This window comes from Manis javanica, chromosome 10 (assembly GCF_040802235.1).
Source record: "Manis javanica isolate MJ-LG chromosome 10, MJ_LKY, whole genome shotgun sequence".
In the NCBI taxonomy this organism is placed as follows: domain Eukaryota; kingdom Metazoa; phylum Chordata; class Mammalia; order Pholidota; family Manidae; genus Manis; species Manis javanica.
The window spans coordinates 2,649,702-2,858,076 of record NC_133165.1 but is presented as its reverse complement, the minus strand read 5'-3'; the positions used below and the strand labels follow the sequence as shown (position 1 = coordinate 2,858,076).

At 45.8% G+C, this 208,375-nt stretch overlaps 2 protein-coding genes and 1 long non-coding RNA gene across 17 annotated transcripts; all 3 read right to left on the bottom strand.

Annotated features, from left to right (window-relative positions):
• Positions 1-1,150: 1,150 nt before the first annotated feature.
• On the bottom strand, positions 1,151-126,200 carry ADCY9 (adenylate cyclase 9). Of its 9 annotated transcripts, none has more exons than XR_005060264.2 (12): positions 125,979-126,200; positions 123,980-125,713; positions 43,946-44,136; positions 31,643-31,747; positions 30,466-30,683; positions 26,310-26,412; positions 21,585-21,793; positions 17,810-17,969; positions 16,446-16,594; positions 13,710-13,751; positions 4,079-11,570; positions 1,151-3,474 (listed from the first exon to the last, which is right to left on the bottom strand). XR_005060264.2 is itself a non-coding variant. In XM_037014462.2 (11 exons), exons 2-11 carry the CDS (start codon positions 125,667-125,669, stop codon positions 10,379-10,381), a joined length of 4,059 nt encoding a protein of 1,352 aa, XP_036870357.2. In that variant the 5' UTR covers positions 125,670-125,713; positions 125,979-126,200; the 3' UTR covers positions 1,151-10,378. The 9 variants fall into 9 exon arrangements, 1 of the variants encoding a protein (XP_036870357.2); XR_005060266.2 differs by having other exon boundaries at positions 1,151-7,542; positions 7,670-11,570; XR_012121909.1 differs by having other exon boundaries at positions 1,151-4,970; positions 7,670-11,570.
• A 3,951-nt stretch (positions 126,201-130,151) lies between these two features.
• On the bottom strand, positions 130,152-166,486 carry LOC108406468 (uncharacterized). 4 transcript variants are annotated; one of them, XR_012121907.1, is made up of 5 exons: positions 164,338-166,486; positions 148,116-148,934; positions 145,865-148,042; positions 139,117-139,195; positions 130,152-134,897 (listed from the first exon to the last, which is right to left on the bottom strand). It is a non-coding gene; the product is annotated as an uncharacterized lncRNA (long non-coding RNA). The 4 variants fall into 4 exon arrangements; XR_012121908.1 differs by lacking the exon at positions 130,152-134,897 and adding an exon at positions 135,410-135,648; XR_012121906.1 differs by lacking the exons at positions 130,152-134,897; positions 139,117-139,195 and having other exon boundaries at positions 145,572-147,838; positions 147,941-148,042.
• Positions 166,487-167,476: 990 nt separating this feature from the next.
• SRL (sarcalumenin) lies at positions 167,477-200,362 on the bottom strand. Of its 4 annotated transcripts, none has more exons than XM_017675177.3 (7): positions 200,120-200,362; positions 178,033-179,106; positions 176,877-176,978; positions 175,960-176,055; positions 172,935-173,051; positions 172,018-172,251; positions 167,477-170,679 (listed from the first exon to the last, which is right to left on the bottom strand). In XM_017675177.3, the coding sequence occupies exons 1-7, from the start codon at positions 200,178-200,180 to the stop codon at positions 169,868-169,870; spliced, it is 2,496 nt and encodes an 831-aa protein (XP_017530666.2). In that variant the 5' UTR covers positions 200,181-200,362; the 3' UTR covers positions 167,477-169,867. The 4 variants fall into 4 exon arrangements, with proteins under 4 accessions (XP_017530666.2, XP_017530667.2, XP_017530668.1 ...); XM_017675178.3 differs by lacking the exon at positions 200,120-200,362 and adding an exon at positions 197,939-198,062; XM_017675179.3 differs by lacking the exon at positions 178,033-179,106 and having other exon boundaries at positions 200,120-200,346.
• Positions 200,363-208,375: the final 8,013 nt, after the last annotated feature.

Here is a 208,375-nt window from a genome sequence, read left to right as displayed (position 1 = left end):
GCTTGATAACTGGAAAAAAGAGAAGGTGAACAAGATTTCCTTAATGCACACAAAAAATGTAGCCCTCAGGGTTTTGTTGATACTGCACACCTAAAGACCTTTCTCCCCACCTCCCCTGCATACTGTTGAGAGGTTAGGAGAGCAAGACTTTTCTCTCTCCAGACAATTGGGCTGAATTTAAAAACAAAAGCTAGAAAAGTCCACTTCGTTCCCAGGGGAAGTATACTACTTTTTGAATTGTCTGCTAACTAGCGTCACACACCTGTTTCCCCAACACCAGCTTAAAAAAGTCAAACTCAAGAGTGCAGGAAATCTGGCCCAACCACACGTGAAAAGAATGTCCTATGATTCCCAGGTGCCTGGGCTTGTGGGCTCGATTTCAACATATTCTTACAACGCAGGGAATTGGCAGTCACACTTCTAAGTTAAAAAGATTGGGAAACTGGGCCAAGGAATAAATACTTACTCTGGAGCTGTACTATTGATTAAAAAAAAAAAAAACCCTGGAAAAATGAACCCTTTTCTTCCATTTTTGCTCAAAGCAGACCAAAGAAAACACATTTTGGTTCACTCCTGTCTCTGGGCTAAATTCTATATTGAACAAACTCCACAAAATTGCAGAGAATGCTCGATCAGACATGGACTAGTGCATCCTACCTGGATTTCTTAACATAGAGTCTTTACCTTCTTTTCCGGTGTTGGAAAGAGGGACCCCCAGGGACAGGGTGCTTCTTTGCCTTCTTTCTGTATTTGCCTGTTGGCAACAGCTTCCTGCTCAAGGGAAGGGGCTGCTCACCTTTCAATCACAAGAGTGGCATTCAAGGCCCTAAAAACTTGCCACCACAATTGTGTGTTCTGAACACTTACTCAAGTTAATGGGAGCTGACGGTGGCCCTGCACAAGGCAGGCTGGCGGAAGGGCTGCAGTGCCTGCTCCCTGAAATGCCCTCATCTGGATTGAAATACAGCACCAGCTGGAGACCCCCTTGGACTCACAAGGCATAGGCACGTGGTGAGCACTATGAACTGGTGTGGTATTAAAAATGGGTTTCAGGAGTCTTGCAGATAAATCCATTTCCCAGTTGATAATTTATATTAAGCACATTTTCTACTTGAATTCATGTCAAGCCCAGAATAAATAAACAACAGAATTTGAGTTAATTATACTGTATTTTGAATTATTTTCCTAGCTTTTGTCAATCTACAGTGTGAAGTTTTCTCTGATACAGTAAAACAGTTTAATATACAATAGATTACAAGGTCTGTAGTAACAAATTAAAGGTGATGTGCTTTTATCTATATACATACAGAGCTAAATATTTCACAGATACAATTCTACCTGTTTTTGGTTGCTGACAGAGCATAAGCAGCTTTTCTTTTTTTAAATTTACAATTGGGCTCCTTCCCTTTAACCGAAAGAAACTCTGAGTTCCTGCTCAGCAGCACTTTCCTCTCCTTGGAAAAGAGAAGACAGCGAGGCAAACATGAGAAAAAGTCTGCTGGGAGAAAATGCGATTTAAAAAGAAACTATTCCGTGCTTTGGAAGAGGCAGATTATTATTCATGATCGTCAGTGACTTCATTCTGTGCTCATGACAGGCAAGGCGCAGTGCCCGAGCAGAGGAAGCCTCAGTCAGAGCGTGGGAGAGAACGCCGGCTTTAGGATAGGACGGGCAAGCACACAGGTCAAAGGCCGCTTGAACAAGCCGCTGTTACCCCTTCACAGTGCTAGGACCCCACGAACTACGGGAGTGTGCTCTGGCACCTGCTCGATGCCAATCCTGCAGCGTTACGTCACACCTCACGGGCCTCACAGAACTGGCTTTGGTATCAGGATAACTACGTTACTGAGACAGCGGAAGTTGATTTTAGTAACTGGATCCTCTCAGGGACAGCTAAATCCTGCACGCTGTCAGTTACAAATTGTGAAATCGACACAGGATTTCCAAGATGTTAAGGCTTCAGGTTTTTCACTCGGTGCTCACCTGTGTGTTGTTACTGGTGCTTCGGTTTGATGCTATAGTGTGAAGAGGGTGCACCCAGAGGCCCTGCCTGGCACACCCCGTCTGATGGCTTTATGGAGTGCCCGCTGCTGCAGCCCTTGAAGGGTGGGGGTGGGGAAGGGCCCCTTGGGAGCTGAGCTCTGCTGCATTAGGTCACCGAATGCTGTGAACTGCATTTTGTGGACATCCACTTTTCTGGGCATTCCCAGTGGGTCCTCTGCTCTGTCCCTGACCTTCCCCCAGTCCAAGGTCAACTTGGGGGCCCCAGAATCATTGGTAGGGGGTCTCTGTGTTCCACACTGGCCTGAGAGTCTAGCTTCCTGTTGCCTGGGCCAGCCAAGGGGTGGAAGAACGAAGATCCTCTTTGTGAGCCCAGATCAGACTTAAACTCCCAGCTCTTTGTTCTGGCAGCTTCTTGGGGCTAAAACCGGAGGGGCTTGCAGGCGATTTTCTGAAGAGGTGTGGGTGCCACAGGCTTGCCCAGGACCTGGTGGCAGTTTACAGTGAGGAGCTTGGAGTGTGTCAAGCTGGGACAGTGCATGACATGCAGACCAGGAAGTGTCACAAGCAGAACACGAAGGTCGCCGAGTTCACAGGGAGGCCAAAGCGGCAACGGGAGGCCTGGCATTGTGTTGGTGCTCAGAGCTTGCCTTCCTGCACTGCACAGGAGCTGAGGAAGGAAGCTCCAGTCTCCTCCTCGCTGCCAGACTGTCTCAGGGCTCATCCACATTTCTCAGTGCTCATGCTGGCACTGGCAGTGCCCCTGCTAGAAGGCATCCGCAGGGCTGTTGCTGTGAGCGTAGATGCCAGAGGTCTTGTTTGTGGCACTGGCAGGAGCCACCAGCTGGGCACACAGGCAAACTCTTTTGCAGTTTCGGTAACTACCAAATGGCTACTTCCCTAGAACATGCTAGGTTTTCTCTCAAAGCTCGCAGGTCTGGGCCTATGATAATTCTGCTTACAAAACAGGCAGTTGAAGAACTTTGGAAATGAGAAGCTGAAGGATGGAAGCGGCCCAGTGTATGGGCCCCAGGTAAGGGGATGCAAGATTTTGGATCAGCATCCATGTGACTCATGCAGCGAATTCATTTCTTCTCATTTAAAATATTTTATGAAGATGCTTTTATCCTACATTATCTGGGTAATTGCTTTGACTTCTTTTTCCCAAATAGTTGTACCATATCTTCTTAGGTTTGAATTAATTTCCTGAAAGTTCACATATATTGCATTCTTCAGTATTAACAAACAACAAACAAATCCAACACTCTCCAGGTATCACGATAGAGAAGGATCTTTAGAAGGAGATGGAAGTTCTTGACAGAAGTTTTTGGAAAGCACAGCTCGTCATGAAATTAATAATAGAAATTGGAGGTCAAGGATGATATGCTGCCATGTTCTTTTGTGCTAAATGAATATTCTACAAGTATCTGCAAGGCCATCCTAAGTCTTAACTCTTGAGGAAGAGAGGTCATCCTGACAAACCAAAATTAACAAAGAGAAGTTCAAACCACCATGTTAATAAGTCTTGCTTCTGAAAAATAAAACTATTGGCTCCTTCAGTCCTTCATAGTCAACAAAGTCCATTTTTTTGCCCAAGATCCCCCAATTGACATGAAAATGGCAAATCATGCTCTATGATATTTCAAGTTAAGTGACCAAGTAGTAGTTTTTCTTCTCTCTCTTTAATACTTCCCTAAAATACTGGAGGTGTACAGATATATACAGACATTTTAAAAACATAAGGAATTTATTGTGCAATCAATTTTGAGAAAACCTGATTTCATGTTAAACATATGGACTATATCTCTGTTACGTTAGCAGGAAGCACGGGAGACAACATAATCTCCATTTTACACTGAGCTTTCTGAAGGCACCAGTGTGTTGCCGACTTTGCCTCGGTTCCCTGATGGTCTTGGTTAGCACATGGACACAAGTCCATATGGACACCTGAATAGTTTTTAAATTCTCCATTCTAAGCTTTTACTAGATAGTAACTAGTAAAATACTCCACATATAATTCAAGTAGCCAGCTTTACAAAAATCATGGTAGAGGGAGAGAAGGGAAGATGTGTTTTACCTTGTCCATTGCTTGACGACCTGCTGTCTCATCTGACCATTTAAATGCACAGTGTCCCATTCCACAGCTGGAAGGGGAGGCCAAGACATTTGATCATTTGGACTTGGCAGCGTGTTATTTTCTGGCTGTGAGGCTGGGATTCATGGGCAACAACCAGCTGAACTGGGGTAAGCCACTCAGGTACTGGACTTTCACCTCTGCCTCCCTAGTGCACCGATGCATCCTAAGGGCAAAGGGCGTTCCAGGTGTTTTGAGTCCCTTGGCAGAAAGCTCCAGCAGGAGACCGCTTTACCTGCAGAGGCATGTTCGCATATGTGAGAACTGAAGTCAGCAGCTAAACAGTTATTTTCATCAATCAATAAAGTATCTGCTCATCATTTTGCTGTTGGTTCATCGATACTGCCCAAGTGAGGGAGTATGGCATGGTACTGAACCTGGCAGGGAGGTCAGAGATAATGGTGGACGGGGGTGGGGACCACAGGAAGAGTGGGGGCACATGTCTGTGGAGAGGAGTGGCTGGCTAGGGGACAAACACCAGAGCTGGGGTGGGCTGGTCTTTGTGCAGAAGACTCCCAGAGGCCAGTCCTGGAGACCTCAGAGGCTGGGATGCCGGAGAGAATGTGAGGTGGCGGTCCTAAAAAGGAAGGGCACGGTGAGCCGCTGAGGCTTGCCTTGGGCACAAGGATGTCTGTGTCCAAGGGAGTCCAAGCTGAGTGTGCAGGTCTGTATCATCCTCCTTTTCCCAGAATCACATGGACAAGTCCAAGCAATTTCTCCTTTCAGGTGCCATTCATTACCCTCCCAAAACAGGATTTTTTTTAGATGAAGCTGAGAAGAAGGAGAAAGAGCAACTCCTTCAGAAGAGTGCTGGAGCCTGGGCTGCGTCGAATCACTGTCAGGAGAAGATCGTTTTAAAAATACAGTGTGTGGCCTTGTGGGTGGCATGTGGACTGGCCCCTCTCCCATCGAGGGACCAATGCAATATTGGTGCAGCTGTTTTCCCTGAGTGTTTCTCATCTGTTGCTCTTTCTCAAGAGACTGAATACTTAAGACCACAGACATGAAGATCTCTAACAGGTTACACATAACACTAAGGAGCCACTGTTGAAAATGTCAATAAGAGAAATGTCCCTATGAGACCCCAGAGATCTTGAGCTTCCCTTCAGTGTACAGTGGAATCCATAACAGTAAAGCCATCATGAAAAGGAGAGTTTCTAGTCACAGCTCTTCCTCAGAGATTCTCAAATGTCACAGCAACTCTCACAGTCTGAATAAAGGGAGCTTTGGCGTCATTTGGCACACAGTAGGTGCTCAATCAATACTGGCTGAAGGTAACTTATCCATTGGAAAGAATTTGACTAACTTTGTATTTATTTATTGAAAAGATCTCTGAGTGGCTCTTGAAATATATTTAGATAAGTAGGACATAAAACTCAAATATATATAATCTGATTGTAAATGCATATATAAACTGGCGGCATTAATGTGTTTAATCACATTTCCAATGGGGAGTCTGGAAATGCTTGGAAACCTCATTTATAGATAGTTATGATTAAAAAGCATCATCCCTCTAGTTATTGCAGATCAGAGGGGCCCTTCATTTGGGTCCAGGAACTCCTGAAATTGTATGTAACACTGACAGCATTTATTTTTATGTGCAACTTTTCTGGAGGGAGGAGCTATAACTTTCATCAAATTATCACAGGCTGTGCGAGCCGAAAAAAGGTTAAGTATTGCTGCCGTTGACTGAGCTCTCAGGAGGCACTCAGATGGCTCAAGACATGATTACTTAACTTACTTCTTCAGACTTCCAGGCCCAGCAAGGATATGTGAGTTTCCCAAGCTTAAATTACTCTAATATATAGTAACAACTCTTTGGGTCATGTCATTAAAAAAATTTTTTTTTACAAAGGAACTGTATAAAAACAGACACTTGGAAAGATTTTAAAGTTACATGTATATGGTGTGCAAGTGTGTCCTTTTCCTTGATCATTTCCTGTCACATTGCTTTCCCGTTAGCATCCTTGACCGGGCACTTGGAATCTATTCCAGGTGGCCACGACGATAGATTTCCACAGCACAGAGAAGCAACCACATGTGCAAGAGATTTTAGACGGAAGAGAAACCACAAATCAGTTCTGAGACTTGTGCAAAAGTTAGAGGCTGCCTTTCTTGACTGTTTGAGAAATTCTGAAAAGCCCCCCCAGGGAGCCCTTTCTGGGAGAGAGACCCACATCCTTACAGGGCCTTCAATGCAGCAGAGACCACTATTCATTCCCTAACCTCCAGAAAAGCTCCTAGGGATGCCCCTTAGCACAGGCTTGGGAGGAAAGGGTGCCCACACGACGAGGGTCCTCATGGCACCAGGTTCCAGCAGAGAATCACCCAGAAGCTTGGTGCCTGCGAGCTGATGAGCAAGGACTAGCAACATGCGTCTTCATCTCCCATCACTGAGTCTATAAGAGGATCTTGTGCTCTGATGTTCTCATAAATACTGGGTTCCCTAGGAAAACCCCTCTAGGGGAAAAACCTCTAAACCCCAGCAGATCCACAATTTGGCTCCAGTTTTGGAGGTGTTGCAAATCCCTAAGATATGGACTATTCATTTTTCTGGGAAGAGACTTTCTGACTTTAAACAGAGTCTAAAATGGGTTTGTGACTTCCCCTGTGATCCGGGCATCCCCAGGGGCTCTGCAAAGGAGAGGCTACTTGGGTGTATCTTTTTAGAAAACCTACCTCATTTTCTCAGTCAATTTTTTCTCAAGATATTGCAGGAAAAACTACTTAGAAAGCTAAAAAAATAGGGATATCATCACAGGCATGACTTTTCCTGAAACCTCTAATTCTTTTTAAAGTTCCACATAAAAATACTTCACCACCAAAGTTAACTGTAGCAAATATGTCCATTAAAAAAAATACAAAAATTTTTTTTTCAAAGTCATGACGTCAAAGAAAAGCAAATCTTCCTATTTCAGCCACAAACTGTAGGAAGTGAGGGGTGGCCCTAATTTCTGAAGTGGTATGGATCTTTTCAATGAGGAAATACCAGGCATCAAATATTTTATATTTTAGAATATTTTAATGTCCATTTCTTCAGTGGATGCATTTTGAAATTGTTAGAATTAACAACTTAAAAAGAGGAGAGCAAAGGAAAGACGGAAAATGCAAGCAGTTGATTCTTATTCATTTAACTTTAGACGGTAGGCATGATGTAATTTTCTGAAGCGACCAACCAAAAACTGCTTACCTTGAAAATCTAGAAATGCAAATGCTGGATGGATCTTTGGAAATTAGAAGTAATTTTAGCCCATGTAGTGGGAAGCATGCAGCCCTGGCTCTCCATGTCTTGTGCAAATGTGCAGGTATCGCCTCTGCGAGTGGAGTCAGTGTTGATGGAGCTGTGGGCAGGTGCCACATAATCTGTGTGCCCCTTCAAGCTGCTTCCAGGTTTCACAGCTGACGCTCTACATTTGTTTGCATTGGATGAAATCATGTGTGCTTGTTTACATATATATATATATATATACACACACATATATATATACACACACACACACACACACACATATATATATATGTATATATACATACCTGGGACCAAGAAGAAAATAGCAATTGCAACTTGAAGCGACTATTTACACACATTCAATTGTGAAGTATTGCTTCCTGACCTAAGTTTGTAAGAGGTATTGCCACTCTGAAGAATGCATCTGTTGTATCGGTAGTACTTGAACTGCTGCTTAGAAACTCATCTGTTTTCAGCAGCTCTGTGCAATGTTCGGCATTTCTGCTGCAGGGATGCTGTGGTTCTGCACTGAGGTACACATTGGAGCAAGGAACTGGGAAGGGCCTGTGTCACCTGGTGGCCCGGAGGGAACATCTTTCCTGGTTATTCATGAAGGCTTGGATATTTTTTAAAGACAACTTGAAGCTCTTTGGTGAACCATCCATCAAATTCCAATTTACACAATACTGAACCAGACCATCAGATGTCATGATTTTCCCCTGCAGGCGGCAGCTTCTCAAGGCTCCCCCAGGGTAAGGAGTCACAGCTACCTTTGTAGGAGGGAAAGGCAAACAGATTTGATAGGGAGGAAGCGTGTGTAGAGATGAACATTGCAGAGCACATTCTGAGGGGACAGTAGAGATGTGGTGACTTGTCCGCAACCGCCCAGTCTGTCTTGTTAGAGATACAGGGCCTGCAGCTATTAGGCACAGGGAGAGGGCCACACTCCAGGACACGCATTAACGCTGAAGGAAGAAACCCCTAGCGCACCCACGACCCCTGTGGACACAGAGACCATCAGGTAGTGTTTTTCAGAAAAAAATTAAAAAAAAACAACTCTGTCGCATTTTATAACAATACATTCTTTAGAAGCAAGAGGTACTGTCACACCATCCTTTCTCTGTCCCTGGAAGATCAACAAACTGAAAGTAAAACCACAAGGAAAATCTTATTTACTGAGAATGCTCTCAGCTCTCTGGGATGCCGAGATCCTGGCTATGGCTGCTGCGCTGTCTGGTGGCCATGCCATGCACGTCCCCTGGGGAGCTGGCTGATCAGAGTCAGTATTTCATGATACTGGAAGCGGCAGATTCTGTATGTATTTGGGGAGAAGTGATAATGAGATTTAATGCTGATGTGAACGTTATATGGAGATTTACCTGTGCAAAGAAAATGTACAGGGTACATCGGTAAAGAGCTTACAGAGAAGGAGCTAGTGCTCACATTATCCCAGGAGCTGCACACCAGTGTCACCTTAATAACCGTGACTAGACTGTGGCAGGGCAACTCTAACTTGAGTTCATTGTACATAAACTTCAGAGTCAGTGCGGCAAAATGCGATCACACACGTGATTAGCAGCAAGGGCAGAGAAGTGATTTTCCTTAGGTTTTCTATACTTCCCCCCAGTTCAACACCTCATTTGCATCTGGATGATTCTGATCCTACATACAGTATAAGAACTCCATCTAAAGAGGGCTTGGATTCACTCACCAGGTTCAATCCTGCCACAAATAGGCCCTGCCCAGGCTGAGAATAGGAAAGGATGGAGAAACTTCTTGAATGTGTGGAGCCAAACAGTGCCAGCACTGAATGCCCTTGCGCTCTGCCCAGAGCTCCTGCTTCATGCCAAGCTGGACTCTGATCCTATCCCTGCAGTTGGAGGCCCTGTGGACACAGATAGGTGGTGTGCTGGGCAGAAGTAGTGGCACTGAGTTTAAAACCCACGCTGAGAGCTCAGGGCATCTTGGACCCAGAACGCACTGGCTGTGCCCATTGGGTCCTCCTCTGCCACCCTGTGGGGGAGGGGGCCCAGCATGGCTGAAGCACTAGTGGACATCTTATCTTCTGCTGGGTTCTCTGCACACTTCCAGAGCCTATTTCCCTTCCCTTCACCAGAATGACCCAGCATCTCACTCCCCGAAACACACATTTCCTGATAAATAAATAAATGCAACCCTCAAACATTTATTTGTGTATTTCCCTCTCTGCTTCAAAGACAAACCCCTTCTCTTCCAGCTGAAGACCCCTCAGTGTGGAGCAGAATGAAAACGGCTTTTAAATACCTGAGGCCTGGGTTCACAAGCTTTGTTACTGGTTGGCATCTGGAGTCTCTTGGCCTGTAGGTGAGGAAGCCCTAAAGCTGCCAGGCGTGGGGAGTGGTACACCCGCAGCCCGTGAGGGCCCAGGTGCTCCAGGAGGCGCAGGTGGGGAGGGGCTCTGGGCGGTCCTGCCGACTGCTGACTGCTATTCTCAGCCCCCTCTCCCCAACATCCCCTCTCGGCGTGTTACTGGCACTTGATCTGAGATTCATAAATGCAAGTGTATGTGCATGTATGTGTTTACATAGAAAGGTCAGCGCACTGGAAAACACTATTATGTATACAGGAAAAAAAACTCAAAAACATTGTATTAGCAAAAAAAAAATGTGTCTTGGGGAAAAGGCAATAAAAATGATATCTTAACCATAGCTTTTGTTTTAAAAGTCCAGCAACACCCAATGCCATGGTTCCCACTGGCAGCCTGTCACTAGGCGCGGGGGCCGGGCCAGCCCCTGAAGGCACTCGCTCTCCTCCACGCTGCTGGACGGCTCCACCGCGGGGAGAGGCTTCCGGGGGAGAGAAAGGACAGAAATGGATGAAAATGAACTCTGAAACTGTGATCCACACAGACTTCAGGGCTGCAATGACCACGCGACACCTCATCCGGGGATGGAAACTGTGGTGCTGGGAACACACAGCAGTCAAATATATTGTGTTTCGACGAACAGAGCACCATGCAGCACCCAGGCACCGCCTTACACGCTCTTTGACACGTTGAGCTTGGTGAGCTCACTGGCTTCCTCCATCCCCATGTCTTCACAGTCACTTTTTTCTATGGCTTTGCCAAATCGACACCTTTCTTCAGCTTTGCTGGGCTCTTTCCAGGGCCTCCTGGAAGACAGGTGAGTGTCCTTGGCCTGTGAGTTGTTGTCAGAACCCAGAGATGTCTTATCCAAGTTCTGTACAGAAGGCACCAGGTTGGTGATCTCATCCGTGGGAGACCGTCCGATGCTGCCATCCACCTGGACTCGGATGTCTGGAGAGATGGACAGCTGGTGTTGGGGCACAACCCCACTGTCCATGCACTTGGGGTAAAGGTAGGTCTTCATCTGGCCTTTCCCCTTCACATTTACTGTCCCACGGTAGTCAAAGTCATAGCCCATCTTGCTCAGAGCGCGGTAGCTTTCTTCACTCACCTGGATGCGGCACTCTACCCCTGTAGTGTCCATCCTGCTGGCGATGTTGACAGTGTCTCCCCAGATGTCATACAGCAGCTTGGTGGTCCCAATGACCCCCGCGGTGAGTGGCCCATGGTTGAAGCCAACTCTGAGCTTGAAGTTGAACCACAGCATGTTGTTGTTGAAGTCATCCACCACACGCATCATCTCCTTGGCAAATTCAAACAGGATCTGCAGGTGCTCCTGCGGGTGGCTGCCATCCTGGCACTGGGTGGCATTTAGCCCTGACGCAGCCATGTACGTGGCCCCGATGGTCTTGATCTTCTCCACGCTGCTGTAATCTGGCTTGCCCAGGAGCTCATCGAAGTCCCCGATCAGCTCGTTCAGGACCCGGTAGCACTCCTTGCCTCCCTCGTAGTTCTCCTCGTAGAACTCACTGAAGTTGACAATGCTGGCAAAGATGACCCCCCCACTGTCGTGGTTCTTGGAGTAGGTTTGGGAAACCTTTAGCTGCTCGGCCACATGGTAGGGGATGATGTTTCTCAGCAGCCAGTCGGCTTGGTCCCTCATGCTCTGGATCTTGGTGCGGTGAAGGTCTGCCTCCACATCCCCATGGTAGTGGAGGCGGTAGCTGACTTCGAATTCTCTGTTCAGGAACCAGACCAACAGGAGCAGGAGAAAGAAGACAAGAATCACCTCCTGGCCAATCAAGCTGGCTGGCCTCCTGCTGTCCTGCGGCGAGGAGCTGTTGCACGGGTTCCTCCCTGAACTGGAGAGTAAAGACAAGAGATGCATCTTCTTAAATCACCTTTTAAGGGAAAAGTTACTGCTCAGTACTTCCAGGTCTGAAACAGCCCGGCTTGCACAAAGCGCTGTTGAGCACAAACCTTCAACAACCTGCGGCCACAAAGCAACTGAAGATGTGGAGAGATAAAGACTGACTTTTGTAACTGATTTCTTTAACAAGTGCTTTGTGATTGCTTTGCTTTTCAGAAGTCTTTATTAGCTCTTTGATTTTTAAAAAATCTTTTTTCCCAACTTTTTATTTTAAAACTCTCAATGTTATACAAAAGCTAAGAGAATAGTAAAACAAACATCCATACGTTCTTTTCCTGGATTCAACAATTTTTAACAAAGAAAACAAAGATCACTTGTGGTCTTAGCCAGCTAAACACAGGATTTGTAAACATTTTGGTGTATCTTAGTGCCATTTAAAGTCTGTGCCTAGGGATATGGGGATGGGAGGTCACTGGAGGGGACTGATAATTAAATGGGTAGTACGCTCACTCATAAAAATCCATTGAGTTGTTTTCTTATGATCTGGGTACTTTCCTGTGCATATGTTATATGCCAATAAAAGTTAACTCAAAAAAGCTGCTAAGTGTTTTGTTTTTAAATATTATAGTCATGATCATACATAGGAACCATTTGCTTACTTTTTCACAATGTCAAAGTGTCCATAGATATTTAATTTTTTGATTGTAGAAACAGAAAAAATAATTATATCACTCCTTCCTAAGTCCTATTATTTATCTTACCTTTTTTCATATATATAATGAAATACCTAGCTGTCGCTACAGGACATATGCAATTTCAAATAATAAACTAAAAACAAAAATCATAAATTTTTTCCATATTGCTTCATTTTAATGGCTGCAATATTTGAGTACATGTATCATAATTTAATTCATTTTTTTTGTTGTTGACAACTGAAGTTGCTGATGAATTTTCAATATTACCAATCACTGTGATTGCTATTTTTGGGCAGGTTGCCTTTACCATATGCTGAATTATCTCATCATAGAAGCAAAAATAGAATTATTAGGTTAAAGGCTATGAACATTTTTATAGATTGTCAAATTACTTTCCAAAACTATTGTACCATTCTGAGGAGCAAATGAGGCATGGCAGGAAGAACATGGCCTGCGGGTGAGAAAGACCAGGGCCTAAGCACTAGCCTGGACGGGCTGTGTGACTACAGACAGGCTCCTTGACTTCTCCCAGCTTCCCTTCCTCACCTGGAAAATGCGGACAAAGCCACCTAATGTGTCAGGTTACTGTGAGGGTTAAATAAACATATTTTATAAGCACCTGGGAAACAGATCAAACACCACCAGCCATTTGTGACAGTCAGATCCTTGCCTACACTGGGTATCTGCATGTTATAACTTATTGACAGTGTAATTTTAAAAGACCAGAAGTAATTTTGTAGTTATTTAAATGTACAGTTACTTTGGTAGTAACATATTTAGCTTCTACCTACATTCCCTCTTGTGGTTTTTTTTTTTTTTGGTCCTTTATCTTGGAAGGTCTTAATTGGCTTTTTATGTAACTGTCCTACAAATATATTTTCTCATTCTGCTTTGATCCCCCCACCTGATAAATCTGTCAGTCTTTTATTTTTGTGTGTGTGTGTGAGCTATTTATTATTTGTAGAAGATTGGAAAGTTATTTCTTTCTTAAGAGGCTTGAAAACTATTCAGTTTTATTTTTCCTAGATTTTTATATAATTTTACATAATTTAGTTTTTGTTTTTGACCCTCCAATTTATTTAGAATTTACTTTGATGTTTGTAGTACAGTAAGGGTCTAACATTTATTATTTTAAGTTTCTAGTCAGTAATTTCAAAATATTACTTTGCTTCCCTTTGTAACATGCTAAAGTCTCATACAAAATTAAAGCAAATCTAATATATATCTTAATAATTTCATTTTCCCAGTAAGATATTATACCTATGATCTGATATTTCAATTAGTAAATACTTTCCACTTATTCTTTTAAGAATATATATATATATATATAGTTGTTTTTAATTCAAGATACAACTGTTTTTAGGAAGCTTAGAAATAAGCAATAATGATACGCTACTTTCATTTATTCAGAAGTCGGCACAATGTTAGAAGCTTACCTGAAATTCTGTACTGCATCAGTGTGTGAAATTACTACAGAACTGAAATTAAAATGAGAAAAATTGTTATAAAAAGCAAAGAAGGCATTACATAAGGCAATCTAAGGAGAGTTTAAATAAACAATTTTCAATTTTCCTGTTTTATGTGGACATCAAGTTAGACAGTTAAGGACAGTTAATTTTTTATTATAATTTGACACTGTGTGTTAATTAAGAAAAATAAAAGGTGTAGACAATCATCCAGCTAAAAAGCCTCCACATCAGCTATGGAAAGTAGGCACAAGTTCCAAAGAGCAAAATTCGAGAGACAGGGTCTCTGAGGCATTCCATGTTACTGTCAGAACTTAGCCATGGAGTCCTAATGGCTAGAAACATCGGTCATGATGAACAGCAATGTCTACTGACAAAGGATCAGCCTCCAAAGAACTGCTGGAGATGCTGGCAGGTTAGGGCTCACCAGAGAAGCCAGACTTCACTACTGGTGGGGCCAGAGCCATCAAATCCCAATTTCAGGGCATCGAAACCATACCTAAATAAGGAACTCTCTCTTGGTATTAGGGAAGGCACTTCTTGCAACATGCAGCCCAGCCTGTATCCTCTCCAGTCTTCACAGCTTCTCAGGGTGGGGGGGTGTTATACCCCACATCTAACCAGGTCACCAAATCACCCTCAAATTTCCCCAGCCAGGGAGCCTAGTGCCCCAACACTCCTTGGCCTCTAGATCCAGCAGCCTCACTCATGGGAATGGAACAGGACCTGTGAGCAGCTCTCTCAGGCAGCAAAGGCCAGGCGAGGGCCCGGAGAGGCTTTTGTAATTTCAGGAGGTGTTAAATGACTTTACAGAAAAAGAAAGGCTTAAGTGCTGACAGGGTGGATAGACTCGAAGGACTTTGCGAGTATGGAGGCGCACTGGTGAAGGGGTGAGCCGACCGCCAGCCCTACGCCAACATCTGCTATTTGAATTTTGGGTAAAAAGGCAAGGGAGTGGTCCCTCAACACTTTGGCCCTCTAGGTCCAAATGGAAAACCCCCACACCAGTGACTGAATGACACTGTGAAGGGCCGATGTGGTATTTGTGATGATTCTAAAAGTGAGTATCATGCTCTTGGGAAAGAGCTTTATAATGACTGTAATTCCAGACGGCTGCACCTTTAGAGAGGAAAAAGTATGCTTTGTTTCACTTAAAGCAATTTAACTGTTCATTTAAGTTTCCTTTCAAATACAGAATGGCAGTTCTAGTTCAAATTCCCTTTTTGTTCTTAATTTGCAGAGAATTTGAACTTCTTTCATGTCATTATTATTTTATTAAATAAACTGAGGAAAAGCATACTTACTCTGTCCATTACTGACCACTGCTTTAGTAATACCCAAAGACATGCTATGGTGCTTTTATTTGACATTGCAATAAATTGGATCATTCTCTAATATTGAACTACTAAAGCAATGGTTTTCAGCAACAGTAATATCATTCTAGTGGGCATTTTGGAAACACTGGAGGTCCCTCTGGTTGTCATAATAATTTGGGGAGCCAGGAATGTTAGATGTCCTACAAAGCACAATAAAGAAATGTGCCACTTAATTCTGAAATATCCTGTTAGCCTAAACCCATTATAATTCTAAATAAGTGTTTCTTCAGTATGTGCTAAAGGAAAATGTTTTTTGTAAGCAGTTACACAGAAATTCAGTATTTAGGAGAAGTTTGTTACAGACTCTAAGACATTGTCCGGAAATTTCTGAATAAATTACTATGTGCATTCTGCAGTCTAAGGTATCATTGTATTTCCAACTACATATTTAGTTGAAAAAGGTTAGAGGCCATTATACCAGCTGTAAATGTGCAAAAGGCAATTTGAGACCCATTTGTAACAAACAGCACTAAACACCACTCAATTAGTAGAATATGTAAAAGATAGGGATCTTAATGGATTTCATTAATATCGAATGCATCAAATACAGCACACATCATTGCCATCCTGTACTTTTTCTATTTTTGTAGCACACGGTTAAGAACCCCAGGGGTCTTGCACACGGCTCCTGTTTCTTTTCCTGCACCCTCCTCTCTATTCCTGGGCATGTATCAGTGAGGGTATAGTCATCTGAGTACCTGGGGTATGTGGTATGTGCAGGGATTTCAAGATAAAAGGTATATTTCCAGTGGTTCATCATTACTTCAATGTTTTGTGTCATGTTACAATATTGGGTCAATATTTGTGAGGTCCAGGTCACTTGTAAGAGCATCATGTCCGTTCATTTCCTTTAACTCTCTCTTAGTACATCAACCTGACTTCAAGGGAGGTTAGACTCAGCTTCATCTTCTCATTTTTGTACCTCCCTACACCTCTAATCCTTTATTTTCTTGATTGTCTTGTATGAAACAGCTCCTGGCTCTACTTTCTTACATTTAAACTTCTTCATTATAAGTAAGTTCAAGCATGAAACTACTGCATAATGTCCTGAGGCCAGCGGGGGGGAGAGGGGCGGTCACCCCAGGATGTCTATATGCAAACACATTATTAAAATTATTTTTTTCTTTCTTTTGCATATTACTCTGTGGGTATGTCATTAATCTGTTGACATTATGTACGTTGAAAACTCTTTCATGTCTGACAGTGAAGTCTGTTAGAATGGAGGGTGTGGGCTCTGATGTGAACATGGAGCTTAAGAGATGCAAGCAATGTGGGGAGAGGGGGCCCTGCCATCGAGGGCACCACGCACAGACCATGGGGGTGTACATACCTATCTGGGCACAAAGAGATGTACAACAGGAGCAGGGGCCCAGCCCCAACAATGGTGGCTAAGGAGGACCTCATCCAGGAGCTGAGCTGGCAGAAGTTACAGTAGTGCACAACGGCGACCAGGACAGCTGAGCCCGTGAACACGGTGAACTGCAACGAGGGGCAGGTGCTTAGTTAGAATCACACCCGGTCTCCTCCCCTTGTGGCTCACTCGCCTCTCCTCTACCTGAGCATCCTGAGATCAAATGATTCACTCCCTTACTGTTTGTCTTGTTTAATATAAAAATATCTTGGATATCACAAAAGACCCAGCAGTTTCAAGGACAGATTATAAATCATTAGGTTAATTGCCCAGGGCTTTAGGTTACAAGTTCGCATTGGTACTAAAATTCTTCTCCAGATGTGTGGCAATGGCACACATTATTGAGGATAAGGAAGGTAGGCTGCCTGTTTGAGAACTAACACTGTGTAATCAGCTACCTTTAGAAATCCTCTCCCTTAGGTGCCCTGCTGTGTGTCAGCAGAAATGTGATTTGGTGCTAAAGTATCAAATGCAGCCAACCTGTCCTGGTAGCTCTTGTTACACTCACTCTTTCCCAAAACGTAACCTTCCAAACAGCATTAATTCACTCTCCATGGGGTTTAACGAAGAAGTGCCTTTCCTGATCAAGAGCGCCCAATCCAGGTGCCAGCCAGTCATCTGTGCCGGCTCTGCAGGATAGCACATTACCTTGTATTCGTTGGGAATGTGGGACAGATGCTCCTTTGTAAAAACACCTATGGAGGTAACTGATTTGGAGCTTGGTGAACACCAAGGGAGGTTGGACAGGACACCTGTCCATTGGGGAATCTCCCGAGGCAGGTGTGGACCATGCCCATGAATGTGGTCAGTGGCAGGCTTGAGCAGCGAGATAGGGCTGCATGCTTGCTCCCCTGCCTGCTCCTCAGTCCGAGCCTTCAGAAAGACAAGTTCGGTGAAAGTTTCTGTGATATGACTGCCCTTGCACTGTTCACCATGTAAGAACTTATTCACTATGTAAGAACTTGTTCACCATGTAAGAACTTGTTCGTTAGGCTTCAGAAGATCAGAGACTGACGAGAATTAGGCTTGGGGTTGATTAATGATTATGCATTGAGTCCCCTATGCAGAATTTTATTGTTGTTAACAACCATTCGATCAATAAATATGAGAGATGGCCTCTCAAAAAAAAAAAAAAAGACAAGTTCAAGGTAGTGACAAAGAGTTTGTACCTCTTTAAGGGCCTATATTTAAATCGCTGACCCTTGTCATCGGGCTTAATTTTTTTTTCAGTGATGAGGGAGTTTAGAGGAATGCAGACACAAAATAGCCAAGACTTTACTTACATGTATGTTCGTCTCAAATTCGGAGGTGACATGTGAATAGACGGCGACAGCGGGGAGTGACACGAGGATGGCGCCGATGAAGTGGCGCGGGAGCCAGCCAGCTATCCATTCCAGCAGGAGCTTGGTGCAAGCCACCACATCCTCCAGGAAAAACACCATCCTGTGCCGGGGACGGGGAGGGCGGAGACACGGGGTGTCTATGCGGACGGGGACCCACAGAGGGCGCCCCTCCCAGCTTCTGCTGCCAGCATGGGAGGAAGGCAGACCCCGCCCCCCTCACTCCCAGGACGCAGCAAATCAGCTGGACCCGCTCAGCACACCATGCCTTATTTTAAGGTCCCTTGTTGCATTCTGGTAAGATGTGCTCAGAGAGACCCAAGTCTGCTTCTGTGGGACTGAGCAGAGCATTTAAGAACCGGGCACACAAATATGAACAGGCCCTGTGATAGGTCACCACCTTGTCACCTGTTTCAGTGGCAAGAGGTCCTGAGTGGGTTCTGGTGCCACAATGGCAGAGGGCGCTATGGCATCTAGTGGGTAGGAGTACAGAGGGAGGCTCTGCCCTGGGCCCTGCATAACTGTCCTGTGCCCTTGGACACCTGAGGGGAAGACCCTGCTGACAGTGACCTTAGCCAGAGCCTAGACGTGTTTCATTTACAAACAGAAAGTGGTTTTTGCGTGGTATTAACATACACAGAATTTTCCAGGATGAGCTACGTTCTTGGTATAGACCAAGGAAGGCCAGGCTTTGTTCTGTCTGGGACACCACCAAGGGTCTGGCATCTCAGGAAGTGTGGTGCTTGCACTGTCACACCTGGACGTCCCTAAGGATTACATGGGGCTGTCACATGGATCGAGCAGATGGCCCATGACTTCATATGACCTCCCAGGCAGCAGGGCCCAGGCATATCCGAGGTGAAGCACCACGTTTCATTTGAATCGGCTTTCTTGTTGTTTCTACTTCATACTGGAATGACAGCATTTCATGGATTCCTTCTAAAATTATATTTATAGCAGGCTACATTTCAGGGCGGTGATGTGGACATCATCAAGTATTTGTCATAAAGACAGGAGAGCTGAGAGTGTGGGGCTGAGAATTGCTGTTCTGGAGGAAGAACAGGTCTTGGCTAAGTGAAGGATGGGGAGGGAGTGCCTGCAGTGGGGGTGGAAGAGAGGGTGCCTGGGTCCAAATCGGAGGAAGGGGGAGACCCACAAACTGAAGCCAGCCCTGGGGCGGCAGGGGGGCGGCAGGAGAGGGGAAAGGCCTGCTGTTCTCGCATCTGGCAGGGCCTGGAGCCGCTGCTGAGCTTTGACACAAAACGCTGTCAGGGCCTCTCCCAAACTGGGTGCCCATGCCTTCAGTCCTGCATGTCCGCAGTGCAATGAGCACTCTGGCTGGGCTTGGCCTCCACCAAGAAACCCCAAATCTCGGCCATCTCCCACACAGAGCCAGGCCCCATCTGACCCTTTTAGATCCTGGATGGTTCTGGCCTCCTAATACTTAAACGATAATGGAGTCCTTGGAATATTTCCAAGAAAAACCACAAATATGCTCTAAAGCAGAATACGTAAGCCCTACAAGGAGACAGAGGGAGTTGAGTCCCAGCAGGGAGAAGGCAGGACTGAGAGACCCTCCACGCAGGTCCCTCGGACTGCAAAGCTCATGGCACCTCAGGAGCAGCACAGAATGCTGGAGTGGGGGATGGTCCCTGAGCCCAGATGCCGAGATGAGGGCGGCCTTCTGGATGAGGTGCCAGGCTGGGGCTGGCCGCTGAAACCGCTGCAGACTAGCCTCCCTGGAACACCTACGTTCCAGTGCAGGTTCTTGTTCTTGTAATCTGGAATCCTAGATACGTCCCTGGCTGGGCAGGAGGAAATTCTTCAAGGTCCTGACCTCTCCCAGGCTTCGATGTCCCACATCAAATGACCTTTTAAAGTCATGCCAGAAGTCATTCAGGAGCACCATGGCCAACCTCCTTCAGAAGGTGCTCACAGAACGTGTGGGTGTGACTGGCCCTGCACCCCTGGCCCTGCCTCTGTGACCTCTGCAGTCTCTAAACCTGGGTTAGCCCAGATTCTATAGAGCTGGGTCCAAAGGAGCAGGAAACGATGGTGTAAAGGGTTTTTAAAGATGTATGAAGACAACACTAGCCTCAGAGAGGACAAGAGCCTTATCTAGCTGCAGGCCTGATCAGACAGAAGCCCAGGGCTGGGCCTGGCGGGGTGGGGGAAGGCGTGCAGTGCTGGGACATGAGGGGAGAGACTGCAGGTAGGTGCCAGGTTCTCTTTGGGGAGATAGGAATGTTCTAAGACTACATGGTAATACTGGCACAACTCTGTAAGTTGACTAAGAATCCTAGAACTAAAATGATTTCACTCATCTGTGGCGTATAACAGCAAAGCAAAAATTGAAGGAACAAAAAATCAGCAAACTCACAGAACCCAAGAATGGACTAACAGTTACCAAAGGGAAAGGGACTGGGGGGCGTGGGTGGGAAGGGAGGGAGAAGGGGGATAAGGGGCATTATGATTAGCACACATAACGTGGGGGGCACGGGGAAGGCAGCACAGAACAGAGAAGACAAGTAGTGACGTTATAGCATCTTACTACACTGATGGACAGTGACTGTAATGGGGTGTGTGGTGGGGACTTGATGATGGGGGGAAGCTAGTAACGACAATGTTGCTTATGTAATTGTACATTAATGATAGCAAAAAAAAAAAGAATCCTAGAATTACACACTTATACGAGTGTATTTATTGTATAAATCATTTCACCAGAAAGCTAATTTTAAAAATGAAAAACAAACCAGGGGCCTGAGAATGTCTTGATTTGGGTTCCCCAGGAGCAGAGCTGCTTTGGGAGTCCAAGGCTGGGAAGGGCAGGGGTCATGGAGGGAGGACCCAACCTTGGGGTGCCAGGAGGCAGACAGTGCAGGTGGTCTGTGAGTACATGCACGGGGCAAACCGCGCGCCCTCGTTAGAAATGCACAGAGCAGCATGGGCTCTTTCGGTGCTGCACGAGCCTGACACCAGGCTGGGTGGGTCCTGAGGGCCCAGCTTCCCTGAGGGACTCTGCTGTCTATTCAGACTGTCCATTTTCAAATGGGTTGTCGTTTTGTTACCGAGCTTACACTCCAGACATTAGACCTTGTCAAAGATGCAAATGGGCACATGTTCTCTCCCGTCCTGTGGGCTCTTTCACTTCGGTGTAAAAAAAAAAAGTGACTGTGTGGTTCTTTGGAACATAAAGGTTTTACATTCTGATGAAGTCCAGATGGCCTGTGACTTCTTTGATTGCTTGTGCCTTTCAGGTCGTATCTAAGAAACCGCTGCCAGGACCCAGCTCATGAGGTCCTTCACCTGTGTCCTCTACTGTGGGTTTTATAGTTTTGCTCTGATATCTAGAGACGCACCTGCTGATCAGCTGATGTGTAGCCCCTTACACATTTCTTTCTCTTTCCTTTCTTCCCACTTATTTTTAAGCCTCTGATGTGGGAGATCCAGAAACTAGGTGGCAGCACTGGGGCTGCAGAGGACACCAACCCTCCAGTAAAGACAGTGCCGCTCTGTGCCAAGGGCCAGGGTCTTTGAGGTAGGATGCTGTGGAGCAGTTCTGGGGGAGGGAAGGAAAGAGGCCCCTCACCCAGAATGAGCTTACAGGGTCAGTGGTCAGTAGTGCTGCAGTAAGACTGCTCAGACATAAACTCGAGCCAGCAGAGGGAGCTAAAGGCTAAAAGCTGGGGACCCGCCCCGCAGGTGGGCCTTTACCTACCTGACAGAGACCACAAGGGACAGCACTTCGAGCAGGAGGGCTGCAGCAAAGACAGCCAGGGCTGCGGGCGGGGGAGGTGCGGTGGCAGCCCCATACTTCAGGAAGCAGGTGATGGAGAGAATCAGAAACACTACTGTTGATAGAAACACATCCAGGAGGGAGCTGAAGGTGGCACTGGCGAAAGTCTGCACGGGGGAATTCCTTATCACCTGTTTGGGGCAGGAACGGAACGTGAAGAGAAGCTGTGACAGGTGGCCACAGAGTGGAATTCAGATGGAAAATGAGTGAGTGTCTATTGAGCGCTTGCCCACTCCAGACCGGTCAGGGTGGTAAGTGCTTCAGGGGGCCACCTCCCTATTTTCCCATTTTACAGTGAGGAGGCTTGGGCACAGAGAAGTTAAGGCACTTGCCCAAGGTCATACAGCAAGCAGTTACAAACCAGGAAGCTCTCACAGGCAGGTTAGGTACAGAGACTGAAAAGGTGAATTAAGGTCTGGCAGAGTCAGTGACAGCATTTGCAGTCAGTCGCCTGAAAGCCATGTGCTGGAAGCTTCCACCAAATGGTTGGGTACCAGGTCAGGGTATAGTAAAATTGGGTTCATGACAGAAGTACAGGCAGGGATTGAAGCGGCAGCAGATGAAATCACAGGCATGTCAACTGCTAGTAAGAGATGCTCACGCCTTTCCTCAAGAGCCTGCTCTGGTCCCGGCCCATTGGACTGTGGGGTGCAGGCATGAGACAATGCCCAAGAGGAATCCAGTCTAATGGGCAGGGATCTCAAATGGCACATGCTGTGGTAAGTAAAGCAAAGAGACAAACACATGGTATTCAGGAATCATGTGGAAGAAGGGGGAAAATGACGCTAAGTCTGAGAGAGGACTGGGTCCTGGTACCATGTAGACCCACTAGGGGCAAGACCTCAATCAGTGCTCACATGGCCCCCAGGAAAGGAAATGCCACCAATCTTGGTGCACACTGGAGGCCAAGGAGAGTTAGCTGCCCAAGGTCACACAGCTAACGTGGAACCCGGCTAGGACCCAACCCCAGTGCACCCCATCCACCATCCTGGGCTGATGGTGGTGGCAAGGGGGTGCCTGTCGAGATAACAGAGCAGGAGCTAACAGCAAGGGTGAGGTGGGAGGAAACAGAGATTCAGACAATTTACGTTGCTTTCCTTTTGGCGTTGCAAGCTTCTGACAAGCCCCCCAAGAGGCACCTGGTGGACTCGGAAAGCTAGGTGCGTGAGCCAGAGCTCATGGTAAGGCCCCTGACCAGCTTCTTGTTCCTGTGTGTGTTCCTTTCAGGATAAACTTGTTGGGGGCCCTCAGGAATATCCCAGGTCCCGGGAGCTGGGAGAGGGGACAGAAGGGCTTAAACAAGGAGGACGGAAGCCATCAGTCAGTACAACGCTGCTCCTGGGGTCCAGGTACAGGCCACAGCCACCTGGGAGCAGCATTTGGTTCCAAATTACCTCCTATAATCACAAGAAACTCTGAGGTTCTATAGGTAGGTGTACATGTGTCCCGAAGGGTCAGTCTTGTCCTAACCTCTGAAACTCCCTCAAAAGGCATGAGAATTTTGGAGGAGATGCTGTGACCCTGACCCATCTCCACAGAGGCTCATCTGGCTGAGGGCAGCCTCGGCCCAGTGCAGGCACTTCTGGTCTCTTGTGGTGGCCCAGAGCTCCGGGGCATAGCCAGGGCTCACCTGCAGTTTACCTGTCGGGCAGAGGGAGCCAGGGGCCTGCTGCCAGGCTCCAGCAGGGACCCCATTCCCAGCCCGGCAGCACTGCTGCAGCATGGGCCCCTCATCTGACCCCTACTCCAAGGGTTCCTGACTTCCCCAATTCTTGCCCTGAGGGTGCTGAGGCCCACACCCACTGCTTCAGGTGTTTGATAACTATCCTCTGTTGCAATAGCTGATGACGCAGGATTTCGTATACAACCAAAGAGGACTTGTGAAAGGGCTCCTGTCCCCAGCAGGAGCTCTCAGGGCACCAAGACACGGAGCATGGGAGCTGGGCGCCTGGGGATGTCGCATCTGACACCCGACCAGGGACGAGGCCAGAGCTTCAGACCACCAGCTGGGGTCTCTTCATGAGTCAGGACTGAGACAGCCTTGCTGCCCTGGTCAGCCTCGTGTCCCATGTGACCTCGCTTACTTGCTGACATGTGTCCCACAGTGCTTTCTACCTTGGCCACTGTCCTTCCTGTGAACATCTCCCACCTTCCAGATCAGACAGGCTCGGTCCAGTCTACACCCTACTTGGACCTGCACCGACTCCCCCTAGGCACACTGCCCACCTGGGACACTGGGACTCTGGGACCCGAGGTCCCTCCTGCTGCTCCTTCCACTCCATTGTCTCCACTTGCTGTGTGGCTTCGTGGGGGTGCCTGCCCTCACCCTCTTTTCTTCTCCCTGGCCCTTATCTCCCGGGCAGCCCCACTGACCTTATGCTACACTCCCCAGCCCCACTCCAGCCCAAGCTGCACATCACTTTAGCGCTGCTGTCTGTTCATGTCCAAACAGGTACCATCCCTGTGGGTATGAGACCCAGAGAACACGCCACCCCTACTAGGGTACCCCAGGCCACCCTCCATCCCCCTTACCACTCAGATTCACATCCAATTTGGCCCCAAGTGCTGCTGATTTGAGCCCTGGAGGCAGCAGAGCCTCGTGGTCAGAGCACAGGCCCTGCAGTAGGGCTGCGTGGCCTCAAAGCCCATCCCCCACTGTTAGCTGTGACATCTTGAGTGCATCACCTAGGTTCTCCATGCCTCTGTTACCTTATCTAAACAGATAAAATCAGTACCTGGACCTCACATGGTGGTAATGCTCAGACAGGAGACCACTGAGCCTGGTGAGGGCCAAACACCAGGGCTGGCTTGGAGCCCCCATCACTCATGCACTTGCTGTCCTCTCCACCTGCCCGAGCCGCTGGGCCTCACACCGTGAGTGTCCCACCTGCTCCCCTCCTGTCTGTCCAAAATCATCACAGTCCACAACTCAGCCACCTGGACAGCATACAACACAATCTGAGGGTGCCCCCTCTTGTTTGGGGTCCTTCAGTGGCTTTCTCCAGCCTTCAGCATAACATCGACAGCATGAGGGCCACTAATCCGGCCCCTGCCTACCTCCTGGCACTTCACCCCTGCATGCCCAGCGAAGTGCCTGCAAGTCCCAGGATACACCACACTGTGTTGTCTCAGGGTGTTGGGTGCTCCCTCTTTCTGGAATGCTCATTCAGTTAATTGCTAGTCGTCCCACTAACATGGGCTGAGAAGCTACCTCCTCCTGGCCCTCAGCCTGGGGCGGGGTGTTTCACTGTGTGCCCATGGAGCATTATGGGGCCTCATGGGTCTGAGTCACTGACCCCCATTAGAGTGTGTTTCATCATCCCGGCGCCGTGAACAGTCTGGGCAGTGCAGATGCTCAGTAAACGTCTGGTGATGGAGGAACAGCTGAGAGCCGCACCCTCTGCGTCCGGGGGCTCAGCAGCTCAGCAGAGGGAATGGCAGAGAGCACCTGGCCTTGAATCAGATGCACACAATTCCAGCAACAGGATCTCAGGAACTCAGTCTTTCCTGGCCTTGGCTTTTTCTCTGGTAAAATGGGGATTATTGTAAGCTTCCCTAAAGGGTTGCTGTGAGGATTAAATGAGGTGTTGTTTTGCCTTACAAGCCACGGACCAGGCCACCCCCAGTCGACTAGAGGACTGCCTGGGAAGGGAACTGGTACCTACAGTCCCTAGAAGGCTGATAAAAGGTGGCACTTCAAGCCCATGAGGTATTAACAGGCTGTGTCTGGTTCAGGAGGGTCTCTCTAAGCCCTAGGTCAGGGCGTGACATAACAGAGGCTGATGAATGAATGAGCTTGAAAAGAAAAATCCTTTTGGCTCTGAGGCTGGGAGGGTGTTCATTTGTGACCTTGGAACACTGAGAGGTTAGATTTGGGCCCAGAGAGAAGCATTGCAGGGATCTAGCTGCTTATAATGCAGACCAGGCTGCAGTGTTTGTATTTATTCATCATTTCCACCAAGCTCTCCTTGTGGGGTGGCAACTGTGCTGAGTGAATAGGGAACAAGAGGCACAGGTCTGTCCCCCAGGACTGAGTTCAGGGGAGAGGCGCATGATTTAGTAATCACGCAAGAAAAGGTCACAAAGTGGGAGGCATGCTGAGAAGACAATGTATAACAGGGAAATACATTCCAGTCTGGGATCAGGGGACGCTTCCTAAAGGAAATGACATTTGGACTGAGCATTAAAGGACAACAGGAGCTAAGGCATGGAAGGGGCTGTAGCTCTAAAGCAAGTGGGAACACAGGGGAAGGTGAAAGGCCTCTTGAGCTCCCTGTCCCACCTAGTGGGGACAAGCAGAGAAGTCTTACGGGAGAACAAAAAACAGGTATGGCTGCAGCTCACTCTGTGCTGGGCCTCCAGGCATTGAGCATGGTCAGGTGCCTGAGAATGCACCAGCTGTAGACCAAAGGGGCCAGGAAATGACTAGCCTGGGTTGTCAGAAGAAAGATCTGGGTTTCTTTCCCTTGTGCAGATAAATTCACATACAGATGCAATTTGGGGCTTACAGATTACAGATAATCAATATTAGCTTCCATTTTCCTATCACTCAGGGGGAAAAAAAGGCCTCCAAAGCACAAACCTACTAGTGAACTGCCCAGAGAAAATGACAAATTATTTTTGGTAAAAATATAAGTAAAAACATACCTCTTCTTGATAGCTGGTCCTATAGGTTCGCTCTAACTCCTGAGCCAGGAAGTTCAGGCTGAACTGATTAATGGGTGGCTTAAAAAAATAATCTTTCATCAGGCTAGAAGAGATGATAAATGCACTTGATCAACATTCAGCACAATCATTGTATTTATTTTATCAGAAGACTGCAATTAGCTACTGAAACACCATTCATTAAGCATGTCACAAAAGCCACTTCTAAAAGTCACTGTGTCAGACATTCTCAGCTGCCCTTTTCGAACGTATCTCTGGAAAATCCTTTATATTTCTAAACACAATCACATTTTATGTTGCACCTCAAGAATCACCATTCAGCATAATTACAGCACACATCATTAGCATCCTGCTTTTGAAAATATCTTCCTAATATCCACGGTTAGAAGACGACAGGTTTTTTTTGTTCTGTGAAAACAATCTCTCCTGAAGGACCAGCAGATCCCTGTACTGAGAGTACTTATGTTGATTTGGTGGCTTCCAGGGATGACAATTCAGAGCTGGCTGTCCTGTCATTCAGAGTACTGACAGTAATTATCATTGTCAAAGCTAACAGGTTGTTAGCACAAACTTGTGTTATACTTAGTGTAATTGTGGTGCTTTTGTCACATATGCAGATTATGTGTGAAACCTGAAAAATGATAAAGCTCAATGATATTAATAGCAGAGAAATCAAACCTGATTTACATGACACTTCCATTCTTTTATGGATTGCTAGCAAATAGTAGTATCCTTTTTTACTGCAGAAAATTACTATGAATTTAAGGGAATGTTAACATGACTTCAGATGGCAAACATAGCCGTGAAGAGTAGTCTCTCTTCCTCATACAATAATGCCTCGAGTTAAATCAGATAAAATAGGTCAAGTACCTGGCATGTGTCTGACACATAGTAGGGTTTACTATATGTACACTTTATGTACTGTTTGTACATTATATGTACTATATGCTCGCTTCTTTGCATCAGAGTAGACTCTCTTTGGGATAAGTGTATAATACCTTACTATGCACTCAGACTCAGAAGAAAGAAGAGCCTGCCCCGTAACGCTGACCTGACCCTCACTGCCCCTTCCCCTCAGGAAGTGTGGACAGATGGAAAAGCAACAAAGTGGCTGTAAGGAGGATGTGCAGTGGCCACATTTTAGCAGTCAAGTGGCAGAATCCACACTGCTCGAAGGTGCACGGTCCCTCTGAGATGAACACTGGAGGCTCCACTTCTGGGAATAGAGAGCAGCCCCTTCTGGACCAATTCTCTCTGATTATAGCAATAAACTCTGGACAAGATATAAAAATGCCTGGAAGACGGTGGTTAAAAAAACACTAGAGATGGACCAAAGCAGGTAATAAATGGAGGAGAGTCACACTAGGAAGGAGGGAACAGCACCAGTTGAACTTCCATTTTTTTCCTTTTTCTTTTTCACCTGAAGACAACCATTAGTCAGCACCATGTGCAGGATGACTAAAACTCAGATAGAAAAGCCACAGTCTTACTGGCTTGGAAAACCAGAAAATAGAGTTTGGGGTACCAACAGATGGAAAATTAGATTGGACCTGCCAGAGAAAGGGAGGATCAGAGAAGCTGTGCCCCAAATTTCGCATTTAAGCTCTGCTCAAATCTTTGGTTGACCTCTGGCATATGCATGTGCACAGCAGACTCCAAGCAGCCTAATTAAGGCTAAAGAACAGTGGCTGCCCACAGAATTTGGTGTTTGAGTTTAGATAAATTAACTGCCTGCTGAAACTAATATGAAATTGACACTCTTCAGAGGAATATAAAAGAATACAGAGTTTATAAGCATCATGCAGTGTGTACAACACAATCCAAAATTACTAGACATACAAAGAAAAGGAAAACAGGATCCAACCCAACAGAAAAACCAATCAATGGAGACCAACCTGAGATTACCAAGAGGGTGGCATTAGTGGTCGGAGTGTACAACGTCAGTAGATACATTACATTGGGACCACTGTAGCATAATGAATGAGATGAAAGAATGGACCTCTATACCTGTAAGATTTTGACATTAAAAGAAAACTGGTACAATTCTTTTAGAGATCAACTCTAAGAAGACTACAGAAATTTAAGTATGCCTATTTGTAAGTCCTAGAGCAGTCAATAAAAGGAAAATAATGTGAATAGTTATGGCTAAAAAGATAATAAATATATTAAAATGGAATTAAAAGGCAAAGATGTTTAGAATGATTAAAAAAGCAATACTCAGAATAGATGGCACTTCAAAGATAAAGACATAGGTAGAAATATATTTTAAAATGAAAAATGATATACCAGGCAAACATAAGAATAAGAAGGGCAGAGTGACTATATTAATATCAGATAAAGCAGTCTTGCAGACAAAGAGGATCTTTCTAGAGATGAAGGGGGACTTTTCAAAATGACAAAGAACCAAATCACCAGGAATATGTAATACTTACAAATGTGTACATACCTAAAAAAGAGCTTCAAAATGCTTGAAACAATTATCAGAACTAAAGAGAGACACAAATCATTCCACAATCATAGTTGGAGATTTTAACACTTTCTCTCAACATTGGTAGAATAACAGACAAAGAAGTAAGTAAAGAGACAGATGATCTGAACAATACTGCCACCCACCTGGACCTAACTGATGTTTATGGATCACAATATCCTAAAAAGGTGGAATATACATTCTTTTCAAGTGCACATGGTATTTCACCAAAACAAACCATAAAGGTAAGGCCATAAATAAGTATCAATAAATGTAAAAGGGCTGAAATCCCATAGAATGTGTCTTTGACTCCAATGACATTAGATCAGACATTAATAACTAACATACCTAAATATTATTCTTCACTAAAAGGAGCCAAGGTTCTTTGGAGAAATGGCTGATTCCTGAGCTGGGGCAGGGAAAATAGAAAATGAGCCTGGAACACTCTGTTGTACTAGAACAGAATGTAAAAAATTGCTCAGAAAAAACAATGGAGTCACTTCAGAAAGACACAGGACCCAGCCTGAAGGCTCCCATTGTCCAGATTCAGGACAACTGGAGCATCAGACTATAATGAGAGCAGTGATGACTTATGTCCTGTTAAATAAAACAGGACTTCATGAGTCCAGGTCGGTAACAGATGAAGTCATAAGTGGGAAGAGGCTGTTCTTTACAGACAAATGCCAAGTGCCAAATAAAAACATGCAGTTGTGCTCAAGCAGGAAAATCACCACTTTGAACCATCATGACAAAGACTGTTTTAGGCAAGAACCATCAATGGAGAGTAAATCTAGCGAAGTCTGATGAGTAACGTTTACTTACATGATCTTAAGTGTCTTCCCACAGACTCCTTATTAGTCACAAGGAGCAAACAATAACTATAGGTTGGAGACATCGGCAACACTTATCTGGTTGATCAAAATTACTATCACTGATGAAGGACAAATGGGCACCTTGTGCCTCTGTATATGACACCTGAGAAGGACACATTATTTCTGTGTATCTGGCCAGAGCTGCATAGCCTGGATGTAATAATGAGAAAACATCATGCTAATCCAACTTCAGGAATATTTTATAAAAGAACAAGGTCTGCATTTAAAAAATGTATCAGTATCATATAAAGAACAGATGAAGAACTATCCCAGATTTAAAAAGACTAAAGAGGCATGAAAAACAGCTAATGCAATACACAGTCCTGGACTGCACCCTATACTAAGGGACGCGCTATTGAGGACATATCAAACCAACTGACAGAACTGGAAAATGATTAGAGAAAATATTGTATCAATGTTACATTTCCTGCATTTGGAAACATAATTTTGTTAAAAAAATCCTTCTTTTTAGGAAATATAGTGTTAAGGGGTAAAGAGCATGATGTATCCAACTTACTGTCAAATGGTTCAGAAAAAAATAAAAGGTAAGTTTCAGATAGGAACAGAGAGAGGAGAATAAAGCAAACATAGAACAGAGTAAAATGTTACATGCTGGTAAACTGGGAAAAACGTATAAAAGGAAATTCTTTGTATTATTATTCATGCAACTTTTCTGTAAGTTTCAAATTAGTTCAAAACCAAGTTCTAACTGACATTGGAAAGTACTGACTAATTCAGGGAAAGGTAAATCTGCCTGCTTGCAAATCTTTCCTTCCAATGCGAGATGTAGTGCTCTTACCTGTCTTCTTTGATAACATCCACAAAATGGGCGTCTGTTTTCTCCCGGATGTTCTTGAATCTCAGTGGAAGGAGAGCTGACTGGTCCAAGCTCACACCTGCCCACCTTCCCTTTTCCTGTAGGATCTCACACAGGGACGTCTGACTGTTGGTGAGCTTCTCCTCTTGGGGAGGACTCAGGAGTCCGTTTTGGGTTTTGGAATTAGGCTCTCCAGAATTCTGCCCATGACAAGGGGGAAGCAGACACAGAGGTGAAGTGTGGGTGTGTGACAGCGCTATTCCACCTTGACCCCTCTGCCACACTGCAGTCCCACAGTGCACAGCACGTTTTGACCTGTACCTTCAAATCTTGGTTCTAATCTGAATGCTCCATCTCTCCACTCATCTGCTTCTCCCCATGCCCCTATTTTGTCAAATCGCACCTAGATGGGTTCAGGCAGCCAGGAAGGTGACATGGTGGGGAAAATGAGTGAGGAGGTGAAGAGAAGGCCAAGGGAAGAGTTAAGGCTCTTGGAGTTTGCTAACCACAGAATCTGCATTCCAGAGGGAATGGTTTGGAGGTAGGGGGAGGTGTGACAATGGATCTGGGGAAGGACACCCAGTGCCATACAATGTGGCTTAATAGAAGGGATGACGGCTATGAACGACATGGGCTGAGCACAAGTCCATTGGCAGATGGCACACTCAGGTTTCTTTGGAGAGTCAGCCTTTATAATAAGCTTTCCTGAAAGGGCTCCCAGGTTTGGTCTGTCTTCTGCTTTCCACTCCACTCTGGGCTTCTCTAAGGAGACTTCCCCTGCAGTCTCCTCACTGCAGGGCCTGTCTTCAGGATGCATCTCATCCTGAAAAATTCCCCTTTCCCTTTGCCCAAGCACATTCTGCCCTGTGCGGAGGCCAGCGCCTAGCCCACAAATCTTCCCCTAACTTCTCTAATTCACATGTCTTTAAACTCTTATGGCCCACCCAGCTTAGCATGTGCTTATTCTATTCACACAGGTTAGTCCTGACCCCCATCCCCTCTTTATTGGTCTATTCAAAACCTGAAGGACGAGAAGGTATGGCATGGTGTCACTGAAGAGGAGTTGTTCTCAGAGCTGAGGAGTGATAAGACAGAAATGCCACCCAGGTGGATGCACCAGGGGAGGAACCACCAGGAACAACAGCCAAGAACTTGTTACCTTGGTGCTGTTTCTATGCTCCTCTTGACAGCCATTTTGAACTGCTCCTCCTTCTGCACCAGCTTCCGATTTGGGAGCAAATGTGATTCCACATGAAGGGCAGGTCTACAAGAAAAACACAGTCCATAGGAACATGCCCAGAAAACATGACCTGATACATACCTAACCAAGTCCACTGCTGTTTCAACTGGATATCACACATAATGGCTGTGACCAAATGGAAGGCTTACTGAACCACACAAGGGGAAGTTAAAAACAAATTGGGAAAATGCAAATGGAAACACGTCCACACACAGACCTGCACGTGAATGCTCACAGCTCAGTGTTACTATCTGTAACAGCCAAAAAGCAGAAACAACTCAAATGTCCATCATGGATGAATGGATCAACAAAATATGTCGATCCCACAGAATAGCCCACAGGATGGAATATTGAGTTGTCAAAAGGAATGAAGTGCTGATAGATGCTACAACATGGATGACCCGTGAAAACATGACGCTAAATGAAAGAAGTCAGACACAAAAGGCCACAACATGATTCCATTTATATATAAATGTCCAAAAGAGGCAAATTCATGGAGACGGAAAGGAGATTAGTGGTTTCTAGGGGTGATGGGAAATAAGGAATGGGGAGGCATCTAATGGATGTGAGGTTTCTTTTTGGAGTGATGAAAATGTTCTAAAATTTACTGTGGAGATGGCTGTACAACCGTGCAAATATTTATACTGTTAACGGTAAAATTTATGGTATATAAATTATATCTCAATAGAGCTATTATTATTAAACAAACTGGCTGCCAATCTACACAAGAACTGAGACAAAGGTGTTGAGCTCTGTGTGATGGTGAGCTGATCTTACAGAGCAGGTTGAATAATCAGGGAGACATGTTTATGGACCTAGGAGTTCTTAGAAGCTTGCAGGAATGAACTAACTTAGAAAAGAGGTGGGACGTGACACTTACAGGCAGAAGAAGAGCAAGGCTCCTGTTTTTCACGAACCAGAGGTCAAACCCCACCTCACTTACTTACTAGTTTGGAGATCCCTGTTCAAATCACTGGCCTCAGTTCTCTCGTTTGTAAAATGAAAGTGGTAACACTTTTCTTGAAGATCGATGGGAAGGATTAAATGAATAATAATGAAGCTATCCTGGCATCATTCCTGGCCTTAATAAATTCACCATTATTATGGCTGTGATCCAGTAAACCAGGAGGTCATTGAGAAAGCAACTAACAGCTTCCAGAGGAGAACAAAAACTGCAGCAGGAGAGATTTATTAGGACTCAAAACCAATTTCCTAGCATAATAAGCATTGTTAAACATTGGAATACATTAAAGGAAGCTAGATATAATTCCAAAATTTAAAAATAAGTATCATTGCGTGCCTAAGGGCAAGGATATGACTCAGACCACATCCTAAGTTAGATTTCAGACCTATCTGTATTAAATAAAAGAAATAAAGATTTTTACAGAGTTGTGTAATTTGGGAATCTGATGTAATGCATAAGTTTGAACATTTGTATTCATTAGAAAAATGAAAATATATATGCCAGAACAGCTGGCCAAATCATCAACCATCATGCCTGAGTAAACAGTAGTACCTACATAAAATTTCCTTGTTGTTGTTTAAATACTATTAATAAGGGCAAGATGTTCTAACTGTTACAACATACAATAAAACTTTTAAAGTACCTTGGTGTTGACTGACTGTTAAGATTCAAACGTGATCCCAGTGAGGACACTGACCATCTAAAAAAAACTCAGCAACCCAATGCTTCACATGCAGAGCTCCCTCCCAGCCCCTCAAGGAGGAGGAAAGTAAATGTGCCCAACTGACACACCCAGCAAGATCCCTAAGGGTGCTTCCTAAGGGGCTGAGAGTAAATGGCTGGTGGTAGTGGTGGAAGCTTTGCTCCTCTAGGGGAACACTGGCCTTTTGGGGGCCAACTGGCAACCCCAGAGGAGTAGTGAATACTTTGGTGCATGGGAATTCTAATCTGAGTCAAACCCTTAGGGCCCAGGGACTTGCACCAATCTCATAAAGATATAATAAAATTGTAAAAAGCTGTTTCTCCAGCCACTGTTTAAATATTAAGCCTAGAGAACTAGAATAACAGAGTGATTAAAGGCACTGGCCTTGAAACCAAACTCATGGACTGAATCCTGGTTCTAACACTTCGTAGGTATGGGAATCACTGAATCCCAGTTTTCTTCTTTTGTGAAATGGGAACATATCTCCCTCTACTGACTTCGTAGAATACTGAATTTAGAAGGGTGATGAGGCCATACCCTAGCCCAGTGGGAGCAGAATTGTGATTGACTGCTGATGTCAGCCATGGGTAAGGGTTGGACGCATGTAAGCATGTATGCATTTATCACACTCCGCTCCACACAGTGCCTGAAATGTTCATGAGTGCTCAATAAATGTTGGCACTTCATATTAAAATGCCTGGTCACTGCTCTCTCTGGTTATGAAGACAGTGCATCTGGTGAGTTAATGTCCTTGATGGCAGAAGGACAGCCTTCCTTGGGAACTCTTGCATCAGTTTGTTTCTAAGTATTTCTCTCTCCTCTAGTACTTTAAGAATTGAGTACTTGAGTAAGTACCATTGCTTCCTATGAGTCCCCAGTGGCACACTGGCTTTACACGTACAGGCACACCCTACTTTTTCAGTCTGCATTTTGTCACTTTGCTTTTATGGAAGACACAGATCAGTACCTGTTTTTGCTAACAGAAAGATATCTGAAGAGGATTTTCGTTTTTACCAAAAAAAGGCAATAGGTAAAAATAGTACTCAGCGTTTGTTCTGCAGCACTGTCAAGCTCCTCCCTGGGGCCACACTCAGTATCTCAACATCAAGCCACCGCAGCTTTAAACTGTCAGTGAGCATCTGTGTTTTTCTCAATTTCTTTTGTGCATCTGTTAACAAGATGTGTCCTAGGGTATCAGAAAACCTTTAAAAGAGGTTATTTTTGGGTCTGGGAACAACTCAAAAAGTTATCTATGTAAGTTCATGTAAGTTGTTTCTTCACTTTACTCCATTTTGGCTTAGAAAAGATTTCATAGGAACACTCTGCTTTCAGATAGTGGGGAAAACCTGTATAAGATATTTTATGCATTTAGAATCAAAAATATGCATAGTAACTATCAAACCTACTGGACACCAGAGGGCACACACCATCTACAAAGGATTCCCTAGATACATATCAAGGCCACAAAGCTTCACTCAGGGCACCCATTCTCTGGAGATCTTGGCTGCACAGGGGTTTGGAAGGCCAGTGGAGACTGGACTGATGTCCAGGGCAGGGTACTAGGGCTAGTGGTCTTTACAGTTGGGCAACTCAAGGCTACATCCTTTGACAAAGACAGGCTCTGTGGCCTGTACCCTGCTGGGATAGCGCTGCAGGTACAGAGGTAAGGTCTTGTGGACCACCCACAAAATGCCTCAGGGAGCAAAGGGCACGGACACACACTGCAGAGCCCACGTGTTCACAACTTGTCTTGAGGACCACTCTCAGGGAGGTCTGTGGACTCAATGAGGTCACATGTCAGGAAGTGGAGGCAGGATCCATGATCAGGAGCCCTAATGGACTGGACAGTGCTCACTGCTCACCCTGCACCCCCACGGCAGCTTTGACCCAGGCATGGAGCCCCAGGGGGCAGCAGGAGAACCAGCTAAGGACGGACTCCAGGTCATCCTGTAGCAAGACAGTTCCAGAAACTTGAAGCACCTGGACCCAGCAGATCGTTTCACTATGTTTTGAAAATGTGGATGTTTATTGTTCTATTTCTTCCTCAGTTATTTTCCTTTTTGTGGGGGAAGTTGTATTGATTAAAACTTCAAATCAAATGAAACCAAAAATCTTGGAGAAATCCATCTGCCATGATGGAGACATTCTTATGTCTCCATTCCCTTCCGATTAGTGGTTGAGAGCCCTTCTGCACCAGCATGCAATGAGGGCAGGTTTGTTTCCCTGCTCCCCCACCCAGAGCAATTTGCCAGCCCCTTTTTAATCTGGGTGAAGACATCTCACAAAATGGTTTTTGCCAAGCATGCAGGTACCTCTGTGAAATGTTTCCAAGCCCACTAAACGTCCATCTCTCCTCCTACTGAGAAGCCCTCACCAGGAAGAGCATTTCAGACTTCAGGGAACTATCTGGGATACCTTCCCACCTGGAAGGCATGCCTGAGCAAGCGACTGGCAGGGAGCAATGCTGGCAGGTACATTAGATAAAAAACGCTGTTATAACAAAAGCTACTGATTTAGAAATGCCTCTGTGCTGAGGACATACCAATGCACAATAATCGGGTCTTTAGCCACGTGATGTCTGCAGTCTGTGTACTCAATCTAATCAAGCCTCATCACTACCGCGAGGCAGGAGTGAGCACACAGGCTCATCAACAGCGGGAGTCAGGATGCAGGGCTCCTGGTCCCTGACCACTGGGCAGCCTCTCTCTGGTCTCCTTTCTCAGCACGACAGGGACCCAGCACCAATCCTAGCACTGTGATCTTCGGCACTGCACTCCCATGAAGGGACCCAGGCAGTTATGACCGGCTCCTGGTTTTTTTTTAAGCAGCACTACTGGCACAATGGCACAAGGGGAAGCTTCATCAAGACCAGGAAAGGTCCCCAAACAGAGGTCTCTGCAGGCTGAGAGGATGCTGGCTATTGCCTGGGGAACTCAAGATCCCTTGGAGAATACCCAAGAGCAAACTGCATTTTCCCAGATTATCTTTGCTCCTTTCTCCAGCGTGGATGTGGGCTTTGGAGGGAAGATTATAGTCATTTCCCTAACACACTCCGGCACATTTGCATTTGCTTTTAACACATTTCAAGGTACACACCCTATGTTCTGTTCCGAATACATGGCACAGGACTATAAAGAAGTTTTTCCTTCAAGGCTATTTCTCTTTACAAGATAAATCATTTTGAAGCCAACAGCTGTCCTTTTTCATAACATTCAAGAGAGGGGGCAGGAAAACCTCTTTTCTGAGAAATTAGAGGGAAACAACATGGCTTTGCCTATTTAGTCTGTGACTCTTTGGCAACTGTCCTGTGACCAGGAGAAGCATCCTTTGTCCCCAAACTTAAATCTCAGGTTGAATGTGGCAGCCAGGGACATGTGCCAGTGACATGCTAGTGACCTGTGCTAGAGATAGTAAATGCAACTGATTGGGGCCTGTTCCAGATTCTAAGCTCTTTGCCTATAGTCCTCATAAGCATCCATAGAGCCGACACTATGTGTAGCCCCATTTTGCACATAAGGAAACTGAGGCAGAGAAAAGAAAGGACTTGCCCAGAGTCACACAGTTAGAAAATGCCAAGGAGAGTTTAAGCCCTGGACCTACCCTTGCAGCTGACATCTCTAGGTGAACAGGAACTGCATACAACATGGGGCAGAAGTCACCCTGGCTACTACATGTCACTGGCGGGCCACCACATAATCATTTAAGCTAGCAGATTAGCACGGGCATGAATACTTCCAAATAGATGATTTCTGTTAACAAAATAAAAGACAGAAATAGAAGCAAAATATTAGAGAAAAAAAGAAGCAGTAGTTGTTACAGAAAAAGAAAGGCATTCCAGAAGCCTTAGAACATCAGACAGCCTGAGAACACTGGAGACACAACAAAGAAGAAACGAAACCAAACCTATACAAATCAGAAACGAGACCGCAAAGTCATGGAGTACAGGGTCCTGAAACCCTGCTCAGACTCCTGAGTCCGGAAGGACCGCTGGGTCTAATGACTGAGGCTGACAAGGCAAGCAGACTGCTACTAGGCTGTGGAAATATCCCATCAGGAAGTCAAAATAAGAAAGTATTTGTTATTTTGGGAAATTTCATTTATGTGCCATATTTTACTATCTGATGATGCCAATTAAATGATGCTGGACATATTTTCCCATTTCAGTTCTTATGTAATACATTACATAAATATAATAAATATATTTGTATTGTATAATTAAAGTAACATATAATAAAAAATGTAATACATATATATATCAAAATTTTAATTTGGGAATAGTGTTAGATTTATGGGGGAGGGGGGAAGGCAGTTCAGAGAGTTCCCATGCCCGCCGCCAGCTTCCCTAATGCTAGCAACTGGCAGTACCCACAGACAGCTCTCTAAGTAACCCCTGAACCCCAGTGCAGCACTGAACTAGAGAACTACATGGACTTCCCAGTGCTTCCCCAGATGTCCCTCCTCTGCTCAGACCCCGCACCCCATTTGGTTTGGCGTCTCCTCCACTCTGTGGCAGGTCCTCAGTCCTTCCTTGTCATCAATGACCTTGTCACTTTTGAAGTAGCCTGGTCAAGGTATTTTATAGACAGCCCTTGAATTTGGATCTGCTTAACACTTTCTCATGAGTCAACTGAAGCTCAGGGTTTGGGAGAAGATCCCCACAGAGGTGATGCACCCCTAGCACATCCCATCGGGGGTCACGACACACTAGTCTTATTGACTGTGATGCTGACCTGCATCTGGTGAGGGGAGCCTGCCATATTCCCCCCCGTTTAGCAACTGCTCTTCTCTTTATAATGAGAAGTATCTGGGGGGATATGCTTGGAGGCCATGCAAATATTCTGTTTCTCCTTAAATTTTACGCACTAATTTTAGAGTTCACTGAGGGACCTGGCCTACAGCGTCATTACTCTGATGTTCTCACAGTGATTCTCTCTTCCTTCTCATTCCTGCTACATCCGTTAGCTGGGATTCCTTTGTAAAGAGGAGTTGTCAGTGTATATGTGATATGCTTTTTCCCAATTGAAGGAAACACATACATGACTACAAATAGATAAAATGTGAAAAGTCCTTTTTTAAAAAAGTTACTTTACATCTACATTTCGGAGCCAGCAGACTATTATTTATTTGTTTTTATAACACCTTTATTGAGATACAATGCACATACCATGCAATTCAGCCATCTAAGAGTATATAGCTCAATGGTTCTTAGTATATTCACAGAATTGTCCAACCATCACCACTACCAATTCAGACCACCATTTACGATAAATACTAATTTAATGTCTAAACTATGTATAGAGATCTACCTCTTCCATTTCTACAATGAACTAAAAGGCCCTCTGCTTTCTTAAACTGAGCCTACTGAGCCCATTTATAATGATGATTTTACATAAAAATAACAAGAAGATAAAAAAAAGTGATCATTCATTAGGAGCCATTAAAAAGTCCCAGCGCTGTCACAGACGGATGGTCTCCAGGGCTAGAGACCTCAAGGGAAAGTATGACTCTTTTAAAAACAAGACAGATCCTCTCTGAATTGCCTCCATGTGGACAAATCTACATCATTAGCCTCATTACTGACTGGAAACATGTAGAAACTCCCCATGAGCAGGGATCTGAATAATAGATTAAGGTCAAACTCACAAAGAGTACCCAGGCAGGTGTATTTCCAATGAAATTCTTCAGCGATGAGCTAAGATAATTGTACAGCTCAAATGGTTCACTGATAAGGACTGATGTGATAAAAAATCATCCACATCTTCGGTTTTCATTTCCTTGTTCTTCATGAAGATGTTAGACCAGGATTTTTGTCAGCCTACGTGGTCTCAATCCAACCATCACCCACTGCATCCGTGGTGATGAGCAGCAGATGTCCACGGCAGAGCTGAGGTCACACTACACAGGCCAAGGCCTCTGCTCTGATGGCATATTTGTGACATGGTTCCATCCCCTACAGCAACGATCAGCTGCAATAACTGAAGAGGCCCCCCAAAGTCAGAACACATGGAGGAGGCAGGACCTCGTGAAAGATCATGATCCTTGCTGGCAAACTGGAACAGTGTCTCTGTCTCCTGCTGCCCGTCTTTACTCCTACCATGTCAACATCCACTTCTCCGAGTGGAGTGAATGAACACGTCCTAGTGTCAACTAAGCTTATACTACAAACCTGGCATTCACGGACATTACTTCAGCTAATCTTCAGCCCGAGAGACTGCCTCATTGACATTGCACCGTGGCTTAGAGCAATTGACAGACTTACTCACAGTCCCAAAGCCAAGGCTTTGAGAAGGAGCCTAGATTTTTAAGTTTTGTCCTTTCCATGGCACTAAATCTGCCCTCTGTGACACTGACACTGAGTCCTTGTCTCCTTTCCCAGCTCCCTTCTCGATTCCTCCTTCCCCAACCCCAAGCCCCAGAGATATCTTTGCAAGGTCAATCTCAGAGAGCTGGGTGTCATGGTGCCAGTAGTCCCTTCTACCCTGATCCCCACCCCATTATACAATGCCAGGGCCTTTCTGGTGAGAAACTTTCAAGGTCAGTCACTCAAGAAGTCAAGGCTTTGGTGTGGGAAGGGTTCCCTTTGACCTCAGGGCCAAGCCCCTGTCCTTTGACAAGGAAACCACTGATTCTTGGTGGGCCATCATAGATAGTATTCAGACTATTTTATGAAATGTGAGGTAAGAATTCTCCAGCTGTGGGGTGTGAGATAACTTACAGACACACAGGACGTATGTATTAGGAGTGAGAAAGAACTGCTTTATAGACATTATCTTGGTTCTCTTTTGTTATACCCAAGCTTCTTAGTTCCGTCCTTCTTAGTCTAGCTTGGCAGAACTATAGCTCTCTGTGTGTCATTAAAGAATTAACTTAAGCTAAAAGAAAGTTGCAGTTATCTACTACATGTGAGACACTGTGCTGGGCACTGGGGAAAGAATATAAGTTATTTAACACACAGGCCCTGCCTGCATGCAAGAACCTATAGGAAGGCACATAAGAAACCTAAATAAACACTGAAGGAGTTAGAGATGGATCAGACGGCCTGATTAGTTAGAGCAGCCATGGAAAATTGCAATGTAGCTGAAGGGCAAAAAGAAGAGTTTATAGGGAAAAAGGAAGTGATGAGCACAGCAGGGTAAGAGGAATAACAGGACCGAGATATGCATGGATTTAGTTGAAGAACAGTTAGTGAACACCTTTTCTCTAATTTCTTGGTTCCTGCATGAAACCTCTTCTAGACAATCATTTCTCCAAAAGGTACAGCTTGAAAAAAAGAGATCTGTGGCCAAAAAGGCCTAAGAATGCTGCATACCACATCCCTTTCTAGAAACCTACCAGTGCATATTAGCTACTAAAGGCTCTGAGAAGTCCTGCAGTGAAGAAACCCTTTCAGTGTTGTTTAACTCAGAATTTCCCAAATTTTCTTGACCACAGAACCCTTTTTCCATACTTGACACCTATTTCCAACCTAGGAAACCACTGCACAAGGGAACATATTTTAGGAAACACTGCCCACAGGCCTCTTCAACTAGGCAGGGCTTCTCGTGCTGGGCAGGGGGCAGGGGGTAGAGGGAAACATGGGGTTAGCAACAGAAATCCGCACAGGAGCAAGGTCTCCCCGGATGAGGCAGTAGCAACAGGAATCACCTGCCAACAGGAAGTGTCAGTGAAGGGCTGGAACAGCGAGGCTGTGATCCCAGCTAATTAGAAAAGCTACCTTAGTGCAGATAACATAAGGCAACAGACCAAGAGCACGTGTGTGAGGCACTGATGGATTTACAGCAGAAATCCCAAAGAGCCTATGAGCAAGCAACTGGCATCCTACATTTTCATTGTTCAAATGCTAGAGGGAAAGACTTATATGTCAGATTTTAATCTATATAATCCTGAAAGCAGACCTCAGTTTTCTGCCTTTCAAGTTCAGGATGCTAGTTCATAATGATTCACTCAGTTACCCAGTGCTTATTATTTCCAAGGCAGTCATGGATTGTTGGGAGTGGGGGCTATGTCCCTTCCCCCACGTCTGAACGCAGCATGGGAAAGCACAAGCTTGAGAGCAACCGGTGCAGTCCTTGGAAGTTATCTGCTCACAAAAACATATCTTGTCCTTGAAGATGGGCCAAGACTCCTCACTCTGAAAATAGGGAGACCTTGAGGATGTGTGAAAACACCTCCCCCGCCCCCAAAACGGCGAACTCCCCGCTTCTCTTCCGGGTCCTCCATCCCCGCCGGCGCCAACTAAGACCCAATCACCCTTCTACACCTCCCCGCCAGAGCCACCTAAGGTCCAATTATCTCCTGACCCACCCCTTACTTGCTACTTGTATAAATTGAGCCTGTAAACAATAAACTGTGCCAGCTTGATCAGACATCCTGTCGTGCTGGTCGTTCTTTGTGTCCCTTGCTTGTCTCATTTCTGCAGGCGTCTCCGGCACACTCCACGTTCGTCCCGCGGGCCGGGACAATGGATCCCTGCTCTCATCCGACCCTCACACCAGGAGCTCAAGGCAGAGGGGGCAGGACTGTGGGAAGGGCTTCAGACTGCAGACCAGGGCTTCTCTCTTCATATTCCCTCCATTCCAGCTGTGAGTCCAAGTGATTCTCACTTTCAGGAATGGCCCTTGTCTCCGATGTCCTATTTTGCCCCCAACACCAACACCATCAAAATACCCTGGAAACCACACTTCAAGATCCAATTCATCTTTCCCTTCTTTTTTTCTTTCTCAAATTCCTTTTGACAAACACGATCAACTTAAAAAAGACCGCAAGATTTTCGAAAACGTTCAGTGATTATTTGGAAAGCTTATACATGGAAATAGAATATGCTGAATAGTTTTTGTCTATCTATTTAAAAATATGATTGTAAATATATATATAAAACTAAAACAAGAAATGTTCTTCCAGGGTGAGCCACTGTCACTGAAATCGGACATACATGGTGAAGTCAGCAGTTGTGCTCTCTAATGGGTAGGGACACACACATAAAAACCGAAATGGGAGACAGAATAACAAATCGTTCATTTCTGGCTCAGAGCTCTATTCCTCTACTTAAATACAGCTCCGTTTAAAGTCTAGAAAAAATAATTCTGCCCCAAATAATGACATGGTATTTGGAAAGCCACGTTTCGGTACCCTCCCCACCACACTTCTTCCCTGACCATGTCAGCGACAGTCTGTGAGGTGAGAGCTCCTCTTTCTGACGCTGCAAAATGGCAGCCCAAGCAAGGAGGCTGTTTCGAAAATGGGTGAGCATTGAGGAAATTTCAGGGGCATCAGCTGTTACGCATGGGCCAAATGGTTCGGGGAGACAATCGAAGGCCCTAACCCCACTGGTTCTCAACCAGGAGTGATGTCACTCTCCTCTGCCCCCCAGGGGACACTGGGCAATGTCTAGAGGCATGCCTGGTTGTCACAATGGGAGGAGAAGGTGCTGCTGGCATCTAGTGAGTGGAGGTCAGGTATGCTGATTAACACCCCACAGGGCCCGGGCTGGTCCCCTGACAAGAGTTACCTGGCCCAAAATGCCGATGTGCTCTGGTGAGGAGACCCTGAACTAAATCAACAAGGCACACAATGAAAATGATGTGTGAGTGCTATCAATCACTCTGACACAATAATTACACAAAGTGATAGGATGAAAGGTACTGCAAATTCTGACCCAGTAACATATCTGGATACCTCAGCTGGTTGCCACATTATGATGCCTGTCAAGCTTAAATACCAACACAGCCTTCAAATCTGTTAATGAATGCAGATAAGAAGTAACATATTGGATTAAAGCTACAACAATACACCATTGCCCTGATTGATATATTATTTTACTGTTTAAGAGCACAAAGCAGTGAGGTGGGACTGTTGTAACTGTCTCTCTCATTTTTTAAAAGAATAGAAACAGCAAATATTTAAACTGCAAAAATAAACACGAGATACCAGTAAGAGAACAAAATCAAATGTGAGAACTGAGGAGCAGCTCTTAACTAGAGTGATATCATATGCGAGGTCCATTGCGCTAATTCCGTGGTAGTTGATCATGACAGACAGGGCACTTGGAGATAGCTGCCAAGAGATCTCCGTCCCCATAATGAGATGCTATAATGTTCCTGGCAAGACTGCATCTAGTCAGTGAGCGACATCACAAGACTCACACCAACAAAATTTAAAATAGTCATAAAGCACTGCATTACAGGAGATGTGGAGTCCTTGAGAAAGTAGTCTCTGAATTAAGATACAAACTACCTCTCCAAGCAAGATTCAAGGAGACACACCTCTGTTTTCATTTATCGTTTGCTTTTAGAAATCCCAAAAGACATCACAGGTTGGAGAAAATGGTAACTCAAGTGAGAAGTGACTTTATGTAGTGTAGAAAGAAAATGAAGGTAGATAATACGTCCAAAAAGCAAAAATGTAAAATGTTGCTAAATTTATACTAGATTTAAAAATCATAAAAACCAAATTGAGGGGCATTCCAAGCTTTCTGCTACAAACCTGCTGTTTATTATTTCATGTGTTCTACTACAGAATTAATATAAAGTTTTAGAAGTAGGAAAAAAAAACTAACCTTTAAGTTATCAAAGGTTTTGACAGTCTGCGCCAAGTCACTGACACTCCCTGGTGATGCTGTCCCCTGTCCCCTAGGACCTGAGGACACCCGTGAGCCGTCAATGACCTCAAAGCCAGAAAGCAAGGCCTCTGAACAGCTGCAATGAGACTCCTTCGCTCTCTGACCCGCTATCAGGTATGTCTTCAAACCTATGGATAAAAATTACAATCAGCACAGATTGAAACCACCGGTGGATGAAATGCAGCTCGGTCTTGCTCTCTACGCAGGACATGCTCCTGAAAAGTTGAGAGTAAAGTGAAAATGTGAATGTCATATTTTACTGACTTCTATGATATTTACAGAGACATGCTGCCTTTGGGAAAACATTTGCCTCCAATACACACCATTTACTCACATTATGTTTTCCTTGAATGATGGTTGCATGTTTTACCTTTGGGGGCTGAAATGAGATTTTAAAAGTTCCTCCATCGAAGGGTCAATGACCTCTTTGTGCAGCAGCAGGGCAGACTGATGGTCGATCCTATGCATTCCTTGGGTTTATTTTGGGCAGTCCAGAACACAGCCCACTTTAGCCATGTCAGGGATTGCAAAACTACCATGGGAAGTGGGACCATCATGTGTATCAACTAGGGTAATTAATACCTCCCTTGATTCAGATTATCAATTTTCTGTTGGATCCAAATACAGCAAGAACATTCAGCTTTTCTCAAGCTGGCAGTCTACATGAATTTTACTTTCACAAAATCATCATTTAAAAAAGTTCATTAAACAGACAATTAACCTACATCTTTACATTTCATATCAAAGGCTGAATTAACACACTAACATACGCTACACTGTTAAGTAGCTGTAACAGGCAGATAGGTCCCGGCTCTGGGTATTCAGAACCTATCTTCTGGGAAAATAATGAGCAGCTTTTCTAGATAAGACTCAAGAAGTTTCTCAAAAAGAAGCAAACCTCATTTAAGGAAATGAACTGTTAGTCCATACTGGAATTTAACCAGACTGAAATGTATTGAAGGGAGTGACAATGTAATTTATCCAATAAACATTTATTTTAGGGCACACATATGCTATACAGGAATATAACATAAAAACAAAGCTGGGTCCCTGTCTTGCAGAGTTTAAGCTCTACCACAGATAGTAATGCAAAGCCATCACAGAAAGACTCAATCAAGAGGTGATCTGTCATTACCATTAGCACACATAATGTGTGGCTGGGGGGCACGGGGAAGGCAGTATTAACACAGAAAAGACAAGTAGTGATTCTATAGCATCTTCCTACACTGATGGACAGTGACTGTAATGGGGTATGTGGTGGGGACTTGATAATGGGGGGAGTCTAGTAACCATGATGTTGCTCATGTAATTGTAGATGAATGATACCGAAAAAAAAAAGAGAGGTGATCTGTCTACACTGCTGACCCACACAGTTTCTTAAATTCAGTATACAGTAAATATTTTAAAATTAATTAATCAAATACACTAGGGGCTACTTAATCTTTAGTCATTCTACAATTACACCATTTCATTATTTATTATTTCTTCATTTCCTCTCCTCATAAAAAAACTAGATGGCGAGGGGTGGAGCCAAGATGGTGGCGTGAGTAGAGCAGCAGAAATCTCCTCCCAAAACTATATATATTTTTGAAACTACAACAAATACAACTAATCCTAAAAGAGAGACCAGAAGACACAGGATAACAGCCAGACTACATCCACAAGCACAAGAACCCAGTGCCTTGCAAAGGGGGTAAGATACAAGCTGCGGCCTAGAGGAACCCAAGTGCCCCTCACCCCAGCTCCGGGCGGGAGGAGAGGAGTCCGAGCAGGGAGGGGGAGGGAGCCCAGGACTGCTGAACACCCAGCCTTAGCCATCCGCACCAGGGTGCAGACACACAGTGCGTGGGGTGCTGGATACTAGCGAAAAGGGACAGTAAGACCTGTGAGCGGGTCCCCGCAGCCAGCGCCTCCGGGACAAAAGAAAAGCGAGTGCCCTTTGAAAATCTTAAAGGGACAGGGACCCCACAGCTGGATGGAAGTGCCCCGGTGCAATCAGCCCAGTAACTGGGAATCCCGGGGAATTCCAGGCACCCCAAACCCCTGGGCGACAGTGCAGCTCGGAGGCCCCTCACAGTGATAAACAGCCTCCCTCCCATTCCCCCTCCAGCGCCACTCCACCACGGTGGCAGAGGCCACGCCCACAGCAACTGGGCAGAGTTTCTTTCACAGCAGCGGGGCTAGAAACAGACCCCATCTGCATGCAGCTGCACAGCACAAGCTGCTAGGGGTTGCTGTTCTCCCAGGAGAGGAAGGCCACAACTAGCAAGAAGGGACGTTCTCCCAGCCAACACACGCACCAGCTCCCCACAACTACCTCTATCGCTATGAAAAGGCAGAAGAATTTGATAGAGACCAGACTAACCCAGACATCCTCCCCTGACAAGGAATCTGGGGAGATAGACCTAACCAATCTCCCTAAAAAGGAATTCAAAATAAAGGTCATAACCATGCTGATGGGTCTTCAGAGAAATAGGCAAGAGCAAAGGGATGAAGTCCGGAAGGAGATTACAGAAATGAAACAATCTCTGGAAGGATTTAAGAGCAGACTGGATGAGGTGCAAGGGGCCATTAATGGAATAGAAATCAGAGAACGGGAAAGCAGAGAAGCTGACACAGAGAGAGATAAAAGGATTTCCAGGAATGAAACAATATTAAGAGAACTGTGTGACCAATCCAAAAGGAACAATTATCTGCATTACAGGGGTACCAGAAGAAGAAGAGAGAGAAAAAGGGATAGAAACTGTATATGAAGAAATAATTGCTGAAAACTTCCCCGAACTGGGGGAGGAAATAATCGCTCAGACCATGGAAGCACACAGAACTCCCAACAGAAGGGACCCAAGGAGGACAACACCAAGACGCATAATTAAAATGGCAAAGATCAAGGACAAGGAAAGAATTTTAAAGGCAGCTAGAGAGTAAAAGGTCACCTACAAAGGAAAACCCATCAGGCTATCATCAGACTTCTCAACAGAAACCTTACAGGCCAGAAGACAATGACATGATATATTTAATGCAATGAAACAGAAGGGCCTTGAACCAAGGATACTGTATCCAGCATGATTATCATTTAAATATGAAGGAGGGATTAAACAATTCCCAGACAAGCAAAAGTTGAGGGAATTTGCCTCCCACAAACCACCTCTTCAGGGTATTTTAGAGGGACTGCTCTAGATGGAAGCACTCCTAAGACTAAACAGATGTCACCAGAGAAAATAAAAACACAGAAAGAAAGCAGACCAACCAAATACTAACTAAAGGCAAAAAATAAAATCAACTACCCATAAAAGCAGTCAAAGCAAACACAAAAGAGCACAGAATAAAACAACCAACATATAAAGAATGGAGGAGGAGGAGGAATATGAAGGGAGAGAAATAATCACCAGACAGTGCTTATAATAGCTCAAAAAGCAAGTTAAGTTAGACAGTAAGATACTAAAGAAGCTAACCTTGAACCTTTGGTAACCATGAATCTAAAGCCTGCAATGGCTATAAGTACATATCTTTCAATAATCACCCTAAATGTAAATGGACTGAATGCACCAATCAAAAGACACAGAGTAATAGAATGCATAAAAAAGCAAGACCCATCTATATACTGCTTACAAGAGACTCACCTCAAACCCAAAGATATGCACAGACTAAAAGTCAAGGGATAGAAAAAGATATTTCATGCAAACAACAGGGAGAAAAAAGCAGGTGTTGCAGTATTAGTATCAGACAAAATAGACTTCAAAACAAAGAAAGTAACAAGAGATAAAGAAGGACATTACATAATGATAAAGGGCTCAGTTCAACAAGAGGATATAACCATTATAAATATATATATATACCCAACACAGGAGCACCAGCATATGTGAAACAAATACTAACAGAACTAAAGGAGGAAATAGAATGCAATGCATTCATTTTAGGAGACTTCAACAGGCCACTCACTCCAAAGGACAGATCCACCAGACAGAAAATAAGTAAGGACACAGAGGCACTGATCAACACACTAGAACAGATGGACCTAACAGACATCTATAGAACTCTACATCCAAAAGCAACAGGATACACATTCTTCTCAAGTGCACATGGAACATTCTCCAGAATAGACCACATACTAGGCCACAAAAAGAGCCTCAGTAAATTAAAAAAGACTGAAATCCTACCAACCAACTTTTCAGACCACAAAGGTATAAAACTAGAATAAATTGCACAAAGAAAGCAAAAAGGCTCACAAACACATGGAGGCTTAACAACATGCTCCTAAATAATCAATGGATCAATAACCAAATTAAAATAGAGATCCAGCGATATATGGAAACAAATGACAACAACAATGCAAAGCCCCAACTTCTGTGGGACGCAGTGAAAGCAGTCTTAAGAGGAAAGTATATAGCAATCCAGGCATACTTAAAGAAGTAAGAACAATCCCAAATGAATAGTCTAACGTTGCAATTATCGAAATTGGAAAAAGAACAAATGAGGCCTAAAGTCAGCAGAAGGAGGGACATAATAAAGATCAGAGAAGAAATAAATAAAATTGAGAACAATAAAATAGAAAAAAATCAATGAAACCAAGAGCTGGTTCTTTGAGAAAATAAACAAAATAGATAAGCCTCTAGCCAAACTTATTAAGAGAAAAAGAGAGTCAACACACATCAACAGAATCAGAAACGAGAAAGGAAAAATCACGATGGACCCCACAGAAATACAAAGAATTATTAGAGAATACTATGAAAACCTATATGCTAACAAGCTGGAAAACCTAAGAGAAATGGACAACTTCCTAGAAAAATACAACCTTCCAAGACTGACCAAGGAAGAAACACAAAAATTAAACGAACCAATTACAAGCAAAGAAATCGAAGCGTTAATCAAAAAACTACCCAAGAACAAAACCCCCGGGCCAGATGGATTTACCTCAGAATTTTATCAGACATACAGAGAAGACATAATACCCATTCTCCTTAAAGTTTTCCAAAAAATATGAGAGGAAGGAATACTCCCAAACTCATTCTATAAAGCCAACATCACCCTAATACCGAAGCCAGGCAAAGACCCCACCAAAAAATAAAATTACAGACCAATATCCCTGATGAATGTAGATGCAAAGATACTCAACAAAATATTAGCAAACCAAATTCAAAAATGTATCAAAAGGATCATACACCATGACCAAGTGGGATTCATCCCAGGGATGCAAGAATGGTACAACATTGAAAAATCCATCAACATCATCCACCACATCAACAAAAAGAAGGACAAAAACCACATGATCATCTCCATAGATGCTGAAAAAGCATTCGACAAAATTCAACATCCATTCATGATAAAAACTCTCAACAAAATGGGTACAGAGGGCAAGTACCTCAACATAATAAAGGCCATATATGATAAACCCACAGCTAACATCATACTGAACAGCAAGAAGCTGAAAGCTTTTCCTCTGAGTTCGGGAACTAGACAGGGATGCCCACTCTCCCCACTGTTATTTAACAGAGTACTGGAGGTCCTAGCCACGGCAATCAGACAAAACAAAGAAATACAAGGAATCCAGATTGGTAAAGAGGAAGTTAAACTGTCACTATTTGCAGATGACATGATATTGTACATAAAAAACCCTAAAGACTCCACTCTAAAACTACTAGGACTGATATCAGAATACAGCAAAGTTGCAGGATACAAAATTAACACACAGAAATCTGTGGCTTTCCTATACACTAATAATGAACCAATAGAAAGAGAAATCAGGAAAACAATTCCATTCACAATTGCATCAAAAAGAATAAAATACCTAGGAATAAACCTAACCAAGGAAGTGAAAGACCTATACCCTGAAAACTATAAGACACTCTTAAGAGAAATTAAAGAGGACACTAACAAATGGAAACTCATCCCATGCTCCTGGCTAGGAAGAATTAATATTGTCAAAATGGCCATCCTGCCCAAAGCAATATACAGATTTGATGCAATCCCTATCAAAATACCAACAGCATTCTTCAACGAACTGGAACAAATAGTTCAAAAATTCATATGGAAACACCAAAGACCCCAAACAGCCAAAGCAATCCTGAAAAGGAAGAATAAAGTGGAGGAGATCTCACTCCCCAACTTCAAGCTCTACTACAAAGCCACAGTAATCAAGACAGTTTGGTACTGGCACAAGAACAGAGCCACAGACCAGCAGAACAGATTAGAGACTCCAGACATTAACCCAAACATATATGGTCAATTAATATACGAGAAAGGAGCCATGGACATACAATGAGGAAATGACAGCCTCTTCAACAGCTGGTGCTGGCAAAACTGGACAGCTACATGTAAGAGAATGAAACTGGAAACTGGGTCACTGTCTAACCCCATACACAAAAGTAAATTAGAATTGGATCAAAGACCTGAATGTAAGTCATGAAACCATAAAACTCTTAGAAAAAAACAGGCAAAAATCTCTTGGACATAAACATGAGCGACTTCTTCATGAACATATCTCCCCGGGCAAGGGAAACAAAAGCAAAAATGAACAAATGGGACTATATCAAGCTGAAAAGCTTCCATACAGCAAAGGACACCATCAATAGAACAAAAAGGTACCCTACCTTTTTGGGAGAATATATTCATAAATGACAGATCTGATAAAGGGTTGACATCCAAAATATATAAAGAGCTCATGCACCTCAACAAATAAAAAGCAAATAATCCAATTAAGAAATGGACAGAGGAGCTAGCTGATCAGACAGTTCTCTAAAGAAGAAATTCAGATGGCCAACAGACACATGAAAAGATGCTCCACATCGCTAGTCATCAGAGAAATGCAAATTAAAACCACAATGAGATATCACCTCACACCAGTAAGGATGGCTAACATCCAAAAGACAGACAAAAACAAATGTTGGCGAGGTTGTGGAGAAAGGGGAACCCTCCTACACTGCTGGTGGGAATGTAAATTAGTTCAACCACTATGGAAAGCAGTATGGAGGTTCCTCAAAAAGCTCAAAATAGAAATACCAGTTGACCCAGGAATTCCACTTCTAGGAATTTACCCTAAGAATGCAGGAGCCCAGTTTGAAAAAGACAGATGCACCCCTACATTTATTGCAGTACTATTTACAATAGCCAAGAAATGGAAGCAACCTAAGTGTCCATCGGTAGATGAATGGATAAAGATGTGGTACCTATACACAATGGAATATTATTCAGCCATGAGAAGAAAACAAATCCTACCATTTGCAACCACATGGATGGAGCTGGAGGGTATTATGCTCAGTGAAATAAGCCAGGCTGAGAAAGAAAAATACCAAATGATTTCACTCATATGTGGAGTATAAGAACAAAGAAAAACTGAAGGAACAAAACAGCAGCAGAATCACAGAACCCAAGAATGGGCTAACAGTTACCAAAGGGAAAGGGACTGGGGAGGATGGGAGGGAAGGGAGGGATAAGGGTGGGGAAAAAGAAAGGGGGTATTATGATTAGCATGTATAATGTGAGGGGGGCCATGGGGAGGGCTGTGCAACACAGAGAAGACAAGTAGTGATTCTACAACATCTTACTATGCTGATGGACAGTGAGTGTAATGGGGTTTGTGGGGGGGACTTGGTGAAGGGGGGGCCCTAGTAAACAATGTTCTTCATGTAATTGTAGATTAATGATAACAAAATAATAAAAAAATACTAGATGGCATATGTCTCTAAGTCACCTTTTCTGAGAAAATGGGGAGCCCTTGGGACACCTAGAGACACTCTGGAATATAGCCAAATCACAGATGGAAATCAAAAAACCTAGATAAATAATTTTAGATGATAACGACCACAAAGGAGATCACTAAATACTCACTCTTAACTAAGGTCCTGAACTTCCATGTATTTTTTTCAGCAACAAAAATACACGTCCCAATTTATGCATAGGATTAATCACAGTTTAGGTAATTACACATACAAACTTGAAATGGAAACATGAACTGGAATATAACTGAAAAGTAAAAGCATCTTTGTATGAGTTTCTCAGACTGTCACAGACAACACTGAACTCATTTTGTCATTTTGCCTCGGGAGAGAGTCAAAGCACACAACTTGACTCTGGGGGCTAACCAGAGACAAGGACAACATTTGACCTGTCATGGAGTCTCCAAGCTGGCAGGGCCCCTTCCTGGCTTCGTCAAGTGAGTGCATGGGAAGGCCTGCCCCCTGGAGCGGCTCTCACGGTCTCTCCTCTGAGTCCGGGTATGGTGGGCAAGTCTTCTGGCAGTGTGGGCAGAGGGGCCAGGAGAGCACACACTGCCATTACAGAAGCCATCTGGGGAACTAGAGGGAAGAAGGCCATTGTCGATTGCAGTGGGTGAGGAGCTGCTACTGAAGGGAGAGGTGTTCCATTAAGTCCACCGCTGGCCCTGACCCCAGATAGCATTTGCTGCGAGATGCCAGGAACTTGGGGCTCCCCTGCCCGAGGCTGCTGCTCCCCACAGGTGAGGACTGCCCAGGGAAGGTGAAGCTGAGCAGCCAGAGAGTCCTGCTCTCTGCCCTCTCAGACCCGGGGTCCTTGGCCAGATAACTGCATATCCCGCACACACAGCTCCAGAGCTGCAAAGACAACTGATGCAGAGAAAAGGCTGAGCTAGCAGGCCTGAGGAGGTGCAGCCTGAGTCCAGCAGATGCATGCTTGATGCTGAAGTTGGTACTTCAAAGCAGGAGTGCCCCTGCCCCAGGAATGCACAGCAAGGCCACTCAGCTCTGCATGGCAAACTCTCACACTGCCTGGGGGTGCACATCCCTGAGATTTGTTTTTGTTATTTTGAATTGTGATTACTCATTGCTCCTTCATCCCTCATTAAGTGCTTCCTGTTTACCACACACTCTGGTGGGTGCTGGGAAGACAAGTGTGAATGCATTGGCAATGACCCATATCTGTATGGGGTTACCACCTGAGGAAGATCTAGACAGCAGGCAGGTGTGACTACACAATCCCAGGATGCAGAAGTGAAGGTGCTCTGGGAAGCACTGGAGGGCGGCACCTCACAAAGTCTTGGGGGTAGGGCAGGTCACCTGCATGAAGAGCCTGCCAAGCTGGGGGGGAGGGACTGAAAGATGAAGTCAGTCCAGGGGAAGCCAACAGGGCTGGGGGCTGGAACAGCCATCATCAGGCAGTGGGTATCACTAGTCCCTCCAGAAAGGGAACCTTTGGCAGGCATAGTTGAGCGATGGAAGGGAGTGTAGTGTGGCCGGGCAGAGAATGTATGTTGGGGAATGGCCAGAGATGAGCTGGAGCCCATGCAGGGTGCTATATAGACCACCTCCAAGAGTCTCCATGCTGGGGGCCACTCAGGGGAGGGGAGAAAGAGCAATAAGCTTAGGAGAGGCCAGAGAGTGGTGGGAAAGCCAGCCACAGTGGGTGGTAAGGGAGTCAGGGGACATGGGAGTCAGGAAGTAATGGGGGAAATGGGGGTTCCCCACGATGTGGTAGGGATAGCAATTCTTCCATGACAGGCTGTGTAGACATGGGTAAAGACAAGGCTTCTACAGAGATGCCTCCAGAGTAAGGCTCTACCACTGCGTGGCCCAAAGTAAGATGCTGCATCACTCTGCACCTTGGCTTCCTCCTTGCCCAGCAAGGCTGAGAAGAGGACTTACCCCTGAGGCTGGCGTGAGGACTAAATGATTAACACACGTGGAACCTTTCCAACTGTTCCTAGCACATACCCAAATCTCAATAACACTAGCTATTATATCAGTGTGGGTGTCTGACCTACCTATAATTAGCAGCCTTTCTCATGTACCTTTTATGTGCAAAAGCATTTGCAGAACTGTTAAATCAAAGGTTGCTCCAAATTTGCTTCTTTTATCTTGAACTTTTCTTTATGGAATATCTAATGGCCAACTTGTATTGATAACACAATACTACCAGTGTTTCAAAGGTCAAACGTACTTATGCGTCCACGATGATCAAAATCGGTGAACTTAACTAAGTACCTTTTTATTTATGCATCAATATGGAAAGCCAAATTTAAAGTGAAACCTTCCACGGACACTGTAAGGATAGCAGCATGATAAAGTAAGGCAGAATTTAGTTGCCCAACGGAAATACCTTGGGAGATGGATCAGGGCTGGGTGACTGAGTTCCAGCCTCCTCACATTCTGTCAAGAGAGTTTATAAGAGATAAGGATTTAATGAGTAACCACACACAAGGACCTGGGGTCCAAGTTCATCAGAATGGCTCTTTTAGAGCAGAAGGTCAAAATAAGACAGCTAAATGATTTCTTTTGTTAAACAGAGTGTAAACAGGAGAATAATTAGTAAGACTTCTTATATTCTTTCCTAGTTATTGATTTTAACCTCACTGGCACTGATGCCTTTTATCAGCTATGTTTTACAGAGGCTAGCAAAAGGCGAGATGTTTCCTACTGTGCTCCTATCTGGTGGAGGGGCTTGTCCGTGGCCATGTGTGTCAAGGAGATGCATGTGGTTAACGTTCTTAAGCAATACGTTTATCATCAATTCTTTGAGGGCAAAAGCCATGCCCTGCACACAACCAGTTTTGGTGAACTGAGTGTAATCTGAGTGTGTGCCAAAGTCCATTTGGGAAAAGAAAGGCTGTTCTGGCCTGCTTTCTGTATCGTGGTCTTTTTCTGTGGGACTCTTGCTTTAGAGTAAGATATCCTCAATCACCAAGAACCAAGGACCTGTCAACTCAACAGAAAGAGGAAACAAATGAGGAAGGGAAGAATATTTTAAGATGACCTTAGGGGTTAACAGCATGACTTAACAAGCACCTAGAAGCTTGTGCCACTAATGATTTGAAACAATAAACATAAAAGCAGCAATCAGTTTGGGCGAGTTCATAAACATTCCAAAAAGTTATTTCACTTTGTGTCGTACTTTTTCCTCATATTCAGGTCTGTAAGGGACAAGCAGCAGGAGGATTGTATAAACTAAAATGTAGCCAGTCAGTGAGGCAAGTAAAGATTAAAAGTGCTCTTTATTTTAACACACGAAATAACCAAGACTCACAAAATTGTAGATATGATATTTTCATAACTATCTATTGCTTTTGCTTAAGAAGACTGGTTTTGGTGGGGAAAAAAAAGCATTTCTCCCTCTAACATTAACCTACTATGGAGGGTCTAAGTCCTTCCTACTTTTACATCAACCAACTGGTCACAAGGACTGACTCACCCTGATTGTCCAATGCTTGAAAATAAATCACAAGTTCCTACAGCAAATGGCTGTTGGTGAAACTTAACCTCTTTTCAAAAAATGAAGTCCCAAACAATGAAGACTGAGACAGAGTTACCCAAGCAGGCGAAACAAAGAGTAGGCACCATCCCTGTTTAACTTGATCTCAACTCAAACTTTAGCCTAGCAAAACATTTAGAGCACACATACACACACACCACTCCTGTATTAATAAATGACACCCTGCTGAGGACTATATTGCTGATATCCCTGGAAGAATCCAGGGATAATGAACTTCAGAGACCTGCTCTTTCCATCTCCAAAAAACTTGAATTATGGTTGAATACCATAGGCCTTCACAAAGGCTACAGACAAGAGCTCCTTGAAACGTAACATTGGCCATACCAACCAACAGACTACCAGGGCCTTGCTCATTCATTCATCTGCTCATTCATGCATTCACTTACCCAGTAAATTCAATATTTATTGAGCACTTAATGAGCATTACAACTTGGGCTAAATGTTACAAGAAATTGGTAGGAAAAAACAATATTCCAGTTTTAGAACAGTGCAGATGAAAATAATGACTTAAATACTTGGTGTCAGTTCCCTTGTCTGTAAAATGGAAACACCAGGAACACAATAATAATGCTATTCCATAGGGGTACAGATGAGCCGATGCACACTTAAAGGGAAATGCGGAAAAGACGACAATGTTTTTCCACAGACGGTCCTCAGGAATGCTCAGGAGCAACTCAAGAGTAAACGGAGGGAGGGCAGGAAGTACCGTTCACAAAAAGTTAAGCCAAAGTGGAAGGACAGCCGTGAATGTGAGGGCAACACGGTGAGTGACGACACACACCTATAAGAAGAGAGAATTATGTGGATTCAGGTCTGTGTGCTGATAGGATGTTCAGAAGTGACAAAAGGCTTTTTTCCAAAAGTCTTTTTGTAAAACAAAAGAAAAATGAAGATCTAGGATAGCTATCTTGGAATACTGCAATATAACAGACTCTACATGACCAGAAGAGTCTACAAATAAGAGCTCGAAGGAAAGGTATCAGGAACTGAAACAGACTAACAGTTAATAAACTGTTATTCACCGAATGAAACAGAATGCCGTCAGAAAGGAGAGACTATGTTGGGTCCGAAGCAGGTACAAGAGGAGTCACTAAGCATATTCTTTTTCCTAGAGAACTGAGAAATAATAGTTAATATTAAGATTTTAATAGTTAATAGGTAAACTAACATATTAAAAATTAGTTAATTTTAAGAGTTGAAGATTTAAATACAGAACATAGATGATGGAAAATAGATTCTAGAAAGCAGATAAAGGAAAGACTCAGTTTAAGATCTGAGAATAGGTAACAGCTAAATAATTGAAAAATAAGACCAAAGAAAGGACTATACTGAAAATAGAAATAAACATCTATGATGCTAAGTGAAACAAGCCAGTCACAAAAGGTCACAAACTGTATTGATTCCATTTATATGAAATGTCCAGATCAGGCAAATCTGTTGACACAGAAAGTCCACTAGTGGCTGTGGGGTGGAGACAGGCACAGCTGCAATGGCACAGGGTTTCTTTCTGGGGTGATGACAGTGTTCTGTGGTTAGATGATGGAGGTGGCTGCACAACTCTGTAAATATACTAAAAACCACTGAATTGTATAGTATGTGAATCACTGACCTGTATTTTTTTTTTAATAAAGCTGTGTGAACCTCAACAGTTCTGATATTCAGAGAATAAATTTTTAAAATCTGATAAGAAATACACTATCCCTGGGAATTCAAAGAAAGGAGTGGGCAGTGGCAGGTAAAAATAAAAATATTAAATAAAAATAAAGACTTGGAAATAGATAATGTGGTACAGTTAGGATAGAAAAACATATAAATAAGAAATAAGTCTAAATAACCTTGAAGAACTAAAAATTCAAAATGGCAAGAGTTCTGAAGTCTGGGAGAGATTAAACAAAACAAAACACAAGTTTGACCTTCATGAGATATCTCCAAGAAGCATCAAATTTGCAGCTCCCACTGCATCTAGCCCAAAAGAGCGGGGCCCACACCCAAGCTGTCTTCTTAGGTTGCCAGCCCGATTTCCCCCGATGGCAAGTGCTCACCACACCGCACAGCAAGGCTGCCGAAGCACCACGCCTGCCGCTTCACTGCAACAAGGCAGAAGGCTCAGGCTTTCCCTGGCTGCCTTCAGCTCGGCTGCTTGCTTTTCATCCACAAGCAGATTTCTTTCTTTTGACCCAGGGCCAGTGCTACCTGAACTGATACTTCCTGTGAGCATCTTCAGCTGGGAAGGAAGGCCACAGAGACCATCTCACCCTACCTCACCTGGAAACTTCATACTAGGAAGTGAAAAACACAATTCTCACAATTCCTGACTAGCCTTCCTGGGAGTAGCCACACCCTTGACTTCACCACCTGCTACTTTGTGGAAATGTTTATCCAGGTACTGGGCTTGCTCCCAAACCGTATGTCCAGCACATCACGTGCCTGCTGTCAAGTTCCTCACCTTTCACATGAACCAGTTTTCACCTGTATTAAGGTTTTCCCCCTTTCAGTGACTGTTCTGCACCCTGGCAGGAACACTGACCAAAACCATTTCCTGGAACCTTCCTTCCCTGAATCCATGGGCTTCTGCCTGCTTCCTTTTTTGTTCCCACAGAGCTGCAAAGATGCTCAAACTGTAGAACAGAGAAACCCAAAACCTCTATTTTCTGATCAAGAGGCACTATCTTAGATGTCTCTAATTTATCTCATTTCATTACAGCACTGGAGGCAGTCTTTTTTCCTTCGGCCATTTTCAGAAGAGCAAGAGTTGTGTTTATGAGGTATGTTTTTAATAACCTTGAAAGTATTGCCAGGCATGAGACGAGAAGCTTAGAACAGGGCCCTGTGGGCACTCAGGAGGTCATCGGCTGGGCGACCCGCTTCTCACCTAGCCTCATGCTACACAGCATGTGACTGGAGTTTATGCCTCAAGAAAATCACAGCTAATGGTGTAGACTCTTGCAGAAGCCAAATTGAAAGCAAAATCACAGCAGTGAGTATAAGATAAATGCCCACATGTGAGAGGACAGGATGAGAGACCATTCATGCCCCAGCATGCAGAGGTGGAGCTACATCAACAGCCCCTCATTCACACAAAGGGGCAGGATGCAGCTTCAGTGGCCCCTCCTCTTAGGGTGAAAGGTGAGGCTCTGCTGCAGATCCTCAAGGAGAGATGGAAGGGGGCAGAAGCCCATGGATTCAGGGAAGGAAGGTTCCAGACACTACAGCAGGCCCCTGCCCAACAGAGGTGCTGGCCCCAAACCACACAGCTGAGCACTTGGACAAGAGGAGACATAAAGACCAGCTAACACTATGGGAAAGAAACAAGGTGGTAATCTGAACGCCACCAGGGTACGCTGAAAACACAGAAATACGGTCTGAGAAGCTAATGTAGAATGTGGTGACTGTAGAGGATAACACTCCTGTACAACTGAACTTTGCTAAGAGTATAACTTAAACGTTCTCACCACAAAATATACATATAAAGATGTGAGGTAACAGATGTGTTAACTAGATGGGGAAATCCTTTCAAGATGTGTGTCAAATCACAATGTATGAGGTAAGTATCTTATAGTTTTGCCAATTATACCTCAGTAAAGCTAAAAAAATTAATTGGTTAAAAGAGAACACACAGAAGTACACCAAAATCTTAACAGGACAATAGGATCATGGAATATATCTGCTTTCCATATTATATATTATTTTTATTTTTTAAAAAACATGAGTTTTTGAATTTATTACAAAATATTTTGCACATGTAATAAAAATGGGCTCACCAGTTAGGATGGCCATCATAGAAAAGACTAGGAACAACAAATGTTGGTGAGGATGTGGAGAAAGGGGAACCCTCCTATGCTGTTGGTGGGAATGTAAACTAGTTCAACCACTGTGGAAAGCAGTATGGAGGTTCCTCAAAAAACTAAAAATAGAAATACCAGTTGACCCAGTAATTCCACTTCTAGGAATTTACCCTAAGAATGCACCAGACCAGTTTGAAAAAGACAGATGCACCCCTATGTTTATCGCAGCACTATTTACAATAGCCAAGAAATGGAAGCAACCTAAGTGTCCATCAGTAGATGAATGAATAAAGAAGAGGTGGTACATACACACAATGGAATATTATTCAGCTATAAGAAGAAAACAAATTCTACCATTTGCAGCAACATGGATTGAGCTAGAGGGTATTTATGCTCAGTGAAATAAGCCAGGCAGAGAAAGACAAGTACCAGATGATTTCACTCATCTGTGGAGTGTAAGAACAAAGCAAAAACTGAAGGAACAAAACAGCAGCAGAACCACAGAACCCAAGAATGGACTAACAGTTGCCAAAGGGAAAGGGACTGGGTGGGAAGGGAGGGATAAGGGGAATAAGGGGCATTACAATCAGCACACACAATGTAGGGGGGGAGCACGGGGAAGGCAGTACAGCACAGAGAAGACAAGTAGTGACTCTATAGCATCTTACTATGCTGATGGACAGTGACTGTAATGGGGCATGTGGTGGGGACTTGATAATGGGGGGAAGCTAGTAACCACAATGTTGCACATGTGAGTGTATATTAATGATACCAAAATACCAAAAAAAAAAAAAATTCAAAGCAAAAACAATAATAATGTGCTGAAGACTCATGGTGCCAGCAGTCTCAGCAATGAAATGTCACCTTCACTGTTTGGGCTCCCTGTGGGCCTCCCCCCACGGGGAGCCCTCCTCCCCCACAGAGCAGATAACTATTCTAAAGGCCACATTGCTCCTTCCCATGCTTCTTCAGGTTTTTGCTACATATGTATATTCTGCTAAACAATATGCAGCACTGATAGGCTTTTGAAAATTTACACAAATGACATCAGTTAACAGGTATTCTTCTGAGAGTTGCCCTTTTTGGCCCAGTATTATGTTTAAGATTCACCCATGCTGATATGCATTCATTTATTTTTGATACTATGATATTTCTCATAGCATTACAAATAGACATACCACAATTAAAAAAAGAAAAGCTGAAAAACTTTCAGAAAAATGGAAAGTATCAAGGTAATTAACACTGTTATAAATTCTGTGTTGTGTTAAAAATAAGGAAGAAATATAAATACATGGGTAACGACATACTTTAAAAATTATTACTGATTCAAAGAATATATCATAAATATAAATTTAAGAAAGAACTGGAACTGCAGAGACCAGTAAAAACAAAACCAGGAGAGAAGCCCAAGGATGGAAGCTATGGAAAAGAAGTCAGACCTGAAGCTTAGGGAAGGTGGCCGGCCAGCACCCCAAAACCACATTAAAAAAGCCAAAACAGGTTTTGGGGCGGAGCCAGGATGGCGGTGTGAGTAGAGCAGTGGAAATCTCCTCCCAAAAACACATAGAGCTATGAAAATATAACAAAGAAAAATCTTCCTAAAATAGAGACCACAGGACACAGGACAACATCCAGACCACATCCACACCTGCAAGGAACCAGCGCCTTGCGAAGGGGGTAAGATACAAGCCCCGGCCCGGCGGGACCCGAGCGCCCCTCCCCCCGGCTCCCGGCGGGTGGAGAGAAACCGGAGCGGTTTTTTTTTTTTTTTGGCGAGCGCTTTTTGGAAGCCTTAGAGGGACGGGCCCCCGTTGCTGGGGAGGTAGGGTGGCGGGACCGGTGAGCAGGTGCCTGGGAACAGCGCTGGAGGACAAAGAACACCCCGCGTTTCTCCCTGCGGGACCGGCGGGCGGGTGCCTGAGACCGGTGCCTGAGGACGGAGGAGGTCGCGCGTTTTTCCCCTTTTTTTTTTTTTTTTTTTTTTTTTTCTCTTTTTGGCGAGCGCTTTTTGGAAGCCTTGAAGGGACGGGGACCCCAGTGCTAGGGAGGCAGGGTGGCGGGACTGGTGAGCGGGTGCCTGGGACCGGCGCCTGAGGACAAAGAATATCCCACATTTTTCCCTGCGGGACCGGTGGGCGGGTGCCTGAGACCGGCACTTGAGGACAGAGGAAATCGCGCGTTTTTCCCCTTTTTTTTTCTCTTTTCTGCGAGTGCTTTTTGGAAGCCTAAAAGGGACAGGGACCCCGGTGCTAGGGAGGCAGGGCGGCGGGACTGGTGAGCGGGTGCCTGGGACCAGCACCTGAGGACAAAGAATATCCCGCGTTTTTCCCTGTGGGACCGGTGGGTGGGTGCCTGAGACCGGCACCTGAGGACGGAAGAAATCGCGCGTTTTTCCCCTTTTTTTCTCTCTTTTTGGCGAGTGCTTTTTGGAAGCCTTGAAGGGACAGGGACCCCGGTGCTAGGGAGGCAGGGCGGCGGGACTGGTGAGCGGGTGCCTGGGACCAGTGCCTGAGGACAAAGAATATCGAGCGTTCCTTCCCTGCGGGACCGGTGGGTGAGTGCTTTTTGGAAGCCTTGAAAGGACAGGGACCCTGGTGCTAGGGAGACAGGGCAGCAGGACCAGTGAGCGGGTGCCTGGGACCGGCACCTGAGGACAAAAAAAAAAAAAAAAAAAAAATCGCTTGTTTTTTCCTTTTTGTTGCTGTTGTGGTTTTGGTTTGGAGAGTGCTTTTTGGAAGTCTTAAAGGGGCAGGACAGGTCACTTAGACCAGAGGCAGGGAATCTGGGGATCTCTGGGCACTCTAACCCCCTGGGCAGCAGGGAGCACAGAGGCCCCTTACGGAGATAAATAGTCTCCTGGCTGCTCCCCCTCCAACGGGGCTCCACCATTTTGGAGGAACAGCCCCAGCCAGGCCAAGCCCACAGCAACAGCGGAGATAAACCCCAAAGCAACTGGGCAGGAAGCAGAAGCCCTGTCTGCGCACAGCTGCCCAGCACAAGCCACTAGAGGTCGCTATTCTCCCAGGAAAAGGCTACAAACCAACAAGAAGGGAAGCTCTTCCAGCGGTCACTTGTACCAGCTCTGCAAACTATCTCTATCACCATGAAAAGGCAAAACTACAGGCAGACAAAGATCACAGAGACAACACCTGAGAAGGAGACAGACCTAACTAGTCCTCCTGAAAAAGAATTCAAAATAAAAATCATGAACATGCTGACAGAGATGCAGAAAAAAATGCAAGAGCAATGGGATGAGATGCAGAGAAAAATGCAAGAGCAGTGGGATGAAGTCCGGAAGGAGATCACAGATGTCAGGAAAGAGATCACAGAAGTGAAACAATCCCTGGAAGGATTTATAAGCAGAATGGATAAGATGCAAGAGGCCATTGAAGGAATAGAAGCCAGAGAACAGGAACGTATAGAAGCTGACATAGAGAGAGATAAAAGGATCTCCAGGAATGAAACAACACTAAGAGAAATATGTGACCAATACAAAAGGAAAAACATTCGTATTATAGGGATACCAGAAGAGGAAGAAAGAGGAAAAGGGATAGAAAGTGTCTTTGAAGAAATAATTGCTGAAAACTTCCCCAAACTGGGGGAGGAAATAATCGAACAGACCATGGAATTATACAGAACCCCCAACAGAAAGGATCCAAGGAGGACAACACCAAGACACATAATAATTAAAATGGCAAGGATCAAGGACAAGGAAAGAGTTTTAAAGGCAGCTAGAGAGAAAAAGGTCACCTATAAAGGAAAACCAATCAGGCTAACATCAGACTTCTCAACAGAAACCCTACAGGCCAGAAGAGAATGGCATGATATACTTAATGCAATGAAACAGAAGGGCCTTGAACCAAGGATACTGTATCCAGCACGACTATCATTTAAATATGATGGTGGGATCAAACAATTCCCAGACAAGCAAAAGCTGAGGGAATTTGCTTCCCACAAACCACCTCTACAGGGCATCCTACAGGGACTGCTCTAGATGGGAGCACCCCTAAAAAGAGCACAGAACAAAACACACAACATATGAAGAATGGAGGAGGAGGAATAAGAAGGGAGAGAAGAAAAGAATCTCCAGACAGTGTATATAAAAGCTCAATAAGCGAGCTAAGTTAGGCAGTAAGATACTAAAGAAGCTAACCTTGAACTTTTGGTAACCACGAATCTAAAGCCTGCAATGGCAATAAGTACATATCTTTCAATAGTCACCCTAAATGTAAATGGACTGAATGCACCAATCAAAAGACACAGAGTAATAGAATGGATAAAAAAGCAAGACCCATCTATATGCTGCTTACAAGAAACTCACCTTAAACCCAAAGATAAGCATAGACTAAAAGTCAAGGGATGGAAAAACATATTTCAGGCAAACAACAGTGAGAAGAAAGCAGGGGTTGCAGTACTAATATCAGACAAAATAGACTTCAAAACAAAGAAAGTAACAAGAGATAAAGAAGGCCACTACATAATGATAAAGGGCTCAGTCCAACAAGAGGATATAACCATTCTAAATATATATGCACCCAATACAGGAGCACCAGCATATGTGAAGCAAATACTAACAGAACTAAAGAGGGAAATAGACTGCAATGCATTCATTGTAGGAGACTTCAACACACCACTCACCCCAAAGGATAGATCCACCGGGCAGAAAATAAGTAAAGACACACAGGCACTGAACAACACACTAGAACAGATGGACCTAATAGACATCTATAGAACTTTACATCCAAAAGCAACAGGATATACATTCTTCTCAAGTGCACATGGAACATTCTCCAGAATAGACCACATACTAGCTCACAAAAAGAGCCTCAGTAAATTCCACAATATTGAAATTCTACCAACCAATTTTTCAGACCACAAAGGTATGAAAGTAGAAATAAATTCTACAAAGAAAACAAAAAGGCTCACAAACACATGGAGGCTTAACAACATGCTACTAAATAATCAATGGATCAATGAACAAATCAAAATAGAGATCAAGGAATATATAGAAACAAATGACAACAACAACACTAAGCCCCAACTTCTGTGGGATGCAGCGAAAGCAGTCTTAAGAGGAAAGTATATAGCAATCCAGGCACACTTGAAGAAGGAAGAACAATCCCAAATGAATAGTCTAACATCACAATTATTAAAACTGGAAAAAGAAGAACAAATGAGGCCTAAAGTCAGCAGAAGGAGGGACATAATAAAGATCAGAGAAGAAATAAACAAAATTGAGAAGAATAAAACAATAGCAAAAATCAACGAAACCAAGAGCTGGTTCTTTGAGAAAATAAACAAAATAGATAAGCCTCTAGCCCAACTTATTAAGAGAAAAAGAGAGTCAACACAAATCAACATAATCAGAAATGAGAATGGAAAAATCACGACAGACTCCACAGAAATACAAAGAATTATTAAAGACTACTATGAAAACCTATATGCCAACAAGCTGGAAAACCTAGAAGAAATGGACAACTTCCTAGAAAAATACAACCTCCCAAGACTGACCAAGGAAGAAACACAAAAGTTAAACAAACCAATTACAAGCAAAGAAATTGAAACAGTAATCAAAAAACTACCCAAGAACAAAACCCCGGGGCCGGACGGATTTACCTCGGAATTTTATCAGACACACAGAGAAGACATAATACCCATTCTCCTTAAAGTGTTCCACAAAATAGAAGAAGAGGGAATACTCCCAAACTCATTCTATGAAGCCAACATCACCCTAATACCAAAACCAGGAAAAGACCCCACCAAAAAAGAAAATTACAGACCAATATCCCTGATGAATGTAGATGCAAAAATACTCAATAAAATATTAGCAAACAGAATTCAACAGTATATCAAAAGGATCATACACCATGACCAAGTGGGGTTCATCCCAGGGATGCAAGGATGGTACAACATTCGAAAATCCATCAACATCATCCACCACATCAACAAAAAGAAAGACAAAAACCACATGATCATCTCCATAGATGCTGAAAAAGCATTTGACAAAATTCAACATCCATTCATGATAAAAACTCTCAGCAAAATGGGAATAGAGGGCAAGTACCTCAACATAATAAAGGCCATATATGATAAACCCACAGCCAGCATTATACTGAACAGCGAGAAGCTGAAAGCATTTCCACTGAGATCGGGAACCAGACAGGGATGCCCACTCTCCCCACTGTTATTTAACATAGTACTGGAGGTCCTAGCCACGGCAATCAGACAAAACAAAGAAATACAAGGAATCCAGATTGGTAAAGAAGAAGTTAAACTGTCACTATTTGCAGATGATATGATACTGTACATAAAAAACCCTAAAGACTCCACTCCAAAACTACTAGAACTGATATCGGAATACAGCAAAGTTGCAGGATACAAAATCAACACACAGAAATCTGTAGCTTTCCTATACACTAACAACGAATCAATAGAAAGAGAAATCAGGAAAACAATTCCATTCACCATTGCATCAAAAAGAATAAAATACCTAGGAATAAACCTAACCAAGGAAGTGAAAGACTTATACTCTGAAAACTACAAGTCACTCTTAAGAGAAATTAAAGGGGACACTAATAAATGGAAACTCATCCCATGCTCATGGCTAGGAAGAATTAATATCGTCAAAATGGCCATCCTGCCCAAAGCAATATACAGATTTGATGCAATCCCTCTCAAATTACCAGCAACATTCTTCAATGAATTGGAACAAATAATTCAAAAATTCATATGGAAACACCAAAGACCCCGAATAGCCAAAGCAATCCTGAAAAAGAAGAATAAAGTAGGGGGGATCTCACTCCCCAACTTCAAGCTCTACTACAAAGCCATAGTAATCAAGACAATTTGGTACTGGCACAAGAACAGAGCCACAGACCAGTGGAACAGATTAGAGACCCCAGAAATTAACCCAAACATATATGGTCAATTAATATTTGATAAAGGAGCCATGGACATACAATGGCAAAATGACAGTCTCTTCAACAGATGGTGCTGGCAAAACTGGACAGCTACATGTAGGAGAATGAAACTGGACCATTGTCTAACCCCATATACAAAGGTAAACTCAAAATGGATCAAAGACCTGAATGTAAGGCATGAAACCATTAAACTCTTGGAAAAAAACATAGGCAAAAACCTCTTAGACATAAACATGAGTGATCTCTTCTTGAACATATCTCCCCGGGCAAGGAAAACAACAGCAAAAATGAGCAAGTGGGACTACATTAAGCTGAAAAGCTTCTGTACAGCGAAAGACACCATCAATAGAACAAAAAGGAACCCTACAGTATGGGAGAATATATTTGAAAATGACAGATCCGATAAAGGCTTGACGTCCAGAATATATAAAGAGCTCACACGCCTCAACAAACAAAAAACAAATAACCCAATTAAAAAATGGGCAGAGGAACTGAACAGACAGTTCTCCAAAAAAGAAATACAGATGGCCAAGAGACACATGAAAAGATGCTCCACATCGCTAATTATCAGAGAAATGCAAATTAAAACTACAATGAGGTATCACCTCACACCAGTAAGGATAGCTGCCATCCAAAAGACAAACAACAACAAATGTTGGCGAGGCTGTGGAGAAAGGGGAACCCTCCTACACTGCTGGTGGGAATGTAAATTAGTTCAACCATTGTGGAAAGCAGTTTGGAGGTTCATCAAAATGCTCAAAACAGACCTACCTTTTGACCCAGGAATCCCACTCCTAGGAATTTACCCTAAGAACGCAGCAATCAAGTTTGAGAAAGACAGATGCACCCCTATGTTTATCGCAGCACTATTTACAATAGCCAAGAATTGGAAGCAACCTAAATGTCCATCGGTAGATGAATGGATAAAGAAGATGTGGTACATATACACAATGGAATACTACTCAGCCATAAGAAGTGGAAAAATCCAATCATTTGCAGCAACATGGATGGAGCTGGAGAGTATTATGCTCAGTGAAATAAGCCAAGCGGAGAAAGAGAAATACCAAATGATGTCACTCATCTGAGGAGTATAGGAACAAAGGAAAAACTGAAGGAACAAAACAGCAGTGAAGTTACAGAACCCAAAAATGGACTAACAGGTACCAAAGGGAAAGGAACTGGGGAGGATGGGTGGGCAGGGAGGGATAAGGGGGGGGAAGAAAAAGGGGGTTATTAAGATTAGCATGCATGGGGGGGGAGGGAGCAAGGGGAGGGTGGGCTGCACAACACAGAGAGGACAAGTAGTGACTCTACAACATTTTGCTAAGCTGATGGACAGTAACCGTAATGTGGTTGTTAGGGGGGACCTGATAGAGGGGAGAGCATAGTAAACATAGTATTCTTCATGTAAGTGTAGATTAAAAATTAAAAAAAAAAAAAAAAAAAAGAAAGAAAGAAAGAAAGAAAGAAGGAAAAGGGGGATTACTCCTTAACAGGATAAAACTATTGGTAAATCAAAGATCAACGCATGCTTTAAATATCCTTAATGTTGATCACTTAAAGGGTGTCAGATGATCAGCTATGGAGGTACTCTTTTCTGATAATATTCCTTTCTCTTAATTTAAAAAAAAAAAAAAAAGCAGTTACTGTGTGCTGACCTCCAATGAGTTCTGCACAGTGGTATAGAGGGCATGTCAAAGTGTGGGCAAAGGGTCTGTTTGTTTCTATGCAGGAGATCAAGGCCTAGCTTGGATACCCAGAAAATGAACTAAGATACGATATGAGGAGGAGCTTCCGGCATCAGCACTCTCTGGAGGACTTGTGCCGGGGGATGATCATCAAAAAGCCTCCACAGGGATCCGGACGATGCTGCGGTTGTGGCTGCATCCAGCCCACCATCTCCTGGACTTGCCATAAGAATGAGGAGGGAGATGTCTAGGCTGGCATGTGCATACAGTGAGACAACGAATTTGACCGGATCTGTACTGTTGGAACTCAACCAGGAGTTGGGAGGGGTGCAAGTTGTAGCACTCCAAAATCTCATCACTATAGACTATCTATGGTTAAAAGAACATATGGGATGTGAACAGATCCCAGAAATGGGCTGCTTTAATTTGTCTGATGGTTCAAGTACAGTTGGACAATATCCATCATATCATAGATAAATTTTCACAAATGCCTAGGGTGCCTAAATGGTTTTCTTGGCTTCACTGGAGATGGATGGTAATTATAGATTTGCTTTGTTTATGTCACCGTATTCCTATTATGTTAATATATGTGTGCAAATTAGTTAGTAGTTTAAAACCTATACATACTTAAGGTACTATACAAGAAGATATGTCAAAGAAATAATCAATCCTCCCAAGTTTCCTTTGTATGCTACATCTATAGCTTTTCTTCTTCCTTCCTAATTACAACCCTTAAATAGAATTCGTGCCTCATATCGAATTTACCGAGTATCATAATTCCTCCAGGTGGTAAAGATACCTTGAGACAAGTGCTGGGCATAGAAGCCACAGGGCATAAATCTGCAAAGAAGTAAAAAGCTAACCTTTGCAAACAATATGGCTTCTCTCTCACTTACCAACTTTACATTTCCCTGTATGGCCCCGGAAGATGACTGGTTAGCCAGAGACGGGTAAGATTCCTCAAGGGAGGAACAACCTAAGACAGGCACAGTCGCAGGGGGGCCATCAGGTGAGAATTTGGGGATCAACAGAGGTGAGGCTCAGAACCTCACCCCCCCTGCTTTGAGAGAAATCTTCTGCATCCGTGGATGTCTTGATGCCCTTGTCTAGCCTGGATTAATACTTAGTCCATAGGCACACACCTGATCATCTGATCATCTACATTTGCCTTCTTACAGCACTAAACTATGTTTTCTACCTTTATCTTGCATCTACCTACTACTTCAGCATTTTATTAAAAATAAAAATAATAATAATAGTAGGAGAAATGGGGGATCAACATATAGATCAAGTACAAAAATCAAACGAATATTCATATTTGACCTGATTGTTTATAGGTCATATTGCATGATCAAAACCGAAAGTTTCTGTGATGACTGCCCTTGTACTGTTCACCATGTAAGAATTTATTCACTATGTAAGAATTCGTTCACCATGTAAGAACTTGTTCGTTATGCTTCAGAAGATTGGAGACTGACGAGAATTAGGCTTGAGATGGATTAATGATTGTACATTGAGCGTTGACCCCCCTATACTGAATTTTATTGTTGTTAACAACCATTTGATCAATAAATATGAGAGATGCCCTCTCAAAAAAAAAAAAAAAAAAAAGCCAAAACAGAGAAATAAAGGAATACAGAGCTCTTCAAGCTGTAAGCTGATGAGGCTGAGAGGTGACAAGTCCACTGTCACTGGCTAAGAAAAACCTTCCACCTGCTGTTGACATAGCCAACATGCCTCCACTTACTGCAACTAAGAAAGGGCCGGGCACCCAGGGAATAAACCAGGACCAGACTGACTTGTGACAATATCGCTCAGCCCAATATTTCAGCCATGACAGTTGGTCTTAGAGGCGTGCAAGAGGTGGAACCAAAGGAGAAAGTTCCAGGTGGTGCCAGAAAACTCAAGAAGCTTTCATCAAACCCCTGAAAGCAGTTGTAAGTGATAATACAGGAAGTAGATTACTGGAGTATATAAAGAATCTAGACCTGGGCTGTCCAACAAAACTTTCTGCAATGATGGAAATGTTCTACAGCTGTGATTCAGTAGCTAAAAGCCATGTGTGGCTACTGAGCACTCAAAGTGTGGCTAGTCCAGGGAAGAACTAATTTTCTAACGTTTTTTCATCGTAACTTAAATCTTAAATAGCTGTATGAGGCTAGGTACTACTATATTCAACAGCCAGGACTTAGATCCCTTCTTATGGAGAAAAGGAATGAGTTGGCAACAAAAAGCTCCTTCTTATCTTTATTAAATAGAGGTGTAAGAACTCTTAAAAGAAGAATGGGTGGGATAAAGAGGAAGACTAAGTATGAAACCAGTAAGTATTAACTTTTATTTATTACTGGTGATATTTAGTAGCAAATACAAGGGGGAGATTACCTTGTACACTAACAGCAGGAATAGCCAACTGGAAAATAGGAAAGAAATAGATACTCTGTCAAACAAAACTGCAGCTAATCTCTAAGAATAAGAAAACAGGAGAGCTTGGAAACATTAAATATTTTCCAAAAAGAAATTAAAATAGTTTGAAAAGTTGGTTCAAAAGTCTAACTCAGAGCCTATCTGTAGTATAGCTCAATCTTTTTTTTTCCTAACTTTTTTCTAAATTCAAGTATTGTTGATATACAATCTTACACTGGTTTCAAATATATAATACAGCAGTTCAGCAGTACCCATATTATTAAAGCCTCACCCCCTCTAGTGTGGTTACTATCTATCAACGCAGGAAGATGTTAGAGAATCATTGACTAAATTCTCCATTATAGCTCAATCTTGCTTGACATATATTATTCCTAAAAATGTTTTCAATGTGAATATTATAAAACATGCCATATTTTCCACTTTTTGTACACTTCAATTTTACTACATGATTCCTAAAAGCAGCTGGTAAAATGAACACCAAGCTCTCTGGTCTTTCATTAAAAGCAACACATGTAATGAAACACACCACTGAACAAATTACCATCTCGTGGGGGTTCTCTTGGACTCCACGGGGCCTGAATGTTTAATTAGGCACACAGCCACAATGCTAATAGGATTTGGCACAAACCCTCAAGGCCAGGCTGGGAGAAGATGTTTCCGGAGCTGTATGCCTGCACCATCCCTTCTGCTGAGGCCTCAGCCCAGGCAAAGGGTGAAGCAGGTAAACTAACGCTGGTCCCCTTCCCTTTCATCCCTCCGGGATCCCCTACAGCCAGGGTTCCCTCCCTCCTGCCAATCTAAGCAGCCGTGAGGAAGGGCCTTGTGAGTGCCATGAGCTCATACACGCTGAGAGCGAGAGCACCAGTGACCCACTCCCGCCCACTCCTTCCATGAGCCACCGGCGGTCAGGCAATCCACCCCTGCAAATATGACTGAGCTGTACATGGTGTCTTCCTGACATGAATGCAGGGGACAACATCTGGTTCCCAGTCATATCCCAGAAATTCCCATATCACCAACATCCAGTCAAAGTATCTGCAAGGCATCACCCTGTGGTGTCTCCATGCCGAAGTGTCAGGTCCCAAATCAAGCTCCGCCTCATCTGGGGATCATCATGAGTCACGACATTCCTACTGGGTTCTTCAAAATACTTAAAATTCTTTGAGGAACGATAACAACACCTTCTGGAAACCAGACAGTGAACTATAGGTTCTCAACCCGATCAGACCCAATACCCTCTTCCATTACATTTTTATTACCTACTTACTTTGTAATGTCCTCTTTACCACTGTGAATAAAATTAAATTCATGGATAAAGTATAATCCTTAATTGTTGAGACTATCAAAACCCTCTAACATGAGGAGGCAGGGAGTGTCCGGCATCCAGGCAGAGCTGTGCCAACAGCCCAGGTGAGGGGGCCAGGAAGAGGAAAGAGGATGAGTCCCTGGTTCTGCCCTCTCTTAATGTATGAATGATGGTACATTTACTGCGGTGAATAAGACTGGGGGAGGGGGCAAGACCAGAGTCAGTTTTGGCACTGCTGAGTTTAAGATGCCTGTAAAATCCCCAAGTGAGGATGCCAAGGAGGCAGCCACACCATCCCGGTCAAGAGGGGAGATCTCGGCTAGCAGAGCCGCTACTGCCACGCAGGGGAGGGTGACAAGAGAGGGCCAGGAAGTAGGTCTGAGGACCTTCAATGTCGAGAAATGGTTGAGGGATAGGGCTCCAATGGAGTCTGAAGATGGGTTGGAAGCCAGTCAGACAAACAGGACTCTAAGGAAGCCCAGGGAGTGTCTCAGAAGGAATGGGCCACTAGGTCCAATGCCGCTGAGCACTGAGCACAATGCAGCCAGAAAAGTGATCCAGATTTGGTGGTGTGAAGGCTGTCAGCACCGTGCCCAGCAGAGACGCAGCTGGGTGAGGAGAGCACAGCCCTACGGGGTGGGCTGACGTGTGAGTGTAAGTGGAGACGTGGAGAAAGCACATGGGGTCAGTCCTTTAGAGAAGCCTGTCCATGAAGTGGGGCAGGGAAATGGGTGCTGTGGCACACTGTGGGCATCTGAGCAGGCGGAGATGCTGGAGAATGCCACTGGCTGATGGAGCAGTCCGGCGTGGGGGCTGATCAGAGGCGCGGGAAGAGGAAGGCCACTAGCGGAGCCAAGCTGCTGAGAAGGGGAGAGAAGACAGAACCTGTAGCTCAAGTGAAGGGACTGGACATGACAAAGGAAGTGAGCTTCCTCTGCAAAGGAAGGAAGACACAAGCAGACCCTACTTGTAGACTTCGGTGGGAGTCGGGGCAGGAAAGTGGGACTTGTGTGGTGAGGCTGTGGCTGGGAGAGTGTCACATCACGTGACTTGCAGGTCAGACTGGCATGGATGCTCTCGAGGCTTCAGCATGGCAGTGTGCCCAGACAACAGTGCAAGCTGGCTCTTTCAGAACAGCCCTCAGAGGGCAAGGAAACAGCAGAGACACAACTAAGGCACTTAAATATCTGTTGATTAAATATATAAACAAAGGAGTGGATGGATGAGCTGATGTAGCAAGAAATCAACCCACACATAGCCTATCATGAAGGCAGAGCAAAAGGAGATGTGTAATGACAGCTGTGGGTGCTTGGAGGTCAAGTGTACAAAGAACTCTTACGGTGCAACAATAAAATGACAACAATTTTTTAACAAGGCAAAGGATATGAATAGACCTTTCTTCAAGGATATGCAAAAGGCCAGCAAACACATGAAAAGATGCTCAATATCACTAGCCATCAGGGAAATGTTAATCAACACCACAATGAGATACTATTTCACACCCACTAGGATGGTGATCATCAAAAAGACAGACAATAACAAGTATCAGCAAGGATGAACTGAAATTGCAATCCTCATACACTGCTGGTAGGAATGTAAAATGGTGCAGCTGTAATGCAGGTATGTAATGGTGTGGAAAACACTCTGGTTGTTCTTCAAAATGCTAACCAGATTTTCTATATGTGTTGCTAGCAATTCTACCTTAAGTATATACCCAAGAGAACTGAAAACATACATCCACACAGAAACTTGTCCATGAATGTCCATAGCAGCATTATTTGTAACAGCCCAAAAAGTGGAAGCAACCCATGTTTCACCAACTGAAGGTGTATCCATTCAATGAAATACTGTTCAGCCATAAAAAGGAATGAATTTGATTCATACTACAACATGGATGAACCATGAAAATATTATACTAAACGAAAGAAACCAGTCACAAAAGACCACTTTCTGCATGACTCCATCTTTAGGAAATGTCCTGGAGAAAAAAAAAAAAAAAAACAAGGGAGAAGACTTGTTCTACAGGATTTCAGTAGCTCTTATAAATAAATTATGGTTCAGGCAGTGGAATGCCAGCATAAGGACAAAAAGATGAAACAGTGAAGAGTTCAGAAATGACTCTCTCACGTACACACAGCATTTATGACAAAAGCAACACTACAGAACAGGGGAAAGGAGAGCCTTTTTGAAGAACGCTCAGTTCAGGATGGAAATTGGTTGCTTCCTTTGCAGCCACCCCTCAGGCTATGGGCTCGTAAATAGGCACATGAAGAAATGTCATCGTCATTGGCCATTTAGGAAGTACAAATTAAAAATATGGAGTATCGCTACACATCTATCAGTATGACTAAAATGAAAAAGGCTGACCATATCACGTGCTGACAACAATGAGAAGCAAGGCAATGCTCACACATGGCTGGCGGCAATAGAAAATGGTATAGCCACACAGGAAAAAAATTTTGCAGTTATTGTAAAACTAAATATACACTGACTATATGCCCCAGTAACTCCAATCCTGAAATTAAACATCATTCATACAAAATGTCATATATGTAAATGTTTATAACAGCTCTATTCATAATTGCCAAAATGTGGAGACATCATAAATGTCCTTCAGCGGGTGAACGGATAAACACACAGTGTGCACTCACAGGAATACTGTTTGGCAACGAATGAACTACAGATAACACACATCAAGTAGGATGAATCTCAATCGTTCACTTGTACTAAGAAACCAGCCTTAAAAGCTTACATGCCGTACAGCTCCATTTTAATGGCATGCTCCCAAAGGTGAAACTATAGAGATGGTAATAGATTACTTGTTGCTGGTAGGGAAGGAGAAGGCTGGAAGTGTGTCTCTAAAGGGTCAATACAAGGAAAAATGGGATGGGGATTTTTGGGAGGAAAGCAGTGTTGGAATTGTTCTATATCCTGATTGTACTGGTGGCTACAAAATCTATACATGTGTTAAAATTCATAGTATTGTATATCAAAAGAAAAAAGTAAATTTACAAATGATAATTTAACAAATGAGATTATACAAAAAGGAATTACCGTACAACCTTGCAATTCCAATCGAAGTCTCCACTCTCGAGAAATGAAACGTCTGTCCACACTAACACTTGCACACAAATGTCCAGAGCAGATTTATCATGGCCAAGATGTGGAAATAATCCAAATGTGCATTCAGCTGGTGGATAAACAGACTATGGTCTATCATACAATGCCATTTTCCTCATCACTAAAAAGAAACTGAATACCTCTCCCTGCTACAACATGGATGAACCTCAAAAACACGATGTTAAGTGAAAGAAGCCAGATGCAAACAGCCACAAATTGCGTAATTCCAATTATATGAGATGTCCAGAAAAGGCAAATCTGTAAGGACAGAAAATAAATTCCTGGTTGTTGGGCTTGGGGGCAGGTATTGCCTGCAAGTAAGCATGATGGGCCTGTGGAGCAATGGAAATATTCCAAAACCAGATTATGATGATGCTTATATAATTCTGTAAATTTAAGGTGTGTAAATTATACCTTAATAAAACTTTAAAAACAGTGCTCAGATACCCACATTTTTTAAATGAAAACTTGACCCTACCTCACAGAATATACAAAAAAATTAATTCCACCTGGTTTATATCCATAAATCTAAAAGGCTAACCCATAATGTATTTAGAAAATAATATAGAAAAATAAATTCATGACCTCAGATGTAGATGAAGTTTTCCTAAATAGGACACAAAAAGCATTAAACTAACAAAGGAAATGACTAGGTAAAACCATACGAAATTGCCAATATCTGACCATTTTCATCTGTAAAAATGGCAATTTCATAGTAAAAAGGCACAACCAGGTGGAAGAAGGTATTAGCTTCCCATATAACTGACAGAGGGGTGGAAGCCTGAATACAAAGAACTCCTAAAAATCACCACAAAAACAAGACAAAACAGACTATTCAGTAGAAAAATGCACAAGAAACAGGCACGTCACAAAAGAACAAACCCAGATGGCCGAGAGAGAGAAGAAAAGGCACGCAGTCAGGGAAATACAAGGCAAATCAGGGAGTCAAAAATTAAAGCCACCAAAAGAAACTCCACACACACCCAAGTGGCTAAAGCCAGACAGGCGACAAGCACTAGTGAGGCTGTGGGTCAACAAGACTCTTTCACTGCTGGAGGGAGGAAGAACTGGTAAAGCCGTTTAGAAAACAGGTTGGGGTTATCTATTAAAGTTGAGGATATTCATGCTCTATGACCCAACCATTCCACTCTTAGACATTAATCTACCCAAAAGAAATGCATGCAAGCGTGAACTAGGATGCAGTAGACATGGTATTCGTAAGAACTCTAGAGAAGCCATGATGGGAACGAGCCACGTGCTGTCAACCGGAGGAAGAATAGACAGATGGTGATACAGTGATACAGAGAACATGCTACAGCACAAATGAACAATCTACAAACAGAACAGCAGGGATGAATCTCAGAAGCATAATACTGGGTGATAGGAACGGCCCCAAAAGAATACATATTGCAGATTCCATTTATATGAAATCCAAATACAGGCAAAACTAATTTATGGGTCTGAAATCACAATGTGGTTACCTGTAGGAAGAGGGCGTGGTTGGTATTGAGAGGGGCACAAGGTGGGGGTCTTCTGGGATGTTGGCAGTGTTCCAGTTCATCTAGGTGTTGATTAGGTGGATATGTTCATTTTGTGATAATTCTGCAAATGTACACTTAAAACACATGCATTTTTACTTATGCATTTTATGCTTTAATGCAAACATTTATTTGAAAAAACAGGCATCCAAACTCTTCAAAAATGTCAATGTCATTAAAGATTAAAAAGGCTGGGGAACAGTTCTAGATCAAAGGAGATAACCCAGACATGATAACTAAATGCAATAAACTATTTCTGATTGGCTCCTGGGTGAAAATAAGAAAAGCTCTAAAGGATACTGCAAACAACTGGTGAAATCTGAATATGAACTATGTATTTGATGTATTTTGCTCATGTTAAATTTCTTGGGCGGATAATTTATTTTGTCTATATGGGCGGATGTCCTTGTTTTTAGGAGATACATGCTGAAGAATACAAGGATTCAGGGCCATGCTGCTTACAACTTACTAAGTTCAATGATTCAGGAAAGAAAAGAGGACACACACACATATATACGTATACATCCACATATACACACGTATAGAAAGGACATTTATATATATATTTATGTATCAAACACATACATACATTTAAAGAGAGAGAACAAGCAAATCTGGCAAAATATGAACAATCGGTGAATCTAAGTGAAAGGCATATTAGTGTTTATTATACTAGGTTTGAAATTAAAAAAAAAAAAAACAGCTGGGAAAGAAGGAAAAACAAAAGCAAACCCAAACTCTGGCAAAATGAAACAATGTATGCCAAGTGTTGAAGGCTTTATGCACACATAAAGAAAAGAAGGGTGGCCCCAGCAAGGATGACACCCTGGCTACTTCTGGCGGGGGGGGTCAGGAGGGGGTGTCTGGGTGGCTGGCAGTACGCTCCTTTTTAACCTGGCTGGTAGACACAAGGGTATTCACTCTATAATAATTGGGCTGTACATATTATGTTGTCTTCTGTATCTGTATCACATTTCAATATTTTTATAAAACTGTGGTTTTACAAAAGACTGAAGAAACTGAGCAGAGCCGTATGTGCAGTATATGAAAAGCAGTTATTATCAGATCTGGAGGAGGACAGAGCAGCTCAGCCTCTCAGCTCCAGGATTCCATGGGTTTTGCCAGCCCCACTGTGTAGCTTCCAGCTTGTTTACACAATCATAACAGCCTAAGGCCTCTTAGCTGCCAAATGTTCTCACAATTTGGTTGTGTCTACAAAAACACACCTAACTAATACTGCAGACTGACTTATTAAAGGTGTTGCAAGACGGTCTTTTTTAATGAAACAAAATTGTTTTCCAGAAAGTTACTCTCCCATAAATCGCATATAAACACTTACCAGAAAATATTTAAAACTCCCATAGTTTTGGTCCTTAATTCTTCTCTCCTGCTATTGCTACAAAGATAGCAGAAACAAAATATTTATTGTTTACAGCTGCATGGCATTTAATTCCAAAAGAGTTAGTCAGTAAGTTAATTTAGTTCAGAACTAAGTATGCAAGACTCCTCACTGAGGACAAATTTTCTCCAAATACAGGATGGAGGAACCCCTTTCAGCCACTTGCGGGAGTCATTCCTGACCAGCTCACAACAGTATCTGTGCTGTATTTCAGCTCATGGACTCCAGAACCAAATGCCTGGGTTCAGACCCCAATTTCTCTACATGAAGCCTGTGTGACCTTAAGCAAATTCCTTAACCACTTTGTGCCCCAGGTTCTTCACCTGAAGGACATGACATCACCTATCTTACAGGGTTGTTTTGAGGATTACCTGTTAAATATTCAGAAGGTGCTTAGCACTGTTCCTGGCACATATAAGCATCCTATCAGTGTTTCTTCAAAGTCAGTATTCAAATAAATGAGGGTAGTGGCGGTATGTGGAAAGAGGGCTGAACAACTCCTCCCAGAAAGTGTGGACGAAAGAATCAAAGACCATTTTAAAGGAATGGGCTCTAGAAGGGGAAAAACTACACCAGAATTTAAGAAGAGGGATTCCAGTGTCAGGCTGTCTGATTTTAAATGCCAACTATACCACCTTAAAACTAGCTATTATTTAACACTCATCTGGTTTACTTGTGTGTGAAACTGTAGTAACAAAAGTTCCCTGCCCAGCTTGGTGTAAGAATTAAATAATATGTGAAAAATGCTTGAAACAGTGTGTGGTACACAGTAAGCATTCAATAAATGTTTACTGATACTATTACAGTGGATTTGTGGTATGCTGCCCTATAAGATAAATAAATAGTGCTGTGTACCTGATCCTGGTCTGTCCAAAAATTACTCTCATTTTGTCAAAAGTTTGGATGAAGACATAAAAAAGCTGTTTATCACATATGCAACTCAGAGGGAAAACCAAAGATTGATGGGTATTGGAGGATCTGCAGGCCCGACAGCTGTCACAGGCCGTGGCCATAAGACTGTACTGAAGAGGCCATAGTTCCTGCTGTCCCTGAACTGCCTTCCTGAGTGTGTAAAAAAGGTGGCTACTGCTTCACTTCTGCCTCTAGATCTTTCTTGTTTAAATCGTCTCTTGTGGCCCAAGCTACATACAGAGTTCCAATTTAGCTAAGCTGACACAGTGTGAATCCACTACAGTCCACCCCTCATCAGCTTGCATTCTGATACACACCTCTTTTCAACCACACTTCCAAATCAAGTCACTGGTGAAACCAGGCTTCCACCTAACATAATGCAACTATCCCTTTTACAGCCCAAAACAGGATAACCCTCTCTCCCTGAGACGATCCAAAATCCCTTTACAGTTCATTTCTCCTCTTGCTGAGTCATTTCCCTTTGACAGCCTGCGGAACGCACAGTGTGATCTGTGTTCTGACACAGGCTGGACAGAACCCTGAGGCACCATAAATGTCCAGTGCTGACCCTGCCAGGCACAGAAGACAGAGGCATTCTTCACCATGCCAGGCGCCAAGACCATGGCAATTTGTTCCCACGACAGAATCATGTATGGGACAGTGGCTGCAGCTGAAGCCACCATCTAGTTAAGTTTGTAATAAGCCACTGTCATTCTCCAAGACCCACCTGCCTTCTACGTAGGCCAGGTAGGTGGTGAATGGAGATGTGGTAGGAATCATGACCCCTGAATCTTTCCAGTCCTTGAAGTTGACACTAACCTCTGCCACCCTGCTGGGAAAGTGATACTGATCAGTGTGAGTAGAGGCAGTGTGAGTGGCCTCCACTTGGCCTTTCATACCACAACAGCCCTCCTGACAGGGAACTGACGTCAGAATTCTGCCAGTGGTGAATGTGCATGCTTCAGTTACTCTAAAACTAGAGAAAGAACCACAGGGTATGTTATCATGTTTTAATAATTACTTAATATATAACAACAATAATGTATGGGCATTAAATATTATATACCAGTAATTATTCTGAAATTTGTCAATGAAAGTTGGTGTGAGTGTAACTGACATTTTGTGTGACGCTCACTCAAAATCAGCCATGCCTACTCATTCCACACAAACACACAAAACACACATATGTACATTCTCAGGTTACTCTGCAAAGCTTGTGTGTATGAGGAAAGAAAGGGACATGGAGCAGCTTCTCTGTCTCACAGATCCTCATTTCTTCCTTCTCAGGAAGACTTTCATGTCATGACTGCATTGTCACATCTACTTCCCAGGTCTTGGCCTTAAAGATTCCAGGGGATCCCAGCCCCCTTTGTCTCTACCAAATTCAAGTTCTGGTTCTCTCCACCTCCAAGAACTCACAAACACACCACACATCCTCACAAGTTTGTACACTGTAACTGTGCTATCTTTATAGTATGATGCCTGTATAGTATCCTTTGGGAAAGGATAAGTAGAATAGTTAGGTCTTATCCCCACAAAACTGCTTTTCTCCTCTTCTTCTAGGGGATCACCATTGCCCAATCATCCAAACAGAGGACCCCATATAACTTTGTTCTCTTGTGTCTCCCCTGTTGTCAAGCCCTGTCAAGCCTTCCTGTTTAACTTAGTACCTTCTTTCCACTCCCATTGCCTGAATCTTAATTTCTCTCAGATACTAACAAATGTCTTCCTAACAGTCTATTGCCTTCCAACTTCTCCTCTTCCAATCCATCCCCTATACCCAACATATCTTGCTCTGAAACCCCTGATCGCTGTCCTCTTATAAAAATACTAACAGTGACAACTACTACAACCAGCATGTGTGTCACCGTGCTAAGCACTTTACATGGATCATTATCACATTAACCCACACCAGTCCTATGAAGAAGGTACTATTACAAATTACTGATAATAGGATAAAGCATAAACTCCAATGTAGCATGCAGAGCTGTTCACTACCGGCCCCCAAGCCACCCCCATCTCCATGTCCACTGTCTATGCCTCTTCTCTATACACACGCAGTGCTGTTTGCCAAACACCCGACACATTGTTACATTCACATGCCCTCATCCTATCTCCTTGCCTTCTTAGGTGTTACATTAATGTTCCAATTCTTGAAATCTCTGAGTGTTCCATTACAAATGAAAATTGCTTTTGAGTGCCGGATTTCACACTTGAAAATTAAAATTGTACTTTTACTAGAAGAAACAGGCCTAACATTCCCTTTCACATAAATACTTCCAATGATGGCTTTAATCTAGTCTAAAATTTTCATTTCTGTGGGTACAGAGTTTTACTAATAATTAGATGGTCTTTTATGCTCCAGTACAGTCAGAGTACCTAAATCTGAAAGTGTCTGAAGAATCCGTAGGACATTACACTGTGCAAATAGCTCAAACTATGGTGATTTGTTGCGTTGTTGTTAGAGTTTTTTTCTTTCTTTTTTCATTTTTACTTAATCACGAAAGCCTGTGCAGGAGCAGGGACATTGCAAAGTAACACTGTGGAACTCACTTCTGCTCTGGGTTTCACTGCTTTTAAGACAAACAATTGGTGAAGGGGCTCAGCACTACCACATTTCCTGGTTTATTCCTTACTTAAAAAGGACTTGCTCGTTAAAATGACATTTAATTAAACAAACATTTAAGGAGTGTCTAGTGAATGTAAGCTATTGACTCCAGGTTAAAGCATTAAAGCGAGTCTTTCTACCTACTGACTGAATTGTCTTTAGTAATTGTACTTGTGTAGGGCTTTACATTTCCATCTCCTCGTTTGATTTTCCGAGAAGGTGGGTGAAATAATTCTGCCTCCAACAGAGATAGGTGAGTGGAAGTGACAGTGGGGTACTTTACTGCAGGGTTCAGTTTTAAGTTAGAGGTAAATAACCATCCAAAACTTCAGGATGGAAAAGATCACACAGGCAGAAAATCTAAGCTCAGATACGGAGCTTCCAAGACCAGCAGGGTCATAAGACCTCATAAGGCAAGGAACAGTAGGTTCTAGAACAAAGTTAAGTTTAGGCTGCAGCTCACTCACAGGAAAGGAGCTGCTTCACTTACAGGTCTCTGTGTTTGTATCCCTATTTTTCCTTCTAAAAAGCTAGTCTCTTTTTAAAATTTTTAGATTACCAAACTCAAAGAATATTTGGTTGCAAAAGCATATAACTCTGGAATCACAAACTACTAGCAAATTCCACCTTCACATACTGTCATTTTACTGCCATGCTAGTACCAAAACTAAAAAATGATGTGTAAAGAAAAGGTTGGTGATGATCTTAAATTAAAAGCTTCTTTTTGTTTTTATTTACCTGGATTTAAAAGAAAAGGGAAAAAATATAATGACTCCCCATCCCCTTACTATTTGATTAGAGTATTTTATAAACTGAATTCTTAGAAGACTTTGCCTATTTATTTCTTTCTGAAAAATCCATTTTTATACCAGCACCTTAATCTAGTGGATTCTGCTAAAATAGCGTTAATTTTTGGTAAATTCCCAGAGGACCTGCATTCAATTGTTGATTGAACTGAATTTCCTAGTTATCAGGATCTGTAAATATTAATGATTTGAAAGAGTGGGGATGAACATATAGTGCTTTTAGAGTATAATATAATACTCAAAAAACCTGGGAAATGGTACCAGCACAGTAGTGAGATGAAAGCTCAGAGCCCCCTGGTGAACCTGGGCTATGATGGCCTTTCTCTACAGTACAGGATGTGATTTCACCTATAACGTCTGCTTTTTCTGGACTTTCTGGATATAACACATATGGGAAAATTATTTTGGACAAATCTAGTTTGAGTGTGATAACTTACCAACTATATGACTTTGGCAAGTTACTTAACTTCTCTGTGCTTCATTCTTCCCTTTAGTAAAACAGATCTAAGAATATTAGAACTCTACTTTGTAGTAGAATCACGTAATTTCTTACAAATAAACATAAAGCATCATTATGAGAAAAGGAGTATACCAGTGGAACAAAGTGAAAGAAGATTCCCTCTCATTTCCTAATAATTTTGAGTCTTTTATTCTTGGCCTAGAATCTTCTGCGCACGGCAAGAATGAGCACATTACGAAGTTCAAATTTAGCACTGTTGCTAAATACCTTTTTGACTACGCGCAGGGTACTATGTTCCATGGACCTCAGTTTCTCCCTTTATAAACAATGAGATGGTTTTACTAGAATCATCTAAGCTACAAAGTGCCTTTTATTGATTCTAAAATAGAGTATTTATAAAATAAAATTCTGTGATTTGACAGAGCTATTTTTGTCCAAGTTTAGCAATGCCTGGCAAAAATAAATCTAAGAAAAGGTAAGACATCTATTTTAGAGACTTGGGCTTCTCAGGCACAAACCTATGGAATCAAATCATTTAAAATCTAGCTACCAGTGACAGAGCAGTTTAACATCAACAAACATATTGTGTTTAATCTTGAAAACAGAAGGTATACAGCCATTTTTCATGTAAATCAGCTTTGTCTATGGATATTCATAAATCCCAATTTAGAAGGCTGATCTATTTTAAGAGAAACACAGCAAGAAAGTATCACTTTAGAACCTCAGTCTATTTAAATAACGTCTCTAGATTGAAAGCCTACACCAAAATCCTTCCAATTTTCCGGGAGCTAGCTGAGAGACCGCTCCAGCACACTGGACAGGCAGATGAACTCTCTCCATCCTGCTCCAGTTGCCCTCAGGACAATGAATCTTATCCCAAACAAACACTCCACTTCCCGGCATTACAAGCAATTGGCTCCTGGCTCCTCTGACTGTAAACCATCTGAGACTGTGCTGGCTCTGCATTATTCTTGAAGCAAGCATGCAATAAATAATTGTTGACATAAACTTATATAAATTAATATATTCTTAATTTATAAGCATGGGTACAAATTGTGTAAGTGCTGTAAGTGACTCTTGGGACAAAGGTTCTGAATTGAAGTCCAGTTCCATTTTTAGACCTGTTGACAATATTTTAGGGGAACCTGGGAATGAAAATAAGATCAAAATAAAGTGGCTACTGAGAAAAAAGTGAAGCCTAGGAAAGAATAAATTGCTTGAGCTCTGCTTTAACTAAGGAGGAGCCAAACAACTTTGCTTCCCAATTTTCTTAATTCATCCAAGAGAGGAAAAAGATTTCAAATAATAACAACCTTCAAAAATCCTTATGAATTTGCAATTCACGTTAAAGACGAAACTGTGGCTTGCAAAGAAGTAAAAAGCTAACCTTTTCAAACAATATGGCTTCTCTCTCACTTACCAACTTTACATTTCCCTGTATGGCCCCAGAAGATGACTGGTTAGCCAGAGATGGGTAAGATTCCTCAAGGGAGGAACAACCTAAGACAGGCACAGTCGCAGGGGGGCCATCAGGTGAGAAATTGGGGATCAACAGAGGTGAGGCTTAGAACCCCACCCCCCGTGTTTTGAGAGAAATCTGCATCCGTGGATGTTTTGCTGTCCTTGTCTAGCTTGGATTAGCACATAAGTCTACAGGCACACACATGATCATCTACATTTGCCCTCTTACAGCACTAAACTATGTTTTCTACCTTTATCTTGCATCTACCTACCACTTCAGCATTTTATTAAAAATAATAATAATAATAATAACAATAATAATAAGGGAGAAATGTGGGATTCACATATATATCAAGTATAAAAATCAAACAAATATTCATATTTGACCTGATTGTTTATAGTTCATAATGCGTGATCAAAACCGAAAGTTTCTGTGATATGACTGCCCTTGCACTGCTCACCATGTAAGAACTTATTCACTATGTAAAAATTTGTTCACCATGTAAGAACTTGTTCGTTATGCTTCAGAAGATTGGAGACTGTTGAGAACTAGGCTTGGGGTTGATTAATGATTATGCATTGAGTCCCCTATACAGAATTTTATTGTTGTTAACAATCATTTGATCAATAAATATGAGAGATGCCCTCTCAAAAAAAAAAAAAAGATGAAACTGTGGCTATTTGAAGTAACTATCCAAGTTCAGCTCAGTGGCAGGGCTCAACTAGAGCCACAGCACAGGCACTCCCCATGTTTCCAAAATTTATGTTAATCAGTATAAATTATTGTGCAGATTTGTATGTAAACACAGCTATAGTTCTCATATTAGCTTTGTAAATAAGCAAGAAATTGTATCAGCCAGCAGAGCTGGGTGTGCATGCATGTGTGCTTTAAGCACTGATGACATAAATGAAGACACCAGCAATGCCCCCCCTCCTCTAGAGGGTCATTAATGCTGAGCAGGAGGGCTGCAGTCACTCCCAAGGCCATGCTCAGTGTGTGGCTCCTGGGAAAGTGGTAGGTTGCTTACCTGTCCCTTTCACTTGAATCTAAGTGTGCCTCTCTAGTGGAGCTCTACAGAAAATAGGATTCTTTAGAAATCCTAGGCTAGTCATCAGTACAGATAATCTTAAGGCAAGATTTTTGACAGGCCTCCCTTACCACAGTAACATTTCTTCCCAGTTAACGATTTGTGCCTCTGTCACAAAGTCATTACATAAAATCTTTAGGGATTTTTTGTGTGGCAGGAGGGGGGCAACTGGGTTGACAAAGAGGCTTTCCCTGCGACCAGTCTGCTTGGATGTGGACCCTGAGATGCATCCTGACACACATGCAGGATGGAAAGCACATGACATGGATGCCTATGATACAATGACAGCCTCTCTACGGGGCCATGGAGCCGCTTTCACTACAACAGTTCCACCCACCCCAACACAGCCTTCTTAAAAAAATAAACACAAGTTTGGACACCTTTCATTCTTTGCTTCCAACACTACACACACTCCAGGTCCAAGGACTAGCAGACAGCCTGCTTTCCTGAGCAGCAGGGTAGGAGATGAGTCCAAGGTCACCCACAAACTGCTTACAGTGTCTGAAAACTGCACAGTATTCCGAGAATATGAGAGAAAAATATCTTGTTTTGGGCTGAACTCACATCTGCTCAAATGTTTTCCAGTGTTTAAACTGGACGTATCCCCCTTACTTACCCTATACCTCTCTTCCCAGGCAGCAAAGAGGCTGCTCCATGACGGCGCCTCTCCAGCAGCACCCCTGTCCTTGCCGGGGCCCCACACTGACCCACGTGGACTTGTAACGCCATCCTCCCCTGGGGCCCAGGAGAGGACCAGCTCTCCACTGCGCTCACCCAGGATGGAAACGGGTCTGAGGCTGGGAAGTGCACCAAACAAAGGTCTTTTCATGGTTTCTGTTCCCTGTTCTTTTTTGGGGAAATGGAAATAATCAGAAATTGTCAGGCAGATACAAAACAGATTTAATTAATCATAAATACTATCTTAAAGTTGTATTCACACTGCCATTCTAAAAGCAGGTGATACTAATAACATTAAAATGAAGTCTCTGTTTAAAGAAAGTGACAACATATTGTTCAAATTTCAATTACTTCTTTTTTCAACCCTGAAAAATCATCCTCAGTTAGTTACACATACTTACTGTGAAACACAGTGGTTTATCTTTTTGTCACATTTTCTTCTTGCTGTAGTTTAAATTCTCTTTGTTCAACAAATGACAATACAATGTCGAGATGGAGTTTATTATGAAAATGGATCCATTAAGACCTACCCAAGAATAACACCACTTTGCAACTCTGCCATGTGGAAAGGGACATAGTAAGGTGAAAAGAAATGTCAGTTCACCTTCAAGAACCACTTAAGACTGGCCTCCTTCCACCTCCAAAGGAAGGCCAAAATGGCAAATGACAGAGAACAGTGCTACGTCCAACTCCCTCCCTTTGTAAGGGTTGGCCATTTCTGCCCTTTCTCTATAAAGTGGAAATTCCTTGAGGTTAGGAACATGGGGCATTATTTACACTCTCTCCTCCACAGAGCTTGACTTGAAGTCTTGCACAGAGCAAGGGCTCAGTCTCCCGACATTACTGAGTGTTCACACTGATGACTCTCTACCAGAGCTGTTGTAGTCCTCAGACCACTCATGACCTCATGACCCAAGGGCCCTCAAACAGCCACCTGGGCAGGGCCTCTGGTCACTCACTGGAGAAAACCCAATAATGTCCCGTGTCTAATGAAAACCCTGGTCTCCAGATTGTGACATGAAGCCCAAGGAGGTGACCATGAGTGACTCCTGAAATGACCTAGAGTCTTGTCTCAGTCACAGCTCCAATAAGGAAACAGTAATCCCAAATCAGAAAGGCTTTAAATACAGAGAAATAGAGGGCAGGGGAGCAAAGGCCAGGAGCCCACTACTTGAAGCAAGGGACTCACTGCCCTCACCTGGAGGCATTGCAAACAGGAACTTCCCGGACAGCCACTGCCTAGCTCACCTGGAAGTTGCCGAGAGCCACCTGCATGTCTGCTTTAAATGCCACAAACACAGCCACTTCTCTGACACCTCCCATAGCTAAGCAGAACCTAACCTGGGCCACACAGCAAAGGGCCAGGGAATACAGCCCCAGGCTTTCCCTCTGAAGGAGGGACAAGTTAGAAGAGGCAAGAACCTCGCTGGCCACAGACAAGCAAGCACAGGCTCCCTGCTGATGCTGGACGCAACCCCCACGGCATGCTCGACCCCTCTGACCCAAGCCAAGCCCAAGGAGAGCAGATAACAAAACACTGACTACCTGCTGTCAGATCATCCTCAAAACCAGTCACTGGAATGTTGACTTAAATCTCTGCAGTAAACTCTCTAAACCACTTCTGAGCTCAAACTGAGGGGATTTTTCTCCTGAAACGCCAAATTGCCTCGCACTTCAATCCAGCCCTTCCAGAGTGCTTTCGCCTCCACAGCGTCACCAGCACAGCCCACTGATTCTTCCAAGGGTCATGATCTTTCAGCTTGACTTGGAAATAAATACTGATAAGGAAGACCTTTTTCTCAGCTTATGCTGGATATGTGTTTAGGCAGTTGCTTTAAAGAACTGTCCCTAGACTAACTAAATGACTTTTTAAGGCAAAAGCATAGATTTAAAAGTGCATGTACTGCTTGCTGGCACAGGCTGACGGGAGTCTGCCCACCTCCAGGAGCACAGGTGGGGGCCGGGGAAGCTCCTGGGACCAGGGATAAAGTATCAAGGACAATGGCCCAGGGTGAGAAGACTGGTCACATACAAATAAATAACTACATCACAGGTGCTGGAAGTCATCTGTTACTCTTATTCTTGGGAAGGAGAGTTACAATCAGGGCAAGGAGAGAAGCTAAGATGAACCCCATGACCTGAACTGTAACTGGACACATCATGGCTTTTAGAGATGGTTGAATGGATAGACAACTATAAACGTACCTGTGCACATGTGCATATATGTACACATGTATAGTATATGTAGGGGCATGTGTGGAGGAGAATACATACACATATTTAGTTTCTTAACTATTTCCACTGAGAAGGCTTAGTAGCCATGTTGTCCCAGCAGCGATGGACACACCCAGCACTCACGCCTTGGTTTCTAAAAACCATTCTGCACTAAAAGGAACCAGGGCTTACTGGAGAAATGGCTGATTCCAGGCCCGGGGTGAGGAAAGTTCAAGATAAGCCTGACCATATTGTGCCAAAAAGTAAGCAAATGCTCAAAGAATGATACAGGCATGTCAAAGTACACAAGAGCCAGCTTGAAATGGCCCCCACTGGCTGAATCTCAGAAATCTGAGCATCAAGACAGATAATGACAGTAGTGGATTACAATCCAACGATAAAAACAGGAGCCTGTTGGTTCTCCTGAGTCTATTGCTAGGAAGGAAGGGAGGGAGAGAGGGAGGAAAGAAGAAAGAGAGAATCTCTACCTTACAGTGGGATACCCACTGATGCATGTAAAATAAATGATGCAATTAGAAAACCATCATTTGGCAACCACCATGCTAACTTATTTGGGTAAGAAACATCAGATGATGCTATATCTAACAGGTGAAAGTTTAATGAGAACCAGTATATTTACACAATCTTAAAATACTTCCCCACAAATTCCTTAATAATTGAAAAATGCTAATTAATTAATTTTACAGTGAAAAAACCTGGCAGACACTTTCTCAACCAAAGATAAAAGCTAACATCTCTGGAAAGGGACAAACCCCAGATGCACACCCTCCTGTCATGATCCTCCACCCAGGATGCAGCCCCACCTCACAGACCTCCTGCCAAAATGTATAACCTGAATCTAATCCAGAGGGAGTATCAGACAAACCTAAACTAAGGTATGGTCTACAAAGTAACTGGTCTAAAAGTTCTCTTCAAAAATGTCAAGGTCATGAAACACAAAAACTGTAGAACTGCTCCAGACTGAAGGAGACTAGACAGCCACGACAATGAATGTGTCATGTGGTCCTGCATTGGCTCCTAGGCTTATGTAGGACATAACTGGGACAACCGGCAAAATGTGAAGGGGGCCGATACATTAGGAGATGCATGGTGACAATGTTAATTTCCTGGTTTGGGTGGGTATATGGTGGCTGTACAGGAATGTGTCCTTGTTTTTAATAAATACACGACACAGAAGTATTTAGGAACACTGATCTATTCTCAAACAGTTCAGGAAAAAAAATGCATGAGAGAGACAAAGTGTGTGTGGTAAAATGTTAACAATTTAGGGAGTCTGGGTAAAGGATTAGCACAGAATTGGTGGGTATCCCAGATACCCCAACTACACAGTTAACAATTTAGAGAATCTGGGTGAAGGACTGGCACAGGATTGGTGGGTATCCCAGACACCCAACTACACGTCACTACAATAGCTGATTGTACTGTGCAGCTGTTGTATCAAGAAGGGCAGCCATGGACAGCCTGCACCCAGACACTCCAACTACCAAGAACCCTAGACTATGGCCTTATTTGGAAATAGGGTCTCAAGGATCGAGGTGAGATCATACTGAATTAGAGCAGGCCCTAAATCCAACCAGAGTGTCCTTACAAAGACAGAAGAGGACATACAGAGACACAAAGAAGAAGGCCATGTGAAGATGGAGGCAGAGATTAGAGCGATGTGTCTACAAGCCAAGAAATGGCAAGGATGGCCAGCAGCCAAGAGGAGAGAGTCATGGAATGGAGTCTCCCTTCAAGCTTCCAAAAGGAACCAACTCTGCCAACACCTTGATCTTGGACTTCTGGCCTCCAGAACTGTGAGACAATAAATTCCTGTTGTTTGAAGCCACCCAGTTTGTGGTCCTTTGTTACATGAAATGAATGAAAATACTCAAGAGTACTTATTGGCCTTTTCAACACCACCAAAATCTCAGGCTAACTTAAGGTAAATCACTTTAATATATACATATTTCAGCAAAATCAATCTGACTTAGCATCTTAAGCCACATGCTACATAAGCATAGATTCTCTCTGACATTGAGCCGTTCTCAATCTGTGCTGGGAACCATCAAAGACTGACAAGAGATGCACACTGCATTTTTTTTCTTAAGAGACAAGCTGATATTTTAATTACTGACAACCTACCATATGAATTGCACCATATGAATGAATGTGAGATGTTCTGGCATGTAACAAAGAAGCTACAAAAAGTTCTTGGATTGGGACTAAAAATACAGGAATGAATGTGATAATTAATGGGAACGAATTTCCAGCCACGAATCATACCACATACACATCAGAGTTATCCATAAATCTATCATTTGAAATTGAACCATATGAAACTTTAAAATTCAGTGAAGTGGGCCATCAGGCAGTCGTTACTAAGTAAACACAAGGTAAACCTATGATTGATCGTAAAGAGAAAAAACACATTTGGATTAGAATGTTGGAAACAGTTAAATTATGCAGTACTTCTGCAGATCACACAGTTGTTGTTTTCTTAATTTAGTCAGTGAGACATAAAATAATATTAATGTCTGAGAAGGCATTTCAATGGAAACAGCAGTTTGCCTTCATCAGGAGAGCACCTGCCCTTCATCTGGAGCATTCCATGTTCAAGCCTCGTGTCTATTTATAACGGCCGGCACATGTCACTACAATAGCTGATTGTACTGTGCAGCTGTCTGTGTGTATCAAGAAGGACAGCCATGGACATTCTGCACTTTGATGTTTCCCTTTTTTGGAGATTTAATATAACATTTAAAAAACTGCCAACCAGCAAGGTCACAAAATATTTTTGGATGGCATGGAGAATTGATTGCAAAGTTGTGGTTCACTTCAGATGTGGTGGTCTGGGACTCGGCCAACAAACCCAATTACACAACATCCTGCCGGTGCCAACTTCCCAAGTTATTTGCTTCAGAGAGCTCACAAACTACTCTTTTCCAGGAATAAAACCACATTTTATAAATCTGCAGAGGGTCTCTCTGATAGGGAATACCTAAGGGAACAAGGATTTCCCTGATCACCTAATTTACAGTTGTAACCACTACTACCAGGGCTCTTTGCTGCCCTCACACCACACCACCCCAAAACAGCTGGCCCTCCCTGCTGAATTTTCTCAAAGCACATGCCATTGATATACTATATATTTTTCTAATATATGTGTTGATTTTCTGACTCCCCCATTCTATTATATGTGGTACACAAAAGCAGGGTTGTATGTCTGTTTTGTTTGCTGATGTATTACAGAACAGAGACTCACGCCTGGCACATAATGTTTACCGAGCACATACTTGTGGAATTACTTAATTTAATCAGCAGAGACAATGGTTTCAGGAAACACATGGGAATACCGATGACCAGTATTAGATTCCAGAATTCTGCGTTATCCTCTCCCCTTACCACAAAGATTTGAGTTTTAGTCACAAATTTACAGTATGCAAAAATAGAAATTGACTTTTAAAATACCTGATTTTCTCAAACTGGGGTAGAATGCAAAGAGTAAGACTTCACAGGACTCAATTCTGAAATAATATTCAGATCACATCTCTGAAACTCTGAAGACTGCTGTTTGCGCATCTGACATACCTCCTTGCTAGAGAGGTGCTAGACCTGGGAAGCCCTTGTGCTAAAGACAAATGCGGCCCAAATTAAATGAGTATTTAAAAAATCATTTAGTTATGCAAAAGAATCCGGTACTATACATAATTTGAGATTTTATATTTTTCAGGGTTTCCCATCAGTATATCATGAAAACCTAACATTATTTTAGGTGAATAAAATTCAGTGGTACACCTACTACTCAGAAATTCTGGAAGAGGAGGAAGAAGCAGAGAGCAAGACCCCAGTGGAAGGGGAGGGGGCGCAGAGCAGGGAGGTGCGAAGGCAAGCGGGGCGGCTCCGAGGGCTGTCCCGGCCAACCTGCAGAGCCTTTCTTCCACGGAATGAAGGGACTCAGTAAAGCCAGACTCAGAAAAGCTGGTTCTACTCAGCAGAGTTCACAAGTGGAGAAGCCTTTAGAAAATGCTCTTTTGGAACAACACTGGCAGAACAAAGGTGTTACTTCGTAAATGCAATTAATGCCTTACGAAAGATGCCTGGGGAGCCCCTGTAGGTACAATGGCCAAGATGACTGGTTTACTGAGGACCTCTGGCAAATGGTTTTGAAGTCACTTTCTTAATCCCCATCATCAAGCAGTGTTTTAAACACACAAGCAGGGAGCTCTCGGCCAGGGCTTACAACTCCGACGGAGCAAGTCAAGTCCCCCTACAGACTTACTTCCCCTCAGAGGCTGTCTTCCGAAAAATCTGCGACATCCTGGATTCTTGAAAAATTTCCTCATCATCAGATCTCAAAACACCTGCTGAACTTCTGCTTCATGCATAGGCATTTTCCTACCTGTACAAAAATGCTATGGATTCAAAACAAAGTTAAAGGGGGCATTAATCTTCCCAGGAATCACACCAACCCTCACTGTAGTAAGCAGAATTCTGACCTTGCAGCTGTCTCCTGGCAACACTGGGAGGCAGCATATGTTCTGTGGGGGCCAGACTGACAGACACCCTGATTTACCTCTGCAGCAGAGGTAAATCAGGGCCATCCCTGATGCATAATAGGTCCTCAATAAATGTGCTTTGTTTACATATTTGAGAATGATGAAGGCCAGAGCGGTGCAGAGTTCCACACGTACATTTTTATCATCAGCTCCCAGTGACAAGTCGGCCACGCCCACCTCTCCAGCTCCCTTCGCTGTGGTTTCTGAAGCTGCCTGGCAGGAGCAGTCACCACCTACTTCAGGCGGATAGACCTGGCCAGTGCTGACCCTTGAAGCTCTCCTCTGAGGGCCATGCCTGGGGCTCACATGTGGCTAGTTCTGGCAGAACTCTGCCTAAGAACTCAGTTCTTTCAGGTAACCTGCACTGATGAAGCCCACCTCGGCTTTATTCTGCTACTATTTAATGTCTACAGTGGGTTTGGGCAGATGAAATACAATGATTTGTAAGAAACATACATTTGGTCATTCAGATAACCAAAATGTATTTCTCAGATAGATTTGGTCCTCATCCAGTTTCAGAAAACACTTCAGAGTCATAAAGATGAAATGGGTGTCTTTTTATTAATGAAGGTTACCCAAAGGTAAGGGGCTGGTTGCCAGGAGGACCAACCATGTGCTTAGAGGACCAGAGCACTCAGTCCCACCCCGGGAATCTCCAGGAAGCAGCCAGGGGGGAGGGGCCGAAGGCTGAATCAGCCATCAACCAATGACTTGGTCAGTCATGACTGTGCAACAGAGCTTCCATCAAAACCCAAGAGAAAGACTTCCTGGCCCTTTCAGAGAGCTCCCAGGCGTGGGGAACCGGAGCGCCTCCACATGCCACCAAGCCAGGCCCTAAGCTGCATGAGGACAGAAGACCCTTTGTTCAGGACCTCACCTAATCAATCTCTTTACCTGGCTGTTGACTCAAATCCTGTCATATAATTTAATAAACTGGCAAACATAAGTAAGCATTTCCCTGAGTTCTATGAGCCACTTTAGCAAATTAAACAAACCTAAGGAGGAGATGGTTTGAACATCCGGACCTGTAGCCAGTAGGTCAGAAGCACAGGTAACAAGGAGCCTGGGGCTTTTAACTGTGTCTGAAGTAGTGGGTGAGGGACAGCCTTGTAGGACTGAGTCCTCAGCCTATGGAATATGACGCTGCCTCTGGGTGGACAGTGTCAGAATTAGGTTGAATTCTCAGACACCACTGCTGCTGAGAACTGCCTGGTGTTGTGTGTGGGGACAGCCACCCCCATGTTGGACTGGGTCCAGGAACCCTAATGAGCAGACAAAACGACATTCTTTGTTTAAAACTGATGTTTGCTTTCTCATTTTAAAAGCAATAAATATATTTTGCTGGAAGTATCTAAAAGAGCCAAAACTGTAATGAAAAAATAAAGATGATCGGTACTTCAACCAGAGACCAACCATTCTTAACTCCTTTATTTCCTTTCCACCTTTCTTAAATAATAGTTTTGTTGACATAACATTCACATACCATACAATGTACCCATTTATAGTGGACAATTCAGTGATTTTCCACACATTCACAGAGCTGTACAACCATTGGCACAATTGACTTAGAATTTTTTCATCATCCTAAAAGTAAATTTATCCCTTTAGCAGTCACTCCACCATCTTGGCTTGTGTCTCAGTGTCTGCTTGGCCACTGTCCTGTGCCTTTTCCTTTCTAACACCAGCCTCCCTCCCACCCTACCATCTCCTGGCTAGTGCCACTCCCCATGCCCCTGCAGGAAAGTCTTGACTCCTCTCAGTGGTTTATTGATACCAAAGTTTCTGTGAGCACATAAGAAGTCCCACTCAAAATGTTCTCTTGAACATGAAACCTCATCATTAAGGGTGATTCCTCATGAGCAGTGAGTAAAGATTATGAAAACAATGACAATGGGGGGAGGAGGAATGGGGGAGGCATCTCCTGTGTGCTCTGAAGTGCCAAGCCCTGTTCTAAAGCACATTGCATAGAGTCTCCCATTGTGTCCTTATCATAACCCAGTACAGCAAGGACTACAACTAGCCCCACTGCAGAGAAAGGGAAAGCAAGGCCAGAGAAACCAAGGTCACAAAGGCTTAGAAGAAGAGCTGAAACCTGAACCTTGAGCAATGTGACACCAGAGCTCAGGCCCTTAACCCCACGCTACATGGACCCTTCCTTCAGAGAACTCCCTAAAACGCAGTCACGCCAGAATGATACCATGGGAAAAATGACAAGTCAGGCACCTCCCCAGAAAACCTAAGGACAGCTGTCAGTAGGACAAAGGGCAGGGGGATGAGAAAACTGTAGAAAGGAGACTGGCTTCAAAACAAAGTTAAAGGGGGCATTAATCTTCCCAGGAATCACACCAACCCTCACTGGAGTAAGCAGAATTCTGACCTTGCAGCTGTCTCCTGGGAAGGGGATTTAATATAACATTTATGCTTATGGTCTTATGCTTATGGGCTTATGCTTATAGCCATGATATTGTGGAGGTATGGACAGAACTAAGTCTACTTAAGTATAAAATCACACCAGTCCTACTCATCCATCCTTCACAGAAAAGGGCCCCCCATCTCCTATTAGTCCAACTAATTATTGCTAATTAAGTTTATCTCCTTGAATCAGGGAGCTAAAAGAAATCTCTGAATTAGGAACCATTGTGGCAAGGGGTAAGGGAATTAATTGTGTGTTCAGGGGATACAACCAAAAATACAATGATTCATTTAAAACTTTACTCTGGAAAGCAATTTTACTCTGGAAACCTATTAGCAATGACTATCTCTAAGGGTAAGAGTAGTAAATGCTTTTCATTTTCCTTTCATACATTTCTATACTGTTGATTTTTGCAACAAACTTATACTACTTAGAAAGTTTTTTTTTAGGATATAAAAAGAAAGCTTGTGGGAAGGGGCAGAACTTCTGTAATAATGAGAAGCTTTGAAAAACTTCTCAAAAAGAAATGGTAAAATTGGACAAATTTGTCAAAATCAACCATTTCAGGACTGGAAATCAAAAGCATACAGCAGATTGAGAGGTGTTTATTCAAGAGTAACTACAGAACCTCAAGTTAGAACAGTAATAGCCTGTGGCCTTTTAGCCTGGGGTGCTCCCACCTCTCATCACAGCTCCATCATGGCAGGTGGTCCACCAGAGCAGGACAAGCTGTGAAGACTGGTAGCTGCACTTCTGGAGGGGTTGACCTGATGTGGAGTAGACATGCCCAAGGGCATTGTCATAATCAACAGTGATCATAGAAAAATTATAGAAGGCCAACAGCTCAAGTAGCCTTAGATGCAATACTGATTGGAACAAGCAGCAGACCAGGAGACTAGCCAAAAATTTGATAGGTAGATGCAAAGAATAAGAGAGCCAAGGTGATAAGCTTCCACATGTCCTTGGTGTTGTGGGAGGGTGCACCCCTGAAGAACAGACTGGAGAGGGCCCTTGCTGTCTACTCATTCCTGGCTGAAGTGAGACATAAGAAGGCCTGGCAGAAAATAAGCCAAGGAGACTTTAAACAGCCTGAACTTTGAAAGTGTTCCTCAACCCAAACACAGATCCACTGCAAAATGATGAAGCTTTACTGAGTCAAGGTGTTTAACACACTTCTCAACAACTGCTGGCTAACCACTAAGCCATGCTGACCCAGGGGAGACCCTTAGGATGCCAGGCTTAAATGCAAAAACAAAACAAAACAAAATGACCAGGATTAGCAGCAGCTATACACTGCTGGGAAGACAGATGGTACACAATAAATTCAGGTGAGTCACAAACAACAAAACAACAAATCCACATTCTGCCAAGGGTGGTAAGAATCCAGAGTCACTACAATGTATGAACTAAAATATCCAGTTTAAAAAATAAAGTATGAGATATGCAAAGAAAAGTAACAGCATTGTTAACTATACTCAGGAAAAAGAGCCATCAGTACAAACTCTAAGAGGACCCATGTTTTGTACTAAATAAAGAATCAAAATTGCTGTTATAAATCAAAGAACTGAAAGAACCCATATGTAAAAAAATAAAAGGAAAGAATGAAGACAATGACTCACCAAATGGAGAATATCAACAGAGATAGAAATTATTAAAAGGAATGAAAATTCTGGATTTCAAAAGTGTAATAATGGTAATGAAAATTCATTAGAGGGGCTCAACAGCAGATCTGAGATGGCAGAAGAATTAGCAAACTTGAAATACCCAAGTCCAAAAGGAGAAGAAACAAAGGAGCAGAAAAAATATTTGAAAAACTAATGGCCAAAACTATCCAAATATGATTTTTAAAAATTAAACTTCATATCCAACAAACTCAAATTTCAACAAACTCCAAGTAAGATAAACACAAAGGGATTCACTGGATTCAGCATAGTCAAATTGTTGAAAGCCAAGTGCAAAGAGACCATCTGAAATGCATGGAGAGAAAAATGACTGATCATATAGAGAAACCATAATAAGATTAACAGTTGACTTCACATGAGAAACTATGGAAACCAGGAGGCAATGCCATAACATCTTCAAAGTGCCAGAAGACAAAAACCTGTTAACCAAGAATTCTATATCCAACAAAACTGTATTTCACAAATTAAGTAGAAATAAAGACATCCCAAGATAAACAGAGACTGAGAGAATTTGTTGTTAGCAGACCTGCCTTGCTAGAAATACTAAAGGAAGTCCTTCAGGCTGAAAGGAAAAGAAATCAGACGGTGACTTAAACACACACAAAGAAATAAAAAACGCTAGTAACAGTGATTACATAGGTAAATATGAAAGAGAGTTATAAACATTTTCTTCTCTTTTCTACTGATTTAAAAGACAAGTACATAAAACAATTATTACAGACCTTTATTGTTAGGCTCATATAAAGGTGTACTAAATATGGTAATAATATGACAAAGGAGAGAGGAAGACAGAATTTTTTTTTTTGGACTTTGATGGAATGTTTATTTTCAGACTCTTCAAAATTTTGTTTCTAGGACTGTTAGGATGGAGTTCACCTTTCTATAGTATCTGTAGAGTGTGAAGATTTTTAAAACGTGATTGTCTCTCTATATATAATCTAGTCATCTAGAAAAAAAGAGAGAAGGAAATTTTCCAGGCAAGTAAGGAAGATATTTATCTAAATAGATGTCTTCTTTTCTTTCAAGTTCTAAGGTTGCTAATCTTGACTTCAAAAGAGCATATCCAATATTTGGGAGGTTATACTTTATTGATTTGAATGTGGCTATAATTAGCAAAGCGTGCAAAATGGCATCCTTGTATTAGATATCACTGTGCACTGAATGAGCAGAGAGATTTAATATGACAAAGTTTCTATATGTTTGGAAATGAATTAGTGTTAATCTGAAGTAGACTGTGATGAGATGCATACTGCAATCTCTAACCATTAAAAATATAACTAAAGAAAAAATTTAAGACTCAACAAATGGATTTTAAAAGATTGTTGGAAAATATTTAACACAAAAAGAAGACAGTAAGGAGCAACAGAGGAGATGGCATCTACCTGCTGGTGATGGAGATCCCATGCTCCCTTCCTTGGTCTGCTCAGCCCCTGACTTAACCTGCTTCTAAGGGTCACCTAGAGACTCTTGTTAGTTTTGAAACTTATGTGGGGGTCCAGTTTGTTTAGGACAGACCATAAGATACAGCTGTCTGAGATGTGCAGGGTTACCCTAGAGCAGGCATTTAGCCCTGAAATGGGCTCAGCTGCCTGAGCAGGATGACTCAGTTGAGCCAGAACTGTCTTAATTTGTTAACTATCCTAATTTAAACCAGAAGTCTTGGGTTTAACCCAGAACCATCTTGGTCTGCAATGGCGTTTAGTGGAGTGTATAATGCTGTCAGATTATGTTCATTGTTAGAAGACTGTGGAGAGGAAGTGACTTGTTTGGCTAACACAGAAATAGCCATAGGAGAAGAGGGAAGATTTTAAAAGTTAGCACTGGGAATAATAGTAATGTCTGCTTCATGGAGGAATTATGAAAGTATAGTGGGATAAGTCTTCTAGGACACTTAGCACAGAGCCTGGCATACAGTAGGAATTTAACAAAGGTTTGTTGAACAATGAATAAATAAAATATTCTATCCAGTAGACTTAGCAGAGTTATCTCAACAATCACTATTACTGGGAAATTGAGCACTGTTCAGTTTTTGCTATCATCAACTGCATGTCTATCTTTGAGTAAATTGCTTTCTTTTTTTCTTAAGGACCGTTTTCTAAAGCTATTCTCTCAGGATTGAAATATTATAGTTCCTGTTTCTACTCTTTAGAAAAAGTAAACTGGCAATATGTCACCTATCAAGTTTTATTATTTTTTTTCCAATTTAAGAAGTAAATAATGATATTTCAAAGGATTCTCACTGTACTTTTTAACTGCTAATAAGGATCTACATTTTCCATATTGTTCACTATTTGTAGTTTGGAAAATTAAGCTTTATCAGTTATAATATTCATATATATATATATACTTCTCCAAATTATACAACCTGAAAAAAAATTAGTTCATCAGTCACAACTAGCCACTTTTCAAGTTCTCAATAGTTGTATGTGGCTGGTGGCTACCATATTGTACATCACAGACATAAATATTTCTGTTGTTGCAGAAAGTTCAACTGGGCAACACTGCTTTAACAGGTAATTTAATGTGTAAAGCAAAAATAATAATGTGTTATGGGGCTTAAAACATACTGTAAAATACAGCATTTGGCAACAATAACAACTGTTCTTACAAGGTTCAGTTACAGTGGATCAAGTAGTAAAATATTTGAAGGTAGAGTATGATAAGTGAAAACTGTCTAGTGTAAATTTTAGGCAATCAAAAATAGGTTGGAAAGAGATATAACTAGTAAATTAACAGAGGAAACAAAAATGGAATTATAAAAAAAAAAAACCCTCAATTCAAAAAGAACAAAGAACACACAGGGCCAGGCATAATACCGTTCCCAACAGCCAATCTATGCACCTAAAAAGGCTGAATTTTAATGTAAGTAAATTATGCCTCACTAAATTTTTTTTTTTTAATGAGAGAAAAAAATAACCAATGAGTCTTTGTCCTGATAAATTCTTTAATTTTGGCTTCACAACAGAGGTATGTAAGACTTAATGTTTATTTCACTTTATATACAGAATTCTATTATATTTGAAAAGTGCTGGGCTACCTCAATGAATGCATAATTTCTATGAAGTGTGCAAATAAAACTGTCCCTCGCTGGTGATCACATAGTTCATAAGCAGTAAAGCTTATGGATTCAGTTTAAGTACAGATTCATCCAACACCAAAGGTCATCCTTTCAGTCACTAGACTACATCCAACAGGATTCTGAATTTGAAGAATTTATGAACTGAGACACAAACACACTTTAAGAGCTCGCTCTTACTAAAATAGGGCAGGAGTTTAACAAATTCTTTGCCCCAGTATTGGCAACGGGAATGCCTGTGTGATTAGCACTTTGCCAAATGCAATGCGTCTGCTACACTGGTATCCTGAAGGGCACCCAGCCATCAAGCAAAGAAGACAGGAGACTGGGAACAAAACCGTCCAGGCAGGCACACGTGGTAATCATCGTCAGACCCTCGTTAGTTGCTGGACAGCTCATGTTCCGGACATGGAGGGAGGCGCCCTCCCCCCAAGGAGTAGGCATTGATCTCCAGCCTTCTGCACCCTCCCTCTTATCCAAGGACAGGAGAAGAAAAATGTACTAGCAGGTTGACTACAAAGAGGAAAGTTAAAAAAATGACAGAGGAAAAAGGGAAGCTAAATATTCCTTCCTATGGGAAATCTACATTAAAATTTAAGAGCCAGTTTAAGTAGAATATCAACCAAGAGCTAAGAGATTAGACTGCCAATGTCAAGAAGCATGAAACACAGGCTTATTATTTATGCAGTTTAAAGAAAAGAAAGATTGCCAACCATATTTCAATTAAAAATTTAAAATAATAAACTTTAATTTTAAAAATAGAAAAAACAAAGATTGATAGTATTTTGAGTACTGCAAGACTTGATCTTAACCTCTTGTTTTAATCCCTAAGTTAATATTTTAACCCCAAAGGATTATGAATTTATGATAGAAGTGATGAGAGGCAACTGGATGTATTTACAATTTACTTCACTGAAAGCATGCACTCCATGAACACCTGAATACTGAGTACCTGCTAAGTCTGGAAAAAGTTGGTTGCAATCTCATCATCCTGAGATGCATCAGTGTTATTTCTTTAAGTGACAGATACTCTGTTCGTGAAGAGATGAGGAAAGCACAAAAGCACTGAGTGACAGGTCAGTGCAAATGAAAAATAGAATTAAAGCCAGTCCCTTGGGCTTATACTTAGCTGTTCATCTATTACATCACTGCTAGAAAACCTAATCAGAGGTAAAAAGAGAAACTCAAACCCAGAAAGGTGTGGTGGCAAATTTATAAACCCTTCTATTTAAAAATTCAGTAGGACACAGATATAGATTTTGCATCTTTTCAATCCAAAAGACAAGAGCTCCCATTTTCTCCCTCCCATCCCATTGGTTTACATCATCTGCTGGGTCACACAGAAGGATGAGTGACTTCGCTTGCAAATGAGAAATGCTCAGCTTTCACTACCGTGGTCTAAGTGGATAACTGGCAAAAGGTGAGGCACACGGGGGAATCTTGTAAGCTGAAATGGTTACAAGAAAACGAGCAGTGTGCCCAGTCAGCAGCTGCAATCGCCAGGGGCCCTCAATCCATTGATTGACATAAGACCCATTGGCAAATTAAGGAGAATCTACTAGTAATGCCCCAAAGTAATGATTAAGAATCAGTCTCCTTTCTACATGCTTTTCATGGCTAGCATGTGGACAACGAGTTTCAACTGATTCGATTATGGGTATAAAATGGGGCCAAATTTAAGACTTATTCAGGGAGTTAGAGTTTTTGGGAAACAGCTCAAGACCATGGACTAAATGAAATAGCACAGCCTCCTTCCACTGTAGAAAACAGCACCAAGTACAATTCCTAGTGCCATCTGAGTTCAAGGGAGAGAATACTCACAAGCATAGTTTCTGTTCTTGGTCTGTTTACGAGGTCTTTTTGGTTATGAAAAGATCAAACACAGTGCCCTAAAGTCCTGCAGGAATTAAATGACCAGTTTGGTGGCAGTGTGCACTTAAGAAATAGGCCAGCATTTCCTCTATTATGATTATTTCCTGCACATTACATCACCCTTTCTTTTCTTAGGGAGAGAAAATACACACACACACACACACACACACACACACACACACACACACACACACCAGAGTCACATGTTACTATAACTCTTAAGCACAGAAAAGGAATATTTATGGTCTTTACGCTTTGGTTCAGTTGAAAAAAAAGAGAGATATAAAGATCAAAAAGGAAGGGAATCTAAATTTATATGATTTTTCTACCAAGAAAATATAAGACTATCTGATTTTTAAAAATCAGAACCAATAAGCATTCAACTAAGTGGCCAATTGCACAGAAAAATAGCATTTTCAGCTTTATCATTTCATATAAAATTAAATACATACTCATCATACAACCCAGTGATTCACCTCCTATGTATTTAACCAAGAGAAATGAAAGCATCTGTCCACAGAAGACTTGTAAATGTTCACAGCATCTTTGTTTATCATAGTCAAGAACTAGAAACAACTCAAACATCCATTGATAGATGAGTGGATTTTTAAAATTGTGATATATCCATACAATAGAATCCTGTTTAGCCAATAAAAAGGAACAAGCTACTGGTACATGCAGCAATACCGATGAACCTCAAAAGCATTATTCTACGCCAAAGAAACCAGTCACCAAAAACCACTTGCTGTGTGATTCTATTTCTGTGACTCTGCAAAAGGCAGAATTAGTGGCAGAAAGTAAATCAGTGGTCACATGAGCTGGGAATGGGGAAGGGACTGATGGCCATGAGGCATGAGGCAGCTTTTAGGGGTGATGGTAACATGCCAGCCACATCAAGTGTGGGAGTGGTTCCACAATGGCAAACATTTGTTAAAACTCACTGAACTATATGCTTAAAATGGGTAGGTTTACTGTTATGCAAATTATAAAAATTGGCAACTTTCTTATATACCAACAGTAACTAGCTAGAAAATACAGTGGAAAAGGACCCTATTCATAGCAGCAATGGAAAAATAATAAACTGTAAGAACAAATTTAAGAAATACGTAAAAGCTCATGAAAAACTGCAAAATTTTACTAAGTGACATAAAAAGAACTTGTATAAATGGAGATAGAGGTATAGCAGCTCGCTGGAGAAGACTCAAAATTGTAAAGATGTCAAAATAATCTGTAGCCTGAAAGAACTGGAATCAAAATGCCAAAGTAAGTTGTGAGTAAACAAACCTAACTTTGATCTGGAAGAGTAAATGTAAAAAAACAGAAAGACAAATCAGTTAGTTTTTCAGATGAATAAGGAAAAGACAAATAAACTCAATTCACAGGCAACTCATAAAAGAAGAAATACAAGAGAGGAAAACATACATGAAAAAGAGTTTGTTCTCACTGGTAATTCATGTGGGCAAAGACAGTTACCAAAAAGGATGCTCATCACACCATCAGAATATACAGTACCATACTAATGAAATACCGTTAACTCTAAGACACCAATTGCAAGATGCATCATTACTTTTGAATTTTATTATGAAATAAAGTACTGCCAATTAAACTACATACATTAAACTCTATAAGGCACCCTGACTTGAGGGACATCTGAAAAATGTACATCATAGTGGATCATGGTATACAGTATTACAAAACTGGAAACAATCTAAATTTCCAACAAGGGAGATCTCCTGAATAAATTATAGGACATCCCTATAACAAAATATTACAGTCACTTAAAATGGTGATACAGATGTATACAAAGAGGAACAGTATAAAGATGTTCATGATCTACCAGGTGAAAAAGGAAGCTGTAACACAATATGTTTACTATGATACCATTTTGTTAAAAGATAGTTATTGCTATGTGTACCTGCATTGAAAAAGTCTGAAAGCCTAATATCCAGACATTCACAATGGCTCTTTGGGTGGTAAGCATTTTTACATGGTAAACAAGTTCTTACATAGTGAATAAGTTCTTACATGGTGGGTGGTAAGCATTTTTACTTCTTTTTGCTCATCTGTCTTTTCTGAAAGAGTACAAACATGTTTTACTTTTCTAATAAAAAATGAATTAAATAAGGTGTCCATCCACCTTTGTTATCTAAATGTAAGGTTCCAAAAATCACACATTCTTTACAAGGGTAAAAAAAACTTGAAATAATATAAAAGCTCAGACAGGAAATGGTTAAACAAACTACAGTCATTCATTCCAAGAAATATTATGTTCTCCTTACAGATAAAAATATGAGTCATATTATGTAGAAAATCTACATAAAGTAGAATAAAAAATCAAAACACAAATTGGTTAACATCGATTTTAACCAAGAAAAATTACTGTTACTGAGAATATCAAAGAAGTCAGTCTTATAAAAAGAGGCCAATTAAGGTGACAGGCTTTACATAATTATTCGTTTTTACCTTTTCATCATTTTTCATATAAAATGAGTTAAATAGAGGCAATAAAAAAAATATGCACTTCCCAGAACCACTGTAGCATTCTGCCCTCCTTCTGTCTCTCTAAACTGTCTTAGCAAAGGAGAAAGTCTCCCTTGGAAATGCCTGTACTACAAGGAAATGTAACAAGAAGTTTCCTTCATCCTGTGTGTGCTTTTTTCTATTTTCTGGTTAAAGAAAACATTTTCAAGTTCATAAAAACAAGGATCTAAAATTAGAGAGATGAGAACTGAACCTTGACTCACGGTAGGGAAAACATTATTTTTAAACTGAGAAATATTTATAGGCCTGAGCTTTATGGAAAAGGCAGACAGGCATGCTAATGTATGGCGGCAGAACAGCCTGGGGCAGGGACAGGAGACTTCAGAAGAGAAAATACTTTCACTGCATGTTTATATTCCAGGAACCACTGGCACTTAACCTATTTTCTCTCATGGAGTACAAATTAGGACCAACAATTACAGAGTATTTGAGAACTCTATTCACCTAACTTCAAAGAAAATATTGCAAACAGCTCACACCAGACCATGATGCCATCTCTCCCTACCTCCTCCTATCGCCATCCTGATATCAGGGGTGCTCCCCAACTCCAGAAGAGCTGGCTTTTTTGCTTTAGACACTTCATCATCTCTGCAGGACAATCAGTAGTTTTCAGAGCCCCAGATGAAAGTTTAAGAAATATGTTTGTTTTTTTAAAAGGCACAGAGGTGAAATCTAAGACTTAACAGGTGACTATTAAAGAATAAGCCTCTTAAACACGTTAAAACCACATTCATTGTGACAGTCATAGTGCCACCCGAACACCTTCAGGAGTGCTTTACCTCCCACCACGTTAAGTATAAAAGTCTTCCTTTCATTCACTCACACCCACACAGTGAACATCAGAGCACCTGTGGCAAGACCCGGGTCTAGTGGGATAGGAGAGAAGTTGTGTCTGCAGGAGCAAGTGGGAAGAGCTAATGGAGGGAGCCAGAGGGCAGGGGGAAGGCCCCAGTCATTCCACTCTGGAGTCTGAGAAGGGGAGGGCTGCAGGGAGGCACTGCTCTTTGAGCAAACTCCACAGGTGGGGGCATGGCTTCCAGGTGGAAAGAACAGCTATGCAAGGCGTAAGGGACTGGGACCACCCAGGAGAACCAGAGAAGAGAAATGCAAAGGTTGGTCCAAATGCACAAGTTTCTCCTGAGAACAAGCACTTCCATTTTCATAGTTACAAACTGCTTTTTTTTACCAGTCACAGCGTTAATGCTCTGCATCCCTAAAAGCCATCTTCTTTCTTCATACCCATGCCCCCCACCACCTTCCTCAATAGCAGAAGCCTGATTCTCTTCAGGGATCTCCCTTCTACCTTCTACCTGCACAGGAATCAGCCTCCCTACCATCCTGACTGGCCCCAGGGAATGGAGTTGGTTTAAGTCCAGGCCAGTGGGGTGTTTCACCCCTTGCGAGTGGACCTGGCCTGAGCGAAGGGAACTGAGGGGAGTCTGCTCAGGGAAGTCTAGGGAAGTCTCCTTGCTTATAAATAAGACGTGCATGAGAGGAAAGGCTCTCTTCTTCACTGGACATCATCACATCATCTGAAATGGCTGCAGCCAATTTGTGCCATAGGGAAGCCATCTCCCATATAGCAAGATGGCAGAAGCAAAGACAGCCCCTGGATCCTTGAAAATGTCATCAAAACTCTGACTTAATCCCGGAACTGCCATACTTCTTATAATGAGAGAATAAATTCCTTTGGGAGGGGTGTTGAGCTACTTTTAGCTGGGTCCTCATTAACTTTATAACTACTGATTTGAAACCCTCTTGGCTTTATTTGTAAGCATTTCTACATAAGTTTGCATCTCTTATGAACTAGCAAGTTTTCTCTTTTATGGTGAGCTTTTGTTTTGTATACTCACTTTTTGTTTTGCAACATCTCTTCTTTAAGGAAAGCACAAGGTAAGAGCTTTGGCAGTGTTTATACAGTGCAGGGAAAGCCCTCAACCTGGTGGACATAAATACTCCAGCCCCTGGTAAAATGTACTCACTGTGATTTCTCCATGACTACATTAAGTATCACATGCTTTCAGATCCTTTGCTCAAAAAGTATACTCTTTAAGCAACTTTATTACTATTCGTTAGACTTCCCAGATATCTTGGTATCATGAAGGAAGTACCCTGGGCAGTAGATGTGAATATATTCTAGCCGCTGGAAAGAGTACAACATATTCCCCAATGTAAACTGATACAATGGTATCTAGTTTATACATTATTCTCTTAATTAGCACGAATCAGCCCTAAGATTGTACAACTCTGAACACTGACGGAAATGAAGGTTCTGAATCTCCAATATTGTGAGCCAGATTCCCAGAGCTCACTAATTCCCCAAAGACCTCAGTCTCTCCCAAGAGGCTACAGAAGCACCAGCCACCTCGTGCCCCTCCGCTCTGCAGAGATGAACTACAAAATCTCCATTTCCAGTCTTACCACCTTATACTACAATATATTCTAATTAATTGTCAATGTTAGTTAGTTTGGGAGGTTTGTTTTCTCTAACAGCTTTACTGAAATATAATTCACATACCATACAATTCAGCCATTTGCAATATAGAATTCAGTGATTTTGAGTACATTCACAGAGTTGTGAACCATCACCATGACCAATTTCAGAACACGTTCACTGCCTCAGAAGGAAACCCCACACCCATCAGCACTCACTCCCCACTTCCCTGAATTGCCCCAGCCCCTGACAATCACTAATCTGCTTTCCATCTCTATAGATTTACCTGTTCTGAACACTTGAAATGGAACTGCTTAACACATGGCCTTTTGAGTCTGGCTTTTTTTACTTAGCTCAAGTGTTCAAGGCCCATCCATACCATAACATGTGTCAGAGTTTCATTCTTTTTTATGGCTGAATAAAATCCACTGTGTGGATATGCCACATCTTGTTTATCCATTCCTCAGTGAAGAGCATTTGAATTGCTTCTACATTTTGTCTATCACAAATAATGCTGCTATGAACCTAAGTGTACAAGTTTTTGTGTGGACATGGTTTCCACTCTTTTGGGTGTGTGCCTAGGAGCGTAAGTGCTGGGCCCCCTGGGACCTCTGTGTTACCTTCTGAGGCGCTGCAAGGCTCTTGCCCACAGCCCGTGGGTGCTCCACGGCACACCGCCACCAACGTGATGGGGGTGGTCCGGGACACTGTGAATCACAGACTACAATTTACTCATCCTCATGTCCTCAATCTCTAGTAGGTACTCAAAAACTTTTCAGAAATGGATGTGAGCAAAGATAGCTTAAAAAAGAATGAAATGAAGCCTGGCAGCAGAGTGACAGGACGCTTTCACTCCCCGATGGGATCCTGACACATACTGTGTGCTTTTGTCTCCTGAAGAAGCTACCTCCACTGAACCTAAATAGCTTTACCTACCTACCTACAGGTGTGGATAACCTAACACACCTGTTAGGACTTTGTGGGTTTCAGGGCTGTCAAACAGTTTTGGGGGCCACCCACTGTGGCAATCATAATCCAGCTGCCCTAAGGGGCATTCCAAGCTGCCCCATGAGGGTAGTTTTTCAGGTGGACCAATAAAGTCAATTGGCGGCAAAAGCACTCCCAGGAGAAGGGCTCAGGTGCATGAAGCATGCCCCTAGGCACCCACGCACATTTCCCACCCACCCCATCTCTCATCAAACGGCAGGTGAGCCTGGCTCACCCCCAGCCTCACCCAGCTAGCCACAGAGGCACCTCACCTCTTCCTTTGCCCTGAAGGAAAAATAGTGCTTTTCTGAGGAGAAAACTCAGTTTTCTCCTCTTCTACCCTGAACAGTACTGACACTTGGTAACACTGACAAGTTTACATACTCTTTCTTGTTTTAACTACATAAAAACAAATAGAAATGAACTATGAACCAATGACCATGTTTGGGAGTTGAGCTCTTTCAGTAGCCCATGTTTTTTTAAAAAAATGTTCTATATTAAGGACGCATTGTGGGAACACTGCTGGCTGCGAACCGTATCCCACATCCCTGCGCTCTAAGGATAGCTGACAAGCAGAGTATGTCCCAGACATGCCCAAGAGGCCCATGCGCTCATTCGACCCCATGGAAACCAGAAGGGAAGCCTAATTTTACCAAAATGGATTTAGACAGTTTGAATTCATTTGAACAAGAAAGTTCCTAGAGCTGTTCTAGGCTTTTTTTTTTTTTGGTCAATATTTAAACAGTACTTTTTTTAAAGCTTGCCTTAGATACCGATTGTTTATCTAACACACGATTCCAAAGTTGCCAAATCCTATGCCAGCCTGAAGGGGACAGCCAAAACCATATGTTTATCAAAAAGAAAAGGTCTCTAAACATGCTATATCTACATTATAACTTTATCCTACTCACAACACCATTCCAATCTACAGTAAACAAAGTCATTATTTCAATCCCAATATGTAAGTCACAGCATCACCTATTACCAGACTGACATTCTACTAGGAAGATGTTTCCTGAAACATCTGACTGCCAGATGTGACTTTTTACAGGCTGCTTCTTGTAAGTTTCTCTTTTTAAAAAGTGGCAGAGGTTTATCAAAAAAGATAAACCTAAAGATACCATATGACCCAGCAATTCCACTCACAGGCATATATCCAAAAGAGCTGAAACCACATCCTCAAAAAAAAAAAACCCTTACACATGAAGGTTCACAGCAGCCCTATTCACAACAGCCCACATGTCCATCAACAGATGAAGGGAAAACAAAATGTGGCCTATCCATACAGCAGACTATGACATAGCTATAAAAAGGAATGAAGCACCAATAGATACTACAACATGGATGAACCTTAAAAACATGCTTGGTGAAAGCCAGACATGAAACATCACGTATTTTGTGATTTCACATGAAATATCCAGCACAGGCAAATGCGAGGGAAAGAGAGTAGATCGGTAGGGTCAGGTGCAGGGAGCAGGAAAGGATGAAGAGCGACTGCTTAACAAACATGGGGCTTTCTTTTGGGGTGAGGAAGTATTTTGGAATTAGAGGTGATGGTCGCCCAACACTGAGAATGTAGTAAAGGCCGCCGAATTGCTAACTTTAAAAACAGTTAATTTTATGTTAGTGATTTTCACGTCAGTTTTTAAAAAGTGAATACTGCATCAGAAAACTGTAGGGTAATGGCCAGGGAGGAAAGTGGCGTACTATGAGCCCTCAGCAAGTTCTAGATACGGCACAAGAAGCCTGACGTCAGAGGGCCGGTGTCAGAGAACGTTTATGAAAGCGATCAGGAGAGCTCCACCAGGCCTGCAGTTTAGAGTTCGGGCAAGTTAGATTTAGATAAAGTCCCTGCCCAAGGATTTTTCATGACAATCTTACAAAGAAATGTCAACCCCGAGCCGAGGCAGTGGAAGAGAGCTCAGTGATTCCCTGTAGAGAAGTGTGAACTGAGCACTTGACAAGTGAAAATATATTTTCTTTATCTATGAAGGGGGCAAGAGGGAATTCAAGTGTTGCACTCACGGTCTTGAATCAGTTGTAATATTAATTAACATCTATTCAGAGAGATCAGTGGCCCTCTTGTCTATCGGATATAAAATCACAAAATCAGTGTCTATGTATTCACCCTGCTTTATTCTTCTGCACAGTCCCATCACTGTGGGAAGCTGTGTCCAGCTTCTTGCTTACCTATTTCTTACGGTCTCCCCTGCTGCAAGCACACTGTGCTTCATGCTCATGGCCTTGGGGAGGCTGAGATCAGAGCTGGAGGAAGCACACACAAAGGGCAGGTGAGGACCAAAGATGAAAATGTGAGCTCGGTCTGGATGGTAGGGATGCCTGCATCTGACTCCTTCCTGGAGTCACAGTGGGGCTCACCGAGCTTCCTGCTGCTAGCACAAGCCAAGCAGGAGGTTTCAGCATCGCAGAGCTCATGCTCCCACTGGGCCCTGCTTCCTCATAGCTGCTCATAGATTACCACCCATTCCATGGGTCTCAGTGCTGATGAAAACCGGTTTTAGAGGGGAACCATGTCTATGGCTTCCCTATACATATGCAATTAAACTTTGGTTTTTTCCCCTGTTAAAAACAAAAACAAAAGAAACAGGTTTTAGGAAAAGGGAACAGATTGAAAAACCAGCATTTGCTAAATGCCTACCATATGTCAGGTTCTGTTGGGTGCATTATTTCATTTAATCCTAACCAAAACCCTTTAGGTTAGGCAACTTTTCCCAACAGAAAACCAACACTCACACTGCTATTTACTAAGTAACTACATATTAATTACATTTAAAATTAAGACTTTGACAACCTATACTCCCAAGATGTGAATCTATTTAATTTTTAATCTAATGAGAGAACAGCCCTACTAAACTGGAAAGCAGTAGATACCTTAGACTTGGCAGACATACCAATGTATCCTGCAGCATGAGGGGCAGAGCAGATTATGTAACATGAACCACCCAGGCATGCACTAGTCAGTCTGGCACCTAGCCAGGCCCTTCAGGAAGAACAAACCTTCCTAAAACAAACAACAAGCAACAACAAACTAACACTACAGATGCCAAACTACTAAATTTGGGGAATGAAAATCCACCCACACCTTCAGCTTAAACCACAGAGTATTAGAACACACAGTTTCTATATTGTTACTCTTACCAGATGTTCCTTGGGGAAGTCTGCAAAGAAATTTCAATGACAATCAATACTTCCCTAATTTAACATTCACATTTTAGATTTATAACTAGTTACAGAGTTAACTGTTAAATCATCATTAGTTATAAAATCTAATCTACAGTTCCCATTTTCTATTTCTACATACTCAAAGAAATCTACTTTGGTCTTGTGGAAAACATGCTCTGTTTACTAAGATGCAAATTTGATTCAAATTTCCCTTTCTCCTCCCTTTGAAAAATATACTAAAAATAACTGTAATAACATCTTACTCATCTGAACTCACTACCTAGCAACTTATTCAGAATATAGCTGACTACCAAAAAATTACACTAGGACTGAATTCGTAGTCCTTTTAATCAAATTATATCTGCAAGGTTGATGAGCTTGATCACTTGGGTTTTTTATGGGATAAGGAGAAAACCAGGAGCGAAGCTATTTATAGGAAGCACACTAATGGCCACAGGAGCTGATAGCAAGAGCACAACAAAAAATTATTTAAAACACAAGAACTGGATGAACAGCAATCCTGGTTGATTTAAAGCAAAAATTCCCATTTATATAGGGAAATTGCTATATTAGTAAGAGCAAGCAACGGGTAATAAAAATAACTGAGTCACCAAGGAAATTTTATTTGACATAGTTCATTTTCATGAAGGTACAGAAGTGTTTTATCCATCTCAGAACTGTAAAACCAAATGTTTAATCTGGTTAGAAGAGGAAAATATCTGATTGACTGAAAGGGAAAATCCTTAGCTATTCAGAAAACTTGACTAGCCAGAAAGACTTTCTATAATTGGTATTTATATCTAACAACATACCAAATGAGGCTGGTTTTATATTCAGTCATATGCTACCCCTAAAGCTGTCTATGAGGGAACTGGATAGAAGAAAGAGAAAGGATGTGAGAATTTAATATTTAATCAGCTGGATCACGGTTAAAAAAGAGGATAGCTGTTTTAAAAAAACTAAACTTGATTATGTGGAACATTTACATTAAATTACAATTCAGTATTAAATCTCATTTAATCACAACTCTCAGGAAAATTTCTAAACACTAGTGAAAATGAAATACCTAAATTTTAATCAAAGTACATTATTAAGTAACAAAAGATTTTTTATCATTCCAACTTATTTTCAAATAATCAGTTCAGCCACTGATTTCAAAAAAGAATAGCTTTTCCATTAACTGATGAATAGATAAATCAACTGGGGTCCATACACAATGGAATATCATGTGGCCATAAAAAGGGATGAGTACTGACATGAGCTAAAACGTGGATGAGCTGTGAAAGCGATATGCTAACTGAAAGAAGCCGACGCAAAAGACTGCATATTGTATGATTCCATTCATATGAAATGTCCAGAATAGACAAATCCATAGAGACAGAAATTATATTAGTGGCTGCTGGGGAAAAGGGAAAATTGGGAGGAAGTGCTAATGAGTGTAACCTTTCTTTTTAGGGTGATAAAAATGTTCTAAAAGTGATTGTGCTGATAGTTGCACATATCTGTGAGTACACTAAAATCAGTGAATTACATACTTTAAATGAGTGAATTATATGGTGTATGAATTATATCTCACAAAAGCTGTTAATAAAAAAAAGAAAAGAAAAGCTTAAAATCATCCACTTTTAAGAACCTTGTTCATATTCCTTGTTCGGGGAAGTTCCACATACCATAAACAATGCTGTTGCAAGAAACAGAAACCTTAGTGCAAACTGGAACACCACCAGGGGAGTATATGGAATTGGAAATTCAATAGCCACTAAATAAAGCAACATCATGACTACAGCTATGAAAGCAAACATTTCCTTGTGAACTTCAAATGGCAGAGTCAAAGTTGTATCTTAGAGTCATCAGCCCTGAAATGGTTCATAATCAAAAGTTCTTTCAGGAGCCAGAAAGAACACACAGTTAATTAAGTTATTCCAGCTGAGAAATTCACTGTGAAATGTGTTAGAGATAAGAAAAGTCCTTTGAAATTTGTTTGCACAGGAGTTCTAGAAGTTTTTAACCTTCAGCAGTTACTTACACACTGAGTCAGTCACTTCAGTCTATAGAAAACATGACTCCAAAGGGCTATGAATAACACTTTCTCTAAGGGAAGCTACAGTTTCACAAGTTGGGTCTTTGCTGAGGGGAAATTCTCTCAGGTTGGATGACCTATGTACCCAGGGACAACACTGCCTTTCAGAACAAAGTAGAATGTTTTTCCTTTTCTACTTTGTTTCACCAGCCAAAAGACAAATTGCAGCAAATGTTATATTACTTTCCCTGAGCTGCTCTGCTGTTCATAAGGATAAGAAAACTATTCAAAATCTTTTATAAATCCTTTATAATTAAATCCAAGGGTTTCTTTTTATCACTGGCGACCTCTAATTTCTAATTATGGGATTTAATCTACATAGACACTTCCCGGGTACATTAAGTTTTGGACTACTAGAGTCACACAGGCACATAGTAAATATATAGAACCCTGACACACTAAAAACACAGTTGGCAGATCCAGGAATGCACCATCAGGAGCAAGTGAGTCTTTTAGTCTTTTATTAATGGAATAATCAGTAAGAACATTGTTAATCCAATATTTGTAATGTTCTACTAGAGGAAAAAAACTTGCCAACACAGTGAAATTAATTTTATTGGCAACTAAATTTCCAAGCTGTCTCTAAAACAATGTTCAAACAGGAATTAAAGCACACTTTCTAAAAAATGTAATTACTTCACATTTTTTCCAAGCCATTTCAGACGTATTTCTCAAACTTTAAAATCAAATAGGGTTCCTCTAATGATACACTGCTTTATATAACAAATGTGATCCAAAAAAACACACATGTAAATTATCTTCTATAACTGATCTTATTTAATTATATTTAAAGGAAGTAAAGAATCCTTTAGAAAGTGAAGATTCTCACACATGCCCTGCAATTTAGTGGTTCTGTATATCTGAGTTACCATACACTAAATTTGTCTAAATCAGGGTTCATAGTTTAAACAAACGAACAAAGAAGAAACCACTTCTTCTTATTAAGAATCCATGCTATTTCCCAATCATATGAGAAGCATGGCTGTTCTTAGAGAATGTGGGGAATTTAAAGTACATCTAGTTCAAACTTTATATTTTACCAATACAAGGGAACTGGGAACCAGAGAGATTAAACTGTTTTCCCAAAAGTGTTTAGTTAGTAGAGAAAACATCTCAAGAAGGAAAGCTAATCTACTGAGCAAATTCATTTTTACAAATAATTCTATGAAAGGGCTTTCCTTCCAGAAACATCCTCACCCTTGCCCCCGTCAGATTTTAGAGAGCTTGTTCACAAAACAAAAATTAACAATAATGACCACAAGAAGCATTTTTCTCATGGAGAAGAAAACTTGTTTATGAAGTTACAGAATGCAATGTAATCCACACTTTGAATATTAACACTTAACAGGGGAAAACTAAACCAATGTACAATAGACCCTTTTACTTAAAATGTCAAAGCCTTAATAGTTTATTGTATTTTAATATCCAGACACAAGAAAATAAATCACACGCATGTGGGTTTTCTTCCTCTCGACAAACTAGATGGTTAAAAAACCAAAGTTAATATTTCCCAAACAATTCAAACACGAATATAAATTATTCAAAAGCTCTTTTAGTAGCACATTTTTCTTTGGAAGGAAAAGAAAAATTAGAAAAAACAGAATTTAATAGCATTACATAAAAATCCTGGAAATTATGCACAAAGACTATCCTGGAGCTTTGCCCAAAAAAGGGTATGCTGGTTTTTTATGTGCATAGATGATAATCAAATAAGAATTATGAGGAACTACAGTATTATTACAGACAAACACACTTGTGAAATCTCCATTTTAAAAAGCTTAAAAATGATTGCCTAAACTAAGCCACTCAACCCCTCATTTCTTGAGCCCTACATAAACACTTGGTTTTCAGTCACCTGAGTCCCTGCTCTTCAGCCTGGCTGCCCTACCCAGCAGCCTTACCAGCTGGGCCTTGGAGCCCTGGGCCCTGAGGCTGTCCACAGACCATTTCCCATTCCCGGGCAGGTGCATTTGCGGCTCCCTCTGCCTTTCTGGGTCCTTTCAAAGCCCTTTCTATTGCCTACACTTAATAAATTACTTAACCATTCCTAGAAAATCGGTCGTTGCCTTTTCTCTACCTCCTGATCTGTTCTCTGTAAATGTCTGAGGTGTGGTTTTGCACACAAAGCACAAAGCTTTGCATGTAAAGCACAAGTAGGAATACTCATTCTTTCATTCATTCATTCACTCAACAACGATTACTCAGCCTCTACTATATGGCAGGCTATGTTCCCAGGCCAGGAATATAGAAAACAGCAGTACATAACACATGCAAAAATTCTTGCTCTCAGGACACAGTCTAGTGGGGTGGAGGCAGATCATAAACAAAATGGGTCAAATAAATACACATTATACAAGATGGACAGGAGAGTGGCAGGGCAGTCATTCCAGGAAATGCTATTCAGAACAATGTTCCTATGAAGGGAACACCTGGAGTTGGACCTTCTTGAACCTCCCACAGCTGTCCTGGGGGATGGGGCTTGCTGGGCTGGGGGCATGCATGCTTCAGTCTGCAAACAGGTCATCTACATTTTGGTTTTGGATTTCTTTCATTTTATTGTTCTTTATCACTCTTTACCAACTTTCATAAACACCTGTTCCTCAGCAGGAGTTAGTGGGAAGATACACAGAAAGAAATGCTGCATTGCTCTGTATTTGTCAATTGCAAGAATTCAAATTAAAGCTTCCAAAGAGCTTGAAGAAGCACAAACCATTTCTGCTGCAGTGCTATTTCTTCATGTAAACATGCATATACTATAGTTTCATTTCAAAAAAGGAGAGGGTAAACTGGCTCAGTCTCTCTGAATAAACCTATCAGACAAACAGAATAATGAGATTTTAATACCTATAATCTTCTCTACTCCTTAAAAATGTTAATAAATGATTAAGAAAGATCTCATCCACTACTGAGTTATACGAAGAGGACTCAGAGGCCAAGTTGAAGGGGCTTGCATGGTCCCAAGATGTGACAATCTGAGCATCAAAAACAGTAATGCCTGTCTTGCTGCACTGATGGACAGTGACTGCATTGTGGTATGGGTGGGGACTTGATAATATGGGTGAATGTAGTAACCACATTGTTTTTTCATGTGAAACCTTCATAAGAGTGTATATCAACAATACCTTAATAAAAAATTTTTAAAAAAACAGTAATGCCTTTAACAGAGTGAAATATATCAAAAAGCTAAAATCCAAGAGCTAATATTCATTCTTGAAAAAAATCAGTGCTCAACTTTGGAGGATGTTAAGAAACCAACTCAACCTGAAAACTGGTACCAAACAGGAAAGAACCAAGCAAATAAAAGATAAACTTCTAAACATACACAGTTCCCATGATCCTAATATTTCACACTGGTTGAGATAATGGTGTACATGAAAACGCTCTGTGAACTGGAATGAGCTAAACAAAGGGCTAGTTGTTTTTCTGCTGTTGCGGCTGCTAAGAAAACTGTCCCCACATTCAGTAACACTAGCTAATGAATCTAATCTCTATGGAGAGTTGTATGTGTCATGTACTTTTCCAAGTACTTAACATTATTTTCTCCCTTAATCCTTACAACAATTCTATGAATTGGGTACTAGTGCTTTCTTATATGGTCTTTGGGTCTAAATCCTGGTGCCACCCTTTAGCAGCTCTTTCTAGCTGTGTGACCATCTCAAGCTACTTAACCTCTCTGTTCTTCAGTTCCCTCACCTAGAAAATGGAGATTAAGTGTCCCTACCTCCCAGCCGTACTTCTAATCCAATAAGTAATTTTAGGGCATATTTGTTTGGGTGATTATTTGATTAAGGCCTACTTCCCCTGCTAGGTTGTATGCTCCAAGAGGGCTCTATCTCCAGACCCGGGTCCAGGCCTCATAAACAGCAAAAATCATTTGATATTTATTGAATAAGTATACAAGTTTACAATAGAATACACTAGACTGAATTAGTGTTTTAATTCAAATGTGAGCCATTATCTCCAGAGTCACAGAGCTGAAGATTTTCCATAATTCCTTAAGTATCAAGGGCCACATCATCTTAGGTACCTCTAAGCTCTGGGGACCAAAAGCAGCCCAGGAACAATACTGCCTGAACTCCCTGAGGTATTTTAGTAAAGAAGCTGCCAAACTTGGCAGCTACAGTTTAACTAGGGCAAGTCTGTGTTTTGTATTTTGGACACTTGCCCTTTTTAATTTAAGAAACTGACACAACCATTGTGTATGGTGTGCTCTGGGTTTCAGTACCAGATTATACAAGATGTACACCAAATAGAGTATGGAAAAAAAGGAGCACCGCTGAGTCCAGCACAGAACGTGACTCACCCTGACAGGAGAGTTGGTCATTATTTATTGAACAGTTTTGTGATGAAGTTACTATGTTATTAAGTGCTTTACTTGTATTATCACCTCATTTGATTCTCCCAACAACCCCTGACAGAGGTACTGTTATTCCTAGAAACTAGAAAGTTCCACAAAGCTTGCTCAAAGTTCCACAGTTCAGAAGTGGAAGAACTGAAAATTGAATGGAATGTATCAGAAAACAACTCCACACACCCAACCACTAAATTACACCGCCAAAAAGTGAGCCCTGAAAAAAAAATTTTTGAACAAAGTTGATGAACCCTAAAACCCAGCAACGAAGAGATTTGGCAGAATCACAATAATTTTTTTGAGAAAAAATATGTGCTGGGGAGGATGGGAGGGAAGGGAGGGATAAGGGGGAAAAAAAGGGGGGGGGCATTATTATTAGCAGACATGGGGGGGGGCATGGGGAGGGCTGTACAACACAGAGAAGGCAAGTAGTGATTCTACAGCATCTTACTATGCCGATGGACAATGACTGTAATGGGGTAGGTGGGGGGGACTTGGTGATGGGGGGAGTCTAGTAAACATAATGTTCCTCATGTAACTGTAGATTAATGATACCAAAATTAAAAATTAAAAAATAAATAAATAAATGTGTGAACTCAAGTCACTTGCTACTTCCACAACGAATGTGACATGTCTATCATAATGCCAGTCTGAGTCGTTACATACACATGAGAATGTGTGTTTGGTTGGAATGCACAAAACTCTCCATCTTCCTATCTAACAGCGTCACAAAGCACTTCTTGAAGTGCAGGCCACAGACCCTTACGGGTCCCTGAGATCTTTGCAGGGAATCTGTGAGCTCAGAACTATTTTCCTAATAACACTAAGACACAGTTTGCCTTTTTTAGCATTGGCACTGCCACGGGTGGTGCACATGCAATCATGGGAATAGCTGCTATAAATCAAGGTGGTGCGTCAGCCATCACAGTTTTCTTCACCACCCTCTTGCAAAAGGGAAACAACAGCCCATTTCACCTAAGCACATCCTTTGATGAAGCAATAGAAGTGAAAAATTGTGTTAAATCTCAATCTTGAGTGAATGTCTTTTTAATATTCTGTGTGATGAACTGGTGAACACATACTGACCAACGAGGGCTGACAAGAAAAGCACCTGTGGAACCATTTGGGTTGCGAGCAGACCTTGCTGCTTTTGTGGATGTGACATCATTTATACTTGACCTACAGACAAACTGTGATCATTGAGACTAGTATATTTGGCAGACAGTTCCTGAAAAATGAACGAAATGAGTCTGTCACTTGAAGGAAAACAACTGACAGTTTTGTGGCCAATGATAAAATTCAAACTTTCAAGTAAAAACTAGAATGTGGAAAACTTGTATCTGCTACAGTGAGGTTACATCTTCCCAGTATTCAAACATTTTGCTTATGTCAACATCTGGAAGATGTGCATAACTCAAGAAACCAGTATTTTCCAAATGACCAATGCAGGATATTACAAAATCACATGTGGATATAAAGATTTACTCAAAACCCAATGGGGTTTTAATAACTGTATACCAAAAAAATTAAGATTTCAGATTCCATATTGCAACTAACCCTTAAGAAACTACCATTTGTTGGGTGTTGGTGCAACATCAAAGAAAAATATCTGTAATTATTTTAAAAGGTTATTAAATGTTCTTCCATTCTCCAACTCTTTCTCTATAAAGCCATATTTTCTATTCATTTGCTAACATACTACAACAGATTGAAGGCCCAAACAGTTCAGAAATCCAGCTGACACTTAAAAATGGTTAAAATGACAAAATGTATGTGCCACAGTAATATACTCAGTTACTTCACCTAAGTCCTGCATTAATATCTTAGCCTGGCTAGACTAGACCTCCGACAGCAGTGCCCTTCCTGTTTCAAAAACTCTCACCTCTTTATAAAATTCCCTCCAAGGATGCTAGTTCCTGTTGGGAATAAAAGGTCATTCAAATGATGCCAAGAGCCACATGGATGAGGTCATCAGCTTCCTCCCACCAGGAGGTGAGAAGACCCGCAGGGCCCTAGATTAACTGTCACACTCCTGCAATATAGGAATCCCAACAGAAATACCAATATTGAAATCACCAACCCACAGAAAGAGGAAAAATCTGGCACATGCACACATATGACAGAAAATTCAATGGTTTTTTTCCACATTATTATTCCACAGCAAAGCACATCAGGAGAAAATGACCAGTAGGTAGAAACACAATTATTATTTGAACCAGGCTGGCTGATAGAAGAGAACTCTGAAATTTTTTTAATCTATTTCCTTTTCACTTTTCCCTTTCTCAGTAATTCTACTTGAAAAAATTACCCTCCTTCCTTCTTCATGCCCCCATCAATTCAGCAAACCATATCCTTAACCTCCTTTGCCAAAGGCTAATTCTACTCAAAAGCTAGCCCTCAGAATTAACAGCTATGTGCTCCTTTCTGGAAGCCATATAATTTGGTCTGACGAAGCCTGAATGAATTACCACGAGGGGCTGCCTGAGCACTGGCTCCGCAGCTCTTTGTCATCTCTGATCCCAGTTGTCAAGCCAAATTTTCTGCTCCATCTTAATTCTGCCACTTGCTACCCAAGAGGCTCTGTCCACATGCACAAGAGAGCCAGCTCAGAAAGCAGGCAAGCATAAAATTTATCTTAAAAGGGGGCACTGAGCTGTCAGACTTGGGCTAGCACTACATTGGCAAGGGTTACCTGCTTGGGTGGGACAAGCTATAAGCAACCAGGTGAAGAAGGGGTACACCTGAGCAAACAAACTGCACCCACAACTGGTACTTAGTTCTCAGCTGGTAGGGAACCAGGAAGCCCAGACCTTCAGTTTGGGACAGCTGTTGGCAAAGACTGAAGCACAGAGAGCCTCAGCTCACCATCAGTTTGAGGAATGGCCCAATGCGGAGGCTAGATAGGAACTCTTCTAAGTGCCACCTGTTAACACAAGGGGATGGTCTTGGTCACTGAGGTGGCCAGTAAGTGATATGTCCCAATGCACATCAGCGGATCTTTCCCCCAGTTGTTCCATAAACCTAAATGCTTGGCTTGCTGGAAGTCTTGTTTTATTTCTGCACCTAACAACATAGAGCTACAGAATATTCCCTTCTACAAGGACATGATCGCTGGTATGGATTTGGAGTGACTGAGCACCTTTGTTTTATCTTCCTAATATTTAAGAGGGTAAAAATAAGATGCCTGTGGGCATTTTCTGAAGGTTTCACTTTCTGTCTTTATGATTCTAGGATTTCAGACTGCATATTGCAACTAGCCTTTAAGAAACTACCATTTGTCGGGTGTTGGTGCCACAGCCAAGAAAAATATCCACAATTATCCAAAAGGCTATAAAATGCTCCTCCATTCTCCAATTGTTTATCTCTGTGAGGCCAGATTTTCTACCCATTCTTCAACAGACTGCAACAGACTGAAGGCCCAAGCAGTTAAGAAAATCCAGCTATGACAGGAAAAACCAACAGTTCTAGACAATACCCCTCACCTTTTCTGCTTGTGGCCCCAAGGCAGAACGGAACAGCCATACCTTTTTGGGCCCAATGGTTCATTGCAATGGTGTGGGAGCACCCTTCTTCCATTGCTCAAATCAGGCTATTATTCCCCATCTTTAACAATAATTGCCCCTCAGTTTTGGATCATTTTCAAAATCCTAGCCCTATGATGAAAATTCTTTCGATTTTCTCTCTCAGTGACTGGACACCCTACCTAAACTTTCACACTCAGACACACCCATATTCCTTGTCTTTCTGTTTTCTCCTTAGAACTTAGCACAAAACAAACTCTCTACTTATTTGTTCACTGCCTGACTGCCCTATTAGAACAAAAGCACCATGTGGGCAGGAATTTTAGTCTGTTTTGCTCACTGCTGCATCCCCAGCACCTATAACTGTGCCCGGCACAAAATAATTTGTTGGGTGAATGAATGAACAAGCCAGGAGTTCCTGGCCAATTCATATTCTGCAACTTGATCCTGCATTCGCCATTCATACAAAAGAAACCTCAAAGACCCCTCACCTATCAGGCCTCTATCCCCAGGTCAGTTCCAGAACCTTGAAATGCCATCTCCCATTGCCTCCTCCAGTCATCTGTTTAAATCTGGCTCTAATTCCCATCAAGTGCATATTACTGCTGCTCTGTCTGTCCCATCACCTCCATCACTGCTGTTGTTACATTGGTTCAGGCTGTCGACACCCCTTTCTGGGATTTACTGAAACAGTTCACTAATCTCCAGTCTCATACCCTTCCGCCTGACTGAACTAGAACTGAAAAGAATAAGCTTTCTAAAATTGCAAATCAGATCACCTAAGCCTCCTGCTTAAAAGCCTAACAGTGGCTCCCCCTCACCTATAGGATTGATTCCAAACTCCTTCCCATGTGAGGCACAGCCTCCCATATCCTAATGAACCACTTATAACTGCCCCACCCACCAAGAAACACACCCTAGGCCTTTGCCCCTGTTACTCCCACTGCACCAAGGTTCTTTCATCTACCATTGCCCCATCTCAATATCCACCTCAAGTACGTGCACATCCCTAAGACATCCCTGACTCTATGGTATTTGTAACTGTGAGCCTGCCAAGGTCAGGAACTGCCACTACTCCATCGGTGCATCCATAGTGCCAGGTGCATCGTAAGAGCACAATACAAATTTTTGAGGAGTGAATGTGCAGAAATACTGAATGTCCACCCTTCTACAAAAAAAAAGTCACAGATGAGTAGCTTTCTTTCACTGCCAGGCTAGTTCTGGAACCCCCAGTTTACTCTACAGACATTCATTTATACAGAGTCCTCTACTGGGTATTTTTAACTCCATTATCAGAAAAGGGCATGAGAGGTAAAGGCTAATGTCCAACATTGTATAGAGAAAATATGTACCACAAACCCTAACACAAGCTGAAAGAATTCTGCTATATGTAACCTTATGCCAGGTGTGAAAAGGGTCTTCTACAAATTATGCTATCATCTCAATTTAGCAAATTTGTACAATGTCAGAAGAATTGAACTGTGCAGTTTCTAAAAGGGTCAGGAAGTTGTGTAGACATCCTCTACTCTACTACTGGAGTCCTGTCTACAAAGGTTTTCAAAATGAGCTAAATAAAGCAAAAATTATGGTCTCAGGGAACTTAAAGGAGAGAATATCATACAAAAAAAAAATCACCAGTTCAGCTAAGCCTTCCACCTTTCCTACCTTCTAGCCAGTACTAAAACTTTTCCTTATAAATATACAGTGTTCACAAATGTAAAGGAAAAGTTAATTTACCAAATTTACACTACATAGGGAAAAAAAATTAACCCATTCTAGCATATTTTGGTCAGCATCTTTGAGATCCTTGATCTTAAATTGAAAATAAAATGCCCCATAAATTAACAAAAATGGGTATTGCCAAAGAGTGAGAGACTTGGCAACTTCCAGGCATACTTACTGATTGCATCTGTTTTTATTTTTGAAATTGAAGTAATATGCTGTTCAAAGTACCACTTACAATATTGCTATCATTGTCATACTTAATTTAATGTAGCACAGCCTGGCTATGTTCTCTGGAATCTGTCCCACAATCCCTGAGGACAGAGCCTGCAATACTCAGATCCTAAAGAGGCCAAAATGTTGAGCAGGGATTATATCTGCATCCCACTCCACTGGCACCTCAGACTCGAGAGCAGTTACCCTCCTCCGGCGAAAGACACTAGTCGAGGCACACTCTCTCCAGTGAGCTGTAAAGTGTAGTTTCTGACCTCATCAACGTAGCATCTAAAGCTTTTTAGGTAAAGGAATTATCAGGTGAAAATATTTTTCTACTACATCTATAAATTCTTCAATTACTAACAAAATTAATATAATGAAGAAAAATCAGGAGCAGAATAAGGCACCCTCACCAGATAGATATAAAATAAGTAAACAACACCAGAAACTATGATCACAAAGAAAGAAAGAAAATACTAATTGAGCATATAGGATTATGTCAGGCTGACAGCCTATCCAGGCTCTCAAACTGAACTACTTAACTATCCCTAATTTACACTATAACTTCTCCCATCTCTGATTTAAGCTGCTACTTCTCCCTCTGAGGATTTGATTTCCTGGAGCTTTTCACTGTGTAGTTATGCAATGTGTGGGCACCACAAAACACAATACAGCTTTACAAACTGAGGCTTTTAAAGATCAATATTATTTTCTCTACATACTTCCAAAATAGATGTTCCCCTCGGCGTGGAAGACTCAGTAAAACATTAAGGAGTGTAAAAAAAAAAAAAAAAAGAGGGATGTGTTAGTTATTTAGACGCCTTATGTTTGGTCCCACTTATTTACATATCACCTCCCAGACCTCAAAGATTTTTGTCCTATATGAAAATAAGAAGGACAAAGAAAAGAAGCCCAGTGAAACACCAAGAAGAGCAGCAAGGATCTTAAGACTGTGGCAAGTGACCAGACACAGATCTGAGGGGCTGGCGTAAAGGCATTTAGACACTGATCTGGGTGCACTTCCTCACTTTCCAATCACCTGGTAGCTTGAGAAATTCTATGTTCTAAAATGCTGCAGTCCATATGGTAAGACAAACACCGTGGTAAGAGGCACCATTAAATGAGAGGTGGAAATGCAAACATTTTTTGGTAAGAGACCTAGGCAAAGGCATTATGCAACTCCCTCTCATTCTCAAGAGTCCTGCAGGGCTGAGCCCAGTTCCTTATCCCAGCAAAGTGAGGCCTAGAGAGGAGAAAGGATTTACTCCGTACATTTCTGGAAAAAGACATAGAGAAATGTTTTGATGGAACTTTAAGGGCGACCAAATGAATGCAAAGGCAATTTCTTAAAGTGCTTCAAAGGTCTGCCTGCTGAAGGGCTCAAATCCCCTTACATCCATCAGACCTGTCCCAGAATTTCAGAATTACTGGCAGGGTCCACATTTTTCAAGTTCTCCTTCCTTCTGAAGGTCGCATCTAGGTCAGCACTGTCACAGTGAACAGATCTGTGATATTTGACTCACTGGAGAAAAGTGGCCCTGAGATGCCCCCATGGTAAGGTGTCCCAAGACAACTGATATGCCTCCAGATACTGACACTGGAAAAAGGGTTGTTTTTTTCTACCCCCCCCCCCAACACAACACAAACAGGACCAGGGAGGAGGATGACGAGGCAAATAAATACACATACCTTTCAACTGGTCAGCAACAATGCTCTGACCGAGGCGTTCAGTAACTTTCCCATCTTCCATGTCGTACCGATCATCTAGGTATTTTGCAGTGGCCTCTGAAATGTGAACCTTGCCAGCCACTCCCAGCTGCTCCATGAGATTGGCCAAGTTCACATCATTGGACCATACATCAAATTTAAATCTCCTCATGCCCAAGATACCACACAAGACGGTCCCCGTGTGAACCCCCACGCGCATGTTCACCATCTCTTTCTTCTCTTGGCAGAACTGCTCAATGGCTCTTATCATGCCCAAGCCCATTTCGATGCAGCAGTAGGCATGGTCGGCCCGGGGCTCAGGACACCCTGCCACACAATAGTAACAATCTCCCAGGGTGCTGATCTTCTCACACTTGGTCTCTTCGCACAATCGGTCAAAGCGACCAAACAGATCGTTGAGGAGACCCACCAGGGCATGAGCAGATTTGTTGGCACTCATCCTGGTGAAGCCCACGATATCTGCAAATAAAATACTGACTTCTTCCATCTGCTGCATCTTAAATGGGCGGAATGCTATGGGCGCTTTCTGCATGGAAGATTTTTTCTTCCTGTTCTTGGGGCTGGAGGTGGCATGCTTTTTGACAGAATTCTCACTCTCCTCATCCCCCTGCTTCATTAAGTCGTCAGCTATTATTCTAGGCATCACAGAATGAATCATCCTCTCTTTCAGGGCTTTCTCCACTTCCAGATCCTTCCCATGCATAATTGACTGTCCCACCTTGAGGAAGGTGCTCCTGGATCTCACCTGGGACATGACGAACAGGTGGATCCCGATGGCATGAACGCAGACGTGGAGCAGGGCTCGGCTCAGCAGCTCCCAGTGAGGGGCCCCTGTGCCAGGCGAAGGAAAACGGTCTTTGTCTTGGAAATGATAGCCAAAGGTCTCAAAGAGAACAGAGTAGGCCACTCCCAAAAACAAGCTCAAGTACAAAGGTAAGTGCATGACGGTGTAGAGCAAAAAGAGCACTTCGATGCACATGGAAAAGCTCCCCACTTGGGATAAGCAAGCGTCTGTGGGTTTGGCGGAGGGAGTATGATTGGAGCTGTCGCCGCGTCCTGAGAGCGGCGTCAAAACCTGGAAGCGGGCGGCCAGGGTCAGGGCGAACACCAGGAGGGTGAGAACCAGCGAGGTCCACTCGTAGTGCCGGGCATAGAGCTTGGTGAAGGTAAACAGAAAAAAGCCCGCACACACCGCGAGGAAGCACAGTGCGGGGGCTGCCATGACAATCAGTTTGGCTCTCATGTGGACCCCGAAATAGACGCTCCACAGAAGGCAGGCGACGCCGATGTAGAAGAGCGCATACCGGAAGCGGCGCCGCGTCTGCGGGAAGCAGCGCTCCATGCAAGCCTCCTCCAGGTTCACCGAGTCGAACCTGGGGTTCCACCAGCGGCTGGAGGCTCTCTCGAACAGCTGGGGCAGCCTCTTCTGCCGGCGCAGGCGGCCTCCCGCGCCCACTCTCCGGGGCAGCGCCCCCGAGTCCCCGGAGCTGCTGCAGCTGGAGATGCTGTACTTGCAGAGTTTGGGGTGGCTGCTGGAGGACCGCGGCTTGGGGTGGATCCTGACCCTCACGCTGTTGCTGTCCCCGCTGGAGTCACAGCTCGCCTCGGTGCTGTGGTGCCGCAGCAGCTGCTGGTGGGGCGGGGAAGCCATGTTGTCGCGCGCTCGGAGCCCTCCCCGGCCCGGGTCACGGGAACCTGTCAGCGAGACCACCTGGGTCACACCGGGACTCGTTCCCACGCCCGCCCACCGCCCGAAGGCCACGAGCCCTGCCAGCGTCCCAAGGGGTGGCCCGGCCGTCTACTGGGAAGGGCGCCCTTTGCTCCCCAAACCTGTGGGAAGCCTCGGATCAGCGATTCCCCTCCCACCTCGGGGCCGCCCTCCGCGCCGGGCCGGCCGGGGCACGCGGGTTCCCGAGGCGGCGGCCCCCAGCCCGCGTGCGTCCCCTGCGCGCGCACTCGCCTGCTCCGACCGCCGCGGCTACGAGGGGAGGTCGGGTCCCGAGCCCTCTCACGCCGCCGGCCGCCCGCGCAGACGCAGCCCTCCCGGCGGAGGCGGCGGCGGCGGCGGCGGCGGCGGGCTCCTCATGCTGCGCGCACCGCGGAGCTTCCACTGCGTCAGAGCCGGCGGCCGGACCCCTCGGCCCCCGCCCGCGCCCCGGGCTCGGCCGCCCTGCGGGTGGCGAAGGGCCAGCGGCCAGGGGCGCGCGGCGAGGCCCGGCGTCCGACGGCTAGGTTGCGGAGCCGGGCGCCGCGGCCGCCCCCGTCGTCGCAGCCCGTCCAGCGGGGCCTGCTCCCGGCCTCGGCCGACCCGCGGGCGGGCGTGCCCAGGGCCCGGAGCCGCCGAGCGCAGGGCGCGGCGGGCGCCTCAGCCCGCGGCCCCTCAGCCGGGGGCCCGTGCGCGCCGCTGCCGCAGAGCCCGCTCGCGAGATGCCGACCCGGGACGCCCGCCCACGCTTGGGGCGGCCTCCGGAGCTAGAGGTGCCGCCGCGGCCGCGGCCGCCGCCGGGTCCCCCGCTGCCGCTGCCTCATGCCTGAAGAGCAGCCTCAGCCGCCGCCGCCACCATCTCCAGCCCCCTCCCCCTCCCGCTGTCACTGACAGACTCGCTCGCGCGCCGCCCCTCGCCCCGCCGCAGCGCGCACGCGCGGCCCGCGCACGCCGCCGCCGGCCCCCGCAGGCACGCCCACGGTGCGCGCGCCGGGCTGGTGGGGCTGCGGGGCGGGGGCGGGGGCGGGCGCTGCGGCTCCGCCTTCTGCGGACGCTTTTGGGCTGCGGGGTTAGGGGAGTCTCCGGATCTGGGGGGGCTGGAGTTGCGGGGGAGCTGCAGGGGCTGCAACCTTTGCGGAAGCTCGGGAGCCCCCAAACCTGTTCGGGGAAACCCAAGGGAGCCTGCTGATTAAGGAGCCGCTGGGGTGCGACTTTTAGGAGAGGAAAATGTTTACCCTCCTCCTCAGTCCCCCTTTCTTATAAAATGGAAGTTTGCAACTATTATATTTTCCTGAAAGGTGGCGCCTCTTTCTGTATAAGCAATGAGTACGCGTCCCCTGGGGCACTAGCCCCTCCCTGACTGTGCCTGTCTGGGCAACCACCACAGCCTGAGCCCCAACTTGCCGTGGCGGGCGGCCAGGTCTTAAGGAAACCGTGGTTGGCCCTAAAAAGATGAGACACTGGGAACTACCTCCTCTAGCCCCCGAGTTTCCCTTCCCATCCGTGGGTCATCTCTCCCTAGTTAGGAACAGCCGGTTTTCCCTTTCCACAAATGAAACTTGCAAAGGAGTCTGCTATCCACAGGGCAATCCTGCACAGGCCCCGGTAAGGGTTGTCTGCCCGGTGGACCAATCCCTGCCCTTCTCCCCGTACTTCGCCCTCCTCCTGTCAGTTACAGGGGTCTTCTTCCTCCTTCCCTCACCTCTGTGCCAAGCCCCAGGGCCCACACCAGGCTTCACTGTTGAATCAGGAAATAAAATGTGGCCTGCCCACATAGTGGAAGATTATCCAGCCATAAAAAGGGATGAAACACTCCTAAGAGAAATTAAAGAGGACACTGACAAATGGAAACTCATCCCATGCTCCTGGCCAGGAAGAATTGATACTGTCAAAATGGCCATCCTGCCTAAAGCAATCTACAGATTCAGTGCAATCCCTATCAAAATACCAACAGCATTCTTCAACGAACTGGAACAAATAGTTTTAAAATTCATATGGAACCACAAAAGACCCCGAATAGCCAAAGCAATCCTGAGAAGGAAGAATAAAGTGTGGGGGGTGGGGATCTCGCTTCCCAACTTCAAGCTCTACTACAAAGCCACAGTAATCAAGACAGTTTGGTACTGGCACAAGAACAGAGCTACAGACCAGTGGAAAAGAATAGACTCCAGACATTAACCCAAACATATATGGTCAATTAATATACAATAAAGGAGCCATGGACATACAATGGGGAAATGACAGCCTTTTCAACAGCTGGTGTTGACAAAACTGGACAGCTACATGTAAGAGAATGAAACTGTATCATTGTCTAACCCCATACACAAAAGTAAATTCAAAATGGATCAAAGACCTGAATGTAAGTCATGAAACCATAAAACTCTCAGAAAAAAACATAGGCAAAAATCTCTTGGACATAAACATGAGCAACTGCCTCATGAACATATCTCCCCGGGCAAGGGAAACAAAAGCATAAACCAACAAGTAGGACTATATCAAACCAAAAGGCTTCTGTACAGCAAAGGACCCATCAATAGAACAAAAAGGCATCCTACAGTATGGGAGAATATATTCATAAATGACAACAGATCCGATAAAGGGTTGACATCCGAAATATATAAAGAGCTCACGCACCTCAAGAAACAAAAAGCAAATAATCCAATTAAAAAATGGGCACAGGATCTGAACAGACACTTCTCCAAAGAAGAAATTCAGATGGCCAACAGACACATCTGATGCTACACATTGCTTGTCATCAGAGAAATGCAAATTAAAACCACAATGAGATATCACCTCACACGAGTAAGGATCGCCACCACCCAAAAGACAACAACAAATGTTGGTGAGGTTGTGGAGAAAGGGGAACCCTCCTACACTGCTGGTGGGAATGTAAATTAGTTCAACCATTGTGGAAAAGAGTGGGGAGGTTCCTCAAAAAACTAAAAATAGAAATACCATTTGACCCGGGAATTCCACTCCTAGGAATTTACCCTAAGAATGCAGCAGCCCAATTTGAAAAAGACAGATGCACCCCTATGTTTATCACACCACTATTTACAATAGCCAAGAAATGGAAGCAACCTAAGTGTCCATCAATAGGTGAATGGATAAAGAAGATGTGGTACATATACACAATGGAATATTATTCAGCCATAAGAAGAAAACAAATCCTACCATTTGCAACAACATGGATGGAGCTAGAGGGTATTATGCTCAGTGAAATAAGCCAGGCAGGAAAAGACAAGCATCAAATGATTTCACTCATCTGTGGAGTATAAGAACAAAGAAAAAAAACTGAAGGAACAAAATAGCAGCAGAATCACAGAACCCAAGAATGGACTAACAGTTACCAAAGGGAAAGGGACTGGGGAGGGTGGATGGGAAGGGAGTGATAAGGGGAAAAAAAGTGGGAGCATTACTATTAGCAGACATAATGTGGGGGGGCACAGGGAGGGCTGTACAACACAGGGAAGACAAGTAGTGATTCTATAGCATCTTACTATGCTGATGGACAGTGACTGTAATGGGGTATGTGGGGGGGACTTGGTGAAGGGGGGAGTCTAGTAAACATAATGTTCCTCATGTAATCATAGATTAATAATACCAAAATAAAAATAATAAAAAATAAAAAATAAAGGAATGAAAGACTTATTCATGAAAGACCCCCATGAACCTCAAAAATAGGATACTGAGTGAAGGAAGCCAGTCAGGAAAGACCATATTGTATGATTCCACTTGTATGAAATGTCCAGAAAATAGGCAGTCCTGTAGAGACAGAAAATAGATTGGTGGTTGCCCAGGGGCCACGGTGGGGTGAATGGGCAAAGTAGGGGGTTTCTCTTGGGAGTGACAGAAGCATTCTGAAACTAGTTGGAAATGGCAGTTACAACACTGAATGTACTAAATGCCACTGAATTGTACACTTTAAAATGGTTTAAATGGTAAATGTTATGTCATGGGTATCTTACCACAACAAAGAAAAAAGAAAAAAAAACAGTTACCCAACATTGCAGCTGTAGTATATACCCAAAGTGCACCACCTCAATCTAATCATGAGAAAACATCAAGGGAACCCAACCCGAGAAGTGTTTCTTCCAAATAAACGACCAGTATCATCAGAAGTGTCAAGGTCACAAAAGACAGAAACTGAGGAACTACCACAAATGGGAGAATCCGAGGGAACATGGGACCCAGCTGTAGAATCTGAAACAGAAAAGGGGGGGAGTTCCAGGATGGTCCAGTCTAGTTAGTGGCATCACATTGTGCAACACTGACTTCCTGGTTTTGATCATTGTTCTGTGATTATGCACGGTGTTAATATCAGGAGACGCTTGATGTAGCATATAGAGGAACTCCAGTGTTTCTACACCTTCAAAATCGTTTCAAAATAAAAAATTTTTAAACTTAAAAAATAAAAATAAACCTTTATTGAGCATCCACTATGTGCCAGGCACATACAGGTGGAGAAACAGGGTCACAAGAGTGAAGATACTAATCATAAACTTAAACCAGCACTAACCAAACATGTCATCAGAGTCAGAAACCCACTGGACACTTTCACTGTGACCTACATGGTCCTTACCACAACCACATTATTGTCCCTATTTTAGGGATGTGCAAGTGGGGATTGAAGAGTGACATGCCCAAAGCCACACGAAAGGCTGGGCACCGAGCTCAGATTCAAAGCCAGGTCTGACACAAAGCCACGCCCCTCCGAACGGCCCTGGTATCGCCCTTCATAGTCCTCGCGGCTGTGGCCCTTCAGCACCCCCTGGCACCCCGTGGTCTCCTCCTGCCCCAGCTGCACAGGAAGCCTGGGGAGGCAGCACCCGTGGTTTACATTTCCCCTATTTAAAGCAGACCTGCGCTCCCGCTCCCTGGCTTCCTTTAATAATCCGGAAGATTGCCTGTCTGCATTCTTCCTCCCCACTCAGATCCCCGATTCACCAGCCATTTGTGATGGCTTTGGCCTTTGTAAACTATTTAGTAGTGTCAGACTTTTTGACACGGCAAAGGGTCACACCCACCTCCCTGCATCTCTCTTGCACGTCTTCTGGAAGCAGCAGGTAGCCTTCTCTGCTGCTGAAACCTATAGATTGCCCATGCCTCCCTGGCCTCCAGGTCAGGGCGCGAGTCCTTCCCTGAACCCTCAGCACTAGGGATGAGGTGCCCAGCACCAGGCATTAGGCTGTGTGTACAGTGATGCCCAGCTCTCTAGAAGCTAGGAAGGACGCTGCGGGAGGAGACGGTGAAGTAAATGGGATCATAGGCTTGGTGACAGACCACCTGTGAGGGAGAGTGAACAAAGGACGCAGACTAGGCGCTCATAATGCGGCGACCTGGAGGGCGGTCGCTGCAGGGTCCCGGGCCCCTTCTCCTTGGCTCCCACAAAGCTGAGGGTGCCTGATACCCAGCAGATACGGGAGAAGTTCATCTCCATATCAGTGGATGATTACCTGGGCAAGGAGGGCTTATCTGTACCTGAGAGGTGGGGGGGCGGGGGGGGTGCTGGTTTTGCTTCTGCTGGAGCAGGAAAGCGAGAAGGCTCCGAACTGGAGTTTGTAAGCAATAAATGGGTTTTAAACTTTATTTCTCCCTTTGGCTGATTTCAGTTTTTAGAGGTATTTTGCCCCAGGATTTCCTCTCCCTGGATTTATAATAATGTAATGAGTTTATAGCTTTTTCCACTACATGCATTGTAGAGGCTCAGGGTTGAACCTAAGGCTAAAATATATGACTCTGTGAGCCAGGCAGGACCAGTCTTTCAATCACATTTGAAATAAGAAGGAGCTGGTTGGCTGACCCAGCAAGAGTAAAGCATGGTGTCTGTCACTCAGAACTGTCAGCTGGCCCAGGTCCTGCTAGATGGCTGCTCCCATGCCGTGCTGTGGGTAACAGCAAGGACCCATACAGTAAATCAAAGAAAACTGCTCGTGACAACTGTGTACTGGGTTGAGGAGTGCCCCCACTCCAGAAATCTTGCCTTACAATTTACTCGTTCCCCCTCTTCCAACCAAACTAATGACATACAATAGCAACAGCAATAAAATCATGATAATCCTCAAGCCAGAGGATTCATTCTATTCAGATTAAGTAATGTACTTTACAGCACAGTATCTTACTAAACACAAAATATGTTTCTACATTTGTTTACTCATTCAAAACAACCATGCTAGATTGCTCACAAAACTTTTATCAAACATTAGACAAAGTCAAGCCTCTCTTTAAGCATTTTTTCTTGACAACAGCAATACAACCATGATAATTCTCAAGTCAGAGGATTCAGCAAGGTTCAAAGTCTCATGCAGATTAAGGCTAAAGCTCGCCCATTTCAACCATCACGCGGCAGCTGCAGCCAGGGGGCGCATCCAGGGCACAAGGACTGTAGCAACAAATAACTTTGATTTGGGGGGGACTTTGCTGTTATTCCAGGAATACACAGGAGGCCAGCTTCCAGGCCTTTTCCCCAAAGTGCCAGAAGAGCCAGCCATCACTGATCCATGTGTTGAAATGTTCAAGGCCATGTCCATTTTATTCCTAATTGCTGCACCCATCCTTGCAATGCATGTCCAATAAAGTGGGTGCCTTGATTGCTCCTAACAAGCCGAGAAGGGAATAAAACACGAATAAGGGAGGCCTGCAAGTCCCAGAAGGGCTTGGGGAAGGGCACGGAGTGTCTTGGGGATTCTGGAAGATGCAGGACTCTGTGAGGCTAAAGCAGTGGGCTCTGCAGTGGGACTGCCTGGCTTCAGACTGTAGACCCCCAGCTTGCTGTGCAGCCTTGAGCAGTAACTTCTCTCTGCCAAAGCTCTCTGCTCTACAAACTGAGGATTAAAATAGAACCTACCTCATATAGCTGTTATGAGGATTAAACAAGCCAAAGAGAGCATTTAACAGTAATCTGGTAGGTAGTAAATACTCAACCAATGCTAGCCATGTCAAACCACAACTTGGCAGTGAGCCTTGAAGGAGGATATGAAGGTTAATTTTACATGTCAGCTTGGCTAGGTTATGGTGCCCAGTTGTTTGGTCAAATATCACTCTGGAAGTTGCTGTGAAGGTACTCTGTACATGCAATCAACATTTAAATCAGTAGACACTGAGTCAAGCAGATCACCCTCCAACACGTGGGTGGGTGGACCTCGTCCAATCAGTCCAAGGCCTCAAGAGCAAACACCAAGGTTCCCACGGAGCAGGCCTCCTGCCTCACACTGCCTCCGCGTGCCAGCCTGCAACATCAACTCTTGCCGGAACTGCCAGCCTACGGCCTGCCCTGTGGACTTCCGACTTTCTGGTGCCAAACTCTCCATGGACTCCCATTGGCTCTGTTTCTCAGGAGAACCCTGACCAGCACACCAATATCGAGTCTTCCATCCATGGTCATGGTGAGAGCAGGGCTCACTGTGACAGAGGGGTAGCACTCAGTCATGGTGAGAAAAGGAAGTCAGGGCCCATGAAGCATCCGCCCTGCGCCTGGGGCTCCGCATGTCCCGAGAGGGGGCATCTCGCCACCACTGCACGATGAGGAGACGGAGCTCAGGCCGCCGAAGCAACTCGGTCGACATCACCCGCGAGGAGCAGGTTGTCTGCATTTGAACGTGGATCTGCCTGACTCACAAATCCATGAGTGTTCCCACTAGTCCAAGTGAGCGCCATCAGGGGAGGAGAGGAATTAGCGGGTCAGGGAAAAAGGGGCCTGCAGGGCAGGCGTGGAGAACAGAGAAAGGGCATGGGCTGAAGGGTCAGAGAAAGCTGCAAGCACCCACCATGTGGGGGGGAGGGTGCACCCAGCACCGTGTAAAGGGTTAACTGCACTTGACTGAAAGGTGCCCATTTGGGCTCAATGTCAACTCTCCCTAGGGGTCCAGCCTACCTCCTGCCCTGCAGATATCAGATTTAGCAGGTGCCACAATCATGCACACCGGTTCCTTAAAATAAATCTCTGTAGATGGGTGGATGCATGGGGGGAGGGAGGGATCGATACAGATACCGGAATCTATAGAAAGATCTGCATCCATTTATCTAAGTCACCCACCTAAATCACCTGCCTATTCTCTATCTACTGTATACATACCCTGTTGGTCTGTTTCTCTGGAGAACACTAACACAGAGGGGCCAGCAGGATGAGTGGCCAGGCGCCACAAGGACAAATGGCCCAGACAGAGCCCGCGTGGTCGGGCTGTGATGGGAGGCCGAGCAGTCCATCTGGGCTGCAGTGTAGAAGGGACGTGAAGCAATTAAGCAGGACAGGCAGGGGGGGCCATGTTAAGAGGAGGCTCGGAAGCCTTTGAAAGGTTCGTGAGGCAGCTTGGAGGGGTACCTGGAGCTGCCCTTGCAGAAGAGGCTTGGCCCAAAGCCCGTGGGCAAACTCCCTCTGTTGTAACTGCTTCTAGCGGCAGAACCGGGACAGCTGCAAAAATGTGCTTGGGATGAGGAAGAAACTTACCTCCCCTCCCAGACCAGTGTTGTCACGTGCAAACACAGGCACGTCCCTGCCTGATGCCTCCGCAGCTCAAAGTCACGAGGCACAAACACTCAGAAGGGGAAAAGGTGTGCGGGAGGAGCCAGGGCTGCTGAGGCGCTCATCTGCTCATCTGGAATCTGGGCGAGGCCTCCCTGCCCAGGGATTTGGAATGTGCCGTGCTGCAAAGAGAAAACCTGGTGCACTGCTGAGGCTCAGGTGATTCTGAAGGTAGACGCTGTCAGGAAAGAACAGCTCCCTGCAGAGAGAGGTCTGAAAGGCGGCTGGCAGCTGGCTTCCCCCAGAGCCCCGCTCACAGCCTTCTGCCAAGTGGATGTCGTCCCCACCAGCAGCTCTCATCGGGGAGCAAGGCAGGTGCACTCAGGGTGGCTGCACAGACTGCATTTGCCAGTTCACGGGGAAAATGGCCTGGGGACAAGGCAGAGGGGCTTTCAGCTGTCAGGGGCTTCTCTCTTTATGAACAGGCTTCCCACCCGGAACAGAAGAAGTTACGCCCACTCCTCCTACTGGCTGATTGCTCTAACATTATACAGTTGCACACATTCTTTCTTCCAGTCACATTAAATGCCAAGACAGGACAAGTATAGAGCAGAAGTCACTGAGCTGGAAGTTTTAGAATGCGAAGGCCAGCATTCCATTTCTAGCGCAATGGAGGCCCAGCTCGAGGGAAAAAGCCTCCTGCTCCAAAACACCTAAAAAGGAAAAAAAATGTTTTTATTCTGGTAAAATACACGTAAAATTTACCCTTTCAATGATTTTTAAGTGTATAGTTCAGTGGCATTAGGTACATTCATATTTTCTGTTACCATCACCGCCATCCAGCTCCGGAAGTGGACATTTTCCCAAAGAGAGACTGCATCCCCATTAAACAGCAACTCCCGATTTCCTCCCTGCCCCCAGGCCTGGGTAACCTCAATGTTACTTTTGTCTCTATGAATGTGACCACTCTGCACTCAACTAAGAGGAATCATACAATATTTGTCCTTTTGTGTCTGGCTTCTTTCATTAGCATAATGTCTTCCAGGTTCATGCTGCAGAATGTGTCAGAATTTCAATCCTTTTTAAGGCGGAATAATATTCCATTGTATGAATAGACCACATGTATTTATTTATCACTGGACATTCACATTATTTTCACCTTTTCATTATTGTGAATAACGCTGCTATGAACAGCAGTGTACAAGTATCTGTTTCAAGTCTCTACTTTTCCATGACTTAGTGATTTTTTTTTTTCTAGAAATGTATTCTTTTTTTTTTGAGTGTGAAAATTGATACAAGGTTTTTCACAGTCTCCTAATATCTTTGTCCAGAATAACTTCCGGAGCACCAGGCAGGAAGGAGGAGGAGGGAGAGAAGAAAGGCATGCTTCCTCTTTCCATCTCCGAGAGTGACACACATCTGCTCGCATCTCACTGGCCAGAACATAGCTGGTGATCATTTGACCTACAAAAGAGTTTAAGAAATGTTGTGGTGTTGTTTTCTCCTCTCCAAACCTTCATGCTATTGGTGTCCTACATTTTACACCCACATGTTATAAACACAATATAAGGTTTATTTTGCTTTAAACAGTCAATTACTTCTAAAGAAAATTTTTAAATGAACTCTTTTCTATTCTCCCTCGTCTGAAGTCTTCATTCCTATATATACTAGGTTTCCCTCTGGTATCATTTCCTTCTGCCTGAAGAGTATTTTCCAATATTTCTTATAGTGCATTATCTACAGGGAACATATTTGCTCAGCTTTTGTGTATTTGAAAATGTTTTGTGAAAAATATTTTCACTAGATACAGAATTCTAGATTGATAGTATTTTTTTCTTTCAGTGCTTTAAAGATGTTGTTCTGATGTCTTCTGGCTTGTGGTGCTTCTGACAAGAAATTTGTTGTAATTTTAACCTTTGTTCTTCCATATTTAATGTATCTTTTTTTCCCCCTGGAATTTTTTAAGATTTTTCTCACTGTCACTGGTTTTCAGCAGTTTGGTTATGTGTCTTAGTTTGGTTTTCTTTGTGTTTATTCAGCTTGGAATTCTTTGAGTGCCTTGGATCTGTGTGTTTATGGTTTTCATCAAACGTGAAAAAGCTTTGGCCATTATCTCTTCAAATATATTTCTTTCCTGACCTTCTTTCTCCGGGACTCCAATTACACACACAATCACACTGCTTGACACTGTTCCATAGGTCAGAGAGGATCTGGTGGGTTCCCTTTTTCCCTTTTGGGTCTTATTGTGGATTGCAATTGTCACTATGTTTATAAATTCACTGATCCGTTCTTCTGTAGAGTCTAACTGCTGTTAATCACAACTGGTTAAATTTTCATTTCACATATTGAATTTTTCAGCTCTAAAAAGTCCATTTGTTTGTTTTTTCTATTTTGTGCTTTTCGTTACTTAAGTAATTTCCTTTACATCTTTGAGCATACTTGCAATAGGTGTTACAAAGGCCTTGTCTTTAATCATATCATCTCTGTCATTTCTGAGTCTGTTTCTATTGACTGACTTTGCTCCAGATTATGGATCACATTTTACTGACTATTCTTATGTCCAATAATTTTTTAACTGGATGCTGGACATTGTGTATTCTACATGGTTGAATGCTAAGTTTTATTGCCTTCTTTTCAAGAGTATTAGACTTGGTTCTAACAGGCAGTTAGGTTACTTGCAGATGAGCTTAATTATTTCAAGTATATTATCAATTTCTCTGGGACAATTCTTTAATAACCTTACTCTAGTAATAGTTTAGCCCAACTGCAAAAGCAGACCCTTCTGGAATCTCCATGAATGCCCTATGTATTCAATGAGGATGATCCACTCTAGCTGTTGGAACCAGAATATTTTCCAGGCCTATGTGAACTCTACAAATTGTTTGGTTTACAGTTCTTTAGCTGTCCTTTTACCAGCCTCATGGCATTTCACTCTGCATACATGTGGCTTAGTATTCAGTATCAGTCTCCAGATTTTTAGAACGTTTTCTCTGCATACAAGCCTCCTCTCTGTAACTCCACTTTGCAAATTCCAATTGGTTCAGCCTCTTTGAATTCCTATTTCTGTCTCCTCAACTCAGTGAGATTGCCATGTTGTGCTTGCATTTCCCCTAATTTCCATAAATGCAAGGTTGGTGTAATGTTAGAAAATATGCTAATGTAATTAATCATATTAACATACTAAAAACAATACATGATCTCAGGAGACAGCTAAAGAAAAATCATCCAATACAATTCAACAATAGTAATAATTGTTTTAAATTTTCAGCAAACTAGGAATAGAAAGAAACTTAACCCAATAAAAAGCAGCTACAAAAAAACCTATAACAAACCTAATATATGTTAGAAGCAGTCCCTTGAAAAACAGGAAAGACAAAGATAACAGTTTTCTCTGCTTCTGTTCAACATAATTCAGGATGTTCCAGTCTGAGTAATAATACAATTAGAACAATGAAAGACATAAGATTAAAAAGGAGGAAACAAGGCTGTCAGTTATTCATTCACAAATCTGTATGCAGTACCTACTATGTACTGGGCACTGTTCTAGACACTGGTGACATAGTAGTGGAAAAAAGAGACAAAATCCCTATGCTTACAGAACTTACTTTCAAGCCACAGGTGGGGAAAAATCGGGTAATAAACAAAACAAATAACAAAGAAAATGGGGTAGTCATCTTAAAGGTGGTTAAGTGTTATGGAGAAAAATAAAGCCAGAAGTGGGATGGTAGGACCATGAGTTGGACAAGCTCAGGGACACCATTCAGTTCCTAATCGATGGGAATGGTCACCCTGAAATTGCACAGAAGGTATGATGGGCGTGGGACTGGAGGATCACTGCAATTCTAAGTGGGGTAATCAGGGAGGTTTCCCTGAGAAGGAAACATGTGGGCAAAGATCTGAGGGATGTGAGAGAGTGAGCCGTGCGAGCATCCAAGGGACGATGTCCTGGGCAGAGGGAAGGACCAAGTGTTAGGCTGGAGGAAGGAAAGACAAGGACATGCAAACAGAACAGAGAGAGGCCATGGGGGGGAACAGGCCAGACCCCAAGGTCCGTCCTTATATGGAAAGGGGACAGCTCTCCCTGAATTCCATCCTTCTGGGGTGCCAAGTAAGACCCAGATGTCAGCCTCCTCCCTCTTGGAAGGAAAAAAAGTTTCTAGTTGTCTATTATGTCACCTTCAGCCAATCACACCTCTCCACGCCCCCTAGGATAGCCTGCCCACTCCTCCCCCTCCTAGGCCCTTATAAGCCCCCACCTCCCTGACGGGGTGCGGCTTCCCCGGCCGCCATTTACATAGACTGGTGAACCTCGCCCGGGAATCGCACTCAAATAAACTGCCTGGCCCTTTGTTGCCTCTCGTCACCTGCTTATTTCAGCTAGAATTTATCTTACACCAAGATGGTAGGAGTGGCCTGGAGGTGGGAGCCTGCCTGCTGTGTTCCAGAAGCATAACGGAGACCGATGCGGCCAAAGTGGAGTTAGCCAGGGAGAGTTGCAGATGAACCCAGAGAGCTCATAAACCACCACAAGGACCTGAGGCTCCCTCTGAGCAAGACAGCGATCTGGGGAATCTGGGAACTGAGAAGGTCCGTAATTGGTCTCCCACCCTTAAAAAGGCTCCCTCTGCTCCCTGTGTCGAACATGGATCCCAAAAAGGCAAGGGCAGAGGCGGGGAAGAGGCCAGGGGTCTGTTTCGGCAGCCACCGGTGAGCTGGTGGCAGCTGGCGCTCCCTGCCCTGCTGCGGTTGGAGCCCTCGTGTGTGCCCTGCTGTAGATCACTCACAGATTCTTCTCAAAGACCCGTGGCCCGGCCTCTGAGGTCAGAGCTCGGAGCCATATCTATCGATGTTACACAAAGGCTTTAAGAATATGAATGAGCTGGGGATTTCTTTAAGCATATTTAATTCTATCAAGGCCAACAGAAAACTCACTTGGACTTGGTTTTCTTTTCTTTCCTTTTACTACTTAATCAGGCTGGGTTGTCAAGAAACATCCATTCCTTGGTGTTACCTGTGTTCAAAGAAGACAATACATAAGATAAAGTCTGACTTTTCCTTCTAGGAAATTCCCCTCCAGGCACCAGGTACCCGTCTGTAAGTGAAGCTGGGAACCCACACACACGAGTGAGACCAGCTGGTAGAACGGGACACAGACCACCTTCGTATGCGCGGCGTGTCCCATGGCCAGGCGTCCGCGATCGTCCCAGACACACTCCGCCACCCTACAAGGGAAACAACAGAAAAGCCCCCAAAACTGGGCCTCTGCAAAACTGAAGCCTGTGAGGTCAGTTTCTACCCCTTCTTTCTGTGTGTGTGTTTCCCTCAGTGAGCAATTGCTCTCTGGCCACACCTAGCCAGTGGGGTAGAGAAGCCAGGACACTAGCGCTGGGGTTAAATCCCAGCTCCGAAAGCTCCCGGCTGGGTGCCTCAGGCAAGTCATTATTTCCATCTGGATCTCAAATTCTTCTTCAATAAAAGGAGGACATTCTAATACTTGCCTTGTGCATCTTGAATTCTGTGAGACCCAAATGAAAAAACAAAGGGGAAAGTGCTTTATATACAATGATGAAACATAAACTAGAGCAGTATAATATGTTATCACTGTTAGTCTCAGTTCTGACACTGATAGTGTGACCTTGGGAAAGTTACAGAAGTTCTTGAAGTCTAGAATTCCACATATGTAAAGCAGACAAAGCACAGAAAAGATTACCTACCTCAGATAATTTTAAAAGGGATTAAATAAGATAGTTAATATGAAGACACAGTTGGTTGGCTTTCTAAGCCCTGGGTGGGGCAGGGGAAAGGGGCTTCTCCTCCTAAAAAGGAAGGTAAGGACTTGCTAAGGGAAAGCTCTTCATCCTTCCACCCTTCCTCCCTTCTTCTTGCCTGGGACATAAGTGTGAGGCCTGGAGTTGTAGCAGCCATCTTGCAACCAGGAGACAAGAAGTTGAGAATGAAAGTCTGTGTTAAGGATAGAGGAACAGGAAAATGGAAAGAGCCTGGGTTCCTGATTATCACTGAAAACAGCCCCAGTATGTCTCCACATTAACTTCTTGCTCATAGGAAAACCAAATCTTTATTGGCATCAGCCTCTAAAATAGGACTTTCTGTTGCTTGCATCCATATGAATTCCAAACTGATACATTGTCTTAATTTATTTGTATTAACTCTGGTCTTTAGAGAACACAGCTATGAGATATAGCACTGGCATATGGCTTTTACTGTATTAGACAAGGCTGTTGAAATGAAATTATAGTTTCAGGATTGGATAAAAAATGTTAATCATAGGAATGATGAGTAATTTGAAAATCTTCATACATTTCAAAGGTCTCAAATTCTTTACAGTGTTACTGTTAAAACAAAGAAGGTTATCAGTCAAAATGCTCCTCACTGGAAAAGGTCCTTCAGTAAATATTTTCGTAAAGGAAATGAATATAACAAAAGAAGTACAAGACTCATACCACGAAAATTACAAAACATTGAAAACCAGAGAACAAATTAGTGGTTTCCAGGCCAGGGATTGGAGTGGAGTATGGGGTTTATGATAAGCGGTGGGCATTTTAAGGGTGACAAAATGTTCTGAAATTAGAGAGTAGTGATGGTTGTACAACCTTGTGAATATACCAAAAACTACCAAATCGTACACTTAAAAAGGGTGAATTTCATGGTGAATTATATATCAACAACAAGAATAAATGAAGAGTGGAAAAAACAAAAAACAAGTAAATGAGACACACTAGTTAAGTGGGGCCCTTTTCAGACTTCTGTATGAGTCTAATAAATTGGCCTATTAGCCCAAAGACACATATGTGGAAATTTCTACCAGTGATAACCTGAACATTTCACTCCTATTGACTCCTCTCTGGCAGCATTCCAGGCATCTTTCTTTAGTAGTTATGTTGACATGGCTCAAAAAGCAATGAAAAAAATACTATTTGTATCCATGTATCTTGCAACACCAAAGGAGAGGAGGAGCCCATATCCTTCTGCGGATATGTAGTGTCAGGTCTCTTCAACTCAACATCTGTGAGTTCTGGGATAACAAAGAATAATATTGTGAGAGCTAATACCCATCCTTCTTAAAGTATTCCAGAGAGTAGAAGAGGAGGGAATACTTCCAAACATACTCTATGAGGCCAGCATCATTCTAAAACCAAAACCAGACAAAGATACTACAAAAAAAAATTATATCCCTGATAAACATAGGTGCAAAAATCCTCAACAAAATATTAGAAAACCAAATTCAAAGATACATCAAAAGGATCATCTATCACAACCAAGTGGGATTTATTCCAGGGATGCAAAGATGGTATAATATTCATAAATCAATCAATACCATATATCACATTAACAAAAAGAAGGATAAAAACCACATAATCTCAATAGATGCTGAAAAAGCATTTGAAAAAATTCAACATCCGTTCATGATAAAAACTCTCAACAAAATGGGTATAGAGGGTATGTACCTCAACATAATAAAGGCCATGTAAGACAAGCCACAGCTAACATTATATTTAATGGCGAAATGCTGAAAGCTTTCTTCTAAGATCAGGAACAAGATAAGGATGTCCACTCTCAACACTTTTATTCAACATAGTACTAAAGGTCCTAGCCATGGCAATCAGACACCACAAAGAGATAAAAGGCATCCAAATTGGTAAGGAAGAAGTTAAACTGTCACTATTTGCAGATGACATATTATATATAGAAAACCCTGAAGACTCCACCAAAAAACTACTAGAACTAATAACAGGATCCAGCAAAGTTGCAAAATTACTACACAGAAATCTGTTGCATTCCTATATACTAACAAAAAACTAGCATAAAGAGAAATCAGGAAAACAACCCCATTTACAATTGCATCAAAAAGAATAAAATACCTAGAAATAAGTCTAACCTAGGAAATGAAAGACCTATCTGTACTCTAAAAACTGTAAGACACTCATGAGAGAAATTAAAGAAGACACAAATAAATGGAAATCTATCTCATGCTCATGGATAGGAAAAATTTACATTGTCAAAATTGCCATCCTGCCCAAAGTAATTTACAGATTCAATGCAATCCCTATCAAAATACCAACATCATTTTTCAATGAACTAGAATAAAATAATTATAAAATTCATATAAAACTACAAAATACCCCAAATAGCCAAAGCCATCCTAAGAAAGAAGAATAAAGGTGGGGGTATTATGCTCCCTGACTTCAAGCTATACCACAAAGCTACAGTAATCAAACAGTATGGTACTAGCACAAGAACAGATCCATAGATCAATGGAACAGAACAAAAAGCCCAGATATAAACCCACAAATGTATAGTCAACTAATATATAATAAGGGAGTAATGAATACACAATGAGAGAAAGACAGCCTCCTCAATAACTGGTGTTGAGAAAACTGGACAGCTACATGCGAGAGGATGAAAACTGGATACTGTCTAACTTCAAACACAAAAGTAAACTTGAAATGGATCAAATACCTGAATGTAATACATGAAATCATAAAACTCTTAAAAGAAAACATAGGCAAAAATCTCTTGAACATAAGCATGAGCAATTTTTCCTGGACACATCTCCTCAAGCAAGGGAAACAAAATAAAAACTAAACAGGTGGAATTATATCAAACTAAAAACCTTCTGTACAGCAAAGGACACCATCAGCAGAACAAAAAGGCACTCTACAGTATATATTCATAAATGATTCATCCAACAGGGGGCTAACATCCAAAATACATAAAGAATTCATATACCTCAACATCAAAATAATAACCTGATCAAAAAATGGCTGGAGGACCTGAACAGACATTTCTCCAAAGAAGAAATACAGGTGGCCAATAGGCACATCGCTAATCATCAGGGAAATGCAAATCAAAACTACAATGAGTTATCACCTCAAACCAGTTAAAATGGCCACTATCCAAAAGACAAGAAACGACAAGTGTTGGCAAGAACGTGGAGAAAGGGGAACCCTCCTACACTGTTGGTAGGAATGTAAATTGGCATGACTGCTATGGAAAGCAGTATGGAGTTTCCTAAAGAAACTAAAAATAGAAATGCCATTAGACCTGTAATTCCACTTCTAGGAATTGACCTGAAGAAAACAAAATCCCTGATTCAAAAAGATATATGCACCCCTATGTATATCACTGCCTTATTTATAATAGCCAAGATATGGAAGCAACCTAAGTGTCCATCAATAGATGAATGAATAAAGATGTGGTATATATACACAATGGAATATTATCCAGCCATAAAAAAAACTGCCATTTGCAACAACATGGATGGATCTACAGGGTATTATGCTAAATGAAATAAGCCAGAAGGGGAAAGACAAATACCACATGATTTCACTTATTTGTGGGATATAAAAACAAAGCAAAACAGAATGAACAAAATAGCAGTAGACTCAGACACTGAGAAGGGACTAGTGGTTACCATGGGGGAGGGATTAGGGTGGGTGGGTAGGGAGGGCAAGGGGGATAAAGGGGCACAAAAATTCTCAATCATAATATATATTGGTTACGGAGATAATTGTACAGCATGGGGAATATAGCCAGTGATGTTGTAACATCTTCCTATATTGACAATAGTAACCACACAAGTGAGGGTGAGGATTTAATAATATGTGTAAATGTTGAATCAATGTGTTGTATATCTGGAACTAACATAAGATTGTATATCAATGATACTTCTATTTTTTAAAAATAATATTCTGGTCTGATGATAATAATATTGTAGTCTGCTGCTTATAATTGAATGAACTGCTAAATATCCATTAGGAGTTAACAAAAATAAAGATGTAATTTTTCCCATCTTAAAAAAAAACATGAAAATGGACTGATACAAAATACTCTATGCAGTTCCTGGCATATAGTAGGTGCTCAACAAATGTTAGCTATTATCATTATAGGCAGACTGACAGTATATGTAAACAGAATTCAAGGGCCTTCCATTCCTCTTTGTTGACTTCCTTCCCTCCTCCCAAGGTCCTAACGGCCACCCCCACTCAGCCTTCCCACAGGCCTGATAGATGACCACGTGAGATCAAATAAACTGACTCGAGCTGACTTAGCAATGGCTAATGGGGCCTCATCATGTTCCCTCTCTCCCTTTCTTCCACTGTCCGCCTCGGACAAATCATTTCCTCAGGCTCCATCACATCTAACTCATCCATGTTGCCATTCATGTGGGTGTGTGAATGCATCATCTTTCTTTGACCAAAATGACCCTATTGCCTCCCAGTTTCTCTAGGAAGTAGGACGGATGGGTCTGCGCTGAGACAGGGTGGTCTCCATGGCAACAAAGCAAACCAGCCCACCCAAGGGACTGTACTCTGACCTGGACTTGAATGCGGTGACCACCTTAGAGGATCTCAGCCTCGGTGCCCACCCCTGCTGACACTCCCAGGCTCCTCTGGATCCTCCACCCTGGGCCCTCACACCCTCGATGACTCTGACAAAGAGGCTGGCCTGTGGACACTCGGAGCATCAGACACACCCAGGATGTTTCTCACCATTTCCCAGAGCCAACACTCCGGTTCAAAATAGAGAAGTCAAACCCATAAATAATCAAAGCTTGTTTCCAGACCTTGAAGAGTTCTCCCTCCCCGACCTATGTCCCCCAACATGCATGTAGGTGTGTATAGGCATAGACGATACAGACCTACAGATGTGAAGGTGGCTGTAGATGTAGATATAAATTAGTTTAGGTATATAGATTAAATACATAGATATATCTGTTTAACACATTTTTCGATTTAATCCCATCAAAACTGGGAAGAAGTATATATTCTATTAATGAGAAAACTGCAATTTACAAAGATTTTTAAAACTCAGCAAGGTCACTAGCTGACAGGAGGCAGGTGAGGCTGGCTCTGGGTCACCAAGACGTGCTCTCCCACCTCATTTCCCCAGGCACTGAGAGCCCCAAGTCCTCCCGCCATTTCTAGGACTAGCCTGATACCACTGCTCTGCATGGGCATCCAGGGCTGGCCCCCACATTCCCCATTAGCGGGGTGCCCTTTCCTCCCTCCCCAGCAGGCCCCAGCCTCCTCACCAAGCCTGCCCCAAAACCAGAGCGAGCAATTTATCAGCCCTTCCTCATCTCCTCTGCCAGACCACAAGCTCCACTCATGGGCTCAGGGGTCCTGGGTTGGGTCTTCGCTGTCCTCACCCTCGGACGCTGGCTCTGGAAGAGGGAGCCTGGGGCTGAAGCTCTGACTCCCCCAGCTTAGCTAGGAGCTTGCATGGAGTCAAACTAAGGAGCATTGGTGGAATAAACATGCAAATCCAGCAATATTTTTACATCTTACAAATGTTAATTCACAGTATTATCTTTGAGAAATCGTTGATTATATCACAGTTTTCAAAATTAAGGACACTCATTAGATTACACACACATACTTTTTTATTGTGGTAAAATATACATAACACAGAATCTGCCATTTTAGCCACACAGCTCTACGGCACTAAGTACATTCACAATGCCGTGCGCCCATCACCACCACCTATCTCCAGGACTTTTTCATCTTCCCAAACTTAGACTCAGCCCGGACTAAACACTGACTCCCCATCTCACCTCCAGCCCTGGCACCTGCCACTCTACTTGCTGTCTCTGTGAATGTGAGACTCCAGGGACCTCATATAAGTGAGATCATACAGTATCTTTTTATGTCTGACTTACCTCACAGCATAATGTCTTCAAGGTTCATCCACGAGGTAGCAGGCATCCGAATCACAGAGCTCTTAAAAGACACTCGCTGGATCATCAAAAATGTTGATGATTTCCTGTTGCAGGCAGGGCCATACTCAATGCTCCAGCCAAAAGAAAGGTAAATGACAGACTCTGCTCCAAGATGTCAGTCAACTAATCTCATTTTTAAAGTGTCTGATGTGCCACTGGACAAGATAAACAAAACACTGACTGGACTTCTTCTCCACCTTTGAAAATGGCTTTCAACACTCCAGCCTACAGACTACACAGACTATTTCCCAAGTGGATATATTGATTCAAGAAGACAATTAAAATATGGAAATGACTAATGGGAGGAATTTCAGCCACACTGGTGTAGTGAGTGAACAGGCCAGTATTCACTCCTCTAGGCATACTCTGCAATAGCATCAAGTGGCCTCTGACTCTGTCTCTGCATCTCTCTGGAAGTTCTAAAAGGTGCCAAGATTTCCATCCAGTGAGACTGTTCCCTCAGTACCCACCACCACTAGTGTGGCTGCAGGGTGGCTGCCAAGAAAGCTTTGGATGAAACGGATCCGAGTTCCAAGAAGCAGTGGGAAGCAGAGGGAGGTGGTATTCACTGAGCTCCTACTCAAAGCCAAGTACCACGCTAGGTGCTTCCACACACAGTGTCTTACTGAAGAGTCTCAACAACCAAGTACAAGAGATGCCATCACCTCTTGTTGATAGATGCAGAAACTGAGGCTCAGATGAGTTACTAAGTTACCCAGCCACACAGCTAACTCATGTTGGAAGTGACAAATTCAGGCCTGTCCAATCTCAAACCTCTCGTTCCATGACGGGGAGTGTGTACCCCCATCCCTGGCCCCTACGCAGCTCCCCCACTGCAGCTCTCAGACATGCATCTTGGGAAGATACATCAGTGGTGGCACTAGCTGAAGGGAAAAAGCACTATCCCCCACCCCAGAGAAACCATGAAGGGGACTGGGGTAGCTCCAAAGTGGACCCTCAGGAAAGGACAAATCTCCTACGAGACCTTCCACGAGAAAGGGGCAGATTCCTACAGCCCCAACGGCTTAAGCAGGGCAGGGCTTCTGGCTGGGATGAAGAATGCTCACACAGCTTTCCCAATCAATGACGGCTGAGTCATGAGAAGAAAGAAAAGTCAGCTCCAAGCCGACACTGAGAGAAGGGTATGCTCTGTGAAGGGCCTGAGCAGGCGTCTCCTGCAGCCATGCCCCCACTCTCTCCTCCAGCCCTCATGCCACACCTGGCACTTTATCGTGGAGAGAAGCTGCAAAGAAGCCGGAGGCCGAGCCCAACCGGTTTGGGAGGGCTTGCTTTGGACGAGCAAATGATTGCTGAGGATGGTGGGAAGGCACTTCCACACGGCGGGATGGATCGTGGCTGGTCTTTCACACCAGGTACAATATAATTTGAGGGGCAATGGCAAGTCCTTGGCCAAAACACCTTGCCACATTGATGTCACTGCTCCTGAGATTTTGCCTTCAGAAACATTTTCCTTTGTGTTCCTTTCCCCAGAAGTCTTTTTGGGAGGAGAACATTCATTATCTTCTGGTAAACTGTTAGGCAAATAATCCAATGGATCTTGAAGGCCCCCAATATCCTGCTCAGTGGAGGAATCTCTATGAGGATCTGCTTGTATATTCCAGGGCCACAGAAATCACAGTCAGGCAAGGAAGCCTGTACGTTGGTTGTACAGCTCCTATAAAGTTCTTTACGTTAAGCCAAAATACTTTTCCTATGGCTTTTCCCCCTGCCCGTATGGTACTGGAGACAAATGTGCTTCTTCAAGGTGGGCTTGCAAGCCCCCAGGCCTCTCTCCTGGGAACTCCAGTTCTCCCAGGGCTTCCTGCACAATGACTGTCAGTGTATGCCCTCTCCAGACGCCTCTGACAGGCCCACTACCAGTTATCAAGAAGACCTCTGCCTGTGTGTGACAACCTGCAAAGATGAAGTGCAGAATCCCAGTTATTTGGGTACACACAAACACACCATCATAACTAAGGGAAAAGCAAAAACTCTAACGCGAGGGAACACACAGACCCAAGGGCAGTCTCTCATGTTTGCTGGGTACTCCTGGATGCGAGCAGCAGCAATTCCCTCGAGTCAGTCCATGCAAGTGGGCGGGCAGCACTGTTAGGTTACCTGTGGAAATAATGAACAGATGAGACTTAGCCACAGAGCCAGCCCTCAAAGGACCCTCACAAAAATCAAATACCTGAGCTTTGTGGGAGAGCAGGAATTCAGGACAGTGAGGCCTCCTAGGCAGTGGAGCTGGAAGAGCATCGGAAATCCAAGGCAGCTCTGGAAAGCAAGCCGTCTGGCAGGCAGGCCCCTAGGCAGTGGGCATCCGCGGCTCTCACTCTGCCGTCTGGCAGGCCCCTAGGCAGTGGGCATCCGCGGCTCTCACTCTGCCGTCTGGCAGGCCCCTAGGCAGTGGGCATCCGCGGCTCTCACTCTGCCGTCTGGCAGGCCCCTAGGCAGTGGGCATCCGCGGCTCTCACTCCGCCGTGAGAGCCATTCAGCTCCCCTCGCACTCTCTGCTTCTTCTCGTCCGCCTGTTTTTTCTCCTCCTCTGCCAGGTATGTGGTTGACTCTGCCACATTTCCCAGTCCTCTGAGGCATGGCTCTCCACGCCATGTCCCCGCAGAGGTCCCTGGCCACCGCTGCTCAGGGAACACCTTGAAAGGTGCTTTAGGAGCTGGAGGCATCACAGTTGCTCTCAGGAGGGGACAGCGAGCAGGACTAGCCTGTGCCTGAGCTTCCTAGTACACCAGGTGTTCAGAAGGGAAAACTGAAAAGTATTCATTTTAGTGCGTGGAGGGAAGAAACAAACAAGGACTTCTTGGCTATCATGTCCCCAGTCACAGAACCGAGTTGATTCTGACAGGCAGATGGAGGGACTAAGTGAGATGCACCAACTGCTTCCTGTTGGTAATCATTTGGGGCTCCATATAGGGCCCCAACCCCAAACATCAGCCCCACTGTCTCTCTATCCACCACTTCACCTTCACACTGCTGTGCTTTCCAGGTTCCTCTATTAAAATAAAAGTGTTATTTAAGAATAAATTTAACAAAAGATGTATAATATCTCTACATTGAAGATTACCAAACACCACTGAAAGAATAAAAGACCTAAATAGATGAGATGTACCATGTTCATGGATTGGAAGCCTCAGTATTGTTAAAGTATCAATTCTTTCCAAATTGCCCTATAGATTCAATGTAATCCCCATCAAAATCCCAAAAGGTAAATGTTTTTTAGAAATTGACAAGGAGATTCTAAAATTTAAGTGGAAATTGAAAGGATTTGGAATAGCCAAAATAACCTTAATACAGAACAAAGTTGCAGGGCTAACAGTAGATGATTTTAAGACTTACTGTAAATAATAATAATCAAGGACGTTTGGTATTAGCATTGGGATACTCAAATAGATGAATGACACAGAAAACAGTGTCCAGAAATAGACCTACATACATATATACAATTGATTTTCAACAAAGGTACTGAAATAATGTAATGGGGAAAGAAAAATCTTTTCCATAAATGCACTAGAATAATTGTCTATCTAAAAGGAAAAAAATTAACTACAACTCTCCTACATTATGCCAAAAAATTAAGTTGAAGTGGATCCTAAAACCATATAGCTTCTAAAGGAAACATAGAATATCTTCATGACCTTGAAGTAGACAAATATTTCTTAGGTAAAAAAAAATTAATAAACTAGAGTTTATAAATATTTAAAATTTCCAACTCACCAACACAAATAACTACAAACAGACTGACCATATCAAATGTTATGAGCAATCAAAACTGTCACATCTTGATGTAAAACAGTAAAACCACTTTAGAAAAAAAATCCCTCAGTTTCTTATAAAAATTAAAAAATAAATAAAATTCCATTTCTATGTATTTATCTAAGAAAAAAGTAAACATATGTTCACAAGAATATCCATAGCAATTTTATCCACACTAGCCCAAATTTGGAAATGGCCCAGATGTCCATATATAAGAAACTGTGACAAAGTCACACTACTCAGCAAAAACAAAAAGGCACAAACTGCTGTCACAACAGCATAGGCAAACCTCAAAAACATTACGCCTAATGAAAGAAACCTCACACAAATGAGTACGCAATATATGACTCCAATTGTGTAAGTTCTACAACAGACACAATGAATATGTTGAACTATGGTTGTGGGGGAAGGGTGGGAACTGACTGGGAAGTGGTATGAGGTCTCTTTCTGGGGTGATGAGAATATTCCATAACTTTAAAAAAAATTACAGTATTGAAATACGTCATATGCCATAAAGTTCACCTTTTTAAAGTGTACAGTGCCATGCTTTTTAGTATATTCACAGTTATACAACTATCACCACTATCTAATTTTAGAAGAAATCCGATACCTATTAGCTCCCCCCTACCCCCAGCCCTCGTCAACCACTCATTTACTTTCTGTCACTACACATTCATCTATTCCAGACATCATTTCATACGAAGGGAATCATACAATTATGTGGCCTTTTGTGTCTGGCTTCTCTCACTCGGCATAAAGTTTTCAAAGTCCATCCATGCTGTAGTGTGTCTCCGTGCTTCCTTCTTTCTTATGGCTGAGTAATAACTCTGTTGGACGGATGGACCACACTTTGTTTATCCATTCATGTCATTTCAGCTGATGGCCATTTGGGGCGGGGTTTAATTGCAAAAGGCACAAGGGAACTTCTGGGGTGACTGACATAGCAGTTACATTGAGTGTATATATTTGTCAAACCTTACTGAACCGTGCACTGAAAATATGTGCATTCTATTATAAGTAAACTCTAAGTTTAAAAAAGAGATCCCAGAAAGAAAAGAAGAAAGATATTAAACAGGAAGGAAGCAAAAAACATTTCTGATAGATGATGCCTCCTTGTTTTAGCCACACCCGCATGGGTTACTGAGGGGTAGGATATCACCCAAGCCAACACTGTTGGTGTCCCCAGGGGTGGGCAGGGCTAAGCAAACTGTTCTCAGTGGGCATCATGCTGTGGCCCAGGCCCACCCCATGACCCTGCCATTCTGAGTGTGCTCCCCAATCAATTCTCATTCCAAGTCTGTCCTACAGAGAAAACCTGCCTTTTCTTTGGTCTCTTGCTGGAGAAGGTTCCTGGCTGGGCTGCAGCTGGCTGCTTCGAGCAGCCCATGCCAGCACTTGCCCCTGCATCTGAGCACACTCCCTTTGAGATCATCGTAGTCCACTGCTCGCCAAGCAAGTTTGTACTACCAAGTTGTCCTTAGGGGGAAATCTTCCTGCTGAGGAAGGTGTAGCTGGTTAGCCTAACAGTCCTCTTTCTCAATCAACAGATTGTCAGTGTTGACATTTTAAAATATTTTCTACACCTGATCGAAGGCATGCCAGGAGGGAGAACCTCCTGCACTGGGCGGCAGGCAGAGCAGCTGGGGAAGGAGCAAGGCCTGAGGGTTTGCCCACCAATTGCATCAGGACGCTCTGAGCAATGATACTTCGCCTCCTTGTCAAGAGATACTTAGTATTGCCCAGGTTACAAATGGTCTAACAGCATTTTCATTTGGCTCAATCCAATAGACCAGCTAACAGTTGCAAGACCCCATGTGCAAGGCTGGTGACCCCTGTCCTAAGTGGGTTTGGAGATGGGGGTGGACAGCAGGGTATACGCAGAAAACAATAGGAAGCAACAGACCCAAGCACCGCCCCCTTGCGGGCTGCATATCACAGCCGCCCTGAGTTCACAGAGGCCACTCCCACCTGCTCTCAGCACATGCCCAGGATACGATGATTAATCAGGTGTGGCCCACACTCCAAGATGTCTCCTCATTGTCTAGGGGCATAGACTAGCTTGCAAACAAAGAACCGGAATGCACTGTGGCAGTCATTACAATGGAAGGGAGTCTAAATTCTGCCAATCCAGGGCTTGTGCCTGGTGTTGGGGGCAGAGAGGGGGTAACTTAGTAGAAGAGAGAAGACAGGCTGAGTGGAACTGGGGACGTGCCAGAGAGGAAGAAGGCTCCGGACTAACAGCACAGAGGTGGAAAGATGCACAAACGGGAGGGTCTCCATTTGGCCAGAGAAGTGCTCGTGGTCAAGAGCAGCAGCAGGAACCAGGGCTGAGGAGCACCCAGCTGGAGGGAAAGGGGCCTCAGGAAAGCCTCCCTGGGAGAAGCAGCACGAGGGCTGGATGATGGGAAGCATTGAGATGCAGGCAGATAGGAATGCAGAGCAGAAGCTGCGTCTCTGGGTTTCCTGCATGAGGCAGGCTGACCAGTGTCCCACCAGAGACTTCCACAACCTAACCCCAGAACCTGTGCATCTGTCACCTTATGCGGTAGAAGGGACTTTGTGGTTGTAATTCAGTGAAGGAGCTCAAGAAGGAGAGCTAATAGTGGGTTATCCAGTGGACCAAATATAATCACAAGGGGCCTCAGAAGAGGGAAGCGGGGGGTCAGAGTGCATAGTAGGAAGTGTGACTATGGGAGCAAGAGCCTGGGTGACATGAGGAGGGGGCCGTGAGCCAGGAATGCAGGCTGATTCTAGACTCTGAAAAAGGTAAGGAAACAGAAACCTCCAGAAGGAGCGCAGACCTACAGACACCTTGGTTTTTGCCCTGTGAGAGTCATTTCAAGACATGTGACCTCCAGAACTGCCAGGTAGTGTATTCATGCTGTTGGGAGCCACTGAGTGTGGTGATGTTACAGCAGCCACAGAAACAAATTCACCACAGAATCAGTGGAACTGCAACTCAGATACAGCCCTCTATATAATCCCCTTCCCCACCCCCAGCAAATATATTTCCCTCTGGAGAGCTCGTGCCATCAAAAAGGGCTGGAGTGCATACATGCTTAGCAGACGTGGCTCCATTAGCTGCCACTTCGTTCATTCACTCACTCAGTCGGTGACAGGAACAGTGAGAGGACAGTGATCCATGCCACAGCCCTGCCCTCAGAGAGCTCAGAAGCCAGCGGGGAACACAGGAATGTTGGTAGGCATGTCACACACAGGCGATAAATGCTTTGATGGAGGACAGCAGAGGGGAATATGGGGGCAGAGGAGGGCTGGCTGAACCAGCTTCCCAGAGGACGGATGGCCCCAGCTCAGGCAGTCTCGGCTGAGCGGAAGGAGGAAGGCTGATGCAGACAGCAGGAACTGCATGAACCGAATGAAGGCGGGAGGAGATTGAGCTCACCGGGGGACTGCAGGTGTCTGGCCAGAGCACAAACAAGATACACAAAGTGGAAACCATTGCTTCACAGCCACTTCCTGGGCCCTGTCTTGGTCACATAAAAGGACCAGCAGCTGCAGGAAAATTCAGGTGAGGTTCTAAGGTCACCCTCCCTGGTGCAAACCCAAACCTGAACCTTCAAGCTTCAAAAGGCAGCACCAGAAAGAGACTCTAGGTACGGAAGACCTGGGCCAAGCAGCTCTGACCCTGTTCCTCCTTTCCCTGGGATTCATCCCACTGCCCTCCCGCCACCACCATGCAGACCTCAGGGTGCATTGAGTCCATTACACCCTGTGTCAGTCAGCGACAGAATCTTCCCATTGCATACCTTCATGAGTAAGATAAGGAGCAATAGTCCCACCCTGGGAATCACCTGGCTTCCGGAGCTGGTTTCTAGCCTGAACCATTCCCAGATGGCTGATGGCACAAATGACAATGAATGAGCCAAGGGTATTATCATATCTTCATGCAAAAAGCAGCCACATAATTGAAACAACACTACACATGCTTAGTGACTGGGTGACATTTGGTCACAAGGGTGAGAAAATCTGGAGATGAAAAGAAGCTGAAGAAGAGAGGAAGAAAAGGAGACTGGAACACAGAAGAGAGAGAGAGAGCCAGAGAGGAGGAGCGGGCACCTCCCCATCACATAAGCAAGAGAGAGAGCGCTTCCTGGACTCCTGGCCTCAGCAGTAAGATCTGGGCCCTGGCAGAGCTGTGGGCCGTGAGGCCAAAGGACTGGAATAGCCCCCCCAGCTCAGGTGCCTAACCCACTGAAGCCACAGACCTCGCCCATGATGCAGATCAGAGGAGGAGAGCTTGAGGAGCAGTAATGAATACCAAGGGGAAGATTCTGAAATAAGTTTTTAATTGTCACTGCATAAGGGCAAAGACTCTGAAGTCTGAGAAGCAACATTTTATTCTCCCTAAGTAATCAGAGATAAATAAAAGGAGAACTCTCTGTCCTCAGGAAATCTGCACTGGGTGGGCCCACTCAACAGAACGTGGCGGAGTGGGTGGGCAGTTACAGATCCGTAGCGGAGTTTCAGTCCCAGATGGTGCGGGCGGGCGGAGGGGGCGGCTAGTGAAGGCAGGAAGCAAACCAAGAGAGAAGCCTGCTCCAAAGAAAGCCACCGGAGCGACATGTGGGAAGGCGGGCCTGTGTGGCCCAGGTGGACAGAGGCCCCGGATATGCCCAGCCCAGTCTGCAAGCTGATCCTTCCTTTGCCGCAGAGGCTCTGCGACCACAGGCCACTGCTGGGCTGGATTCGGTGGTGGGGCTTGTGGGGAGCAGGTACAGGCAGGTGAGCTGGGAGCTCTGGCTCTACTATGAATTGTCCATGTGGCCCTGGGCCAGTCGTCCCTCTCTTGGGAGCAATTTCCCCATTTTCACAAAGACAGTGGGTGAAGGGGTGACAGTAGTCTTTTGGCAAGCACCTGTCCAGCTTCACCAAGGAGAGACAGCTCAGCTAGAAGATACATGAGGAATGAAGCATCAGGAAAGGTCTTTGTACATATGCAACTCTGTGACGTAAGCCCAAGGGCTCTCAGCCCCAGAAAGCCAGAAGTCTTGGTGTGGTTTCCTGGGCTGTCAGGGCCAACCTCATGTCACATGACACCGTCCAGGGCTGTCAGCCACTTCAGGTTTCTTCTTCCCCAACTCATGGAAACTTTTAGTTAGACTGATAGGATAGATAAGACGAACCAATGGTGTGACTTCAGCACCAGAGAGGACACAAAGGGAGTAACATGGTTGTGGGGTTGGAGGGCACTCTCTGGGGCCTGGGTAACGTGCCTCAGGCGATGGCTCACCTCTCCTGGAGGGACCCTCAGCCGGGACACTGCCCCCGGTCAGCCTCGGTAAACTGAACAGGGGCTAGGGCCAGCAGTATCCTGGGCTGGCTCGCTCTTCCCCGCCTACCTTTCTAGTCCTACATGCCAAATATGGAGGTTTGCTTGTCCTGGCAGCTGGAATAAGAAGTGTCCTGAGTCAGAAGAACCTCAGAGAAACTCTCTTTAGACAGAACCATGAAGGAACAGCAACTGGATTTGGGAAGCTGGAGTGAGGGTGAGGGTGAGGGTGGCTGAAATTCTGGGCGGGAAGGTAAACACACCAGGAGGCTGTAACATCCATCCTACTCCATCCAGTTGGCCAATGAAGTCGTCACATTTGCTCTATCACCGTTACTTCTTCGGTTTCACTTTTACAAGGCCGACTTGAAAACACTTTATTAACCTACACTTCACATAGCATAAAATCCACCCATTTAATTACACAATTCAATGGTTTTCAGTATGTTCGCAGAGTTGTGAAACCATCACCAATTTTAGAACATTTCATCACCCCAAAAAGAAACCCACACCCATTAGCAGTCACTCCCCATTCTTTCCCTCTCTCCTCTTAGCCCCAGGCAATCACTAATCTACCTTTGGTCTCCATTGATTTAAAAGATAGCATTTTGCCCCATTAGGTACTTTTCGTACAATTAAAGTATGCAGAACATCAGATGGCAGTGATGTCTTAATCAAGATTTCATGATCCATATACAAATGGCCAAAAAACACATGAAAAGATGCTCAACATCTCTGATCACTAGGGAAATACAAATAAGAACCACAGTAAGATCACCTCCCACTCATTAGGGTGGCTGTTACCAAAAGCCTAGAAAATAAGTATAAGTGCTCCCAAGTATGTAGACAAATTGGAACCCTTGTGCACTGTTGGTGGGAATGTAAAATGGTGTAGCCACTGTGGAGAACAATATGGCAGTTCCTCAAAAAATTAAAAATGATCCAGTAATTTCACTTCTGGGCATATACCAAAACAATTCAAAGTAGAGCCTTGGAGAGGTATTTGCACACCCATATCCATAGCAGAGTTATTCTCAGTAGCCATAGGTGGAAGTGACCCAAGTGTCCATCAACTAATGAATGGCTCAATAAAATGTGGTATCTACATATAAAGAAGTATTATTCAGCCTTAAAAAGGAAAACTTTGACACATGCTATAATGTGTATAAAACCTGAAGACATCATGCTACGTGACATAAGCACTCACAAAAAGGCAGACATATTTATGATTCCCCTTACATGAGGTACCTAGAGCTGTCATATTCATAAAGACAGAAAGTATTATGGTGGTTGCCAGAGGCTATGGAAAGGGGTGTGGGGAGTTATTGTTTAGTGGTACAGATGAAAGGTTTTGGTTTTGCAAGATGAAAGAGTTCTATGGTAGTGATGGAGGCACAGTATGAATGTACTTACTACATTCAAAATGTTTAAGGTGGTAATTAAGGTTACTAATCAGTTGACTTTAAGCTAAGCAAAAGGGGATTGTCCTGGTGGGCCTGAGCCAATCATATGAGACCTTTAAGCAAAAAGGGTGTTCTCCAGTTATAACAGAAGGGGAGGTCAAAGATTCAAAACACAAGGGGGATGTGAGGGAACACTGCTAGATTGAAGATGGAAAGGCCACATGGAAAAGATGTGAGCATGGCCTCCAAGAGCTGAGGGCAACCCCCAGCTGACAGCCAGCACGAACTGCCTGGAAAGATGGCCTGCAGAACTGTGAGGTAATGAATGGGTGTTATTTTAAGCTGCTAAATTAGTGGTCATTATCAGGTAGCAACAAAAAACTAATAATCTCCTAATTGGGGCCAGAAAGGGAAAGAAGACATTTTGGGGCAGGGTAGCAGAGGGATGAGTCTAGATTACTGACTTCTGTCTTCTTCACATATCTCTACCTCCTCTAGGAAGTCCCACCCACCCCCAGAGCCTCTGAGGATCCCTGCCTCTGCCTTCTTACACCAGTAATTACCTACCACTCCCTTGGCCCTGTGCACACGAGCCTGCCAGGGGAATCCTCTGCCCCTCCACAGTCATCTCCTCTGCTCAACTCTGGTCTAAGTACTTCCAGCACAGAAGCCGCAACTTGACCTTTTTCAATTCCTCAAAGCACCCAGTACAAAGTCAAGCACACAATACGCACAAATATTTGTCGACTAAGTCATTTTCTTTCAGCTCCAGTGACCAGCAGAGCCAAGGCACACAGGGAGCCTTTCCCATTAGACTGGCTGCACAGGCTCCTGGGATTAGCCGAGCACCAAGACGGCAAGACCCTGTTCCTGAAGCGTGACCTTTCATTAACAATGGCCAGTCACGTGTCCAAACATGAGTCAGGCTACCATTTCCCTGAATGGTGGTCTGGTTTGTTTGGTTTTTGTGTTTATCTATAACTGGAATTTGCAAACACGAAGGAAGTAAGAATGAGGATGACGAGGCCTCACAAAATGCACCACCTGTATTCTGTTCAGTAACAAACTTATCTTGAATATCTACCACATCCATGAACCAAGCTAGGACCCTGGAGACAGAGAACCACTTCACCGTAGCCTCTGCCCTTGAGCTTTATTCCAAGTATCCCCTGAGCGCAGAGTCTTTGACAGTTTGGAAACCAGGAGATTGAATTTCTTCAGGTCAGAGAATCAAGTGACAACAGAGTCAGGTCTTCCACAGGCCTGCAGTGGGTGAGGCTCCCTTCTGTATTCTACCCCTGCCCCCATGGCTCTGGGCCTGCCTTCAGCGCCCCACCCTGGCCTCCAATAACATGCATATGATGTCGCTGTCTACATGTACAACAGTCTTGGCAAATTTCATCCAGAGCCCTCAAGCACAGATTAAAAAGTGAATCCTTAGCATTTTAACGGACCTTTACGGTCTACAAAGCACTGTCACACTCGCCCCACTCGACCCTCCCAGGAACCCTAGAAGGTAGGTGGGCTAAAGATGACTATCTCTGTTTTGCAGATGAGGAAACTGAGGCTCAGAGAGTTGAGGTGACTTACCCAGGGTCACCTGATTTGGAAGCCAAAAAAAAACCTATTCTTCCCTCTCCATCACCCTGGATCTAGTCGTTAGGCCTAAACGGGAACTCAAAGACTGGCTAAGCTCCTCCAAGATGGCCTTAGTGGCTGGTGATTTGAGTTTCTTTATAAAGTGAAGGAGAAGTAGGGACCAGGAATAAGAGGAAAATTTAATGATGCCTAATATTCTAGTAACACTTTATATTTTTCAAAGAACTTATATTTCTTATCTCGTTTGGTTCACAGAACTCCGCAAGGTTAATAGGCAGTATGTTGTCCCCAGAGATTGGATCAGAACTGGCCTCAATGCTTCGGATTCCAAGACTCTTCCCACAAGCTAAGGGAGGGCATTCCTGCCTTTCAGGCCCTACATTTGTCCCTTTGGTCCTGAAGGGTCAAGACCAAGAGACAATTGGATACCATTCTCTTGTGTGTCCCCACAAGTCCAATGCACAGTGACCTTTCATCTCACTGTGTGTTCCTTCCCCTGCCAGAAACTGGCCCCAGAAAGCAGGCACCTCCCCCATCTGGCTTTAGGGTTACTTTCACAGAACTGATTTTATTTAACTGCTACACCAAGAAGAAAGGAATCTGTTAAACTCGTGTTCATCCATTTCACAGACATGTTCCGGGCAGGGTACCAGAATTAGAGAAATGAGTCAGACACATTCCCTGCTGGCAAGAAGCTTGCAATAGTGGAACTAATGAAAACACAAATACATACATGACCAGTGTAAGTCCGGGGAAAGGAAATCCCAGGGCAAAATACCTCTAACGGCCAAAATCAGTCAAAGGGAGAAGTAAAGTCCCGTTTATTGCTTACAAACTGCAGTCCAGGGCCATCTCTTTCCCCTGCTCTGGGAGGAAGCAAGCAAGCTAGCCAGCCCCTCCCCTTAAACTCCGAGGTTCAGACACGCCCTCGGTTGCCCAGGTAATTACCCACTGATACGGAGATGAACTCTCCACCCCTGAGGATATGCAAATGCGCCGAAGCCAGGCGAGATAATCTGGAAATGTTCAATTTCACCCACAACCAGGTACATGACGGTCACAAATACATGACCAGATGGAATAAATGTCACAACAAAGTTAGAAGCAAAAGGCCATAGGGGATCAGTGACAATTCTGACAAGGGGAAGGAGGGCTCTATGAAAAGAGAGGTTTGGGGGCTGGGCCTTAAAGGATGAATGGAGAATCCTGACAAGTTGGGAGACGCAGGTGGAGGAAACAGTATGAACATCTGGGCAGCAGGGACATGCCCATGCGAGGGCGGCAAGAAGTCGTGTGGACCCCAACCTCACACTGAGGTTGGCTGGATCCTGCTCCCAACTGGAGGGAACCCAAGAGACCTAAACCATCCACCCCTTCCCTCCTCGGGTTCTGTATGTGCAGCCTGGGCCACCAAACCCTAACTGCTCCAACTACTCAGCTTTTCTGTTCCCTCACTGGTTCTCATGTGTGTTTTGCTCTCCCAACTAGACTAGAATGCCAGTCTCCTGATTCCTGGAGAACATAACCAGGGGGTGACTGTATCTCCTCGCAGCCAGCATGAGGCCGGGCACACAGCAGATTCCTAAACCCTATTTGTTGACTGATTGCTGAAGTCCACAGGCCAAAGGATCACGAGCTGAGTTTTACAAACATGTACAGCAAAAAGAGGCAGTACTGTGACCCGAGGCTGGGATAACAGTGGGGGGATTAGGGAAAGACACATACTTCTGGTTTTAAGATCACATTTTATAGAACTGATCTAAATTTAACTCAAGGACTCACACTTGTCCAGTCACTCTGTGGGCCTGCCCTGCATTCTGCTCTCTCTGTGGACTAACATCCCAAAGTCCCTGTAATCTGTTTTCCCAGTTTCTGCTGGTCAACATCTGCCAATGAGACATGGTGTCTCATCCTTCCTCTTGGGCAGAGTAATGGGAAGGGCGGTGTAGTTACCACTGCCAGTCTGGAGACCCAAGGGTGATGCCAGAGGAGAGAGCACGGTCAGGGCCAGAGGACGGAGTGAGAAAGACCCTAAGGCAAAGGACAGCTTCTTACCAGCTGGTCCCCAAGGAGCTGAGATCTCATCTGAAGTGTGGGGCAGATGGAATGGACAAACAGGGAAATTGGATAAGGTCAAAGCCTAAATAGAACACAGCACCCTCAGAATGGAGAGTGAGCAAGTAATCAAGGTAATCAACTAGGGGTGGGGGGAGAGGGGGTGGGTACAAAGGCCCAGGTCGGCTCTGGGGCACAGAACTTTAGTTTGAGGGATATCCAGTCCCATCCTCCTCTCTGATCCCATAGTTGAGGCCCTCAGGCGTCCTTCCCTGCAGTACTGCCCTCTTCTGCCCAGTGTCCCTCACCACCTTTGATCCTTCTATTCACCCTTCATGTTGCTGCCCGAATGGTCTTCCTACAGGGCAGACCGGTTCCGTCTCCGCTACCATCTACCTGCAGAATTAAGGCCCAAAGCTTACATGGCTTACCACCTTCTCTGCTAGACCCAGACAGACCTACCAGTCTAATCTCCTCTCCACGCTTGCCCTTCTCTGCACCCACTGACATACTGCACAGTACTTACTGTCCAAAGATCCACTAAACTTACTACCACTGCCAGAATTCCAGTGTCAAGGTCCAGATCAAATGTCACCTCTTCAGTTAAATCTCCCCCTGCTTGCTCATTCCCGGTAAGACCAGACAAGTTAGTTTCTTCTATGCCGCAAGACACTTCAAAGAGCACTGATTACCTTGAGTTGCTTTGATTTACAGAGACCGAGAGACCACTGGGGTAGGTCTTGACTACTTATAGCCCTCCTTGTCCTCAGTTAGCACAGGAGGAATAGGTGATCAAAACCATTTTTACTTAAAGAATGAATCCGTTTCCTCCCTAGACTCCCACTGAGCTCCTGGCAGAGCCCAGTTAAAATCCAGGCGGTCAGACTGGGGTACTCCTTTCCAGGCTGCTGCCTCTATGCATTTTCCAAGACCGTGCGGTTGGATAACTCCTCCTAATCTAGACTTTGAAACACCGGGACAGTGACAGACACTTACAGAAGCAGGAACCCAAGCTGCTGTCTCTAAGGACAGCCTTCTGTGCCTCTCCTGGGGAAGTGCTGTGATTCTGAAGGGCTTTGAACCAAGCCGTAGGCGGCGACAGAACAGGTGAGTCATCCCAGCCTACACCGTTCTCTGCTGAAGGGCCCCAGCATCTGTCTGGGGTGGTATGAGAAATGGGAGTTCTGAGCTGACTCTGATCCCAGGGAGGCACGGCCAAGGTGCCCCCAGCCCTGGTGGTGAGAGCAACAGTGACAGGCTTTATCTATGGCAGCCAACATAGAGGGACTTGGGGAGCACAAGAGATGGCCTCGGAAAGGTTGCAGCCCGTGATAAAGGGCTACAGCTCACTATCTTCGGACCCCATCTGTAGAGACAGATGTGCAGGCCTTCCACCTAAGCCACATATTCCCCACTGCCCATCTTCATTGGTGTCTCTTCACTTCCTGAAATTCAAAGCTTCTCAAGTTCTTCACACCCATTTGCCAGACTCAACAAGGACATTTAACTCACATGCGAATCTTGTTTTAAGCCAGTCACCATGTAAAGCTGAGGGATGACTCTTCATTTTTTTACAAACTCTTCACCCCAAAGAGCTCCCCTGATGCATTTGTTCACCAGTGGCTTACTGGGTACAAGGGCCACTGTTAGGAACTGAAGCCATACAAACACTACTGCAGTATCACGCCTGCCCCCAGCCAAGCAGATAAGCTGCATGTCCAAATGACTGTAAATACAGGAAGTAATGTGATGAGTCCTTTAAGGGAGGCTCACAAAGATGAGTCTGGGGATCTGGAGGTGAATCTGGAGGGGCATCACGGGGGAGGTGGCATATAAGCTAGGCTTTAGAGAACCGGTTAGATGTTGCTATTCAGAAATGGGAACAATGGCCTTCCGGATGGAGGACATATCAGCAAAAGACCGAAGAAAGTTGCCCAGACTACGGATGAGATCAAATGTTAGGCAGATCCATGTGGAAACCCCCAAGGGGTATTGAATAGCAAATGTGATAAACCCAATCCCCAGGGGCGTGGTCAGTGGCACGGAGGAGAAAAAGGCTCTGAATAGCAAAGGGCAAGGTGAACACGTATACTGCAGCAGCAGGGCGTATTCCGGGTGAGGAGCGTGCTGGGGTGGCCCCGGACTTAGATCAGAGCTCCAGTGCCAGCTCCACCCTAAGAGCTGTGGGATCTTGGGCCAGTTACCCACTCTCATCTGCAGGGTCCCTCCCTGATCCCTTCTGCCTAGCAGATCACTATGAAATGAAAGGAGACAGTGGGAGTGAAGCATCTGGCACAAGTCAGGCACACAGCACAGGGTCAGCGTGTTGGAGGTTCCCTCTCCACGCTTGAGGGGCGGGGCCAACCAACAATGAATCAAAGGCTTTGTTGGGCCAATGAAAGGGGATTCCGAAGCAAGGCCAGTGAGAGAAGGGGAGCGTGGAGGAAAGGCCCGGTGCCATTACCCTGAAGCTTCCGCTCCTGCGGGCCACGTCAGGGGTGCTGGGAGAACTCTCCCCGCCACACCGGCGGTTGGTTCACCCCTGAAGGACGGTGTGTTCCAGGGGCGCAGTTAGCGGAAGGGGCTCGTGGGTGGAGCAACGAGTAGCAGCCGAGCAGGAAGAGGCAGCGCCCTGGACCTCTGCCCAGACTGCGGGGGCGTCAGGGATCAGGCGCGGGTGGCTTCAGAGAGGGAAAATGGTTCAGTTCCAAAAGCTATCTTCCACAAGCAAAGCCAAAGCATCCAAGGCTTTTTTCAGATCTTTGTAGCTGCCCTTTTAACCCAAATACTTGGCCTATTACAAACTGGCAGGTGAGATACCGACAGGCACAGAACCCCCCTCCATGGAGCGCCTCCAGGCCCGCAGAGAAAGGGCTCCACTGCGGACCCACAGGAGAGTCCATCTACTTCCGTATTTCTCCTCATTCATCCACTCATTCCACAGTCATCCACAACGCAAGATCGGCTTCCGGAGCGGCAGGCGTCAGCTGCACACACCTCCATCTCGCAAGCCGTTTCACCAGTCAGTTTCTTTCTCTGCCAAATGGAGAACACCAGGTTCATGAGAAGATCCGATGAGATGATGGACATTCCGGTACACAGCGCGTACTCAGGACATGTAAACATTATCCTACGAGAAGTAAGACCACCTGACATGCTGGCTCTCTTTCATGCGCTCCTCCAGGTACATACGCATTCTTCCCACCCTGTGCTGTGCCCTAGAGTCAAGCCTCCCTTGCTCTGACGTCCCCTTGAGTTTGGTCCACAGGGAGCCTTGACTGATGAGAGGATTTTCATCCCCCCAGTTGCCTCCCTGAGCCCCTTGACCCAAAATCCCAGCTCTGGAAGATGACCCTCCACACAGCCTCTCTGCCTCCAGGCACAGAAGTGATAAGAGCCCACTGTTGCTAATAGCCCCAGAATATTTCAGTATCCAAAGTTGTTTCCCTAAGCCCTGCCTCAGGTTACCCAATTGTATGTACCATCTCTTTTCTGCTGGCCCCTGACATACATGGCATAGGAGAACGAGAACAGACCTGGGAATGGGAGACCTGGATCCAAGTCCCGTCTCTGCCCCTAGCTGGCTCTGTGACCTGTGCCAGCAGTCTCTCTCCTTTCCTAGGCCTCAGCTCCCGCATCCGAAAAAAATGGCACAGGGCCCTTCTGTGCTACAACTCCCTGTCATTCCTGGATGTTCTGTGAAGTTAAAGCCAGGAAAGGGATGCATATAAGGGAAGAAAGCTTCCCAGTGCAGAGGGCAGGTCGCCAGCTAAGCCCCTCACCGACTCATTCTCACCCAAGAATCACCTCACTCCTTACCAAGAGCTTCCGTTTTCCTCTCAGGCCACCAGGGTACCAGATAGCCAGACGACCTCCACGCCAAAGCAACAGCCAAAACCCCAAGAAATTTCAAGTAAATTCCCTTTCCTTTCAGTTACCAACCGGTCAACCCCAGTTTAGGCAGAGAGGCCCCCTCCCACTTGCTAGAGTGCCCAGGGGTCCAAGCTGCAAGCAGGTACCCTCACACCCGTAACTTCCCTGCAGGGCCGCACAGGGCAGCCATGCCGGCTGCTGGCCGGGCCCACGGCAGAGGGATCAACCTCCATCAGCGTCCGTGACATGTCACATTTAAAATCGCTAAGGGCCACTTGATGGGGTATTGCAGAATCTCCGAAGTCCTTTCAAGCTCCTTCAATGAGGGACTCGGGGAATCCCACGGTAGACACGTTTTAATGAGAATGTCACCCTCCCTGCCCCCTCAGGAGCTTCAGGTGCCCCGAGGGCTTCCCACCTACCCTCACGAGGGTGGGCTCAGTGGCCCAAAGGCTGGCTGGGGTTCTGCCCTAGAGGCCGGGAGGGGAGGGCAGTTTGGATTCCAGCGTCTAAGAGCTCCGGGCGGGAAACGCGAGGTGGGACCACTTCGTAAAATGGCTCGGTTCCTGGTTCACCTGACGGCTGGCCGCGGGCGAACCACAGCGTAATACCTGCCGGCACCAGTTTGTCTCCAACGTTCTTTCCTTCCCTCAAATGCCTCCAGAAACGTGGCCTGTGCCAGCAGCCTCTCTCCTTCCCTTCCCTCATTTGAGAGAAGTGAATCACAACTGATTCCCGGTCCCAAATCAAAATTTTCAGACCCTCTGGGCTTGCAGCGTTGGAACAGCCCGCGGGGTGGCCTCGACTAGGGCGACCTCGGCGACCTCGGCGACCTCAGCCGGCCCCGCGCGGAAGTTCCCGGGAAGGGCCGCCGCGCGCCTGCGCACGCGCGAGCCCAGGAGCGTGACCCGGAGGGCGCGGCCGGAGGGGGCGGGGCCAGGCCCACAGCCCCGGCCACGAGCGGAAGCGCGTGCGCGTTGCGGGCTCGGCAGACGAGAGTGGGAGGTGACCCCGTCGGCGGGGATGGCCGTCTGCGCCTGAGGACCCGGGCTTGAGGGACGAGGCCAAGCTCGGCCCGGCGCCCGGTTTGACCACCCTCGCGTCCCTAGTCCGGAACCGCCCTGCTCGGGGCCTCAGGTGCTCCGTCGGGCGAGGGAGTGCCCCGGGGAAGGCGGCCGCAACCCCCAGGCCCTGATCTCAGGGAACTCGGGCCGGGAGCCCGTCCTGCCAGGCACCGAGCCCCGGCGGCTGCAGGACGGCCCGTGTCCTCTCCCGGCCCTGGGCACCTGGCGGGGAGCGACCGAAATGCCACGGGGGCCCAGGGAAGGGACACAGATGTGGATCTGCCCAGGGCTGGCGCTTTGAATACCTCTTGGCCAGAGGCAAATTTATGTTTCTGCTCTCGTTTTGTTTCTCTTACGCTTCTTTTGTATTGCCTTTATAGTCCTCTAAAAAAAATTAAGGTTTCCCAGGAGTGGGAAAAGCTTGAGCCTGGTGTCACTGAAAGTGGAACTGGCATGAAATGTTGCTAGTCTGTTTTTGAGGCTGTGAGTTAGACAACTGCAAGGCCCAGGGCCTGGCGGGATGTCCTCCCGTGGCTTAATCTTCCCGGGTCTCCACCCTGGGCTGGGCATCCGCATTCACCCCACGCACACATCTGCCGACACACATGCTCCCTTAATCTGTAATCCACACATTATTTATACAGTTACTTCACAGACACACCTGCCTACCCACCCCAGACATACCTATTCCCCGGACCCTCTACACACACCATACAATGCACAGACACCTTCCTTACTTCCCCTAAACCCACTTACTTTAATTTGTTCTGATGGCACAAAAGTGATGAGTCCTACATATTGGGTACTATGTTCAGTACTCGAGGACCAATTGGTCACAAACACATATGCATTGGTTTCTCCAAATGCAAAGACTTTAACATGCACACATTTGCACTCCCCGTATACATATAGCCAAGTGTAACCGCCATATATTCTAACATACCTGTAAGGACACTATCCACTCATGCCCTGATACCTGGCTGTGTTTAGAATGGTCTTTGATTTTTGCTTTCTTCACTTTGTGTTTCTGTTTCCCTATCATCTTAGTAGCAGACAACGTAAAGGTGGTAGGTCATGAGGCTTGTGAAATAGCATGGTTCTAAACACACCAGCAGTTTCTGGCATGTTATATTTATCTTCAAAACACCAGCAGTTTCTGGCATGTTATATTTATCTTCAAAACAGGCCTCACCTACCTTCCCTTTTCCAGGGAAAGCTTATATTTCTCCCAGTCGTGGGAAAATAGTGCTTGCAGTCATGGGTGGGAGAGGCGACCTGGGCTCAGAGGTGGGCAGCACTGGCCTTAGGTCAGGTTGCTCAGCTGCTCAGACTGTGGAATATAGACCTCCTCATCAGGAGGAAAGCAGGGGAGAGGGAGGAAATAAACCCCACGGCCCTACTCATCTGGCCCTAAGATCAGGCATCTAGACTTTGGGAAACCAGAGCCAGTGGCCACCTTTCTGATGAGACCCCATCAGCCTGGCAGCATGGTTTTAACTCTCAGGCTCCCGTCTTGCTTACTTGCAACTTCCCACCAATGCCCCAGGTCCCAGTTTTTCCTTTTCAAAACATGCTCTCAAATGGGGGTGTGAAATCCTCAGGAGGGCCCCAGAGGTAAAACTGCAAAATGAAGAACAGTTCATGTTTCTTTAGAGACACGTACAAGCTGGAGGCCAGGATCACCCTGTGGAGGCATCACTTTCTGCAGAAGCCAAGCAGGCGTCTCCTCAGGTCCAGGGCAGCCCTCCCGGCTCCCCACCGGAGCCTTCAGGTGCCAGTGGGCACGTGGCTGCGGACCAGCTGAGCACAGCCCCGTCAAGATGTCAAGATGCCTTCGAATAATTTGAGGATAGCAGTTCCAATAACTCCTACTCACAGGCTGCTGCTACAAATGCCGGTGGAATGACAAATCCAGGTGCTGAGGAGAGAGCATTTCATCAAGTTTCCAATTATGCAACAGGAAGCCTTCGTTTCAGAGCTGAGAGTTCTGGCTCTCTCTGGGCCTCCAGAAGCAGGAGGGAGCTGGAGCAGGTGGTGCAGGGGTGTCCAAAACCAGGGTGGGCAATTTATATATTTTCAACCTATCCCCCAAGACACTTAAAAACCAGTAGACGGGGTCAGAGATGGGAGAGGTGCGTAGGTGGAGCACAGGGGATTTTTAGGGCAATCAAAACTATTCCATGTGATACTATAATGATGGACACATGTCATTACACATTTGCCCAAACACACAGAATGTACATCCCCAAGAATGAACCCTAAGCAGATTGTGGCCTTTGAGTGATAACTGACAATGTAGGATCATGGATTGTAACAAATGTTCAACTCCAGGGGTGTTGACAGTGGGGGAGCCTGGGCATGTGTGGGTACAGGGAGCAATGGGAAATCTCTGCTTTCTCTCAATTGTGCTGTGAACTTAAAATTGCTCCGAGGAAAATTAAGTCACTAAAATTCAGTACACTCTACTAGGTGAAAGGAAAATGGTTGGAGACAGTCAGAAAGTACAAAGTGTTAAAGAGAGTTTGGAACTTTATTGGCTTTCTCCCTGATGAAATCAGAACGGAAAGGACACTGGAAAGGTTCTGCTTTGGTGAGAAACAGCAACTGTTCAGGCATTAAGTATTTACAGATACTCCTCTTGGGGGATCTTTGGATCCTAAATTTCCCCCAGTCCATACCCCCCACCCAGAGTCAGAATTCTGCCTCAGAATCCTCCTCCGCAGAGTGGGGCACAAAACAGCACTTAAAGCAGAGCCTGTTCACTAACAAGCCTGCTGCAGTTAGAGGAAAGGCAAGTCAAGGGGTGAGCCAGGAAACAGAAGGAGTTAGAAAAGGAAAATGGGTACAAAAAAGAAAAGGGGGGAAAATAATCACACTGATAATGTCACCTCCCTGAAAATAAAAATATTGTATGAATGTATTACCCACATTCCACCCTCTTCCCCCAAAGCAGTGGTGACATCAGCAGCTATGACAATGCCCATACAGTCCCCTGCCGCACTGAGGGACACAGACATGCCAGGAGTAGCTGGTAGGCATTAAGGGGCAAGGGGCGAGGGCAGACTTGAGAGGGTAAATGGTGGAGAGCCAAGGCAAGGGCTGGATCTGAACGAGAAGAACAGCAGCTCATCGGGCCTTGGTCCCCGGGCTCCTCGGGCGCTCCTAACAGACGGTTTTTCTTCTCTGGGTGGCTCCATCCTTCAAAACAATGTCCTGGAGGCTTTGGGATCTCCGGTTTTCTTGTGGAAGGTTCCAGGTCTTCCACAAAACCAAAGGCAGCAGCCCTAGTTACAGAATGCATTAGAGCACTAGCCATCCTGAGAAACCGGTATTCTAAAAGGGCTGATCTCTAGGTGGACCGAATCCGATCGCCAGTCGGCTTCCACGGCCTAACCGGCAGACTGCGTCTCCCTCTGGCCCAGGATGCTTCCTGGTGCATCTGACCCGTGCCTCACGGTGGAGCCTCCTGGGGACAGCACGCACCTAGGAGAGGCTGGCTCACCAGGCAGAAGGAGCCTCCTCTGGGCAGCCCTTGGCCAGGCCTCCTGGACTTGCCCAGACTGTCTGCCCACTTTTTGTCAGAAGCTCTTCCCTGCATTCCCTGTCCTCTGCTGCCCTCCAAGGTGGCACACCAGCCAGGCAGGGCCTCAGAACAAGCTCCCCCTCCATGCCCTCTGGCCTGTCGTCGCCTAACTCTCTCGTGGACAGCGTGAACCACACACCCTCACATTCCGGTATTTAAAGGCCTGGCTTTCCCCAGGTGCGCTCAGTGGGGACTGGCATCAAGTGCAGGGGGAACAGAAGGTGCAGCCGTGGTTGCCTCCGACACCGAGCGGCTGGTGCCGGTTCTGACCCCTGGGAGGTTCCTCCGAGTCCGGTGTATTGGCACATCAGGGAATGGAGCAGAAGGGAGAGAAGCAGCCTTGATGACCAAAACCAGGGAGGAACAACTCTCCTGCCAAGAGTCTCCACTGGGAGGATTTGGAAACAGCGTCCTCTTAAATCTGGGAGGGATGGCCGCCCAGAGAAGTCCCTGATGAAAGGAGCAAGGTTTCCATTGTCCCCTCTGAAACCCAATAGCTTTGGGGGCTGAGTTTTCCAAGACATGCAATAGACAAAGACACACGGCAAACCAATGAACCCTCTGAGCCCGCCCAGGACTCCCACGAAGGCACTTCCAGGAAGTTACCTAGATACATGGAACCCTTGCCCTCCTTGGGGCCAACAGAGGGACCAAGCTTCCCCGCTGGCTTAGAAGACTGTCTGAAAAATGGCATGGGGGAGGCAGGCCCGTCTCCTAGCCCGGGAGCTCTTGTTCTCTCCGAGTATTCCGGATCCTCAAGCATCCTCCCACCCCCTGAGGAAACAGGGAAGAGGGCCTGGGGGTCCCCTCAAAACCCAGGTTGATTCCGACCCAAGAGACTGTCCTTGTTGAAGTCAGCCCAGGGCTAGGAGGCAGCTGAGGACTGGGGCACAGAGGACGGAGGTCACGGTGGGCCTGAGCAGCCCTACAGAACTCAACTGTTTTCCCACCTAGAGGGGGAAAGGAATTTCAGCCACTCTGAGCTTATGGACACCTATGAATTCAGTACATGCCAGACCTTAGCTGCTCTCGGTCCCTCCGAGACAGGACCCAGGAAAAGCAGGTGTGGCCTGACTTGCGTCAGTCAGGCCCCTCACTGAAGCTACAAGAGGACGAGCACACTATAATTCACAGTTTCCGCCCTCCTGTGACCCGCACCTCCCCCCACGACTGGCCTCAGTTAACTCCCAGTCTCCAGTGCGTAATGACTCTTGCCAGTGGCTCGAAGGGTTAATAAACCAGGACTTCCCAGACAGGACACAAGCTCATTCGCCACTAGGAAAACAAGGAGGGCCATGCGGCAACCTAGTGTTTCCTGTAGCGATTCTTGGGGGTTTCGCCACACCCTGTTTTGTCACAGTTGAGAGCACCTGGGTTCTTCCCTAGCCCAAGGCTCCCCAGGAGGCTGGGGAGCTCCTGGGTAATGGCCCGCTCGATCTTCTCCAGAAAGCAGCCTCCCATGTAGGAGCACTGCTGAGACAGTAGCTTGAAACTGGAAATGGGGTTGATGCCAAAGAAGTCCTTGTAGGCCTCACGGTTGGGAAGGTCAAATTTACTGACATTGGTCTTTGCCAGGATGGTCTTGAAGATGTAGAATTTGTCGGGATCTTCCACAATGTCCTTAAAAACGAGTTCTCCATCACTGAAGAAGGTCATTTTGTCCTTGTACGTCTGCAGGTAGCGGTCGACCAGGAGGGCATGAATGCGGACCCGGATGGCGTGCTGGCGGATGAAGGCGATCTTGTTCTCCAGCCTGTTCTCAATCACCTGGTTCAGGTCTTCCAGGAGGGAAATCTCCTCCTTGAGAAACAGGTCCCGGTGGGTATCAGGCTTGTAGTCTTGTGGCCAGAAGGAGCTGACATAAACCCGAGGGGGCTCTGTGACGTTGATGAGCGGGGCCAGGCTCCAGAAGAGGGCCCCGTAGACCCGCATGAGCATCTGTGTGGCCAGGTTGTCGGCCTTGTTCAGGATGATCCTTATCTGGGATTCGCGACCCTTCAGCTGGCGGAAGAGCATCTCCAGCTCCAGACCCACATCCAGCTTGGTTGGGTCAAAGACGACAAAGATGAGGTCGGCTCTGTCGATGAACCACTGGCACACGTCGTTGAAGGGATAACCTCGAGGAGAGGGAGCGACAGGTCAAGACGAGCAGGCCCGCCCGAGCCCCTTGCGCTGCCTTCCAGAACCAAACCATTCCCTGACTGAAGGAAGTAATGGCACTACAGATTTTCTGGGTTTCTGAGGACTTTTAAAGAAGTAATTACATATCTCCGGCCCCTTGTCAACCCTCAACCAAGAACCACCTGATCCTTGTTTTAATCTGTGGAATCCAAGGTTTCAGGAAAGCAAAATACCTTTTCAACATGGGGATTTTCCTACCAACTAAAAAGATCTGGGGACAGTAGCAGAGATGTGGAGGGAAGGAAGTCAAGAATCAGAAGGATGTGAAAGAGGATGCATTATTTCTGGGAAAGAAACGTGGACCTGCCATAAGACCTGGACTGGCACTGGGGCTCTGCCACTGACCAGCTGAATATTAAGTGCTGCTAAACTTTCCTGTTTTAGCTACAAAATGACAAGAGGAACAATAACACCTAAATTGGTATAAAGATTACTATGTTGCTTTAAATACAGGAAAGCACCTAACTAAAGCTGCCAGTCACATAGTAGGTGTTCCATGTATATTAGTTCCTCTAACTTATTTCCAAAAAGAGGAGACTAGGAATGTCTGTCTTAAAATTTTTCTGTAATAATCAAACCATAATGCAGAACAGAAGTCCAATAAAGGTTAAGTGACTACTATAATTATTAAGGTAATGTTATTACTAGTAATAAAACAGGGTTTGGTTATAACCAAAATCAGAGTTATATGATAATGAGATCCACCATCTGGTCATATATTCCTACAAATGCCCTGTTGTGACTCATCTCAGCAGAGGGCCCATGTCATGGCCATACTCAAGGGCCCAGGTCACAGCCTAATGCCTGCCACCTGATGGCATGTAGGGTTTTAGAAAGCTGAATATAGGTTTATGCTGAAGCAGGCCTGGTAAAGCATGCCATGGCACTAGGAAGAGGTGAATAAAGGTCAGGTTCAACCCAGACCCAAGTTAGCCAGAAGTTATGTACACTTGGACTGGGATCCCACTAGTCCAGGTCCCCCAGAGACAGCTCAGCCCTGGCATGGACCTCAAGGAGGTACTTACAGAGGACACCAGCCTCCCCTTGGGAAAATAAATCACCTCCAAACCAGACCAGTCCTTGGGGAGGTAAAAGGACGAGGCTCTCCACAACCAAGTGGCACCACATCAGCACGAAGGGGCTGGGAGAGAAGAGCATGTCCCCTGGCTTTGGACCACGCTGGCCACATTTCCTCTCCTCTGCCTGCTTCCCACCCTCTGTTGAGAAAAGTTCCCTGAGACAAAACATGCTGTTCAGAAATGAGGCTAAATTACCTCTTTCTTGCTGCTTGCGGTTCTCAATGATGCCTGGCGTATCCACAAAAGTGACCCGCTCCAGAAGTTTGTGGGGAACCTCGATGCCAATCAGCTTCTCCAGGAAATTCTGGCCAAACTTCTCGAGGGGAGAGAAGGACCGGGCACTGTCAGCAGCCATGACAATGCCCTCGATGGTCTTCAGCTTGGGCCCGTGCATGAGGACAGTGAACTCAGAGGTGGTGGGCTCGGCACCTGCACGCATGGGCACAAGGTTAGCAGGGAGCCAGGCCTACCACATAGTCAGCCTGTAAGCACGGTGTTTCAGGGGGACTTTGCCACCCAGAGTGAATACTGTTTGCTAAGCTAGTGGTTTCTTTGTTTTTTAATTGTGGTAAAATATACACAACGAGGTTTACCATATTAACCATTTTTAAGTGTGCATTTCAGTGGCATTAAGTACATTCCTATTATTGTGCAACCATCACCACCATCCATCTCCCAAACTGAAACTCTGTCCCCAGCAAACTCCCCGCTCACCTCCCCTGGGCCCTGGTAACCTCTGCTCTACTTCCTGTCTCTATGAATCTGATGACGCTAGGTCCTTTATAAGTGGAGTCACAAATTATCTGTCCCTTTGTGTCTGCTTTACTTCACTCAGCATAGTGTCTTCGAGTTCCATTCATATTGTAGCATATCTCAGAATTTCCTTCTTTTTTAAGACTGAATGACATTCCTCTGTAAGACCGTGTCTCTCATGCATCCGCCCATCAGGAATGTCCGGATTGTTCCCACTGCTTGGACATTGTGAATAACACCACTGTGAATGTGGGTATAGCTGCTGTTTTCTCATCTGCAAGTTTCATTATTATACTGAAAACACATAGGAATGTTGTAATTGTTCACATATGACATACACCGGAAAATCTCACTGTTACCTGTGTATAGCTGGTAGCGAGTGTCTTCCAACCCAAGGAGGTAGTTTATCATGGTGGACTTGCCAACGCTCCACGGTCCCAGGAACAGCACCATTGGCTTGGATGTGATTTCCCCATCTGCGAGAGACAGGAATTAGAAAGGGCAATGAACTGACAGAGTTCCTTGTGACAGGAGCAACATAGTTCTTCATGCTGCATCCCAGACAGTCCAGCTCGCTCTTTTGGAACTGGACACTGACCCAGACGGTGTGTAAAAGTCAGTGGCACATCTCTTGCTATGGAAGTGTGGTCACTCAGTTACAGATACCGGAAGACACCATTCTGGCCTCGCACGGATTCCTGGCCCACAGGCACCAGAAGGAGTGAGTGAGTGAAGCCACAGCACTGACCAGAGCTCCCCTACGTGAGGCCCCCCGGTTCAGGTCTGGAGAACAGTTCCTAGAAAGGGGGGGAGAGAGCTGCCCCGCGGGAAGAGGAGAAAACTGCCATCTGCCTTGGTGACAGAAGAATGGACGCTAAGGAGGCTTACATGCTCTTGGGCATCTGGACTTGGGTCCTGCCTGTCCCTGGCCTCCCTCCCCTCAGCTGTGCCTCCTGACAGCCCATCTCAGGCTCAGCCTGACCCTGGGCTCTGGGCCCTGTCAGATTAGCCTCCAAAGACGTGACCTATTTGCCAAGCCCCAGGACCACACACTGACTAGACAAGTTGTGGGTCCTGGGCCCTGTGCCCAGTATGGGGGAGGACACCCTGCCTGAACCACTCCAGTTGGAGTCCCAAAGAAGAAAAGTAAATTCTCCAGTGCTTTCCATACCAGTGGGCAACAGTTACACCATCGCTCTCGTGGCTGAGTGGCAGCCTTAGAGCCTGCGCGGAGGGTCAGCCCTGCATAATTCAGCCCCTAATGCTCCCCAGACCTCTTTGTCTCCCTGAGCCCTGCAGGCAGGCCACCAAATAGTAGGCTCTCCTTTTCTCTTTTTTTCCCCTCTTTGATGTATTTAATTTCTTGATTCAAAAATCAGAAGTATAAAAAGGTATACAGAGAAAAGTCCCCCATCCCCGGCCCAGGGTGCCCAGGCCAAACACCCCCTATTTACCCTTGCATATATGTCAATGCATACAGTATAGCCGTCTCAGCAAATATCACATTCCCCATCTTTTGTATACAAAGAGGAGTATTATCCCTCTTTTTCTGCACCTTGCTACTTGATGGGGTCTTCTTTCTCTAAAGTGAAGTTAACTCCTAGGAGACCAAGATGATGCCTTGTAAGTGATGGGCACACATACGTTGCCTGAAATCGATGCCATGGTCCTGCCTCGGTCCTCCTTGCCTGTAATTATACATGATGAGTCACTTGCATCTCTTGTTGTCAACCCCTAGCTAGGGGGCTGGAAGGGACAGGCAGGCAGAGGGGGTGGCAGGAGTCCCCGGGGATAGCTACAGAGATCCTACAAAAGGTTCCTTTGATCCAGGCCCAGGTGACACCAGGGAAAACGGGACCTTCCAGCTCCCCACAGGCTGTTCCTAGGGCTGCTGTTCCAGCTCTCCACAGCAGGGGGCGTGACGGGCATGTGCAGGAGGCCGAAGGTGAGCCTTGGAGGAGGGAGTTTACACAGGAGGCTGCCCAAAGGCATGGAGGTGAGGCACTGGAGAAACAAGCAGGAAAGAGCCAAGCCTGGAAAGAAGTGAGGAGCCATCCTTGCAGAGCACCATTCCCCGGGCAGCCCTCGTCCTGCTGGGCCAAGCCTAGGTCTTGAGGGCTACTGCAGAAAGCAAGAGTGGAGGACAGGAACACAGTTGGAAGGCTGCACCCTCACACGGTGCCTGCATGCCCCCCATGAAGCAAAGAGGATCGTTTGCCCTTGGGCTTGCAAGGAGCAGTAGGGCTGAATCCTGAAACAGGCATTCCCTCTGAGGAAGTCAGAGCTCCAGCTCGTGGGCCCGGCTGTGTGGTCCTGGGTGACCGGCATGTCTCTGTAAAGCAGGCATAACATGCACCCCAGAATACCCTATCCACTTTATAGCCATCAAGAGCCCCACAGGAGAGAATATAGAAGCAGCCACTTAACACAAAGAGATGTGTAATACCCCTGACCATCCCAACAACAATCAGATACCACTGTTACAGTTTTCGGAGTCGGCTAAAACTTAGGAACGGCACTGCTGTGGAGAATGAGGACTTCACATCCTGCTGTGCGTACAAACTGGTGCAGCCTCAGGCGATTTGGCAACAAGTATCACAATGTTTAATTCCAGCATTCTGCTGTTATAAATGTACTCTACAAATATATTTGAAGGAAATATGTCATGATTATGGTAGCGTTTGTAATATTTTAAAAAATGGAACGAAGCAAGAGCCTGGTTGACCACCAGTAGGGTAGTGGTTATCTGCTCTTGTGCGTTCACACAAGGATCAAAAAAGCAGGGTGCAGCCACACACGCGGTGTGTGACTCCATCTTTGCAGAGGCAACAGGGAGAGAGAAGCTCGGGTGCCCCTGTGTGCAGGGGAAACGTCCGGATGTGTTCAGGGAGAACTGAAACAGTGAGTGTCCCTGGAGTGGAACTAGAGAAGCTGGGAATATTCCAAGGGGATTTTTGTTTTTCGGTTTATGCTATTCTGCACTATTTGAAACTTGTTTCAGCAACAAGTTGTGCCTTATCTTTATGATGTTGAATATTAGTTGTTCAAAGAGTCCAGACCCAAGGGAAGCTAACAGGTGAAGCAGTGAGGAGGAGGGGAGGAGTACAGGCCCAGCAGGAGACTGAGACACGACCTGCAGTGAAAGGGAACCCTGGCGGGCCCTCCTCGGTGTCAGGAACCAGACTGCACTACAGCTTACGAAGGAAGTGCTTTCTGAGAGACTGCATGGCTCGCAGAGAAAGGCTGGTTCAGGTAACAGGTCTCCACCCACTGTGGAGAACTTGGAGAACTCAGCTGCCCGCCTGCTCACCCAGCACCCAGAGCTCCAGGGAGTGTGGCCAGGTGGCAGGTGCTGGCCCACCCTCAGATAGATGCAAGGCGTACCTGTGATCTCATGCTGCCGTAGCTCGTTGTATTTGTAAGACTGCTCCAGGGGCTTGATGGATGAGTGGTAGATCTTTCGAAGCCTCTGCAGCACCACTGCGAGCAAAGAATGGTGGAGGGAAAGCATCAAGGCCGGGCTTGCTCCAGGTGGCTGCTGTGCCGTGGAGCCGCTCTTGCCCCAGAGCAGTGTTGGTCCTGCCTGATGGGACTGTACCAAACGTGAGCATTCCTGGAGGGGGGCTGGTCCACATCGCAGCCTCTCCTTTAAACCAGAAGGCATTCCCTCCCCTCTCCAAAGCCTCCTGAACTTTTTAATTCTATTCTAACCCTCTGCCCCGCCTTCCTCCACACTGTCCTGAAGCCCTGCCCCAGTCTGCAGCTGAGGCCTTTCCATGGCAGATGAGGACCTCTGCTCCTTCTCTCTGCCCCCGCCCCTACTTGGGCTTGCCCCAGGCTGGCGGATAAGGGGCCCTGTGCTGAGCAGGCCTGCAGGACAGTCACCCTGGCCCCTCACCCATCACTACACTCCCTGGCGCCCCTGGGAGGATTCAGACATACCAGGTGTCTTCTTGGGGAGAGCACAGCTCCAGGGAAAAGCGACTCAGGGGCGAGGCTGGAAGCCCCACCCCACCCCACCCCGCCCCAGTGGGAGGCACAAAGAGGAAGGGACCCAGAGTCAGGCTGTCCATGCCCTGCCCCGAGGTGCCCTCTGCAGCTGGGCCATGCCCGGGCAGCAGCACTGGGATTTGCCCCTGACCCTTTCATGGGCCCCTCTGCTGGGATGGCCTTTCCTCCTCCTCCCCACCAATCCAGACCCCCAGGCTTGGTGCTGCTCGGGGATCCCCAGGGGTCTCTTCCCTGGGGCGCCTTCAGGCCTCGTGGCCCCACCCAGCCCCGGGCGCTCCTTCCCCAGTCACCAGAGTAATCATCGCCTGGCTTGTCCTCATTGAGCATCAGAGTTTTCTCGATGTGGGAGCGGTCCCTCGCTGGGGCTTCTTCACTCCCATCCTCCGCCTCCTCTGGGGAGAGAAGCAGAGAGCGGGGTTAGGGCAAAGCCGAGAGCCAGCCAGGCCCCAGGGCCCCTCCACGGGAGGCAAGGCCAGGGCCGGGAGGAAGTGCTGAACGCAGGCTTGCGGGGTTCAACCGGACGGAGCTCTGCCTCTAGGAGGGAGGGACTTGGAAAATCTAAACTCAACCTCATTAAATTAAGCTCCACGATCCATTTTATGTATTCAAAACACAAATACTGATTGCGCAACTGCTGTACCCCAGGCAGGAGCACTGTGCTGGGAATGCAGTGGTGCCCGAAACTGCCATAGTGCGCAATCACCTGACAAGCTGTATGGGGACTCTCAGATCCACAAGGAAACCTGGGGGGAAGCCACCCTGGAAAGCAGAGGCTGCCCCCCAGGCCCTTCCCCTAGAGGCCGGTTCTCGGTCCAGGCCAGTGTCCCTGGTGGAGGAGGTCACGGGAGTGTTGGCCATCCCTAGGATGAAATACAGCTCCAGCATCGCCTGAGAGCTTGGGCTCTGCTCTCCCCCCACTCGCCCCCATCCTGAGGACATCTGCAGGCCATCAGTGCCACAGCCAGCCTGATTCTTAGCATGCTCCTGCACCCACCCCGGTTCACCAGGCCTGATGCAACCTAGTCTTCAGGGCAGACCCCAGCTGGCTCCCAGCGGCCCGCCTCCCCCCCAGTGCACCTGTACACCTCTCCATCAGCCCGCCATGGGGCCTCCAACCCTGCCACCAGGTCTCCTGTCCCTTGGTTAAGGCACTGCCCTGTGTCAAAATGCATGGAGGGCACCTAACCAGCAGGCTTCTGAGGGCCTGACTCCAAAGGAACCAGGTTCCTCTGGGCCCTCCACCGTGCGGCCTCTTGCTGTGTCCCCCCAAGCTGGGCACAAGCAGGTAGACTGGCTGAGAGCTCCTGTGGGCCAGGCTGCCTGGACGTGCCTCCACCTAGCAAGCTGGGGACAGCAGGGGCTCTCCCGCCCCACCCTGTCCCTCTGCATACAAGTCCTCCGGGAAAAACACGGCTGCCCGAGGTGCGCGATCCCAGGAGTCCCTACCCAGAATGCCCCGCTGGGGCTCCTCTGCCTCCACATCCTGGGCCTCGGCCCCCTCAGGCCTTGTATTGGACTCCTCCACGTCTGGCTGGGCCCCCTCAGCCCCAGGGCTCGTGGGTCCTGCTGCTTCCTGGGACTCCTCCGCCTCCTCGGAGGTGTCCCCTGCCTCTTCTGAACTAGCCCCGTCACCGCTGTCCTCTTCGGATTCTTCTTGGGACGGAACCCCTCCTCCTTCTTCTTCGCTGTGGTCACCACTCTCCTCTTCAGAGGAGGGGGAGCCCTCCTCCTCCTCCAGCATTCCTGGGGGCTGGTCCTCCGGGCTGCCCCCCACCTCGGAGCCCTGCGCACCCCCGGTCTCTGCACTGGCCTCTGAGGCTGGGCTGGGATGGGGTGCCCCCTGGTCCTCAGGCTCCTCCCCTGTCTCACCCAAGACTCCAGCCAGTCCTTCTGGCTCCCGATCAGGCCCTGGGCTGCGCCCCACTCCTGTCTCCGGGGCTCGGGCCTCCTCAGCCTGCTCGCTGGGAGAGGGCCCCTCCGCCTCAGTCTCTGGGGTCCCTGCCGCTGCTCCCTGCTCAGGGCTGTCCTCGGCGACCTCCTCAGCTTCCTCAGGGACCACATCACTCCCGGCCTGTCCTGACTCCTCACTGGCAGCTCCCTTTATAGGGGGCCCAAGCCCAGAATCCTCCTGTCCTGGGCCCTCACCCACACCGAGCTCTGGCACCCCCTCCTCCCCAGCACCCCCGGCCACTCCTCGGGGGAGTGCACTGGCTCCTGGTGGGCCCACTTCTTCCTGCCCAGGCCCTGCAGAGTCTCCAGGGGCAGCTGACTCTGAGGCATTTGAGAGACTGGCTTCAGGGTCAGAGCCCAGGCCGGTGGCGGGGGCCCCAGCACAGGTCTTCTCTGAGCTCTCAGCCTCCCTGCCATCTGGGGAGTGAAGGAGCGGGTTCTTCTCTGGAGGGGCCGCCTCTGCATAAAGCGCCCTTTCCTTCTCCTCTAGACTTGCATCTCCAGCAGAGAAATGATTCTCCAACAAATTGCCAACATCTTCTGTGCCACCCGAAGCAGAAACTTGCAGTTCTAAATGATTAGAACATGATCGGTCAGTTTCACAGGGTTGGCACTGGCTTAGCTTCTCAAAAGAGTCTAACTCAACCTAGTTCCCATCCTCCAGGAGGGAGGTGTGGACCTGGCGTGTGGTGGGGCACCCCCCGCCCCGGTCTCCGTAACTGCCCTGTGTGGCAAGCAGAGCAGGGATCATCCTGCCTCCCCCCAAGACACGGGAACCGTGGCTCAGGGAGTTACAGACCTGCTGTCCATCACCAAGGGGGTGGGCGGCCAGCCACTGGGGAGCCCCACCCCTGGCCCTGACTCCCGAGCCTCCCCACTGAGTCCCTTCCAGTCCTTCTTCAACCTTGTGGCGGGCAACTGCAGCCTGGCTACCAGGAGATCCTCCCAAAGGAGGCCAGTTCCTAGAGGCAGAAACCAGCAGGCTTTTTATGCTTCTATCAGCAAAGGAGTGGACGCATGTGTGCAGGCCAGATCATCTTAGGTTACACAGCAAAGTACTTGGGGGATTACTCAGGGCTCTCAGCCTTTTTAAGTCACACATCCAACTCCATCCCCTTAAGGGCAGGCATTTGCTGGCCTCATTACTTAGATCAGGGGCGATGTGGCCTGAGGAGCAGATGTCAAAATAGGCAGGGCCAGGACTTCCCGGTGACCTTAGCCAACCTGTTCCGGACGGGGATCCCCTTCTAAGGGTTGACAGCTTTCCCTGGAGGGCAGAGGGCACAAGGAGAACAAAGGAGGAGAGAGCAGGTAGGGGCTTAGTCTGTACCAGGGACCCCTGACCAGGGATAGTGTAATTTACTTGGAAAATGGGGAGAGCAGAAAGGTCTAGACCCATCCTCTCCCACCCAGGTGGGGACTTGTTTAAGGAGGAGGCCCACGGAGCGCGGCACTGCAGGCACGTGGGGTGAGGGGCCCACAGGCGCCCCGGCTTGGGGTAGCTGAGACTGCCCCCAGCGGCCCCCTTGATGCACGAGACCTCTGAGGAAGCAGCCACAGCCTGCCACTCACATCTCTGCCTCCCACAAAGAAAAGCCACTTCTTAGGGTACTCCTTCTGCCTTGGGGTACCCACCTGCATTGTTCCCCAATAGCTAGGCAGCTTCCAGGGGCCAGGAACAGATATTCCTCATCAGTCCCCAGAGGCAGGCTGCCATCAAATTCAGAAGGGTGGGAGTCCACGCACCTTTATTATGAAGGAGCCCTGACACCAGTGTGATGCCATTCATGGCCTCATGTCAACCTTCTTGTCACTGTCACCCACATCTCTGACTGTCTAGAGAAAGTCTTTGATTTGCCCAAGACACCAGGTGGCTAGTGGGTGAGTGGAACCCAGAACTGCCCACTCCTCATCCAAGCCCTCCATGAGTTTAGGGGAGCACAGGGGACCCCCTTCCCACTGGCATCTGGCCCTGCCCTGTGCAGCCCTCTCCAGGCTCAGATCAGACTGCAGAAACCAAGGCTTGATCCTCCTGTGCTCCCGGGGCTGGGGCCCTGCCTGACCCAGGGAAGCGCTATGGGAGGTCTGCGGTGAGATTCGGGTACAATAAGAAGTCCTGGTACCTTTAGTGGGGGAACTGGAAGTTACTCATTAAAATTGTCTTTCATGAACACCTAAATACCAGCACGTCCTGACCCCTTTGCCTGCGTCTCTACCATCCCCCACCCTCTGGAGAAAAATCTGTGACAGGAACTTGGTTTAACTCAAGGAGACTGACAGTCATCTGAGCAGGAGGATACAGTGCACATCCCATGAGGTGCATTGGTACAGTCATTCAGGGTGCCGAGCAATGCTCAAGACCTCACATACATGGAACACTGACTTACTGATCCTACTCAATTTAGTCTGACTTGCTTCTGTAAAACAAATCCTACTCTCACCCCATTCTTCAGATGAAAGGACTGGAATCAGAGACACTGAAAGCTTTGTTCAGCATCACAGATGGTACCTCGAGCTGCGAGGAGACTGCCTGACTCCACACAGGTGTAGCGGGGTTCTCCACCCATGCTCCCCAGTGTGGTCCGGGCACCCTCAGCAGAGCTTGGGGCAGATGCAGGCTCCCGGGCCCCAGCCCAAACCCCCTGAATCAGAACCTGCATTTCAACAAGATGCCAAGGTGCACATAAGAGTCTGAGGGCACTGGTCTACACTCCCTGACAGAACTGCCTCTGAACCAGCGGTTCTCAGTACTGGATGCATATTGGGGCCACCTCGTTCTTGGTCCCCCTTCTCAGAGGTTCTGAATGAGTTGATGGTGGTGATGGTGGCAGTGGGGGTGATGGTGCTGGTGGTGGTGGTGGTGGTGGTGGCGGCAATGATGGTAATGGTGGTGGCGGCGACAATGGTGATGGTCGTGGTGGTGACAATGGTAATGATAGTGGTGGTGGTGGCAGTGGCAGTGGTGATGGCAATGGTGGTAGTGGCGACGGTAGTGGTGGTGATGGTAATGCTGGTGATGGTGTGACGTGACAGTGGTGGTGGTGGTGGTGGTGAGGGTGGCGATGGCGGTGACAGTGATGACACTGGATTAAGTGCACTCTGGGCCTGATCTGTGGCATTTCTAATATTCTCCAAATACCCCCTATTCCTGGTAGCAGTGAGAGGGTTTCACAGTCCCAAGGGAGACTGGGGGGTTTACCATGACCTTCGCATCATTGAGCATTCCGCTCCTGGGCCCTGGACGGGAAGTCGGGTGTGCACACATGTGTGTACACAAGTCCGTCCTTGTTGTACTTCTTGGTGCTAAGCTTTCCCTGACCTTCTGCTAAGGAATTTGGGGTGGAAAAGATGGAGGGTGATGACCTCATGGCCTGTGAACTTCACCCTGCACCTTCCTTCCCAGGCCAAAAGTAACTTCCCCGACAGAAAGTCTCTCAATGAAACAAGATGTACCATTAGGTCCCCAGATCAACCCCCAGAAAGCAGCGGTGCCACTGGGCCCAATCCCTTCTCCAGGAGGCAGGTAGAGGCTGCAAAAGCTTCCACTAAACTCCGTTCAAGTCCATAGAATCAGACCCAGTGTGTTCCCCCACTCCCTGACCTCCCTAGCGTCTTGCTGAAGCACCCTGTTGGGCCTGGAGGAGGAGGCAGGGAGGGCAGAGGACCAGGGCAGCCTGCATAGGCTGGGAACCTGGTGAGAGGAGCCTTGGTCTCTCCCAGGACACGCAGTCCTGTACTGTATGTGCCATTGCCAAGCCAGCCGCCCTGGCCCTGGACAGGCCTGGGTGCTTACATCACCCTACGTGAATAGCAAGCCCCCAGCTCAGCCCCGGAGATCATGGAAAGGCCCGTGTGCCTGACAGGCTGGTGCCCGGGCCCCACTCATGCCGTCAGAGCAGGGCATTAGCTGGTTCTGCTTTCTCGCTGACACTCCCTCCGTCATCAGCCGTTCCGTGGGGGGTCAGTCTCTCCGCTGCTCACCTCCCCCACAGCCTCAGCAGGGAGCAGGCTCGGCCCCTCCTTCTTCTCCCCACCCCTAACACCTTTCCCCCCAGCTCCTAACACATTCCAAAACACTTCCCACAGGGACTCAGAGCACTGGGATGAGTCCGACTGCAGAGGAAGCCCAAGCCAGGGAGCTTCAGAGATGTGCCCAGGGTCGGGGTAGGGCTGGGGCAGAGCCCAGGTTCACAGCCCTCGGTCCCTAGTCCTTTCTGCCCCCATTCGTTTGCAAACCTTGTCCCATGTAGTGCTGGGGTTCCAGGGAAGGACTAGGGGGAGAGGGGAGGAAGGAGCTGGTGTCCAGCCGCCCCCTTTGTACTTCCTGTCCAGCAGCTGTCCTTGGGTCTGTCTGTCCCACTGCCTAAGGAGGGCTGCAACCACAGCCCCTGCTGCCCCCGCCTCTTCCTAAACATCCCTCTGGACTGCTCTTGATCACCTTCTCTGACCCCGAGGAGCATCTTTTCACTTTGCCAACCGACATGTGCCAGGCGCTGGGCTAGCCGGCATCTGGCCTTCGTGCAGAGCTCCACACTTCCCGAAACAGTTTCCTGCCCATCTTCCTCCAGCCTCCCAGCAGTCAGTCCTCTGAGGCAGGGAAAGCAGGGACTATTAACCTCTCTGGAAATGAAGACGCGGTCACAGGAAAGCCAAGTTGTCTGCTTAACAAGCCTTTCCAGGGACGGGCTTAGAGCTCGGGCCAGGAAGAAAGCAGAGGACCCTGGCCCACGTGCGGGCAGCACCCAAGACCCGCAGAGCTTCCCGAGCACAGACGCCTGGCCTCTGGGCTGGGTCAGCAGGAGTCTGGGGGTTTCGCAAGGCATTTCTATGAACACTGACGTCTGAGAACCACTCTCGGAGCCATCCACAGTGCGGTCAGGAAGTCTGCCTCGAAGTTGAAACTGGAGATTGGGAGAAGAGAGGTCAGAACCTGAGAGCTTTGGCTTGGTTGACCTCTTTGGAGCTACGTCATCCACAGACCAGAACATGAATCCAATTCCAGCCTGTCCAGGTCTCCGTGGCACACATTTCTGAGGATCCGCCAGGTTACTCCCCCACATGACTTCCCATCCATTTGAACTGAAGCCATTGAGTCCAAAGTCACACTCAGGTAAAATATCTCTGACAGTTACACACAGTTATGCAGACAAGTCATTAAGTAATAAAGTCCCAGGGAACAGTCACTTTTCAGTTCTACTCCTGGACACATCTGTCCCCGGGAGTCAAAATGCAGTCTTGCTGTCCAGGGAGCCCCACGTCTTTCGCCAGGCTGCTCTCTGCCCAGACACTTGGACATCTCAGGACTGTGTCTCAAGTGCAGCTCAGAGCACTTCAGAAACAGAGCTTATGAAGCCAGAGCACCAGACTGGCCCCTCCCATGTTCTAGATCTCATCTCTGTGCTCTCCTGGACTGGGCCCAAGGTCAAAGACCTCCTTGGGCATCACATTTTTTGCTTGACCTCACTTACAGAGTAAATGTTCACCACTCAGGCCCCTTGTTCCTGCACTCCGATGAGCCTTCAGACAGCTTTGCCGATGCCGATGCTAAAAAGGACCCTGAAAGGACATGCTCACATCCTCCCAGGACCCCGAGACTCTCTCCCTCACCACCAACCTTCACCAATTTTCTCCAGACGAGGGGACAAGGGGATGAGGGTGCAGCGAATGAGGCAGCCATTCTCAGAAGGTTCTTTGACCTCCTGGCGAAGCTCCTAAAGTCAAGGTTAATCCCACCAGGACAGCTTGCCCCTGGCTGGACTCTTGCCCCAAAATGACTCACCCAGCAGATAGGGCACAGTGACAAAGGCACCAATCAGACAGAACCATAGGATTGGGGGTTAAAAAGGACCTGCTAGACCAACCAGTTTGATTTCATTAATCAGGATCCTAAAACTCTGATACACAATTGTCCCCTGCCACAGGGCTAGTCCAGCTAGCTAGCAGCCATCAGGTTCTAGAACCCAGCTCTCCACCAGCTCCGTCTCATGAGCTTTCCCAGCACCAGGTCAGTCCCTCCAGAATGAGGGTGAGTCAGCCTCAGGACAGCCATGTCACATCTACCCTTTCTCCTCCCTTTAAAAAGGACTGTTTAAGACTTCAAGACAATTGTCTTTAACCCATCAAGCCCAGATAACTGAGAGAATAGCTTCACTGCCCTCCTCACCCTCCTCACCCTCACCAATACTGGGAATTCTGGGTTTGGCAGGTATAGAGAGAAATCGCTCACAATCCCACAGCTGCTGTGTAGACCCCTGCTTGTCATAGGCGCCCAGAGGAGGATCTGTGACTGGGTGGCAGCACTCACCTTTGAAAGGTAAATACCTTTGAAACAGGCAAGACATTAGGGCCAACCCCTGGGTGTGACTCGGTTATAAAAGTAAGGTCACTCTGGGGAGCATCTAGTTTTCCTAGGATCAGCCCTGCCTGCAGGGAACAGAAAGCTTTGTAGGCATTGTTGGGCGATACGTCCTCCGTTCAGAAGGGCTAAGCCAGGCAGGAGCTGGCAAGGAAGGAGGGGGGCGCGCAGGCTGGATTCTGGGACAGACCAAAGCAGGTGGCTGGCTCCCTCACTCCCACCTCCCCACCCAAAGAAGCAGAATGTCCCCTGGGAACTGGAAGACGGCCTTTCAGAAGGCTGATGGTTCACCTCGGGGGGGGACCAGGCAGGGAGACATGCCCCCGGGGGCCGGAGGAGGGTGGCTCCCCTCACTCCCAGCAGGATGCACGGCTTGGGGTCGGGTCGGAGCCATCATGGGCCTGCCACTGGGGAGCAATGACACCAAACAGCCCTCATCTTCACACCAGGGAAGCGGGAGGAAGTCTGCTGATTCCTGAGCTTGGGAAATGGGAGCTGATGCCTTCCCCAGCCTCGACCGGGACATCTCAGGTCTTTGCTTTGCCATGAGACCCAGAGGCAGACGGGTCTCTCTGGATGTGGTTCAAAGTCAGGAGAGCCGGGCTCTGCTCACTGAGACGCTATATGACCTTGTCCTGCACCCACTCCTCCTGCACCCAAATCCATTCACCCATCAGATGTGGAGAGTAACACATGCTTTGCCAACCCCTTCAGGGCATTTCAAGCATCAGATGGTGTTTAAAAGCAGTCTACAAATGTCAGTTATAATAATAATAATTTCCTAGAAGAGCAGAGATGCCAGGCCAAATCTCAAGTTCACTGAGTGGGCCAAGACAGAACCAGCTTTGGACAATCGCCGAGCTGGCTCACCTCCACTCTCCTGCATTCGGCCCTCATTTCTGGGGGTCAGTCCGTGGGCCAAGAGAGGTCTTTCTGCCTGTGGCTCCTTCCCTTCTCCCAGCCAGAAGCAGTTCAGGCGAGCTGTGGCCACCTTGAGGGTGGCCCTGCCGTCCCCTTGAGGTTCCAGCTGGCCTGGGCAGGAATGGCCCTTAGTTGTCAACACCTCCTGGGCCCAGATGCCATCCTGCTGAGCTCCAGGTTAACTTCTGTGGTCAGTAACTCCCACCTCCAGCCAGCCCTGACCCACCGAAACTCCCCAGTCCACGCCCGGCTTCCCCTCTCTCCCCCGCCTTCCACACCCCTGCCATCACTGTTGAGGTGAGGTGACGCTGCACTTTGCCCCAGTGTGAACACCACTTGGGGGGCTGTCTACATGGGCCTGCTTGTAAGGACCACATGTGTCTGAGAATATGTGAGAGGCCCTGACTGGAGGCAGAATGATGGAAGGCCCTTCACAGCTCTCAGAAGTGGTAATACAACCACTGGAGAGGTCACTGGAGGCCGGCAGCCTGTCCTCGTGACAAGGGGGCCAAACAGCAAGCCCTTCAGAAGTGTTCTAATTGCCTTTCCTAATAAGGTGCAAGCGGAGCTCATGTCCTCACGGCTTTGAAGGGCCTTGCACATGGGTCTTGCACCACCACAGGCTGCCCAACCATCCTGCTACAGATGTCACGTCCCCCCAACACCTGCCCGGCAGTGAGGTGTCCATGTCCTTAGCAGATCTCACCCCCAACTGCCAAGAAGACCAGAGAAACAGCCCGTCCCCAAGTCTGCTCAGTGGTTATGGAGGAAGGTCAAGCCAAGGGCAGAGGCTGCGACAGCAATAACATGTAAACATTCCACCCTGTGTACCCTGGCCCATAGATCCCTCCAGAAAAACTGCTGTCCAGACACCAAGACGACAGTCTTTCCACCTTCTCTCCCAAAGGGCTTCACCAAATTCACAATAGATAGACTGTACTTCTGGGCCCTTCCATTCATGACCCCAAACCTCTTGTTATTCAGCCTTGCGGTGATTTTTGCATGAGAGCCTTGTAAAATGGGGGGGAAAAACCCTAGAAATGAGTAGCTCCACTCTTTCACTTCACAGATGAGGGGACCAAGGCCCAGAGAGGGAAAAGCACCTGCCAGAAGTCGCCTGGTGAGCTGGGACAAAGCCAGACGTAAACACAAGGTCTCTGGAGCCCCCCCACCAGGTCTTTCATGCAGGGTTCTGCCAGCTCTGGCTTCCCGATGTCCCAGACACCTCTGACCCTGTGTGCCCAAGTCTTGCCCTGTCCCTGAGACCCAGAGGTCCTAGAGCATCCATCTGTTCCCCTAGTTGTCCTATAAAGTATGGCTCCCCCATGAGTGCCAGCCAAGGCCTCTGACATCAGGCTGGGTCCCCAAGCACAGCTCTGCACAGGGATTTTGGGAAGGACTGGATGAGGTTTAAACTCCCAGAGGCCACCTGCACCCAGCCCAACCCTGTGTCCACCACTGATCTGCAGTACCAGGAGACAAAGGACCATTGGTTCCACAAGAGCTGTGTGAGATCAGATCTTAGTTGTCTGGGTTCAGGACGCAGAGGCCACAACAAGGCTGATCAGAAGAGCTTCCCAGGGTCTGGTCACAAGACGAAGGGACGAAGACCTCTCCCCACTCGCTGCTCCATGAATGGCACAACTCTTAAAGCCTCTGGAGCAAATCCACCTGCTAGCCTCAGTTATCACTCCAGCAAGGCAAAGACGGCTGGAACACCAGGCTACTTTATTGCAGAGTGCTCTAGAAATCTCATGTCTCCCCAGGGAACAGACTTGTTCCCAGTCTGTATCCCCAAGTGGCCTAGACCCCTGAACCTCAGCCGTGTGGGTCACACTTCCCCAGTGAGCGGCAGGCTCTGTCCCTCCTGGCCCAGCCTCTAAGCCTCCCACAGGCTCCCTCTCTGGACATCCCCACCCCAGGGAGAGATCACTACAGGCAATTAGACCCAGAGCAGCTTCCTCCTCGGGTGCATTTAGTGTTGCCAAGGGCCTGGGTTCTCCATCTGGTCTCTTCACACTGAAACCAGATGAGGCTCTTGCCTCCAGGACACTTTCTTTTCCTCTGGCAGCCTGGTGGCCATGCAGAAAGCCAGGACAGGCCATCTACTCCTCAGCTCCCACAGGGCTTCCCCTGGGGAGAGGAAGGTCAAAGCCAAGGGCAGGACAGAGGTCGGGCAAGAGCAAGTGTGCATTCCACACTCGCTGTTTTCAGGGTGACCCTCCTGGTCAACACTGAGGGCCCGTGCAGCCTCCACCAGCCTGCATCTAAGTGACTCCGGCCCGCCGCCTGCCCCACCCCACCCCAGACAAGGGCCCCAAATCCCTACACTGAGGCCAGAGCACGGCCTTGATTCATTTCTTGTGGTGGCTGTAACAAGCGCGACAACCTGGGTGGCTTAAAGCAATACAAATATATTGTCTCACAGTTTGGGAGGCCAGAAGTCCAAAATCAAGGTGTCCGCAGGGCTATGTTCCCCCCAAAGCCTCTAGGAGAGGCTCCTTCCTGCCTCTTCCAGCTTCTTGCAGCTCCCAGCAATCTTTGGCTTGTCAGCACACACATGCCTACGATCTCTGCCGCCATTGCAAACAATCTTCCCCCTGTGTCTCTGTTATGTCTCTTCTTCTAAGGACACCAGTCAGATTAACTAATTAATCTACAACAACCTTATTTCCAAATAGGGTCACATCCAGAGGTACTGGGGGTTAGGACTTCAACATATCTCCTAGGAAGACACAACCCAACCCAGTCAGTCTCCAGATGGCCCACACCCCCACCTGCCTGGACGCCCTCTTCAGATCTCAGCTTTGAGGCCCATCCCCTGGGAGGCGTCCCTGGTCCCTCAGTACGGAGTGCTTCTGCTCTCGGCTCCTGCTGCTCCCGGCACCCTAAGCCTCAGCTTTTCCTTCACCTGTGTCCCCATGGATGGTAAGCACGCTGAGGCCAGCGCCTACAGCATGTCCCCAGCAGGATCACAGGTGTCTGGCACAGGGCCTGGCAGATACCCCTGCCCTGAGAGCACCTGGCAGAAATAAGGCTCCTCCCCAGGGTCAGCCCTGCCCAAGGTGTGGCTCAAAGCCATTCGCAAAAGGATCATGGAGGAGCTTCATCAAAAGTTCCACACCTGGGCCCATTCTTTAGATCCTCTGAATCACACTCAGGGTGGGCAGGGGGCCTCAGAAGTCTGTCATTTTAACAAGCGCCCAGGTGATTCTTACACTGAGAACCGCTGTCCTTGGGCCTTGACCATGGGAGTCAACCTCTTTACCCATCTTCCCAGAGACATACTGGGTGCAAAGGGTGGAACCTGCCTTGCAGAAAGCTGTACCAGGCCTGCCCCTGCCACCCTGTCCCAGGCTATGGTCCATCTCCAAGACCATGGGCGACCAACAGAGTCTGATGCCCATCAGCTCTAGGGACATAGGGGGTTGGGGTCTAGCTGACTTTACTACCCTGCCAGGGAACATTCCCAGAGGAGGGCACAAAGAGGCAGGAGCGGCCAGTGGTGGCAGGCCCTTGAAGAACCTGCCCATGGGATGGCCCTCCAGTCTGGGGAGCAGCCCTGGGGATTCTGGGAGTGTGGAAGAGGAAGATGGAGAGAGGACAGAGTCCAGGAGCCCGATTTCCTCCCCTCATCAGCAGGGAGACCTTGAGCAAGTATTTTAACTTTTCAGTGCCTATTGATGAAACAGTAATAAAATGGAAAAGAAAAATGCCCACCCTGCCCACCTCCAGATGTGTTATGCCTTCACTGATGGAGCGTCTACCACGCACTACATACTGGGAGACTCAAATGATTCGTGATGGAATTCTGGAAGCTGTGTAGCACTAGAAAAGTATCCGTCACTTCTAATACTAAGACAAAATCTCTATACACAGGAATGTATCTCTACCCAGGAACATGTGCGACAATGTGCACAGCAGCACTATTCACAGAGGCCAAAAGGTGGAAACACCCCCAGTGGCCATCAGCTGATGCATGGATACACAAACGCGGTCCATCCATACAACAGATATGATCAGTCATAAAAAGAAAGTAAGTGTTGATTATGTGGACACTGATCTAAAACGTGGATGAACCAGTGAAAAAAGCCAGGCATAAAGGACACATGTTGTATGGTTCCACTTCTACGGAAGTCCAGAATAGGGAAATTTATGAGGCAGAAAGCAGATCGGTGGTGGCCAGGGGCTGGGGAAATGGGGAGTGACTGCTAATAGTACAGGGTTTCTTTATCAGGCTATGAATATGTCCTAAAGTGCACTGTGCTAATGGTTGCCTTATCTGTGACTTTCCTGAAAACTAATGAATTATACGCTTTAAGTGGGGAAATTCTAAAATATATGAAAAAAGCTGTTTAAAAAAATTTTTTTTAAGATGAAGTATCTTCTATTCTTTTCTTTCTCCAAAACCTTAGCTAAACCTGCTGTCTATCTTCAAAATCCATCCTGTCTAACCATTTCTTCTCTGGCTGGGCATTGTCACCTGTCACCTGGGCCGTGAAACAGCCCCTCCCTGAGCCCCATGCTGGTCTGTTCTCCACACAGCCCCCTGCACACACCCTCTGGGGGCTCCCATCTCAGGGGAGAGGCCACAGTCCCAGGTGGCCTGGAAGCCCGCACCTTCTGGGCCCTCACCCCATCTTCACACAGGAAAGCTGGGCCTAAGGTTGCCAGCCCTGGGTTCTCAGCCCTCTGCTCTCTCCATCACATGACCAGCCAGGAGCCAAAAACCCTGCCTTTAGGACATGCCAACCCCAACTCACTCTGTACCTGAACATAACCAACTCAGAGCCGGAAGATTCTTTCCTAGTACCACTGCTAGGCAGGGCAGCTGCCTCCTGGAGTTCCCTGCCCCCAGCCAGCTGTCTGTCCATTCATTCAACACGCTTGCCCTGGGTGTGTCATGAAGCTCCAAATTAGCCACTGGGGCAATCGCGTGGGCTGTGGGGCCAGAGAAAGGACCAAGGAAACAGGTGCATCTGTGCCCAGCGACTACCACCTAGCAGAGAGGAGAACCATGCATTTAGAGCCAGCAACTGCTCAAGTCTGGGTCCAAGGCTAAGGAACCATAGTGGTTGAAGACTGTCCCCAAAATTCACATCCACCCAGAACCTCAAAATGTGACACTATTTGGATATAGGTCTGTGCAGATGTAATTAGCTAAGATGAGGTCATACTGGATATTGGCGGGGGGGGGGGGGGGAGGCCTCCGTCCAATGACTGGTGTGCTTATAAGAAGAGGAGACACGCAGAGAAGAGGGCATGTGAGGACAGAGGTGGAGGCTGAAGGGGTGTCTACCAACCAAGGACTCAGGTCTACCAGGAGCTGGAAGAGGCAGGAAGGAGTCTCCCCTAGAAATGTCAGAGGGAGCGTGGCCCTGCTGACACCTGGTTTTCAAACTTCCAGCATCAAGTCTGTGATCGAAGACATGCCTGCCCTGTGTTAAGTCACCCAGTCTGTGTCATTCAATACAGTAGCCCCAGGAAGAGTAATGTAGGAACCAACCCCCAATCCTGGCCTAGGAAATCTTCCTGACAGCTCCCACACCAAGCCCCGCCTGCTCCCCCTTTCTCCTCACCTTCCAGATACTTATTTTTAGCCCCTGATTACATCTGCCTTATATGGTTCCCGGCTCACAACATGAGCGGGACTGTGTCCCCCCCTGGTTTGTAAGTTCTCTGAGGACAGAGAATCCCAAGGATATTAACAGTCCTGAGAAGGAGCAGATATGTTGATGGATTCCCTTAGTTGTTCGCATTTCATGATATTTGAGGAAACTGGTGGCAGGTGTCAAGCCACAGGAATACTGACCTTGGCGATAGCTTGTGATTACTGTCAATCCTTTTAACCTTAAAAAGTATCTGATAACCAAAAATATTTTAAGTATCCAATAGTCATTTTCCTATTTTAGTCACATAACAACCCCATGCTGTAAACAGGACAAGTGTCATCCCATTTTATGGGTGAGCAAACAGGTGCAAAGATGGTAAGGGGCTTGGTGGCAAATTTGTGACAAAGACAGTCCTCGTTCATCTGGGGCTGCATGCCGCACCCCACCCCAGGCTGGCAGCTCGGCTCTCTCAGCGGGCCGCCTCGAGTGAAGGGGTCTGGGCAGACAGGCCAACCGGCCTAACTACCAACTCAAGAAGGAAACCAAGGCAGGAAAGGACAGGAGCAAGAGCAGGATTCTAGCCCTGTCACAGCTGTACCCAGGCTCCCCGGGGCCACGGGAACTGCAATGACCCTTCCCCAATTTTTCCAGACCCCTTCACAGGTCCCAGAAAACATTCCTGCTGCCTTGACCCTCCTGGGATAAGCTAGAGAAATAAGTGATCTTCTACCATCTGGCCACCTGACACCTGCAATAAAGGGCAGGTGGAAATGCAGGAAAAAACATGTAACCAACAAAGTGGCTAAACCTTCTCCAGTGGGTGAGGGGCACAGGGCAGGCGGCTGTGCAATCAGATGCACGTCAGAGATGCAATTTTCAAGGCAATGGCTGCATCGAGTCTTCACCTATTGCCATCCAGAGAAAGTTCTATGGGAGACAACTAGGCTGGCCAGAGTCCTAACTGAACAGCCACTTGGAGGAGGACCAGGGGCCGCAGTTCTGGCAGCAGCCCGGTGAGGTGGGGGGGCTCCCAACCCCAGGGGCTCTCCCCTGGCCTGGTTCTGGGCTGAGCTCCCAGTGCAACCCTCTTCCTGTGGGCCCAGAGCTCCAGGCCAGAATTTGCCTTCACCTGTTTGAGCTCAGAATGCAGTCCCAGCTCTAGAAGGGTCCAAAAATATCTGACGGGGGAGAAGAGGGCAGGGCCAGAGTATGCCGAGAGCCTAGAGAGAGCCACTTGGCTCGGCACTCAAGGCCTTTCGTGTTGGGGCCCCACTCGTTGGGTTGGGACCTCCCCCAAATAGGAGCCTGCATTCTCGTCAAAGCTGGTCTCGCCCCTCCACCACCAGTGCAATGCCCTGGGTTTGCCTGCTCCTGGCTTCTATCATCTCCTGCACTGCCAGAGGCTCTTCCATCTCTGCCTGCACAAAGCATCTGCTCGTCCACCCATGCTGACAGGGGCTTCAATGAGCCGAGTGCTGTGCTGAGCATTGGCGATGCGGCAGTAAACAAGTTAAACACACATGCAGACCCTGTCCTCTTGGAGCCGACAGTCCAGTGATAGTCCCCTTCCTCCTGGTCCAGGGAGTTGAAACACTGCCCCTCCGTGAGGCCGGCCTTCCAGCCCTCCTCTGAACTCCCAACCAGAGCTGCTGGGGGTGTTACATTTTTTTTCAGTGCGTGTCATCTCCCCAAATAGAAGTCAGCTCCTGGGGGCAGACATAGTCAGAGGGTGGCCAGCAGGACCTCCAGTGGGCACAGCCTGGCCTCGGGCTGGAGAGCTGCCCTTTCACAGGGGACTACATCCACCTCACCCTGCCCACCTCTCTCAGCAAGCGCCTGCCTCATCTCAGTTCCCACAGCAGCGGGATGTGTGAGCACCCTCCTGTCTCTTGCTGACCACATACTGCCCCTCACCACTAGTCATGAGTCCATCTGGTTCCACGGCTCTTATTTCTTCTGGACTTTGTGCTGAGCCCTCTTTGTCCCCAGGGCTGGCCACACAGCCATGCTCATTCTGTGCCCCTTGACACTCTGAGTTGACAGAGGACAAAAGGGTCAATACTCTCAAGGCTGTAAAGGACAAGGACCCCTAGGGGTAGATCCACCTAAAAGTCAAGAGAAGAAAAGCCTCTACTCATCATTTAACACCCTTGCAATGAACCCGGGGAGCCCACCCCTGCTGAGCCAATGTTCCACCCCCAATCCTCCTGGGCCCCGAGACTTGGAGCTAGGTGGAGCCACTGGTGACCCTGCTTTCCCATGGTCCCAATGACATGATCACAGGAAAGAGGCTCCTTAACTGGCAGGAGCTGCCATCCAGCACCACAGCCTCATGGATGTCTTCAGAATCAGGGCTTTGGACCACCAAGGCAGAGCAGAATAGTGCCCCCCACACAGCTAGGGGCAAACCCGAGGGCAGGGATAGCAGGCTGCTGTGGACCCGGGGTGGGGATGCGCATGACTGACCTCCTAACAGCTTAGTCGGGAAGCAGGAGTGGATCCTGCATCCCAGCCCCCGACCCTGACACTGGGCCGCCCAGGAAAGGCCGCCCTGGAGCCCTCTGAGGGAGGACAAGGAAGTGACAGCACAGGCATGTCCATGGGGTGGAAGAGTGCCTGGGACCTTGACTCTGAGCAAAACCACTTCCTGGACTGGAAAGGGATGAGGCTGAAGCCAAACAGGACAGGACTTCTCTGATACCAGAGTAGGACGACAGCACATAAACCATGAAACAGAGGGCTCGATACTCAGCCAAATTGGACCCGTCCCACTTGTGGATTACACCTTCTGCTGACAACACCAAGGCTGAGGGGTGAGCAGAGGGGAGGGGGCACTGCTAGGCCACTTGGCAGTGCCCTGGCAGGGCCGCCACGGCACCACTGCACTCATTCACTCCCACCCTTGGGACCAGGGATGGAAAGCCCACTCCAGAGCTCAGAACCAGCAGACTCTTTATTGCCTCAATGGTGGGTAAGACTTTGCCCACCAAAGCAATGGGCAGTTCCACATTAGAGATGCATTCCTTGAGCCAAGATTCTTCTGACCCCTTTAAAACAAAAACTACTTGGGACAGTGGCAGTCTAAGTGTTGAGCCACTAGCACTGGTTGGAATGAGTTCTAGGGCCTTTACTGACAGCATGTTTCAGTGGGTGGGGCAGAGCAGGGCCAGTGAGGGGGAGGGAAGGAAGCCGGCACAAGGAAGAAAAGGAACCCTCCAGGGCAGGCGTGGGAGTGTGAGGACAGCCCTCTAGCCCCCACATCCCGGAGGGTGCCTGAGAAGGCAGGCGAGGGGTCTCTGGGGGCCTGAACTCAGGGCAGGTGGAGAGAAGACACAAGCCAGCCCCAGACTCACTCCTTTTGCTCAGCCCCTCATCCCAAAATGAGCCCTGCCAACGGCCCAGGAGCTGTGGGAGCCTCACAGCCAGGAACACCCTGCAGGAAACCTGAGCCTGGGCCTGACTGCATGTAACAGGGAAGAATGAGAGCAGAGGCGTCATCCGGGAAACTCGGCCGCGTGCCTCTGCACCAGCTCCACTTAAGTAGCTCATCCCAATGGAGTCCAAAGGCAGAGCTTTCCTCATGTAGACCCCGTGGACGCTTGCTGGGCTGAGCCTGCCTCTCAGATGGGGGAGCCTGGGGCCGGACCCTGCCCTCCTCTGCACTGCATCTGGCCTGAGGGGCTGGTTCACCAGCAGTGAGAGACCAACACACACTGAGCATAAAACTCTGATCCACTGGCCACATCTCCACGCCCCGTCTCTTCCCAGGTTTTCTCTGGCACTAGAAGCCAGGCTGTGGGCTGGGACCTGCTGGCTGATACCATACAACTCAGTGCCATCGGCCTCTCTTTTTTCCACCTCCCAGGAGTCCTGGGAACAGCAGTCTGGTTCCTTCCCTCCGTGGCCCTCCAGGCCCTCGTGGCCCCCAGTGTAAACCAAGACCCCCTGCTCCCTGGTTGAGCTCCCTGGCTGGCACCATGGGTACTAAGTTTATCTCAAAAGTGGGGTGTCCTTCTGAGGTCTCCACAGTGCGACAGCATGTGTGCCCTGAGACCTGCCTCAGACCTCATCCGCCCTCCAAACGTGGTCCCTTTCCACCCCGGCGTTGGCCAATCTTTCCCACTCCACAGGGTCCTCCCATCAGCCCATGAACACATTTAGTTTTCCCTCCACACACGCCCCTTCTCTGACTGTCCTTCATCCCTCCCAGGCAGTGTGAGATCCCGTTGTCTGAGTAAGCTGCCTCAGCATCGTCCTGAGGCACGTGTGCACCCCCATACCTGTGAGTGACCTGGGGCCGGCCCCATGCGTCTGCTTCCCCACCATTCTGTGGCTCTCTTCCTGCCTCTTTAGAAGGCATCCCTTCCCTTGGCTTCCGGCTCACTGCCTCTTCCTGGGTCTCTCCCAGCTCCTGAAATCCACTCCCCTTCCTCTCCCCACTCCCTGCACCCATCATTGTCCAGGGCCAGCTCCAGGACCACTTCCCCCTCTGCAGCAGCCTCCCTGGCGATTTCCCAGCCAAACCTTCACCCTTGCCCAAGAGCGATTCCTCTCCAAATTCCCCGACCCGACTTTCCTCCTACGCTTAATCCTCCAGGGTCTTCATCCAGATGTTCCACTGGCACCCAGAGTTTATGATAATCCAAACCGGACTTCTAAAGTCTATTTTTTTATGATTCTGGTCTTTTCTTTCTGACAAGATCATGCCTCTGGGGACCTAGTCTGAGCCATGAGGACTCCGTCTCTGGGGCTCACCAGGCAAAGCTCCGTAGATTCCCCCCGCAGCTGGTGGCTGGGTCTGCCCCTCCTCTCCATTCCAGCTCCCCGGCGGAGGTCACACCCTCTCTGGACTTGCGACGTGGTTGTCTAATTGGGCTCCTCATTCTACTCCTCCCTACAAACTGCCAGATGGACTTTTCCAAAGCCTCCATGGTCACGCGGCATCCACAGAGCAGAGCGCTCCCCCTCAGTCCCACGCTCAAGCCCTTCACACTTCGGCCCACCCCCACCCTGGGGCGCCCACTCTCCTCTGCCTTCCCTATCCCAGGTGGAACCACGTGTGCTTCCCTGGTTCTCCTCAGAGCACCAGTCTTCCCAGGTGTTCTGAGCTTGCTCACCCTTCCCCCTTCTGTGGAATCTCTTCCTTCCATCTTTGCATGTCTGGATCCTCCTTTCTTCAAGGCCCATCTCAAACGTCCCCTCATCTGTAAGACACTTCCTGATCCACTCAGTCAAAAATGATCACCCCACCTCACCTGTGCCTCCCTTGTGTGACACTGATGTGTCTCACTTGGGTGTGCACAGACACAAGGTGATCCCCTACCTCCCCTACTGGACTGTAAGTGTGCGCAGGATACAGTGCCTATCCGAAGTCCCTCAGTGCCGTGCCTAGAAAACAGTAGGTACCCAATAAATCCGGGACGAATGGATGAAGGATGAAATAGGGTGCAGTGTCTGCATGAGAGGGCTTTGCACACTCAAGAAGCATCCAAGTCAGCAGTCGTGCCATGAGTCTGGATTCGGATCTGGAGGGGAGAAGCCGGCGCCCCACAGAAGCAGACACCTGCCCTGCCACATACCCACACCCCACCACCAGCCTTGCCCCGGGCCAGAAGGCACAGCATGCAGACTCTGTCCATGGCACTCAGGCCAGGTGAAGGGGTGATCAGCCGTCCTGCACCCCTTCCCAGCCCACCACACCTCAGCGAGCAGCAAATGGCCAGGTGGATGCACAGGACCTCGTCTGGACCTCCTTCTGGGGGAGGTGAGGAGACCTGCATTCCAGCTCTGGCCCTGCCTTGAACTAGCTGCTGGACCTTCACTGTCATACCCAGACATGGGGCGAAACAGGCATCTCCCCAGCCATGGATCCACATGCACAAGAAAGGTGCTCACACCTGGGAAATGCATCTGTTAGCAAGTTCTCAGAGTCGTGCTTGGCAGATTTGCTGTGGAAGTGGCAGCCATGGTGCCCTCTACCAACCTGTCCAGCTGTATGGTGCTGGGAGGTGGGGAACTGCTAGGGAACATAGCCTTCAGGGGGGGCTGCAAAGGCTTCTGGGGTCTGCTTTCTCCCCAAGCCCCCCAAGCTTATGACCTTCTCTGAGCAGCCCTCCCATGGTGGATCGTGGCAGCTGGGCTTCCCTGTTGAGGAAACATGAACACCAGCTTCCTTCTGGAAATACCAGCCTGTAGTGGATGAGGAGGGGCATGACAGGGTTCCTGAGAGACCCCCTCTCTCATGGATGGGCAGGTTCGCTCCAGTGTGAACCGACCTCTCACCGTCTGGATGAGCGGACCCTCACAGCTCTGCGAACAGGGCCAGGCTGGAGGAAGGATGAACACAGAGCCCCCGCCTGCTGCCACTCTCTACATGGGCCAGGTAACAGGAGGCAAAGATGTCCAGAATTCAGCCTAACAAAGGGCAGTGGCTTGAACCGGGAGAAGTGCTGTCTCAGTGGCCCCCATCCCCCCATGGGGGGGCGGGTCAGAAGATCAAAGGCGGGGCGCTTACCCCACATCCTGAGGGAAGCCGCCTGTGGCCCGCGTCCTGGCAGCTTCCTCCCTCGTCCCCCAAGGCAGAGCTGTCAGAGAGGCGCTGCAGGACCCCCCTCCCACACCCCGCCCCAGGGCAGGGCCAGGCCTGAGCGGGGCATTCCTGTCACTGACTGGCTGGCTGACCTTGAACACGCCTCCCAGACCTCTGGCTCTCTCTCTCCTACCTGGACACGGCGGAGGCCGCTTTTCTCTCTCCAGGCCTGGCTCCCAAGACAGAGAGAAGTGGTGTGGCCAGGGCCTCCCACCTGCGTCCTGGCATCCAGGGCTGCTCTGGGGTCCTCACTCAGGAACCGAGCGGCCTGTCACCTCAGGCCACAGGGCCACAGAACAATGTGGGGAAAAGGAAGGGCAGCCCTATAGCACCTCCCATCACTGCCCCCAGGAAGCAGGAAAGGGTTAAAGAAGACCTCTGCCTGCACCAAGTGAGGTGCAGGCAAGTGGGGATGGAAATGAGGATCCAGAGCAGGCCTGGGAGCTCAGGAGCAAAGCTGTTGCCTGTGGGCAGGCAGGGTGGCATATACCAGGTGGCACAATTCTACGGGGATATCGACCAGTGGAAAGAATTATTAGGGGATGGGAGATGCCACCCATATGGTTGAAATATCCCAGTAGTGCAGGAGGACCCCATCTTTGGGGGCTACAATCTACAACTGCAGTAATGATAAATTCCACCCCTGGGGAAGCACCCACAGCCCCAGCTGCACGCAGGGGTAAGGGAGCAAGCTGCCCACTGGAAGCTAAGTTAGGGGCACATGGCAGAGTCCAGGAAGGAAAGGGCATGCACAGAGAGGGCTGCCTCCTTTCCCCTTGGCAAGATCCTTCGGCGAGGCCTGTGGAACATTCCAAATGTCCGGTTCCTTTGTTGGGCGGAAAGATAAAGGATGTCCCTAAAAGGCTAAAAGTTCCTGAGCCTGCTGTGTGGAAGCAGAGCTAGGTGGCAACTGGGGATGGGCGGAGCAGGGGAGGCACAGCGAAGGGGAGAGGGTGGCAGTGGCTTGGGCTCAGGATCCAATTACGTGGCTGTTTCCATACTTAGCCACCTGACAGCCGCTTGGAATCCTCACCACTCCAGCCACGGCAGCCCCTAGAAGCCCAAATTAACTCAAGGGCAGACAAGGGCAGGGCCCAGCGGCACATGCAAGACCCGAGCCTCCACCTCAGTCCAGCCCCTGAAGGAAAGGCTACTGCACCTGCATATGCCTACTCTCCTGGCAGGGGCTGGCACAAAGGTCGGAGTGGCTGTGGTTCTGGCCCCCAAGGCCCCCTGCTCAGATGAAGACTGCCGAGTCACAAAGTGGGAGTCCCAGATTCCTGGGGGTCCCCAGACCACCCTGAAGCATCCCAACTGGGAAACCAGTCCCAGGAATCTCAGGAACAAGAGAGGTGGCACAATGCTCAGGTGTCCCCTCCATGCCTATAAATAAACTGCATGCTGTAACCCGAGCCATGGGTTCTGCTGCACGGTGCTGAGATGTCACAGGAAAGCTGTGCACACAAGCCCCCAGCCCCCTTCTATGGAAGCCCAGCCTGGCCCAGCTCCACCCAGAAGGGGGCTGTTCCTCTTCAAAACCCTGTGTCCAGTCCAGTGTCCAGCCAAATCCCCAATTCTATCTCCAATTCCATCCCATAACTCCCACTCTATTCCACTGTTCCCCAAACAACCCCCAACTCTGCCCACTGCCCCCCATCCTCCGTCATGCAAAGTCAGGACCCAGCCAGATCTCCAGCAGAAGGGTTGACTCAGTGACCTGAAGGGGCCCCTCCAGCTCCAACACCAGTTCTTCCATCCGTATAGGACACTCCTCCAGTCTTGACTTTTGGGGTCCTCTTCCCCAGCATCCACTGGCCCCAGCTCAGGCCCTGCACTTTCCTGCACCTCTCAGTTCATTGCCTCCACTTCCTCTGGCCTCCCCACGAACCCCCCCAACTTGATCTCGGGTTCTCTCCCAAGCCCCAGGGAGAACGGAACGGAGATGACACTGAGACCAGAGGAAGGGAAGGTTTGCCATCAGTCCCAGGAATCACAGAGGCCCCATCCTCCACCTACCACCTGAGCCCCCCACCCCACGGCAAACATAAAACCTCAGGGATACGTGGGGACTCAGTCTGGCCTGGCCGACAGGGGTGGGAGCCATACCTGTTTGTCCTGGAAGCAGGAGCGACGCCACAAAGCAGCAGAGCAGGACCAGCACCCTCATGGTGACTGCCAAGAGCGCCCAGCTGCTCCTCGCCTCTATTTATAGGGCAGGGGGCAGTGCGGGGCGGGGAAGAAGGGTCACACAGTCACTGGGGCAACTGGGCAGGCGTGATGGGGAAGCAGCCTGGACCCCGAGAGGCTGTGCAAAGGCTCAGCCTGCCGCTGTCGTGCCAGCTGCCAGGTCCTTGGGAGGCAGGGCTCAAGAAGATTCTCTCCCCTCAGCAGCCCTGGGGTCACATGACATGGGTCGCAGGGCAGGAGCAGTGGAGAAAAAGTGGGGCGTCCCTTGGATTAGGCCTAGCAGCTAGGAACTGAATACCCGGTATTTGCACTAACTTGATCTAAAGTCCAGGGCAAGTCAATGATTTGGACGTGCTTCAGTTTTCCAGATGAAGGAGTTATAGGACAAGGGAGAGAGAGAGATTCTGATAGCCCCCAATGTCAGTTTTAGCCCCTCCCTGAGGGTCAGGAAGGAAAACCCATAATGGTTAGTTAGGGAAAATCCACGACATTGGACCTTTGAGGTCAGCAGCCAGAAGCTTAACCTCCCCAGGCCTGTGACAGGAGGGAAAAAGGTGGAGCTCAGAGACGCATCTGCTGCCAGGGTGGAAGTCAGAGGGCGGGGGGACAGAGATCCATTTCCAGTGACAAGAACCTTCTGACGCCTCTGCAATGTGCTAATTTGATGTAAATTTCCTAAGGGCACATGACAGCCCCTGAGAGCCAGCTCTGTGAAGCCGAGGGAAAGCAGACACTGGCTTGCGTGGCTGAGGAGAGCGTGTCACTGTGAGGGTAGCATTCGGCCACAAAGGAAAGGAACTAAAGTCAGGCAGCATCTGTGGGCTTTACATTTAAAACGGCGTTATTGGGGTATAAACATCAGAGAGCAATCAACGCATATTCAAAGTGTAAAACTTGATATATTTGGACATATGTAGATACCCATAATCAAAGCAAGTTTCCTCACTCCCAAATTTTTCCCCCATCCCTGCAGTCCCTCCCTCCTACCCCTCTACCAGGCAATCACTGATCTGCTTTCTGTCACTAGATACTGGTTTGCATTTCTTAGACTTTGATACAGATAGAATCACACCATACATCTTTTTATTTGGCTTCTTTCACTCAACAAAATTATTTTGAGATATACTCATGTTGTAGCTTACATGGACATACCAGCACTTGCTATCCATCTACCTACTGAGAGACATGTGGGCTGTTTCCACATTTTGACTATTACCAATGAAGCTCCTATGAACATTCGTATGCAGTCCAATTTATGAACACACACTTTCATTTCTGTTGGGCAAAACCTAGGAAAGGAAGGGCTAGAATGTCTAACTTTTTCCTAAGATGACTGTACCATTTTACATGTCCACCAGCAAGTTCCTCCACAGCCATGCCAACACTTGCTACGTGCGGCCTTTAAATTTTAGTCATTCTTGTAGCTGTGTGGTGTTATCTCATTGTACTTTTAATATGCATTGTCCTAGTGACTTATGATATCAATTGTGTTTCCATGTGGGTATTTATTTGTCATCTACTTCTTTGGTGTGTCTTTGATAAACTGCCTATTCAAATCTCTTACCCATTTTTTCAAGGTTGTTTAATTCTATTGAATTTTAAGAGATTTTTATAAATGCTGGATACAAGCCCTTTATCAAATATCATTTGTAAATATTTTGCCCAATCTTAAGTAAATGTATTTCTATTCACTTAAGAGTATTTGAAAAAGCAGACATTCTTAAATTTTATCAAGTCCAATTTATCAATTTGTTCTTTTATGAATTATGCTTTTGGTTTCATAGCTAAGAACTTTTTGCCTTACCCAAGGTCACAAAGATTTTTTTCCCATTTTCTTCCAAAAGAGTAAAAGTTTTAGGTTTTACACTTAGATCTATGTCCATTTTGTGCTATTTTTTTAATATACTGCAAGATATGGACCAAAGTTTAGATTTTTTACATGTGGCCATCCATTTGTTCAGAACCATTTGTTGAAAAGATTATATCCTTTCACACCTTTTTTTGAAAACCAGTTGACCATAGGCGTGTGAATCTGTTGACCTGTGTGTCCGTCCCTGCGCTAATTTACCACACTGTCTTGAACACCAGGGTCTCCTAGTAAGTCTTGGAGTCACGTTGCATGAAACTTCCAACTTTGATATTCTTTTTTAAGTTGTTTGATCATTCTAGTTCCTCTGCACTTCCATATAAATCTTGGAATCAGTTTGTCAGTTGTTTTTAAAAAGCTTTCTTGAATTTCAATTGGGATTACAATGAATTTACAGATTAGTTTGAAGAGAACTAACATGTTACCAATTGTGATGGTTAATTTTATGTGTCAGCGTGATAGGTTATAGTGCCCAGTTGTTTGGTCAAATACCACTCTGGAAGTTGCTGTGAAGGTACTCTGTACATGCAATCAACATTTAAATCAGTAGACACTGAGTCAAGCAGATCACCCTCCAACACGTGGGTGGGTGGACCTCGTTCAATCAGTCGAAGGCCTCAAGAGCAAACACCAAGGTTCCCAGGGAGCAAGGCCTCCTGCCTCACACTGCCTCCACGTTCCAGCCTGCAACATCAACTCTTGACGGAACTGCCAGCCTACGGCCTGCCCTGTGGACTTCCGACTTTCTGGTGCCAAACTCTCCATAGACTCCCATTGGCTCTGTTTCTCAGGAGAACCCTGACCAGCACACCAATATCGAGTCTTCCATCCACGGTCATGGTGAGAGCAGGGCTCACTGTGACAGAGGGGTAGCACTCAGTCATGGTGAGAAAAGGAAGTCAGGGCCCATGAAGCATCCACCCTGCGCCTGGGGCTCCGCATGTCCCGAGAGGGGGCATCTCGCCACCACTGCACGATGAGGAGACGGAGCTCAGGCCGCCGAAGCAACTCGGTCGACATCACCCGCGAGGAGCAGGTTGTCTGCATTTGAACGTGGATCTGCCATGAGTGTTCCCACTAGTCCAAGTGAGCGCCATCAGGGGAGGAGAGGAATTAGCGGGTCAGGGAAAAAGGGGCCTGCAGGGCAGGCGCGGAGAACAGAGAAAGGGCATGGGCTGAAGGGTCAGAGAAAGCTGCAAGCACCCACCAGGTGGGGGGGAGGGTGCACCCAGCACCGTGTAAAGGGTTAACTGCACTTGACTGAAAGGTGCCCATTTGGGCTCAAACAGATCCTGCACACCCATGGTCACAACAGCATTACTCACAACAGCCAAAAGGTAGAAACAACCCACTCAACAGATGAATGGATAAAGTTAATGTGGTCTATCCAAACAATGGGATGGATTAATATACAACTGTAATTATAAATTATTCAGCCATAAAAAAATGAAATTCAAATGCATGTGGCTACATGGATGAACCTTGAAAATGTTAGGCTAAGTGAAATAAGCTAATCCCAAAAGGATAATGGGAGAGGTTGCCAGGGTTGTCCTAACAAAATACTACAGGCTGGGTGGCTTAAACAACAGAAATTTATTTTCTCACAGTTCTGGGGGCAAGAAGTCTAAGATCAAGGTGTTGCAGAGGGCCACCTTCGCTCTGTGCCCTCACGTGGTCGCCTCTCAGTCTGTTACCCGTATCCTAGTCTCTTCCTCTCATAAGGACAGCAGTCATTATTGGATTAGGGCCCACCCATATGGCCTCATTTCACCTTCATTAATTCTGTGAGACTCTATACAAATATACATACTGAGGTACTGGGGGTTAGAACTTCAACAAACGAATTTCAGCGGGACACAATTCAGCCCACAAAAGACAGACAGCATATGATTCCACTTTTATGAAGTACCTACATCAACGAACTCAGAGAGACAGATGGTGAAAAGTTCTGGAGATGGATGGTGGTAATGATTGCACAACACCATGGATGTACTTTTTTTTTTTTTTTTTTTGAGGGCATCTCTCATATTTATTGATCAAATGGTTGTTAACAATAAAATTCAGTGTAGGGGAGTCAACGCTCAATGTACAATCATTAATCCATCTCAAGCCTAATTCTCGTCAGTTTCCAATCTTCTGAAGCATAACGAACAAGTTCTTACATGGTGAACGAATTCTTACATAGTGAATAAATTCTTACATGGTGAACAGTACAAGGGCAGTCATCACAGAAACTTTCGGTTTTGATCATGCAATATGACCTATAAACAATCAGGTCAAATATGAATATTCGTTTGATTTTTGTACTTGATTTATATGTTGATCCCACATTTCTCCTATTATTATTATTATTTTTATTTTTAATAAAATGCTGAAGTGGTAGGTAGATGCAAGATAAAGGTAGAAAACATAGTTTAGTGCTGTAAGAAGGCAAATGTAGATGATCAGATGATCAGGTGTGTGCCTATGGACTAAGTATTAACCATGGATGTACTTTATGCCACCAAATTGTACATTAAAAATGGTCAAAATGGAAAATTTTGTTATGTATATATATATATGTATATTTTTTTAACCACAATTTTTAAAAATTAGAGAATAAAAAAGGATACCTTGTTTGGAAAAAATAGAGATTAAAAGAAGGGTAGACTCAAATGAAGACACTCTCAGGTCATAACATCTTAAGCAGACCTCTCTTGGTCCAGTGAAGTCTCCACACTGGTTTCACCCCACACCACCGGCACGAATGCTCCTTCCCAAGGCACCAGCCTCCCTGGGCCCGGCTCGGTCTTCAGACAGAGTTGCCAGAGCCCTCGGCCTCAGGGTCCTCGTCCTCACACAGTTCCTGTGGTTTGGTCCCTCATTACGAACTGACTTCCTAGTCAACCCATACCATAAACAGTTCTTCAAATGGCTGGGAAAAGCAAGCAAATGTCGGTGGGGCTGGACAGGCACTGAGGGGCAGTGGGGGCTGCTCATATGGGATCAGGGAAGAGGCAGGCTCCATTCTCCAGGGATCCCACATGGTTGTCCCCAGCTTTTGGGGTGAAGGTGAGGTGGCAGGTGGGGAGGAGATGGGGAGCACTGTGGCTGGTTCTGGGCCTTACGTTGTGTTGGAAACAGCAGAGCTGGTGCCCTCGGGTAGTGACAACACAGGCCTCTGGCTGGATCTGTCCTACACCCAACAGTTAATGCAGCACAGGAAACCCTCATCAACAGTATTTTCCCATTTACCTTAGGAATACATCATCTACCCTAGAAGGACCCAAATTCCCACCCAGTGTAGGAATCCCCTCCACAGTAACACGAACATCTATCCATCCTGTTTGAATACCTCCAGTGACAGGGAACTCACTACCCGAGGGCACCAGCTCTGCTGTTTCCAACACAATGTGAGGCCCAGAACCAGCCACAGTGCTCCCCATCTCCTCCCCACCTGCCACCTCACCTTCACCCCAAAAGCTGGGACAACCATGTGGATCCCTGGAAAATGGAGCCTGCCTCTTCCCTAATCTCATACGAGCAGCCCCCACTACCCCTCAGTGCCTGTCCAGCCCCACTGACATTTCCTCCTCCCAACAAGGGAACACGAGATTTTCGTCAATGTTCTTCAAAGTTTCAGAGCATCATCTCCATCTCCCACAGGGCAAGACGCAATGCAAGACAAACTAATCTCTGACATGTGTGCAGCACCCAGAGCCTTCTCCAATCACTTTCCCATTTCCTCTTTCATTTGATCCTGAGGCTGCCCAAAGACAGGCCTCGCCTTGGGGGAACCTGGGACTTAGGCCCCCTAATTCAGGAAACTCTGCAGCTGTCACTCCTAGCTTCTTTTCAGCACCAGGGGTGTGGTGGGGGCAGAGCCAGCTTAGGGAGCGCGTTCCTTCCTACAGCTGCCAGATTTAGGGCTGCAGCTGCCCCCCAGCCCTAGCCCACCCTCCTGGACAGCACCCGCTCACATCAGTCAACCTAAGAAACTTGCAACTCAGGGCAAGAGAGGGGCGGGACCAAGGCAGGGGATGGTACCAACCCCAGCCCCAGCCCAGGGAGGGCAAGTGGAACGCGAGAGAAAATGGAAACAAGTGCCACTAGGAGTGGCATCCAGGGAAGCACAGAGGCAGCTGCAGAAAGAAAGCCCAGTGAGATGGGTCCCACCCGGCCAGGGCGGAGCCAGGGCCGACACAAGCTGAGGCTGAGGGCAGCAGGGCCAGCTCCCTCCCAGCGGCTGGGGGATTTGCATGTGCTTTACATAGCGGTCTGAAGCCAGTTAGTTAATCGACCAACGACTAAGGAGGCCCAGGTAACAGGAACCCCTCCCCCCTTCTCTAGACAACCCTTCAAACACCTCACAGAGCTGGGGCAAGGCTGCTCTGCTGCTAAAGATGCCCCCAAATCATGACACAATTATTATAACCCACCCTGAGCCAGAAAAGCATAAAGATGGCTCCCCAGTATTTATAAAGCATAGCAAGTAAGAATTGGAAGTAACAGAAGAAAACCACACAAGGGCAGGCGCACAGAACAGAGCCAATCGTCAGGCCAATACAAAAGCAAACAGCACCACACACCAGTGCGCCTCTCATGTGTGTAACAGTATCACTTGCCACTTCACGATGCCCTTGAAATAAGAACAAACCAGCTAGGAGAAGTGAAACTATTTCTGCTACTGAGACTGGACAGTAATGTCTTCTGAAGATCTTCATAAAGAGGACACAGCTTAACATAACAATCCTTGAGAACATCAGAGCAAAATGTATTTCCATGAGGTTTCTCCCTGACAGAAACCCTTAAAATAGGACAGGGGAGGGCACCAGGAACCAAAAATGCCAAGCCATTGCCCTCAGCTCCCCCCACCAAAGAGAATCAATGGCACATGCATAGGTTGTGTCTTCTCCACTGACACTTTACCACCTCACACATTAGTGGCGGAAGGGTTTCAAAACTGGCACAAACAATTCGAGGGACGGTGTCTACTAAAATATATTCATAACAGCCATAAGTTCATAACAACCTAAACGTCCATCTTTAGATTGAATGGCTCCAACTATCATATGTTCATACAATGGACTATACTTAGCAATAAAAATGAACAACCTGCCGATACATGCAAAAACATAAATGAATCTCATTACGTTGAGCAAAACAATCCAGACCCAGAGAGTATAGATACTGTATGATATGTTATGAAGATCTAAAACACGCAAAACTAATCCAAAATGGTAGGCATTAAAACTGTGGTGAAATTCCACTCTACACTTGTATCAAAATGGCTAAAGAAAGAAAAAGAAAAAGATAATAACCTGACAATATCACATGCTTGTGAGGAAGTGGAGCAACTCAAATTCTCATAGGTTGCTGAGCAAAGTGATGAAGAAATATATAAGCACACCCATAAAGGAGAGTATATAAAGCTGGTAAAATCTGAGTAAGCCCTGCGGAATGCACCAACAGCAATTACCCGGTTTCCACCTGGGACCTTAGGTATGCGAACATGGGGGGAAGGTAGGGGAAGGGTGCCCAGGACCTCCCTGTATATTTCTCTAATTATTTCCTTTTTAGTTTTTTAAGTTTTAAAAAATAAACCACTTGAAGGCTTGGTGGGGTGCTGGCTAGATACTCAGTTTGTGAAAATCCACAAGCTAAACACATAAACTATGCCTCCTCCTCTGAGTGTACATTATACAGTATTTCAGTAAGATTTTTAAAACAGGTTTTGTGGAACACAGCATTGATTACCTCTCTCCTAGAACTTCACAAAAAATAAAATCCAAGTTTTGTTTCCCATTTCCTCCACCTCCTCACTCCGCTCCCCTACGGCAACCATCAGTCTGTTCTCTGTGTTTACTAACCTATTTGTTTTGTTTGTTCATTTGTTTTTTGTTTTAGATTCCACGTGTAAGTGAAATCATACGGTGTTTGTCTTTCTCTCGTCTGGCTTATTCCACCTAGCTTAATACCTTCTGAGTGCATCCAAGTTGTTGCAAACGACAGGATTTCTTTTTATTAATGGCTGAGTAATATTCCATTGTGTATATACCACATCTTCTTTATCCATTCATCTGTTATTGATGGGCACTCAGATTGCTTTTCAAATCTTGGCTATTGTAAATAATGCTGCAATTGACATAGTGTACATTTATCTTTTCAAACTAGTGGTTTTGTTTTATTTGAGTAAACTCCCAGGCATGGAACTATTGGGTCTATGTTATTTCTATTTTTCCTTTTCTGAGGAACCTCCGTACTGCTTTCCATGGTAGCTGCGCCAGTTTACATTTGAACCAACCGTGTAGAAGGGCTCCCGTTTTTCT

Bases quoted from the DNA above. Each gene is read 5' to 3' on its own strand.
- ADCY9 (XM_037014462.2), bottom strand. From the start codon at position 125,669: ATGGCTTCCCCGCCCCACCAGCAGCTGCTGCGGCACCACAGCACCGAG. The intron at 44,137-123,979 runs GTATGTGTATTT...TTTTATCCATAG, and splicing joins TGTTGCTGACCAGTTGAAAG to GTTTGAAGACATACCTGATA. The intron at 13,752-16,445 runs GTATGTACACCC...TTTTAATTTCAG, and splicing joins ATCTCTTTGTGCCCAGATAG to TTCTGTAGTAATTTCACACA.
- SRL (XM_017675177.3), bottom strand. From the start codon at position 200,180: ATGAGGGTGCTGGTCCTGCTCTGCTGCTTTGTGGCGTCGCTCCTGCTT. The intron at 176,979-178,032 runs GTAGGGACTCCT...TTCTCTCCCCAG, and splicing joins GCCCCAGCGGGGCATTCTGG to AGGAGGCGGAGGATGGGAGT. The intron at 176,056-176,876 runs GTGACTGGGGAA...CTTTGCTCGCAG, and splicing joins GCCAGGCGATGATTACTCTG to TGGTGCTGCAGAGGCTTCGA.